At 42.9% G+C, this 288,358-nt stretch overlaps 1 protein-coding gene and 1 non-coding gene across 2 annotated transcripts; both read right to left on the reverse strand.

Annotated features, from left to right (window-relative positions):
* Window positions 1-17,108: 17,108 nt before the first annotated feature.
* Window positions 17,109-239,961, reverse strand: LOC124799191 (homer protein homolog 2). The gene is made up of 10 exons (XM_047262726.1): window positions 239,857-239,961; window positions 161,124-161,280; window positions 117,948-118,079; window positions 91,021-91,176; window positions 90,662-90,933; window positions 86,789-86,816; window positions 80,603-80,748; window positions 64,642-64,823; window positions 53,203-53,369; window positions 17,109-20,641 (listed from the first exon to the last, which is right to left on the reverse strand). The coding sequence occupies exons 1-10, from the start codon at window positions 239,925-239,927 to the stop codon at window positions 20,456-20,458; spliced, it is 1,497 nt and encodes a 498-aa protein (XP_047118682.1). The 5' UTR covers window positions 239,928-239,961; the 3' UTR covers window positions 17,109-20,455.
* Window positions 239,962-272,007: 32,046 nt separating this feature from the next.
* Trnas-cga lies at window positions 272,008-272,082 on the reverse strand. Its single transcript has one exon. It is a non-coding gene; the product is annotated as a tRNA-Ser (tRNA).
* Window positions 272,083-288,358: the final 16,276 nt, after the last annotated feature.

Genomic DNA, 288,358 nt, shown 5'->3' on the forward strand with positions numbered 1-288,358 from the left:
AACGCCTTAGACTACTCTTTATCTCTAACTTAGACACTTCTGTATATACATGTTTCTGTTTTATTTGTACACTTTGATGTTTGGATATGCATATACTTGGCAAAGAATAGAGCTCCGATTATGAAAATGTACTTGGTTTTTCACTACCACACATGTACTGTTTTTATAGCATTTGTATTAGGAGATAATTTTGCCATGGTACGATGAGGTTATTTTGCCTACACTATGTCATACACACTTACATATTTTTTTGCCTATACTGTGTCATACATGCTTACATATCTTTTGTCAACTGAAAGCTTGTGGTTTGTAGAATAACTGTATTCTGCCACATGTCTGGGAAACCACTTGGTTCACCTATTTGAGACTTCACCAACTTTTTCGATAATGATACTCAGTATTAGATCAGTAACCACGAACAGGGTCTCCTGTATCTACTTAAAGGTCAAAACCTATGAAGTTGATTCTACATACGTACCTTGAGCGCACAGTTTTTATTAGTGGAGGATTTATTTAGCTATGTAGAGCACAATGATACACTGGTGATTACAGACATTGTTTATTACACTACACTAATGATGCTGTTGTTGAGATTACTATTGCATTTAGAAATTGTATGATCATGGGTGATGGGAACTGAAAATGCTCTACATTTTGTTTTTGAGATCATGAATTGTGGCTTATAGTATTGGTACACAGATGAGATATTGAGAAAGAAGGTGAGTTACTCTGCTGAACTATGAGATACACATTCTGAAATATGAAAGAGAGAATTAGAATTCATCGTTGAACATTTAACCATATGAGAATGGGAAACATACACTGATATAGACATTTTGCTCATGATTACTTATTCCACACTTACTATGACTTGGAAAGACTGATACACTTATTGCCAGAAACATGTATATATGTATCAGCTTTTATGAAAAGTATTCGTGCTGATGTATAGTATTGTGGAGAAGAGACATTTATTGATTATGTTGTGGTGAGATATTTTGCGTTGGGAGAAAGGCACAATGATACAGAACTAAATGTGTATTTTTCACATTAGTATTGATACATGGTTTGATATAAAGTGGACTCCTCATATCATTGCACTGCTGTGTACTGAGCATTGCATTTTGACAGTGCAGGAAAACTGAGACAGGAAGTGTAGGCTCTGCATATTTGTTACCCACATTATTAGAATTATGAGTTTGAAGAATGGAGAGGAGAATAATGTTTACTTTTGGTTTTATATTTGAGGTTTATTGATTATGTAACCATACAGCAACATCACCAATATTTAGATATAATTGATATTATCATGTTTAGTGGTAGACAGATTTACCAAAAGATGTGTGTATAAAAGGCACTAGTTAGTTATAGAGATTTCATCCATTCTTTGACACATGTGGTATACACCGTTATATCTGTGTAAATATGCAGTAGCTTTACTTGAGATTAAATATATGAAACTTGTGAACTCAGAACTGTCATTTATATTGGAATTGTGCACTGGCACATCTGGTATGAACATTACTGATTTGCATTACTTATCTAGTATATAAAAAATGCTGGACTTTTTATGTGATAGTACTAAGAGAGGGCACTTTTGTTATATTTCACACTCTGCTGATGACTTGTTCCATATTGGAGAAAGAGATATTTTACTTGAGATACTCCATCACAATACAAAAGAAAACAAATACTGTTATGCTCTGTTAGGAAGAGAATACGTGTTTAAATGTAAATCACCTACATTGAGTAAATATTAATAGCTGGTTGGATGTGCCTTTAGCAATGAGAAGGGACTGATGACTGTTAGGCTGAGATTAGAGTAAACAGAGAGAGGTGAAATACTATAAATTGACTATTTGTATAGGAAGACTTTTAGCTAGGTGTGTATAGCACAACTCATTGTCATTTCAGTGTCACCTGTGTTTTCAACCTGGCTTGTTCTGGTTGTTTTTGATAGTGCTGTTTTGTTCTGTAGCTCCAAAACAAAATATAAATCAGTTGTAATTAAAGCTGGACTGGCAGGCCACCTTGCACAGGCCATAAGCTTTTGTGTAAATACTAATTCATCCTATAATCATATGAGGAAGACTACACACATGGGCAAAACTTTCAGTAATGCTACAGTACAAACATTCCAGAACTATCTCCAACAAGAATCATGGGAGCTAGTGTATATTTATGATAAGTTTCAGACATTCATGAATATATTCAAATATTATTTTGATCTTGCTTTTCCATTGAAAGCCAAGGCAACCCAAACCACTAAATGCAACAAGTGGATTACTAGTGGTATAAGGAAATCCTGTGCTAGAAAATGGTACCTACACAATATTGCAAGAAGTTACAACACACTCCAGAGTATGGTAGTTACTTCAGGAAATATAAATCTATCTTAAATAAAATAATAAATGAGGCAAATAAATGAGACAGTGACAAATACATAGAAAATGCTTCAAACAGAACCAAAGCCATGTGGCAAGTTGTAAAGAAAGAAACCCAATCTGACAAAAATAGAGTTAATTATATTGTATTAAAGGCTGGCTTGGAAAAAATTAACAACCGAGAGGAAGTAGCTAATATGTTTAATAACTATTTTATAAATGTAACAGAGAAACTACTAAACAGACCTCCAATAGAAAAAAACATACAGAAAGAGAAAAAAAGTCTGAAGCAAATCAGTGTTCCTGTTCCCAAAAAATGTAGACGTAGTACAGGTTACAATAAAAAATTTCAAAATGAAAGACTCTGCAGGAGTAGATGATATACCTGATTTCATTATAAAGAAATGTAGGAACCTGATTACTGAGCCATTAACTCACCCAACTTAAGCACTGTCATGGCTATATAAATGCAGTCTTGTGTCACATATTTAATAAATCCCTAAAACAAGGTGTTGTTCCACTTAGATTAAAATATGCCTGTGTAAAACCACTTTTCAAGAAAGGTGAAAAGAAGGGATGTAACAGACTATTGCCCAATATCCCTGCTAACAAGTTTTTCAAAGGTCCTTGTGAAACTGGTATACAGGAGAATTGTTAATCACTTGAACAGCCATAACATTCTCAGTCAATGTCAGTTTAATTTCCAGCAAGGCCTGTCAATTGATGATGCTATTTTCTCTTTCACCGATCAAATTCTAGAATTCTTAACAGAAAACTGGCACCAATTGGAATCCTATGTGACCTATCCAAAGCTTTTGACTGTGCCAACCATGAAATTCTGCTAAATAAAGCAGACTACTATGGTTTAAGTGGAATAATGGGAACATGGAATAATGGGAACATGCATTAAATCCTACCTTACAGATAGGAAACAAAGGGTAATAATTACTGACAGTAATGGAATCCCAGCTTTATCCAAGTGGGGCACAGTTAGCACTGGAGTGCCTCAAGGCTTGGTACTGGGACCCTTGCTGTTTCTTATATTTATAAATGACCTCCCACATTGCATCACATCAATGAGCAAGGTCGCCCTATTCGCTGACAATACTTCACTTCTAGTTGATGAAACAACAGGGAACAACCAGGAAACATCTGTGAACAATGCGTTTGACAACATTCTGAAATGGTTTAATTGTAATGGACTCTCTCTAAATATATATATATATATAAAAACCTCATTATGTACAGTTTCATACGGCACATAAAGAACTAGGGGACATAAATATAGAATGTAATGGACAACAAATGAAGCAAGTCGACTCAGCTAAGTTCCTAAATTGGGCCAACCATATCCTCGATCTATAAAAAAGGCTACATTCTGCAATATTTGCCTTATGCATAGTTGCATCAGCCATGCATAAGGAGGCCGTAAGAGCTGCTTTCTTCAGATATTTCCATGCACTTTTGTCTGACAGAATCATCTTTTGAGACAACAAGCCCTTGGAAAAAAAAGCTTTTATTGCTCAGAAGAGAGCAATACGTATCATGAGTGATGTGCAACAAAGGCAGTCATGCAGGAATCTTTTTAAGGAACAACAGGTATTTACAATGATATCTCAGTGCATATACTGCCTTGTATGTTTCATTAATAAAAACCACTCTCTCTTCAAAACCAATAGTGAATATCACGGTCACAACACAAAGTCAAAAAGAGGACTTTCATAGTAACCAGTCAAACTACACCCTTGTACAGAAAGGAGTAAATTATACACGCATCAAAATTTACAATGCTCTACCCAGCGTCATCAAAAGTCTTCCTCCTGGAACACCAAAGTTCAAGAGCAAACTGAAGGAATACCTAATACAAAAGTCATTCTATTCAACTAGTTGAATTTTTTAGTGCATAGCAGCAAGTTTAAATCGAGTCAGCCATGCAATGTAAGCATAAATGTGAACTACTTGTTGCTGTAATGTTGTATTGTTGCTCAAATACTTTGATATTGTTAATCTGAATGTATACACATAAGTATTAATTCTGATGTATGTAATACGTTTTTATTTCTTCTAGTGTCCCATGTTGTTACTATTAGTCTTCTCAGGAATTAACCATATTGTTTGCTGCTGTATTGTTAACATTGTAAAAATAATGACTCATTCCATATCCTTGCAATTCCATTGCTGTTGGGATCAATGGAACTTGCAATAAAATAAATAAATACGTAACCTACCTTATGCTACAGGAACTTTTCCTTTATGTTCGAAAATAGCAAAAGTCAAGCCACTGCACAAGAAAGGAAACAAAGATGATATTTCCAACTACTTTTGTCTGTTTTCTCAAAAATATTAGAAAGGCTCTTCAATAAGAGACTAACAGATTTCTTACAGGATAATGGCATTCTGTCAGAATCTCAACATGGATTTAGAGCAAACCGTTCAATCAAATCACCATTTCAGTGCTTTCTATTTGAGACACTGTTATCATTAGACAACAAATAAACTTACCATGGGCATAATTTTAGATTTTTCAAAGGTATTTGCACCATAAATCATGACAAATTGTTACAGGAGCTAGAAAATCTTGTTATCAGAGGAACAGCTAACAACTGGCTCAATTCTTATCTTACGAACAGGGAACAATATGTGGAAATAGATCAGGAAAGGGATAATGTCATTAGGAAATATATTTACAAGCTACTGACTGTTAAATATGGTGTGCCACAAGTATCAGTAATGGGTCCTGTTCTGTTCTGTTCTTACTCTATGTAAATGAATTAAACATAAGCAATGACAGCAGTAAAATATTTCAATTTGCTGATTATACAAGCATTCTAATTACATGAAACTCAGAAGAAACCCTTGTAAAAACATAAAAGAAGCCACTGAAAGGCTAACACGTTATTTTGATAACAATGACTTAATAATGAACACTGGGAAAATTGTAGCTATGGATATACACATAGCACAAACAAAAAAATCTGATATCGCCAAATCTAGAGCTACAAGGACAATTACTGAAACAGCCTGCACCAAATTTCTTGGACTTCATCTACAAGACAACTTGGAATGGCAAGTACGTATTGAGCACATGAACAAAAAATTAACCCAGATAACCCTGACGTCCTTCTGGACGGACGACGTAACTCACTGTTGAAATTATTTATTTTTGCGAATAACCCATTGTTGTAACGGACTGTGACACATTGTTATATGAAGTAGGCAGAATCAGTTGCACGCTGCGAAAGTCAGTTTGATGCTGTCGTTCATAGTGAGTGAGAAACTGTGTCTTGAAAATAGGGCTGATTTTACCATGGACGAACTGACTGACCTTGTCATCGATGGGTATGTACATTTTCTTTCATATTGCGTCAATAATTCTGAAACTTGTCATATAATATCTTATAGAATTAACCTGTATTACTTATGGGTTCATATTACCATTGAAAGTTTTTGTCATTTGTAATTCAGTAAGGTTTTCAACCGTCCTTCCAGAAGGACGTCAGGGTAATATGTTGTCATTTTGTATTCACAGAAAACGATGTACACTGATGGAACTTTTGGACATGTTAGAATCAAAAGATGAGGAAATACCTAATACTGGTGTGAATGTAACATTACACCCTCCTCTAAATTCAACTGATGACGTAACAGATGAAGACTTGGGTGCTGAAGAAAATCCAAGTGTAGATAAATTACCAGCAAGTCAGCTCATTGCCACTGTGCTTTGTGATTTGGCTATTTCTACCTATGGTAATGCTGTGAATGCAACAAGGAAACAATCCTTTACCTCTGCTGTTGTTCCAGGACCCTCTGTTCCAGGACCCTCCAGCAGTACAAAAACAGCAACAATAACAACAACAACAACCACAAACAAACCAGCAAGGCTATCGAAGAATACAGTTCTAAACCTCCAGAAATATAACTGGAAAAGTGGTGAAATAGTTAATCTAACACCTGTATGGCCTCTAATGTTCACAGTTGCAATGAAGAAAGGGCGATCACCGCTTGAATATTTCCAATAGTTTTTTGATAACGAAATGCTTCAAATGATGTTCACGTACACAAATCAGTACGCAGCCAAGAGAAATAGACTAGGTGATTGTTCAGAAGATGAGATGTTGGTATTTATTGCAATACTTCTGCTAAGTGGATATGTAACAGTGTCACACAGAAAGATGTACTGGCAATCAGATAAAGACAGTCACAACAATCTCGTAACAAATGTCGTGTCCTGAGATCGATTTGACTTTATCTTTTCCAATTTGCATGTATGAAACAATGACAATTTAGATAAATCAGACCGTTTTGGGAAAATTCGCCCATTACTGTGTATGCTGAATGATAGATTCAAACAATTTGCGCCTCACGTGCGGCATCATTCTGTCGATGAATCGATGGTCCCATACTTCGGAAGTCACGGGTGCAAACAATTCATAAAAGGGAAACCAATCCAATGTGGATTCAAATTTTGGTGTGGAGGCACAAGTGGTGGATATATTATTCAGCTCGAACCCTACCAAGGAGCTGGCAGTGTAATAAGGATTATGAAACGAAAGGTATAGGGTACGGTGTGGTAATGACTTATGTTGACCAGTTACTTCCACACGTTCCATATCGAATATACTTTGACAACCTCTTTACCAGCGTTGAACTACTACATGACCTAAAAGAGAGGGGCATGGAAGCAACAGGAACAATAAGAGGAAACAGAGTTAAGAATTGTACTCTATCATCTGTAGATAAAATTATAAAAGAAAATAGAGGATCATATGAAGTTTGTTCTGACTCAGCATCCAGGTTTCCATTGTACGTTGGAATGACAACAACGTCGTTACTGTAGCCACCAACTTTGACAGAGTGCAACCACTACACACTGTAGCAAGATTTTCCAGGGAACAAAAGAAAAGGATTAGTGTGCCTCAACCTAACTCATTACACTCCTACAATACTCATATTGGAGGCATAGAGCGACCAACATGTATCACTATATAGATGCTCTATAAGAGGGAAAAAGTGGTATTTCTTGATCATTGCACATTTTATAGACATTGCAGAGCAAAATGCCTGGGATCTTCACAAGCACAACGAAGGACCCATAGATCATCTGACATATCGTCGTCGAATTGTCACTGCAATTCTTGAAAGTAAGAAAGAGAGTCACTACCAGCAGAGGATGTCCTAGTAAGAGGGCAAAACTAGATTCTAGATTTGATGGAAGAGAACATTATGTTGCTGAATTACCAATGGACGAGATAACAAAAAAGAAGAAGCAGCTGAAATGTCGAAGTTGCACAAAAAAACTATTACTATGTGCTTAAAATGTGACAAACCACTTCATGTTTGTTGCTTTTTGTCTTATCATACTAGTGCATAAAATATGTGTATAGATTATTTTCTTTGTTTTTTTTGTATTTATTAGCTGTTTTAGCCCATAATTCAAATTTATTTATGTCTATTTGAAAGTATACAAACCAAAACAAGTTAATTGTGCAATGTCATATACTTTAAAAACATGTTCCCTTTATTATTGTCCTGACGTCCTTCTGGAAGGACGCCCATTTTTGGAAATACTAAATAAAAATAAATACTCAAAATTGTTTTTACTTTCTTCCTTACAACCTTGTGGATGAATGTAGATAAGATATAAATCAATTTTGAAAAACAAATAATTCACGACTATCTGGGTTAAGTACTTCTCATTTTGCGTTGCGTACATTAATAAACGGTACCACCTACAACATTCTTCATTCTGTATATTATGCAGCTGTACAATCTCACCTTCGTTATGGGATTATGTTCTGGGGAAATTCCGAAGATGCCGTCAAAACATTCAAAATTCAATACAAAATTATAAGAATAATGGAAGGATCGCAAATCATGTAGACCACTGTTTTGAAAAAGGATGATCCTGCCTCTTCCTTGTGTGTGTATATAAGGGATAATGTCATTAGAAAATATAATTCCAAGCTATTGACTGCTAAATATGGTGCGCCACATGGATCAGTAATGGGTCCTGTTCTGTTCTTACTCTATCTAATGACTCAAACACAGCTGTGATACAAGACAAAAATTGGATGTACACGTTCAAAGTGCCAACAAGAAGTTATTTCAAAACAGTCTTATTATCAAACTATACAATGCCTTGCCAGATGCCATTTACAAACACATGCAGAACATCGATCACTTCAAATCTAAATTGAAGTCATACTTGGTTGATCACTGCTTTTACAAAGTAAATTAATATCTACAAAAATAAATTTTTCTATGTTAACCCAAGCTAGTCTCATACAGCAAATACTTGTATATTATCTCTCTGTACATAGTGTAACAACAGTTATTTAAGTACTCATCAATAATTCATACATTAATGTGTGTTATTATGTACAAAGGCATAATTATATACAAAATTATTAACATTAACATAAAAATCCAAATATCTCTTGCACCGTGTGCAGCTGTAGATGAAAATGGATCAATAAATCAAAAAAATCAAATATTCGTTTTTTATGACGGCAAATTTAAGTGAACAATGTGCAGCGGTGAAATTTTGTTTTCCACTCAATAAAAATGCTGCTGAAACTGTTTAAATCTTGAAAACAGCTTACCAAGATGACACTATGGGAAAAACTCAAGTGTACGAGTTGTTTGCTCGATTTAAAAACGGCGACATGTCGGTCGATGACAAACTTTGTTCTGGATGTCCATCAAATGCCAGAATTGACGAAAATATTGAAAAAATTGAGAGCCTGTGCTCACAGACTGTCGACAGGCAAGTGATCAACTGTCAGAGATTAGTGGGTTACCTTGGAGCTTGGTTCAGCAAATTTTAATGGAAGATTTGGGAATGAAAAGGGTTGCTGCCAAGTTTGTTCCTCGGGTTCTGACTGACAATCAAAAGGAATGTCAAGTGCAAAAATGTTGTGCTTTGAAACAATGCCTCGAAACTGATCCAGATTTTCTGTCAAAGCCATGGTGCTATGATTATGACCCAGAATCAAAGCAACAGTCAAGCCAATGGAAGACATCATCATCAACCCATGCAAAAAAAAAGTCATCAAGTCAAGTCAAATCAAATTTCAAAACAATGCTGATTTGCTTTTTTGATGCAAAGGGCGTAGTTCATTCAGAGTTTGTTCCCCCAGGTAAGACCTTCAATCAGACCTCTTATTTGGAAGTTTTAAGAAGATTGTGCAATAGTGTCCATCAAAAAAGACCAGATCTGTGGCAGACAGGAGACTGGTTCTTCCACCATGACAATGCACTTGCACACACAGCTGTCTCTGTTAGACAGTTTTTGGCTAAAACTGGCACAGTTTCACTGCCCCACGAACCTTACTCATCTGACCTGGCTCCGTGCGATTATTTTCACGCATGAAAAAAGGCACGAAAGGACACCAATTTGATAAGACTGAAGAAGTCAAGAAAAATTGAGGAAGGAACTGTCAGCCATGTCTAAAGATGACTACAAAAAATGTTTCAAACAGTGGAAGCACTGCTGGAACAAATTTATTAGTCGTAAATATATTGCTTTTAAAAATAATTCGGTTTTTTTGGGTACCCCTTGTACTATCATATATATATACATGCTAAGTTATCATACTTTTTTAGCCATTTTGTGGATTGCCTGCAAAAGTTTTGTCTAACCTATGGTTGACCATCCTTTTTTTGGTGGTGGTGGGGATATTGAAATGTAACAGCTCATTCTTCATATAATTCCTAGAACTAATTTAGCTCATCAGTGCTTAGTTTACCATTCTATCATCAGGTATGACCCATGTACGTAATTACAAGCACAACCGTTCAGTTACAAGCAATCAAATAACAAGAGACACACCAAAAATACTGTTGTTATGATGTTTGAAACCTGTAACAACTCTGATTAACATACTGTCACCTTACCATGAAAGTGTTAATCATAACACCACCAAATTACTTAGTTATTACTGAAACTCATGAAACCAAATCTTATTGATTTTGTAAACAAAGCAATTATTTGGATACTGTGATATTTATTGAAATTCTGTTCATACCAAAAAATTATTTCTGCATATTTGAATAGAGAAATGTGTGTATTTAGGGAAAATGTGATCAGCATTGATCATTCAAACTTTTTTGTGGTATTTCCTGGAAAACAGAAGAGCTGTGGTTGAGTTGGTGTCACATTCAATGCATTTCATTTGTAACTACCAGGTGATGTTAATTTTTGTAATTGACAATGACTTTTGTAATTCTAATTGCTGTATGTAACAATGTACTGATTGTTATAAAAGGTAAATAGAGAACGTAAGAGGAGGAGTAATGACAGCCAGTAAGATGTAAGATCTTGTGGGATCTCTGCTGTAATACACAGTACACCTGAAACAACTGTCTTTACATAATTATTGAGAACCATGGCATTCTCTACCCCATTTCCACTTATCAAACTTCCAAGAAACCTCATCTACAGCAAAATATCAAGAGCAAGATAAGGTGACCATGTTAATTATTATTCTGATGATACTAGTTGCACCCACCAAATTACAAGAACTTTGTTTACAGCTACCATTAACCTTCAGTTTATTCTCTTTTTGGGACAACATTCTTTTATCCTCAGCATCACAGTTACACTGCATTGGCCATAAAACTAATTCTTCCCTTTTCATGAGGGGAATACAGCAGTTATTTTTAATCTTTCACAGTTTTCAGTTATTTGTATCACTGATATTTGTAGGGTTTTTGTGGAAGAAAGCAAAAAGATTTTCCACTATTAAATGAGAAAGCATCCTGACCTTTCTTGTACAACTGTGTGGAAAGATATTATCTGTAATGAATTCTCATTTTCTTGTGTTATGACTAACATAAAGAAATTCTCACTACATGGTTATTTGTGTTGTATGGGTGTGAGCCCATTTTCAGAGAAGTGATGTCAAGAGACCAATTTAATTTGGTTCATAGTGTACTGCAGTTTGCTGGAAATAAATTGATTACTGATAAAGATCAACTTTTCAAAATAATGGAAGTTGTTGATAAAATACCTCAAACTTTTTCCCCATTCAAAAAATTATATGTAAATGAAAGTTTGCCTTTATTCCAAAGAATATACATTCTTCCAAAGAAAAGGCAGATTTTAAATAAAGTTGTTCCTTTTATGAGGTTGTGAGAATGTTTATGTACAGGATTTCATCGTTGGAGATGAGTATAGGGAGGAGATGATAGGATACAGGGGGTGGAAACTGTTGGGTGGTCATTGTGGGGACCGTATGTTACCATAGGTTGAAGCAGGTTTAATTTTCGGAGCAGAGAATGTGTTGTAATCATAACTCTCAACTGCGCATTTCAGAAAAGGTGGAGGTGAGGACCCAGACAGTTCAGGTAGTGAAGCATCCACTGAAACTAAGCATTTATTTTCAGCTGCATGTTGTGTCACAGGGTGCCACAGTTTGGCAGTGGTCATTCATCCTGGTGGACAGCTGGTTGGTAGTCATACTAGGGAAGATATACAAACAAATCTGCAGCACAGCTACGGGCACCCACATGGCACCCTCCTACGCCAACCTGTTTATTGGCCATCTAGGGGAGACCTTCCTGGCCTCCAAAAACATCATACCACTAGTCTGGTTGAGGTTCATTGATGAGATCTTCATGATACGGACTCAGGGCCAAGACACCCTATCTTCATTCCTTCACAACCTCAAGACCTTCTCTCAATCCTCTTTCCCTTGTCCTCCTCAATCCAGGATGACATCTTTCTGGACAATGACCACTTCGTCTCTGATGACTCCATCCACGCCTCTGTCCACATAAACCCATCAACTACCAACACTACCTGCATTTTGACAACAAAAAAATTCCTCCCACACAGCCTCGCCACTTGGGTATGGCGTATCTGCAGTAACAAGAACTCCCTTGCCCAATATGCTGAGGGTTTGACCAAGGCCTTCACACATGGGCACTATCCCCCAGACCTAGTCCGCAAATAGATCTCCTGTGCCATTTCCCCTCACACATCCAATCCTCCCAACACACCAAAGGACCAGCCAAAAAGGAGTGCCACCTTCACCACCCAGTATCACCCTGGACTTAAACTACTGAACATCATCCTCCACCTGGGTTTTGATTACCTGTCAACGTGCCCTGAAATGAGGGACAGCCTATCCAAGATTCTTTCCACTGCTCCTTAAGTGGTGTTACATCAACCACCCAACCTCCACAATATCCTACTCCAAATTCCAACCCCTTGCCACAGGGACCATATCCATGTAGAAGAATCAGGTGCAAGACCTGTCCAATCCACCAATCCACCAACCCAGCACCTCCTATTGCAGTCCTGTCACAGGATTACACTACCCCGTCAGAGGTTGGGCCAACTATGAAAGGAGCCATGTCATTTACCAGCTCTGCTGCAATGATTATACACCTTTTCATATTGGTATGATTATCAACCAGTTGTCCACCAGGATGAACAGCCATGGCCAAACTGTGGCCAAGAGCAAAGTACACCACCCTGTGGGACAACATGCAGATGAACATCACATGCTTGACTTCAATGGCTGCTTCACTAACCAAGCTATCTCGATCCTGTGCCCTTCACAACCGGTTTTTATGAAATGCGTAGATGAGCATTAGCTTTGCAACACATTCTCCTCTCCTGAAATTATCCTGGCCTCAATCTATGGTAACATAGTGTTCCCACACCCTCAAACCAACAGTTTCCACCCCCTCTGGCCTGTCAACTACTCCTTGTTCTCTTCTCCCAGGCTCTTTGTGTGCTGCCCTGTGCCAATGCACCTGCCCATCTTTCCCTGCTCCTCTCCAGTTTTGCTCAGTTCCCCCACTCCCAAACTCCTTGCCCCACAGCTCCCCAGCATCCCAGCACTGTGCCAGTTGGCAGTCTAGTCCCTGCATACTCTTCCAGACAGTGCTTCCCTTCTCCCCCCCCTCCTCCCATGTATACATTGCCATGCCTTCCACTTCCCTGCCCTCTCCAGAATACTGCTTCCATCATTCCACATGACAGTTGCATTCTGGTCCACACTGCCGGAGATGGCTGTTGTGTGTTCCTGAAGTGTGCTTGCTTGTGAGAATGAATGTGTGTGTTTCTCCTTCTTTTTCTGATGAAGGCTGTGGCCAAAAGCTAATGTGTAAGTGTATTTTAATTATGCCTGTTAGCAACTTAACATGCCATCTTTATGGTAAGTAGAAATCTATCTTTTCCTTATATTGTTAACATTTTATATTACTGGATAAGTGATCAAAGTTTTCTGTGGCTGGATATTTAACTCCTTTGTGAGCCACTGACAGGTTTAGTAATGAGTAATAAATGTCTTTTATTCTCCTGGTGTTGTAATTGTGGACATCACTATGCTTCTAGAATTGTGATGGATTATTTAGAACAATTTTCATTAGTGAACACACATACTATGAAGGAGCAATTAAAAATTCCCAGTCCCTCTCAGAGGTGCCTACAAAATGACTAGAATGAACACTGCTTATTATTCTCAATGGTAAATTTCCTGCAATCAGCACTTGTTTTCAAAGTGATGAATTGCCCCAAAAAATGATTAGCAATAAGCAAAATACACTGCCTGAAAAAATAAAAAACTTAGAAAGAGAGGAGGCAATGAAAGGAAACTTCAGGAGTTGCAAGGGTATGTGGTGTTACTTCAGTGATTACAAAATAGAATCAAATTTATGAAGAAATTAGCAGTATGAGCAGTTTATAAGTACGTCATTGCACCCCTCTGGGCTTCATGCATGCTATTCACTGATTCAGTTGGGAAGGGAGTCATAAAGCCTTTTGTATCTTCTTCTGAGACAAGTTGACCCACAGCTACTGTAGCTGAGCCTCGATATCCTGGATACCGGAACTGAGACAGAAAAAGAAAGGGAGATTGGGTTTAATGTCCCTTTGATATCGAAGTCATCAGATACTGACTGAGATGGACCTGATGTCCATGCTGGTCTGACACACATTCTACTGGGAACAGATCTGGGGATCTTACTTGCCACAGGAATGCATCAACATCACACACACATTTCATAGAGGCAAGTGTCTTATGGAAAAACATTGTCCTGTTGATAAACGGCACCACAATACTGTTGCACGAGAGGTAATGCATCGGGACGCCAGATATCCCTGATGTACCATTGTGACATTGTGACATTGGAACTCCCTCATCTTTACCAGTTGTGACCGGAAGTCATACAAGATGGAGCCCCACACTATGATGCCAGAAGTTACACCACTGTGCCTCTCCAAAACATTTGAAGAGTGAGACTGCTCGTCACGTCACTACCATACTCAGTAACATTGGTCACCTGGAGCTGCCCAAAAGGAGATGGACGATGAGGCCCTTTCCAAACTCTGTCGGGTGGTGACCAGGTGCTATTTACAGCCCTTATATAATCGACCAGCCCTGTAACACTACTAATCATGGCCACAACTAATGCACTTTGGTGACTGTTGTATCTACCACAGAGAATTGCAACTCTAATTTGCATAAACCCCCCCCCCCCACTCCCTGCTCTCCACTAGGTGTACATTTATGAAGCCACATTGACATCCTATTGTTTCTTCTGGGTGCTTCAATTTTTTCTTCAGGCAGTGTATATAAAGATTACACTTCGTTTTAATGAGTAGAAATATACAAAATATGTTGAGTTGTAGCTTTGTTTGATGCCAGAACTAGAAATTATACAAAGAGTGAAAGTCGGTAAACTTAGTTGTTTGAGCAGATCAGTAATATGTTCTTTTAATTCGAGTTGTCATTAATAAGTTCACCCAGCTATTTGGAGCATTCTACTGTATTTACTGATTACTGCCCCTATGCTATGTTAAATTTTGGTGGTGGTCTGGGTGTTACACAGAACTGAATATTATGTTTTTTTCCACAACAGTAGTGAGAATTCATTTTCAGAGTGTCACATAACAATTCTTTGGAAACATTATTAAAAATTTCTTTTGTTATTGTCCCTCTCTAACAGGATTAATTATAACACTTGTGCCATCTGCAAAAAGTACTAACTCTGCTTTCAAAACTCAGTAATTGCTGAACCAGTTCAACACAGATGCACTGTTTGTGCAGCAGCTACTGTGTGTGTCAGCAGCAGCTTCTGTATCACCACAACCCTTAACTCTAAGTGACTTAAATGTTTTTGCCAGCATAACAATGAAAAACATGTCAGCATGTATTGTTTGAAAATAGTAATGAATAAAACTGCTGAATTTATTATTTTTTGTAAATCCACCATGAGATTTGAGGTGGTAAATATTCATACCAAAAAAATTAAGAGAAGAAAAAAGTTTGCGTGATAAAAATACAGTATCATGTAGCACGTTAAAAGTTGCTGAACAACTAAATAAACTGCAACCTATCTAAAACACAAAAGGGAGCCAACATACAGACCGACCGAGCGAGGTGGCGCAGTGGTTAGACACTGGACTCGCATTCGGGAGGACGACGGTTCAATCCCGCGTCTGGCCATCCTGATTTGGGTTTTCCGTGATTTCCCTAAATCACTCCAGGCAAATGCTGGGGTGGTTCCTCTGAAAGGGCATGGCCGACTTCCTTCCCCATCCTTCCCTAATCCGATGAGACCGATGACCACGCTGTCTGGTCTCCTTCCCCAAACAACCAACAACCAACCAACATACGGACCATGGGTTACCACTTAGATAAGATAAGACACACTATTTGTTCCACAGACCTATAGGGAGGGGATACTGAAGGATGAAATAAATGTCACAAAAACAAAAATACGTGAAATACCCAGATTGAATTTTCACTCTGCTGCACAATTCATGTTGACAATGAAACTTCCTGACAGATAATATGTGCTGGACTAGGACTCAAACCAGGGAACTTTGCCTTCCATGGACCAGTACTGTACCAACTGAGATATCCAGGAGCGACTCACAACCCACCGTCACAGCTTTACTTTTTCACCAGTACCTTTTCTCCTACCTTCCAGACTTCACAGAAGTTCTAAATTTTCCTTGTGGGACTAGCTTCTAGTGAAAAAAAAAGGAACTGTCAAAAATTGGCTTAGCTACAGACTAGGATATTGTTTCCAGAATTCACTGTGACAGGTAAAGCTCCCACATTTGAGTGCTATCATGCACACAGTTTTAAACTGCCTGGAAATTTCATGCATAAAACATATTTGCAAAATAACACGTATGTTACTGTTGCTTTTACGAACGTTAAGTAAGATAGTTCTCAAGGATATAGAAAAGTAAAAAATGTTACACATTTTTCCATTTATGTCTCAAAAAGTAATTTTGGATGAATCGTTCTCCAGAGCTATAGAGTTAGATTACACAACACCTGCACTGCAGTTCAAGAGAGTAAGCAAGAGATGAGGCAGGGGAGGGGGGGGGGGCAATCTTCCAGTGGCACAATATTTTTGATAGATTTAGCAGAGCATGTACAATTCCTTAGCACTATAAGGATGAAATCAATACTGAAACAATACATGGATTTGACACACAAGACCAGATTAACATTTCTAGATTATTATTTGATATGTGGTCATTTACATGCCATTTCTATACGCCTGTGTATTAAATGTAGGAGTAAACTGAAGTCTATCATGAAGCAATGTTTGTGTCCAACAGATACCAAGAGTAGTAACGTATTATCCACATATTATGAAGTTCTGGACACTCTGGAAATAATGGGAATCGACCATAAAAAGTTAAGTTTCATTTTTTATTTTATTTCAGTGACTCTGAAGTTATTTCAGATTTTTCTGCTGGAACATTGTCATAGATGTTAGTAGGCTCCCTTCTTACATGTACAACCAATTGTTAAGTCATTTTTACATAAGAATTGCGCACATGGTCACAAAAAAAGTGTGGGTTACACCTACTCTTAGAGTGAAAAGGAAGCCACTATTAAGTTTTGTAAGTTTGCCTTTTCGTCATTTCCACTCACATTAAAAAAGAAAAACAGGATTTTTATGATATAGCACCATTACTTTATATCAACTTATACATTTCTAACAATCTCACATTATCTTTCTATACACATTCAGACGAAAGGTTTTCTTTTTTATCTCCTTAGCCAAGGATTGGTTTACTTCCCTTAAAATGGGATTTGGTAACATATCACTACGAATCTGAACTGATGTCTTATGTTGCTACAAAAATGATTAATCAAGATAAAAATATTTATAAATGACACAATTTATTTCAATACAATTAAAAATTTATATTGAAAAAATCAATGAACAATTAAAATATGAGACTTTGCTGTAAGTTTTGTTTTAGCTGTACTCTCAGTAGAGACAGCCAGAAAATATCACTGATTAGAAAAAACAATTGTGCCCAAACACAAATACTGTTACAAACTGCAACTTCAGAGAGCCTCAAATAAACTGTGTGCAACATTTTTTCTCCAGGAGATTAAAAAAGAATCATTTAACAACTTAAACACAAAAAAGCTTTGAGCAATACTTAACTACATCCTGTTCTCTCATCAAAGAATATTAGTTTCAGTCTTCTATAGATTGCAATGCCAATATGACAAAAACAAAATTTATCTTACCTGTAAACTTAGCATAATGCACTAAGAAATCGAATACAATTGTAAGAAAAAGCCTGCTGCATCATCAAAGTTCATAGGTGATATAGGAATTTCTATGCTATATAACTGCGTTCCTACATTTGTGAACAATCATCACTTTAAAAAAGTTTCTCTTTGAACAAAGTTCATTCATTTTCACTCGAATAATGTTTGAACAGGATACAACAGTAACATAGTTTTACAAATTTTCTTTCAGGTAAATAAAGCACAAATATCGACATATGTTTTCAGCATGGGCACTGCCCATGTTTATATTTTACATCACATTAAATCTCTACAACAGGACAAGGGAGTTAAGTGTGGTGGTTCTTTTTGACTTTTATTAGTTGTTCCTAATACAGTTACAGGAACGAGCTGAAAATCTACTAATTTTAAGTGCAAGTTTGTTACCCTCTAATCCATCTAACGAGTTCTAGGACAACTGGTTGCAGGACATTATTTCTGATCTCTCAAAATTTGACACCATTAGATAAATGTTTAGAACAACTTTCCCAAGAAATTGATAAATAGACCTCACACTGATATTCAGAGAAGAAAATTGGAAATTACTTTTTCAGCATAATAAATATTTATGAGGACTTCAGAAGACCAAATTCAGTTCAAGTGCATCACTGTCACAAAAACCTTGACGGACGCCGCTGATGCGATGACAGAGTTGTTGCAAAAGTATACAGATTATAGCTGTACGGTGAAAAGCTGACAGTCACACCAAGCAATATTATCTTCTGCCTTCTTATCTTGTCAATTGAGAAATATTTAAAAACTATCACTGTCTCACTTATATGAAAGCACATACTTACATAGATAGCATTTTATTTTGTCCTTTGGTAATATCTTGCTGAACAAGGGAAATAATCTGTTGCACAATTACATAACAACTACATTAAATCCACCCACTTATCAGATTTTTAAAAGTCTGATTTAAAAAATGATTACAATTTAGTGAAGTCTTGAATGGGCAGTGCTTAGAACACACACATGCAAGTGCAGAGTGTCAGTCACGCAAATACTGAGGAAAACATTCATTCTTTGCATGTAACATTTCAGTGTAAAAAAGAAATCTGCAATATTTTGTACATGTGTATAATGTCAGAAGCTACATATGTGGCTTCACGCTTTTTAAATCCAGCACGAAAATCTATTTTTGTTACGCCGAGACAGCGGCACTTTTCTATGGCACAAAAATTTAGGACTCAGGAAGGGTGCATTCGAAATAGGCATCTGCTCTCAGTTTTAATGGAAAATAAAGCTAAGCCACAAAAGGGGGGGATATCAAACATGTGCATTTCCAAAGTCTTGTGCTCTTCATGGTCAGTCGCCAATTATTAAAAAGTACAGTTCAATGTGAACTCTATCAGCTTGGTCTCAATCAGTCAAGAAAATGCACTGCCATTTTCAACATTATACATGATTCTTTATTTGAGAATGGAGAAGTAATTCCACTTTCCGAGTTAAACATGTATTTAGATTAACGATGTCTATCTAAAATGCAATAATTTTAGCTCCAGATGCAAAGCTCTGATTTTTTTAGTAAATGAGTAATATTTGGAACGAAAAAGTAATCCCAGCTATGCAATTAAACACTTGTTTCATGGACTGTTTCAAAGAGTTTCATTCCACATTTGATACGGTACACATGCAAACACATTAAAATGGTGAAAACATGAATTTACCCTCACATCATGAGGCACTGTGTGGAATCTAACATTCTCTGTAGCTTATCACCAGCATCCAATATTATATGCTGACGATTTTTGAGTGCCACATTTCATAAATTCAGTGTGTTTCCAGATTAAGATTGAATTGATCACAAGTAACTGCTGAGAACAAAAGAAATGAAACACACTCAGAATTAAGTTTTAAAGTTAACGTGTAGAAATTGATCTACCTGCCAAAACACTTATGCTAAAATTCAGCACGGACCTGCAGTTCACCACACGCCTTTAGATTAGTTGCACTGTCTTTACCTTAATTTTAAAAATGTAGGAGACGAAGGTACACACACAGATTTCGATGCATTTAAAACTCTGTCACCTCTTAACAAATTTTGATACATTTTCCCACTTTTTCCCTTTATGTATATATATATATATAGGACAACACTTTCGGTTAATGACTGCATATAGTTCAAGAGTCTATATTTTCACAGATCATACCACAAAATTTCACACGAGAAGTATCAATTAAATAATTGAAACAAAGAAAGAAACTGAACATAGCTTGCAACCTCATCTGGATGCCATTTGGATTTGTAAAAACAAAAAATTATTTTATCACTAAACAATGTAGTAGGTTATCTGTGTTTTTAATCTTCCATTGCTCAATAACACTTTTCCCTCAAAAATAAACTGTAACACGGAAATGTCGTTATTGCCGGCGTCCGTCTTCCACGCCCAGTCCCAGTTCCAGCTCCAGAGCCAGATGCCGGTCGCCTCCCCCAGGAGCCCGGCGTCAGACGGAGGACCAGTGGGGGTGCCTCGGGGGGGCGGGGGCCGCGGGGGGCTGCCCTCAGGTCTGCAGGGCAGTGGCAATCTCACGGTGGATGCCAGCCAGCTCAGCCAGCTGTGCCGCCAGCTGTGCATTCAGTGTGTCCAGTACACGGCGCTGTGACTCCTGGGCTGCGAGCGCCGTCTCCAGCTGCGCCTGTGCCAGCGACACAGCCGCCTGCAGCTCGGCGTTCTCCTGCTGTAGGTTCTGTGGGCAGTTGCAAGTGTATGGCTTTACAATGAGGATGGAAAACATTTCATTAGATAGATCTATACCTGTGCGTAATGCAAGGAAACAGAACACTTGTTTCCCAACTTTGTAGTTATGGGATAATCAAAAATGGTTCAAATGGCCCTGAGCACCATGGGACTTAACATCTAAGGTCATCAGTCCCCTAGAACTTAGACCTACTTAAACCTAACTAACCTAAGGACGTCACACACATCCATGCCCGAGGCAGGTTTCGAACCTGTGACCGTAGCGGTCGCGCGGTTCCAGACTGAAGCGCCTAGAACTGCTCGGCCACATGGGCCCGCTATGGGAAAATCGTAGTTGCTGAAGTAAAACCATTATGTAGTACTCCACACCAGCTGCATGTCTTATTTAACCATAATTAGCTTCAGACATAGAAGTCAATTTTCACGTGGCACAGAATTTCCAATAATGAAAACCAATCAGCTGAACGTTTTAGGTAGGGTGGCAGGTCTGACATTTGGCTTTACCCCCAAAGGCCTCACACTTAAAGTTCCCATCTCTGGCTGCAACCCTTCTTTCCATCAGTCCCTATACCAGTTCCAAACTGAACAATCCATTGCCCTCACCCACCTAATCCTTCACCTACACATCAACTCAGCCAATGAACACACCCGTCAACTCCTATCCTTAATAAAAGTCCTCAATCTTTCCTCTCCCACATCCACACCGGCTGTTCAGAGCATCCTTCTACAGGCCAACCGCAAATCAGAACAGCATGCCACCCTTCACCTCAAAAAACTATCCAATCTCCTGGTTTCCCACCTCCGGAAAGGCAACTCACTCACCTTTCACAACCTTTCCAGCAAACCTCAACCTCCTCTCATTGCACACAAACCCAGTCTCTCCCATCTACTCAACCTCCCACTTCCAGCTCCACTCCCTCCAAAACCTCAAAATTCCAATCAACACAATCTGGAACCACAACACCCTAATTCAGTAGTTAACCTTTCCTCCAAACCTCTCTCCCAATCCGAAACCTCTGTCCTATCCAAAGGCCTCACCTTCAGCCCCACTCCCAGATTCAACCAAACAGCCCTCGTCAAAGATTTACTGACCTACACTCGTACTCTCTGCTGGAAGTATCACTTTGCCACGAAGAAAAATGACCCTAATCCTACTCTTAATGATCCAACTCCCCAAGACACTATCCAAATTGAACCCTGCCTGGAACAGTTTCGTCCTCCGTCACAGCGGGACCCACCTCCTCTTCCTCAAAATCACCCCCTCCAAACCTTCCAGGAATTTCTGACTTCCAGCCTTGCCTCTCAATCCTTCATAAAAAACCTTAATCCTACTCCCAACATTGCCACTGCTGAAGCCCAGGCTATCCGTGATCTAAAGGCTGACCGGTCCATCGTCATCCTTCCGGCGGACAAGGGTTCCACGACCGTGGTACTTGATCGTCGGGAGTTTGTGGCTGAGGGACTGCGTCAGCTCTCCCATCTACTCAACCTCCCACTTCCAGCTCCACTCCCTCCAAAACCTCAAAATTCCAATCAACACAATCTGGAACCACAACACCCTAATTCAGTAGTTAACCTTTCCTCCAAACCTCTCTCCCAATCCGAAACCTCTGTCCTATCCAAAGGCCTCACCTTCAGCCCCACTCCCAGATTCAACCAAACAGCCCTCGTCAAAGATTTACTGACCTACACTCGTACTCTCTGCTGGAAGTATCACTTTGCCATGAAGAAAAATGACCCTAATCCTACTCTTAATGATCCAACTCCCCAAGACACTATCCAAATTGAACCCTGCCTGGAACAGTTTCGTCCTCCGTCACAGCGGGACCCACCTCCTCTTCCTCAAAATCACCCCCTCCAAACCTTCCAGGAATTTCTGACTTCCAGCCTTGCCTCTCAATCCTTCATAAAAAACCTTAATCCTACTCCCAACATTGCCACTGCTGAAGCCCAGGCTATCCGTGATCTAAAGGCTGACCGGTCCATCGTCATCCTTCCGGCGGACAAGGGTTCCACGACCGTGGTACTTGATCGTCGGGAGTTTGTGGCTGAGGGACTGCGTCAGCTTTCAGACAACACCACATACAAAGTTTGCCAAGGTAATCCCATTCCTGATGTCCAGGCGGAGCTTCAAGGAATCCTCAGAACCTTAGGCCCCCTACAAAACCTTTCACCTGACTCCATCAACCTCCTGACCCCACCGACGCCCCGCACCCCTACCTTCTACCTTCTTCCTAAAATTCACAAACCCAATCATCCCGGCCGCCCCATTGTAGCTGGTTACCAAGCCCCCACAGAACGTATCTCTGCCTACGTAGATCAACACCTTCAACCCATTACATGCAGTCTCCCATCCTTCATCAAACACACCAACCACTTTCTCGAACGCCTGGAATCCTTACCCAATCCGTTACCCCCGGAAACAATTCTTGTAACCATTGATGCCACTTCCTTATACACAAATATCCCGCACGTCCAGGGCCTCGCTGCGATGGAGCACTTCCTTTCACGCCGATCACCTGCCACCCTACCTAAAACCTCTTTCCTCATTACCTTAGCCAGCTTCATCCTGACCCACAACTTCTTCACTTTTGAAGGCCAGACATACCAACAATTAAAGGGAACAGCCATGGGTACCAGGATGGGCCCCCTCGTACGGCAACCTATTCATGGGTCGCTTAGAGGAAGCCTTCTTGGTTACCCAAGCCTGCCAACCCAAAGTTTGGTACAGATTTATTGATGACATCTTCATGATCTGGACTCACAGTGAAGAAGAACTCCAGAATTTACTCTCCAACCTCAACTCCTTTGGTTCCATCAGATTCACCTGGTCCTACTCCAAATCCCATGCCACTTTCCTTGATGTTGACCTCCACCTGTCCAATGGCCAGCTTCACACGTCCGTCCACATCAAACCCACCAACAAGCAACAGTACCTCCATTATGACAGCTGCCACCCATTCCACATCAAACGGTCCCTTCCCTACAGCCTAGGTCTTCGTGGCAAACGAATCTGCTCCAGTCCGGAATCCCTGAACCATTACACCAACAACCTGACAACAGCTTTCGCATCCCGCAACTACCCTCCCGGCCTGGTACAGAAGCAAATAACCAGAGCCACTTCCTGATCCTCTCAAACCCAGAACCTCTCACAGAAGAAACACAAAAGTGCCCCACTTGTGACAGGATACTTTCCAGGACTGGATCAGACTCTGAATGTGGCTCTCCAGCAGGGATACGACTTCCTCAAATCCTGCCCTGAAATGAGATCCATCCTTCATGAAATCCTCCTCACTCCACCAAGAGTGTCTTTCCGCCGTCCACCTAACCTTCGTAACCTCTTAGTTCATCCCTATGAAATCCCCAAACCACCTTCCCTACCCTCTGGCTCCTACCCTTGTAACCGCCCCCAGTGTAAAACCTGTCCCATGCACCCTCCCACCACCACCTACTCCAGTCCTGTAACCCGGAAGGTGTACACGATCAAAGGCAGAGCAACGTGTGAAAGCACCCACGTGATTTACCAACTGACCTGCCTACACTGTGACGCATTCTATGTGGGAATGACCAGCAACAAACTGTCCATTCGCATGAATGGACACAGGCAGACAGTGTTTGTTGGTAATGAGGATCACCCTGTGGCTAAACATGCCTTGGTGCACGGCCAGCACATCTTGGCACAGTGTTACACCGTCCGGGTTATCTGGATACTTCCCACTAACACCAACCTATCTGAACTCCGGAGATGGGAACTTGCTCTTCAATATATCCTCTCTTCCCGTTATCCACCAGGCCTCAATCTCCGCTAATTTCAAGTTGCCGCCACTCATACCTCACCTGTCATTCAACAACATCATTGCCTCTGCACTTCCACCTCGACTGACATCTCTGGCCAAACTCTTTGTCTTTAAATATGTCTGCTTGTGTGTGTGTGTGTGTGTGTGTGTGTGTGTGTGTGTGTGTGTGCGCGCGCGCGATGGAGCGAGTGTATACCCGTCTTTTTTTCCCCCCTAAGGCAAGTCTTTCCGCTCCCGGGATTGGAATGACTCCTTACCCTCTCCCTTAAAACCCACATCCTTTTGTCTTTCCCTCTCCTTCCCTCTTTCCTGATGAGGCAACAGTTTGTTGCGAAAGCTTGAATTTTGTGTGTATGTTTGTGTTTGTTTGTGTGTCTATCGACGTGCCAGCGCTTTCGTTTGGTAAGTCACATCATCTTTGTTTATATATATATAAAATTGGTAACAGTGCACAGTTTACATTGACAAATATTTCATATTTCGTGATAGTACTCCCAAGATGACACACACACACACACACAGAGAGAGAGAGAGAGAGAGAGAGAGAGAGAGAGAGAGAGCGAACACAGTACTTTTACACGCTTACTCTATGTTTTGCATGAACTGTTTTTTAAAGGTAGACAAGTCTTTTGCTTTAGCAAATCTAGTTCCAGACAACTGAAAAATTATGCAAGAAAGAAATTTAATTATTTTAATAATCTGTGATTTACATAAGAAACTATTATGGCATATGATAGGATGTAACAAAATACACTCCTGGAAATGGAAAAAAGAACACATTGACACCGGTGTGTCAGACCCACCATACTTGCTCCGGACACTGCGAGAGGGCTGTACAAGCAATGATCACACGCACGGCACAGCGGACACACCAGGAACCGCGGTGTTGGCCGTCGAATGGCGCTAGCTGCGCAGCATTTGTGCACCGCCGCCGTCAGTGTCAGCCAGTTTGCCGTGGCACACGGAGCTCCATCGCAGTCTTTAACACTGGTAGCATGCCGCGACAGCGTGGACGTGAACCGTATGTGCAGTTGACGGACTTTGAGCGAGGGCGTATAGTGGGCATGCGGGAGACCGGGTGGACGTACCGCCGAATTGCTCAACACGTGGGGCGTGAGGTCTCCACAGTACATCGATGTTGTCGCCAGTGGTCGGCGGAAGGTGCACGTGCCCGTCGACATGGGACCGGACCGCAGCGACGCACGGATGCACGGCAAGACCGTAGGATCCTACGCAGTGCCGTAGGGGACCGCACCGCCACTTCCCAGCAAATTAGGGACACTGTTGCTCCTGGGGTATCGACGAGGACCATTCGCAACCGTCTCCATGAAGCTGGGCTACGGTCCCGCACACCGTTAGGCCGTCTTCCGCTCACACCCCAACATCGTGCAGCCTGCCTCCAGTGGTGTCGCGACAGGCGTGAATGGAGGGACGAATGCAGACGTGTCGTCTTCAGCGATGAGAGTCGCTTCTGCCTTGGTGCCAATGATGGTCGTATGCGTGTTTGGCGCCGTGCAGGTGAGCGCCACAATCAGGACTGCATACGACCGAGGCGCACAGGGCCAACACCCGGCATCATGGTGTGGGGAGCGATCTCCTACACTGGCCGTACACCACTGGTGATCGTCGAGGGGACACTGAATAGTGCACGGTACATCCAAACCGTCATCGAACCCATCGTTCTACCATTCCTAGACCGGCAAGGGAACTTGCTGTTCCAACAGGACAATGCACGTCCGCATGTATCCCGTGCCACCCAACGTGCTCTAGAAGGTGTAAGTCAACTACCCTGGCCAGCAAGATCTCCGGATCTGTCCCCCATTGAGCATGTTTGGGACTGGATGAAGCGTCGTCTCACGCGGTCTGCACGTCCAGCACGAACGCTGGTCCAACTGAGGCGCCAGGTGGAAACGGCATGGCAAGCCGCTCCACAGGACTACATCCAGCATCTCTACGATCGTCTCCATGGGAGAATAGCAGCCTGCATTGCTGCGAAAGGTGGATATACACTGTACTAGTGCCGACATTGTGCATGCTCTGTTGCCTGTGTCTATGTGCCTGTGGTTCTGTCAGTGTGATCATGTGATGAATCTGACCCCAGGAATGCGTCAATAAAGTTTCCCCTTCCTGGGACAATGAATTCACGGTGTTCTTATTTCAATTTCCAGGAGTGTACATCTTGCGTGCCAGTGCCATGACATCACGATTATGTATAATGAAGAGAAGTTTGCCATGATCTACAGAACAAACAGGGATGTTTTATGTATAAGGAAGTATTGATTAATGAGTATGTAGTTAATTTGGGGAGAGAATTAGTACATGCAGTTTGTATGACAGGCTTTCAAAGGTTCATCTTCTCAATCTTCTCCTGCAATACAAAGTATTGACATTTCTGGTAAGTTTCTTCCACTTTTCCTAGTCCTGTGTGTTATCCTTGTCAGCTTTTGTCCCTCTGATCCCCTCAAACACAGTCCACTCACCTCTTTTTAGGCCCTCCTCTTTCCCTGGAGCCTGATACTGACATCTGCATCACTCTCCTTGCAACACGAGTATGGTCTCTTCTCGTGATATGTCCATACCACTCTAGTCCTGTATTTTCTTGGACCATCAACAAATTTTACAGACCCTCAGATTCTCTCATTTGGAGTCCAGTCTATTATGACGAATCCACACATCTATATCTACATCTTCATTTCAGCTACATCTAGTCTATTGCACTGGCTCTTAGTTGTTGCTCACAACTCTGCTTCATACAATAATGATGGTTTACAAGTGTCTTCTATGCCTTCCCCTTGACGTTGACATTTATACACTGAGAGGAAAAAGAAACTGCAACACCAAGAAGGAGTTGTGCAACATAAATGACAGTTGGTAGGTGTGTTTTTTACATGTTAAAGATGATGTCTACTCAAATTTCATGTGCATATGGTGCTAGCAGTGCCACTATGAGAATGCAAATCAAGTTAGCTTTAAATATACACTGTAAGGTCACAAGCAGTAGTTACCTTTGAGATTGGCTGTAGTGAGCTGACGTTAGTCACGAATGCCTTTAAGGCAATAAAGATGCCATTATCAACAGCTCATCGAGTTTGAATGAAGTCGTATAATAGCAGGGTGTCTACGTGGGCAAGGAAAAAAAATTCCCGGATTTCCCAGTTAAAAACAAACTTTCTCCCCGGTGACAGTATATTTTCCCGTATCACTTCTTTGAATGGTTATGGTTTTGTACACAGGCGTACAATTTCCTGGCACTTTAGAAAACGAAACTCAGAGAAAAAGACACGTTTTGGAAATATCTTTGATGTGCAGCAACATGTACGCTGCGTATTTTCGTATTACGAAAACATACATTGGAATTCCACTAAACACCGCATGTTACTTTCCGAACCATTGAAATCGAGATTTCGATTCGCTTTTGTAAGTCGTTCGTAACTCATGTCACGTGATCTCGCCAGCCGATGACAGCGGATATTCAGAGCATAGGACACGTGATGTAGTCAGCCAATAGCAGCATCAGTGTTAAGTAGCGCGCCAAACAGGAAAGTTAACAGTTTAAATTAATATACATAGTGTTGTTACAAGAAAACAAAAGCTTTCACATAAAATATTGGTCTCAAGCTGCAAGAGAAGCTAAGCTTTCACATATACTGTTGATCTTTTTTGCGCTTGTTACACTTTAAGAGATATCATACAAATGTGCCTGTAAAATTTTTAATAATGACATAAATGTCTGATCTTTAGGGTTTGAGGGTTCGAAATGCTTCTAAATGGCTCGTCATCAGGCAGCTGATTTTTAAATGAGAGTCAAACGCTTCGTGATTTAATAAATTCACGGTCCATTCTTGTACGTAGTTCAACTTACGTAAAAGGATATTTACTTTGAAAGTAACGCTTTTCAAACCACCAATCGTAATATTTTCCCGCGACCTGTTACAAATAGGTTCGTTTCAGCAGTTGCCAGAGAGCTCAGGTAACAGGCGACACCGCGCTTGGGTAGATATCATGACGTAGGAAGCCCGTATGTACGTACGTGTAAAAGATCATCAATGAAAGATGATACTGCAAGAGCATGGGAATTTCGTGAACCATATTAAAATGTGCACATTTAAAGTGCATACTTAAAGGCACACTCGTATGTCCAGACTCCCAATGAAGTACCGTAGACCCCGACCTGATATTAAGCTTTTAAGTGTGGTTTTCAGGATGTAAATTTTCTTGGAGCACCAGTACTGTATTACATCATGTTTGGTTCTTTATTATGGCATAATGCCATACGTGCTAGAAAATGAAAACGTGCACTTGAAATGCAGTGGACAGTTGAAACTACCCAGTACTGTGGAATTAAACATTTCGTTTCAAGTACATTGACTGCCTCTGCGGAAAAGATTAGCAAAAGTCAAATGTCTTTAGCAAACAGACAAAAATAACTTCATTGTTCCGCAAGGCGATTAATGCTTGACTGTCAGAAAGGTGGAAATAAAATAAAATCTGAAACTAATGACATATTTCAGCCTTTAGTAATTATGTGAATGTGTTTTAATTCACTTGATAGCTCCCAGCCACGGATATCCGTTTTGTTTTCATTTGACGTGAGAGTAAACGAAGGGGAAACAGCAAAATCACTGAACGTAGACACGGGTCACGTGGAGACTACCCACTATAGCTCAGATTGCTCTGCGCATCAGCCCCGGATCTACGGACCGGGTCAATACTAAAAAAAAATCGAATTTTCAAAATACGTTCATCTTGTAGCGCACATCTTCCTGAAAAGTCTGAAACATAAAACGTATGTATTCGAGGAAATGTAAGACATATTATTTGGTCTTAAGTATGCCCAAGTGCAGTTCCATGCCTCTTCATAAAGCATTTTTCTACCGCACGTCCAAACTATATTCAGCAGAGTGGAAATTGAAATGTCCTGTGGTGCCTCTCCTGCTCCCAGTCGGCCGGTTTGACAGCCTGCCTGTCTTAAAAAAAAAATCTCGCAATTAATAGCGGATAGGATTATTTGTAATCGAGAGAACAAGAACTCTTCGGAAAATCTGAACTCTTCAGTGCCCATTAGTTAATAACTTGCTGTTTTGTGCGACATAAAATTAAATATAGGATATATAAAACCAGTACTGACAAGAGATAAGCAAGAAGTTACACATTTCTTCAAACCTTAGCTCCTAGCATTTTTTTCTCTCTAATCTTGCTACAGCTTTACATGGCATGTGTTCCTTTCTATGAAAGAATCTTTTACCTCATCAAAGTTTGTCAAACGTTTTGCTACATGGAAAATCGAAATGTAGTTATCTAATACTGAAAAAGCTGTTAATACAAACAATACCCAAGACTGGTGTGGTTTCTCGATCTGATTACGTCTATTTTGTCACTGTCTGCTAGATAAAACAAAATAGGCCTTTCTAATACGGCAGCAATTTTATAACACACCAAATAAACGAGACTGTTTTGCCACAAATGGTCATTTTTATAACACGACAGAATATAATCCAATAATTATCAATATCAAATGCCTATTAGGCCTACTACAAGCAAAAAGCTTTATGTTAGGAAATAGTTTCACGTTTCATTCATATGCACCAGCTTCTCTAGCATGAGATCGAAAACTAGTATTACGGAATTTTTATATAAATTTGGAATCGTCTTATTCTTCCATAATTTGTGTGATGTCCCCGTTTCTTCTCCTTCCTCGTTTTAACAAACAATCTTGTCATCACCAATTCTGTAGCTATTGCTGCTATTGTTCGCCGATTAACTTCACTAACCCTGCCAGAATTACAGGTTTAGTTATCCTGCAATTACTTTCGGGTTAGACGTTATTAGGTGTTCGAACAACACGTTTTCCTCGTTACTCCCAGAATAGAACTTAAGCGGCTGGTAGCTGGGGACTGTACTACTGGTCCTTACTAGCGTAGCGATCTGGCCAAACATTTTCTGTCAAAACTTCATTTTCTTGGACACACCGAGAAGATAATACGTAATCTTTCTCACCTGTTATTCCTGTCACTCGTTTATTTCCATTCTGATAGTCTGACTCTATGGATTTCGCTAGTAATTATACCAACGCTGATCATTCGCACACCCAATCAGCCACATAATCAGAAAGCGATTGCCATTCATCCATTCGGCTTTACCCCACTCAGCTCATATAGCCCCGTCCCCTTTTGTCTGTGGAAAGTTTATTTCTAGATGCGACGAGGATTCTCCTGACAGAGACATCACGTACACTATGCATGTATTCAAAAGTCAGCTTATGATTCATTCAGAAATCAGCTTAAAATGTGTTCAAAAATGTTCAAAAACCAACAGAGAAACGTATCAAAATCATATGACTTATTGATAGGCAAACGTGCGCTGGATGCTAGGTGCTTTGTGAAACAAGTTTTTTTTCCTCAAGAATATGAATTTGGCGCCCCCTTTTCCCAGTAGTACCTAGCTGCTTGCTGCGACTGCTTGTACAGCCGACAGCCACAATCTTGTTGACAGAAGCGGGAGAATCTGCTATAGTTCAATTCTTTTATCTTGGCGGCTCGCGCATGCCCGCCCAGACGCGGGAGATTGCTGCGTTGCTAGTTGCACACAACGCACGCGCCAATAGAAGCAGCGCCATAGTATAGCATAGTTCGCAAGCTGACGTTTAGGGGGGGGAGCGCGCAGTTCATGAAGTAAAGCCACCACGGCCGCATTAACCCTTTCGCTGCTACAAAGACGTGCTCCCTGCATTCCGCGCTGTGCGCGATTTTGTCAGTGCACTGCTCGCCTGTGCAGACACATCGTGTTCCGACTGCTTTGACACTCTTATCAATCAATTCCACAAAAACTATTTGGCCCAAAAATTAGATTTTTACACATCTTCTTTACTGATACCTTCCATAAATGACTTAATTTTGTTTCGATGTTCAATGCAGTTATTATGCAGCACTAAATATAGTAAACCATTGCACGAAATTTTGAAGAGTTTGCAGAGGTAAATGTCCATAGAGTATACTTTGCGTATGGTCGATTTTAGTTGCCACAATGTTGAGAATGAAATGTGGACAAGATACCTAAATTTCATATAAAATTTATTGTATAACAATAGCTCATTTAAGTACCACATAGGTGTCGTATGTAATATTGAGAAATATTCCGTTTTTCGCGACTGTAACAAAAGTTTTATTTACACTGAGCACATTTGGCTTTATTTTAAAGCACTTCAATCAATCAAAAGGAAGTAGACAAAATACATAAAACAAAACTGTGGACTTACAAAAACATTAGGACTTGAATATACCGTCTATCAGTGAAGTGCTCTGAGCTATGTCAAATAAAATTTTTGTGTGTGGCACACACAAACATCATTTATTTGCTAAAATACTGATCTGCCAACACAAACGTTGACTATTGTGTTACCGCAGCACAAAACTACGAAAGGTGACTTGGCAATGGAGGAGACAAAATACTGTCCACTGAAGATGCTTCAAAAGTCTGGTCTAAATAAGTCCCTTATTACAGTTGCAGAAGAGGAATATATTTCAGTGCCGTTGGTAAAACTGCGACTGTGGAACAAAAACAAAAAAGTGAACATGTATGCCATTGTGTATGTGCCATACTTTTCCTTGATTAAAGTGCTTTAAAATAAAGCCAAACGCGTCAGGTGTAGATAATACTTTTATGACAGTCGCGAAAGACGGAATATTTCTCAATATTACATACGACACCTTTGTCGTACTTAAATTAAATGAGATATTGTTATACAGTAAATTTTATATGAAATTTAGGTATCTTGTCCACATTTCATTCTCAACATTGTGGCAACCATCTTTGATGGTGTCGCACGAAGCAATACTTCTTATCCTTGTTCTTTCATTTTTGTACATATCTTGTACAAGGCATACTTCTCTGGTATTTGCTTCTTTCTCATGTGTCTCCATATGTCTTGCTGTGGCAGTCTGTCATATGCTCTCTATATCTATAAAGATCTCATACAATTCCCGATTCTTCTCTCGATGCTTTGCTATAAGCTGGCAGAGAGCACTGATTGCGTTTGTTGTTTCTTTCCTTGGCATAAATCCCAACTGTTGCTCTCTTACTGATGTTTCATTTCTGAACTATTTTTCTATGATCTTCTCCTGAACTTTCATGGTATGTGTGACATCAGTTTAATGCCTCCATAATTAGCCCAGTACTGCATATCACATTTTCTCTTGTATATGGGCACTTGTACTGTCTCTCCATTCATTTGCAATGCTCTCTTCTTCATACACTTGCCTCATGAAGTCTTACAGTAAGTCTACTCCTACACCACTTCCCAGGTTCTATAGGAATTTCATCAGACCCTATCATCTTCCCAGTCTTGCTTTACCATAGCGTTGACAACTTCTTCCCATGATATATCCCATGTCATGTTTCTGTTGGGGTCACTCTCTTCTGAGATGCTTCTTGGTTCAAATGGCTCTGAGCACTATGGGACTTAACATCTGTGGTCATCAGTCCCCTAGAACTTAGAACTACTTAAACCTAACTAACCTAAGGACACCACACACATCCATGCCCGGGGCAGGATTCGAACCTGCGACCGCAGCAGTCGCGCGGTTCCGGACTGAGCGCCTAGAATCGCGAGACCACCGTGGCCGGCGATGCTTCTTGGATTTTCTTCACTCAGGATTTTCTCAAAGTAGTATTTCCACTCTTCCTTAATCTCATCCTCGTCTTGGGGGTAAGGATTTCACTTCATTCTTGACTTGAGTAATGCTCCAGGACAGATGCAGTATTCTTAATTTACTCAGTGCAGACCATGAGAGAAAAATCTCATCGAAAATCCTACATAAACTTAACCATGTTGACCTACAAAAGGGCTGTTCAGGTATTCCATGGTTGGACATAAGCAATGAGCCAACATTAAATCTGCGACTTAATTGCTAGCCTTTACTGTCTAGTCACTGCATGACAAAATTTTGTTCAAAGTAAAGAGAGCTCCTGCTATATGGCTGACTACGAAACTACACCAGATAATGAATAAACATCATTCTGAACATGGAAGTTCACAAAAAATCCAACTCCTGAACTATAAGTAGTAGACAGGAAGACACAAAACAAGCCAAAGTAAAATGTATGCAACTCCAAAATCAGGTATACCTGCTCTGTTGTAAGTAGCGTGTCAAATCCTGCAGCACTGTGGAAAAATTGTGCAGCTTTGACACAGAAAAGGCAAAATCTGATACTGTTTTTTAAGGCTCTGCAGATGAATTATACGATTTTTTTCCTCTTAACAGCAGTCAATTCTCAAGTTGTGACAAATTATCTGCACCAAGAAACCACCTTCTCAACAGACATGTTTTTCTTCAAACAGGTTTCTGCGTACACAGTATAGTATGCAATCAAAAATTCAGTGGTAAGTGGGTAATGATGGAGTGAACTTAAGCGTGATTAAAAATGTTGTTGATACCATTATCCCAGTTATCACAGACACTCCCACTTCCTCTCTTGTTAGTGGTAAATATCCTACTTAGTGGCAGCAAAGCCTTAATTAAACCACTGAACAATAATAATAATCCAAAATCACCAGACGTCTATAGGCCAATCCGCACATTACTCACAGTATCTAAAGCCTCCGAGTACACTTTTCATGAACAGCTGATGGATCAGTTCGAAACTTATCACATCCACATTAAATATCAATCATGCTGCCAAAAACATTTTAGCATAGCAAACTGCATTAATCAGAGCGATTGATGACATCAAACATGCTCTAGCGACTACTATACAATGACACCACAGTCTGTGCGTGCAATAGTCACTCACATCAAATTTTGCGCGTGACTACGAAATGAAGACAGTAGAATGTCATCCTTATGCCAAGAGTTTTCGACACTAGGGGCACAGCGATTTGTCTGCAGCGACGCACCACTTCTGTAGATATTCTGTGACTCTTGTTGTTATAGTAACACTTGCTTACAACTGCGAATGTGGAAAGTTAATAAAACTCATCAGTAAACACTTCCAGGCTAAGTTGCCGTGGTCGATCTGTAGAACTACTTCTCCCTGACGTTTCGTTCTCAATTACGGAGAACATCGTCCGAGGTGAGTCAACGAAACGTCATGGAGAAGAAGTTCTACAGATCAACCACGGCAACTTAGCCCGGAAGTGTTTACTGATGAAGACGCCGGCCGTGAAAGCCTACATGGGATGGTTAATAAAACTGTTTGAAGTTGCACCTTGTCTTTGATTGTACGGAAGCCAAAGTGCAGGATTTTCTCCATAGTTACACCTCCCAGTCAGTGGTGACCCCATCGTGATTTTTCAGTACAGAATTAGCAAACATCGATGGAACCATCTACGATATCACACCTGGCAGTGCTCCTCCCATCCTTTTGGCCCCACAATCCCGTATTGTGGTTTGCTAAGGTGGAGGCAAGCTTTTCCTACACCAGAATAACCACTGGTAACACAAAATTTTCTTTGGTCGTAAGCCAGCTCGACCAGCGACGTGCTACGGAGGTCCAAGACATAATAACAACTCCTCTGATGGAAAACGCCTAAGACAGATTAAAAGCAGAGCTCATGCGTCATATAACGGCTTCACAGGAAGAGCTCGTTCGCCAGGTATTAACCTGAGAAGAAATGAGCAACAGGAAACCCTCACAATACCTTTGCCATCTTCGTAACAAAGATGACATCAGCTCCATTCCTGACAACCTACTGCGCACGATTTGGAATACCTGTCTGCCGTTCCAGGTATGTCACTGGACGCGGTCGCAGATCTTGTTCACCGCATTCGAGATGCCATCACGCCATGTTCACAGGTCAGTACAGGAACAGTGTTCTGTCCACAGCCCCTATTGTGTCGCATGCCGATTACAATGCCCTGACCGCCAAGGTGGGCCTCTTAAGTGCACAGATGGCAGCTTTGCTTTCATGTGGTAATATGAGCCGCCGTAGCAGGCGTAGCCGAAGATGTTCTAGGAGTCACTCCACTTCGCGTACCGTGTCAGACTCGGCCCCACAGTTTGCTGATACCACCGCAGATACGGTGAGCAGGCAGAAAAGTGCACAAGTCCATGCACATTCCCAAATGGGAATGGCAGTCATCAGTAGGCACCACCAACTGCCACAACACCTCTCAGCTCCTATTTGTATCGTATTGGGCCTCAGGAAGGAAATATCTAATATATACTAGATCTGATCTGAGTATTTTACTGAGGAAGTCAATCCGCTGCTAACAATACAGAGATCCCAACTTACAGTACATGGCGTGATGATGTGAATCTAAGCCTGCATAGACAATTTACATGGAATTTCACAGTAATGGATGTGGTTGAGTTGATAATAGGCACTGACTTCTTAGCATATTTCAAACTTTTGCTGATGTATCTAATGCCTGCCTTGTGGACAGCCTTACTGGTCTGACAACTCCCAGATATCACTGCGATACTAGAAACAGTAGCATCGAGCATGTGCAAGTAACAGATTAAGAGTACCACACAATTTTGCAAGATTTTCCAGCCTTAACTAGACCACCGGGAGCACCACAACGACACTATCCACCACTTCAAAACTACTGATGGATCAGATATGTCATGTCACTCGTGCAGATTAGCACCCGGATGCACGCGCCGACTGTGGTGTCAGTGTGTAGTAGTTGCTACAATGCCATAAACAGAAGTGAAGTGATCATTTTAACATTGTTTGATTTCAATACATTACTTATTAAGATGATCAGATGAATTCCTCAAATAGCGCAATACTATGCCTTGACAACCAAGTCAAAATTGGATGTCAATGAATCGTCTATGGGTCATAAAACCATGATGACAAAAATGTGCTCTGTGGAGCACCTCATGGCCCTTTTGTTTTCTTGTTCCTTACAATGTAATTTCATTTGTACTTCACTCTCGTAACTACCACTTACATGCTGACAACATCCAATTGCACATAACTGCTTGCCCTAAGAACGCTGCTGCTGACCTATCTAGTATGGGTCACAGAGTTCGTTCATATAATGTAATTGAATAGATAAAAAAAAAATCTACTGACCATGTGGCACCAGGAGAACACAGAGGGCAGACTTACTGGATGGGATGAGAAGGAAATGCTAATTTTTGGGGACTGCACCAGATGAGATTTGACAACCTGAGAGCTTAAAGGTTGAAGATAGTATAAATGCAAAAGAGAGATTACTGCAAAAACATCATGCATGAGTTAATAAGAGTGAACATCTAAGTGCATTGTACATAACAGAGGTGTAAGGGGAATGGCGAAAAATAGACAGGTCAGAAAATGAAAAGTGTAAAAAACTAATACAGAGTGACGAAAGGGTTAGTTACTGTGAAGAAATGCTGAGAAGGAAGAAATTTATGTAATCAAGGCCAGGTGGATGGCAAGAATGACAGACATTTTGTAGCGCTAGTTCCCACCTGCAGAGTTGTGAGAAACTGGTGTCTGGGGGAAGAATGCAGATGATGTGTGTGGTGAAACAGCTACCAAGGTCACGACTGTCATGTTGTAGAGCATCATCTGCAAGAAGATATTGTGTGTTGCCAGTATTCACACTCTGCCTATGCCCATTTATTCTGTGTGATAACTTGGTGGTAGTCATTCCGATGTAAAAGGCTGAAAAGTGTTCACATAACAGCTGATATGTAACGTGTTGTTTTACGGGTGGCTCTCCCTTTGATACTATATGTTTAGCCAGTTACAAGGCTGGTGTATGTGGTGGTAGGAGGGTGTATAGGGCAAGTCTTGCAAAGGGGACAGTCACAGGGGGTAGGAGCTATCGGGTAGGGAGACAGGAGCAGAAGGTGCATAGTTTCTGACAAGAATATTGCATAGATTGGGAGGGCAATGAAAAGCTATTCTAGGGGTGGATGGCAAAATCTCAGACGGAATGGATCTCATTTCAGGGCATGATTTTGGGAAGTCAGGCCTTGTCCAAGCAGCCCTTAAACATTCAAGACCAGGACAGTACTGAGTGACAACTGGTGTGCTCCAAAGTTGTTTTCTGGAGAGAACAGCAGTGGATGTGATGGCCTGTGAAATCTCCTTTTTAACTAGGCTGTCCTTACAGCTTTACTTTAGTAGGGGGAAATTTCATTCTAGAAACATCCCCCAGGCTGTGGCTAAGCCATGTCTCCGCAATATCCTTTCTTTCAGGAGTGCTAGTCCTGCAAGGTTCGCAGGAGAGCTTCTGTAAAGTTTGGAAGGTAGGAGACGAGGTACTGGCAGAAGTAAAGCTGTGAGGACGGGCCGTGAGTCGTGCTTGGGTAGCTCAGTCGGTACAGCACTTGCCCGCGAAAGGCAAAGGTCCCGAGTTCGAGTCTCAATCCGGCACACAGTTTTAATCTGCCAGGAAGTTTCATATCAGCGCACACTCCGCTGTAGAGTGAAAATTTCATTCTAGAAAAATCCCCCAGGCTGTGGCTAAGCCATGTCTCTGCAATATCCTTTCTTTCAGGAATGCTAGTTCTGCAAGGTTCGCAGGACAGCTTCTGTAAAGTTTGGAAGGTAGGAGACGAGGTACTGGCAGAAGTAAAGCTGTGAGGACGGGGCGCGAGTCGTGCTTGGGTAGCTCAGTCGGTAGAGCACTTGCCCGCGAAAGGCAAAGGTCCCGAGTTCGAGTCTCGGTCCGGCACACAGTTTTAATCTGCCAGGAAGTTTCAAATACAGACACAGTTATAATACCTGTGGAAAGGGGGGGGGGGTTTATTGTTAGGGTAGGTATGACATGAAGTATTGACCTCAGGTGTCAGGCTTCCACACTTAATTTTTGTAACATTATTATTTCATTTACCTAATCATTTTAAAGCTCAATTTATTACACTGTCTAATTTCATTACACCTCTGCTCTAGTTTCATTGTGATTAAGAGATACTTGAATGTAAACAATTCTCATTTTGTAATTCCAGACTACCTTTCACAAGAAGTGAAACCAGCTTTCTGTTAGTATCTATGTAATGAACAAATGTACATATTAGGAACATTTTCCAATTAATAATCTTCATGATACAAGCAACTTTATATTAAAAAAAAAAAAAAAACATTGTCAACCACAATTTATTTTGATTTTTCTATCAAAACATAAAAAAGCTTGTTATACAAGAAAAGTAAGGTTCTCATATCACTGGAGAAAACTGAAAAATCTACAGATCTGCATAAAAGTGTATGATCAGGACATCACAGAAATTAAACAGCTGCATCCAGAAGGAACAGTTAGTTTCACATTACTATAGGTGTAATATGAGGTAAGGAAAAGGGGGCTGTATATAGAAAAAATGGAATAGTCTCAGGACATAGACCTCAGTGAGTATTGTATTCAACAGTTCTTTGATTGCTGTAGTTTAGTAATAGACTTGGAAAGACATAAGATAGCACTTTTAACAATCTACAAGCCCTCAAATGTCATTAAGCAATTAGTGAAAGTACTAATTAGACTTCATAAACTTAACCGGGAAGTGATTGTATGTGGAGATTTCACTCCATCTCTGACAGTTCTTCAGTTCTGAATGAGGACACTTAAAATTAATGATGTACAGCTTCGGTTTGACCCCCACATTAACATTCCCAACAGTAATAGAAGAGCACAGTGCAACATCAACAGATGATTTATTTCTATATCAGTATGTCCTTAATGAAAGAGAGGTGAGCTCCATTATATCTGGTTTACCTGGCCACAATGGTCAGATGGTAGCAATAAAGTACCCCCAACAATCAGATTTAACTGAGACAGGGAAAGTAAAATCTCATAGAAATGTAAATGTTGACTCGGTTATACTGTTATCGGAGAATTTACAGGATGAAAATGAATAGAAGTTTACCAAGTGCACACATTAGATGAAAAATTTATTTCTTTATTGCACAATTCCTCAATGGGTCATTAACTAGGCCAAAATCATGGACTTTGTATTAAAAATTTCAATAACAGGGCAAGGACAACTTGCAGCATAATTAGGCATTAAAGAATAGGCTTAGCATAATAAATAACATCCAACTCCCTGATGACAGAAGAGATGAGGCAGATATATTAAATTCAAATTACTGACAGAAAATTCAATGATTTTTTCCTAACAATAGCTAAAAACAGAGACACAAAAAGGAAATGATCTACCAAAGGTCAATCTATTTTATTTGCTCAGACATCGCACACTCCACCACCAAGCACCAGTTTTGTAATACCATCTATTAGAAGTTCAGGGTGATTATAATTAAACTTTAAAAATGCTGTCGAAATAACACCACTGGTCAGAACGACGCCAAATGGCAACGGAATATTATTGGAGAAGAGGGAAAACGTATGGCAGGAGAAAAAAAAGATAGTGCAAAAATTGCTGGTGCTGTATGTTGCTGTATGTATCAGAATACATACATGAAAACACTTGCCATGCACACAACCCATTGAAGTTGGTATAAAAACACCAGGTACATGGCTTTTCCTCCTTTCACATCTGCGACATTCGCCATAACTGTCTCAACGCAGGATCACGCTCTGCTTGAAAAGCTGCATTACAAGAATGATGACTGCACATGTCACTCTGCAGATGTTCCAGACACTGAAGGGTTTGAAAAAAGGTGTTGGTCTGATGACTGCCATGGGTCTGGAGAAAATGATTTGGAAATTCGAAAAAATGGGTTCTTTTGGTGTGCAACCTGGTGGAGGGAGGAAACGAACTGATTCGACATCAGTGGATGCAGTGGCTACAGAAATGCAGGAGGAGATGAATGGTGGTATGTTAACATGTATTGCACAGAGAATTGCCCAAACATTGGACATACCCGTGAGCAAGGTGCGTAAAATTCAACAAAACATCCTTCTTTGCTATCCATTCAAAATTACCCATGTGCACGAGTTGCTTTCTGTTGACCTGCCAGCAAGAGAGACCTTTGCTTTAGAATTTCTTGCTTGGATGGAAGTGGACAATGATTGGCCGTGGAAGATTTTGTAGACAGACGAAGCCCACTTCCATCTGACAGGATATGTCAATACACAGAACTGTCGAATATGGGCAACGGAAAATCCACACGCAAATCAATCAGTAGCACTTCATCCTGAACGGGTCATTGTGTGGTGCGGGTTTACGGCATCATTTATCATAGGGCCATATTTTTTTCGAACAGACAGGTGCTTCTGGTCCTGTTACCTGTTCCGTCACTGGTAAGTGCTATGAGGGTTCTTTGCGCAACCACGTCATTCCAGCTCTCCAACAGCATGGATATGTGGATGGGATCATTTTTATGCAAGATGGTGCACGTCTGCACACTGCAAATGCAGTTAAGCAGCTACTGAAGTGCCATTTCGGAAATAATAGAATTATTAGCTGCCATTTCTCTACAGCCTGGCCCCAATTACCTGATCTTAATCCGTGTGGCTTCTGGCTGTGGGGCTATCTGAAAGAAGTTGTGTTCAGTGTTCCAATTGCAAACTTAGCTGCACTGAAGGCACACATTGAGCCAACACATTCTGAATGTGACCCCAGAAACACTTCGATTAGTTGTGGAACATGCTGTTTCTCAATTTCAACTTGTAGCAGAAAATGGTAGACAGCATACTGAGCATGTTTTGTGCCAGTCACACAGAAATTAATAATGCAATTTGAGTTTGGCTGATACTTTTTATGTGGTTTTTGGCTTCAGGACAAATAAAAACTGATGTGATTGATGCTTTTTATGCAGATTTTAGCCTCAGGACAATTGAAAACTGATGTGAGTGATGTTTTCATGTGGTTTTTGGCCTCAGGACAATTAAAAGCCAATTTTTCCCATCCAATGTGTAATGACCTTGGCGTGGTGGATAGGCTATGTAACTAACCGTATCACACCTGTACACCCATGTACACTGAGTAGTACAGTTTTTTTAACGTCAAATGTACACCTTAGGCATTGTTGTATGTTTCATTTGTCATTTGTAGTGGACCACTATTAAATTGCGATGCTTACAGCACTGTCTATTGCTACATTTTGTAACTATTTATTTTTCTTTTGCCATACATTTTCCCCCTTCTCCAATAACATACTATTGGAATTTTATGTCATTCTGACCAGTGGTGTTATTTCTACAGCAGTTTGAAAGTTTTACTTTAATTATAATCATCCTTTATCATGAAAACCATTTTATTTCACCAAAAAGGAGTCACTCCTGGCTATGATGGTATTCCAACTAAAGTACTAAAATCTTGTGCTGACTTGGTAGCATCAGCTTTGAGTTACCTTTGAAACCAGTGAAAGGGTATTTCCTGAACAACTGAAGAATGTATTCATAACATATGTCGAAATGGTGGTAAGTAACTGACCTATAATTATAGACCCTGTCCTTCCCATATTCCCAAGTATCTTTGAGATGGTAGATTAGAACTGAATATTGAAGCATCTTTGTGCAAACAACCTTTTAACATTTGTTTGAATGATATTTTCACCATTTGACTGTACAACTTCTTTATTCTATACTACTATCATGACTTTGGCATTAAGCCATTATGAAGTACAACAATGGTGGTTATAATTAGACTTTATTACATTAAGTCATTGTCAAGCTCTACTAAACTGGTAGATCTTGACGAGGACTTTGCTTAACAGAATCTAATTATACCCAGAAATTGCACAGTCAAATGATGGAAATATCATTCAAACATTATTATATGATTGTGGCCTAAAAATATGAAAAGACCTCTTAACAAGTGCTCAGTTTAGCTTCTGTAAGGGTTTCTCTACTCAGAGAGCTCACAAACTTAATTCTAGTAGACCTAAACATAGCATTTTATGTAATCATGCTGAAGTATTTGATTGTGCAGTTCATAAAATTCTGCTAGGGAAGTCAATATGGTATAGCATAAAATAACTTTCCCTTGATGGATGGAGTCATATCTTGAGAATAAAAAACAGATGGTCATATTAGCAAATTATACAACAGGAATAAGACTAAATTTGGAGTGGGGAAACACAAAATACAATGACTCACAAGGTGCAGTGCATGACACACTCCCCTTTATGGCCTCCATAAATGATTTACCTGAGACAGTGGAGGACTTCAAAAACTGCAATTTTTATTGGTAACCAAGTACACTGATTAGGGACCCAAATAAATCCATACTACACAAAGATATCAAAATAATGGAGCATGTTTAAAGCTGGTTCACGGCCAATACTTAATCATTTAACCTTGCAAAAACTCTTTGTTATACAACCTCAAGTCAATAAAAAGACTTACAGTTATCAGAGTTAGGGAACAATGGACATACGCTGGATGAGGCTCTGTGTGTCAAGTCTTTATGCTTCTAGGAGGATAATAAACTGAGGTCGCACCAGCACATGGGTAAGTTAGCCAAAAATCTCAGTTCTGCCCATTCATTGCACTTGGAAATCTCTCTCACTGTGCTGACCCACAGACAGAATTGCTCATATGCTTTGAAATAGTCAGTCGGTCCATACTGTCCTATGGCATAATCTTCTGGGTTTACGCAGCTTATCCCAAAAACGTAATTATTCTATACAAGTGTTATATAAAAATCCTGTGTAAAGTTGATAAACTAGCGTACAGCGTAATCCTCTTCAAAGACATGGGGTTTATTACACGTACATGCCAATAAATATATTTGCTTCCCTTATCCTCACAACACACAGATCCCTCTGAGCTTGTTGTCTGCACGATCTTCCTTTCCTTTTTAACCTCCCAACCTCCCCGAGCATTATTCTCTCTCTCTCTCTCTCTCTCTCTCTCTCTCTCTCTCTCTCTCTCTCTCTCCTCCATAGGAAAGAAAAAATAGTTCTGAAACCTAAAATAGTGTCTGTACAACTATATGTATGTACTGATAGCACTAAGCGCTTCGCCTCCTGTAGCTAAGCACTGACCAGCAATTCTGTCACAATATTATAATATACCACATGGTTATAATTAAATGTTCACTATTTAACATGTTATAACATTGAAACTAATTACCGTATGAGTACCAACCTTCGGTAGACTTAATGTCCAAAGAATGGAATGCATGATTTCCATGTGACCATCCAGTTCCAACTATGGCCACCAGGTGTCATGATCAGTCATCACGATTCACAGTCTCACACACCTGAACAATCACAGTGCACTTTTTGACGTGTCAACATGAACTTAAACAAAAGGAGCACGGCATTATTGGTGAAGCTTTATTATCAAATCAACAGTAATGCTGCAGCTGCACTTCGAGAAGTTCACTGTCTGAAAGGATTATGGAAGGGTCCTCTTTCTCTGCCTGCTGTGCAAAGCATGAAGAAGACATTCACATCAACTGTAGAACTGGGTGTCGCTCCGGGAAGAGGCCGACAACTGGTTGCGCCCCAGGTGGTTGATGAAATCGCTGTTGCTATGGCAGACAATGCTGCGCTCAATTCCCAATTGTCAGGTAGACCACGTGCCGTGTCACGGAAGTTGAACATCCTGTGGTTCACTGTCAGAAGGCGCTTCGAACCACTCTCAAATGGTCTCCATACAAGACCCATACTGTACAGTAACTTGCACCACAGGACATACAATGCCATGTTGACTTCGCTCTCCATTTTCTCACAAGGATTGAAGTTGACGAGGGCTGGCCCTGGACCATACTTTGGACAGAAGCAGCCCACTTTTCTCTGACGGGTGAGGTGAACATGCAGAATTGCTGAGTGTGGGGATCTTCACCTCCAGTCACTGTGAATGAAGTTCCTCTGTATGGTGAACATGCCAGCATATGGTGTGGCTTCACAGCCATGTTCATCATGGGCCGATTCGTTTTTGAACAGGTTAGTGCTCAAGGACCAAAGACGTGCAGTGTGACTGGGCAGTGCTATTGTGACATGCTTCACCACGATGTCTTACGTGCCCTACAGGAGAGAGTGACACTGAACTCAACAGTTTTCATGCAAGATGGGGCCCCATCACACATTGCTCGTGAAGTTCACCTGCTTCTCGCAAACACATTTGGAAATGATTGAATTATCAGCCGATTGTCTCCAAATGCTTGGCTGTCACGATCACCTGATCTCACTCGCTGTGATTCCTGGTTGTAGGGCTACCTGAAGGAAAGTGTTTACCAGGGGAACATTCACAGATGTGCTCATCTGAAGCACAGCGTATCGAGAGAGGTAACCAGCATACCTACAGACATGCTTCGTTCTGCTGTGCAAAATACAATCTCGCTCTGTCAGACTCTTCTGGACTCTGATGGGCACCACATTGAGCATCTTTTGTAGCAGTAATGGTATCAGTATGTAATGGTATGATGTACCATAGCAGCACATTAAAGTGTTTCAATTGAATTAATTCTGCATTATCTCTCTTCCCCATGACCTTGACATTAATGCTACCAAGTTTGGTACTCGTACAGTAATTAGTTTCCGTGGTAAAACATATTAAATAGGGAAAGTTTAATTATAACAACCCAGTATATGCTCCCTAATGGTATTTGTGGTTAGTAACAAAATTGGATTTAGGATGAACTGTGCAATTTGCAATCACAATACCAGAACTAGAAAATAATTTCGACATAGATTATGCATCCCTCTTTAGGGTTCAAATCGAAAATCCCCAGATATTCAGAAATGAAGATAATAATATCTCATTAGCCACTCTTCCTCCAATTTATCAGAATCTTTATTCCAAAGGATATAAATTCTGCACCACTCTTAATGTTTGTTTTAAGTAGATCTGGACTGTGTCAGTACACAGACAATTGATATTGGTCTGTATAAAAAGCACATAGCATGTTTGAAATAGCAGATAAAATCAGCAGCTAAATAATAGAACATGAGTGGTGGTATTTTGCAGAGTGGCTGTTTTTCTCCTAATACACATATGAGGTGTGATCAAAAAGCAACAGGAATTTTTGTTTTTCTAAAAGCATCTTTATTTACACATCAACATCACCTTCATCCCTTTCAAAATACCCTTCAGATACAACACACTTGTGCCAGCATATTTTTCACACTAAATTTAATGCAGATTCTTTGATCCATCTTTTTTGGAAAGTAAAAATTCACCGAGCCGAAAAAACACACAATCTTTTTGACTGTCAACAATAAACCAAATTTTCCAAAACACATAAAAATGCAAACATACACCAGGATCATGTGTACCAAGAAGAACAAAAAACTAAAAATCATATGTATAAAACACACGAAATTAAAGAATTCCTGTTACTTTTTTATAACACCTCATAAACAGGATTGTTAGTACCTCCCAGGTTTTAGAAGATGACTGTATAAAACTACAAGACATACAGAAAATGGACATGTATCAGTGCAATATGGATACTGCTTGTGATGCAGGAAACTTCAGTACATGTGGAAGGTCATATGCATACAATTCACTGAAGTCACTATGACAGCAGCCTGCTTTACAAATCTGTTCACTGGGCTGTCTGCTATTGGGCACAGCGGATGATTTGTCTGCATGTTCTGATGTGCCTGCCTCCTTGTTGTACACACTCTACTTTTTCTACAGTGCATATAACCATTTTAAACTTGGAGAGATGCCCTACCCATTGATATGCATCATTTTTCTTCACATCTTGTAGGTTTCACGCAATTGTTTTCTGAAGCATTGGTGGTAATTAACAATAATCCGATATGAAGTAAGCTAGAAATTATACCATTATCATCTGTGTGAGTAGATTAGCCCTAGTTAAAAACTGTTTTTACTATACTTCATATACATAGCCAGCAGCGATTGCTTCTGACTATTAATGAATACCTTGACCCATTCCATTACACTGAATGCTCTCCTTCATAACGGGATTAATGGAACATGCTATGTGAATGAATGAATGAATGAATGAATGAATGAATGAATGAATAAATGCAGTCTCACAACAATAAAATTCAAAAGTGTTGTTGTCTTTCCTCATTTTTGATTATTGTTTACTCTCTGTAATGTCCATTACAGTGAACTGGCTGCACACTTCCCTATTTTCCACTGCTAATTTTTAAAGGACATTTACCTAATTAAAACAGGAATTCTCCATAAAACAAAACTTCTCACAGCACTAAACATAGTGCTTTACGATACTATTGTTAATTACATATATCATGTTTATCAGCTGTTTCCTGAGAGCTATATGTTGATATGGATAGATTGATCACTTTGTGGAGCAAAACAGTCCCATACTTGAAATTTATCACAGTGCCAATGCAATGAAAAGGTACCATTAAAAATATAAATATGGACTGCCTCCACATCCATTTGGGAGACATTATTAGCATGTTCTTTTTCAGGTAAAAATCAAAGATGATAAAAGGAGGAAATGTGAGACTGCAGCAAACAGGACATTTCTTTCAGAAGCCAGAGTCAAATAACTGATACTGCCAGTGATGCACAAAAGAAATGCACACAACATAATAGGATTCACACTGATACAGTCTATGGTGGATAATTTGATAAGGTATGATACAAACACACACTTGACTCTTACATTACATCTGCTTGGGTCTGAGCAACAGATTAGCACAAAGCAAAAAAGAATAAGGAAAAATGAAAATGACAAAACTGATAAATATTAATTTATATGAAGCTCAGATGATCCCAGTGGGTCATGTGGCCCTGCCTTTTGGGGATTTTAAAGTTCTGTCACCTACCAAGCTTGGCACACACTGTCAAAGTGATGCTCCCTAGTGACTGTTTTCGTGGCCTGGGGCCCACAGCGGTCAGAGATGTAGTCTCTTCTCTCATGATGCACAGTAAAATAGAACTAGTGAGCACTATGCGCCATCTCTAGCAGTTGTGGTGAAAGGTGTTTTCCTCCTTGAATAGCAGAGATGTACATAAATGTTGCAATAGTTCTCATCCAGCTGTCATGTGCAGCACAGTGGAGTTGCATAGTATTTAGTATTCTCCTAAGTAGCGGAAGTTCTTTGAGTATTTTGCTCAACTATCTGATAGAGTTGTTAACTTCTGCCAGCTATGGTTGGAGTTGATTTCATGTACTATGGACCAGCAAGTTGCTGTGTGTGTGGTTTCCCATTGTGTTCCATGTGCGTGTGTGATTGGATCAGACATGTATTACACATTCAGAAATCGATTTTGGCTCACTCCAGAATGTTCCCATAATGAAGGGTTGTTGGTGATCGGGGTTACATGCATTATCTTTTCATTGGAGAACCATGTGATGGGTTGTTGTTGTTGTGGTCTTCAGGCCTGAGACTGGTTTGATGCAGCTCTCCATGCTACTCTATCCTGTGCAAGCTTCTTCATTTCCCAATACGTACTGCAACATACATCCTTCTGAATCTGCTTAGTGTATTCATCTCTTGGTCACCCTCTACGATTTTTACCCTCCACGCTGCCCTCCAATGCTAAATTAGCGATCCCTTGATGCCTCAGAAAATGACCTACCAACCAATACCTTCTTCTTGTCAAGTTGTGCCACAAACTCCTCTTCTCCCCAATTCTATTCAATACCTCCCCATTAGTTATGTGATCTACCCATCTAATCTTCTGCATTATTCTGTAGCACCACATTTCAAAAGTTTCTATTCCATTCTTGTCGAAACTATTTATCGTCCATGTTTCACTTCCATACATGGCTACACTCCATACAAATACTTTCAGAAACGACTTCCTGACACTTAAATCTATACCCGATGTTAACAAATTTCTCTTCTTCAGAAACGCTTTGCTTGCCAGTGCCAGCCTACATTTTATATCCTCTCTACTTCGACCATCATCAGTTATTTTGCTCCCCAAATAGCAAAATTCCTTTACTATTTTAAGTGTCTCATATCCTAATCTAATTCCCTCAGCATCACCTGACTTAATTAGACTACATTCCATTATCCTCGTTTTGCTTTTGTTGATGTTCATCTTACATCCTCCTTTCAAGACACTGTCCATTCCGTTCAACTGCCCTTCCAAGTCCTTTGCTGTCTCTGACAGGATTACAATGTCATCGGCGAACCTCAAAGTTTTTATTTCTTCTCCATGGATTTTAATACCTACTCTGAATTTTTCTTTTGTTTCTGCTTGCTCAATATACAGATTGAATAACATCGGGGAGAGGCTACAACCCTGTCTCACTCCCTTCCCAACCACTGCTTCCCTTTCATGCCCCTCGACTCTTGTAACTGCCATCTGGTTTCTGTACAAATTGTAAATAGCCTTTCGCTCCCTGTAGTTTATCCCTGCCACCTTCAGAATTTGAGAGTATTCCAATCAACATTGTCAAAAGCTTTCTCCAAGTCTACAAATGCTAGAAACGTAGGTTTGCCTTTTCTTAATCTAGCTTCTAAGATAAGTCGTAGAGTCTCACGTGTTCTCATATTTCTACGGAATCCAAACTTATCTTCCCCGAGGTCGGCTTCTACCAGTTTTTCCATTTGTCTGTAAAGAATTCACGTTAGTATTTTGCATCCGTGACTTATTAAACTGATAGTTCAGCAATTTTCACATCTGTCAACACCTGCTTTCTTTGGGAATTGAATTATTATATTCTTCTTGAAGTCTGAGGGTATTTTGCCTGTGTCATACGTTTTGCTCACCAGATGGTAGAGTTTTGTCAGGACTGGCTCTCCCAAGGCCGTCAGTAGTTCTAATGGAATGTTGTCTACTCCTGGGGCCTTGTTTCAACTCAGGTCTTTCAGTGCTCTATCAAATTCTTCACACAGTATCATATCTCCCATTTCATCTTCATCTACATCCTCTTCCCTTTCTATAATATTGCCCTCAAGTACATCGCCCTTGTATAGACCCTCTATATATCCTTCCACCTTTCTGCTTTCCCTTCTTTGCTTAGAACTGGGTTTCCATCTGAACTCTTGATATTCATACAAGTGGTTCTCTTTTCTCCAAAGGTCTCTTTAATTTTCCTGTAGGCAGTATCTATCTTACCCCCTAGTGAGATAAGCCTCTACATCCTTACATTTGTCCTCTAGCCATGCCTACTTAGCCATTTTGCACTTCCTGTCTATCTCATTTTTGAGACATTTGTATTCCTTTTTGCCTGCTTCATTTACTGCATTTTTATATTTTCTCCTTTCATCAATTAAATTCAATATTTCTTCTGTTACCCAAGGGTTTCTACTAGCCCTCGTCTTTTTACCTACATGATCCTCTGCTGCCTTCACTATTTCATCCCTCAGAGCTACCCATTCTTCTTCTACTATATTTCATTCCCCCATTCTTGTCAATTGTTCCCTTATGCTCTCCCTGCAACTCTGTACAGCCTCTGGTTTAGTCAGTTTATCCAGTTCCCATCTCCTTAAATTCCCACCTTTTTGCAGTTTCTTCAGTTTTAATCTACAGCTCATAACCAATAGATTGTGGTCAGAGTCCACATCTGCCCCTGGAAATGTCTTACAATTTAAAACCTGGTTCCTAAATCTCTGTCTTACCATTATATAATCTATTGAAACCTGTCAGTATCTCCAGGCTTCTTCCATGTATACAACCTCCTTTTATGATTCTTGAACCAAGTGCTAGTTATGATTAAGTTGTGCTCTGTGCAAAATTCTACCAGGCAGCTTCCTCTTTCATTTCTTCCCCCCAATCCATATTCACCTACTAAATTTCCTTCTCTTCCTTTTCCTACTATCGAATTCCAGTCACCCATGACTATTAAATTTTTGTCTCCTTTCACTGTCTGTATAATTTCTTTTATCTCATCATACATTTCTTCAATTTCTTCGTCATCTGCAGAGCTAATTGGCATATAGACTTGTAATACTGTCGTAGGTGTGGGCTTTGTGTCTATCTTTGCCACAATAATGCGTTCACTATGTTGTTTGTGTTAACAACTCCTATTTTTTTTATTCATTATTAAACCTACTCCTGCATTACCCCTATTTTATTTTGTATTTATAACCCTGTATTCACTTGACCAAAAGTCTTGTTCCTCCTGCCACTGAACTTCGCTGATTCCCACTATATCTAACTTTAACCTATCCATTTCCCTTTTTAAATTTTCTAATCTACCTGCCTTATTAAGGGATGGGTTATTTATTCGTATTTGTTGGTCTGAGGTTTTGCACCAATGAGCTTGTGCGTTTTTGGTTGTGTTAGACAACAATGTCTAGGGAAATTGGTTCTGGCTCACTTTATGAGATTTTGAAGTGCTGTGTGTCTGCTAATGGAGACATTTACATTCTCTGTATATGCAAAATGTGCAAAAGAACAAGTACCAATAGTTTATTTGTCTGATGCTTTGTACCATCAACTGTCAATTGAGATACTTGAGTAGTGGAATTGATTACATTCCTGTATCAGTTTCATATCCCAAAGATTGCACCATTTGCATAGTGAGTTCAGTGACGCAGAACAAAATCTGCAGGGAGTTATATGCAGTGCAGTGTGCTCCTGCAAGTTGGAGTGTTTTTGGTATGTTTCTCTCAGCTGTCACATGATTTGGTAACTCACATGTGAATTGTGACAGTATCAACTGCATCAGCCGTTTTCTATTAGCAGCAGCTTAGTGTTGTTTCCTGCTGTGGACATCAACAAGCTGATCTCAGAGTGGTTCTGTGTCGAGTTTGGCGAGTGCATCTGTTCCCAGTCAGTCACACACCACATCTTGGAAAATTTGTTTTGGTTTAAGCAAGTGTTTCCGCAATTATGCATGCTTTGTGACTTAGGTTGCATTTTGATTTATCCTCATTTGCAAACTGAGCAGAAGGTAAGTTTCTAATAGTTTACTTGACTGTTGTTTTGTACTACCTTTTGTTTTGAGATCATTGACTTTGTGCAATCCGACAGAAACCTTGTGTCAATCCCCTGTATCTGTGATTGCATGATACAGTTAGTGAGTTTATAGATGGGAGAAAAATTAATTCTGCACCTCAGTCAGGATGAAATGACTGGTAAATCTTGCTTGTGTATTGTATGGAATCTTGACCAGCTATAGCTGAATATGGTTGTCATAATGAAGACCAGCTGGGCCACTGCTGTTTGAATTGTTACTTGGTCGGGCATGTCCCAGTTTGGGTTGTGGTTTGCAAGAGCCTTATCTAAGAGAGCATGAAATTTACCTGGTCATATTTTATTAATTTGTCTTAATCTTGTTGGCTGTCTGTGTACTGAATGAACGTGTACACATCTAAATACATTGTTGCTATGTGCTGCTCAGCTTGCTTTCGTATTCTTGTTGTGTGTTCCGCATTCTCTGTGTATTCAACACATGTCTGCCTGTCACTTCTGAGTTGTCACATTGTGCCTTGCATTTTCTCATTGAGTATTTTGGTTTTCTAATCTTAGTGTCTGTGCTGAATGCACATCTGCATGTGTATCTTAAGTGGTTGTCTTGTGTTGATTAGTTTCTGGTTTGTGTTGATTACTGTTAACTGGTGCGTTCTCTGTCAGCAGCAAAACTCTACAGCAAGAGCTGTTCTAATTCTAGGAGTGGTAAGTAAGTGTAGAGCGTTGATGTGCAGGGCATTTATGTGCATGAAGGCTACTGCCATATGCTTCTGTTCTTTTGTCAGTATCGACCAGCCTATGCTTGTCCAGTTATAAAGGAGCTTTGTCCCCAATATAAACTGAAATTCTAGATTAAGCTACAGCTAGTGCCATTTACCATAAATGGATTATCACCCAATAGTTGAGTAATTTCATTTGATAAATGGTTACTGCCTTAATTTTAAGTGACATGTTGCCATTAAAGTTATTGAAAAGTGAATGAGCACTCTAGGCTAAGTAGCAGCTTGGCTGTAGCTTAGTGATCATCTGCCACTGTTTTTACTAATGTGTAGCAACCATTATTACTAACCAGGTACATGGTAATGTGTGTGTTGTGTAGCTAACTACTCTGGCATGAATGTTTGTCAATCATTAGTAGTTGTTGCCTTCACATTTAATATTTACTGACATCAGGATTTTATTATTTGGAGCCATTATTTAACTGTGTGCATTTTGCTCAAGTCTTAACTGAATGTTTTTATTTGGTATATGTTTTAAATGTTGTCAGCTACTGGTGCTATTAGCATTTATTTAGAATATGCTTGCATATAATAAGCAGGCACACTGGATTCCCTTCTCATTTACAAATTATCACTTCACAATGTCAAGAGCTGACACATGTCAAGTAACATTTGAAAGCTTGCATGTCAGGTATCTATGACTATTTGATTACCATTGAAGTGGAAATTAACATAATGGATAAAGCTGTCTATAGCTTACTCGTCTGTAGTGGGTTGTAACTGACATATGACAAATTACAGAACTTTTGATATTACCATGTTATAAGTTAAGGTTTACAGCCAGTCATATTTCATTGTTATCTTTCTTCAGCTAAGCTTAAATGAGACAGTGTTGGCCACCCAGTAGTGGTGGATAAAGAGGACGACTTCTCAAATATACAGCACATGAGTGAAAGAAACCAGCTGATGTCACTTTTCTTTCCGCATCCTTTTGCCCTCTTATCACCTTGTCCCCTCTTCCCATCACCATATTCTTATCACATCCTTTTTGTTTTCCATTCGCTTTTCTTTTCTTTGCATTCATGCACTGCATTTCTTCATTATTATTTAAATATTCTTTTCATACCTGTTATCCTAATCTGGCTTCTGAACTGCATACAACTCAACTCACTACAAGGAATCCGGAATCTGTATATGGATCAATAGCCCTCTATTGCTATTCTTTCCCTACACCCTGCATTACTCTTCGTCCAAGCTTTGAAATGACTTTTCTTCTCCTTCACAGCACATGTGCATATACTTCTTCCTTCTTCCTGCTTTAAGCAAAAACTGTCACAGCTGATACAAAGATACTCCTCATCCATCACATATGCTTTTTGGACCTAAATTAAATGTGTGTATCATACACGCACACTACAATAAGATTACCTTGATACGTTCGTCCTGGGAGCGTGACTGTTGGTCAGGTGCAGCCTGCTGCTTTCCGAGGCGTTTCACTTCATCATCTTTCACTTTCAACTCATGTTCCAAGGTCTCCACTCGTTGCCTTAGAGCTTGTAGTTCTTTTCGCAGTTCTGCTGCTGCATCAGCATTTCCTGTTTGCAAAAATGTATCTTAGTCAACCAAAACTTACTTAGTATCATATCATTACCAAAAATAACAAATGAATTCCCTATACAAAACTTATGTGGTCACCATTAGGAATCCATGCACAATAAAACTAGTCTGCAAAGACTGAGGCAAAAATATTTTTGGACAATATTATCAATGACACTAGTTGGTATACTTCCTGCACAAATTGTAAGACATTCATTCTGTGCTGTTTCCTGCACAATTTAACAATGTTTATCCTGTTTAATGAAGCATGAAATAGAACTGACAAAAAGACAGAAAAACAAAAAGTGCCATTTTATTTGTGGTGTTGAAAATTCCAAGATCAGAAAATACAGGCACACTGAAGAAACAAGTATAAAAAACTGATAAAACTACAGAATACAACAATCCAACACATTACAAGTTTGTGCCAAGCCAGTCCTGTAAAGAAGCATTCAGATAACTACAATTACAAGCTGTTCCTTATACACAATGTTATCTGGTGCTTGGAAAAACTGATTCATTTAAGTGAGAATAATCCAGCACATTCTGGAAGTAGTATCTACAATATACTGAAAAGTAACATAAAAGGGCGAGGAATGAAATCATTATTTAGGAATAAAGTAAGATGTTACCTTGATTCAAACTTAAATATTTTAAAAAACTGTTTAGGTGGTAGACAAAAACTGAAATGTGTAATCATAAATCAAAGGAACCTATTCTATAAATTATTATCAAGATAGTTTCTGCTGCTTTCTTTTGTCTGTATCAAGTACTTCTGGAAAAATGATGACCTGCCAGGATGAGCATTAGCAATGGTAAGGATCAAATGTTTTAGGTGGCAGACTAAATAAACTTTAGTGCGGGTATTTTATTTTGGCCTGTATAGAAGGTGGTCAGAAACAGTCTGAAAAACTTGTAAGGGTGTAGCAGGCTACGTTGTGCTGAAAAATAATTGTTAAGAAAAAAATTTGATTGATTTTGCTGTTTCCAATTTAAATAGTATTGAAGTAGCCAATCAGGCCACTGTGTGTGCAAATTCAAGTGGCCCACCAGATACAAAGTATCAGTATACAAAGTGTCAGTAACGTAGGCAATAGTGCACGAGACTGCTCAGTCTTTGGCTTGGGTTCTATCATTTACTACTATCATATGTTCAATTTTTGTATCATGCTCTTGTTCAATTTTAGGAAAGCAAATGATGAACATGTTTGGCAACACCGACTCTGGCAGGCCACTTGAATTTGCATGTGTAACAGCCTATTGGCTAACTTCAATGCTAATTAACCCCTGCATCACCCTTACAAGCTTTTCAGACTGTTTCTGACCATCCCGTATAACATTACTTGCAGATTTCACTTATTATAATATAGTATTGATGGCTAAAGTTGTGAAATGATATCAAAATGTGATGAAAACTAACCACCACCACAGTATAAACTATATTTATTTTGAAAACTCATATTGAGTACAGTTTACCAAGCTGCTGCATCATGAACATATTCGAGTGCTCCCTCATCCAATCTGACAACGAGCTGTATTTGTGGAATGTCTGTCAGCACAAATTCATCTCTAAAATTTATTTCCACATCTCTCATCAATATAACACATTAATCTGCAATCTGGTATGCCATTATTTAGAGCTGTGACATCTGCTGGAGCATTGCACACATTTGTCACAATGTGAGATTAACAATTAACAAATTGCGTAGTTTTGAAATTGCTGCCACCTTTCGTCCCAAAGCTTACAACCATACCAGCATTTCATAACGAGGAAGGAAAAAAAAAAGTTAAAGTTGCATATAGACAGATCGGCTGATACATAGTTATCTGCAGAGAGACAGAAAGGCTGGCCAATTAGTCCAGTGAAACTGTCAGAAAAAAAGCCTGTACCTTGCAAAAGGTGGGGTAGAAGATTTTATTTTTTTAACTCGTTCATATTGTTGGAAAGGTTAGAAAACCAAGTTTTGCCAACAACATTTCTCTTGGAAAAACTTTCTGCAGTCTCCTAAAATTTCAGACTTTTTTGTTTTTTCAAAATATCTCAATTTCATTTGCTCCTATCGCTTTGACGTCTATTTTCTTTTTTAAATAGCACAAAATTCTCTACAAATTTGATTTTCTCCATTTTTTTCTACTCCCAATATCTAAGGCGCTACGGAGCGTCAAAAAAAACACCATTTTTTCAAATTTCGAGCAAAGTGGCAAATTACCTAATTTTTGAACACTGTTATTTCAGTTTCTATTTGTGTGTTATAAACATATTACTCATCATGTTATTCATTGGAATTTACCATCTCACTCTGCTGCAAGGCCAGGACAAACAGCATCATCATATTCAGTAACTACGAACACATTCACGTCGGACTGTGTGAAGTTTATTTGTGTTACAATATGTAATACGACTGCATGCAGGTGCCGTACATTTTCTACAGTTGATTGATGTTAATGATCAGTTATAAGAAAAAGTATGTTGGAATTGTTCTTTAGCAGACAAAAGCATATTTATTCTTTGGCAGGCGGAAGGCAATTATCTCTAGTGATTGTTCACAGCGCGCTGACAGCTATTAGCACACAACAATAAGGGTCCCGCAGTTTGGAGTCGCTTCCATTCAGTATATGTTGTGGTGCTGAAAATGAGTATGTCTGACATGAATTTGTGTTTCATTTGCGAAAAAATTGTGGTGAGTGGTGGATGCAATGTGAAAAAGAAAGGACTGAGCACACTTATCGATTGTAGTGCTAAACGCAGGGAGTCTGCTCACACCCGTTTTTTGAAAACGCTCAGTGAAGTGATGGTGCATGAAGCATGCTACAAGAAGTACATTAATGAGAGAATGATAGCAGCTAGCCTTCGACATCCTCAGGAACCAACAGGAGCGCTACATCGGTCGCAGGAAAAAGGTCAGTTCAAGTTCAAAGAGAAATGCTTCTTAGGTGCAAAAGGGAATTCTGATGACTTTTTAACCAAGCAGTTAAGACTGCCATATGACAAACGAAATTTTTATGGAGGGTGCCTTATCCACAAAGTGACTTGGACTCTAAATGTTTGCTTCAAGGCAATAGCCCAAAGCTATGTTTCTTACCTGCAACATCAATTTGGATCTCAATTTGCTATTGTATTTGATGGGTATCCATGTGAGGGAGACAAATGTAGCACAAAGCGTGCTGAGAGGATTCGTAGGTCACAAAAACATTCTTCGGTTGACATCGTGGTTGAATCAGAGATGGTGAACCAAGTCCCTCAGGACAAGTTCTTGTACAACGAATGAAACAAGATGTGTTTGATCACCCTTCCTAAAAAGGAATTTCTGGAGTGTAGCGATGAAGTGTACTGGGCACAAGATGATGCTGACGTTGTGATTGTAACATTTCAAGAACCAAAGATTTTGGAAGTGTTGTAGTTGTAGGAGAAAATGTTGACCTACTTGTGCTCATGACTGGTTTGGGGCAAGGCATTGAAAACTTATTTTTCTTAAAGCCAGGAAGAGGAAATGCAAAAGACAAGTGGTTTTCCACTGCATCTTACAAGTTTGACAGTGAATATATTCTGTTTACTCACGCCTTTAGCGGATGTGATACAACATCCGCCTTTTTTGGTCAAGGAAAAATTAAGTGCTGCAATACTGTTGCGAAAAATGAACACCTAACCTCAGCGCTTTGCACGTTCAATAAACTACATGCTACCCGTGAAGAAATAACAACAGCAGGATAACAGGTTACTATCACATTGTATAGTGGAGGTGTCAGCAGTTCCCACACACTGGACCATTTGCGGTACCAGCTATTCACCAATTCTGCCACAAAAAGCAAACTGAATCTTGCACGATTGCCACCTACACTAGATGCTGCACATCATCATTCGTTGCAGACTTACCAATAAGTCCAAAGTTGGATGGAAAACTGGAAACTTCCTGAGAAATGGGGCTGGAATCACAGTGACCACAGTCCAATACCCATTATAATGAGCCAAGATCTAGCACCTGAAGCACTTCTTCACATTGTTTCATGCTCATGCAAGCTGAACTGTGGCGGAGCGTGCTCCTGCAGAAAAGCGGGTTTGAAATGTTCTTCAATTTGCAAGAAACGTATTGGGGTCAACTGTGAAAACGTGCCAAAATTGTTATATGAAGACAGTGAAGAAGATGTTATGGAGGATGTTGAGGAAACCGCTGACGAAATCAATGAACTTGCTGAGGCTGACTCGCTATTTAAAGAAGAGGTCAATCTGGGATCAACTCTAGGTACAGACCCTGAATCCGTAACTCAAGGTATTTCTGGTGACACTGAGGAACCTGGCCCATCAAAACGTTGGAAGTGATGCTCATATCTGTCTCAAGTGTGCTAATGTGCAATATTACAAGTATTACACACCCAGAACTGTCAACGTTTTTTAGTAACTGACAATGCATTTTAATTGTAATAAAGCTACTTATTTTTAATGTCAACTGTGTGGCTTTTATACACAAGAATAATTACCTACCTAATTAGGTTGCCTATTGCAGCTAATAATAGTTCAGTTTCCTGAGAGAATTTATTTTGTGTGCATGTGTATGTGTGTGTGCGCGTATGTCTCTTAATGATGTATTTTTATATTTACAGTTTTACAAATACCAGGGCTGAGGTGGCCCATAGTGAACTTCGGGTAGTGATGTAAGAATCACAATAGTTGGGTGCCCGGCAATCCTCATGTTGCATACAGAGAAATTGAATAGGTGAATGTGAGGTGGTAAATTCCAACATATAACATGATGTATAATGTATTTATACCACACAAACAGAAACTGAAAAAATAGTGTTCAAAAATAAAGTATCTTGCCACTATGCTCAAAATTTGAAAAATTTAAAAATTTGGAGTAGAAAAAAATGGCAAGAATCAAATTTGTAGAGAATTTTGTGCTCTTTAAAAAAGAAAATAGATATTAAAGCCATAGGAGCAAATGAAACTGAGATATTTTGAAAAAGTGGAAAAAAGGCCGAAATTTTCCAAGTTTTTTGACTGCAGAAAGTTTTCCCAAGCAAAATTTTGTTGGCAAAACTCGGTTTTCTAATATTTCCAACCATATGAATGAGTTGAAAAAATAAACTCTTCTACCCCACCTTTTGCAAGGTATTTCTGCAATTTGACTGGACTAAATAGGTATGTTCAGGATGTGCTCAGTAAAATAATGATGCCCATTGTCTATGGCATTAATCGTCATAACACTCGACCCATCCTGCATAGCTCTAATAAAGGGAAATTCATGCACATGTCATAAGGTTGACCGCCTCGATAGCCGAGTGTTCAATACAATGGAATACCATGCAAAGGGGCCCGGGTTCGATTCCCAGCTGAGTTGGAGATTTTCTCTGCTCAGGGACGGGGTGCCATCTTTGTCTTCATCATCATCATCATCATCATCATCATCATCATCCCCACTGATGAGCAAGTAACTGAAGTGGCATCAACAGAAAAAAAGACTTACACCAGGCAACCCGTCTACCTGACGGGAGGCCCTAGCCACATGACATTTCATTTCATCAGGCTTATGCATATGATCTAGGGATATCTATTACAGGTGCGCAATACTTGGACAAGCTAAATTAAGACTTAAATTGATATCAAAGACCATCAGTTGCAGCAATAAACCTTAAAAAACTGAGCTCATATCCATAGGGACAAACACAAGACAGTTTCAGAAGCCTAGGTTCACAATAAAAGAGAAACATGAAATCCTCCGAGTACTTATCCAAGCTAGTATTCAACAAATGGCAGCTTACAACTTGTGAACAATTCTACATTCTACCACAGAACTAACTGAAGCAAACACAACAAGAAATATAACAGTGACAGAAATGGTAAGAACCGCGTATTATTCAGCAGAATGAAGCTGTGCAGGTGTGTGCGTGCATGCGCGCGCGCCTGTGTGTGTGTGTGTGTGTGTGTGTGTGTGTGAGAGAGAGAGAGAGAGAGAGAGAGAGAGAGAGAGAGAGAAGGGGGGAGGGGGCGCCACACGTGCTGTCTTGAGCAGCTAGTTTGGCAGCCCACATCCAATGTAAATACCATAGACCGTGTAGCTACAAACAGGCCTGACCTAATCAATGGCATCAGTATAGAGATGGGGATTAGTGATCACGATATCACGACAACTAAGGTTACAAAAGTCAGTCAAGAACGTTAGGAGAGAGTTTCTGCAACAAAGAGCAGATAAGCAGTTGTCAGCATCTAACTTAAGACAATGAACTGCAAACATTTAGTTAAAGTATGACGGACATAGAGGAATTCTGGGAAAAGGTGGTAGATCATGCTCTTGACACGTATGTCCTTGTCAAGAGGATTAAGGATGGAAAAGACCCACCATGGTTTAGCAACAAAACTTGAAAAATGTTGAGGAAGCAAAGGCTGTTGCACTCTTGGTTCAAAAGAGAATGCACAAATGATGACAGGCAGCAAAGATTACTAGAGATTCATGAAGCTGTGAAAAAAATCTTTGCACAAAGCACACAACAGCTACCTTAGCAAAAGATCTTGCCGAGAAACCAAGAAAATTCTGGTTCTATGTAAAACCACTAGGCAGGTCTAAGACTTCCATCCAGTCACTCATTGTCCAGTCTGGCACAGCAGTTGAAGACAGAAAAATGATAGCTGAGGTTTTAAATTCCATGAGTTTAAGAAATCATTCATGTACAAGAATTGTATGAACATACCATTGTTTGACCATCACAGAGACTCACATTCTGACAACAGTAATAAGCATACCTGGCATAGACCAACAGCTGAAATAGTTGAAAACAAGTAAATTGACAGATCTAGGCGGAATTCCAAATAAATTTTTCAATTAATACTCTACAGCGCTGACCCCTTACTTTGGTTGCATTTATCAAGAATTTCTCATCCAGCACAAAGTCCCAAGTGAGTGGTAAAATGGTGCAGGTAACTTCTGTGTATGAGGAGGATACAAGAACGGACCCACAAAATTACAGGCCAATATCCTTGCCATTAGTGTGCTGCAGAATTCTAGAACATATTCTGAGTTTGAATATGATACATTTCCTAGAGACTTAAAAGCTCATGTCTATGAATCATCACAGTTTTAGAAAGCATTAGTCATGTGAAATTGAGCTTTCTCCTTCTCATATGATAAACTGTGAACTATGGATGAAGGACAATAGGCAGATTCCATATTCCTAGATTTCCAAAATGGATTTGACATGGTACCCTGAGTGCAGACTGTTAATGAAGGTACGAGCATATCGAATAGGTTCCCAGATAAGCAAGTGGTTCAAAGACTTCTTACGTAATAAAGCCCAGTACATTGTCCTCAACAGCCAGTGTTCATAAGTGACAAGGATACTGTCAGGAGTGTTCCAGGGAAGCGTGATAGGACAGCTACTATTTTCTATATACGTAAATCATCTGAAGGACAGAGTGGGCAGCAATATGTGATTTTTAGATAATGATGCTGCATTGTATGGGTAGGTGCTGAAGATGAGTGACTGCAGGTTGACACAAGATAATTCAGGCAAAATTTCTAGGTGGTGTGATGAATGTCAGTTGCCTCTAAACGTAGAAAAATTAAAGTTAATGTGGATGAGTAGGAAAAACAAACCCATAATATTGGGATACGGCATTAGTAGTGTCCTGCTTGACACAGTCATGTCATTTAAATATCTAGACATAACACTACAAAAAGATATGAAATTGAACGAGCATTTGAGGAAGACGAATGGTCAACTTTGATTTACTGGGAGAATTTTAGCAAAGTGTGGTTCATCTGTGAAGGTGACGGCACGTAGGATGTTAGTGCGACCTATTCTTAAGTACTGCTCCAGTGTTTGGGATCTGTACCACATCAGATTAAAGGAGGACACCAAAGCAATTCAGAGGCGAGGTGCTAGATTTCTTACAGGTAGGTTTCAGTAATATGCAAGTGTTACAGAAATGCCTCAGGAACTCAAATGGAAATGCCTGGAGGGAAAGCAATGTTCCTTTTCGAGGGACACTATTGAGCAAAATTTAGAGAACCGGCATTTGACGCTGACTGCAGGATGATCCTACTGCTACCACCATAGATTTCGCATAGAGACCACAACGATAAGATACGAGAAATTGGAGCTCATTCGGAGGCATATAGACAGTCGTTTCTCCCTCGTTCTATTTGTGAGTGGACAGGAAAGGAAGTGACTAGTAGTGGCATATGGTTCCCTGCACCACACACCATACATGGCTTGCAGACTATGTACTTAGATGTAGATGTGTTGCTTGAAGAAAGGATTCATCTAGTAAGCTAAAGATCTTTTCAGTCTTATTTGTATGTTTGTTGACACCATGATATTCATCAAGTTTTACCTTTGCTCCTAAATTATTTACATTCTGTCAGAACTTTCTCTACATATGTTAATGAGCATATTTTTACTGTAAAATCTTGCCCAAAGAACTGTGACAAGCTATAATACGTGCTGTCTCCTTGCCACTATGGCGTGGACAATTATTTAGAGTCGCATATACTAAATACTACTATTGATCGTAGAGGGGAGGACATTGATGCAAATAACTTTGCTGAAAAATAAAGTGGAATTGCCAAAATGTCAAATACAGTACCTCAGCAGTATTTCTGATGACACTGACCACAATTCACAGCTAAATAAAATGCACTAAAGTTTTTTGGGATTGATGATATAGCCAGCCAATGGATTATGTTATACCTAACCAAAAGAAGGCAGAAAGTTAAGGGGAGAAATCAACATATGGAGGTCCCCAAGGCTCAATTTTAGGTCCTCTACTGTTCCTCACATATATAAATGATGATCTGTCTACTATACAACAGGCAGAATTATGACACAATGGAATTAAAGATATTAGCTGCCAGTGGGTATTGATTTATATTAATGGTGAAAGTTGAAATATTTGAGCCAGACCATGATTCGAACCCGAGTTTCCTGCTTACTAGGCACATGTGCTGATCATTACATCATCCACATACACCGGTCACCACAACTGCGTGGACTACCCAAGTATGCCTCCCAACAGGCCCAAATTAGTCACTTCTACTGACATTGTGCCCCTTCTTATTAGCCTCATTACTTACGGCATCTCACTGATTCCCATAAAAAGTTCAAGCTTTGCATCCATTTACACTGAAGGGATCACTGCCTTAATTATACATGGGGTGTGGGGTGTCTGGTTTTTCAGACATGTCCAAAAGGACAGACACCTTTTTGATCTTGCAGTGCATACGCCTATTAAGCAGGAGACTCGGGTTTGAATCCTGGTCTGGCACAAGTTTTCAATTTTCCTCATTGATATAAATCAATGCCTACTGGCAACTAATGTCTTTAATTCCTTTGTGTCTTTATTCATAGTGGCTGCAGGATCAAAATGATGTGTCCGAAAGAACAAACTAGAATTAGTTCTTTTTACAGATGACACTAGTATTGTAATCAAGTCAAACATATGTCCAGAAACAGCAGAAATAGTAAACACTGTTCTTGAAAGTATCATTGACTGGTTTTCTGGGAATGGTCTCGCCCTCAATTTTAAAAAGATATGAAATATTCAGTTCTGCTCATCTAAAGGAACTAAACCAATGATAAGGGTAATACATGATGAGGAAATAAAAAATTGGGTAGACGCTTCAAAATTCTTAGATGTCCATACTGACGAGATTTTAAACAGGAGAAAGCACATGTTGGAACTCCTAAAACAATTTAGTTCAGTCACATTTGCAATTAGAATCACTGCAAATCTTGTGAAAACACAAATCAGTAAACTGACATATTTTGCACACTTTTATTGAATAATGTCATACGGAATATTGTTCTGGGGTAACCTATCTTTAAGATATAAAATCTTCATTGCCCAAAAATGTGCCATAAGAGTATATGTGATGCACGCCTATGAACATCTTGTAGACATTTGTTCAAGGAGTTGGGCATTCTGACTATTTCTTAATAGAATATTTATTCCCCTACGGAGTTTGTTATAAGTAGTTCAATATATCTCAAGAGGAACAACGATGTACATAATTACAATACCAGAAGGAAAAATGGCATTCATTACTCCACATTAAAGTTGTCTTTAGCACAAATGGGGAGCATTTTGATAACAAACAAAATAAAATCAAGGAAGAGAACATTTGCTTGGAATCAGACACAGAATATAATATTCCATTCAGTGATATTGAGCATGGTATCAAGAATTTGAAAAAACAACCAAGTCCCAGATGTGACTGTGACGGGAAAGAAAGGCATTTGTGCTTTATATTTAATATGTAATACGGTGTGGAAAACTGGTGAGTGGCATAAACACTGGATTACATCTGTTCTAATTCCTCTTCGCAAGAAAGGGTCAGTTAGAGACTGCTCCAATTATTAAAGTATTGTATTAATATCACAGAATAGGAAAGTCCTCCTGTAGATAATGAATCAAAATCTGAAGAAATACCTGCAGGCTCAGATTTTTGCAGAACAAGCAGATTTTGTGATAGGTACAGGTACTGTATAGAGGCAATTATGAATCTGAGGCAGATGATTGAAAAATTTCATTAAATTGTGTGTCCCTACCTTCAGGTGCCTCCTACATTATAAAAAATGTCTCTAACTGTGTCAAGTGGGACAAGTTAGGCATGTCCTCAGTAAGTTTTGGGTTCCAAAACACCAAGTATCATTACTAAAACTCTTTATCATGCTCAAATTACAACCATGAATATTGACAGTGAACATGCGTTGTTTTTCAATGTGACAAATAGAGTAAGATGAAGTTGTAATCTGTCACCTCAACTCTGTAACATCCATGCAAAGTATATCATCCAAAGCTTACTTGATGGCTGGGATAGTGGAATTTCAAATGGCAGGGTTCCATCACGAGAGGAGTGATGGGGAGACAGACAAAAAGGGAGACTTTTGATTCACAACCCAGCCCAGGAAGGTGGCTATGGGCAATGAAGAAGAAGAAGAAGAAGAAGAAGAAGAAGGCCATGCCATCAGTGCCATGCCAACAACAATGATGTCAAAATAGTGATTTGGCAGTGGTTGGATTATCAGACAATAGTTTTTCACAAAAATATAATTCAGAATTTCATTATGATAATGCCTTAATAATGGTGGGAATTATGTTGAAAATGATATTAAGTATTGGCTTTAATGGAATAATACTTTCTTAACTGCACTTGAATTTAATACAAAAACAGAAGATACTTTAAAAATAAAAATAAAGAAAGGCTTGTATTTTCCCCATACTTTTTGTTTGAAATTAAAATCTAAAGCTGTAATTTGCAAACTACCTTCCAGTCTTACCTTTTGCTGCTTCAAGCTCTATGTACTTAGTTTTAATCCTCTGGTTTTCTTCTTTGTAAGAATGCAACTGCCGCTTCCATTCCTCAACATTCGCTGTACTTTCCTGGAGGGCACTTGTTAATCTGACATTGTTGCTCTTCAGAGTTGCGAGTTCCACCTCCCACTTCTTCGCATTAGCAGAACTGTAAAAAGAAATTCATTAACAGTCATTTATTAATGGAAAGGTCTACTTTCTTACAGGTGGAACACATTAACTCTGACAGCACAGTTACTGCAGGTCTTCTGACCTAAAATGATGAGTACCAACAACTGTTAAACATTAACTGGAGTTCAAAACAGAAAGAAATAAAAAGAAATGAGGTTGCTGAATTTCTATGATAAAATAAGAGGGAAAATGTGACTGCGTGTGACAACAATTTGAAGTGGTGCATTTTATGGTTCCACATGTACTTACTTTCCCCTCCTGTTTTTTCTTATCCGAAAATTTCATCCTAGAAACTGTGTCAGTGACTACCAGGAAATGGGCTTATTTTCATGAAATTACAAGCATTCTGGAGGGAATCTTTAACATTCAGGTCATCATGACAGAATTCTATATTCTTTAATGCCAGAAGAAAAGATGCAATGCTCAATAAGTTTCTAATGGCAGATATTTTGCTGAATATGACATCTCCTCCGTATTTTCTGAAATTTTCAAATCTGGAGCAGAAGGGTCAAAACTATCAACATATTGAATTCCTAAACCATCAAAAACTGATACAAGAAAATTAGGGATTGGACTTTTAAAACACACAATTAGTTGCTGTTGCATGTAACTAATACTGATGTCACTGCTGTTTGACAATACATAATTTACTCTTTCTTTTTCATTTCTTTCTTTATCACTACATAAAATTTTTATCTTGTACACTTCTTACCTCCCAACAAAGGGAGTGCTCCATCTATTCTAAGCTTATAATCACTTGAAGTTTAACACACACACACACACACACACACACACACACACACACACACACACACACACACACACACAAATTGGCAAATTAGTTTCTGGGGGATTCACCATCTCAATCAGTGTCATAATAACTGGTTGCTTAAAATTACTTATTTTCACATTTGAGCACAAAAAAGGGCATACTAGATGCTTTGGAGCAATGTATTTGATGGCTACAGCCACGTGGCGGAGTCTCTTGCAACCAATGCAACACAAGTAACTTCTCTCTCAGCTCTCAGTAAGTGTGGCAATTCTGTGTTACCGTTTGCATCTTTGTTACAGCTTCATCTTCAACAAAGTTACACACAGTGTAACTGAAAGCGAACAGACCAGGAAGGAGAGTCAGAACAATTAAACTGTTTCACCAAGCTCCGGGATGAAAGCTTGAATTATTTTTGCTAAACACCAGAAATTTGCAAAGTGTCAGGAAACTGTTTAATTCGAAGGCTTACCCTTCCATCGATCTCATAGCTTCATTTAATGGTGGATGTGGCTCATACGTGCAGCACTCTGTGTCTGTGATGGCATGCTCCTATTATCTGTGAGTGATCAAATTTGGTAACTGCCTATCATCACATGTACAGATGGGATCCTGCACTTAGTTGCATCGGCACTTCTTACAGTGCCTCATATCATGCCTAACATTTGTGAAATTTTCACTTGTAGATGTATGAATTCTTCAGTAATTACTTCCTCCTGCTCCCTGTGGACCCTGTTGTTGTTTTCTTGAGTTTCCTTAAACTTCAGGAGTTCTCCCATTTCTGCTGCACTGGAAATTGATACAAAGGTCATCCTGTTGGGTCCTATTTCTGAAATATTTTCCACTTCCTTGAACTTGTGTTGTATTTAATTAATTTTCTATTCTACTTGTTGGATCTCCTTTATCTGTTCCAACATTTCAGTAATTGTTTGTTCGTGGGTCTCTAATGCAGATGAGACATCCCTATTAATTTCTGTCTGTCTTGTCTAGTAAGCCTCTTTAGTTTTCTGGTGTTTCTTTATGTCTTTATTATTCTGATCTACTTGTTTCTGTATTGTCTCAGTAAATGCCTCCAATTTCACCTCTGTCCTCTAAGCAAGTTCCTCCTGTGACTTTTCGTGCTTCCTTTCTTGTTTCTTCAGTAGTCTCTTATTCTCCTCACCCTCAGCCATGATTTTCTGTGGCACGCTCCTTACATCCTCGCCTCCAAATGCTCCTCCTGCTACTGGTGAAATTGCGACTGCTGGCTGAGACAACTGCATTTTGATGCAGTGTGTTTTCTACACGACCGCCTACCTCATCACTCATTGTAGCTGCCTGATCCTGACTTGCACCCATAGGGAATCTTCCACTCTAATACTATCTCTCCCTTGAAATGGCTCCACAGTTATTGAACCAATGCTGTCATGGATTCCATTTTGCCTGACTGTCTCATCAAGCTTCTAGTCCTCATATGCTAAAAGCTCCGATGCACCTGCCTACTCCTATGATGTGCAGTGTGCAGAAACACTCATGCCCTTTTTTACCTGACAATGCAGAAAGAATATGAGAAAAAGATGTGGACAGCACACACAAGCTGTTTGGGAAAAAATTTACCAAGTTACAAAAAGTGCTGCACTATTAGTTAACACAAAATATGCCCCCAAAAATTTGAACATATTCATTAATGTGTTGTAGTCTTGTTTGTAACTCAATTGAGTATTTGATTCATACATTTATTTATCTAAGTCCGAGAAAAAACTGATCGATTGTGGGTCAAAAGAAAGCAAGTTCCTCATCCTGATGGAAAGAGGATGGCAGGGATGTAAATTTTTGCCAGAATCCAAGTGTGCTGTAAACATTACCTCCTGTTTATTAGGTGACCCATGGGTATGCAGATTAGTGAGATGCTAAATCTGTCGCCCCAGATCATATAAAATGTCTGCCTCCATAGCGTAGCGGTAGTGTTACCTCCTACCATGCAGGGGGCCAGGGTTCGACTCCCGGCAGAGGCCCGGGTGTTGTGCGTCCATCATCATTGACTCGCAAGTTGCCGATGTGGCGTCACCTAAAAAGGACTTGCAATACGGCGGCCAAACTCCCCCGAATGGAGCCTCCCGGCCAACAATACCATACGATCATTTCATTTTTTTTTTTTATATAGAATGATAGATTACACCAAGGAAGTTAATGGGCTACTTGAAAAATTAACTGCTGCGCACATCAGTAAACGTTATTTGATAAGTTTGTGAACTTGTCAGGGGCCTCACCTATAGCTTGTCGATGGAGGACCTGGGCATTTCTTTTCAATGATTTACTTTAATGGTTGCTGAATGATGGAGTCTGATATGGTAAAAAGTATTCATTCAAACAGTTTGTAAAAATTACTCATGACACATAAGCATTGAGGTTATAATACACTTCGAGAATGAATTTACATGATTAAAATAAAACAATGATAAGCAAATGAATGGTTGTTACTGCCACCACCAATGTGATTTGTTTTGCTTTAGGGCACAAAAAACAACTGGGGTCATATGCGCCCAAGTCAAAACTACAGAACACGAACACAGAGAGGAGTTAAACGACTTTAGGTGAGTCCCAATGGACAGACTAGGAGATAGCTAAAAACGGGCATGTTGAAAAAGGGCTAAGAAAATCACGATGCAGAAATGGAGGTCCAAAACTAAAAATTAAATGGCCTTCGCCATGCTGCTTCAGCCGATAAAAAGTAAAACACGGTTGACAGCCTGTGCGTAACCCACCAATGTGATGCTGGACAATTACAGAGACATATAAAGGACATGAATTATGCTTTCAGTCACGGTTGCAAAAAATTTAAAATTACACAAAAATATAAATTTGAATAGAGCATACAAATCAACGAATAAAGGAAGAATCAGAAAGAAACATCACCTGGCGTGTGATCCCCAATGAGTTAGCTTGATAAAGAAACAAACACGAGTGGTTATGAGAAAAATCTCCTTTGAAGCAAGAATTCGATTGCACAAAAACTTGCATATCAGTGTGTCAAGTGTGTAGATCATGTTAGAAGATTAAAAATATATAAACCAGGAATGAACTTCTCTTCCCTCAATATATCATGGTTCCCAAAGTTGGTAGTGTGCGTTGAAAATGTGATCTTACCACGATTGCCACTGAGGTTGTTGCCGACAAGTCAGAGTGCACTGAACTTCAGCTGCTTTTAGCTGTTGATAGGCTCAGCCAATATTATGAGATTGTGAATCGCAGATCTCATCATCCTCATGATTACTCACAGTGTGTGTGCCCAAGTTCAAACAAAAGCTTTGAAGACTTGGCAGGGAGCCAAAACCAAGAAAAATGTGTACAAACACACAGTCCAGAGTAACCTCACCTAGTAGAATTTTGAAGCGGAATACCCATACAAATCCCAACATGACTATGAACACCTCTCTCCATTTTTGGTAGCTTTCCTTCAGACCTCAGAAAAGCATCCTGCACAAACTTTTCTAGCCAATCCTAGAAATGCTCTCCCAACCAGAGATCTGAAAGTCCACTCCGTAACTTCCACCATAAAGTTGAAATGTAGCCACCAATGAAATAAGTGTAGATGGACATGGGAAGGCGAGTGTCACCCCATTCCTACGTCCAGACATGTTTGTCGGACATTCAGGAAATTTTGTTGGCTTTGCGCACCGTTCCCAAGGGAACAGCAAAGTTTGGAAATTTGCAGACATATGAGTGGCTTTATATTTTGCTTGAGGAAATTAGTCTGGAGACTACACACAGCAACAGCAAGTGGGCAACTGAGGATGCCACCCAAAGTTTACTAACAAGGTAGAGTTCTCACTCCTACCACCAGCGGTTTCCTATTCAGCTATTGAGGACACCAGTTTTCGGTTCTGCCACTCATTGTCAGCGGAAGCTTAGCGACGAGGATCATCCATACAAAGGCTTATCCAACTGACCATGTGACCCACTGGCGTGAGACCCTGCACTCTAAATGCCCAGCAGCCGAGAGCCCAATGCACTCTAAATGCCCAGCAGCTCTTCCAGAATAAGCGAAAGTGCCTGCTGTTAACGCCCGAGTGAAATGATCACCTGGCCAAGACCAAATGCATTTAAATGAGAGAAGAAAAAAAAACACCCTACTACAAGAATGAAACGTTAAAGGGATGGGTTACCAACAATGCGACAGGCTACCACTAGCCACTCGTGTAAACAACACACAATACAGGCACAAAGTCAACAAATAAAACTGGGAAAGTGAATGAAGCAAGAGCTTATCAAATGCACATTCAGTATGCAAATAGAATAAAATGTGAAGATAAAGGCCTGAAACAGGCCAACACCTCACTTGGTGACATAAAATGACATTTTCACAACTGAACACAGAAAAATGGCATCTTAGATGCTTTGGACTGATGTATTTGCTGATACAACTTCTAGAATGTCTATAAAGAGCTCTAGATTCAGAGCTCCAATCAGCACACACATAAGTTAACCAAGGCCCAAAAAGGTATTTATTCTGCAGAAAGGTGCAGTGAGAAAATCATCTGAAGATGATAAATGAATTTCATCCAGAAGTCTCTTCACCAACCCTGACATTCTTATACTATTGTGCAAGTGCATTTACTCCTTAATATTACTTTTGCTTAATAATGAGAGTGACTTTAGGATTTTTTTTTTAATCTGAGTGCCCAGGTCTACAACAGGCTGCCAGCACACATCAAGCAGGAAACTGAATATCCAAAAACACTCAAAACTAAAGTAAGAAAGTACTTTTTTTAGCATCTCTTCCTATAATTTATCAGAGCATTTTGTCTCAGAGCTTTAAATTCCACTTAACACTAAGGTTAACATGAAATAGCTTCTTTCTGTGTATAAAAAGCAGATGGTCTTACGTGTTATGACACACAAATGTTTACTATGAGGCACTAGATAAAAACAGAAACTGAGTAGTGTGAGTAGGACCAGTGATGTTTTTCAAAATAGTCACTTTTCTCCTATTATACATTAAGAAATAAAAAATGATTTGCAAATAATTCTCAATATCTTCTGCATGGGCACATGCACACTGTACCAGGAAGCAGCACAACTGGTGGCTTGGAGGGTCCCTGACTACATGCATGCTGCTGCCACAGAATCATTTCTGCCACAGCTGCCACCAAGATAGTATCGTAAGAAGCAACGACTATCCAACAGAGGCCTGTCATTGACTCTGGGCCACCACAGTGCTTCACTCACACTGCTGCCTTCATGGCTTTGCAACACTGATCATTCATTTTATGCATTTCATGCACTGAAGCATTGTATGTTTGTGTAGAGAGCGGCAACTTTCAGTGCCTACTATCACTATTCTTGTTGACATGTTCAGATGTCTCAGAAGAAACAGAGCCAAACAAATGGACTAATATACAATATGCACAAATTTCTCCACGACATTAAAGGCAACACTAGAAAGTCAAAAATCTTATTTGCACTGGAGGCTGCAACTGTTATGTTTCTTGTTCTTCCTCTTCCCTGAAATTATTTCCTCTTTGCACTCTCATCCCACTCATCTTCATCTTCATCCCCCCCCCCCCTTCTTCCCAAAAGTTTATCAGTGTGAGGCAGAACAGAACAGCCATTGGGTGCACAGTATTCACCTTGTGCTGTGTACTGGCATGCATGTTGATATTACTTGTTGGTGTTGGGGGCAGAAACCCATATCACCAGGGTTTTCTACTGAGGTTTAAATTAACTGCTTAAGTTTTCATGTACCTAAAATGGCTTTGTAATTTAATATATGAGTATTATTGATGCATTTCGCTACAGTACAGTCTACTCTTTGTTGCACATCCAATGTTTGTCCGGAAAATGGTGTCACTAAAACCCAAACTTCCAGGTGCCAGACACTCATATCTGTACCAAACATTGTATGTCAATAGAGTATCAACCAAAACTATGATTTAGTTCATACTATGTGCTGTTGTCCAGCAGAACTGGCATAAACGTTAATTAAAAGTAACACCAGAACTACCAGAGCAAACGAAAAGCATATCTATCAGCGACATAGCACGTGGTTTACATGGGTGAGTTGTACCAATACTACAAATGACCACTTTTTTTTTTTTGTTACATGGGACAACATTTTCCTGATATGTAAAAATACTTTTCAGAGTTTGTAGAAATGTTCTTTTGGCAGTCCACTTTTGCTTCGATAGTTGAAAGTAGCAAACCTATAGAGTACATTTATATAGGTAGGGGTGATGTTCTGTTGAACACATGTGACGGAACAAATATGTCTCATGATGAAGCAGCAAGAACATTTGTAATTTCACAGAATAAATAGAAACAATGGGACAATAGAACAGAAAAACAACTGCAACATGAGTGCGGCAGTACTAACAGTAATAATAACAGACTGCAGATGGCTGTGCCGCACACATTAGATGTATTACTTTTACTTCTGTGATGGATGGAATCGGCTGTATATTGCGCAAACATGGTGTAAAGACAATTTTCAAATTGACAAGGAAGATCAAAGAGTGTCTTAGATTGGCAAAGGAGAAAAGGGACCCACTTGCAATATCGGGAATATACCGTATCCAAGCACATGTGGAAAAGTTTATGTTGCAATGACTGGACGATCAATCAACACCAGGATCAAAGAACATAAGCAACATTGCAGGTTGGAGCAGGTGGAGAAATTGGCCGTGAAAGACCATGCGCTGAGCTAAATTTGCCGACATGGGAGTTCTGGCTGTAGAGAAGCACTATCACATGTGCTTATTCAGAAAGGCTGTAGAAATACAAAAACACACGAAGCTGTAGAAATACAAAAACACACGGACAGCTTCAACAAGAAAAGGGAAAGCCTTAAGGTAAATGGATCCTGGCTTCCCGTACCGCAGCGAATGACCGTCACAGGTCGCAACAGGAGAACCGCACCGGAAATGACCGCGGAGAAGCCCTCGGACGATTGTGTGCCAGGTACATATAGTCTGCGGGTGCGAGCTCGGCTCCAGTTCACTACCAGCAATGGAGGGTGAAACTTTGACAATGCCAGCCACTCATGCTTGTGAAACGTCAGTAAAATCATTGGATGAACATCAGCCGAAGAACCCAAGACAGAAACCGATAGGCAGTTTATCAACAAGTGGCCACAAAAGCCCTAACAATTTTGTACATCTGTTACTTTTTCTATGTTTGTGTTTATTATTATTATTATTATTATTATTATTATTATTACTCTTTCCTGACACAGACGTCATTTCTGGTTAAAAATGGAAAGTGACGCAGACCTTGATCAAGCGTGACTTCCTTTTAACTCTATGGTATATGTTACATTGCATTTAGGAACTTTCGGGTAATTGAACATGTATCAATAATTACAGATTTCTGTAGTTGTATACATACGTTTGGATGTAGCTGTATTGCGTTGATGTACTGGTGGATATTGTGTGGTATGATTCCTGTAGTTGATAGCATAATCGGTATGATGTCAACTTTATCCTGATGCCACATGTCCTTGACTTCCTCAGCCAGTTGGGTGTATTTTTCAATTTTTTCTCCTGTTTTCTTCTGTAAATTTGTTGTATTGGGTATGGATATTTTGATTAGTTGTGTTAATTTCTTCTTTTTATTGGTGAGTATGACGTCAGGTTTGTTATGTGGTGTTGTTTTATCTGTTATAATGGTTCTGTTCCAGTATAATTTGTATTCATCATTCTCCAGTACATTTTGTGGTGCATACTTGTATGTGGGAATGTGTTGTTTTATTAGTTTATGTTGTATGGCAAGTTGTTGATGTATTATTTTTGCTACATTGTCATGTCTTCTGGGGTACTCTGTATTTGCTAGTATTGTACATCCGCTTGTGATGTGATCTACTGTTTCTATTTGTTGTTTGCAAAGCCTGCATTTATCTGTTGTGGTATTGGGATCTTTAATAATATGCTTGCTGTAATATCTGGTGTTTATTGTTTGATCCTGTATTGCAACCATGAATCCTTCCGTCTCACTGTATATATTGCCTTTTCTTAGCCACGTGTTGGATGCATCTTGATCGATGTGTGGCTGTGTTAGATGATACGGGTGCTTGCCATGTAGTGTTTTCTTTATCCAATTTACTTTCTTTGTATCTGTTGATGTTATGTGATCTAAAGGGTTGTAGAAGTGGTTGTGAAATTGCAATGGTGTAGCCGATGTATTTATATGAGTGATTGCTTTGTGTATTTCGCTGGTTTCTGCTCGTTATAGAAAGAATTTTCTTAAACTGTCTACCCGTCCATAATGTAGGTTTTTTATGTCGATAAATCCTCTTCCTCCTTCCTTTCTGCTTAATGTGAATCTTTCTGTTGCTGAATGTATGTGATGTATTCTATATTTGTGGCATTGTGATCGTGTAAGTGTATTGAGTGCTTTTAAGTCTGTGTTACTCCATTTCACTACTCCAAATGAGTAGGTCAATATTGGTATAGTATAAGTATTTATACCTTTTGTCTTGTTTCTTGCTGTCAATTCTGTTTTCAGTATTTTTATTAGTCTTTGTCTATATTTTTCTTTTAGTTCCTCTTTTCATATCTGTATTATCCATTCCTATTTTTTGTCTGTATCCTAGATATTTATAGGAACCTGTTTCTTCCATCGCTTCTATGCAGTCGCTGTTGTTATCCAATATGTAATCTTCTTGTTTAGCGTGTTTTCCCTTGACTATGCTATTTTTCTTACATTTGTCTGTTCCAAAAGCCATATTTATATCATTGCTAAATACTTCTGTTATCTTTAGTAATTGGTTTAGTAGTTGATTTGTTGCTGCCAGTAGTTTTAGATCATCCATGTATAGCAAATGTGTGATTTTGTGTTGGTATGTTCCAGTAATATTATATCCATAATTTGTATTATTTAGCATGTTGGATAGTGGGTTCAGAGCAAGGCAGAACCAGAAAGGACTTAATGAGTCTCCTTGGTATATTCCACACTTAATCTGTATTGGCTTTGATGTGATGTTATTTGAATTTGTTTGGATATTAAGTGTGGTTTTCCAATTTTTCATTACTATGTCTAGGAACTGTATCAATTTAGGATCTACTTAGTATATTTCCAATATCTGTAGTAACCATGAGTGGGGTACACTACCAAAAGCTTTTCGGTAATCAATGTATGCTTAGTGTAGTGACCTTTGTTTAGTTTTAGCTTGATATGTCACCTCTGTATCTATTATCCGTTTCTCTTTACATCCTCGTGCTCCTCTGCAGCAGCCTTTTTGTTCTTCATTTATAATTTTGTTCTGTGTTGTATGTGTCATTGATTTCTGTGTAATGACTGAAGTTAATATTTTGTATATTGCTGGTAGGCATGTTATGGGGCGATATTTAGCTGGGTTTGCTGTGTCTGCTCGATCTTTAGGTTTCAGGTAAGTTATTCCTTGTGTAAGTGTATCAGGGACTGTGTACGGCTCTGCAATGTAATTGTTAAATAATTTAGTTAGATGTGGATGGTTGAGGTGAACTTCTTTAGCCAGAAATTTGCTATTTTATCATTTCCAGGGGCTTTCCAATTGTGTGTAGAATTAATTGCTCGGGTGACTTCATGTTGCAAAATTATCACTTCAGGCATTTGTGGTATCATCTTGTATGTGTCTGTTTCTGCTTGTATCCACCGTGCATGCCTGTTATGTTGTACCGGGTCTGACCATATGTTGCTCCAGAAGTGTTCCATGTCTGTTATGTTTGGTGGGTTATCTATTTTAATGTGTGTGTTATCTATTGTCTGGTAAAATTTCTTTTGGTTTGTGTTGAATGTTTGGTTTTGTTTCCTTCTATTTTCACTTTTTTTGTATCTTCTAAAGTCGTTTGGCGAATGCTTGTAACTACTGCTTCTTTTCATCTAATTGCTCTATTGCTTCTTGTTGTGAGATTTTACCTAACCTTTTTCGTTTTTTGTCTGATATTTCATTTCTTATAAATTGTGTTAGCTGTCCGATGTCTTTTCTCAGTTTTTCTATTCTGATCTGTAGCCTGTGTTGCCATGCTGGTTTTGTGGGTATCTTCTGTGTGTTGGTTGGTTCTGATCTCTGCCTAGTGTGTATATTTAGTGTAGTGAGTGCTCCTATATAAACCAGTAGTTGTAACTCTTCCATAGTTGTATTTTCATTTATTTTGTTGTGCATGATTGTGTTGATTGTTGTTGTTGTTGTTGTTGTTGTTGTTGTTGTTGTTTCGACTTGTGGGTAATTTGGTGGTCTAGGCAAGAATGGTCTAGACCACCAAATAACCCACAAGTCAAAACAACAATAACAACTATCAACACATTCATGCACAACAAAATAAATGAAAATACAACTATGGAAGAGTTACAACTAGTGGTTTATATAGGAGCACTCACTACACTAAATATACACACTAGGCAGAGATCAGAACCAACCAACACACAGAAGAAACCCACAAAACCAGCATGGCAACACAGGCTACAGATCAGAATAGAAAAACTGACGAAAGACATCGAACAGCTAACACAATTTATAAGAAATGAAATATCAGACAAAAAACGAAAAAAGTTAGGTAAAATCTCACAACAAGAAGTGATAGAGCAATTAGATGAAAAGAAGCAGAAATTACAAGCATTGGCCAAACGTCTTAGAAGATACAAAAAAAAGTGAAAATAGAAGGAAACAAAACCAAACATTCAACACAAACCAAAAGAAATTTTACCAGACAGTAGATAACACACACATTACAATAGACAATCCACCAAACATAAGACATGGAACACTTCTGGAGCAACCTATGGTCAAACCCGGTACAACATAACAGGCATGCACGGTGGATACAAGTAGAAACAGACACGTACAAGATGATACCACAAATGCCTGAAGTGATAATTTTGCAACATGAAGTCACCTGAGCAATTAATTCTACTCACAAATGGAAAGCCCCTGGAAAAGATAAAATAGCAAATTTCTGGCTAAAGAATTGCACCTCAACACATTCACATCTAACTAAATTATTAAACAGTTACAATGCAGAACCATACACAGTCCCTGATACACTAACACATGGAATAACTTATCTGAAACCTAAAGATCAAGCAGACACACAAACCCAGCAAAATATTGCCCCATAACATGCTTACCAACAATACACAAAATATTAACTTCAGTCATTACACAGAAATCAATGACACATACAACACAGAACAAAATTGTAAATGAAGAACAAAAAGGCTGCTGCAGAGGAGCACGAGGACGTAAAGAGAAACTGATAATAGATACAGAGGTGACATATCAAGCTAAAACTAAACAAAGGTCACTACACTAAGCATACATTGATTACCGAAAAGCTTTTGATAGTGTACCCCACTCATGGCTACTGCAAATATTGGAAATATACAAAGTAGATCCTAAACTAATACAGTTCCTAAACATAGTAATGAAAAATTGGAAAACCACGCTTAACATCCAAACAAATTCAGATAATATCGCATCACAGCCAATACAGATTAAGTGTGGAATATACCAAGGAGACTCATTAAGTCCTTTCTGGTTCTGCCTTGCTCTGAACCCACTATCCAACATGCTAAATAATACAAATTATGGATATAATATTACTGGAACATACCCACACAAAATCACACATTTGCTATACATGGATGATCTAAAACTACTGGCAGCAACAAATCAACAACTAAACCAATTACTAAAGATAACAGAAGTATTCAGTAATGATATAAATACGGCTTTTGGAACAGACAAATGTAAGAAAAATAGCATAGTCAAGGGAAAACACACTAAACAAGAAGATTACATATTGGATAACAACAGCGACTGCATAGAAGCGATGGAAGAAACAAATGCCTATAAATATCTAGGATATAGACAAAAAATAGGAATAGATAATACAGATATGAAAAGAGGAACTAAAAGAAAAATATAGACAAAGACTAACAAAAATACGGAAAACAGAATTGACAGCAAGAAACAAGACAAAAGGTATAAATACTTATGCTATACCAATATTGACCTACTCATTTGGAGTAGTGAAATGGAGTAACACAGACCTAGAAGCACTCAATACACTTACATGATCACAATGCCACAAATATAGAATACATCACATACATTCAGCAACAGAAAGATTCACATTAAGCAGAAAGGAAGGAGGAAGAGGATTTATCGACATAAAGAAACCTACATTATGGACAGGTAGACAATTTAAGAAAATTCTTTCTAGAACGAGCAGAAACTAGCAAAATACACAAAGCAATCACTCATATAAATATATCGGCGACACCATTGCAATTTCATAACCACTGCTACAACCCTTTAGGTCACATAACATCAACAGATACAAAGAAAGTAAATTGGAAAAAGAAAACATTATGTGGCAAGCACCCGTATCATCTAACAGAAGCACACATCGATCAAGACGCATCCAACAACATGGCTAAGAAAAGGCATTATATACAGTGAGATGGAAGGATTCATGGTTGCAATACAGGATCAAACAATAAACACCAGATATTACAGCAAGCATATTATTAAAGATCCCAATACCACAACAGATAAATGCAGACTTTGCAAACAACAAATAGAAACAGTAGATCACATCACAAGCGGATGTACAATACTAGCAAATACAGAATACCCCAGAAGACATGACAATGTAGCAAAAATAATACATCAACAACTTGCCATACAACATAAACTAATAAAACAACACATTCCCACATACAAGTATGCACCACAAAATGTACTGGAGAATGATGAATACAAATTATACTGGAACAGAACCATTATAACACATAAAACAACACCACATAACAAACCTGACATCATACTCACCAATAAAAAGAAGAAATTAACACAACTAATCAAAATATCCATACCCAATACAACAAATTTACAGAAGAAAACAGGAGAAAAAATTGAAAAATACACCCAACTGGCTGAGGAAGTCAATGACATGTGGCATCAGGATGAAGTTGACATTATACCGATTATACCATTAACTACAGGAGTCATACCACACAATATCCACCAGTACATCAACGCAACACAGCTACATCCAAACGTATATATACAACTACAGAAATCTGTAATTATTGATACATGTTCAATTACCCGAAAGTTCCTAAATGCAATGTAACATATACCATACAGTTAGAAGGAAGTCACGCTTGATCAAGGTCCGCGTCACTTTCCATTTTTAACCAGACATGACATCTGAGATAGGAAAGAAATAATAATAATAATAATAATAATGCCATCACTGATATCTGAACCCTGGATTCTTCGTACAATGAGCTAGTGCGCTACCAGCTCCCTCATAGAAATGACAAACAATAAGCTCACAGACAGATATTCCTTTTGTGTACTCTGGTAGTTCTGTTGTTACTTTTAATTAATGTTTATGCCCGTTCTGGTGGACGACAGCACATAGTACGAACTAAATCAGACTTTTGGTTGATACTCTGTCAACATAGAATGTTTCGTCCAAATCTGAGTGTCTGATATCTGCAGGTTTGGGTGGAAGTCAATAGAAACTAATTTATTGAACAGAACGGTATAATAGATCAGAATCAAAATTCTTCAAAATGGGACATTTTGCTAGCAATTTTCCAAGTGTTGTAGGCACACTGGAACACCTGGGTTGATATGTCCTTTAGAGCAACTGTAACACCAGCTTTCAAGTTTTTGACAGTCTCAAAACAGTGTCCCTTTGAGAGTGTTTTGACATGGAAAAACAGACAAATGTTTGCCAGAGTAAGGTCAGGACTGTATTGGGGTGAGGCTAGCTGGGGCGGTGTTGCCATGTCGTTTTTAACCTACAGTCTCTCACCAAAGACGAAGTGTGGCTTCATGTACTGCCTTGGTAGATCTTCCACAAACTGAGAACATGGGGTCCGGTGTGTGTGACCCTTTTGCAGCTTTTTTGAGCACTTCAACATAAAAGGTAGTATTGACAGTGTGTTCAGTGCAGGTACAAATTAATGGTGAACAATACCATTAGCATCAAAAAGGGCAACGAGCACAGCCTTCAGTTTGGATCTCCTCACAGGTTCCTTCTCAAAGTACAGTGACTGCAAGATGTTCCAGGTGGAGGTCTGTGTCTTCATCTCAGGTTTATATTTGAAAACTCAAAACTCATTTCCAGTTATAACACAGTCCAAGAAGTAGCATCATTTCTGCACAATTCCAGAAATCCTTAACAAACAAGCACCCAGTAGGACTTCAAGTCAATGGTCAACATTTACAGGACCAGTTTTGCATACATTTTCTTCCTCTGCAAACTGTTCAGTAACAGTCTTCTGTACAGTAATTCTGGGTATACTCATGGCATAAGCTATCACGAAAGTCACTCGAAGTTCGTTCTCTCTCTCTCTCTCTCTCTCTCTCTCTCTCTCTCTCTCTCTCTCTCTCACTCTCACACACACACACACACACACACACACACACACACACACACACACACACACACACACACTCTTCATGTAATGCAGTCAACTGATGATTTACACTTAAATACAACAACAATGTAGCATATGGTATAGTAGCTGTTTCGTACATTATCCCATTACCATACATCCACAACACCAATGGCTGTAACAGTCCCATGATGTACACACAAAATTAGTTGCATGTGTAAAACTGTCACTCTCTTAACAATAATGTGAAGAGCTTTATCTTCAAGGAAATCTTTGATCCAATCCCAAAGTTAGTTTGGTATTATGTTGTAGAAATTCTCCATTGAGACAGTACTATTAAAATTTTACATAGGTCATTCTCCAAGTTCTCTCTAAAATGTTCTGCCACTACACGGACGAAGGCAGGTAGCCCATACAAAGCATCAACATGCTTGACCCACCACAAATACACATCTCCACCTACACCTATCTCCAAATACTGAGTTTGCCACCTTCAAACTTCCTCATTAATTTATTAAATCTCATCCTCTTCGTTCTCACTGTGGCAAGAATTGTCTCCTGAGCACACAACAATATTATAAAAGGATAACTGTTAAATATGTGGCTGCTGTTATTACCTCTGTGCTAGAGCAAGCTTCAGCCTATCATTTTCATATTTAAGTTGTGCTTCTGGAGGCAGGTTAGCAATGGCGGGTGTTGCTGCAGACACAGGAGCTGGGCTCTTATCTCCAGACTTTGGCTGATGTTTGGGGCTCTCTCCTGCCTGTGAAAGCAGCACAAACATATTAATCTACTATCAATACACGATTACAATTACTTAAAATATATTTCATAATTTCAATATCAAACATTATCTAACAACCAAACTGAAGCATAATTTTCCTCAAGTGTGCATAAATACAATACAAGGTGCATTCAAGTTCTAAGGCCTCCGATTTTTTTTCTCCGGACTGGAAAGAGATAGAAACATGCACATTGTTTTAAAATGAGGCCGCGTTCATTGTCAATACGTCCCAGAGATGGCAGCACCATACGGCAGATGGAATTTTACTGCCAGCGGCGAGAATGAGAACTGTTTTAAATACTTAAAATGGCGACGATTTCCTTACTTGAACAGCGTGCAATCATTCGTTTTCTGAATTTGCATGGTGTGAAACCAATTGAAATTCATCGACAGTTGAAGGAGACATGTGGTGATGGAGTTATGGATGTGTCGTAAGTGCATTTGTGGGTGTGACAGTTTAATGAAGGCAGAACATCGTGTGACAGCAAACCGAAACAACCTCGGGCTCGCACAAGCCGGTCTGACGACGTGAACGAGAAAGCGGAGAGAATTGTTTTGGGGGATCGCCGAATGACTGTTGAACAGATTGCCTCCAGAGTTGGCATTTCTGTGGGTTCTGTGCACACAATCCTGCATGACGACCTGAAAATGCGAAAAGTGTCATCCAGGTGGGCGCCACGAATGCTGACAGACGACCACATGGCTGCCCTGTGGCATGTTGCCAAGCAATGTTGAGGCGCAACGACAGCATGAATGGGACTTTCTTTTCGTTGGTTATGACAATGGATGAGACGTGGATGCCACTTTTCAATCCAGAAACAAAGCGCCAGTCAGCTCAATGGAAGCACACAGATTCACCGCCACCAAAAAAATTTCGGGTAACCGCCAGTGCTGAAAAAATATGATGGTGTCCATGTTCTGTGACAGCGAGGGCGTAATCCTTACCCATTGCGCTCCAAAGGGCACTACGGTAACAGGTACATCATATGAAAATGTTTTGAAGAACAAATTACTTCCTGCACTGCAACAAAAACGTCCGGGAAGGGCTGCGCGTGTGCTGTTACACCAAGAAAACACACCCGCACATTGAGCTAATGTTACGCAACAGTTTCTTCGTGATAACAACTTTGAAGTGATTCCTCATGCTCCCTACTCACCTGACTTGGCTCCTAGTGACTTTTGGCTTTTTCCAACAATGAAAGACACTCTCCGTGGCCGCACATTCACCAGCTGTGTTGCTATTGCCTCAGCGATTTTCCAGTGGACAAAACAGACTCCTAAAGAAGCCTTCGCCGCTGTCATGGAATCATGACATCAGCGTTGTGAAAAATGTGTACGTCTGCAGGGCGATTACGTCGAGAAGTAACGCCAATTTCATCGATTTCGGGTGAGTAGTTAATTAGAAAAAAAATCGGAGGCCTTAGAACTTGAATGCACCTCGTATAATCTCTCTCTCTCTCTCTCTCTCTCTCTCTCTCTCTCTCTCTCTCTCTCTCTCTCTCTCTCACACACACACACAGACACACACACACACACACACACACACACACACACACACACACATGCACGCACACTTGAATTTGAATATACACTGAAGAGCCAAAGAAACTGGTACACCTGCCTAATATCGTGTAGAGCCCCCGCAAGCAAGGAGAAGTCTTCTGAAAAAGCACGTTGCAAAGCATCCCACATATGCTCAATAATGTTCATGTCTGGGGAGTTTGGTTGCCAGTGGAAGTGTTTATACTCAGAAGAGTGTTCCTGGAGCCACTCTGTAGCAGTTCAGGACATATGGCACGTCGCATTGTCCTGCTGGAAATTCCCAAGTCCATTGGAATTCACAATGAACATGAATGGATGCAGACAGGATGCTTACATACATTCACCTTTCAGATTTGTATTTAGACGTATCATGGGTCCCATATCACCTCAACTGTACATGCCTCTCACAAATTACAGAGCTTTCGCCAGCTTGAACAGTTCCCTGCTGACATTCAGGGTTCATGGATTCATGAGGTTGTCTCCATACCCGTACATGTCCATCCTCTCGATACAATTTGAAACGGTACTCTTCTGACCAGGCAACATGTTTCAGTCACCAACAGTCCAATGTCAGTGTTGACGGGCCCAGGTGAAGCATAAAGCTTTGTTTAATGCAGTCATTAAGGGTACACGAGTGGGCCTTTGGCTCCGAAAGCCTGTATTGACAATGTTTCATTGAACGGTTCGCACGCTGACGCTTGCTGATGGCCAAGCATTGAAATCTTGCAGCAATTTGCGGAAGGGTTGCACTTCTGTCACACTGAACGATTCTCTTCAGTCGTCGTCGGTCCCGTTCTTGCAGGATCTTTTTCCGGCTGCAGCAGTGTCCGAGATTTGATGTTTTATAAGATTCCTAATATTCATGGTACACTTGCAACATGGTCATATGGGAATATCCCCCACTGCATTGCTACCTCGGAGATGCTGTGTCCTATCGCTCATGCGCATTGTAGCATCAGTAACTGATCTAACAACTGTGCCAGACACTTGTTGGCTTATATAGGTGTTGCTGAGTGCAGCACCATATTTTGCCTGTTTACGTATCTCTGTATTTGAATATGCATACCTATACTAGTGTCTTTGGCACTTCAGTGTAATACGAGCAACGGCAGCTAACACAAAAGGCACTCACTGCCAATGTTCTAGTATTTAGCACAGTCCTTGCAAGCTGTGCAACCATATTTTACTGCAGATGTCATGTTCAGCAAGTGGAACACTTCTATGCAAAATTTCCTGGAAGGTTGGGGGGGGGGGGGGCTATCAATATTGTGGGGTCTTAAACAGTATTTTCAAATGGACAAGCTTTTAAAATTAATCATGTCACATAATGTGAAGCAGTGTGGGCTATGGTCTTCGTTTCTTGCAATGTTATTTTATGACCATTTTCAATGCAGTGCTGCACCACCGAGACAGACACACTATTGGAAGTGGAACTCGTCATCCAACCACCATCTAGCAACAATTTAAATGGTCTGGCCAATACAGTCAGCGTCAGATTTGTGAGGGGATTTGGCATATTACAAGTGTTCCAACACTGATGTTACCTTTAGTCAGCTGTAATATGTGCTTAATTTCTGTAGGCATATGAATGCTAACAAAAGACAGGCTCAGTCTTGGGCACTTGGAATGTGCCAAATATTCTCACAAATGTGGCTCTGGCTGTATCAAACAAATGGTTTAAACTGCGGCCATGTTGTGACTGGATCACAAACAGCACTTCAAACAGAGAGAAATGGGTAGGCCTTGTTAGCGCTGGAGCACAGTTCAGAATATTAATGCAAAATGTTGCAAGAACTTAAGATCCAAGCTCATACTCTTTCATATCAACATTTCTCTATAAAAGAAATGGCATAAATTCAAATTACTGACAACAACTTTAAAGCAAATCAAAGTAGCTTAGTGAGCAAAGCATGGAAGCAGTCACTGGACACCTGGCAGCAGAAATGGGAACAGCTGCACAAGGATCAAGGAGTCAGGCTTCTGCAAAAAGTTATGGGGTCGCCATTATTTTTATACAATCTATATCTATGTGATGAGCACTAGTTCCAACTGTTTGTTAGTATTCTTTGTGCAAGTAGTCTGCTGTGGCTGCTTCTGACAACTGATGTATAATTTTATTCGTACCACATGCTCTTCTTCATGATGAACACAATGGATGAATAAATGAATGAATGAATGAAAGTTGTAATGTAACAGGTCAGGAGGCCCAAAAAGTACCTGTGGTACAGTGGTTTAGTATATCACCTGATCCAGTCAATGCCATTGTGTGTATATGAGGAGCATTCAATAAGTACTGTGACACTTTCTTTCTCGACCAATTTCAGTTGAAAATATACCCTCTTGAAACTGAAGAAATGACTTCAGAGTGTTTGTTGCCGCAACAATGCAAACAAACTTCTCCTTCTCCATGACAACACAAGGCATCACAAAAGCCTGTGCACCCCAAGAGGAGCTCACAAAATGTCATTGGACTGTTCTTCCTTGTCCACTCTAGAGCCTGGCCCTCTGACCTTCTGACTTCCATCTGTTTGACCCAACCTGCAAGAAGCAGTACATGGATGAAGGAACAAGACATTGGCTCATGGGGGCATACAGACCCTCTGAGTAAGGGGTGTAAGGCCATTGCAATGACTGAAGGTTGTGTTAAACAAAAGGGTTTTGTAGCCAAAATAATATAGTGTATTGAAATCCTAAATAAAACCAACCAACTTTCCGGAAAAAAATGTACTGCATCACTTTTTGAACACCCCTTGTACTTGCATATAGTTATATTTTGTATTTCAACTTGCACTAATTATTCTCAATGGCGTTTAGAACTATATATAGAAAGCACCTTATTTGAATCTATGGCCAAACTTAATGAAAATAAGTGTATTGTTATGTAAACAAATAATACATTTGCCATCTTCAGGACAAATAGAAAAAAGTAATTCTTATAAATTAATATGAATTGTCATAGGTGACATGAAATTACAATTTAATTCTGCTTAAAATTAATACTTTCTAAAATTAATTGTTAAAAGCACTTATTTTGTATGTAAATTTTGATTATGAAGGAACGCAAATTTATGAAGTTTCAGTAAGAAAATTGTAATAATGTTTTTCAAGTATGTCATGGTGTGTCTAGATAATATATGTAAATGTAACTAAATTAAATATATATATATATATATATTTTAACTAAATTAAAATGCGGTTGTCAATATTTCACATACTGGTTCACACTATTAAGAACAGATTTACATTTCAGTGGCTTTGTCCAACAAACCAGTATGTACAGTACATTGCAGAGGAGTACAGAGTTTGAACAATGCTGTGAAAGTCAAAGTAGTATTCTCTAGAAGCATGTATTCAAAAGTTTTTTGTGATTAAATTACAAAGACTGAGGTAAAGTTAATGTCTGAATGCTTAATTTAATGAAGTTACCACCACCAAACTGCAAAGTTGAGATGCCAGAATACCTCCAACAACAAGACGTCGGGTAAAATAGCAGCTAAGTACAAACTACAGCATTACTCATTCTAGAATATTTAAACTGAAAATAATCTTCATTAGCTAGTAAAAGCACTTACAATTAACAGACTTTAAGATGTAATAGCAATATAACACAGCATTTTGGAACTACTTGAGATGTAGTATGATCGGGTCTATTGTTTCTTTTAAACAATGTGCAGGATTTCTGTTAAAACTGATTGCAAGAGAGGAAAGTTGTGGAAATGCGCACTTTCATAATATTTCTTGCAGTTCGTTTCAACTATGATAGCAAGTCACTTAAGCCAGTAGACAATTTTTTTTTTTTCCTCCCATATACACAGTTGCCCCGTATGTATGACTTTTGCTTTGATTAGAAAATTAGAATGCAATATGAATTACACGAAACTTTGTATTGCTATCCAATCGCAGATTAAAACTACGTACAATGAAGTCATTGAAGTAACTATCCTCATAGTTGCAACAGATGGTGAGGCCTGTCTCGTACTTCATACACCAATGACCCCAACTGATGTACCCAATCAATCCAGGGGAATTGAGGTTTCGTTTACAGGAACAATACACATGGCTCAAGATCATATATTCAAAGAAATTGGAATTTATTTATGATCAATGTGTTTTTCACATGGTCAACTGTATGTTGCCCTTCTACAGACCAGTACTTCAGAAAACTGGTTCATACTCTTACCACGAAGTACCCAAAAAATGAACAATGTTGTACATTTAATTCTCAAGGATACCCCAGATTAGGAAGTATATTCATTCCCATACATATTTAAGAATTGCAAAGCATTGCCAGGTTCTCTAGTGTTGATGTATGGAAGTCTACTGCTTTTTTCTGTAATTCTGAAATTTTGCAATAAATGTACCTGGCAGACTTGAAAGCAATTGTTATCTCCATGCACTGCCTCAACCCCCCCTCCCTTCCTGTTTTTACATAGGAGATCGCCAAACAACTGTCGAGTCTTGCTTGGAAGTGACTTACATGGTGATTCAGGATGAATGTTGCAGAACTGGAGCAGGTTGAAGATGACACAAACCCATGAATGAATATTAAGACAAGCATGAATATCACTTACTGAAATTCTGTGTAGGCATTTGTGGAACATCGAGCTCATGGCTAATGTGCAACATACGGGTGGTCAGACACTGCTGACCCTTCCCTCAACTGAAATGACTGCCCCACATTCTGATGTTACATGTACACATGATAGTATTCCATATTCGCATTATGTTTGAAAAACCCTGGGAAATACCCTAGCATAGGGGGTTCATTGATCAGGGAAACATCTCTGTTATTCTGTCACAGCCACACAGTCACTGTCATTACGGTATTCATACACGAAGAACATGTCTGCTTCTTCTGCATGGATGTAAACATGTGGCATATTGGGAGTCACAGACTCAATGGTCTTGCTCAGTTAAATTCCCCCCCCCCCCCCCCCCCCCCACACACACACACGGCCTCGTGGCTGCTCACTGATCCAACCCATGACTGAACACTGGCTATGCTTGCAGCTGTTGCCTCAGTGCAACATCGAAGTGCTGCCATCTATTGGAGAACACCTGCAACTCTTGTAAGATGGATCACTCGTCTGGTCCACCATTGTTCTGTCTATCATAGCCTCTACTCAGCATTTTGGTAAGTAATATTCACTCTTGACTTAATATTCATCCCTGGATGTGTGTAGTCTTCAAGCCACTCCAGTTCCGCAACAATCTAAATTCGTACACATGTTCACATGACTTATTTGGTTTATTTTTACATTTAGAATTACCTCGCAAATTATGTGACATTCCACCTGAATCACTCTGTACACAGAATACCAGACAAAACATATGAGAAAACTGAATACACATGTGCATGTGCCTAAATAATTGGCTGCCAAATGTTACCACATAGAAACAACTCAGAAAATGTTTGCACCATCCTCATGACTTGCACAGTTCACATTTTCTTGGTGGAGACCTCTTGCTCAATATTCTTGACAGCAGTAAATCACTAGATTCAGTCACCTGTGTGAACGAGGTAACATTAAACTGGCTTCTCAGAGCATTTCTGCAGAATAAGTTCTGTCTCCAGTCATGAATATGGCTCGTGTACACTTTGCCATCAGTGAATATGCCTCACAGGGTCATTTCTAGCTGACACTGTGCACCATAGCAGAAACACCAGCTGACAATCATTACCTACAAATTATGGTAGTCTGAGGAGAATACATCAGAACTGTATGCTGCCTGTTTCAAGGCAACTAAAAAAATCTATGTCAACCCCAATTCTCTCCACATAACCAATTTTGGTTCTTGACAGGCAAGGGAACACAGAGTAAAAGGAACCTGTATCAGCATTGCCTTGTTCTCTTCACCAATGAATGTAATACTTGTCTGAAGCCTGACAACTGTTGTAGAACAATGTGTAGGCAGGCAGGTACCTACGCATATCTCAGGTACGGAGGCCCAAGGACTCAGTACAGATGTGGATCAATCAAGTTTTTGGCCAGCACCATGTTCGATTGTTGGCTGCCCCACACCACCAAAGAAGGTAAGCAGATGGCTACATTCTCCAGCCTGTTGTATGGCTCTAAAGTAAACATTTCAGTAACAGGATAATCTCTCTAGCTTATAATGCACAAGCATACTGCACCCATCTCATGAATGTCTTCCTCCAGGAGGCAGGAATCCCGTGACTGGAATGGCCCGCAGTAACTGCTCATATGCAGCTTGAACTGAGCATGCTTGGAGCCAGCTGAAACTTTTAGTGTGTCATTACAGGAACACTACTCACAAACTGCACAACTTCAGAATGGCTGTCGAAGAGTGACAGACTTGGAGAGCAATGTTTCTACCCCAATTGTGGACAGCATTCCAAGGATGATCTGAGCATGTTACAATGTGCTGAGTGGAGCAATACGCTACTGACTGTAATCCAGCAGCAAATTCTGATTTCACAGATTTGCAATTTGAGCAACTACCTCAATTTTGGTTATTACTTTGATTTTATTTAACAGTATAGATATTTTTATATAGTTTTATTAGGCTTCATCTTTCATTCCCCATTTCTCTTAAACACAACCACACATATCTAGAGTGCTTAGCACTCTGCATCTTTACGATATTTATTAAAAATTTGACATCATTAACATACGTGACAAACTGTGTACTGTAATAGAAAACAACCAATTTTTGACAAAATAATGTAATTGGATAGATAAAAAAATCTACTCACCGAGTGGCAGCAGAACACACATATAAAAGAAACATATAATTAGGCACGCTTTCGGAACCTGCGGCTCCTCCTTCAGGCAGAATGGTTAAAGGGGAAGGAAGAGTGGTGAAGGGAAAGGACTGGGGAGGTCTAGGAAAAGAACTGCGGGTCAGGGGAGACTAACCGGATGGGATGAGAAGGGAAGTCTTTCCCCAACAAATAGTCTTTCCTTCTCATCCAGTCTGGTAAGTCTGCCCTGACCCGTGGTTCTGGGTGACTTTTTCGCAATCTACCCCTTTTCCTAGACCTTCTCTAGTCCTTTTCTTTCACCCCTCTTTCTCCCCCTTTAACCCTTCTTCCTGAAGGAGGAACCAACCAACCAACCAACCAACCAACCAACCACCCATCCACCCACCTACACACACACACACACACACACACCACACACACACACACACACACACACACACACACACACACACCACACACCAGTTATTTTGTAGAAATCAACACACACACACAGTTGCTTGTTCCTCTGTATCACAAAGCATTCTTAAGCTAAAGCACACTGCCAAATAAATATGAATGGAAAATTCAGATATAATCTACAAATATAAATTAAAAAAATTAATAGAGAGGTATGTGACATTCAGTTTTGCTTGAAATTACGTATGTGTACAGTGTATTAAAACTCAAGTTAAAAGCTGTAACAACTGAATAATAATACATTTGCTGCTGTTCGCAACCAAAAATAACAACCACACAGAAGTAGCATATTCAAGAGTCTACCACAAAAATGTGAAAAGAAGAAGTCTTTAATGAAAGATGTAAATTTTTTGATACAGCCACAAAACAGTCTTTAAAAAATGCATGTATACACCGCGCGCGCGCACACACACACAGTATGCATACTAGAAACAGCTACTGCAAATAGCACAGAAAAAATACACAACAAAGCAGGCCAGAAATTTTTGCAGTAGATGTATAAATTAGTAAAGTGAGAAGAACACACAATCTAATATTTATTGCAGGATAAACATTTCTAGAAATAAAAACCTGTAGCACTATACTACAGTCATAGAACCAGAATGTATGTACACACACAGCTGCTCGATAATGACGAAATGGGAACCTCGGAAGGCAGACTGGACAAAGAATTGTTGATGTGACAATTACAAAAGAGACCTGCAAAATGAGAAATAATGAGATCTACCAAAGTACAAAGAAAATGTGAGAGTTACTACCAAAGAGGACGTTAGTCTTCTCTGGACAGTTTAACTGAATACCAGCAGGCTCAAGAAATTAAAATTACTACATACCTCAAAAAGAGCATTAGCAAAAACTAGCTCACAGGCTAAGAGATGTGCAAAATAAGAGCACAAGAGAACTGATAATAAGAGGCATAAACACTTTTATGCACAAGATACTACATACAGAATTCACAAAGCCAGAGAAAATGAGGAACAGTACATACAGAATTAAGGAAACGTTAACACAGACATTAAAGAAGTAGTAGCAGTAGTAGTAATAATAATTTTAATAATAATAATAATGACAAGATGACAGGAAGAACAAGAAGAAGAAGAAGAAATGAAGCAGTATCTGGGTGAGTGCAGTTGGCCAGCAGGAAGAAGAGAGGTAGCAGGCGCTGACCTGCAGGGCGCCGCCGCCCCCCGGCAGGGACTGGGTGCGCTGGTGGCTCTTGGTGTCGCCCACCTGGTTCTGGTTCTGGTTCTGGTTGTGACTCTGGTTATGGCTCTGGTTGTGGCCAACTGTTCACTGGTCCGGACGAGGGCGCAGCAGCCACTACCGCTCCCGGCGGTGCTGAAACCGCCACGGAGTTGACTGTGGATCCGGGCCCCAGGGTTGGAGGAGGGCCGGTGGTTCCAGCAGCGGGCCGTCCCCCGATAGGGTGAGTGTGGGACCTGCAGCCCGTGATAAGGAATGGGCTCCAGTCACATTCCTCTAACATGGAGAGCATGCTGCTTCACCTGACAACTAGTGTTACGCACCCGGCGGCAGCAGAGGCTGTGGCACAGGCCCTGGCAGTGACGGGGGGATGCGTTGGCGGAGGTGACAGGTGTCGCACCTGTTGCGGCACCGTTGGCCAGAGCTTTGGTTGCTGCCAGACGAGTCGCATCTTTCACCTCCTGAAACTTCTCGATGAACTGAAAAATAAAGTGTCGACACAATCACAAATCTTTCAATGCCTAGCTTTCTCATCAGAAAAATTACATGTATCATTAGGATTCAATTCCCAATCTGAAAGGGTGACAGTTTAAAAGAGCTATTACTTGATCCAATTTTAAATGAGGTAAGACTGTGAGGTTTCTTTCAAATCCTGCCCAATACATAATTATTCACGACAATTTTATTTGAAGTGAAGGAAAGGAGTAGTGTTCACCAGAGCTGGAAGCTGTTATTAATTTTTGTTTTAATTTAAGAGGACCATCTAGTACCTTCTGCCGTGGAAGTCGAACACGCGGCAGAACAAATGGACATGGTCAGCCCATAGAGGGCTCCGCCTCTGCCGCGGCTATTCCGCGCAGTGGCTCTCGCGCAGCGAGGGCGCCACCGCTAAGCCACGTGCAGACAGCGGCCAATAGCCGCTCCCTCCGGTTTCGTATATAGGGACCCACTCTGCCCTAGTCCAGCCAGTCTGGTACTTACTCTGGATTTCGTTTCTATCTCGGCAGTACTGCGTTCTGGTCGTTGCTCGTTGTTGACATTTGCCTGGCTCTGGTTCCGAGTGGATTTACGTTTGGTGTTTGGTGTTATGGTTTCCACAAGCCTCCGTTGTTATCTCTTTCTTGTTGTGTCGCCCATAGTCGGTCATGGTCGGTTGTTGTCAGTTGTCGTTGGTCTGTCATCCGACTCGTCCTCTGTTTACCCGGTGGCGCGTGCTCCACTGCCGGCGGCTTCCCTGCCTGGCGGCTCCAATCTGCAGCACAAGGCGTTCCCGCTGTTGGTTGTGGTTACTACAGACCATATTTTATCTTCATAAGACGGGAACCAATACATAAATGATATATTTTCTACAACAACCCATTATTCTGCATAGGTACCTAATTTATAAACTTTTATTCTCTCTCTCTCTCTCTCTCTCTCTCTCTCTCTCTCTCTCTCTCTCTCTCTCTCTTTCTCTCTTTTCCTCCTCCTCCTCCTCCTCCTCCCCCTACCCTCGCCCACTCAAAAGTTTGCTAACTGTGAGCATAAGAACAGAAATGTGTGTATATTCATTCACAAGTCTCCGAAACATTGAAATAGACTACTCTTCCACCATTGGCCATATTACTGTGAAAATGAGATAAAAAGGTATTAAGAGAAGAACAAAGGAAATCTTTGTGTTTACCAGAAAGCAGGAAGACCTAAACCAACTACAGAGGCCAAGGCAGAGCCATTTCAGATGCCATCATCGAGACTCCATTCGCATCCACTTCAGACGTGGGCACATTCCTCTGCACACCTTGCAGGGGGTGTAGCTGCTGTCCACCACTGCCCTATTCACTGCTGGTTTCTGTCATTGCAAGCCTGCAAGAAAACAAGCCAGTACATTTGTCCATCAGGAAGCACGTATGTCATTTTGTCTCCAGAATCTCCCAGCTGTCAAGAGATTTATAGGGCTTGGTACCACAGCCTGACACGAGGACAAGGATCCAGTGACACTTGCAGTGTTACACTATTGTCACAACATATAGGGGATGGGTAACCTTGACTGTTTGGAGGTGGAAGACTGCAGCTGAAGTGAGAAAATTGGTGGACTAGAGAGGAATATACTCACATTTTAGAAGAACATATGCTGCCAACTGTTCCATTTCTTCACCCAGCAAAAAAGCTGTCATAGGTGTTATTGAAAGTTTCCATACTTCAATGAACCCTCAGTTCCTAGGTTTACGCGAGAGATTGATTCCTTAGAGAGAGGTGGATTCTGGGACTTTGCTTTGGCAGTTGACAACTGATATTTCAATTTTCCCTCCACATTTGAAATCCAATTGGTTCTAATAATTGTTTTCAGGGATGTGTGTCTTTCTGTAGATCTCATAATGTCATGTAATATATTTTAAAAAATGCTGCTGCTACATTTACTCTACGACCGTTGTTGACGCTTTCTAGTGTGCAGCACATACTTGGCCTATCCATGGCCGCCCTCTGAAACTCCATCTTTTGGTGCAGGTAGAGAAATCCGTAGCAGGGCTTATCATAGAACTGACAAGGTTTTAGGCTTAGATATTATACTCAGATCAGATGAATGGATCCCATCACTCATCAAAAATGTTGTTTCAGATTGCCATCTATCTTGAGAACCCATGAGTGACACTAGCAGTCTTCCACCTCTTTGACCAGTTTCGAGAAAGTCAGAATTAGTACCAGTTCACAGGGACAGACGTCACTAACACCACTGAAAGCACTGACAGTTGACAGCAACCTGTGCTTTGAACTGCTGCTGGGATGGCCTCCTCCACTTGACAGAAGATTCCTCCTGGGATACACACTGAGTTAATATTGCGTTACCTTCCACTTCTTATACACTGTTTCCCTAAAAGTCAAACTCTCTACAACTAACACCCACTCCTTTCTCCTCTGTGGATGCTCAAACTGTAACGAGGAGAGATCGCTGCTTGAGCAAGAGAAGCAAAGCCTGCTGGCTCTGTCTTATTACTATAAACAGCATGCAGTCACATAAACCTTATCATTAAATGTATGTTGCTAGCCTTCCAGCCATTGGCCATAAATGACAATCCTCAAGAAATATCCAGATCTGAACACAACCCACCAACTACCAGGGTTCTCTGTGGGACCTGCCATTCCACCACCCAATGCAGCTCACACTGGCCAAATGAAGCCAGTCAACAGTGGCAAAAGCTGTTTCCACCTGTTCACAGATTGCAGCCAAGTCTCCCATAAAGTTTCAACAATAATCATAATCAACAACCATGATGCTTATGGCAGCATGAAGTTACACTTTGGTATTCACAGATATGAGCCTACTGTGAATACACTATTGAGCAATGAAGGGGAAAAGGGAAGGCATTCATCAGCACCACTTGGAAATGCTAGCTTCCACTCACAAACTCATAAAACAATAAGTTAATGAAAAACGTACAAATGAAGTGCTGCTAAATTTCGACATATCTATTGCCCTATTGTCAAATGTCTTAAGGAAGGCTTCAGAGGGTCTCACTGCCTCCAAACCTTGTTGTTGAGATTGTTAAAGGGTGAAAGATAATGAAAAATAGTTGGTTTTTTGTGTCCTACCACTTTGGGGGGAGGGGGCAGGGGAGATCTTGCTTATATATATCCTGAACAATTTGTGGGGTCTCCTCCATGCAGAAGACATGCCCATGTAAAATGTGGGCTAGAGACGGTATATCTGTTGAAGGACTGTCTCCACTACTGGCTTATCTATCCGATTCAACCTGTCAGCAGCCACATCAGAATTCTTCTCATCTTTTCCTTTAATGATTAATGTAGACAGGCTGTTAACTAGTTAGTGTTAAGGCTGTACTGGAAATTTTTGTACAGTGATGTGTTTTGATACTATATTACTAGCACAAGAGTTCAAACATGTGGCCATTTGCTTGTCTGCTCTAGTTGAGAGCATTGGGGGGTATGTTTCTGACCATGTGTGACTTGGAAATACTATATCAGCCAGCCTGAGGCTGTGCCTTCTTCTGAAATTACATTTCTAATTGTACGATGGCCTTGCACTGATGCCATTTCTGAGTGTTGTGACATATTTTCAGGATTTCCTTCATTCCTCAGCTCATTGTGTATCTATGCTGCATGGTTATGTGCTGTGAAAGGGCTTTTTTGCATTTTTGGTACCAACCAATTAAATGAATGACAGGCAGAGGGTGGGGCCCATTATCAGCATGTGGAACTGTTCAGGCATGAGGAAGGCACTGAGTTTGAAGTTAGTATACACTCAGTTGCTCACAAACTGCCCCCAAAAAGCCTTTTCCCTCTTTAAGGTCAAAATTCAGATATGGAAAAAGACAGTAGTTGTGGTGTTGGGTATTGGGAGTATGTTTTCCATACATGGGTTTTAGGAGTATGTTTTCCATACATTCAACATACAACCAAGCCTTGCTTCTAATAGGCATCATCCATTTGTTCCTGGGAACAAAAATCTTTCGGTATGTTTACATCATTACATTAATTTGGTGCATGTGAAGCCACATAATTTGACCGGTTTTGTTTATTTACAAGAAAATTTGTTTTGTAGCCAACATTTAAGTATTTATTATAGTTGTGTGGTCCCTATAACCCCCTATACATTACATATGTGCTACACTGAAATGTTTCTTTGTATTATTCTCAAAGATTCCATAATGTTGTGTGAAATCTTGCTAGCAGTCATGGCCCCAATAAACACAGTCATAGTGACAACAAATTACACAACACATTAACAAGAAAAAGTTTATTGGCAGTCTCAGCTCAATTCTTGGCATTGCTACACTTGTAAAATAATCTTAATAAGGGTTTCGAACTTCGCTGTGACCTGCAGGATTGGGTTAAAACTGTCACTACTCCAACACCAGTGATAAATACCCTCCAAAAGTATAAATGCATTCAGAAAGGTTCAGATTCAATCACTGGGTTGGAAAATGTACTCTGCTAACAGTCAATATGGTGTCTCTGAATGGTTTCTTGCAGCTTCTATAGAAGTCTCCAGGAAGACAAAACATAACAGCAGTCCATAAGTACTTGGGTCGAAAGAAACACCAAAATCACAATATTTACATACAAACAAATGACCTTCATTACTTTTAGTTAACCCTTCCCAAGTCCACCTTTTCCATCAAACACGATTTCCATCAAAACAATAGCTTCACTATTTAATATGAAACCTGTTGCGACCAATCACGTGCATATGCATGTGCATTAGGCCACAATTCTGGCCTATAAATCCAGAGATGACCAATCAGAATTCCACAAGCGCACGCGCGCGCCCACCCGCGCCCACAACCACGTGCACACAGGGATGCACAGTAATTGTTTGTAAGCCTTCTGTACTGGCTACATCTCACTAGCTGTCAACTTGAAATATGCAACACTTGTAAACATCACTTCAAAAAACAGTGAATAAAGCGACTTCTAAAAATCTTCAAGCACCTGCCCAATGAGATTAAATGCCTGGGAGATTTAAAAGTTAAATTTAAATCTAAGCTGAAAAAGTTCCTTCAGGGAGACGCTTATTCCAGAGAAGAAATTTTTTTTACAAACATGTAGTATATTTAGATCATTAAGTGTTACACACTTATTTGTTTTATTAATCTAAATATTGTTTTCCGTTATGTGAATGCAGCCATAAATGGTCAACATGTAGCAATATTTACATACCAATTGCGTTAATATTCTGTAAACTGGCTCATTTCATATAATTATGATATAATGTGTAAAGTGACAAATGGAAGATGTTACTAACAAACCAATCAATCTCTGCACCCGATTTGTCTCCAGCCAAAAGGGCTGCCAGCTGTCTCTGGGTTTCAAAAGCTTCCAGCAAGTCCTGAAATTGTAACATTCAGGCCTTTCAGCCAATTAAGCATCCCAAAAAGAATGGTTGGCTTTTGACTGAACTGCAGGGGTTCACATTTATCATTCAATTTCCCACAAATAGCATTTCTGGAGTATGTTGCTTCCTGCCAGGACTTTTCGTTAATTATTATGAACATGTTTGACAAAGCAGAACCTGACAACCTAAACACATATCAAAGATAGCTGAGAGTTTGTATGTGTGCCAATATCGACTGTGGAAAAGATAATCCGGCAGCTGCATTCCAGACACTGTATTTGATTGCTGGATGGTTGGTTGGGGGTGAAGGTATTATAAAGTGAAGTCACCAGAGAGAGAAATTATCTGGAGTTAGCAACGATAGACAAAAATTTTACTGAATAATAAAAGTACGTAGGAGTGGTAAAATAGAGATCTGCAGTCAGAGAAACCTCACACAAATCTGACCCCCTCCAATCTAATGATGTGCAAAGACAGTTACGGAGTAAAGAGTGACTTTTTACTGAGAGATTCGAAACAGCATAAGTGAGAAGGCTAAATACATAATGAACATCAGTTGGAATCAAAGCTGTAAAATGTGAGAAATAATCAGCATGTGTATGGGTGTAGGTAAATGTCTTCCAGGGGTCAGCATGGAACAAGACCTGCCCCCCCCCCCCCCCCCCCCCCCCCCTCTTAACTGTCTCACTCGACCTGTTACCGTCAAAATGTTAAAAATGGGAATGACACCCATCACCTCAGAGAAAACATGAACACCTCTTCAACTGTTCAACTGTCCTTTTGTCATCAGATTATATCAAGGATAAAAAATCCTTTAGGTTTTGCTCTTTATCAGAGTGCTATCCCTAAGTGTAAAATAAGGTGTAGCAGAAAAAAAGGGCTAATTGCATCTAAAAGCAATTAAAACAGAAAAAAAGAAGGATGACTAAGGCAGTAATAAGAAGAGGTAGGGTCAAGGATCCCCTCACCAAGCAAGTGGCAGGGGCACTCCAAACCCAAACACACCAAACACTGTCCAAAATTAGTTTAAAAGGTTACAGATGAGTAACTTGCTCAGATAAAAGAAACAAACCTGTTTGACTGTCCATATGTCTTCCACCAATATTAGAATCAAATAATCTGGAAGACCACACTTCCCATGGAGAGCTAGGAGTAGTGAGCATTCCACCAGAATGTGAGCTACTTTCTGTAAGGTTCCACAGCAACAACATAGGGCTGGTCCATTACATTAAATAAAATTGTGTGTTAGTCTGATACAACTGACACGAAGGAGACATAGGACAGTGGATTTGTTCTAGAAGTAACGAAAGGAGGAGTGCCTTGCAACAGTCATCTCCTTGATAGTGTGGATTTAATTACAGGGAGAAGTAGCCCACCAGAAACTGGTCCATATCCGAGTGAAGGGAGGTCTTATTTACACCCATAAATCTGCGCCTAGGATAGTCTAAGGGAATGTTGAGTGAGTAATCACTTCACTTCACTAGCCAAATGGGTCAGACAGTTCATTCCCTGTGATTCCCATATGACTAGGAACCCACAGAGAGACAACTAAGCAGGCAATCTGACAAAGGCCAGAGAGAAAATCATGAACAGCAGATATCACAGGATGACAAGAGTATAACTGATCAACAGCTGGATAGTGCTCACTGAGTCGCTGTGAATAAAAATGCAGTTGAGGGCAGCCCGTTTAATAGAACTTTGGACTCTGTTAATGATTGTTAACTCTGCCCAATCACACTACATATTCCTGGCAATGAATGTTTTTCCCATCCGCTGGGAGAAGTAAAAGTATGCCCCATCCCATCCACAGTTTTAGAGCCATTGGTGTAAGTGACGGCAGCACTGCGACTCTTCTGAAGGACTGAGGGGGATGGACATCAACTGAAGCTTTGTGTCCTCAAAATAAATCAGTCCTAATTCATGGTCTGGGTACTAGCCAAGAAGGGGACGGAGCATGGCAGAAAAACATGGTGAGCACATTCTATGTAGGTTAGGCACCATTCCCGGCAAAGGGTCTTTAAGCACGTTCTATCCCACATAAGGAAGGGTGACAGGGGTCTCAATACCTTTCCATCAAAAAGAATTGGACAAGTTGGATGCTTAGGAAATTGCTGGATGGTGGCTGCATAAGCAAGAGTTGACACTATCATAACTGAGGAGTCAAGATCTCCACTTCAGCAAGGAGGTTCTCTACAGAGCTAGTCCAGAAGATGCCAGTGGCAGTCTTACTTCACAATGATGGACTGGATCCAATAATTTTAAAGTCAAAGGTGCCACTGAGCCATAAAACTGGCAACCATAGTCCAACTGGCACAAGACTCAGGGCCCAGTAAATAGGGTGGAGAGTAGCATTATCCACACCCTAAGGGGTGTGGGCAAGGAAACACAGAGTATTAAGCATAAGTATGCAGTTGTTGAACATGGAGCAGCTGTATCAGCTTTTTATCAAAAAACAGTTCCAAAAAGTGGGACTGTGCAACAGCATCAATGTGCTGGGTACCCAAGTACAGCTCTGGGTTTGCAGGGACCATGGCACAATGACAGAAATATATGACTTTCATTCCACAGGAGAGAACAAGTAAGCCATGGGAAAGGGTCCAAGCAAAGGTCCTACAGACTACTGCTTGGGACTAGCATTCAGGTGAGGCTACAGATTGGGAGATGCTTCAAATGCAAAAGTCTTCAACATACAATGTGGGGGTAACACAACTGGCCCAACAGACGCCATTAACCCACCGATGGCAAAGAGAAAGCGTGTAACACTTGGCACAGTGCTCTGCCAGATGCCATTTCTTTGGATCCATGAGGAGATGAACGATGTACCAACTCTAAACAAACACAATATTTTTCATCACCAAGGTTCTGCTCAACCACATCTGACCACCACAAAGGAGGATTGTCAAGCACTTTGTAACCCCTTCACATCTACGCCTGCCATATGAGAATAGGTAACGGACTCCCTGCAAGATTCTCTGTCATCACACATTATTAGTTGAATACTAAAGACTACGTGCAGTCAGATTACAGAATTAACAATCTGAGTGTAGACAACCATTAATGCCTTAACACAAACAGCTGCACTTGAAGTGGTGCCACGATTGGGCACATGGACTGGTGATGAATGACATCACATCTTGCTCAGCAATGAATCATCATTCTGCTCTACCGCAGGTGATCCTAGTTGGCAAGTATGTCGGTGAACTGGGAAGAGGTCCCATTCTTCCAATGATTTGGAGAGGCGTAGCAGTATTACACATGGTGTCATGGTGTGGGGACCTATTGGGTATGACTTCAGGTCATGGCTGTTAATGATTGAGGGAACTATGATGGTACAATGGTACATCACAGGCATCCTGCATCCTCATGCGTTACCTCTCACGCAAAAGTACTGTGGTGCCATTTTTCAACAGGACAATGCCCATACACACAGGGCACTTAACTACGAACTGTCTGCACAACGATGAGGTATGGCAAGGGCCAGTGAGACCCCTAGATCTTTCCCCAACTGAACATCTTTGGGGCCAGCTCAGATGCCAACTTCATGCCAGTTCCAGTACCCAGGATATGAAGGACTAGGTACAACAGTTGTGGGTCAACTTGCATCACGAGAGGATACTATGACTTCATGATTCCCTTTCCAAACAAATCCATGCACATATGCAGACCATAGGAGTTCTTTGAAAATCTGACTCGATTTTTTTATCATTGAAATAACATCACATACACACTTAATGTTTCATTCCATTTCCTCCTCCCATTCTGTATATTTCACTTTTTTGTCAAGCAGTGTCTAATTCAGACTAATGGGAGATTGACAAGCGGACATTTTCAATATGTATTTTATACTTTCATAAGGTAGCCAAGTAAGAAGAGAATGCTGATGCTGTTGCTGATGCAAAGTGGGCTGCATGGTGTTCAGTAAGGAATGACACATCTGCATTGATACCATCCTGAAGAAAGAGACCTGGAACAGCTGTTGATCTATGAACCCTGGAGGACTATGTAGCCTGACCCATACTTGGGATGAAGAGGCATATGTTACCAAGGATGAGACATAGCACTCTCAGCATTCCAGCTTACTGTATTTAATTAGACAGCAGACCTTAGCATGGAGCACTTACAAGTGTTAAGACTGATCTGTGAAGGATGTCAATCGAATCGTTGAAGTGCCCTTTGATGAGCTTGAATAGTTATTGCCATGTCTTTGGTCTACCATGGCATGGGACAGCAGCAGAGGGAGCCTGTAGAAAGGAGAACAACAGTTCCAGTGGCACAGGCGTTCCCATTGGAGACATCTTACACCACATCATCAATGCTACCTGACACAGGGCACAAAGTCAATGGCATAGATATGTAACAGCAAACAGGCTTAAACAGGCTTCTTCAAAAGCCCAATGTGGCAACTGATCTCTCACGGGTGATAAGGAATTGACAGGATCAATGGAAACTGGTTACTTATCACAAAGGTCACTGTGTAGCAAGCACTGTAGCAAAGACACCACACTGGGAAGAGATGGTAAGCTTTATAGCTGAAAAGATTACAAGTGGCACTACAGTGGGTAGGACAATTGTAACTGAGGAGATAAAGATCAAGATTGGAGTGAAACTGGTCAATCAGAAATCCCCATCCAGATGACATGGTACTTCCCTATAGTAGGTGGTGCACATTTAAATCGCCAAGTAGGAGGAAAACGGGAAGGGTGGTGTTGGACTAAAGAGGTCATCTCACAGTAAGAAACTGCTCTGCCTGAAATTAAATAAGCATTACAAATGGTAATTGCTGGGGTCATTTGCACTCTCACTGCTACTGCTTCTACTGTTGCACAAAGCAGAATCCACTCACTAACGATATCTGTGTGAACCAATGCACAGACCTCTCCAGATGCTAACTCAGGCCAGTGCAGTTCCAACAGAATGCACAGTAACTGTGAAGGTTTAGATAATGGTTACCATTGAAATGTGTTTCTTGGATAGCAACACAAAACACAGAACAGAAGGAAACTAGTTGTTGTTCTGGCAGGTGACAGTAGTATCCACTGTAGCTCCATCAGATCATCACGATAAAGGTATCCTGGTTAGGTGTTAAGGGGCCAGGAAAACATTGAATTGATATTTGACGGTTTACCTGACTGATCAAAAGCAGCTTTAGGAAACTGGTTCATAAAACCCGGATATGGGAGCTGCACGTAAACTTAGTAAATGTGAACAGTGCAGGGCTCAGTTAGCAGCTATCGAATGAGCAACAATGACTGCAGTGGACACACAACCCTGGCTGGATGACAGTCACAACCAGGTGGTCACAATACAATGGAAGCAAGCTACTGTGAAGGAGCTACTGCTGGAGGTAGAAGGCTGTTGATACACAGATAATTAGTCTGATATTTTAAGGTTTGACGAGGCCAATTTTGTGTGTTTTTATTATCTTGTATAAACCTGCAAGATTCTTGTATAGAAATGCATGATTTACCTCTGTCTGCTAGTATGACAACATTTATTATTGCTGCCAATTTCGATTCTCTATTACCACCATCAGCATCATTACCATCATCCTGATGGTAGGTAGTTTTAATCGGAAATGGTAGCAATAGTAGTATTCACGGTATATGGTGGCACTGAAACATTACTTTCGATAAATATCTGCAATCAGTGGGCAACCAAACAACTGAAATTTTGTAAATACCAAGGATGTGCTGAGACCTGCAGGTTTGATCAACCTATGGCCCCACAATCTACATCAGATAGTCAAGGATACCCTAGTAACGTGGGTTGTCTGCAGAGGCACCTGACTCACATCTCAGCACAAACAAAAGAGATTACTATGCATGAAGAACTGCCTAATCACTCTGATGAGGCTTTGTGGTGTCGTCTGTCTTCCCCCCACTCCCATATCGGTATCCGAGATGGCCGCCGAGAGAGATACACAGGTATATTTCTCCACAAAAAGTTCTTATTTAAGAGTAAAGAATGTTAAATTCAAATTTATTTTGTTTTGTATACTTGCTGTAGAGCCTGTTCTTGTTACACAAGCGAATATTCAGCGTGCCTATTGCAATTTTTCTTAAAAACAACTTTTGTCGTTTGAAATCCCGAAGGTAACGAAGTAGGATGAATTTTTTGCGTGACAAACACTGAAAATCGTACTTATGTTCCCTTAATACTACAAATATTAATTAAAACATGGTAGCTACCAGTTTCAGTATCTTTTATTCTCGCCATAAAAGTTTCCAAGTTACACTTTTCAACACATCTCACACTGTTTACCAGTTAGATGAACGCGACCTAGGCCTAAACTTTCCGAATTCAAACATTTAAAAGTCTTGGTACCGCGAATTCCATAAAAATACATTCTTTGTAATTATATCTCTGAACCAGTACACAAATAGCGCGCATACAACCAATCTCAAGTCCTTGACAAACTTGCATTCTTGAAACATAGTTGTTCTTTTTGAAGCCGACACGTGTGGGAAATGTGTGAGCTACTGTAGGGCAGTGAGGGATATATTTTTACTGGGAGGGATGCAGCAGAGGACATATGGAAAACAGAAGAGGCGCTCTCCTGGAACTGCAGCGTATGCAGTAGGAACATTTTGATTGAGGAATAGGAAAGGAAACTATCCCCTTCAGGTACAGTTGTAGGAAGCAAGACAGGAATTTATCAGGATCAAAGGAGACAGAGAGGGGAGGAGGGTGGTTGGGAACTGGCAGTTGGTAGAAAGATATGGTAAAAGAGAACAATATCCGATAGTTTTATTACCAACACAAAAACAGGTATCTATCATGGCCAAAGTTACGTGCAGAAGAGCTGCAGGTGGCTGTGCAGATGTCGCCCCTCCCCCGTCTTCCCGTATTGGAGAGAACTGACTTGATCAATTCTCAATAAAATAATTTTTTTTTCTTTTTTCTCCTATTGAGAGGCCAAGTAGCTAGGACACTGGGCAGCCGTCACAGTATCACGCCTTCAGCGTGGGATATTAATGTGTTTGGGTTGTCACAGTCAGGATTGATGAACAACGGATGCCTTTGGTGAACTTTGTTCAACTGCCTCCGCCAACTGGGTGGCGAGGGATGAATTACGTGTTGCTCTTGGCGCGGACGCGCAAGTAACTGCGCAGAAGCTCAGCTCTCTATTGCTCGTCGGCACTAGTCCTGTTAACACATTCCTGTTCCACTCTCCTGTGCCATGACAGATTTTCGTGAGCTGCACTTCGAGTTCCCTCGGTTGCCTCGCCCCTTCACTAAGCACCAACGTGTATCCACATTCAGCACAAAACCTCTTCAGGGGTAAGTTTTTTGCGGCAAATACATTGTTAATTTGATCACCTAACTCTAGATGCCCACAACCTCTCCACTCATGTCCACCTGAATAAATCTGGTGTAAAAGTGGGATACATTTCAGCATCCGGTCCGGAGTAGTGCTCCTTTTGCAGTCGGCTGCCAGCAGTAACTCGCGTGTTAACGATGGACGAGCGCACGGCAAAACTTTTTGGTGCGGCCTCTGGCTCAGGGTAAAGCCGTCGGCACACGGACCGTGCTGTCGAACGTCAACGTTGAGCGCGCCGAGTTCAACGTGCTGCTGAACGCTCAGAAACGAGGCGACTCGTGCGCACAGTTAAGTGGGCCCCAATGTGGTAAGCGCGATCGCAACGCCCTCCAGCGGCAGTTGTCGGCTGCATCTGGCTCGTAGATCACACTGTTTACGAAGTGGACGGGCGAAAAATTCCCATATTAGCTCTAATAAAATGCACTTTTCTCCCTTGTCCATATGTTAGTCAGGTTGTGCTGTCTACGGCAAAAAGGAAAGTACCATGTCCAGTCAGTACGGACATCGGCTTCTGAAAGTTCCATTACAAACAGTGCGCAACAGTAGTTCACACCAGATAAAAATTAATTCATCGTTCTCACTTTTTAGTAAAAGCCTAAGGTCATTCTTGTTTGATCAGTTCCCACTTAGTAGCAGAATCTCTAAATGTGAATTAAAAAAAAAAAAAACACCAAAATATCTTACTGCAAGTAGTGCAAGGTGGCCTGTAACATAAAGCCAATCGAACAAGGTGAAGGGAATCGAATGAACTCTAATATTATAGTATGCACTTATACTGAACTAATAAGAAAGTATCAGAACCTATTAAAAAGCGAATATTATAAGAAAAAATATGTCGGTTTAGTGGCATGAGAACCACCAACTCGTCATATGTTCGCTTTGCAACCGTAACGCTACTCGCTACACTACCGTGACTGCATGTGGTAAGAGACCGGATCTAGCTTGTTATAATTTCCTGAAAACTATACTACTAATTGAAATTTAATTATAACAAATTGTACCAACAACAATGCGTTTTTAATGGATCCTCAACATGCTGCCAATTTCAAATGGCCTACTCTCATAATACTAAAGTTACAATAATTATTGTACCACGGATATGACGTTTCTTGTCATTTTATTACAACGTACCATACAATTAACGGAGGGTTTTCGAGTGCTTCCCAGTTTTCTGGTACTCAGAAACGGTATACGGGCTTCAAGTGGAAGCCAATATGGCGCCTCACAATTCTGCACCGAACGGAAATGGCGTGCATGTGTCGTAGCTGGCGTCCTGCCATCTCATCGGTCAACGTTCAATCGCACGTTCAGAATATCTGACATGTCAGATATTGCTCTGCACGTTCGGAGATACTTCCCTACGTGCTATTCCACGCTATGACTTCAGAAAGTCGGCATGCTCAACGATCGGCTGCACGGTCCGTGTATCGACGGCTTAAGCCAGCACTGTGAAGCGCGTGAACCCCACTCCTGCTACGCCGCACATCCCCAGCGTGGAACCTCCGGTGCACATGTGCATGTGTGACTGAACTACCCTGCCGTGCGCGGGCCGCTTCGGTGGCACTATGCCCGCTGCTGTACTCGGCTGTTCTGGCCAGCCGTCTCGTCGCCGCCGGTTACTGCCTCTCTACCACTCGACGCCCGTTCGACAACTTCTTGCTGTAGCCGTCAGGGCGGTAGGCTCTACAGCTGTGTCATTCTCACCTCACCGCCGCTGTCCACATGTTGCCACAACGCTCAACACAACAGGTTTTTTTTTTTTTTTTTTTTTTTTTTTGCGACTTCCAACTTCTGAGGTCATCAGTCGTCAACACCACAGTCTTCATGCGAAGCAGTTAATGTGTCGCCAGCTTCTGCTTTTGCATCCTGTCGCCGGTCAATGTGCGAGCCGCCTAGCACCCTGAAAAAGTATGGAGCCTTTGTCAAGTAAGATTGCTGTACTTCGTTACGGTATGCTGCAGGGCCATTTGTTGAAACCATGCGTCCAAAAACCCTACCTCGAGGTGAAACCCCCTCAGAGAATGAGGATAAAGGCATTACTGATTCCTTGCACCAAAGACTTACCGATGCTACGGTCAAACACAAAGAGTTGGAGGAGAAAAATGCTGAACTGCGAAAACCAAGTAGCCCAAGCCACTATGGAAACCCTGATAAAGATGGATTTCAACGTCCAAGCTCCCCTTGGTGAAGATGGGGGGAGTCTAACGTAGCTCGGCTACTGTCGCGCCTACCCCCTCTACTACTGCCAGTAGTTTTTCCATAACTGCATTCCCTCTTTCTCAGGAAAGCCCACTGATAATGTGGAAACCACTTTGCAAAATGACGGTGATGCGGGTCGAATTTACACCTGGCCTGACACTTTCCTGTAGAATGTGGCACGACTGAAATTCGCTGAAGATACAAATGTCAGATTTGAAACCCTGGCAAAAGACCTTCTGACAGTCGTAGCGTTAGTTACTGTTGTGACAAACTGTCCAGCCACAGCCAAAAGAAAGGGCAAGTTTTTAACCAATTTGCCGGCCGCATTAGAATCGTCTCATTCAAAAGTTATACCCTTCATTGGGACACAACCCGCAATGACAACCTTCTTGAAGAAGCTGAGGTGCGTGCAATTGATGTCTTTATCCGCAGCATCAATCTGCAACACGGAGAAGTACTTAAGGTCGCCTCTCGCATCCCTGCGTGAAGCAACTGGACACTTTGTTGCTGCTCTAGCACGCAACAGTGAGCCGCGCTGCGTGTTCATCAATGAATCTGAGTGTGGCTGATGCAAACGCGTCGATCATACGGCTGATTCGTGTGTTACCTTACTCTTCCCACTGCCGACGCTTCCGACACTTCGGAATGCACTGCCCACAGAACTGAAACACACCAGTTAACTCCCTACCGTAGACCACCTTATTAACGGGCGCACAACCTGAGAGATTTGATACTGCTTACATAACATTATACACTCCTGGAAATTGAAATAAGAACACCGTGAATTCATTGTCCCAGGAAGGGGAAACTTTATTGACACATTCCTGGGGTCAGATACATCACATGATCACACTGACAGAACCACAGGCACATAGACACAGGAAACAGAGCATGCACAATGTCGGCACTAGTACAGTGTATATCCACCTTTCGCAGCAATGCAGGCTGCTATTCTCCCATGGAGACGATCGTAGAGATGCTGGATGTAGTCCTGTGGAACGGCTTGCCATGCCATTTCCACCTGGCGCCTCAGTTGGACCAGCGTTCGTGCTGGACGTGCAGACCGCGTGAGACGACGCTTCATCCAGTCCCAAACATGCTCAATGGGGGACAGATCCGGAGATCTTGCTGGCCAGGGTAGTTGACTTACACCTTCTAGAGCACGTTGGGTAGCACGGGATACATGCGGACGTGCATTGTCCTGTTGGAACAGCAAGTTCCCTTGCCGGTCTAGGAATGGTAGAACGATGGGTTCGATGACGGTTTGGATGTACCGTGCACTATTCAGTGTCCCCTCGACGATCACCAGTGGTGTACGGCCAGTGTAGGAGATTGCTCCCCACACCATGATGCCGGGTGTTGGCCCTGTGTGCCTCGGTCGTATGCAGTCCTGATTGTGGCGCTCACCTGCACGGCGCCAAACACGCATACGACCATCATTGGCACCAAGGCAGAAGCGACTCTCATCGCTGAAGACGACACATCTCCATTCGTCCCTCCATTCACGCCTGTCGCGACACCACTGGAGGCGGGCTGCACGATGTTGGGGCGTGAGCGGAAGACGGCCTAACGGTGTGCGGGACCGTAGCCCAGCTTCATGGAGACGGTTGCGAATGGTCCTCGCCGATACCTAAGGAGCAACAGTGTCCCTAATTTGCTGGGAAGTGGCGGTGCGGTCCCCTACGGCACTGCGTAGGATCCTACGGTCTTGGCGTGCATCCGTGCGTCGCTGCGGTCCGGTCCCAGGTCGACGGGCACGTGCACCTTCCGCCGACCACTGGCGACAACATCGATGTACTGTGGAGACCTCACGCCCCACGTGTTGAGCAATTCGGCGGTACGTCCACCCGGCCTCCCGCATGCCCACTATACGCCCTCGCTCAAAGTCCGTCAACTGCACATACGGTTCACGTCCACGCTGTCGCGGCATGCTACCAGTGTTAAAGACTGCGATGGAGCTCCGTATGCCACGGCAAACTGGCTGACACTGACGGCGGCGGTGCACAAATGCTGCGCAGCTAGCGCCATTCGACGGCCAACACCGCGGTTCCTGGTGTGTCCGCTGTGCCGTGCGTGTGATCATTGCTTGTACAGCCCTCTCGCAGTGTCCGGAGCAAGTATGGTGGGTCTCACACACCGGTGTCAATGTGTTCTTTTTTCCATTTCCAGGAGTGTATCTTACTTTGACACGTCTAACACAGAGCAGAAGCTCTCTAGATCGACCCCCATGTTAGGAACAGTTCCTATCTTCGCCCATTTCCTCTCGGCTTGCTTTAATCGATGTAATGACTACTGTACCGGACTCTTTATGAACAAAGTAGTACAAGTTATAGTGTGTTTGCATATGCGATTCGGAAGATTAGTAGCTTCATTGTATATATTGAATCACTAATAGTGCAATTGTATAGGTGTAACTTATAATAATATAACATAAACTTATAATAATATAAGTTACACCTATATAATTACACTATTAGTGATTCAATATATACAATGAAGCTACTAATCTTCCGAATCGCATATGCAAACACACTATAACTTGTACTACTTTGTTTAACGTCGATGCTGAGATACATGTCCTACAGAAGTCATGGCGAAATTATCAGGTCATCCAACCACATGCTGACAGATTCTGCGATTCCACAAGGCACATTTCAATGTAAATTAACGAATGGACCTGTAGAGAGTTGATATCACACTCGTAACAGATAGAGGCCAGTTCTGACACATTTTGGTGGCTCAGTTCCTGACAAGGTCACAGATGTCAGTTCTGCCAGATACCGATGGATGACTGCCGTCGGCTGCTACCGTGTTAATTTGAGTCTGCCGCTATTTAATTCAGACCCTAGTGCTGAGCTACCCACGCTATTCTTTATTTCTTCTTTTGCTGATGGAGGATAGTTCCTTGTTAAACTCTCCCACCAATGCTGGTACTCTATCTCCTCTGTTCCAGCCAATATCACTGAGCGATCTCGTTTCCCTTCCTACCACGTCGACCAGGCTCTTTCTATAAAACACTGTCGTGAGAATGGACACTCTCCGAATACGCAATTGATGCCTAGTTATGCTCTTGGTCCTGTACCATCACCAACTAGATAATTCCGATCCACCCCCATTCAGCTGTTATAGTCTTATATTCTTGTGACCCAGCCAAGATGTAAGCAAACCCGTTCGCCTTGACTAGGATGTTGATTGTTGGAATCCCATCATAAGGTCTATACAACATATATGATGAACTGGACAACCTCCTGTTATACATAGATGTGTTGAGCTTCAGGAGAATGTCCTTCACATGAATTGATGACTTCGATTTATACCTCAACGCAGAGCCCTATAATTTGCACTCTTTTCTGTCGCCAGCTTGTTGTTGAGAACTACCTCTGTCGCACTCGCTTCCCTACACAAAATCTTTGATCCCTCACCAGCGTTCACCTGTCGGGAATAGGACCCAAGACCTAGGGAAGCCACCGTCATTCCTTCCTATTTCATGCATTTCCTGTAGCCCAAGGAACACACTATCGGGCATTTCGCAAATGCTCCGCAAAAACAAGTTTACATCCTCATACAATTTTCCTAAACTCTTGCCAACCCAATACCGATACAGCAAGCCTACGTAGTGCGCAGTACAAGGATTGCTTGCGAAACTATTGTTTGGAAGAAAAATCACCAACCCCAAGCCTATCCGGAGATTATCCTCTCTGTTTATTTCCACGAGTTTGCACACGCAAACTTCTGGCCACGTCCCAGGTTTGCTAGCGAATCAGTTGGCCCAACTTCCAAATAAAAGTTGTGGAAATTATCATTTTATAAATACTAAATTACTAACCAGTGACAGTAGAAAAGAATTATATTTGTTCCCTTTGTGGTTTTCCTTCATGATCGCATTCTACACCTCCAGCCACAAGTGCTGGTCGTGGTTTCACGCGAGAATCAGAATTTACTACCTACGCCTTTTTCAGCCCTGTAATAGAGGTGTTCTCTTACAGTCCCTACTTCACGAAAGAAAATGCTTGATCTGACACTCATCAGCAGTAATTGGGTCGTCAGTCCCTGTATGCTGAGTGCTCTGTCACCGACCTTTAGTGATGAGTGGTTGTGCATTAGTATCATCGTTGTCTGCCGAACCCTGTCTATTAGAATCCAATCCTTCAGCATACTTCAAGCTGCGGACTGAACCAGTTTATTAGCATCCTTATATCGCTTCTGTCATTAAACTGAGCGATATGAATTTGCGACTTCATCTTTTGGTTGTGAATTTGGACTTTTAGGTAGTCGAGTTACCGTCGCCGCTGTGATCACACGACCTGCCTGCGAACTCGAGTGCTGCACTGAATACCCTTCTTCTGTTATCTACCGTGTGGATCTCTGCTTCCTACCTAGTGTAACAAGATGAGGTGTGGCATTATACCCCTTTGTGTAACCACCGTTGTTGGATTGCTGTCATTTCACATTCAACCGTCTCGAGTTGCTTAAACGTGTGAACAATCTACTGCATACGCCGCATCAGGCTATAACATTTACAGAACCCAAGCTGTTACCATTTTACAATGAAGAGGCTAAATTACAATATGTAACAGAGGAATTAATAAAATGTGAACACGCTATAGTTAGCACTAAGCAACCTCACGCTTTCGTTCCCTGAGAGATGTAATCAATATAGTTAATAAAGTCGGTGAATAATTATGCAACATCGCTGATGGCGTAAAGCGAACGTGGTTTAATGCAAGAGGATGTATACTAAAAACTGTATTTGCAATATCCGTCCACACTGATGCAAACCGTTGGAACACTTTCATACATCGTACACTGCCCTTTCAAATAATAATCTTGGCATGCTCACCTGCCCACATGTGCGACTTAAACATTTAGAAGACACCTGCTCGCCACCACCAAACTTATTCGAATACTCACCACTGCATTAACTCAACAGCATGAGAAACTTAAAAATGCTGATACCCAATATCTCCAATCAATACATGAAAATTTATCCATTCCTGCCACACACTGAAGTGATAAGAACAATGCAAATCTTCCTCCACAGTACTCGAGCAGCTCACACGTAAACGCCTTACGTACCACCCTCCATCTACGCTTACTACATAAACTCAGATCCGCCCTCTTGCCTGTTGATTGCTCATGGGTGTATTAAACAATATCTCCACTTGATTTGTGGCATCTTTGAAACGATTTACCCCGCACTGGAGAGGACAGATTTGATAAATTCTTAAGACACCAACATTTTTCTTTTTTCCCCTACTGAGACGCGGCAGCTAGCTTGGACGCTGGTCAGGCCGCCACGATATCACGCATTCAGCGTGGGGTTCCGACGTATCACGGTTCTCAAAGTAAGTGGTGCCTAAACAAGGGACGGATTCAGTGAACTTTGTTCAACCTCCTCACCCAATGGGGTGGCGCGGGATAAATCATTTGTTGCCGCGGACGCGCAAGGAACTGTGCTGAAGTTCAGCTCTTTCTTGCCCATCGGCGCTTGTCCTGTTAAGACGCTCCTGTTCCGCTCACCTATGCCATGACAGATTTTCATGAGCTACACCTGGGGTTTTCTTGGTCGTCTCTCCCCTTCTCTAGCAACGTATACCCGCTTTCAGCAGTTTTTTTTTTTTTTGACAGCGAACACCTTGTTCATTTGATCATGTAACTACTGATGCCCACTCCTCCTCCGCTCGTGCCTGCCTGAACAAAGTGTTAAGAAGAAGAAAGTGCAGCTCCTAGGTACTAGGCATGGGCGAGGTGTAGGCCACCAATTACAAGAAAGCTCAGGGGCACCAATGTAAACCTTGTTGAGCTGTTCCAGTGGTGCGGTCGGACACACCTTAGTAGCGCTGTGAGGCGGATAAATGTGGGCCTAGAGACGGCACTGATGGCAGCCATGACAGACTACCTGTCCCATCCTCGTCAAACTACACCTGTGTGCGATACCATGACATGTCCAGTATCTTTGTAAAAGGATCTACGGATGAATAAAACAAAGAAAAACAACATGCTGCTACTACATCACCCCACGATTTCCACGTAACGCAGTTCTTTTGGTCTTCCGTTATTAACTTCCTCAAAATTTTTTGCTATTCTGGTTCTCCAAGTTGTTATGCATTATCCTGTCATTTGGGTGATTTTCTGTTCCACCACCACATTCCATATACAATCAAACGAAACAAAAACATTAGATATAACAACTTACTTCTGTTCTGACTCTCAAAAATGAGAGAATTGGTTCTTCTTGTTGTTGTTGTTGTGGTCTTCAGTCCTGAGACTGGTTTGATGCAGCTCTCCATGCTACTCTATCCTGTGCAAGCTTCTTCATCTCCCAGTACCTACTGCAATATACATCCTTCTGAATCTGCTTAGTGTATTCATCTCTTGGTCTCCCTCTACGATTTTTACCCTCCACGCTGCCCTCACAACATGTCCTACCAACCGATCCCTTCTTCTAGTCAAGTTCTGCCACAAACTTCTCTTCTCCCCAATCCTATTCAATACCTCCTCATTAGTTATGTGATCTACCCATCTAATCTTCAGCATTCTTCTGTAGCACCACATTTCGAATGCTTCGATTCTCTTCTTGTCCAAACTATTTATCGTCCATGTTTCACTTCCATACATGGCTACACTCCATACAAATACTTTCAGAAATGACTTCCTGACACTTAAATCTATACTCGATGTTAACAAATTTCTCTTCTTCAGAAACGATTTCCTTGCCATTGCCAGTCTACATTTTATATCCTCTCTACTTCGACCATCATCAGTTATTTTGCTCCCTAAATAGCAAAAATCCTTTACTACTTTAAGTGTCTCATTTCCTAATCTAATTCCCTCAGCATCACCCGACTTAATTCGACTACATTCCATTATCTTCGTTTTGCTTTTGTTGATGTTCATCTTATATCCTCCTTTCAAGACACTGTCCATTCCATTCAACTGCTCTTCCAAGTCCTTTGCTGTCTCTGACAGAATTACAATGTCATCGGCGAACCTCAAAGTTTTTATTTCTTCTCCATGAATTTTAATACCTACTCCGAATTTTTCTTTTGTTTCCTTTACTGCTTGCTCAACATACAGATTGAACATTGGTTCTTACAAAGCATGTTAATAAAAAGGCTTTACTTCTGTCAGCCGACTCTCTCTCTCTCTCTCTCTCTCTCTCTCTCTCTCTCTCTCTCTCTCTAATTCGTTAAATTAAAATCTTTAGCGGTCTTAGCCGACACGCGAGCGCAAAAATTTCACATTCTGCCATCACGAAAAGAATCTTAGTTTGTATACGTTGAGTGCAAGGAGAAGACTGCCGACGGCTGTGAAACCTTTCAAACAAGAAACACAACGAATCTGGTTCAGGACTAAAGGTAGCTTGGTCACGCACATACTACCCTCGTCTATGTAAGGAAGGCATAGAGACTATGAAACATCGTAAAATGTTTAGCAGCAAGGCAGGACCGACAGGATACAGACCGCAGTTGTCAGAAGACAAACTCTGCGAGCGGACACACAGTAGGAATCCCAGGCAATTGTCAGCGCACAATCGTGATATGGAAACTTGAGATTGCGCTGTGGGACAGAAAGTAACTGGTTTTGCACAGTAATGGGAGTACGACTGATTCAGCGTCGTTACCATATACCGTGGTCGTACCAACTTGGCCCACACCCTCGAATGACCGCGCCTGGTCCGTGGTAAGGAGGCGAGTAGAAGAGCAACCGACAACTTGTTCCCAGCCCCAGCAATTCAACGAGGGACTCGTCGAGAGCTCTCAGAACAAAACTCGTCTTGAAAGACAAGCAGTTAGTTTGCCCAACTCCCACTCCCCTTCTCCCCCCCCCCCCCCTCCGTTTTTGAGAGACAGAGTGAGAGATAAAGAGAGAGAGATATCAGAAATCTAATCTGACGGGTAATTCTTGTTATCTATCCGCCTTTCTTTAAGCTTCAGACACACATCGGATTGTCACTTGTATGTAGGTATCGCACAGTATTAACTCGTATTTCAGTATGAGTTTACTTCGTGTTAGAGATGCTTCAAGGCATCAGAAATCAAATTTGCGTAAGGGTTAGACCAAAAAGTGTATGGATTAATAATTACGATAGCGGGACATAATCACTAAACACAATCAATTATACCGTAATTTCGATTTAAAAAGTGTGGAGAAACAGATTGTATCTGCGATGCCACACGGATGCTAAAAACAAAACAATGAACGTTGTTACACTTACAGAAGACAGTCGTTAGAAGACAAGTCGCTTTAGTACAGCTCATTTGCAACACAAAACTGGACGGAAGTGTAGCTAAACATATTGCAAGACACATCCTCTACTGCCTGTTGTGTGTGTAGAATCACTTGTGCTGACTCAGCAGTCGAGCTGACACCCTGTCCTGTCTGCATGCAGATATCTATGCAGCTGATACCAGGACTCCTCTCTGCAGTCATTCCCATAAGGAACGTAATACAGCACACACCCCTCAATGATAGCATTCGTCTCATGAGTGTACCAGTACGCGTGTAAACTGCTTTAATCAAAGCTTGAATAGAAGTAGGATGAGCGCTCACACTCATCCTTCTCCACTGCCCATAATACAACAGCAACAACAACTGCCAGTGTTTAAGCGCCTCAAAGTGGACCCGGACTGTACACTGATACATTCCATCTTCTCTTAGAACTCGCCCTGTTGCTGCTGCTGTTGTTGTTGTTACAGCAGTAATAGTACCCGCCAGTGGATCACTTTTATAGGGATATTGGACATGACATGGTATTACAATTTAAGAACAACAAAGTAAAAATAATTCATACATAAAGGCATTTACATATTTTCAAGTCTAGCTGGACGCGGCCTTATAGTGGGAGCAATCCCAGCAGTTGTCTGAAATAATTTAGGGAAACCACGGAAAACCTAAATCAGGATTATCGTCAAATGCTTGTGCACTTCATGTTTGGTAGCAGAACGAGTTCTGTATCTTCTGTATCAATAATTCTGTGCGTGGTAGTTATCGAGTTATTTCGTATAACACCTATTTTCGAAATATTTTTTGTCTGTATCGATGTTTCTGTTACGTCAGTTTGTAGTATTGCTTGTGTAGAATGTTTTATCTATCATGGAAATTCTTTGACTACATATTCATACGAATGTAACCCCAAAAGTAAGGTCTCCTAATTTTTTTTTATAAGTACGTAGACCTGTTTATTTCTAAAATGGTTTACATCAGTTTACAGCTTGAACATTTAGCTATTTTTCGACATAATCACCATATCTGCCGATGCATTTTTGTAGACACTGTGGCAGTTTTTGCATGCCCATGCCATACCATATTATCTCGCCGCCATGCTGTTCAGAAAGTTATGGACCTGTTCTTTCACCTTGTCGTCGGAGCTGAATCGCTGGGACCACAATTAACGCTGACAGGTACTGCAAGACTCTGATAAAAACTCAAACGGGCAATTCAGAACAGGAGAAGAGGAATGTTGAGCAAGGGCGTACACATTCTCCAAGACAACGCTCGCCCACACATCGCTCGGCAAACCGTTGCTCTCCCACAACAGTTTCAGTGGAAGATAATCACCCACCCACCCTATAGTCCTGACTTGGCCCCCAGTGACTATCATCTGTTCCCTAGGTTAAAAGAACACTTGGCTGGAACGCGATTCTGCTCCGACGACGAGGTGAAAGAACAGGTTCATAACTTTCTGAACAGCATGGCGGTGAGCTGGTATGACATGGGCATACAAAAACTGCCACAGTGTCTACAAAAATGCATCGACAGAAATGGTGATTATGTCGCAAAATAGCTAAATGTTCAAGCTGTAAACTGATGTACACCATTGTAGAAATAAACAGGTCTATGTAGTTATAAAAAAATAGGCGACCTTACTTTTGGGATTGCCCTCGTAATTCAGTTATGTGAATTTTTGAACGATGGTGTTTAAATTATGCTGTTGGATTCAAATAACTAATGGAAGGATTGTTATGTAATGTACTGTAAATGACTTGGTCCATAGTTAGGGAATATAGGATTGAATGTAAAAGATGTGGGGAACCCCGCAGCTAGGGAAGAAGCCTGGCGGAGTGGACAAGGTGTGGTTGGCGCGCAAGTGGCAACTCGTCCTTTGTGACGGGTAAGGAGTCTAGGCTGAGCAGTGCTATGGTTAACACCTCGCTAGCAGTAGCGGATCACTGTGGCTCATATTCCTGGAGTTTTGAGGCCAGAAGAACTTAAGGGCAGTATTTATGGGCCTCGGATGCTGCATTTGGCGGTACCATTATCACAGCATGGTTTTTGGCTCTACAAAAATAATTCCGACGCTAAGAAGGTACGTAACAGGGCGAGGCCAAGAGTATTGCTATGACTGCATCGCCGCCTGTTTAAGAGCCACTGCAAATTGCGCCACTAATGCCTCCAGCCTTCCACTAAATTGTTTATATTTGACACTGTAAATGGACCAGGTATTTGTGAAATTTGGTTGATTTTATAATAATAATTGTGGTGTTGCTAAAAAACTCTTACCTTAACATGTGATTAGCCCAAATCACAAACGTGGACAGGAATCCTATCTTGAGCAGGTCAAAAGACTGCTTATGAAAGCACATTTGTTATTTAAAGAGTTATAGTTTGTTGTGCTTTAATTGATTAATAATTAACGATAAAAATACTTACCATTTCTCAAACATACTGGTGTAGTTTCGTTAATGAGCATGGTTTTTAAAATCATGAAAGTTTAAGGGTCCTCATGTACTAGGCTAGTCAGTTACTGAAGCAATACACAGGCTCCTTCAGAGCCAGTGTGGTTAGATATGCATTCTGTTTAGTTGCTTCAAACCGAGTTTAAGAAAGAACTATTTACTGTGTTATCTATTCTAACGCAAGTTCGTTAATGCACAGGCATAGAGACCCTGTACTAAGCTATGAGGTTGTAGTTTATGATCATTAGCAGACCCCCTGATTTACATTCAGAATCATTTCAAACTTTACACTGTTCAGTACTGCTACTAGTTTCATGTGTGTCGGTAAATGGTTTCATAAACTGTTGCACCTAGTTTATTAAGGTACATGTTGTTGAGAGGCGTATGTTACCGTTTACTATCACATTGGCCATTTGTTTGTTAGTAGCACATTTATCTGCAAGGTAAAGTTACTGTGTTGTTGTTGTGGTCTTCAGTCCTGAGACTGGTTTGATGCAGCTCTCCATGCTACTCTATCCTGTGCAAGCCACTTCATCTCCCAGTACCTACTGCAGCCTACATCCTTCTGAATCTGCTTAGTGTATTCACCTCTTGGTCTCCCTCTACGATTTTTACCCTCCACGCTGCCCTCCAGTACTAAATTGGTGATCCCTTGATGCCTCAGAACATGTCCTACCAACCGATCCCTTCTTCTAGTCAAGTTGTGCCACAAACTCCTCTTCTCCCCAATTCTATTCAATACAGATATAAGTTGTGTGTGTGTGTGTGTGTGTGTGTCTCAAGGAAGGTTAAGTTAGCCTTAGCACTGCCTTCCGCTTTATCATTTTGCTTGACACAAGAATGCCTAATAAGGCTGGCGATTGGTTTTAATATGTACTGTTAGAATTTGCTTTTGTGTTGGGAGAACGTCTGTTCAGAACCCACCGTCTACTGTTGTGTTTCGGAAACTAATCCCAGTTTGAGTGTTCTGTTTCCATTAGGTTATCTCACGGTCACAACTACATAAAAATTCCTCCTTTAGGTATAGCGTTAGCATAGATTACCGTTTAAGGCGACCGGCGGCACCGTTACAGCACCACACATGTGAGTTAGCACAGGTAAGAAGCAGTCGTAAGCCCAGGTTGGCACTCTGTTTTTATTTACGTTTCTAAAGCAAAATTACAAAGAAACACCGAGAACAGATGTTTCACCCTCCCTCCTCTACTCTTGTTTTCGGCTCACCTTGTTGAGCTCCGCCTCGGACGAGAAGCCCAGGCCATAGACGGTGTTGGCGCGCACGTCCGACCACTGCCCGAACTTCTGCGACGTCTTGGTGAACGTCATGTTGGGCGTGATGGTGCTGTTGATCACCGCCTGCAACAAAGCCAAACACTCAATAGTCCCATCCTCTTTCTGCATACCATGCGAGCGTGCCTCGGCCCATACGCAAGGCTGGGAGCACCGCCACATCTTTCTGCTGGTGTAAGATAACACCTGGTGTGCAAATATGGTCCAAGATAGACGGGTCCAAACTCCAGGGCCACATCCCCTAGATCCTACGTACTTTTTTTGTGCGCGATCATCTCAAAACTGAAGTGTACAGCGCTCGCGTTTATATGATTAGAAGGCTGGAATAGCAAATTGCACAGTCTCGTGGAAATCTGCGAACTGTCCAGGGGTGTTTGAAAGAATTCGTAACTCACTGCAGAGACGAGCACAGTACTGCATCCAGACGTGACGACGACACGTGAAACACACGTTTCAACAGACATGACAGGCTAATAAATTTTTACATATTTGAGCCCGGTTTGTAAGCGTATTGTCATATCGCTGGCTTAGTTGTGGAGTATCTTTGCGGGCAGCCGCGTCTGTAGAGAGTCGAGCGCGGGACACGGAACTGTTATGTTGTTTAGTGTGTAGCTCTGCATGTGAGAGGCATTGTTAGCATGAAAGTTGAAGTGTTCTAAAAGTGCTATTACAGTAAAGTGATGAAACAAGTAAATGATTCAGAGGAAAGTGCGTAAAGAATTAATTTAAAAATGAGCAGTGCTGCTGATAACGTATTTGTGTATCCTCCTGTTGCGTGTCGTACCGTACTGTATCAATCATCCGCGCCGTGTTCGGTCTCCCAGAATGAACCGATGTGAATCAGTACAAATTAGTTACCATAAAAGAGTGCAGTCAAGCAGCGAGCGTGAGGACGTGCGTTTATCAACAATCAGCCGCGCCGTGTCGGTTACGCGTACGCTCGTCTGAGTGATGTTGTTGACGGGTAATCATCTATTAACTGGGATAAACATTTATGAATCAGAATGTAAACAGTGCAACCTGCGATTTCCTTTAATCGTCTCAGAATATAGTTGTTCATACCAGACGTCGAACAGTGTTGTGTTTTAACGTTGAGTGGCTCCCCTAAAAAATGGTTCAAACGGCTCTGAGCACTATGGGACTCAACTGCTGAGGTCATTAGTCCCCTAGAACTTAGAACTAGTTAAACCTAACTAACCTAAGGACATCACAAACATCCATGCCCGAGGCAGGACTCGAACCTGCGACCGTAGCGGTCTTGCGGTTCCAGACTGCAGCGCCTTTAACCGCACGGCCACTTCGGCCGGCTGCTCCCCTAAACCCGCTTGCATAGTTCGATAGATAATTCCAGGCAAGCCAGCAGCAGTGTGGAGCAGAACAATACGACCGCCGCGGGATTATCAGGTACGTGGTGTGGACAGGGCGCACGGTCAAGAAACGGTCCGAAACGACAACCTGTTTAAAGGGTACCACCCCGGGCGTGTTACAGGTTAGATGGGGACTTCATAGAAAAGTTTACATTTCTACTAACTAGGACAGCATTTGATAGTGAAGTCAGTGGCTGCTCTTAACCACACATTTCTAATTATCTCGTGAGCAGCTCTTTCGTGAACCCGTATTTACTGGAACGTTTCGGCTTCTATTATCGTAAACTTTCACCCGTGTCAGTTTTGTCTACTAATCACACGTGTACGATGTACGCAAATTTTGCACTTGGGCGTCTCTGGCGCCCTATCAGTTGGCGCCCCAAGCAGCCGCTTGTGTCGCTTGGGCCTTAAACAAGCCCTCCTTACACTGTATTACAGTACCAATTTCTTCCCAAGTAAAAATTTCGTCGAAGGTTCAGTAATCTCCCACTGACACGAAAAGATCTCGCGATGCATGTCAAAAGGTAAGGGATAACTAAATTAAAGACATACACACGATCTATTCACAATGTGACCGCCGCCCTTCAGCGTGCAATATCCAGCCACAGACGGCAGATGGCGGCACCAGCGGTGGAGGATATACACTACTGGCCATTAAAAATGATCAGCTTTTTACAGTATTCACACAAGGTTGGCGCCGGTGGCGACACCTACAACATGCTGACATGAGGAAAGTTTCCAACCGATTTCTTATACACAAACAGCAGTTGACCGGCGTTGCCTGGTGAAACGTTGTTGTGATGCCTCGTTTAAGGAGGAGAAATACGTACCATCACGTTTCCGACTGATAAAGGTCGGATTGTAGCTTATCGCGATTGCGGTTTATCGTATCGCGACACTGCTGTACGCGTTGGTCGAGATCCAATGACTGTTAGCAGAATATGGAATCGGTGGGTTCAGGAGAGTAATACGGAACGCCGTGTTGGGTCCCAACGGCCTCGTATCACTAGCAGTCGAGATGACAGGCATCTTATCCGCATGGCTGTAACGGATCGTGCAGCCACGTCTCAATCCCTGAGTCAACAGATGGGGACGTTTGCAAGACAACAACCATCTGCACGAACAGTTCGACGACGTTTGCAGCAGCATGGAATATCACCTCGGAGACCACGGCTGCGGTTACCCTTGACGCTGCATCACAGACAGGAGCGCCTGCGATGGTGTACTCAACGACGGAATTGGGTGCACAAATGGCAAAACGTAATTTTTTTTCAGATGAATCCAGGTTCTGCTTACAGCATCATGATGGTCGCATCCGTGTTTGGCGACATCGCGGTGAACTCACATTGGAAGCGTGTATTCGTCATCGCCATACTGGCGTATCATCCGGCGTGATGGTATGGAGTGTCATTGGTTACACGTCTTGGTCACCTCTTGTTCGCATTGACGGCACTTTGAACAGTGGATGTTACATTTCAGATGTGTTACGACCGTGGCTCCACCCTTCATTCGATCCCTACGAAAGCCTACATTTCAGCAAGATAACGCATGATCGCATGTTGCAGGTCCTGTACATGCCTTTCTGGATACAGAAAATGTTCGAGTGCTACCCTGGCCAGAACATTCTCCAGATATCTCACCAACTGAAAACGTCTAGTCAATGGTGGCGGAGCAACTGGCTCGTCACAATACGCCAGTCACTACTCTTGAACTGTGGTATCGTGTTGAAGCTGCATGGGCAGCTGTACCTGTACACGCCATCTAAGCTCTTTTTGACTCATTGCCCAGGCGTATTAAGGCCGTTATTACGGCCAGAGGTGGTTGTTCTGGGTACTGATTTCTCAGAATCTATGCACCCAAACTGCGCGAAAATGTAATCACATGTCAGTTCTAGATTAATATATTAGTCCAATGAATATTTATCTAACGTTAAAAATGACATTATCACTGGCCTTCGGGCTACGGGTGGAAGCATTTCCAAAATGGCTAAGTTTGTATACTGTTCACGTGCCGCGGTGATTAACGTCTACAGCACACGAGGAAACGGCGCTAACCAAAAACGGCGCTGACGCAACTGTACTGCACCACGAGCCCTCGGTGACAGGGTGTGGACTACGGCTGCGGAAATGCGTACGCACGAACAGACGTGCCACTGTTGAGCAGCTGACAGACCAGTTGATCCAAGGGGCTACCAATACTGTTTTCCCAACAACCGTTCAGCGGTCGTTACTGCAATGGGCCTTCGCAGCAGGCGCCTGGTTCACGCACCCATGCTGACTGCTGTTCATCGGCGACGATGGTTGGAATTTACACGTCAGAGCAGCAACTGGACGTTCACAGAGTGGCGATAGGTGGACTTTTCGGATGAGTCACGTTTTATGCACCATCGGTCACGTGGCCGTTGGCGTGCACTAGCAAGAAACGTCGGAAAGCAGACACCTGAAACAATCGTCGGGAGATTATATATATATATATAGAGAGAGAGAGAGAGAGAAAGAGTGTGTGTGTGTGTGTGTGTGTGTGTGTGTGTGTGTGTGTTCTGGGGCTTATTGGGCGCTGAACGAGGCCATCAGCGCCCTGACTCACATTAAAGCGAACGAATGTGGACAGACCTAATAAAACTGAAACGCACACGCAAAGAAAGCAGGAAAAGGAGGAGGAAAAGAAGGAAAATGCGACATAAGAAAGTAGAACGTAAGGAATGGGAAAACGTAGCAACAAGAATGCCACAGTAAATTGTCATTGGCTGGCCACTTACAGAAAATATGGGCGAGCTTGTCACACAGTGAGCAAATTAAGATCCTCTCCCTAAAATCTTTGTAAAAACATTTGACATGGCACAGAACTTTAAAACTTTAACGACATTCGTCCGAGTGTTGCCTAAAAGAGATGGCAGGTCCGCTGGCAAGTCAGCCGCGGCCCCCTTGTCAGAAAATAAAACGCAATCCAATAAAACGTGGCGCACAGTGACCTGGACGCCACAAGCCCCACACATTGGAGGGTCCTCCCGCCGGAGCAGAAAGCCATGCGTCATAGGGCTGTGGCCTATTGGAAGCCGAGTGAGGAGAACCTCGTCCCGTCGACGGGGCTGAAAGGACGTACACCACACACGCGTTGTGGGCTTGACTGTACGGAGCTTATTGTCAGTCACTTCCAGCCACTCATCCTCCCACCGACGCATGGCTCGTGAGCTCAACAGCGAGGTAAGTGCGTGCAGGGGTATAGCACACTGAGATACTTGCGGATCGAGACACGCCTCCTTGGCTGCGAGATCTGCCCTTTCATTCCCAGCAATGCCGACGTGCCCCGGAACCCAGCAGAAAGCCACCACCTTCCCCAATCGCTGTAGGTGGAGGAGGGCATCCTGGATGGTCTGGACTATTTTATCTGCTGGATACAAACGTTGCAAAGAGTGAAGGGCAGTTAGTGAATCTGAACAGACAAGAAATTTAGGACAGGAATAATGTCTCATCTGCTCCGGTGCCCGCAAGATCGCAGACAATTCTGCATCAAAGACAGTAAAAGTCTGAGGCAGTCGGACCTTGAGGACACGATCCGTAAAAACAACAGAGCAACCAACGGAATCCCCTTGTTTCGACCCATCCGTAAAAACAGCTACATAGCAATCGTCGGGAGGGTCCAGGGAGGAGGGCATTCCCTGAGTGATCTTGTCATTCTGGAAGGCAACTACGCGTCTATCTTTGGGGACCGTGTCCACACCTACATGCAATTTGTTTTTCCGCGTAGTTTGAAGAGCACCAAGATGAGTTTACCATATTGCCCTGGCCATGAAACTCCCCAGATTTAAACCCATATGAGAATCTGTGGCACCACCTGGATCGGGCTGTTGGCGCTATAGATTCTCAGCCGAGAAACCTACGGCAGCTGGACATGGCACTGGAGTCGGCCTGGTCCAGCACCCCTGTCGGTGACTTCCAGAACCTGACTGACTATCGCAACTGTTAGCACTGCAGAAGGCGTTTATTCAGAGTTCCGCCAGATGGTCACATTCGTGTGACCGGACTTTACAGTATTTTTAACGGCAAGTACAAGAAATAGCATTATTGCCCCGTCAATGACTAGATCATTAGAGAAAGACCAGGAAATAAGCCATACCCTTTCGAAAAGAGTCATCACGCACTCGCCTTGAGCGAATCAGTGACTCCTCGGGAAACCCACGGATCCCGTCCTCTGTCACCACAAGCTGACGGAAAAAGACAACAGTGGAGATCCTAAGCCGTACCCAGTCTGCAGAACTCGCACTAACTCCATCACAATCAGGAATGGGAATAAATCGCGACTTCGCGTTTTGTGTCTTCATGGCTCGCTCTGAAGATTGGTGAACGATTTACAGCCCAAATATTAGCAGAAGACAAAGTTCAGTTACGGCTGAATTCCCGAAATTTTATGGATCGACAAGATTTATACCTTCAGCACAAGTATTAAGCACGTCCATCAACCATATTCGCATACCTACAATTTTTTTATTTTGTATCTGTGGAAGAGATAATTACCATGACAATGAGGTAGTCACCACAAACAATGAAGCTGTACAAAAAAAAAATTCTCTTGCAGATAACTGTTCGCTCCCTGCATTAATTTCTTCTTAACTGTGATAAATTTAGAAGAATTTAGCACAGGGAGCAAAAGGTTATCTACAACTCACACAGAAACCAGGCTGCAATTATAATAGTCAGACGACATGAAAGGGAAGTAGCAGCTGAGGAGGGAATGAAATAGGGTTCTAGCTTACCGTCCACACCATGTTATTCAATCTGGACACAGAGCAAGATACATCGGAAACCAAGGAAAAATTTGGAAAGGGAATTAAATTTCAGAGATCAGAAATAAAAATTTTTGTTGAATAATAATTCTATCAGAGATGATAAATAACTTGGAAGGAAAGTAGTACTTGATAGGAAAAAGAGTTTATAAGAGGAACATCAACAAAAATAAAACAAGCGTCATGGAATGTAGTCGAATTAAATCAAGGCCTGCCAGGAAGGAATTAAACTAGTAAATCAAACACTGAAACTATGGACGATTTCTGGTATTTATGCAGTAAAATAACCGACGACTCCCGAAGTAGAGGTATAAAGTGCAAGCTGACAATCACAAGAAAACCTTTTCTGGAAAAGTGAAATGTGTTAATACAGATTACAAATCTACGTGTTCGGAAGTTTTCCCTGAAGGTAGTTGTACGGAGTGAAACCTTGTACGAAAGTGGATTGCGGACGATGAACAGTTCAGACAAGAAGAGAATAGGTGGTTTTGAAATGTGCTGCTGCAAGAGAATGCTGAAGATTAAATGGTTAGAAAGAAAAGGAAGTAGGATGTAGGCATACTGAATAGAACTGGAGAAAAAAGAAATTTATGGCACAACCCAACTTAAGAAGGGATCGATTGAAAGGACAAATCCTGTACATAACCAAGGAGCACGTTGCTAACTTCATTAATGAAATGAAGAGTTCTCGTAGCTCACACGTTACTTCGCGACACGACTCATACCACTGCCCTCACCCACCGCTCTCTAAAGAAAAACAATACTCTCCTGTTGCAGATGTCGCCTCCATACGCACGTCTGCCCGCCGTTCCCAGGCTGCCAACCAAATAGAGGTTTCAACCCGATACGTTTCAGACAGGGCGCCAACACGCCCATGCTTTACAGAGAGCGTGTTTCGTAGCCGAGCAGGTACGCTACCTACATGTTTGGGACCAGATACCTGTAACAGTTTAGCTCCGTATCACGCCTTTACATTCTGTTGCACTAGATATCGGTTTTCTGAACGATGAATAAGTGTATTTTATATGAAAACAACATTAAGTCAGCGACACCTGCTTAACATTACTTGCCAATCGCCAATGTATTAAAGTAGTTTTGCCAATGTGGACCCCGTAGCTGTTATTGTCCTGCTGTCGAGATGGATTCTGCACAGGCTGACAAGATAAGAGAAGCACACGGAACAGGAGGAAACGAAACGAAATGAAACTTGACATGTTGAAAGGGTATGTGACATTACTTCAGTGATTATAAAATCGAGTCAATTTACAAAGTAGTTGGCCGTGTAAGCCCGCTTAACACTACAACGTCGCACCTCCTCTGGTCTGCATTCATTGACTACGACTGTTGTGAAGGGTGTCACAAATCCATTGCATGCTCTTCTGAGGCAGACTGTTGCAACTGGTTCTAGATATCCTCGATATTGGCAAAGGGACAGAATCGACGTCCGAGCTGGTCCCAAAAATTTTCTATCAGGGACAGATCTGGGGGACCTTGCTGGCCACTGGAGCACCTCAGTATCAAGAGACAGTTCACAGAGTCACGTGTGACCGAGCATGGCACCACGATACTGTCACATGAGACTGCAGGATGTACCGTTGTGCCATCAGCGTTCGCTCAATCACTACGAGTCACGACCTGAAGTCATATCCCCCCCCAACACACACACACACACACACACACACACACACACACACACACACACACACACACACACACCACGATGCCAGGTGTAACCCGCTCTGCCTCTCCAAAACATTGGCAGAATGCGACCCCTGTCAAGGCAGCTGCCATACACGCCAGCGATGGTCATCCACGGCAGTGCAGAACCGCCGTTCATCGCGAACACAACGCGACGCCACTGATCAACAGTCCATGCTTCCTGGTCACGGCACCACTCCAAATCAGCCGTTCGTGTTGTGATGTTAGCGCCAGCCTGCGAACTGGACGGTAATTCCTTAGTCTGGCTGCTCCTAGTCTCCGACCAATGGTGCGGGATGACGTCAGGTAAGTGTCAACTAGTTGTTCTCGGATAGCAGGCATGATGTGAAAGGGTTACGAAGTGCTTGGCGCACAACCCACACAGTGATCCTCCCTTGTGGTGGTCTGACGTCATACGTAGTAGACCGGAACCTTGATGACGAGTAAGCCTGCACCCACCTTCACGTTCCCCGCAGTCCAACATCGGGTGATTGTCAAATCCTGATATCCCACAAATCTGGAAACTGCACGATTCTACTAGCTGATCAAATGGAGACCCAGAACAGACCCCTCTAAAACTCTGTCAAGTGCTGATAACATTGTCTCCCTCCAGTACGTGCCTTCTGCGAGTACTCACAGTGGGAACCCAACATCAGTCCGCCTCCATAGCTGACTGGCAGCACAGCATAATGTCCTGAAAGTGGCCCGTGTTCGATTGTCGGCCGGATCGGATATTTTCTCCGCTCGGGGACATGGTGGTGTTGTGTTGTGTTCACCATCATTTCATCCTCATCGTAACGCAGGTTACCAAAGTAGCGTCAACTAAAAAGATTTGCACCAGGCGACCGCTCTACCAGACGGGAAGCCGTAGCCACACGCACATTTCATTTCATCCTACCTCCGACGCTGTTCACGCCTCTTAAATATCCTACCCACGCCCGGAAACAACATTTAACACGAACTACACTAATGCAGTCTATGGCCGGTCTACCCGTCAGAGAGAATTGCGTAGCACTATACTAACACCTCTTCTTCTTTCTTCCCTCACTTGTTATAGAGGGATGCTGACTCAGTTTTTCAGGCTAGCAAATGGGAAGTTGCGGTACAGAAAATGGCCCAGAGTTCACCAGTGTGTGTGTGTGTGTGTGTGTGTGTGTGTGTGTGTGCAGTGACTGATAGTGAGATATGATTGAGCAGTATGACATTACATTATTTAGCAAGTTATTTGTAATATATATATAATATTGTGTACCAGGAGTAAATATAATGATTGTGTCCAACTAGAAGTCTGTAAATGTATGTGTATACGAATTAGCTTATTTTAAATTGGTCTAAACTTGTAAATACTTTGACATGTCCCACTCCGATTATTGACATATCTGCCGATGGTGTGTACGTGTAGGGAGTTAAACTGACATCCAACCATGTCTTCTGCGTGCTTCACGTTCTTTTTCTCCAGGCAGTATATATTCACCGACGATGGAAGATTTGGCCAGCACCCCTATCAATACCCAGGAAAGCTGTTGCAGTATTGTAGTAGAGAGTTCGATACTATTTACTGAGGTTACTATAGATTCCGAATGCCAAACAGCATGGGTAAAGTTAAGCATCAAAGGTGGGCAAAAATGACAATCGGATGCTATTACAGGCCGCTTGCATCAGGAGCTGTAGTGACAGAGCGCGTCAGAGATGGTTTCCAAAATTTCGTGAGGAAGATTCCTGATCACACGGCTGTAACTGGGGGAGACAAACTGTCAGGTATAGAACTGGAAAGTCATCCGATCAAAACTGGTGCCATAGTCAGGACTTCGTGTACCATTATTCTGAATATCTTGACCAAAAATTACTACGAAAAGATTGTTCGAGATGCGACTCGTGATCGTGTCTCAGACATCCTAACAACAAACAGACCAGAACGTTGCGAATCAGTTAACGTACAGGAAGGCATCGGTGATCATAATGACGCGATTGCATCAATGACAACGAGTGATATAAACTGTTAAGAAACGCAAGAAAATAATTTTGCTTAGCAAGAGTGCCAGGATATAAACTGTTCAGCATCTAAGCAGTCAACATCAAATATTTAGTTCTGAGAACAAATAGAAAAAATTCAAAAGCATCGTTCAATATGCCTTACATAATTATGTTCCGTGCAAGGTTTTAAGGGATGGGAAAAACGCACCCTGTTTAATAGACATCTTATAAAACTGCCATGCAAACAAAGGGAGCTTAATCACATATTTCTCTTGACGTCAAGTCCTAGTTGACAAACCAAAACTGAACGAAGGGAAAAGGAGCGTAATGATAGAAGCTTTCAATAATTTTGAAAGTATAATTCTGCCAACCGATATGACTAAAAACCATAACAAGTTTTAATATTATGTAAAATCAGTAAGAGGATCGAAATCATCTAATCGGTCACTCAGTGACCATGCTGGCACCGAAACTGAAGATGACAAACAGAAGGCCGAAATACTGAATTTGGTCTTCAGAAATTGTTTCACCGCAGAATATCATAATATGGTCTCTCCATTAAGTCATAATACGAACGCCGAAATTGAAGATACTGAGATACGCGATCGCGGAATAGAAAAGCAGCACAATCGCTTAGTAGTGAAAAGGCATCTGGCACAGATGAGATACCTCTACGATTCTACAGCAATTATACGAAAGAACTTTCTAGCCTTCTAGTAGCAGTTTATCGTACTTTGCTGGAGCAAAGAACGGTACCTATCGACTGGAAACAAGTGCAAGTCATCCCCGTTTCCAATAAGGGTACGACAGATGCTTGTAATTATAGGCCTATACAGTCCCACAATGCCGTTTAGTAATAGAACTGCGAGCTTACCGAGTATCTGATCATATCTGCGACTGGATTTAAGAGTTCCAGAACCCAACGCGTCGCTCTGGTCCTCTGCGGTCCGCTGTGGTCTTCAGCCCGAAGGCTGGTTCGATGAAGCTCTCCATGCTACTCCACGCTGTCCGAGTCTCTTCATCTCCAAATAACTACTGCAAAATGGTTCAAATGGCTCTGAGCACTACGGGACTTAACTTCTGAGGTCATCAGTCCCCTAGAACTAAGAACTACTTAAACCTAACTAAACTAAGGACATCACACACACATCCATGCCCGAGGCAGGATTCGTACCTGGGACCGTAGCGGTCGTGCGGTTCCAGACTGTTGCGCCTAGAACCGCTCGGCCACCCCGGCCGGCTACTACTGCAATCTATATCTTTCTGAATCTGTTTACTGTATTCATCTCTTGGTCTCCCCCTACGATTTTAACCCCCTCACTTCCCTCCAGTACTAAACTGGTGATCCCTTTATGTCTCAGAATTTGTTCTATCAACCAATCCCTTCTTCTAGTCAGGTTGTGCCACAAATTTCTTTTTCCCCCAGTTCTATTCAGTCCTCCCCATTAGTTACATAATCAGCCAATCTAATTTCCAGTGTTGTTCTGTAGCATCGCACTCAAAAATTGCTCTTCCAAGTCCTGTGCCGTCTCTGATGGAATTACTACGTCATCGCCAAGCCTCAAAGCTTTTTTCTCCCTGGATTTTAAGTACTACTCCAAATTTTTCTTTGGTTTCCTTTATTTCTTGCTCTACGTACGTACTGAATACCATCGGGACAAGGTACAACCCTATCTCACTCCCTTCTCAATCACTGTTTCCCTTTCATGCCGCTTGACTCTTATTACTGCCGTCTGGTTTCTTTACAAGTTGTAAAGAGCCTTTCGCCCCTGTATTTTACCCGTGATACCTTCAGAATTTCAAAGACAGTACTCCCATCAACATTATCAAAAGCCTTCTCTAAGCTGTTGTTGTTGTGGTCTTCAGTCCTGAGACTGGTTTGATGCAGCTCTCCATGCTACTCTATCCTGTGCAAGCTTCTTCATCTCCCAGTACCTACTACAACCTACATCCATCTGAATCTGTTTGGTGTATTCATCTCTTGGTCTCCCTCTTCGATTTTTACCCTCCACGCTGCCCTCCAATACTAAATTGGTGATCCCTTGATGCCTCACAACATGTCCTACCAACCAATCCCTTCTACTGGTCAAGTTGTGCCACAAACTTCTCATCTCCCCAATCCTATTCAATACCTCCTGATTAGTTACATGATCTACCCATCTAATCTTCAGCATTCTTCTGTACCGCCACATTTCGAAAGCTTCTATTCGCTTCTTGTTCAAACTAGTTATCGTCCATGTTTCACTTCCATACATGGCTACGCTCAATACATCTCTAAGCTATAAATGTTATAAACGACGCTTTTTAATGACAAATCGATAGATGTAAACGCCATCTTACTAGCACCCCAAGGAAATGTGATAGGACCGTTATTGTTATAAATGATCTAGTAGTTAACGTCGGAAGTTCGATAAGGCTGGTTGCAGATGATGAGGTTGTCTTCAAGAAGGTAGCAACGCCACAAGACGGTATCGACTTGCAGAATGACCTGCACAGGACTGATGACAGGTGAAGGCTTTGGAAGTTGACCCGGAACGTAAATAACTAACATATCGAGCATTCATGGGAGAAGAAATCCACTTTTCCACGCGCCATTTGCAGAATGAGCAGTTAGTCGTATCAGAACTACACTCCGCCATATAGAAGCAGGTGGCTTTCGGAGTGTAGATGTAGAGTACTATCAGTGAGCAGAATACATATTTCTTCACCTTATAGAATTTTCAATAATGGGGCTGTGACGCGAAGCTGAAAATTTCTTTGATTTAAATACAATGGTGACATTGCAGGTTTATTAGGAACAATTGTAAGGAAAGGCTGTTTGAAATATCGTAACAACGACGATTGGTAAGCAAGACTATTTCATCTCTATTACCAAGACAGGATTTTTCAAACGCAACTGTGAATTAGTATTTTATTTTCAACAGTAAGGGAAGTGTTGATTTTGTTGCTTTGTTTGGCGACTAGATGCCTGCACTGTGACGTCGGGATCACGATAAAAGTACGTATTGTATGTCGTTCTCCATAGACATTGCGGTCAAGAATAGTTTGAGAAGCGTGTAAGGGTGTTGCAGGGTAGGCTGTGATGAGAAGTAATTGTTAAAAAAAAATCGATATGTTGCGCCATTTCAGAGTTAATTATCATCGAAGTTAGCCGATCATGTCGCTGCTCGCGCGAATTCAAGAACGCTGCCAGATAAAATTAGCGCCTGTTGTTCTTATAGCGTAGATGATAGCGTACGAACTGCTCAGCCTTTGGCTCGGTTTCGATCCAAACAAAGAACACGTTTGGCGACACCGTCTCTCTGTCGGGCCGTTTGAATTTGCGGACACAGCGGCCTGATTGGTTAACTCCGATGCTAATTAGCTCGAAAACAGCGCAACATATCGATTTATTACAGTTATTTCTCAGCATAACCTATCCTGTCACAAGCTTTTCAGAATGTTTCTGACCACCCCGTATGGCAGCTGTTCTCAGTCCAGTGTTGGCTGCCCGCTGATTAGTCCGGCTGTGGAGCCGACGTATCAAGCCGTCGTTCTTGATCGGTTCACACAGTCAGTCTGACACGTGGGTTCAACACCCACGCGGAACCTGGTACTTCGCAAGGGAAGCGAATGTGAGCCGCCGTGCGCCGCTGCTGCTCACGCTGTTTACATTCGCAGTTTGCAGAGCCTGTGCCGCCGCCGGTCTCGGCCGCCACGAGTCTTCCTTCCGAACTCTCGGCGGGGCGCGATCAATTATTCATGGCGCCCTCTCTACGGGCGGAGACACTACACGTGTTCCCCGTGAGAGGGAGAGAGCCCCCTTGACCTGCCGGGGCCATATGCTCTGAACCTGAAAATACCAAACGGCTCAAGCTTACAGGGGCCCTTACGCCGCGATGAATTATTTAAAGCGTTACGCGTTCTCTGAGAAGAAGTGCTTGAACGAAAGAAAAACCGAAATTATAACATCAACGGAAACTAGCCGATGTCAAAACAGCTTTAATTTACGCAAGCTCCACAGAATGCATCAAACCGGGCAGAAAATGACAACTGGAGCGCTGTCCATCAGATTAAACGATTCCTTAGTACACCACTGCTATAAGGTCATTGCTAGAGGACGAGCTATTCAGTGCTATGTTCCTTCTTGTAGATTCGTGTTCTTCGGTAAAAGCCGGTAATATTTCGACAGTCTCGCTTTCTACTTATTTTTGAGTGGGCAGAAAGTTGTTTTTTCAAAGTGACGCCCACAGGAACATTTTCTGTCTCGTCCATGAAGTTCTCTCATGCCAGGTGTTGCATTATTTCTCGCCAGTATCGTTAGGACAGAGGAAGACTGTGCCTGTAGCCGACTAGAGGTTTACGTGGACGTAGCATTTCAATTTTACATAAACCAACAGAGTATTAAAAGTATTACACACTCGTTAGTCACAAGTGAATGCATATGCTATTTCCTATGAACTGCAAAGGGAAAACATACGTAGGTGTCTGAGAAATTCGCAAAACAAGCTCCGAGCGCAGCACACACAATGTATATTAAATAAGTGAAGTGTAACTTGCAGTAAGGTACCGCACCAGACTGTCACTTTCGTCTGCGTCGTCCACATCGTATTTACCATCGTCGCGGCCCGGTTGCGGTGTCAACAGCTACTAGTTGCGTAGCTGATGGCAAGCAGATGGAAAAGGTCTAGAGGCAGCACGGCCGTACCAAAACAAGTACCAAATCATACAACATTTCAAGCCCTGTTTAGGCGTTTGTGTGATATGGGTCCTTTCAACACGCGAAGGTGCAGGAAGGCGGCGGACTGCGCGTACATCAGATCTGGAGGACAAGGATCTACAGGATATGCTGTCCCTTGACCGTTTCACCTGCTTGGCCGTACACAAACACGATCTGGGCTTGTTCCCGACGTGAATACCGGATCATTCTGCTGCGTACAGCACGCTGGGTCAATCACACAGCTTGCAACACACACGGGACGCACGGCGCGTGGTCACAGGAACTTCCATCCGTCAGCGTCGTCTAACGTGGCAACAATGCATTTCCAGACACATGTTCATAAAACATTTTTTCCTGTATTTCCAGTCAACAACCAGTCCCTGCAGTCTGTAGATTTTATTAATGTTCACTCTATATATTAAGCAGACCGTGTGCGCATATGTAGGTCTGGGATCTTCCTGGCACTACATGTGTGTTGTGTCCGTAGTATCAGCCTGCTTCATCGTCCCGCTTTGCAGATGGGCATGGTTGGAGAAAGTTCGAAATGGATAGAGGAGGAATGGACACACACACACACACACACACACACACACACACACACACACACACACACACACACACACGAGAGAGAGAGAGAGAGAGAGAGAGAGAGAGAGAGAGAGAGAGATACGTGTAGATCGGCAGATGGGGAGGGTAGGACAGGGAGGGGATGGCGAGAAAGAGGGGGTCAAAGACGGGGAATGGAGGAGCTGGGTCAGAGAAAGGGACAAGCAGGAGATGGGGACAAGGAGGTCATGGACACAAGAGGGAGAGGGTATTGATAGAGAGATGGGGGAAAGGAGGAATGGGCAAAGTGGGGGGTATATGAGATGTTACAATATATGTATCGAACACATATGTGGGCAAGCCACAGGAAAAAGGCAGCAGCATGTGTGTATGTATGTATGTATGTACAGGATATCCTCCTAAACCACTGGATCGATTCCAGTCAACTTTGGTACACAAACAGCAGACTTCACGAAAATCAGCCCTATACCAATAGAGGCAGAGATAAGATCAAAACAAATGTTTTTCAGCTCTTGCTGTACAGGCTGCCTTGCAGGATAGACTGTTGTGTCGGAAAAGTATTTGTCTGCCTTATCACACAAATGTGTGTGAAATCTTATGGGAGTTAACTGCTAAGGTCATCAGTCCCTAAACTTACACACTACTTAACCTAAATTATCCTAAGGACACACACACACACACACACACACACACACAAACACAAACACACACACACGCCTGAGAGAGGATTCGATCGTCCGCCGGGACCAGCCGCACAGTCCATGACTGCAGCACCTCAGACCGCTAGGCTAGTCCCGCGCGGCCCTGTTTTATCGAACTGCTTTTTAGGGCAGTCGATATGTCAGGGACAGGAAATGGTTTTCCAGCCACTGATGCATAGACTATCCTGCGCGACACACATGTGGTGTTGGAATGGTATCAGCCTGTTTTATTGACCTCCTCTGCATGACATCTTACACGTCAGGACAAAAAAAAAAAAAAAAAAAAAAAAAAAAAAAAAAAAAAAAAAAAAAAAAAACAGTTTTCAAGCCCCTGACATGTAGGCTGACCTGCACAACAGGTATGTAGCTGGAGTAGTATCAGCTTGCTTTATCAACATGTTTTGCAGGGGCCACACATGCAACGGGGCACGGCTGGGGGAAGGCTGAGATGGTTAGAGGAGGACAAAATGAATAGGGAGAGAGTGGGCAGAAGGAAATGGGCATATATGAACAGAGAGGAAGGGCGGGTGGAAATGGACCAACAGAAGAATGATGAGGAGATAAAAAGTTCTGATTGTCCGCTAAATGAAAACCACAGTGAAAATCAGAAACATTTTATTTGCAGGAGTTAGCTACACTTTCCAGATACTTCTCTACATAGTCGCCACTCTGACTTAGACATTTGTCGGAGCATTATGCCAAATTTCCAACACCATCGTCATAGAAGGCAGTCGCCTGTGCTTTCGGATAATTCTCTACACTGGTCTATAGCGCACAGCAGTGTTGTCTTCACATCCAGCGTTTCATGCGAACAGAGATGATACTCAGGACGAGCCAATTAGGGCTGTGTTGTGAGTGATAGAACACTTCCCATCAAAAAGGCTGCAGGAGCGTCTTCACTGCCCCTGCAGAGTGCGGCTGAGAATTGCCATGAAGAAGGAAGTGCGTGGCAGTTGTGTTAGGTGGCTGCATTTATTACGGCGTAGCATGTCAGCGTGCCGCCGCCCTCCCCCCCTTCTTGGCGGGAGACATTGTTGTTCTCGGCAACTTTACTCACTCACAGTGCACTGAAAAGAGCGTCTTGATGCGATCGACGGTTATACTAGAGACACTACCCATCACATCTGTGGAAAGCTTCATCGGGTTTTCATTGTGGTGTCCATTTTGCGACCAATAGGAACTTACTTTCTGGACAACCTTCGTGTATGCAGGCAAAGCCACAGGGAATAGGCTAGTATTTATGTAATTACGGTTTGCAATAGAAATCACTTGGAGCTCTAGCAATGGCACTGGGCACTGTTTGCACCAACAACAAATCCAGCCACTACTGCACTAGGAGAGAGTCCTGGATGGTGTTTGAGCAGCCTAGAAGTATCTATCAGGACACACACATAACAAGCAGTAATCTGCAGGCTAGCTGCTGCTTCTTTTGTTTCCTTCTAATATGATAGTTTATCCTGTGTTATAAGGTGTGAAATATAAATAAAAAGCGACGTAAGCACTCGCTAAATTTCAAGTTTTAAAGCTGTTATTTACGACCAGGTTTGGAGGCTTTGTTCCATTGTGAGGTGGCAGTTGCAGTGTGCACCTCAGGTTCACTGCTCCTGAGAAATCAATGATGCTGGAATGTTTCAAGTTTATCACTATGATTTCAGAAGGCTTACTAATCTATCAATAACGTCCCGTAATCAAAGCGAAAAAATTAAAACATTGCAGGTATACCGATATCGTCGGTTTTTCAAGAGCAGTGCATCTGAGCTAACACTGGAACTGCCACCTAATAATGGAGCAAAAGCCTCCGAAACGAGTCGTGAACAAAAAACTTAAAACATAACGGCTGCTTACGTTGTGTTTTTATCTCTGTTGTAAACAGAAAAACAGCCTACGAAAAAGTGTACGTGTAAAATTATCAAGCCAGGTATTTAGTTTTTAATTTTGTCGTTTCTTGGTATTTTACATCTCTTAAAGCATTGTTGGCTGTAGAGTTCTCGAGATAATGAAACAACGTTCATGATGCAAATTTTTGAAAATATTGTCTGCAATAAGAGCAATTTAGATAACTCGGAAATGGGCTAATAAATATCATAAATAAAGAAGTTATATGAAAAATATTGGATTCTTAAAGTCTCCACGTTCTTGTACAGTCCGAGACAAACATGAGGTGTTAATATTACTAGAATTTAGAATCAGAATTACACAGTGTATCTCAGGAGGAATGGTCAAGATTCAGAAATACGACAGGAACCCTCATTTGAAGCAAAAAATTTTACAGGTACATAATACCCTACTCCAAATGGTTTCCGAGGGAGGACACATAATTGACTTAGGCACCCAACCTCTTTGACATTTTATTCTAGCTCGAATCGTCTTTCTGCCATTAACCTAGCCTACTGAACACACAGTTGCCCATGGTGTGATACGAGTGGACCCGTGGTGTGATTTGAGTGGAGTAGTGCGAGGAACTGAGAGTGTATCAGATAGAAGCATCGGTAACTGTGTTTGCCCACGCGCTGGCAAAAATGCCACACATCTACACGATGAAGACTGTGCAGGTGTGGCGTACGTTCAAGGCTTCTGAGATGGTACAGCTCCCTTTGCTGTCGAAGAATACCGTCAGCACTTTCATACATGTCGAATTCGAAGAGTATTTAACAGGGTTTTCAGCACACTGAGTGACACAAATGTTCTTCTAGGTTCCCATTTTCTTTCTGAACATGTAGTCCAACAACCTGTGTAGGATCAGCAACACATTTTTGAAACAGTGACCCTACTACCAGCACGCGGTGATTTTCTAAACGCATCAGTGTCACACAAACACGATCGTACCGAAAATTACATGCGGAAAATCAGTACCTATTTCACATACATCGTATCCGAAATTTTCACATGATGCACGTCTTGAATTTTGTCTCTGGTTTAACGATAATCATCATTTGCTAATAACAACACTGGCGGAAGAGCTGCAGTTCCCCTCCATGTTATCACGTTCACTGTTCAGCACTTTAATAGTAACTGAACAAGTTACTTAAAAGAAAAAAAAATTGATGTTTAAATCACTCTTAAAATGGACACGTTTCTACTGAACTATAATTAGCAAGAAAGAACTGAAGAGGACGCACCATCAGCGAGTGGCAGTGATTTGAGAAAGGTAAGCTATCGTAAACATGGCAACAGATATTTGGACTTTGTCATTTGTTGGTGTTATACCAATTTTGAAGAGAGACCACAGCACATCCCCTTGGAAGTAAACCATTCAAACTGTGTTGATAAACATTGCAAGTTATTGAGTAGCAAGTTGCATGTGTTAAAAACAACAGAACGGTACTTTTCAACTAATTATATGTCAATAGCAAGTAATACTAACGACTGCTATGTATATACTGAATATTATGATCGGTGGGTCGGCGGGAAACTCTCAATTGTGTCTCTCTCCGATAATGGAATTACTTGCATGGCGGCGAACCCCAATACATAACTAACTGAAACATGAAAAGAAAAGTAAGTGAATTTGCTTTGCGGCTCGATGAGGCGACAGACAATAATAAGGGTGCGCTTTTTTTTTCCTTCATTGTGTCACTGCAGGTTCAGGGGCATGACACTTGTTTGAGATGATGAACAAATTTACTTTCGAGAATAATTTAGAGTGACGAAAGTGCGCCGGCGTTTTTATTGACGGTGGTCATTCAATACACAGCTGTTACGGAGGATTGCACGACCTTTTTCGGATAAAAGCTACAGACTGACGCATTGCTCGCGTGTAAGTATTCAGGTCCTCCACTATATCTTGTATTAGAACGTGCTGAGAACACAGTACACTATATTTAAAAAAAGGCTAGTGAAACCAAGGTTTCAGAAAATATACATGGGTATGGAAGGCTATATAGGACAGCTCTCTTGTAGCAATAAATGTCTCGTACGTTCCAATTACGGCAAGATTTTTTCTTCCTGTTCGAGAAGAGTGTACAAGTATGGCAGTAGTAAAGCTAAACGAATATTAATTCCATGTGATATCCTTAAAAAGTGAAATGGGTTACATTTATCCCTGCAATCACGGAAACTGATTTTAAAACTGGGCAAAAATATTTAGGTTTTCGGAATAAATAACTATCGGCAAGAAAAACAAATGAAGGCGGTTTCGATGCCTGTTTTCCCTTGTTGCAACAATCCGCGATCTCCAACGAAGTTTATTGGTCTTACAATATAAAAACTGTTCTTCAAGATGACATATAACATCTTACACGGTTCGAAAAAATACTGTCCAAGAGATGAATTTTAAGACAAGAAAAACAATGCACCCGAAGGAATTATCCGAATGGCATAGAAATGAGTAGATGTGATATCCACATGCAGACAAACAAATAATTAAAAAGTTCAGAAAAAAATTGAATGCTCCAAACGTTCTGAATTGAGAAGAGATTCCCCGTCCTTGCTGGCCGAGGTTTTGGCAAGCACGAAACCATGCAGTAGAAACTATCGCCGCATGCGGCTGGGCATTATCTTGTTGAAATGTAAGCGCAGGATGGCTTCCCATGAAGGGCAACAAAACGGGGCGTTGAATATCGACGTACCGTCGTGCTGTAAGAGTACCGCGAATGACAACCAAAGGGGGTTCTAAATGGCACCCCATATTATCACACTTGCTCGTCGGAGCAGTATGGTGGGCTACAGTCAGGTTGATATACCAATCTTGTCTGGGGCGTCTCTAGACACGTTTTCGCTGTTCATCGGGGTTCAGTTCAAAGCGGGACTCATCACTGAAGACAATTCTACTCCAGTCAATGAGATCCTGGGCAGAAGACCTGCCTGGAGGCGTCCTATGCAGCAGTGACTGTCGCCCGCCACACAGCCAGACAACCAAGAGTCGTGATCTGGGGGGCTGTTTCATTTCATAGCAGGACCCCTTTGGTTGTCATTCCCGGCACCCTCCCAGCACAGCGGTACGTCGACGATACGAGGTGCGGCTAAAAAAAAACCGGACTGATGCTGGAAAAAACATTTATTTACAATTATTTACAATTTCATGTTATCTCCTTCAATGTACTCTCCTCCTCGGACTCTACACCGCTCCATACGAATTTTCCACTGTTCATAGCAATGCTGCAGATCATTTTCGGTAAGTCCATACATTACTTCCGTCGCTTTTTCTTTTACTGCTTCAACAGTCTCAAATCTAGTTCCTTTCAAAGCTGACTTGACTTTAGGGAAAAGAAAAAAGTCACAGGGGGCCAAATCAGGTGAGTAGGGTGGATGATCTAAGATGGGAATGTTGTGTTTTGCCAAAAACGTCTTCACTGACAACGCACTGTGAGCTGGGGCATTGTCTTGGTGAAGGATCCATGACTTTTTTCTCCACAAATCGTCCCGTTTTCTCCGTACTCGCTCACGTAGGGTAGCCAGGACGCTAATGTAGTAATGCTGATTCACTGTTTGTCCCTCTGGTACCCAATCAATGTGCACAATCCCTTTGATGTCAAAAAAAAAAACAATCATCATTGCCTTGAATTTCGATTTTGACATTCGTGCTTTTTTTTTGTCGTGGAGAACCAGGAGTTTTCTAATACATCGATTGGCGTTTGGTTTCGGGATCGTAAGCAAAAAACCACGATTCATCGCAAGTAATAACATTTTGTAAGAAGGTGGGATCACTTTCAATGTTTTCCAGGATGTCAGAACAAATCATTCTTCGGCGTTCCTTCTGTTCAATTGTGAGACACTTTGGAACCATTTTTGAACACACTTTGTTCATGTTGAAACTTTCATGAAGAATCTGCCTAACACTTTCCTTGTCAACTCCTGTTAACTCAGACACTGCTCCGATTGTTAAACGGCGATCCTGTCGAACAAGTTTACCGATTTTTTCAATGTTTGCATCAGTTTTTGCTGACAATGGTCTGCCAGTGCGAGTGTCATCACTGGTGTCTTCGCGGCCATCTTTAAATCGTTTAAACGACTCAAACACTTGTGTTCGCGATAAACAATCATCGCCGTACACTTGTTGTAACATTACAAACGTTTCACTTGCAGATTTTCCTAGTTTGAAACAAAATTTGATGTTAACACGCTGTTCTTTCTGTACACTCAACATTTTCCGACGCACAGACAAAACGTCAACTACTTAAAACAGACGCCACGGGCAGACTGAGTGCAGGAGGCAGATTAAACTCGAGCAGTAGGCGGAGCGAGAGTCACGTGACAGGCCACGCGACTTTCAGCCTTATTGCATTCGTTTTATTGTTTCACCAGTACTAGTCCGGTTTTTTTCTAGCCACACCTCGTATTCTACGTCCGTTTTGTTACCTTTCATGGCAAGCCATCCTGGGCTTACATTTCAGCAAGATAATGTCCACACGGCGAGAATTACTACTGCTCGCCTTTGTGCTTGCCACACCCTACCTCGGCTAGTAAGGTCACCGGATGTCTCCCCAGCTGAGAACATTTGGAGCATTACGGCCCTCCAACCGGCTCGGGCTTGTGACGGTCTGACGCGTCGGTTGGACAGAATGTGGTACGATATCCCTAAGGAGCACATCCAACAGCTCTATCAATCAATGCCAAGCAGAATAACTGCTTTCATAAGGACCATAGGTGGATAACGGGTTGTTAACTTGCTCAATTTGTGAAGCTCTTTCTATAGAACAAACCATTCAATTTTTCTGAAATTGTAATTGTTTGTCTGTACACGTAAATCACATCTACCTATTTCCGTCCCATTCGGATAATTCCTTCGTGGTGCGTCGTTCTGTTTGTCTTAGAGCGTAATATCGGCAATTTAGAACGGATTCAAGATACATTTAGAGTTACAGCTACATCTGAACTATTTAGAAGAAGAAGAAGAAGAAGAAGAAGAAGAAGAAGAAAACCGTATTACGTTGATTTGCGAAAGTATATTGTTGAAGCTGGGTTTTCGGCAAACGCTGTAATAAAGACTTAAGATTTTGCGACATTAATGAAGAACAAGAAAATGAGGGCAGCTGTGTCGAGTTTGATTCTGAGACTTGAACAATTGTATAGTTGCAGCTCACTCGAATATTTTGATCCGTCACAGCACAGCTGCTCTGTTATGCAATTACATATATATAAACCAGTTAATGCCGTGAGCGAGGGACATAACGGGGAACAGCGCGACGCACATTTGGCGACTTTACGACTCTTGGTCGTGTGCAGGGACAGTTTAGCAAAATGGTCGCTTTAAGCATGAGATTGAGGCCGTTAAGTTCAAACTCAGTGGAGAAGACAAAGATAATGTCAGCCACAGACCTTGTGCATAATCGACATTACCAGAAAACTTAACAGGTATAAATTCTTCTGTAGTTCCTGTGGGAGGTGCGTGCCTGCAAGAACAATTGAGTCAGCAAAACGACAGCACCCAGTGCAGGAGGTTGTCTCAGCCAGCAGGCGAAGTTGGGTTGGGTTGGGTTGTTTGGGGGAAGGAGACCAGACAGCGAGGTCATCGGTCTCATCGGATTAGGGAAGGACGGGGAAGGAAGTCGGCCGTGCCCTTTCAAAGGAACCATCCCGGCATTTGCCTGGAGTGATTTAGGGAAATCACGGAAATCCTAGATCAGGATGGCCGGACGCGGGATCGAACCGTCGTCCTCCCGAATGCGAGTCCAGTGTCTAACCACTGCGCCACCTCGCTCAGTCCAACAGGCGAAGACTGGCCAACGGTTTTCGTAGTGGCACAACAGTTCATTAGCAGGCGGACAGTGCTCGGAAAGGAAGTTTTATAACAACACAACTCTGCGGATAATCCTACATTTTCTACCTGTTTTATGAAGTTCGTTTTATTAATTGTGCTGAATATTATTCTTGTAAATATATTGTCCAGTTACAAATGCTACTTGTTACTTAAGAAAGAGAATACGCATGGAATGTTAACATTTTGTAATTATGAAACTTCCTGGCAGATTAAAACTGAGTGCCGGACCGAGACTCGAACTCGGGAACTTTGCCTTTCGCGGGCAAGTGCTCTACCATCTGAATTACCCAAGTACGACTCACGACCCGTCCTCACAGCTTCAGTTCCACCAATATCTCGTCTCCTACCTTCCAAACTTCACAGAAGCTCTCCTACGAACCTTGCAGAACTAGCACTCCTGGAAGAAAGAAAATTTTGTAAGCAGACCCGCTGGCTTAGTCAGGGAAAAGCTATTGTCAAAGGGTATAATAAATTGTAAATGCATTATAGCTGGGCGTGCGAGCACGCCAAAAATGTAGCAGTTCGGAGTCGCCAGGAGACTGTTGTCGTTGGTTGTATGTATTCGCCGGTGTGGCTACGCAAAAGTGCGCAGATAAAAAGTCCGAAGAGCGGAGCAGTGAAAACCGAAATGGTGGTTTTGGCGGTTGTTTAATATGGGCAAGCTAGGTGTATGGCATTTATTGCGCACAGTACAAATGCAGCAAAAGTAATTCACATAACATTAGGAGTACTGTGGGCTCTTGTTATTGGCTATGGTATGGCAAGAAGATCAACCTGTGCTCTATTTTACCGCTAAATGAAGTCGCTCGGCAAACCAACGGCATCTTAAAGTGAAGTAAGATCTAGACTTTTTATAACCAGAAATGTAAAAGGTTGACCAGCTTAGTTGGAATTTTATTGCTTGAATAACATTGTTTTCGTGCATATTGTCACGTAAATAATTTTCGTAAGTCGTTATCCAAGTGTTATCCATCCTATCCCGTTGTACGAACCCAGATAATCAGAAAATTAAGTGAACATTAATTTATTAGATTATCAATACATAATTTTTCCAATTTTTGGACAATTACGTAATAATGAAATCTTTGGCTGTAGTATGAATAATGTCAGAAATAGAATGATGCGAGTGCCAGTATTAATTCATTTGCTAAAAATAGAGTAACTTTCATAATAAAAAATTGGTAACTTGGGACACTGAATTTCACCGTCAAAGTACAGTTCTAATTTACAGCTTGTGGCGTAATTTGTTCTAATGGCTCTAAGCACTTAACATCTGAGGTCATCAGTCCCCTAGAGTTAGAACTACTTAAACCTAACTAACCTAAGGGCATCACACACATCCATGCCTGAGGCAGGATTCGAATCTGCGACCGTAGCAGCAGCGCGGTTCCGGACTGAAGCGCCTAGAACCACTCGTCCACAGCGGCCGGCGCGTAATTTGTAACTTTTATTACAAAGGAATATCAAAGTAACTGCTAAATTCACACAATCGTTCTGCTCGCTACAATTACAACAGTCAGTATTACGGTGAGTAACGTGTGTGTGTGTGTGTGTGTGTGTGTGTGTGTGTGTGTGTGTGTGTGTGTATATGTGAGGTGGTCTTTAGTCCAGAGACTGGTTTGATGCAGCTCTCCATGCTACTCTGTCCTGTGCAAGCTTCTTCCTCTCCCAGTACCTACTGCAACCTACATCCTTCTGAATCTGTTTAGTGTAGTCATATCTTGGTGGGTAACGTAGGAAAAAAAAAATCTGTCCACAACCAGTAAACAATTTTACTTTCATTGATCGTTGAAAATTAACATGATATGTTGTATGTGTTTGCTACTTGATTATTATCTGAATACTGTGACGTGTATGCTGTTAAGTACTTGAAATTGCGTCATCACGCCAATAACTATTCTTAAGCAAGATTACTTACGAGTATTAAGTTCAGTTTCAATTTAATTATTCTTGACCGCTACGGTCGCAGGTTCGAATCCCGCCTCGGGCATGGATGTGTGTGATGTCCTTAGGCTAGTTAGGTTTAAGTAGATCTAATTCTAGGGGACTGATGACCTCATATTAAGTCCCATAGTGCTCAGAGCCATTTGAATTATTCTCGTTCCGGCGAGGAACTGGCGACCGCTACTTATTTTCATTAATGACATACTTTGAAAACCTTTTTTCCACATTTTCCAGTAACTACTGCTAATTAAAAATTAGTATACGTAATAAAAATATATGAAGTTAACAGAACTTTGTTTCTAATCGTCATTGCTAAAGCACTGACCAGTGGCGATTCGGTTATAGCTTCATCTATTTCTCTCGAATTTGCGTTATTCTTCGGAGTGGCCGCGGGGTTTGAGGCGCCATGTCACGGACTGCGGTGCCCCTCACGCCGGAGGTTCGAGTCCGCCCTCGGGCATGGATGTATGTGTTGTTCTTAGACTAAGTTAGTTTAAGTAAAGTGTAAGACTGGGAACCGACGACCTCAGCAGTTTGGTCCCTTAGGAATTCACACACATTTGAACATCTTCGGAGTAAATACCTTTTCCGCACAAATTGCTCGCATCTCGTGGTCGTGCGGTAGCGTTCTCGCTTCCCACGCCCGGGTTCCCGGGTTCGATTCCCGGCGGGGTCAGAGATTTTCTCTGCCTCGTGATGGCTGGGTGTCGTGTGCTGTCCTTAGGTTAGTTAGGTTTAAGTAGTTCTAAGTTCTAGGAGACTGATGACCATAGATGTTAAGTCCTATAGTGCTCAGAGCCATTTTTGAACCGCACAAATTAGGGATTTAACGAACACGGTTATACAGAAAAGCCTAACTAGCCGTAGAGGTAGGAGGGTAGTAAGTTCCTTGAAAGTTGTTTGATGGAGAGCAGAAAATGTGAAAATATGGGGGCGCAAGATAGATCAGGTGGACAAGGTGGGTGCGGAGTGACTTCCCAACCCAACTCCTGTACATTGGTTTTTGTTGGTCTAGGTGAATGAGGGCGGGCGTTATCGTGGAGTAGCATCGCTTCACGCAGGCTTCCTGGTCGTTGTTCTTGGTCAGTGTCTGCAAGACGTCTCAGTTGCTGACAACCCGTGTCAGCAGTGATGGTTACACCTCGGGGAAGCACTTGGTAGCACACCGCATCGTCGCTGCTCCATCAGGTGCATATCATCATCTTTAGTCGATGAGCGCTGGTCTTAGTACGGGGAGCTGCTGTTTTCTTCAGACTTAGCCATTTCTCTCTTTTCCTTGTGTTAGCATAAAGATGAGGTACAGGATAGGAACGGTCGATGTTCTTCTCGTGCCAACTGATGACGAGCGAGCAGAGATGCACATATGGCCATCCGCCGATTTTTGTGACTTTGGCTTAGAGCGTGGGGTACCTATACACCCGATTTTTAAACCTTAACCACTACATGCAACCGTCGTACGATGGTGGAATGATCTCAGTTCATTACATTTGCCAGTTCTAGAATACACTGGCGTGGATTATTATGGCTTAATGCGTTTAAACGATCTTCAACAAACCCTGAAGATCTTCCTGAACATGTCACAGCGGTCCTCCTTAAAACGAGAAACCTATTTTGTTGCCGTGCTCTCTCCAATGTTATTATCTCCATACACGGCGAAAATGTTAGTGCCTGCCTCTGCTGCTGTCAGTCCTCTATTGAACAGAATAACATATCGGAAATATTGCGATTTCTCACTTGGCACTCCATTTTCTAGCGTCCACATCTCCACTCACTATCTCCAAATGACAATATGTAACCCCAAATAGCAACAGTGAACTACAAATGAAAAGTGACAATCGATAAATAAACCCATAGCAACCGTAATACGAACATGCAAAACAAAAACGCTACGAATTTTAGCACCAACCTAATATTACGCTATATTGATGAAATTTTGTCACTGGTACGATTTGTCACTCAATGCGTGCTGTTAAAAATTTCAGTTAATTGTGTCTTATTTTACACGGAGTTCCAGAAGTGACTGAGGTGTAAGATGGAGAAAACTGAGGCTTGTAGTGTGTAAAAGTTACCGTAGCTGGAGGGTAACAGCGCCCCGAAATTCATGATGAAGTGTCGACTGTTTATGGAAATGACTGCCCATCTTATAACACTATTGTGAGGCTGAAAAGGAATTTCAAAGATGGCCACATATCCCTGACAGACGGAGCAATTGCAAAACTCGGTTGGAAAGGTAATGTTTCCAATTTTTTGTGACTGTTGTGGAGTCATCTTCAAAGATTAACTTGCAAAGGGTCAAAGCATAACTGGCAGATACTACAGCAATCTTCTGGGCCAGTTACGAGAAGCTCCTGTTAAGAAACGCCGCGGCGTGCTCTCCAGAGGCGCTCGGCTTCTGGTTGACAATACTCAGGCTCATTCATCTCTAGTTACAGTTGACAAACGACGGCATGTGACAGAGATCTTGCAGCATCTGCCCTATTCTCCCAATCTCGCACCAAATGACCTTTCTTGTTCGCAGAAATGAAGAATCCACTGCCTGGTCATTACTGTAGTGGAAGAGTCGTTTAAGGAAAAGTTTGCAGACTTCTACATCAGGGCATTCGGAGGGTCCAGAAACTGGATGGTGACTATGCAGAAAAGAATCAAAAACAACAAATCAATAACAACGCTCAGTCGCCTGTTTTTAACGGTGATAATTAGAACTTCACGATATGTGCTCATATATGCCGTTTTACAAAGATATCTGTGTTAATGACGTGGGGTGGTCATGCAAAAGAATTTGTAAATTGTGCATTGCTACCACAACCCATAGTGCAGCGCTGGAATCGATACAGTGTCAGAAAATCTGTTACCCGCAAGTAAGATCGAACCGATGCCTTCTGACCTAGAACATTTCTGTTTCAATGAAGGGGGTAGACCTGGTTGGAATTTTTTGGCCTATTTTTTTTTTTTTTTTGGCCTATAAGGTTCCCTAGAGAGTCCATTTTTAAGATTCATTCACATAAAGTGTGCCATAAATGTTAAAATGCGTAAGAGACCACGATTTACTGCATGGGGGGTCTGGCGCATCGGAGCGTTCGAATACAACCGATGTAATACTGTAAGAGTTATCGACAGAACAGGGATCGTTTTGGTTTCGGATAGTATCACAGAGGTCATAGCATTTTTTCTTTTTTTTTTACACGTGCTTGAAAATGACAAACGTTTTTGTACGGATAGAAAAGGTTCTAAAATAATTGCAACAGCGCAAAAAACGCTTCGACTGGTAAGAGGAAGCCACTTAATCGATATAATTTCGTCGAAATGTTTCGAAATCGGTGAAAAAAAAAAGAAAAAAGAAAAAAAAACACCAACTCTACAGTCCTGGCATTACCGATTAAATATCTGTCCAATTTCAATATTCAAATGACACAAGTTGTAATTTTAAACGTTTGTTTCTTCAAGACAAGATTTTTCAAGTTGGCGGGAACTATAACTCATGAGATATACATGCATTTACATTAACTTGTGAGTCCGGGTTTTTTCTACTGTAGTGCTTACGATTTTGGCGATTTATTTTAATTTCAATTTTTGGTGGCCGTTTTTATAACGACTATTACTTAGAAAAAATGACTTATTTGAGAGTGTCGCCATTTTTTAAAATATCTCTAAGTACTACGTTAGACAATATCATCAGTTTCAAAGCAGCTTTTGAAACATTATTCTAGGTTGAAAATTGTGGCGTCCGGAACTCCAAACAACTACACTCGCGTTGCGCGAAGGCCTATGTCGATCTCGTGTAGTGTCTTCTGGGTGTGTTTTTTAACTTAAAAAATGCTTAATACAGTGTTAAGGGTGCACAATAAAGATCTAAAGCCAGTTTTGTAATTTGGTATTTTATTGAGGAAAAAATCATGAATATAGGTTCCAAAATAGAGTGTGACCATCTATCCCCTTTATATGCGTCGTTAATCTTACACAGGAATCGTTGAATAACCTTCACTTGGTGACAGTATTTTATGCAATTATTTCAACTAGCGATATAGACCCAGTCGGTCAAAGTAATGGGTCATGGATGATTTATCTCAGGCACACATTGACGATGTGGCAGGTTGGAGGGTATTACTATTACACAGTGAACGACAATCTCATCCATCCCACCAGTTATATCAGTGATAAATACGTTCGATAAACTGTTTATGAATTTCAATGGGTGTTTCACTGATATTTATATTTCTTAACTGACCTAATCGCATCAACTGCGTTAGAAAGACCTGTGTTTTCGATTGGGACGCCACGAATAATTTCTCTTACGTTAATGGCGCCGGGAACTAGAAACCTTTGGGAAGGACTTCTTTATAGTACCAGCAGTTCCAAGTGATGAACGCCAGTCCCAATGCATCCATTACATTGCAGCACTGCTGTGTCCACCACATGATGTAGAACACAGTCACTGCATCGATGAGCGCCGAACGGCTTAGTACTCAGTGCTCAGCTGAAACTGAGTCAAGCCTAGCCTCCAACAGAGTGTGCGCAAGGCAAGACCTATTTTATGCTTCCGCCTTATGTCACACAAAGAGTTTCCAAGTGGATTATTGTAAATCCCTGCTAATCTGTGTTGTCAAATATTTTCGCCATAGTTTTTGCCTACCTGCCTGTGACGAGGCTGTCTAAATGCTGCGTGCAAGCAAGCGGCCTCAATAAAAACAATTATTTTCGATGGTGAGGGTTGTGTTCATGCTATATGTTTACATTTGACGCCAAGTACATTTGGTGAGCTCAACAGGCTTAAAATCTGGCTTCCTTCTCAGATATACCTTTCAGTGTTGTACAGCCGAGACATAGCCAGGACCATGTACCGTCTCTGGGGTCTACAACGTACCAAGTGCTGCAAATGTAATATCGCGCCACTGTGCCCTACATTACGCAACATGCAGACGGGCATGAGTAGCGGTTACACCTGCGTTATCAACGGGAGGTGCACGTTCATGCCATCTAATTGATGAATAATACGACATCGGAGTTATAATGAAATGTATTCGCAGTTGCGAATATGGGCAACCTTCATCTTCTGTCGTGGTCAATGCAAGGATTGGCTTGCAACAGCTACAATGGCAGCTTGTCTCCATTCTGTGCGTCTTTCAGCTTTTCTCTTCATTTCTTTATAGGTGTTACATCCCACATCTTTCATGATTTGATCCATGTACCTCAGTCGTGGTCTTCCTCTTGGTCTTTTTCCCTCGACATATCCCTTTATGATTGTGTTTAGGAGTCTTATGTCTTAATAGATGGCCTGTAAATTGCACTCTTCTTTTAACAATGAAACTCCAGAAGCTTCTCTTCTCACCTGCTCTTTCCAGAACCGTTTGTGACCTTGTCGATACATTTTATTCTGAGCATGCGTCTATAGCACCACATTTCAAAAGAATTTAGCTTCTGGTCTTCCTCTGTCCCGAGAGTCCATGTTTCACACCCACACTCCACACACATGATTTCAAAAATCTTTTCCTGATTTCAAGGCTGATGCTCTTTGATGTTAAGATGTATTTCTTCTTGTTAAAAGCAGCCTTTGCTTGAGCAATTCTACTTCTCACTTCTGCCTGGCTCCTTCCATCCCTGGTAATATTACTGCCCAGATCCAGATAAGTAAATTTATCAACTTGTTCAAGCAGTTCATTGCCTACATGAACTTGGACTTTCACTTGATCTTTTTTGTCGCATGCCATTCCTTTTGTTTTTGCTTTATTAATTCTCATATTACATTCTTCCTCCATAACTTTATCCATTCTATTCAGTAGGACTACAAGATCTTCTTCACTTTCAGTCAGGACAGCTATATCATCGGCATATCTTATCATATCTATTCGTTGGCCATGAATTACTACACCTGTCTGTGAATTTTCCCGTACTTTTTTCAGCGCCTCTTCAATGTATAAGTTAAAGATAACAGGGGATAGTGCGCAACCTTGTCGGACACCTTTCCGTATCTGCACCTCTTCTTGTTTTTTCCGTCCACGGATAACGGCAGTCTCGTTTTTGTACAGGTTTCATATCATTTTTCTATCTTTATAGTCTATTCCTACTTTTTTGAGTACCTCAAACATCTTATCCCATTTAACATTATCAAAGGCTTTCTCTACATCTACGAAAGCTATGTATGTTGTCAGGTTCTTATCTAGTCGTTTCTCTATTATTAGTTTTAGAGCAAATATTGCTTCTCTGGTTCCTCTATCTTTCCGGAATCCGAACTGGTCTTCGGAGAGTGTAGCTTCGACTTTTTGTTCTATGCGTTTTAGGATAATTGAGGTTGCTATTTTAGAGGCGTGAGTAACTAGGCTGAGCGTCCTATAATTTTCACATCTTGTAGCATTTGCCTTCTTTGGAATGGGGTTCATATGTTTTTCTCAAAGTCTGTAGGAATTTTATCCTGCTCGTACATGTTGAAAACAGAATTATACAACTCCTGATTCAGTGTTGCTCCTCCAGATTTCAGAAGTTCGAATGGGATATTGTCTATACCAGGCGATTTGTTGTTTTTCAATTTTTTCAGAGCTGGGCAACCATCAGCTGTATAATGGAATGACTGCGTTGAAAATTTTTGCCGGACCGGGACTTTAACTGTGATTTCCCTCCTATTGAGAGATCCAAACTTCCGTATGTCGTTAACCATGTGTCTACAGCCTGTACTCTTACATTATGTATATTCCCGCACAAGGGAGACTTTTTCTTGAAAGTCGCTTCCCCCGCGCCCTTTTCATTCATGCATGTCCGAATGAACATTGCATCGTAATTCGGAATAACACAGGTACTGCAATAACGTAATTATCCGCCGATGAGTTGCATCGTGGCCATAAAAAGGTGATGCTAATAACCAAAATACATCTTCTCCATCTCTGCTTCCCAAATAACGGGGCGTCACCCGAAATTTAATGAAAGAACTAACTTAGCCAGAGAGAATACAAATGATTCATTCTTTTTGATACATTCACAAGGATGAAACCTTAGAGCTCACAATGGCAATGTAACAATGTACCTCCTTCTACCGGGACGGCACTTGTGGAACATATGCAAGACAGCACAGGCCTGCCTACGTCCCACATCGGTCCTCATTACACGGCGAGACGTAATCTTTGTAATACCACCGCAGGCGCCATTAATTATACACGAAAAACATCGAAATGGGAAGCAGATAATTTCTGAACTTCATTAGCGCTCGCTTGTTTTATCGGTGTAACATAATCCACAATTACAGCACCCGTTCGTACGAGCGTGGGAAAATGTGCCAGCGCTACGTGCACAAACCCATCCAGCGAGGTGAACCACGGTCATACTACGGTTGCAAACTTATCTGGCATCTACGTGATGCCGTTTAAACTATACCCGAAGAACTGAAACACTGCAAAGGGTCACTTGTAAGATATTAACAGACATTTAGTCAAAGATTATCCGCGACCTTAGTCTCCGAATTTTGAAGATTTTTGTTGGTAATGCGCCGTAAACAGTATTCTATTCTCCTGTTAGTCTAACGCGTTCCTTTACTACCGGTATGACTCCATTTTAGATGGCTAAATTAACGTTTCGGAGCGTTACGTCTGCTTCAGGTTATCACCTTTATTTGCCCACGATGAAACACATCATAATTTCCTGTCCAAACGAAGCTGATAAACCGGAGTAGATGAAACAACCCCCCCCCCCCCTAAAAAAAAGTTACTAAAAACAGAATTGTAGTAGTAACTCCGAGACGTGTTAGACTAAAACAGGAAAGAATATTGACCCTGGCGGTGGCGTATTAGTAACAAAAATATTCCTCAGTTGTATGAAATTAATAGCGTGAGATTCAGCTGCCCCTACCGCTGTCGTTTTATGCAACCCGCAATGTTATAGCTGGCCTTGATAAATGACGCGCAAGATTTTCGTACTTTCTCGTTCGCTACGTGCAAGCTCTTAGTCCTACAGAAAAAAAATGAGCAGGACCTTTTTGTTGGAAAATTTAATGTAGTTAAATTTTATAGTGGTACACGTTTTCGCTACAGGCCGCAGTTTTTGAATTTTCAAACAACACGTACAGAAGTGACCTTGAAATGCAGCCCTATTTTCACATGCAGCCCCCACCGGTCAGGATTTCTAGGATGTCATTCATGGCACTCCCTCCTACCACTGTGCAAATATTTGCGACCGCACAAATTATTTCTTACACTTGATCTTTTTGCCGGTATTCGCTGACTGGCCTTAATACGTCACCATCTTAGTCCAGCGCATACACATTTTAAAATTGATGTTTGTGTAAATTTTTCCCTAACAATTACGTGAATTTTAACAGCATAAAACAAACATTTGCATCGTTGTATTCTTCATGCCTTCTGACTACGAAACTACTGGGCTTCTTACGGTAACATTTGGATCGAACTGTCAACTTAATTAGTTTTAGCGTGACGTTTACAAAAGTCGTTTTTCGTTCATTACCCTCATAGGCATGTTTAAATTAATAACGTTAACTTGGTAGTCGACTATGCTGGTGGCGTAACTGCGCAATCAACAATGACCAAAAAAGGTTGAATATCGGGAACAGTTGGCGCAGTTGGGAATTTTTGTACTGTGTTAGGAAAGAATGTCATGAACAAGATTACTAGAAATCCTGACTGGTGAGCGATGAGTGTGGAATGGCGGGCGTTTGAAGGTAACTTATGTGGTTTTTCTTGAATAAGACGAAAAGTGTGGCCTCCAGCGAAACTGTATCCCAGTACAAAATTTAACTGCGTTAAATTTCCTACAAAAATGTCCTGCTAATTTTTAGTGCAGGACTAACTTTTACATATAGTGAATGAGGAAATATGAAAATCACGGTTAGCTTTATGAAGACGGCTATAACATTGCGGGTTGCATAAAACGAGAGCGGTACAGGCAGCTGAACCACCCCGTATATACATTAAATTCGTCATCTCATCTCAGTGTCATATAGCAAATTATGAACCAGAAAAAAAGAGGAGGGACATCAATGCCATAGTAACCATCGAACAACTGCTTTAAAAACCTGCTACTCTCTATTAGCAATTACCTAGTGAACACTACTCCGAACTAATGAGAACGAAACCTCCATACGATAAGGTGGCAAATTATGGCCATCTACGGTTTCATTTCATCACAGGTAACAGCATGACGTTACGTCGTACACTATCTTTGAAAAGAGTGTGACATTTATTGTTGGGAAACAAAGATAACAAACAAAAGTGTATCGACACCATGAACCTGAGCTACGGCACCTACTGCATTCTGGACCTAACAAAAGTACAGAGCACGTTCCTGACAGCCATTGGTTTTTCGGCGGACCGGGACCTCGAGCAAGTAGTATCAACATAATATCTGTCTCATGACTCCGCATCCAGCACGAGTTTTGAGTGGGTGCGGAGAATTCCATTTTGAGGAGCAGAACAAGTAAATGCTAAACAACCCGTACTCGGGAAATTAAAGTCCTAAACAGACGTCGACAATTCGGGAAAAATAATTCTCCACAAGTAGTTTTGAGCAACGTATGTTTCCACACCTTAGAGACATCGCTCATGTGTGGTACGTGTGCTAATGGCATCGGCTCTGCCATACAAGACGTCAAGTCACAGTTTAAATATGTGAAACTGGTGATGCACGGCGAAACAACACCACGGAAGGTACACGGCACTGTAACAAAGGTGAGAAGTATTTTCACAGACTTAACCTCCCACAAGAAGCAAAGTAAAGCAGCAGGAACTGCCACGTCTCAAAATACTTTCATATACTACTGTAACAACGAACAGAAAATGCGAGCTTCAGGTGCCACAAAACCGGCCTGCTGACTTCAAATAGTTGGTTAGCAAGCCGAAGGATATATGGTAGCGCCAAACACAGGGGCGACATTTCTGTCCCTGTGGACACTGGGAAGCAAATACGCTGACGCGACGCACGTGTGCCTCTGCTCAGGAATGGGTAAACAGTACTCCACTAGCTGCGGCGCAATCACATCGCGTATCGGGGCGGCGTGCTTCGCGGAGGCAAGGCGGGCGTGCTTTCCAAACACGGAGCTATTCTCGGAAGACCGGAAATTCATTCGCACATGTTTTAAAGTATTTCTCCTGGACAACACAGCTGTACTCCAAAATGAGGACAGCGACTGGAACCACAGAAATCGACCAGCCCTCTCGGATAAAGTTTTCCTGACGAATACTTTGCACGTAAGAGACGGCTTTAACAGGGCTGCGACTGTTAATAAATACAAGTAAAACAGTTCTTGGGTCAGTCATTTTTTTATTTTGCCACTACAGTCCACACCATCATCATCTCGTGAAGTACTGTTTATTTATATTGCTATTGTTGGTGGAGAGTACAGACGTATTTTCACATAGATCAAGGGCAATGCAGGTTATGTTGCGTGTTTTGAGGTACGGTAGAGCGGTTGAAATTCTGCATACCGCTGCCTGCTATATGTCCTCTCCACTGTACATTATGTTTACAGTGTACAAATAACATTATGTACAGTGGAGAAGACGTACATCAGGCAGTAGAATGCAGAACTTTTACACCTCTACCATACCTCAAAACACGCAACATAACATATACTGCCCAAGGTCTGCTCGCCTGCCGGGATGGCCGAGCGGTTCTAGGCCTACAGTCTGGAACCGCACGACCGCTAGGTCGCAGGTTCAAATCCTGCCTCGGGCATGGACATGGGTGATGTCCTTAGGTTAGTTAGGTTTAAGTAGTTCTAAGTTCTAGGGGACTGATGACCTCAGAAGTTGAGTCCCATAGTGCTCAGAGCCATTTGAACCTAGGTCTGCTCCTGTAAAAAGATGTCTGTACTCTTCACCAACAACAGCTGTGTAAATAAACAATTCTCCACCTGAAGATGATGGTGTGAACCATCGAAACACGTAGTGGCAAAATAAACAAGTGACTGACGCATAAAGTGTTTTATTTGTTAAGTTCTCCTGAAATCCTCGAGAGCTTCCGGTAGCTCAGTACACGAGACTAGCGCAGGCTGCAGTGTGGCCATTTTCGGTGTTGGCAGAGATCGGCGGGGTGCCTATGTCAGGCACAAGCCAGACATAGTGGGGGGAGGGGGCGGGGGGAGCGAGCGACAAGGTGTGTCACGCTCACTTCCCTTTGGGCCGTGGCGCTGTCACTCGCCCCGTGAACACGACATTGGCGGTAGGAACCGTGGGGAAACGCCATCGGATAAAGCCTGGATACTTACTTCCGAATGAAGCCCTCTGTGTCTCGCTCACAGGTGCCGCTAATGTCAATGGATTTTGGTAATGTTTCGTAAAACCCCAAACCACGCGTCGAAGAAATCTGCTGAACAGTTATCTTTGTACAACTTTTTGAAGAAATAGTTCTGCACATCCATCAAACGAATAAATTTAATATCAAGCCTTCATAAACATTCCGTTTTTAGAATAGTCTATCATAAATGAAAATTCGTCCACAGCCGTTCATTTTCCAAGAAGTCAGAAATAGGCAGCCAACTCTTACGTCGCTTGTAACAGTAGAGATGTATTTTTTAAAGTGGTGCCTAGCACACATTGCCGTATGAATTGTAGAGTAATCGTGTAAATGTAGATTGACAGGAAGAGAACGGTACCACATGTCTTGCACCGCGCTTTGCGGCTGTACTCCTGAGCGGAAGGCAGCACGGAGGGGAAGCACACGTCATTAAGCAGAGCTTTGCATAAACATGACGCGGTTAGTTACTGGGTAATGAGGTGAGCGCCGCGGTCGCAGGGCTCCCTCTGCCCGTCTGCGGCTGGCAGCCCCACACAGCACTGCGCCACTGGCGTACGTCCGACATGCCACACTGGTACGGAATAGGCGCCATCTCCCAGCACTGTACAAGATACTGTGCCTGCAGCCGTCGTCCGATAGGAGAGTCTCAACAATGCATGGTAGAATACACTTGGTTTCCACCAGAACATCGTGAAGGTATTAAGGGGGGGGGGGGGGGCGGTAGGACGTCAAACGGGCCGACTTGGAGTAGGAGAGGCATCTCAGGACATTTTTATTTCCAGTGTCTATACTTTTACAAATAAATTCATAAAACTTTGTCAGCATCATCAGGAAGGATTCAGGATTCACACCCATTGCAGTGGAAGTTCGAAAACATAGCAAAATAATTTTTTTTACGTGCGAAATTTCATCATTTTTTCACTTACTAATGGCTGCATTTGTTGCTATACGTACACTTTTCTTCATAAGTTAGATTCTTCGATGAATTTTTCACAGCACACAAACCATACTTACAGGAGTACGAAACTCTAGAATTTATTTAATTTACAAAAAAATGAATGAGCTATTATATTTTAAAGTTCATGTTTCGAAAAAACAAATTTTTACCCCAGTTTTTAATAGATTTGGAAAATTCTAGTGTTTCATACACCTTTGAGTATGGTTTGTATGCTGTGCAAAGTTCACCGAAGAATCTCTTTTACTTATGAAGAAAAGTGTGCGTATAGCAACAAATGAAAGTGAAAAAAATGATGAAATTTCACATTTAAAAAATATTTATTTTGTTATGTTTTCGAACTTCCACTGCTGTGAGTGTAAATTCTGAATCCCTCCTGGTCATGCTGACAAAGTTTTATGAATCTATTTGTAAAAGTGTAGACAGTGGAAATTAAAATGTCCTGTGATGCCTCTCCCGTTCCAAGTCGGCCCGTTTGACGTCCTACCCCCCTTAACGTAGAAATCACCGGCAAACCGTTTCCTGACATTTTACTGTGATAGAAGAATCTTTAGCGAGATTCAGTTGTTCATGGGTGTCAGATAAGACGAAAGCGTGGGATTGCACATTCAATCGCCTGTGGATTTTTTCCCCAATTATAGCATCTGTCATCTCTGGCAATGACCTGTTAATGTGAAAAATGCGAAGCTGGGTCGTGATTTCGAGTACACGTTAAAATGCAGCCGATACCCCCTCCCCGCCCCCTCTCCCTCTCCCAAATATCTGGCTGAATGTGTCTGAGGAAGGCTGGGCGTACCACATTCAATGTCATCGTGGCTGGTAAAGTACAGTGGTGACCAAACCAACATACGGACGGAGCACAGCTTTAATTTTTACATAATTTGCAAGACTTTTATATCAGTAAGTGTCCGTATAATCCAGGAGGGTACCTCGCACAACAGAATTCTGTCGCTTCCTCTGGTGATTTTAGTAGTAGTAGTAGTAGTAGTACTTGTTGTTGTTGTTGTTGTTGTTGTTGTTGTTGTCGTTGTAGCAGTACGAGGGCATGCAGTAACGTTAAAGTGTGTGTGAATTCCTAAGCGACCAAACTGCTGAAGTCATCGGTCCCTCGGCTTACACAACTTTAACTTACGCTAAGAACAACACACCCACCCATGTCCGAGGGAGGACTCGAACCTCCGGCGGGAGGGGCCGCGCAGTTCGTGACATGGCGCCTCTAACCGCGCGGCCACTCGACGCGACGGTGAAGTAAGCACTTCGATTTTTTTATGCGAACACTCTTACCGTACTTTCAATAAAACAAAAGTCATCAACATTCTACGCCATCAACATTCTACGCCATCAACATTCTACGCCATCAACATTCTACGCCATCAACATTCTACGCCATCAACATTCTACGCCATCAACATTCTACGCCATCAACATTCTACGCCATCAACATTCTACGCCATCAACATTCTACGCCATCAACATTCTACGCCATCAACATTCTACGCCATCAACATTCTACGCCATCAACATTCTACGCCATCAACATTCTACGCCATCAACATTCTACGCCATCAACATTCTACGCCATCAACATTCTACGCCATCAACATTCTACGCCATCAACATTCTACGCCATCAACATTCTACGCCATCAACATTCTACGCCATCAACATTCTACGCCATCAACATTCTACGCCATCAACATTCTACGCCATCAACATTCTACGCCATCAACATTCTACGCCATCAACATTCTACGTCTTTATTCTCAGCAAAGTCAACCCGGCGAAGAACCCATTTCTACCAACGAGAGATCAGTTTGTCGACACCATTCTTGCGGGAAAGGCGACTTCCTCCATCACGAGCCCTGTTTGCTTTTCAGTTTTCCTCTCTAATTCCCTCTCGTGAGTAGACAAAATAATTTCATTGAGGTCGTGTTTAGATAGTGTTCTTTTCAGTTTATGAAATGATTAATTCTTTCAAATAGTTAAGCGAGTTGTTATGTAAAAAAAAAAAGGCTCAACAAGTGGAGCTGACAGCTGTCTACTGCACTGAAGAGCCTGTTCCAAGTGTACCATGCTGTCAGTAGGATACATTCAAAATTGCTGATTTCATTGCTACCACTATCAATGGATGGAATACTTTTCACATCATAATGGGTATAAACTGCATCACCCCAGTCTCAGCTCGCCCAGAGGCTTAAATTGACTCCCACAGCAACAGGAGTATATCGCCTAAGTGTTATGCAACTTGAGTATTTCAGCGTAATTCAAGCAACGCATTACTGTTCAAAAAATGGTTCAAATGGCTCTGAGCACTATGGGACTTAACATCTGAGGTTATCAGTCCCCCAGAACTTAGAACTACTTAAACCTAACTAACCTAAGGACAGCACACACACCCATGCCCGAGGCAGGATTCGAACCTGCGACGGTAGCGGTCGCGCGGTTCCGGACTGAAGCGCCTAGAACCGCTCGGCCACTTCGGCCGGCTGCATTACTGTTCTATATTTGAAAATGATCAGTCGTATTCCACTAGATATATTGCCACCCACCTTGCAAGATGTGCTGTGGATGGGTGGTAAGTTGCTGCACTCAGCGCAGCCCACTCTGCAAAGCATTTGCCGAATGAAAGAGTTATATGCAGTCTACCAGAACACAAAGGTCAGATAAAAGTGCACCAACTTTCTGATTACTTATTAATTCATCAACAAGTGTCTACAACATGGTTAAAAAAAATCTCTGGCGACAGTAACAGATGCAAGGGGCCAAATTTGGCTGTCCAATACCTTTCCCACCAACACTAAATAGGTCACTGACGATATCATACATACAAATTAATCACTTCTCATCCTTGTTTACGGAAACATACATTACATAAAAGCTCGCTTAAATGCAGATGAATACGCAATTTCTAAACTGAAAAGAATTCTAATATATAAACACAATCTCATTGAAATTATTTTGTCTACTCAAATGACAGAACTGGACAGGAAAAGATGTAGTCAGTCTGTCTGTCTGTAAACTGAAAAGCGAGCAGCACTCGTGTTGGGGAGGTGGCTTTTCCCGAAGAACGCTAAAACTAAAAAATCGGTTTCCCCTCTAGCAATGTATAAGAAAAGTATTAAGAGATTCAAATATAATCTGCCCAAATGGGTTCCTTGCATTAGTATTATTAGCAACTGATATCTGTATTATATTTAGTGTTAACGTACTTTGTGGAAAATAAACACCCCGGGCATGTCTGGGCACTGTGTCGCCTGCTGTTCATAAGGCAACTGCAGAAGAATCAGTAAAGGTTTGGTAAACGCCCTGAAGTTGCTTCTTGTGACGTAGTGGGATAGAGAGCGCGGGAAACCGCCCGCTCGCTCTTCAGTTTGGAGATCTATGAAGAAGGACCAACACAATCCTGAGACCTACCTTTCCTCGCGCTTCCAGCCACCATCCCACTCCCCCTCCCTCCGCCACCCACCATCCCCGCTACTTTGTTACACCCCTAGCACACACTTATTCCTTAATACGGCATTACTGCATTTGGATGTGGTACACACACTTCATAATTTTTTTCAACCATATTCATTTAAAGATAAACATTAATTTTACACCGTTAAAACACTATTTTTAATAATATGCGATTTTCCCATCCCCTGTAACGCGAAACTATTATTGCTGGAGAAAAAAGTGAATAGAACCTTCTTTGTAGGAAATTCAATATAGTTTAATTTTGTAATGGGAAACATTTTCGCTAGAAGCCGCAGTTTTCATTTATTCTAAGAACCTCCAAACGCCCCACATTCACGCTCTTACCCCACCACCAGTAGGGATTTTTTTTGTATTTTTTCATGGCACTCCCTCCTACCACTGTACAAAAATTTGTGACTACACTAATTTTCACTCAATTCGACCTTTATTGGCCTCCGTTAACTGGGCTAATTCCTATAGTCCAGATAATGGTAGGAGAGACTTGCCGCCGGAAGCGTCTATGATCTCCACTCGTGTGATTTCACGAAAATCATGGAAACCCCAAAACCCGGATGAAGAGGCCCGGACAGGGTCCATCATGATCATGAATGCGATCCCAGTCTGGCATCCGGAACACCTCGCTCACTGTCGGCACAAATCTTAGGATTGTCGTTCCATAAATATTTACAAAGTGAGTCTTGTGATACGACGTTAGTCTATGTATTGATTGCCAAATATCCGCCTTGTTATCTCATCAGCACCAGCTACTTATCGTGTTGCCACTGTTTTACCTCTACGTAACAGTGGTTTCAACCTTCTCAGCGTATCAGTTGCTGAATATCTACTTCCCTGCAGTGTCCTGTTCCAAACGCTGTTGTTTAGAACTAATTCCTTACGCTTCGGATGGTGCTTTGCATGGGGAATTTCAATACCTGAAGGAATAATCCCTTCTGTGTTGTACTTTGACCAATTAGGGCAATTTTAGTACACAAAATGCGAACTTCCTTTACCTCTATTGTGAAGCCCTTTCTGTCGCTTTCATCCACTCTTCGCTGTCTTCTTTGCGTTCGTACGGCGCTGATAAACTGAACAAAAATTGAAAATTTTTGGCTCTCTCAGTTTCAAGATACATAGAATCAAAATACTAAATTAAAGTGGCAAATAAAAAGAAGACTTACACCGTTCGCTGCTTTTCTCTAAAAAAGTGGTAAGTGGCTGAATACTACAAAATATCTCCAGTATTCTCCTATCGATTGTAATGTTTTGAAATTCTGCTCAAATATAATTTTGTAATCGAGGATCATAACGTTATTTGGGCATTAGGAACAGTCAGTGCTAAAGGGTGAAAACGGAGTTTGAAGAACTCCATTTTTCGTGTTCATTTGTTCGTTTTCAGGGGCTACAAGCCGATAAAGGCATATTACGTCGACAGAGGCAATAGATTAACTACTTTTAATTTTTATTGTAAACTAGAAATAAACTGTTAAGTCGTAAGTTTTCTCCTTGTACGGCGTCGCTAGTTTGTTGTGGTTCCTCCCGTTCTTAATCTTTTAAAGGAAATTGAGCACTGTATTTCACTGGTACGGCACTTCATAAAATACTTCCAGACTAGGTATGGAGTCATTCTGTAATACAACCGACGTCCGTCAACGACAGCTTGAAACTACCATATTACCAGATGGAATAAGTCTTGCACTCGCCTTGTACACGCGTACCACCCAACAGACCACGCCACGTGGTAACAGGTACATTATTGTCTCAGCAATGCTGTACCAATGCTCGCTTCTGTCGGCATTGTTATTAAAATAGCAATGACAGCGTTCCTCATTTCCAATAACGCGCAGTATTTCAAGGTAATGGAAATTTTACGAAAAAAATACTCGTTTTTTAAAAATAGGTTTACTACGGTTAACTGATATTTACGTCTTTTTTGTCCGGTTACTAATAAAAAATAAAAACCTGTTATAAACGAGACCAGACGAATGCCGAAACGTGGGTACTTTGCACCGCTACTCCCGCGGCCGCGCTACCCACTCACCTTGGTGCCCTCGACGCTGATGATGCGGTACAGGCTGCGCGTCGAGTCGTAGAAGAAGGAGACGCTGACCGCCGCGCTGGACGCCGAGATCCACGAGCGCTTCGTCTTGGGGTCGATGTGGAAGACGTGCGCTTTGCACGAGAAGATCGGCTGCTCACTGCAACACACGAAAACAGGCGGCCGTCAGTAACACTGATACAGCAGCGGGCGACATGCACATTGTCTCCAACGGGGAAAACAAAATCTCCTATTTTCTCGTAGACGAAGGTCGCGAATCCTTTCTTAAATGGCTACTGTATACGAGTACCTAATACACCTTACGCACTATCGACTGGGTGCCAGCAACCAGAAAACAAACGGAGTACGCTCGCTAACGCACTTGGCTGCCACAACCGACGAGTCGCTGGATCTGGTGAAGGAGCGATAGGGAAACGAAAGACATAGCTTGAAGGAAGTCACCTGTCTGTATTGTGTTTAGCAACCAGACGACGACCAGATTACTTGAGGCTCGTATTCAAAAGACGACGACTGCTACATAGCGTTTTATCATCTAACTGAACGCCTTAGGACGACATAGGACACTCTTCCACTAAATATTACAACAGCACATGAAAGTGAGACGAAATTCACTGGTGTTCAAAATTACAGCAACAAACCGAAATTCTGCGAGGCTGTGTTTATTTTGCTACAAAACAGTATCAACAGATGACAGAAAAGTAGAAACAATGCAAAGAATACGTAATGTAAACAACTGCAACATGCATAACGGCCGACAACAATTTTCTTCGTTTTTTTTTTCCCCAGCTTAACGGATTTACACACCCACTCTGACAACTGGTTAATGTGCTCAGTATGGGGGGTGGCCACCTCTGGCAGCAATGAAGGCTTGACAGCGACGGGGCATGCTGTGGATGATGTCATCAATTTCACGTTTACGCAATGACGGCCGTTCCTCCTGCACAGCTGCTCACAAGTCTTGGGGAGTCAAATCGAGAGAACGCGCGAGCCACGCGGTGCGTCCAATATCTTCAGTTTCCAAGAAAGCATCAGCCAACCGTGCTCTATGAGGTCGTGCATTATCATCCATCAACAGGAAGTCTGGGCCCGCAACAACCGCACATGAGATCCTCAAGATCTTGTTACGATTCCTGACAGCAGTTAAATCTTCACCTGTACAATTTCATGAAGAGGTGTTCGAGTGGTCAACATACTCCCGGCCCATACCATTAGGGATTCTTCTTGATATCGGTCTGTGATAAGAACACAGAGCCACTGTTCGACCGTCCGGGTGGCATGTTGATCCTCCATTCTAGCCGTTACCTTCTGCGAATACGCGTTAGAGGCACACATACAGCACGTCTTCGACAATAAAGGCCACTCTGCTGAAGCCTTCTGTCATCGTTTACCTCGGTACAAACGTCCAGTGGATGTTGCGATGTCGGATGCCAGTTGCCGTGCGGTACTAAGCCGGCACCGTCGTGCCAAATAATGGTCTTCTCTTTCTGATGTCACACACGGTCGGCCCTGCCCTGGTCTTCTAGATGCATTTTCGGCCTCTATAAACTGTCTCGCCACATCCGAGGAACAACAGAATGATTCACATTAAGTCATCAGGCCACATCAGTTTGCGACTGTTCTGCTTCGATTTTTCCTACGGCCCTCCACCGCAAACCGTTTGGTAAGGTAGACGCCTTCTCTGTGTCATACTACACCGTCTGTGACTGTATACACGTGGATGTGGGACTACCCTGCAAAGACTACCGCCCTCATAGGTGCCCTGACGTCATTGCTGGCGTGGTTGTCTGTTGACCGAAATGCCATTTCCGTGTTGAACACGATCGTACGGACATGCGTAGACAGTTTGTATGATTGTATAGCGAATTACACACAGGAGCGGGAAATAGCGTTTTCTTGCTTTAATTTTGGACACCAGTGTAGTTGATACCATTGTGGGTGAGAAAACTGGGCGACAAAGGAAAAAGAACTAGATCAGCAATAATTTTAATTTACAAGCAATTCTTATTAAAACGTAATATCTACAATTTTACTACACCCCAAGTAGAAACGATAGGAAAATTATTTACTTGAAACATTTATTGACATTTCATCATAGTTTTATAAAATTTTTGTAATAATTTCACAGTTTCATTTTTTTCAACAACGAGGAAAATACGTGTTACAACTAACAAAATCTATTGAACAATACTGTTTCAACGATTTAAAACAGCAAACAGAACACATTACAATAAAATCATTCATAATAATGCAATGCAACAATTTTATATAGCAGTTTACTTCACTCTAGCGGAACTTCAGCCATGGAAGAAATAGCAAAAACCACAAACTACCCTTACTGACGCCTTACGTAAGGAAAAGACTTACTACTACATTTTCTCACATCATCACAGAAAAATTTGACTAAAGCATTACTACTTCTTTCTTGCAGCAGATGGTGCATCAGATGCTTTTTCCTGGCCCATTTGTTCGAAGCGATCTCGAAAATTACCACCACTCTTCACTGAAAACGAAGAGCCCAGATTGCTTGCTCCCTAGTCTCCTCCGTATGTTTGCTCCTACTTTCGGTCGCTGACAACTGGGGTGCCAGCAACTGGTCAAATGTATGTGTAACAGGCTAAATGTATGACCGTTCGATAATGGATTTTGTTTATTCATTTATTTTTAAAAAGATAATGAATAGTTGATGAATATCTCGATGCTATTTCTCTTAATGTAAACACTCGCGCAACTTCTTGAAACTTCCGAAATCAGGAATGGACTGTCAAGGACAAAAATTGCGAAATGTTTTCAGTATGAGTTTATGTGCGTAAATTAACCACGTCTGCTATTCGGTGTGAGTGTACTGAGGTCGTGCATATTCTTACGATGGCTGTGGCACTATTAAAGAAGGCATGGCGAATAGTGACAATAGTTATCGAAGATCATTCAATGTATTGTGTACTGTTCACAGCGAAGGATGCTTCATATCAGTATTAACGATTTTCTGCCCTGAGGAAAAATGACAGTATCGGCAAGAGTGGCGGGTTGTCAACTGAAATCCCAGTGTCGGCGCAGTATTGGCAATAAGAGACCACCATTAGTGCTTCCGGAGTGACAGCAGGCAGTAGATGATCCGCTACTACCTTCAGTGCGTCTCTCAGTTACGTGTACTCTTATCTAAACCAGCACAGAAATACTGTGAACTTATGCTTTCACTTCGTCTGCGAGGTGTTCACACGGCAGAACTTAAGTCGCAGAAGAGTGATTAAAACTGTTTCTTGAACTCTTATCTGTGTCACGAGGCTCGTTCTTATAAATGAAAAGTTCCATTTTTGCTAACTGAAGAATCTGTACCCACTCTTGCTGTCTAAGATCGGCCCGCTGATAGTCGGGCTGTGGTGCGAGATGCGACAAATTTGGAAGCTGCGCAGTGAGTTGGTGTCCGTCTACGTATCTGCCTGACTGGACTCTAACCAGCTGGCAGTCCCTTTGAAACGGCATTTACAAAAGGGAAACTTAGGACAGCACAGAGAGCCATGGAGAAATCAATGCTGGGCTATACAAGAAAGGATAGGAAAAGGGCAGATGACATCCGGTCTGTGACGAAGGTTAACGACATCTTAGAGACAGTAGGTTCCTTGAAATGGCAGTGGGCTGGCCACCTTGCAAGGAGAAAAGACAACAGATGGACGAAGCTAGTACTGGAGTGGAGTCTGAGAGAGCACTGGAGGCCTAGAGGAAGACCACCAGACAGATGGGACAAAGACATCAAGAAGTCGCTGGTAACACCTGGCAGAGAACTGCCCAAGACCGTCCCACTTGGAGAAGACTGCTGAAAGCCTACCTGAACCCACGACTCGAAGAGGCCACATCATTTAATGATAATGATGATGATGATGATGATATGGCCCGAAACATCAACGAAGTTTTCTAGTAATATTTCAGTAACTTAAAGGTACAGATTAAATCGCTGACTTAACTAACACCTCGAATAGCGAGATCGGATACGTACGCACTCTTGAGGAATTGCTTGACCCCCACAGGTGTGTGTGGTTAGAACTAGGACTGTGGATATTTTTAAAATATCGGGAATCCGATTACGTCACAATTTCTCCTAACAAGTCTCCGCCCACGACAACGACCAATATTGTCATTTAGATTTTTGTTCATCATTTTCAGCAACTGTTTCTGAAGCTTGCTGATGTGAAGAAGTAGCACACTAGTTGCGTTATTTTTTTTTTTCTTCACGCAATCTCAGTGTGTTATTTCTTCACACTAGGAAATTTGTTATTCGCCGGCCGGGGTGGCCGAGCGGTTCTAGGCGCTACAGTGTGGAACCGCGCGACCGCTACGGTCGCAGGTTCGAATCCTGCCTCGGGCATGGATGTGTGTGCTGTCCTTAGGTTAGTTAGGTTTAAGTAGTCCTAAGTTCTAGGGGACTGATGACCTCAGATGTAAAGTCCCATAGTGCTCAGAGCCATTTGAACCATTTTTGTTATTCCATTCACCCCCCACCCCCCACCCCCACCCCCACCCCCACCCCCACCACCAAGTGCAATTGGACTACTACTCTGAGCCATCTATACTTGCTTCAAACAGTCAAAGAGAAAGTACGGACGTGATGAAAATTCAAGTAGTAAGACTCTTATACAAAGTGAAAGTAAAATTATGTTTACTACAGTTTCAAAGGAACAGTTTCAAATATTTGCCGAAAAGTGCGAAAAAAAATAAATAAATAAAGACACCGGCGCTCGATACTGCCATTTCCATATCGATGCACGGATATATCATGGAAAATAATATCGGCCGTATTTATCGCCATCATCATGGAAGAATTTTCGATATATCTAGAAGGTATTACATTCTGATAAAATATCGATATTCCTCCACAGCTCTAGTTCGAAAGTCGGCGCCTGGCTGTGGGCAGACGCGTTCTCAATCACCGCTCTATGTCTCGGCGCCAGAACAGGTGTCACCCACTCTATTCATCAATCCCAAAATCATCAATAAGAATACAAAGCTACATTTACCCGTCCGACAAGCGCAGGTTTGGGGAACAATGCACAAGCTTCCCGCGGCAATCTATGTCACAACGTTGCGCTTTGGCCTAATGACAAAGCGTCGTCGGACATCACTAAACTAACTGCAACAGGAACAAGGCCTTCGTTCAGATTTCGATATACGGCTCTCGACGTTCGACATGGAGGGACGGGAGAAAGAGAGTACATGGGCGCCGCATCGCGCTGCGGGGGTCGCGGTAGCGCCCGACCCAAGGCAGCAGCAGCAGCAGCAGGGTGTGGTGTTGCATGGGGGGGGAGGCGGGGGGGGGGGGGGATGGGTAATGCAGTGAGGGCAGGAGTGCATGAGAGCGGCGCGCCAGGCGCACATAGCACAGACCGGCAGCTTTGATAAATCAGCGCAGGGAGCCGAACCGTGGCGTGCCAGGCCACGCGGTATTAATCACCGTGTGTGTGTGTGTGTGTGTGTGTGTGTGTGTGTGTGTGTGTGTGTGTGTGAGCGTGCGCGCGCCGCAGAGCGAAAACATGCCCAGCCGCCGACACTAACGTGTCGACAGCACCGACCAGCCGTCGGAGGCGCGTTTGATCGGTGTCGCTGTTGATCAGTACGTGTCCGAATACTACACAGCGGAAAATTTCATTCAGGCCGCTGATCAGACTTTCCGACAACATACTACATTCAGAATCGCCCCAAGAAAGAGCAAAGCTGAAAGCTCCATTCGCTTACTTAACCCTGCATTGCTACTGGTGGGTCTCCCGGGCTCTGACTTGTGTGAACGATTCGTTTTCTTTAGGTACCCAACACTGCACACGAGCAGCGTTCCCTGTAGCTTCCTATCATGCACAGCTGTGCCATTTGCTTGTCAAGTGACGGCGGAAGTCCACTGTCTAGGAGTGCGCGTAGTGTGTTTGGGTCTGCCAGACCGACCACAGCAAGTAGGTAAGTACTTGTTGGGGCTATAGGACCCAGAGTAGCTACGATGGTATCGTTTGTCCCAACACAAATACGTTTGTAGTCACATTCAAATTGCTGAATCAGCCTATTTATTTCAGATGAGGGCTAAAGGATGTAACAGAAGATCTGTGTAACGATGCACTGCGAAATGAAATCATTAGTGACGAATAAGGTGACGAAGGTGGAGACGTAGACGTCGAACTACACTGCTGACCACCGTAAATGCAACACCAAGAAAGACAAGAGGTAGCACAACAAAATTTATTTTGTAGATAACATGTTGACCAAGTATCAAATGATTACGTTTACAGACGTCTGTGACATGTGGTTCCTGCCAGAATCAGCAGCTAGAGTAGCCGCCATTGTTGGAGATCACCGCTGCCACACGTCTCGGCATTGTTTCAAAGAGACGTTGGATGTGTTCCTGGGGTACAGCAGCCCAAGCAGCTTCCACACGTTGCCAAAGATCATCTGGTGTGGCAGCTGGGGATGTAATCTGGGTCACTCGTTGAGCAACCATGGACCACATGTTTTCTATCGGCGAATGATGAGGAGAGCGAGCCGGCCAGGGAAGCAATTCAATCTGGTAATTGACGAAGAACCTTTGGACAATGCGTGCCACGTGTGGTCGCGCATTATCCTGTTGAAATATGGCTGTGGCCGACCCCTGAAGGTAAGGAAGGAGAACTGGCTCCAGCACATCGGATATGTAGCGCCGGCTATTTAAAGTACCGGCAATGCGTACTAGAGGCGTGCGAGAGTAACATCCAATACCGCCCCATACCATAATACCCGGTGCAAGACCAGTGTGGCGGTGATAATGCAGCTGTCCAGCATCCTCTCTCCACGGTGTCTCCACACTCGAATCCGACCATCGTGGTGCTGCAGACAGAAGCGTGCCTCGTCAGTAAAGACAACGTCATTCCATTCTGCCGTCCACATCCGTCTGTCATCACACCATTGGCGACGGAGACGTCTGTGGTTCTGCGTCAATGGTAGACGAAGCAATGGACGTCTTGCGGACAGACCACTCTGCTGTAAACGGCGTCGAATGGTACGCGCAGACACTGGATGATGCGTTACAGACGCAATGTGCTGTGCTATGATTCGGGATGTCACTGAGCGATCCGTCACTGCCATGCGCACAATTAGCCTATCAGCACGTGCAGTGGTGCACCGAGGTGAATCCGTCGTACCCCCCTGCATCCAACGGTCACATATCCGCATTACAGTTGTTTGGTTTCGTCCAACACGACTAGCGATTTCTCTGTATGATAATCCACAATCTCGGTAAACGACTATCCTTCCTCTGTCGAACTCGGATACTTGATCAAACGATGTTTGCTGTTGTCTACGAGGCATAACTGATCGTCTTGTGAAACAACCACAAGGTAAACACACGTGCCGAACGTACACTCGTCGAAATCGCCAAGCCTTAAATGGCGCTATGAGGTGGCGCCACAGGCGCGCGTGATGTGCGTCTGCGCTGAAATTCTAATCAGTTGCATATCTCATCGCTGCAAACCCATGGTGTAAATTTCACTTGATTCGGATGCTTCCTTCAGGGTGTTGCATTTACGGTGGCCAGCAGTGTATATAGTGAACACGATACGTAAAGCGACGAAAGTGGGGATGACAGTGATAGATATCAGAACAATAAGAAATATTTTGTTGGTAGTGACAAGCGAACTAAATGGATGAAAGACATGCATACTCCTCATATCAGAACGAGGTCACATAGTATGGTGCCACATATTCCTGGTGTGAGAGGAATGGCAAAGACTGAAAGGCCAGATGTAGAAATATGGTGACTGTTTGTCACGGATGGAATAATGGATGAGGTAGTGATACAGACTAACCAATGTATCGAATCCGCTAAGTCGAGATACACTTCGTGTCAGACCTTCATGCATGAGAAAGATAAAGGTGAAATTGAAGCATTTCTTGATGTGTTGTATTTGGGTGGAATCTACAAGATTGGTAGGGTTAATTTAGACGAACGCTGGGACAGAGATGGAACACGATTGGAATTATTCTACTCTACAATGACCCTACAGAGATACAGGTTTCTGGCACAGTGTCTGGGGTTTGACGATACGTCAACGAGGTCCGACAGGCGAAAAGAGGATAAATTGGCTCCTATATGAAATATATTTGATTCGTTCACCAAAACCTGCATAACACACTATTCTCTTGAAGAACATGTTCTTCCCTTACTGTTCCCAAAAGAGTGACAAGACGAGAATTCCCCCACAATTCGTGAACACAAGACGTAGAAATGATTTTACAAGTATATTTGGCAAATAGATGCAACAACTGGAGAAGAAATGAAGCCAGAGATGATAACTCTGTATAATGCTACTATGGGTGGGGTAAATTTAGTAGATCCGATGTGTGCCACCTATAATGTAGGAAGAACAACTAGAAAGTGGCCGTTGCCTACTGAATGTAGCAAGCATAAATAGTCTCGTCATCTTCAGAGCTAACAACCAGGGGGAGACCAAGAGGAGAGGCTTTCTGAAATGGCTTGGGAAGGCTCTCGTCAGAGGCCAGTTACTACACAGGGCTGGCACTCAGCAAATCAACCGACCTCAGTCTCGTCATCTTCAGAGCGAACAACCAGGGGGAGACCAAGAGGAGAGGCTTTCTGAAATGGCTTGGGAAGGCTCTCGTCAGAGGCCAGTTACTACACAGGGCTGGCACTCAGCAGTCAGCAAATCAACCGACCTCAGTCTCGTCATCTTCAGAGCGAACAACCAGGGGGAGATCAAGAGGAGAGGCTTTCTGAAATGGCTTGGGAAGGCTCTCGTCAGAGGCCAGTTACTACACAGGGCTGGCACTCAGCAAATCAACCGACCTCAGTCTCGTCATCTTCAGAGCGAACAACCAGGGGGAGACCAAGAGGAGAGGCTTTCTGAAATGGCTTGGGAAGGCTCTCGTCAGAGGCCAGTTACTACACAGGGCTGGCACTCAGCAGTCAGCAAATCAACCGACCTCAGTCTCGTCATCTTCAGAGCGAACAACCAGGGGGAGACCAAGAGGAGAGGATTTCTGAAATGGCTTGGGAAGGCTCTCGTCAGAGGCCAGTTACTACACAGGGCTGGCACTCAGCAGTCAGCAAATCAACCGACCTCAGTCTCGTCATCTTCAGAGCGAACAACCAGGGGGAGACCAAGAGGAGAGGCTTTCTGAAATGGCTTGGGAAGGCTCTCGTCAGAGGCCAGTTACTACACAGGGCTGGCACTCAGCAAACCAACCGACCTCTCAGAAGATCTGTCAACAGACTGGCGGGGGTCGAACAGCAAGACGATGGGAGTATGTACCAGAGCACGACACCTAAGAGAGGCGACTCCATGTTGTCTTGTGCACTACGACCAGGTAACAGGTATACTTGAAAAAAGAGACAGCATTGGTCGTATATTTTTTACTATTGCAAAATCGATTCTCTGTCACTGAGTGACCATCTTCAGTGCTATATTGTATAACTTAAATTGGGATGCACTGTTGTCACTAAGCTTACGGCAATCACAGACTCAGATTGCCGTAAGCTTAGTGACAACAGTGCATCCCAATTTAAGTTATACAATATAGCACTGAAGATGGTCACTCAGTGACAGAAAATCGATTTTGCAATAGTAAAAAAAAAAAAAATATATACGACCAATGCTCTCTCTTTTTTCAAGTATACCTAAGAGAGGGTCGTGCTATGAGTGTGAAGATAACGAAACGCAATATATGCATTACAAATGCTCTACGCTTGTGTGTCTCATAAAACACCCAAGTTTAATTTGTAAACACTGCTTGTAGTGGCCTTGTGTGGTAAAACGACATATGGAAAAAGTACGCTCAAAAGACATTGTGGAGACTCTCCGTTTACTTACGTTTTCGTACACGCTTTCTACTCATCTGTTCATACCTGAGTTTGGTTTTCGTAGCTTTCATTGTTCTACTTTGTGTGCTATGACAGAACTGCAAACCATTGTTCATGAAAATCATGAGACCCTGTGGGCTAAAATTGACTCAGTTGCATCTACCGATTCGGTTATGCTACTTGCAAAAACTCGGGAAAACTTAAGGGACACAGTAGATACTCTGAAAATTGGTTCAGAAAGTCACATGGAGGAAATTAGTTCATTATCAGAGAAAGTAGTCGAACTTTCAGATCATATATCTACGAAGGTAGATGATAATCTGAATGACGCAAATACGACACGCTCATTACTTGGAAAAATACTTACATCTGCACACCTGATTATGACAAGCGTCTTTCTACGAGAGTTGAGGGAATTTCTACCAACTTATGAAAGCCACATGACTATTGAATGATATTTTATGCTTTACTTTGTACATAGTTGCTTATTTCATTTGATATCTGGTTTCCAGCTATCTTGCAGCATTGGTTTCATAAAATAAAATTAAATGCATTTGCTAATGTGAACACTTTCTGTCAACAGATCTATTAAATAATAATTTTATGATCCACATTCTTCGAAAAAGGAGCACTTGTAAAGGAAAGAACAATAAGAAGGGACTAATAACAGTAACTGCATACATAATTTTCTTTTCAAGTACTTGGTAATTTTTTGTAGAATAAGTTTTTGTGGTGCACCATTTTAATTACATAGACATTAAGATGTGAATAGACATTTCCCTTATCTGCATTGTTGTCTTTAGTGTACTATTTTTTTGCTTTTGGGTTTGTCATGATTAGATATAAGTTACTGCATTTGCTGCGGCTGTTTGCCCGGCATAGTGATATTAAATTTCACTTTGTATTACTCTGTTAAGCCAGTTTTACTACTGATTTATTTTTCTTTTTGCTGCACATTGGCTCATATTAGTGATAATGTTGCATTTGCTTTGCTAACTTATATTTATTGCTGCTTGCTTTGCCAATTTGCATTTTTTATTAATTGTTTTGTGCTGCTGCATTGCCTCGTCCCTTAGTTTAGCATCTGAGCTCGGTAGATTTATGTTAGCTTTAGATGGGGTAGTCTATATAAGATAACGAGTTGTGATGAATTGGAAGAAATGCATTGAGAAGCTATAAGAAAATGGTTTGGACAAAAAAGTATTTTGAAAGAGGATATGAACAAAAAAGTAGGGTTTAGAGACAACAGGTTTAAATGATGAGGTAGGATAATCGAAAATAAATAATGAGGTAAGAAATATGTGAACATATAAATACAGAAAGCATGCTTGGATAGGATTTTTTTGGTGGAAACAAATGTTGAATAAGACGAAAGATCTATGGAATGAAATTTGGACTGCAGTACCAAATGTTACACTGAAAACAAACCCTGTCCTTTCCTCCTGTGTTATTCTGCTATGTGTTTGTGTACTCATGTGTATTTGTGTTGTTCTTGTCTTTATGTGTTTAGCTCATAAGTTTTATGTTGTAGAATTTTTCTAGTACTAAGCTACATTCACTATGATGAGGAATACTGTTATCCTCAAACATAATTTGCATTAATAATATGTTATTTACTTTGTAAAGGTGTTTAGACATTATTAATTCTGTTCTGTTTCAATGCTCATGTGTGAAATTAATGAATCGAAAACTATTCTCATTATTTTATATATTTGTTTATGTGATAATTCCTGTAACACTGATGTATATGTTTATTTCTATTCTTTTGTAAAGCCTGTGTTACTACAAATGTTATCTGTACTGTTATGTTCCTTAATGATGTATTTTGTACCTTTGTAATTGTATTCTTATGTTGTAAATTTATAATTGTAATGGACACCAGTTCATCAGATTAAGTAACTTGTAAGCATTCATTTCACTGAACACATTTCTGTTGGTCATAGTATATGCACAACATGTGACAAATTGGGACTGTTAGTGTTTGCATATGTGTTAATAATTCAGCAAGGGACTGGTTAACAGCACTGCTGGTTCTAAGGACAATTCCAAAAACTTTGTGAGGGCGCAAGTGCTGGTTTATGGACTTGCTATATTCTCCGCAAGACTCTTCGATGGTGATTGTGCACCTGCACAGTCGCAACAGATGGCTGCTGGCCGTCTCTACAAGGACTACAGTGGGTCTGCATCTTTGATGGCCCACCAATACAATTATTTCTACAAGGACTGCAGTGGGTCTACTCTGTGACGACCTAACTACCAAAATTCTTCAAAACTTCGACTGATTCTGCTGTGGGTTTGCTCTGTTGTGGACCATTACCTGTCAGCATGTCAAGAGTCAGCACTATCTTTCTGTTGGAAGGACAACACTACTTCTTCTTCAAGACTGCATGGAGATCCACTACTTTCGTGTGCATTTTCTTTTACTGCTCAGACTTTGTGCATAAAACTGTAATTAATACTGTGATGAATGATCAGGACTGTCTTTATGGACCGTGAGAAAATTTTAGGTTTTGACCAATATTGTATCAATAAATGTGTGCATTTGATTTCTTTGTTATTGTAACTATGAAAAATTTTTTCAAATCTGTATTGGCCACTGCCCAAAACAATTTGTAAAAATTTTTGTGGGGAGCATGGGGGCTATGTAAGTAGGCTGTTTAGGTTTTTATATTGGTAACGCCACGTAGCGGTCTGTATGAAAATCACTGACTGTGCTGTGTGCAGTCTGTGGCTGGTTTGCATTGTTGGAATATTCGCTACTGTAGTGTTGGGCAGCTGGATGTGAACAGCGCGTAGCGTTTGGCAGTTGGAGGTGAGCCGCCAGCAGTGGTGGATGTGGGGAGTGAGATGGTGGAGTTTTGAGAACGGATGATCTGGACAGAGACAGTAAATTTGTAAGACTGGATGTCATGAACTGCTATATATATTATGATTTTTGAACACTATTAAGGTAAATACACTCCTGGATATTGAAATAAGAACACCGTGAATTCATTGTCCCAGGAAGGGGAAACTTTATTGACACATTCCTGGGGTCAGATACATCACATGATCACACTGACAGAACCACAGGCACATAGACACAGGCAACAGAGCATGCACAATGTCGGCACTAGTACAGTGTATATCCACCTTTCGCAGCAATGCAGGCTGCTATTCTCCCATGGAGACGATCGTAGAGATGCTGGATGTAGTCCTGTGGAACGGCTTGCCATGCCATTTCCACCTGGCGCCTCAGTTGGACCAGCGTTCGTGCTGGACGTGCAGACCGCGTGAGACGACGCTTCATCCAGTCCCAAACATGCTCAATGGGGGACAGATCCGGAGATCTTGCTGGCCAGGGTAGTTGACTTACACCTTCTAGAGCACGTTGGGTGGCACGGGATACATGCGGACGTGCATTGTCCTGTTGGAACAGCAAGTTCCCTTGCCGGTCTAGGAATGGTAGAACGATGGGTTCGATGACGGTTTGGATGTACCGTGCACTATTCAGTGTCCCCTCGACGATCACCAGTGGTGTACGGCCAGTGTAGGAGATCGCTCCCCACACCATGATGCCGGGTGTTGGCCCTGTGTGCCTCGGTCGTATGCAGTCCTGATTGTGGCGCTCACCTGCACGGCGCCAAACACGCATACGACCATCATTGGCACCAAGGCAGAAGCGACTCTCATCGCTGAAGACGACACGTCTCCATTCGTCCCTCCATTCACGCCTGTCGCGACACCACTGGAGGCGGGCTACACGATGTTGGGGCGTGAGCGGAAGACGGCCTAACGGTGTGCGGGACCGTAGCCCAGCTTCATGGAGACGGTTGCGAATGGTCCTCGCCGATACCCCAGGAGCAACAGTGTCCCTAATTTGCTGGGAAGTGGCGGTGCGGTCCCCTACGGCACTGCGTAGGATCCTACAGTCTTGGCGTGCATCCGTGCGTCGCTGCGGTCCGGTCCCAGGTCGACGGGCACGTGCACCTTCCGCCGACCACTGGCGACAACATCGATGTACTGTGGAGACCTCACGCCCCACGTGTTGAGCAATTCGGCGGTACGTCCACCCGGCCTCCCGCATGCCCACTATACGCCCTCGCTCAAAGTCCGTCAACTGCACATACGGTTCACGTCCACGCTGTCGCGGCATGCTACCAGTGTTACAGACTGCGCTGGAGCTCCGTATGCCACGGCAAACTGGCTGACACTGACGGCGGCGGTGCACAAATGCTGCGCAGCTAGCGCCATTCGACGGCCAACACCGCGGTTCCTGGTGTGTCCGCTGTGCCGTGCGTGTGATCATTGCTTGTACAGCCCTCTCGCAGTGTCCGGAGCAAGTATGGTGGGTCTGACACACCGGTGTCAATGTGTTCTTTTTTCTATTTCCAGGAGTGTACATTGTTTGTTCTTTATCAAAATCTTTCATTTGCTAACTATGCCTCTCAGTAGTTAGTGCCTTTAGTAGTTTGAATCTTTTATTTAGCTGGCAGTAGTGGCGCTCGCTGTATTGCTGTAGTTCGAGTAATGTTAGTCAGGGCCATTCTTATGTAGGGATTATTGAAAGTCAGATTCCGCTAAAAATATTGCGTGTCAGTTTAAACACAGTCATGTATAATTTTTCTAAGGGGACGTTTCAACAGTATCAACGCAGGATTAAAAATGTCGCAATTGATACGTCTAAAAGAATTGTGATTCCTCACATTTCAACTTCGTCACACAGCTGCACAACGCGATTACAAGTTTCTCCACTGTGCCATTGTAATTCAATGAAAAAACTGAACAAAACTCAAAACGATGGCTGTATTACACCACTGGTCGTCGATGAAAACAAATGTTTTACGAACGAAACATTTATCTATGCACTCCAGTGGTAGCAAGCGGGGTCCTTCTGGGTGTGATCTGACAGTTCCCTGATTCGGCCACCACCTGTAATTATAGTTAAATAAAAATGTCATATAACTTGATTCCTTAAACAATAAACCAACATCTCATTTTTTCTTGCAACAAAATGCCTACTTTCTGAAAGCAAATGCTGCTTACGAGCGCACAGACACTCCCACGCACACGCACACACTGGAGGGAGGGAGGGAGAGCGCTCAAGGTAGAAACACACACACAAAATCTAGCTTCATAGCTTTATTCGTTCTCTGAATTTTATGCACGAGTTGTTCTGACAGAACACTCTGACATTTTTGTTTCAACAGACCTACTGAAGCAAGGCGTGCCCTCGACCTCTGCAAAAAAAACTTCGCCAACCTGCGTTATTTTAACATATCCATGCTACTCCAAAGATGACATATCTTGGTTGGCTGAATTCTAGAATCTAGATGCTCAGAGTTCGCGGAATGCACTTTGGACCAAACCCTATCAAGCTATAAAATTTACTGTTTATCTTAATTATACTAGGGTGGTAAATTAAATAAAAAATGCATGTCTTTAATGAGGGCAGCAATGAAACTATACATCTACATACATACAGGGTGGTCGGAAATTTCCGTTACTGACTTCTACGACTTGTAGAGGGAAGTGAGTACATCATATTTTGAATAGCAACCCATGTCCGGAAACGTCATCCAAGGAGACTACAGAGCATCAAAGTTATAGGCGCGGACGTCTGTAAATGTGCGAATACAGGGGGTGATTCCGTGATGATGTTACAGACTTTCTAGTTTGATGGAGAACGGTAAATGTATTAATTTGAAGTAAGGATCCCTGTACCGGAAACGAACGAGTCGAAAGTTATAAACGAAAACCGTTCTGATACGTCTGACCGTTGAATACATGTACCGGCAGTTGTGTTGCGAAGAGTGTAGGGTTGGTTACTTTCAGTGGTGGTAGTGTGGGCAAAAACGAGGAAAAATGTCCAATAAACGTGGGCTCTAAAGTGCGTACCTTAACAGTTATGAACATATGCTCAGTAGAGGAGATGTGTTTCACATTAGCGAAGATGAACGAATGGTCATAGCTCCTCAGGTATGCAATTTAGAGCCCACGTTTATTGGACATTTTTTCTCGTTTTTGTCCACACTACCACCACTGAAAGTAACCAACCCCACAATCTTCGCAACACAACTACCGGTACATGTATTCAACTGTCAGAGGTATCAGAACGGTTTTCGTTTATAACTTTCGACTCGTTCGTTTCCGGTACAGGGATCCTTACTTCAAATTAATACATTTACCGTTCTCCATCATCCTAGAAAGTCTGTAACATCATCACGGAATCACCCCCTGTATTCGCACATTTACAGACGTCCGCGCCTATAACTTTGATGCTCTGTAGTCTCGTTGGATGACGTTTCCGGACATGGGTTCCTATTCAAAATACTATGTACTCACTCTCCTCTACAAGTCCTAGAAGTCTGTAACGGGAATCTCCGACCACCCTGTACTCTGCAAGCTACCGTACGGTGGGTGGCACATTATACCTTCTACCACTACTAATTATTTCCTTTCCCGTTCCACTCGCAAATAAAGCGAGGGAAAAGCGACCGTCTATATGCCCCCTTACGGGTCCTAATTACACTAATCGTAACTTCGTGGTATTTACGCGAGAAGTACGTTGACGGCAGCAGAATCTTCTGCAGTCAGCATCAAATGCCAGTTCTCTGAATTTTCTCAATAGTGTTTCGCGAAAAGAACGTCGTCTTCCTTCCAGGGACTTCCAGTTGAGTTCTAGGAGCATCTCCGTAATACTCTCGTGTTGATCGAAGTAGTATATACTAGATTACTCTTTTCCATTTTAACACCTATATTCTACTCAACTGAATTGGGGGAAGAAGAACATAATGGTACAGCTTGTCTACAACAAAGGATCTGTTGAGAGGACTCATCCTGAGGCGTCAAGGAGTCGTGAAGTAATTAATGAGCCAGCCAGTGTGGCCGAGCGGCTCTAGGCGCTTCAGTCTGGAACTGCGCGACCGCTATGGTCGCAGGTTCGGAACCTGCCTCGGGCACGGATGTGTGTGATGTCCTTAGGTTAGTCAGGTTCAAGTAGTTGTAAGTTCTAAGGGACCGATGATCTCAGATGTTAAGTCCCATAGTGCTCAGAGCCATTTGAACCATTTGAAGTTGTTAGTGAAGGGAAGTGTGGGGCATACAAATTGTGTTACGCAGAGATGAGGGGCTTGCAGAGGAGACTGGCATGGAAAGTTGAATCAAAGTGCTCTTCGGACTGAAAGCATCATCATCATTATCTTCAACAACAACAACGACATCATTTAGCGAATTTCCCAGACACATTGGACCGATATTCCGATTTCAATGCATATTTCTAAATGTCGAAGATTTTCTCGAAACATTTCTCATGGTCTTCATTTTTCCACTGTTTGCAACGTTACGGTTGGCTTTTACGCTGGCGTCCTCACTGAATGTGCCGAACGGCGATGATACAACACGCACATCGGACCATGCCGAAGCAGAGCAACTTTGCAGATGCCATGGACATGGACGGCTATTCATATACAAGCTTCAATCGTCGTAATTACATGTATACTCATACAGCAAGTCTCTACTGGAACTGGTCTCTGGTTAAGAAGAGCCGTGTTGAAGGTCTGGGAAACGACGACGAACAACAAGAAAAGCAGAAGAGTTATACAGCAGGCAGCTCAGCTCACACAGCACCACACCAGCCGGCCGCCTCGTAGCCGCAGCAAGCGGCCAGTAAATTAGGCGCGCGCCGACGCCACGTCAGGTGTGGTGTGGTGGTGGAGCCCCAGCACGCTTTTGATGTTGGGCGGGTATGGCGACCCTCACGCATGGCCGCCACAAAAGCGAACCGCTTTGAGACGCAGGCTGCAGCAAATCTGACGTTAACGCCGCCAAACATTTATACTCTGATACCGCCCAGTCTAGTATGCACATGTGCAAGGCTCTGCTGGGGAAACTTCCTCATGGGGTTACGTTATGCAGCGAACAGGCAGTACGCCTTTCATTATTTTCTTCATCTACCCATCTCGCTGGCTTCGTATCAAAGTGTAAGCGTACTAAATCTGCAATTTCACTCCCCCTCCTCCCACACGTTTCCCTCAACCCTTCAGGATCGAGATCTCTGAAGGCGATGATCTTTGGTTCCTGCTTAACCCTTTGAGCAACAGTGGTTTCGGTGTGAAACCACTATTTTATTAATTTTGTTTAGAGGTACCAGTGCCTTTAGCATGAAACCACCGATGATGTTTGAAGACACAGACATCAAGTGGTACAGTGAGGTACTTCGGGATGTAGTGCATTGTACCAGTCACCAACAGCGTTCAAAGGAACGGTGGGCGCGAAGACTGTGCTAAGTGATTGCAGGAGATTGTGACATGGGTTATTTTTTTTTTATAGTGGCCATACTGAGAAGATCTCTAATAGTAAAGTAAGTATCTTGTATTTTTGTATTTGTTACATAAATAAAGGTTAATTTTGCGAAAATTTTGTTTGTTTCTTTTTTTGGGGGGTAGGGTGGGGGGGGGGGGGGGGGGGGACGACGACGACGACGACGACGCAAGGGAGTCGGGCAGAGTTAGCGCAGGAACCATAAGAACCCATGTCACTGTCACTCAACCTCTCGTCTCCGTAACGCGCATTCGGCCGGTATTCGATGTTACAGGAAGTAAAATTTTATCACGTAATTGCGATGGAAGTATTTTGCGCGTTCAAGGCGTCATGTAAGAAGTCGGAAAAATATCGTACCCAGTAGCAGAAGGTACCATGCATAATGAGCTGACATTGATCAATTAAGCCGGGAAAAGGTGATTTACGAGAGCTATTCGGAAAGTAAGGTCCGATCGGGCGCAAATTGGAAACCACAGCGAAAATAAAAATGGTTCAAATGGTTCAGAGCACTATTGGACTTAACAGCTGAGGTCATCAGTCCCCTAGAACTTGTAACTACTTAAACCTAACTAACCTAAGGACATCACACACATCCATGCGCGAGGCAGCATTCGAACCTGCGAGCGTAGCAGCAGCGCGGTTCCGGACAGAAGCGCCTAGAACCGCTCGTCCACAACGGCCGGCACAGTGAAAATACAATAAAGCTTTCCTCAGATGTGTTGAACGGTGTCTCTACTATGCCGGTCTCTATTTTCACTTCTGAGCGCATAGTGAGCACATAAAGATGCTTGGAAAAAAAAAAAGTGTCTCTCGCGAAGTATGAGGACCTGGGAAATATTTCGCTTATGTTATGCAACCCACATAACATAAATGTCGCAGCGTTCTGCAGGGGCTATGAAAATTCTCCCGTAGCGTTTTCGACGCAAAGTGATCACCCACAATACAGCAAGTACTTTGCTCCCTCTGAGTTTCATCTCAGTTCACATGAACCGCTGACTATGAAGACATCATTTCGGCATAGACAAAGAGCTGTAGACCAGTGAAAGCGGAAAGCACAGGCGGCTGCCCTCTATGACGAGGGAATTGGAAAGTAGGTACGACGCTAGGAAAACTGTCAAAGTCGGAGCGGCGACTACGTAGAGAAATAGCTGGAAGGTGTCGCTAACTGTTGCAAATAAAACATTTTTGATTTTCACAGCAGTTTCCATTTCGTGAGCGATCGGACCTTACTCTCCGAATAGCCCTCGTATACGGCAACAAACTGTAGTTGTCTAAAAGACGAATTTGAATTTTGTTCCAGGAATTTTTCGTAACTGTAGATACCGTCGTGTTGATAAACATCTTCTAGACATTGACGTGTCCGAAAGAACAGACACCACGCATTCACTAAACTGATTCGCCCTCTATGGACAACCATACTATAACCTTTAGTGGGGATGCAAAACATCGTTCGATCTCCGGCGGGATTCTAAAATTAGAGCGCAAAGGACATGGAAGGGGAGAGCGGGCCGAGATAGTCTGTGCATCTGCGATGAACACTGCGTCCGGATGGTGCACTGGTTAACGCAACTTCCTTGTAAGCAGGAAATCCTGGTTTCGAGTTCAGTCCAGCACACATTTTCAACTGTCGCCGCTGATTCCTCATGAAGTTCCGATACAAATGGCATCGTTAGTTCCTTTCCTTTCCTTCCTCCCCCTCCACCTTCAATTTAGGTAACACGTCCGTTTTAAGCTGCTTACTTCACTCATGTACATCCCTTGGTCTCCCTCTGCCATTTTTATCCTTCACACTTTCCTGCATTGCCAAACTGACTATTCCTTGATTCCTGGGGATGTAGCTTATCCACCGCTCACATTTTTCAGTCTAGCTGTGCTATAATTTTCTTTCCGCAATTATTCGATTCATTACCTCTCGATTAATTATTCCATCAATATGCATAATCTTCAGCAGTCTTCTGTAACAGCACTTTTCAACACCTTATATTCTCTTCTTTTCAGAACTGCTTATCCTCACGTTTCACTTCTGTGCAAGGCTACATGCTAAACTCTAGTTTCCCCGCTGAAAAGACTTCCCGACACGGATATTTATATTCTGTGTTAACAAACTCAAGAGGTATTTGTGGTACACTTATCTCGAGATTTCTCGTCTGCTCTCTACTTTGGCCTTCCTCATTTATTTTGCTGCATAAATAGTAAGGGTTTTAGCCTCTCCCCGATGTTATTCAATCTGTATATTGAGCAAGCAGTAAAGGAAACAAAAGAAAAATTCGGAGTAGGTATTAAAATTCATGGAGAAGAAGTAAAAACTTTGAGGTTCGCCGATGACATTGTAATTCTGTCAGAGACAGCAAAGGACTTGGAAGAGCAGTTGAACGGAATGGACAGTGTCTTGAAAGGAGGATGTAAGATGAACATCAACAAAAGCAAAACAAGGATAATGGAATGTAGTCAAATTAAATCGGGTGATGCTGAGGGGATTAGATTAGGAAATGAGACACTTAAAGTAGTAAAGGAGTTTTGGTATTTGGGGAGTAAAATAACTGATGATGGTCGAAGTAGAGAGGATATAAAATGTAGACTGGCAATGGCAAGGAAAGCGTTTCTGAAGAAGAGAAATTTGTTAACATCGAGTATAGATTTAAGTGTCAGGAAGTCGTTTCTGAAAGTATTTGTATGGAGTGTAGCCATGTATGGAAGTGAAACATGGACGATAACCAGTTTGGACAAGAAGAGAATAGAAGGTTTCAAAATGTGGTGCTACAGAAGAATGCTGAAGATTAGATGGGTAGATCACATAACTAATGAGGAGGTATTGAATAGGATTGGGGAGAAGAGAAGTTTGTGGCACAACTTGACTAGAAGAAGGGATCGGTTGGTAGGACATGTTTTGAGGCATCAAGGGATCACAAATTTAGCATTGGAGGGCAGCGTGGAGGGAGACCAAGAGATGAATACACTAAGCAGATTCAGAAGCATGTAGGTTGCAGTAGGTACTGGGAGATGAAGAAGCTTGCACAGGACAGAGTAGCATGGAGAGCTGCATCAAACCAGTCTCGGGACTGAAGACCACAACAACAACAACAACAAATAGTAAAACTCGCCCGTTTCCACAGCCGAGTGGTCAGCGCGTTTGACTCTCAAGCGGAGGAGCTGTGTTCAATTCCCGATACTGCCAGGAGTCTCTTCTTGGTGGGAGGGCTGGAACGGCGTGCACTCAGCCTAGTGATTCAGAAACTACTTGAATGAGAAGCAACTGCTCCAAGGTGGGGAGAGTGAGCATCGGCCGGGAGAGCGGTATGTTGGCACCGCATCTGCATGTCGCCACATGGCACAGGATAACACGGTGGCCGGTCGACATCGTGTGGTGTTCGGGACCAGATTCCGAGTTTACTTCTTTTAATAGTAAAACTCATAGTCTGCTTTTAGTAGCACATTTGCTAATCTAATCCCCTGAGCATCGTCCGGTTTAATTCGGTGGCATTCTATTATGCTTTTTTTAGTTTTTGTTGATGTTCAACTTTCAACTCATTTTCAAGGCATTATCCATTTCGTTGAACTGCTCCTCAAAATCATTTGCTGCCCCTGGCAGAATTGCAGTATCATCAGCTAACCTAAAAAATTTTATTTCCTCTCCGTCAACTTGTATTATCTTTCCCATTTTCTCAATGTAAAGCTTGGATAAGATCAGGGATAGGTTAAATCCCCATCTCACTCCCTTCTCAACTACTGCTTCCATTTCTTGTCTTTGACACCTGCAACAATAGTTTGATTTTTGTTCAAGTTGTAAATAAAGTTTCGCTTCCTGTATTTAATGTCTGCTATCTTCAGAGGATTCCTCTAAATTTACAAATGCTGTAACTTGGTAACGGGCGCGAAGCGAGTCAAGTAGTGTAAAACAAATTAATAACTTCTCTAATGTTAGCAGGTAGTCACATTACTGACATTATCACTTGCGCAAACCCAGTCACTGTGTACCCGAGCTAAATTTTATTGTAAGTGTGCGAGAGCAGCGGTTAGAAGGACGAACGCGAAATATAGCTGTGAGCGGTTGGAGCCACGTCTCGCAGATGAGTTCGAGAGGCAACGGCCGCACTGCCTTGTCCAGTGACGCTTAGCTGTGAGGCGGGGCAGTACAAGTTTGGCGAACTGATATTTACACCACGGCCACACTTAAGATAGCGGCAATTTGCCCCGAGTGTGCTTCCGCTGTTCCGGTCTGATTAGAAAACGCAAGTTTTACGGAGAATCATATCGCCAGGCTTTAGCGCTAAGACAGCGATCTGACTCATTTATTTCGCTTTCTTCGACACAGCGCACGAGTTATACGCACGATGCTTGCTCAGAGACTGGGACCCTCCAAGGTACACGGTCATGTCTCATGGATAACAGCAATGGAAACACAACTGAGTGAAACCCAAATGCCTCTTTATCCAATCACACACGGCAACAGGTCACGTGGTTTCTCTCGTGCTTCCTGAGTTATTAAAAGTGTGCGAGTAGAGTTGTAAAACTACCGTACACTATCGTAAGCAAGCGAAGACTACGGTAGTTTGCTGGTAGCTAGGGTCAGTGAATGTCGTACCCGCACATTATGCGTGTTGCATACCAAATGGGCGTTACCTCATAACGATCGTTTTCTTTGCATATGCGATCACTGTCCTACTAGGTTCCCCTAAAAACTGGAAGCGGCGAAACGTCTAGAAACTGAATAACCTAGACAACATTTATGTTCTACATAGTTATCCTCTTGTATTTTTTTTTACTTCCTTTACTTAAAAGTAAACAGTACTTAGAGCAAAATTGAAACTATCAATGTTTCATTCATGTTTTCTTCGAAAATTATTGATTCGTACCGTGAAACAAAGGGACGTTATATTAAAAATAAAGAAAACGATACAGATCTATCAAATAGTGTTAGAAAACGCAATTTCCTCGATAGGAAGATAAAAAAAAAACAGCAAACCCGCAAAATATCAAAAATCGCTTCAATACTTCGTCGAACTTATATAAAGCATGTTTCCGTTATTCCTAAACAACATTCGCATTTGCCAGTAATAACATGAAACTCTTCCCTGTGCTCATAACGAAGAAAGTTCTACTGAGTACAAAATAACAACAATAATTACATAGATCTTCGTCTGACTGTGCATTTAAGCTGTGCTTGCCTCAAAAGTAATTGTTTTGGTTACACAAAAGCGCAGAAGTTAAGCGACCAACTAATTTTATTACTTATAAAATTTAACTTATATCTGTACGGCTATAAAATACCCAATGGACTAACACTAAATGGTGTACGGTTCTAATGATGTGCAAAAACAACAGCAGCAGCAGCAGCAGTAGCAGAGAAGTAGTTGCCTCTAAGTTTCTCCCTTACACATTCATTTACGTTTCTTTCCTCAGCAATGCTACCACCACTACTGGTAATCCTGCCATTTAGTAGGTCATTTACGCAGTGTACCAAAACTACCGCAATTTTGGTACAGCGCAACTCTATTGCTGAGCGATGCCGCGTCTTCGTGTTGACTTTTTATTATCCTTCCACTCAGGTTCATTAATAAGGCACTCGTGCAGCCAGGCTGTGTACCTTGCTAGGAGAACGAAGTACAGAAGAAAAAAGGCTGAACGACATACGTAAAAAAAAAGATCAAATATAATTCAAACATAATTAACTCCTAGGCGTCCACGATGAGATTGCACACATTCAGGGTTGGTATTTAAGGAAGCGAATCTTTTTCCATAAAGGCTACAGTAACGGAAGCCGGCGTCCTGATTTCTCTTTTCATGTCGATAAACAAAAAAAGCCAATCTCCACAACGTCTCAAAATGTATCGACACGTCTGCGTTGTAAAACAGGAGAATTGAAACTAAAAGTTCTTAGGGAGTTAAGAAAAGCATGTTGGTTATTACTTGGCTCAGTCAGCATTTTTTAAAAAATACGGTCACATACAAGCATGTAATGTAATAAAGTTAGGAAGTTATAATTTTATATAATATTATTTGGAAACCGCGATCTGTCAGTTAAGTGAAATTAGTAAAAAATAAAAAAATTCCGATCGCACAGTCATTTCTTACAGATATGACCGGTTTCGGCCCCTAGTAGTAGGCCACCTGCATACAATGCACCATCCAGCTGACGATGAAGCCACTTCGAACAGCTGCGCTGTTGTAACTGGAGTCAGCACAACTGTTCCAAGCGTCATCATCGTCAGCCGGATGGTCGAGACCGGTCATATTTTAATTTTTGACTGTGAAATCTAGACTGTTTTACTATAGATTTAGGGAGGTTCGTCGCAGAGTTGCACAAAACTCCGGTGGTGATGGCTAGCAGCGTTTCTGAGCACCGGAAGAAATGGCGGCCCTCCTGATTAGGGCCTGCACCAAGCGGCGCCCTTTGTTACACGCAGGTGCTTCGCACAATGGCTCGGCGCACGCACACGCACGGCGGTCAGCCCTCGTTCCAGGCCGGGCGTGCGTGCGAGGCCGCAGTAAAACAGCGCCACCTCACAACCCGCTGCCGCCTATCACGGCGGCAACAAAAGGGCGACTTTTGCGATGAAAACCTCCGCAGTGCGGCAGCGGACGCCGAGTTACGTTCAACACCGGCAGGCGCCCAGTATTCCCGATACCAGTCGCGAAGTGTTAAGCCGGACCCGTCCGGTGCGGATTTTATTTCCGCGTGAAGCGCGCTACACGTCCCCACGAATGCCGCGACGCACTTTTTACAGTCTCGTTTTAGGATGCAATCTGGAACACTTTATGGAACGGAGCGCGTACAGACCTACCAGAATGGGGCTGGGGGTAGGAGGGCATTGTGTGGGCAGGGGACGTGCGTGCACAAAATTCGTTCCTCTACGCAGGACCTTTTCAAGGTCGCGCGAGATCCGTCTCCTATTAATAAAAATGTACTAAATTTTAAGTTTATTTTTACTTCCATAACAATAGTTGACTAATAAAATTTAAGCACCAGCACATACAATGGAACTTTATTTAGAACCACTATCTAGCAATACATAAAACATTACTAAAGACCAGGGATAAGAAAGGAGCCTTCTTGCACACTGTATTTCAGATTCTTTGAAATCAGCAGGTGGCCCTGGTAAAGACAATGTCGGCTAATCCTTACTACCCTAGAGCACAAACTGCATAGGAAAATCTGAGCCAGTTCCACCAAAAAGACCTTCGTTAAACCCAGCTTTAGTGATAATATCGAAGGTCTTTCTGCAGATAAGGAATTCTTACTATCTAATACATGCAAGGGAACAAACTGTTCTCCTCCTACTCAAGGAAACGCACAGAGGAACAGAAAGCCGTACACCTCGAGTTCAAGGGATGTAACCAATGCTAGAGAGACCGCACCAACGATATGGAAGTGCAATCTTTGCTAAAAAGAGCGTTAAAGTAACTTTGGCAATTCTAAGTTGTGGAAACGACATCGAAATTCTTGCTGACGAGGTCGACCCCTGCACGGTAACTTCCTTCTACAAACCACTAACAATTAAGTTCGTCTTTAATGAACCAAAAAATTTGCAGTCTCAGATTTTAAAATCTGTTATTCGCAATTTAGAGTGCCGTTATGCAGCCTGGGGTACTCCGAAATAGATGAAAATGGTGAGAAACTGAAACAATGGGCAGAAGGGATGAATGTAGAAGTAATGCGAAACAGCCCGCGTCCTTCAACAGTGGAATATGGCACAGAGGATACAACCCGGGGAATATATTTGTTAGTGACAGAATCAGTGGCCTCACATCAAATATTGTGGGAAATCCTATAACACGGGCGCAACACATACCGGTAACTTGCATAGTCAGTACGCTGTCAGACCCGTAGCAGTTCCCTTTAAAAGACGATTTAATTTTTAAAAAAGTAAACAGCAGGATTTTACAGAAAAATTGATCTGAGAAATCATGCAGTTGGAACAACGTATCAGTTCTTATCGCAACTTTGTTCTGCAGGTAAAAAAATGTACATATCGAGAGGCTATAGGACTGTATACACTACGAGCGTGGAAGGAACCTCTAAGGAACTTCTAGAGCAATATCAATCGATACACGACGACGATCCTTTCTCAGTAAACATTATTCATGCAGGCGAAGAAGACCTACAAGCAGTATCAACATCGCGAACGGAATGATGGTCCAAACTGGTAATGAATCTCGACATGAACGAGAACAGCCAGCAGCTTGGAAGTTAGTTCAAAGTCTCTGCAACAATCCTACAACTCCAGTAGCTGATCCGATTGGAGTAACCCCCGGCAGGATACCTCACCGCCTTCTGTTAAATGGGAAAATACAATCTGAAGTGAAAAAGAGTTAAAATCCGACGTGATGCAGGTAATTAAATGGTAGCCCTCGCTACGCCATTTAGTACTGAAGAGTTAAGAAGAACGATTCACAAAACGAAGGACCACAAAGCTGCTGGCTTGGATGACATCAACACCGAATAAAGTCACGCCTGCAGCCCTAAAATCGATTGTAAAGTTTATGAATAGTTGTATCACTGCCTGTCACTACCAACCACATTCCGAAACTCCGGAAGAAAGCCAACGCGGTGGCTCTGCTAAAACCAGGGAAAGAACACAACAGATCCACAACACTTCAGGTCTGTGTCACTTGGGTGTCTTCTCTAAAAGGCACTTGAAAGAATGGTTCTTGAATTTTTCGGATAAAGCACCAAAATCATAGCAGAACAAGCGGGATTTTGTGTATGGTAAATAATTTTGTGGCCGAATAATCGATATCACCCAAGACACAGAGAACAACTACGAACGGAAGCAGATAACTGAAGTCGCTTTTATAGATCTCTCGGTTGCCTATGGTACCGTCAACCACCAACGTTAAATTTTACAGCATGACTAAGGACGCAAGAATGACAAAGCTAGTGGAACGTCTCCTTCAAAACAGATGCTTGTATGTGACGTACAGGAAAGGAATAGCCGCTGGGGAAGGCACAAGCGTGGCCTTACCCCAAGGCAGTGTCCCGCCAGCAGTTCTGTATAACGATACAAACGACCGGCCTATGCCGATGATTTTGCCGTGGCCACACAAGGAAAATCGTTTGATGAAGTAAAAGGCAAATTAATGTGGACTCTTGAAGGCTTAGCTGTCCACTACAGGGAAAATTTCCTCAAGCCAAATCCCTGTAATATTGAAGTGTGCCCCTTCCACCTTAGAAACAAAGTAGCACACAGGCAATTGAAAATGATGTGACAGGGTCAGGAGTTGAGGCACGACGACTCGCCGAAATATTTGGATATCCGACTTGACAGCACTCTGACATTTCCGAGGCACTGTCAAAACGTAACAGGAAAAGTGTGTGTAAGGAATATCATCCGGAAACTCACCGGCAACAAACGGGGAGCTCAACCTCAAATTCTGATGACATCGGCTCTCGCATTACGTTTATGTGCAGCAGAGTATACAGGACGTGTCTGGTGCAACTCTGCACTCGCCAAATCCACTCAAGAAAACAACGGCAAGGAATTATCCGAATGGGATGGAAATCAGTAGACGAAATGCACATGTACAGACCAAACAAATAATTACAATTCCAGAAAAATTGGACGATTTATTCAGGAGGAAGAACTTCACAAACTCAGCAAGCCAATAACGCTTTGACCTGGCTCTTAAGCAAGCAGTTAATCGGCTTGGCATTGACTGACAGAGTTTTTGCACGTCCTCCTGAGGGATACTGTGCCAAATTCTGTCTAATTGGCGCATTAGATCGTCAAAATCACGAGCTGCTTGGTAGGCCCTGCCCGTAGTGTTTCAAATGTTCTCAAGTGGGGAAAGACCCGGTGACCTTGCTGACTAAGGCAGGGTTTGGCAAGCACGGAGACAAGCTGTAGGATCTCTCGCCATGTGCGAGCGGCCACTACACTGCTCAAATGTAAGCTCACGACGATTTGGCAGGAAGGCTAAAGACATTTCTACTACACTCAATAGGACACCAGGCGGACTGTGCCTACAGCATTGCAGACAGTCTTTGTTGGTGTACAGAGATCACTGGCAGCGGCGCAAGGGGCGCCGTGCGCTCAGCCTTCTTTCTGCGAGCCGCCTCTTAACGGTCCTTGTGATCACTGTAGCATCAGTCGCACGTCAGATCGATGGTTATGACGAATTCGGGGTTCTGAGTGCCTTTCGGACGACTGCTCGGTCCTCACGTTCGCTCAAGGTCGACCGCTTTCTTCTTTTCGCTATGTTCGGCCATAGTTCACCCATTCCCGCCAACATCGTCGACTAATGGCATCGCTCTTTTTCAAGTGTTGAGAGATTTGCCGATTACTTCTTTGAGCCCAACGGCACGTCCTCTCTCAAATGCTGATGTCTATGTATACATTGTTCACGTGCCCCTCTGCGAGCTGTATGTCCCACTTGGCAAAGACTTCATGCCCCCTGTTTTACTATCGTTGACAGCTGAGCGGCGAAACTGCACTGCAGCGTCGCACATTCATCCGTCGGTCGCCAAAGTTCACAGTTTCGCATTTGTCGAAACCTGTATGAGTATCAATTTGTGACTCCTTCGTGGTGCTGCGTGTTTTTTTTTTCTTTCTTTCTTTTTGTCGTCTTAAAGCGTATGTCGACGTGAAATTAAGGGGCAGAGTGCACAGTGTCTGGCTGCCTAAAACCAACGCCAGTTCAATAAATTCACCCGTTGTTGGCACAGCTCCAACCACAATCCGAAGGCAAGCTGCAACTGGGTCCGAAAGGAAGAAACAGCCTGATGATCACAGGGACCCGTTATACAGCTACCGAATACAGCACAGCAGACTGAAACCACGGCGACGTTTCATGCGAATGACCAACCCTTCAGACGAACTGCCCGAAATAGGCGAGAAAATGTTTCGCAAAACTTTATTAATCAGTCGCAAATAAAGTCTAAAGAATAAATTGCTGCTGGGAATGACCTGCCGTTTCCGACATGGATGGCGCTTAACGGCTTCAGAACTGGCGTCACACGCTGAAATACCAACATGAGAAAATTGGGGCGTCAAGAGAGCGATTCCTGTGAGTGTCGTGCAATACTAGATTATCAACATCTACTGGTATGACAAAAAATAGGAAAAACTAGCACAATGGTGGACCTTATCATAGCAAATGACAAAGCCATCCAAATTGGCTGATTACTGAAAATTCGCAATATAGTTGGTGACCCAGACCGGTAAAGTAAGTAGTTACTCAGGAAGTTGAAACGTTCCTTTCGGCTGCGCCTCGGAGCTCCCGACGTCCCGAGCGGAATAACACTCGCAGCCGTGGCCAAAGTCCACGCTCTTTCTGGCGGAGTGCGAGACAAATTACGCGTCTTACCGCTTCGCGCATTTAATTGGAAAAGTTTCTTGGCGGACCTGTTCTGTCATACTGTCAAACCAGTGTAAATCCAACTGATTACTATTAAATCTTGCCGATGATCACTGCGACAACACAAACATTAATACGCTTCAAAGGCAATACGGAAAGGGTTACACAAAACTGTAACTTTCAAATTTGTACGGAAGCAATTAAAATAATGGCATAATTATCCCCAGGCAACTCTGTCACTTTTATCCAACAGCAGCTCCAGCTAGCTAACGCATCCACACTCCGCTCTGAGTTCTCTCTCTATTTACCGAACAAGTTGACGCTCACCGACAAAAATGCGGAAGTGTGTGAGAAGAAATCCACGCTCGCGCCCGGAAACGCAGTTCGATTTCTCTGTCTACCATACCGCACTACATAACTTGTTTGATCACTCATGATCACCAACTCCTGAAATACACTACAAAAACGCCACCTCCGCCCCCAGAGGACACATCATAACTTCCCAAGAGTGCTGCCAGCCGCCTCGATTTTGTCAGCCCCAAAACGCTCCAAGGTTCTTTTTTACCTTTTAGGCATCCAAGCCGATCCGAATCCGGAGCAGGAGCACAATGCAGGCATTTTTATTGGTCATTTCCTGCTAATGCTAATAGTGTTTTCGTCAAGTGCTGCAATCCTGTAGAAGTTTTAGGAGCTCCCCTGGCTGGTTGTTCGATATCAAAGGGAACATACTCGCCCTACAAAGCCAGCCATGTAGGCTCCAGTCACAACCCACTTAAGAGGTTTAGGGGAAGACCAGGCCGTCAGCTGTAGGTTGAAGAAAACCTTCCCCCAGAATCTGATACTGTCATAGAGACCAGCCCAAGGAAGAGCACACAGGCACGGCCAGGAAATGAGAAGTTATAACACTAAAACCTCCACCTCACGGCTGACTTCTTACTATCTTAACACAGAAAGGAAAAGTCACTGTGAATAATTGTCTCCATTAGAAAACTGCGCTACAATTTTTGAACGACTACCTACTTAGGTAGTGTAAACAATGGAAATGCTTAAGTAAGCAGGGGGCACTTAAGTTTCGTTTTCGCTGAACGGGAGGAGTAATGTAACTACTGTTCCTTCCTCGAATTTCTGGCACGAAAAACCGTCAGTTGCGCGCCGTTGCAAGGGCTGAGTTGCACAGACAAGTTCGAAATTGATTGTGAATTATTAAAGCTCAGGCTAAAAAATATACCTCTGGACGGAACAGAATTTCGCAACAGACCCCACAGCTACATGTATCAAACGCTCAAAAGGTCGTGACACGCCGGTTGAGGAATCTCGTCTACACTCTGGTTAACGGTGGAGGCAGGGAGCCCAGCATTGTGATATTCGGCGCGCAGTGTAATCCCACATTATTATCACGGCTTCCCGATCTCAAAGATACTTGCCTACGATACAATTTCGTTTTATGAGAAATGCTATTGTCTCCAGACCGTCTTGCACTCGCTCTCTTTTGTCGTAGCCGCATTAGTAGAAGGATGTTATTCAGATAAGCTTAACTGCAATAATATGAATATTTACTCTATTCATTTGTATTGTTTAAGTTACTCCTTGTCCTCATTTAATAATTTTTATCGTTTTTCAGCAAATATTCGTTGTTGGTCGTCTTAATGCGATGATGCAATAGATCGACCGCCACTATCGCAGCGCGTTCCGCAAAACGGACCTATCTCCATTCCGTTACCTGATAACGAAGTCCGATGCCGATTCCTAAGCGTCACTTTATTGAAAAGTTAGTTCTGTCGCCCAAAACTGATTAATCATCTTTTCACAGTCACGCATCACTGTGTTAAAGATACGCCTGCAACACAGACTTCAGTGATTTTCGTCATTCATCTCATATTAAAGACGTCAGCATCTCATAATTAAAAAAGCAGGAGAGAGAAAGGGCGATTATATTCGCTAAAAACAATACTGGTGCGTATGGACGCGCTAAACATTAGAACACGCATTAAAGATTCACAGAAACTTTTATACTTGCAAACTTACTGTACAAAGGCACACTGTGCCTGGACTCGAAATTTGTGAAAGGAACATGGAACAGGATAACAAGTGGCCTAGAATACCAATTCTCTTGATTCAAATGAACAACAGACGAGCTTTGCGTACATTCTGTTTGTCAGACTGTTTCGCTTAGCGGCCTACGTTGTTCTGTATGAGGGTGTATCAACAAACAATTTTCAGGCAAGCTCCTGTATACAATGTGAATTACAGCACAGTCTATGTTAGCCCTTTTGCTGAGGATGCAGGGAGCGTAAGCAAGCGACCGCCGCCTAATTTGCAGGGCAGGCAGCACACCGTAATCAACACAACATTTCACAGTGCCTACTGCAATGTTACAGCGTGTTTATAATTTAGTGGCTGAGGTTGGCTACGGGCGGAAAAATTCCTTACGGGCTCAAAGTCATTCGACTTCCACTAATTTCTTCGCCCCCCCCCCCCCCCGAAAAGGGCAAAGTTACATTGTGTGTATAATAAATACTATCTGTCGACAATATTGTAGCGCAGGTTCGAAGCACAGGGTGTCCATAAACTATCTTTACGACTTAAGACTTTAAAACTATACTAGATATTAATAAACATTTTTCAACATCCGATAAGATAATTCAAAGTTTTTTTAACGTTCCAGGTGACGCAATTTTGACGCAAAATTGAACTTTAAAACCTGAAAACCTGAGAAAATGTGAGACCTGAGTTTCTCCTGGCGTATACAACTTCCTAATAACTTCCGGGAATTCAGCCAGGCAACACTTTCAGCGACCGCCGATATTTCGGCTGGAGAACACCCCGCCATTTTCAAGGCAAACTGCAACGGACAGGCGACGTACATGCAAATTTAAAACCTCGGTTCTCGGACTGAAGCAGGAAAGATAACACACACACGCCACCGAAGATGACCAAAGTCAGAGCTATCGATAGTGAAACTACGAATTCACAGGTGAGGTAGCATTGACTCTGTCCCTCTGTTTCTTGACAAGGGAGAGAGCCGGGTTCCAAACAGAGCTTAAACAGAAACCTCCATCCCTGTTAACGAGGTTGCTCGCTAATTTAATCTCAACTGCCTCCTTAATAACACTGTCCCAATAGCTTGACGTGCATGCCAATATCTCGGTGTTATATAATAACATGGGGTGACCAGTATCCAAGCAGTGTTCGACAATAACAGATCTACTTGGCTGCTGTAATCGTGTGTGCCGTTTATGCTCAGTGCATCGGTCCTCCACGGTCCTGGTGGTTTGACCAATATATGCCATGTAGCAGCTACAAGGAATACGATATACACCCACCTTACGCAGTCCAAGATCATCCTTAACGGAACTCAAAAGCGCTCTAATTTTAGATGGAGGTAGGAAAACACATTTCACATCGTAATTCCGTAAAATACGACCGATCTTGTTGGGCGTGTTTCCTACGTAAGGTAAAAAGGCAGTTGACTTAGGTGTTGACTCAGAACTATCATTAATCACCCGATGTACAGTTGGTCGATAGCGCAACGCACGTTCAATCTGTCTATCACTATAACCATTTTGACGAAATGCAGCTTCAAGATGGGACAGCTCAGCTGGCAAAGTCTCAGCGTCAGAAACGACACGTGCCCTGTGTACCAAGGTACGAAGTACCCCTCCACGCTGAGCCGGATGGTGACAACTATTAGCCTGTAAGTAGAAGTCGGTGTGGACGCTACAGAAGAAAGCTCAGTTCGTGGCCGGGTTCATACAGATGGCGCCCAATATCCACGTGCAACGAAACTTTCGAATACGGTATGGAATGCAATCACCATCCCGACGAACTATTCGGGCTTTACATACACCACTTATGGAAACAGGTAATGTTCTCTGTCTGTTTCAGACGCCAACATGGGCAAGGTGCGGTAGGCATTTGCAAGGAGTCCGACGAAATTGGTGCGTACGGCGGCGAAGGAGATGGAAATGAGATGATCAACAGTGCACCATTTCGTACAGAAGAAGTTACGGCTATTTGCCTACAAGGTGCAGCTGCTTCATGGATTAAACCCTACGGACGGAGCGAACAGATTGCAGTGGATATGCTAGGATAGACTGACGCAAACAATGACTTTTTTGGAGAAGATTTGTTTCTCCGATGAGGCAACGTTTCATGTATCGGGCAAACTATGTCGCAATAACATTCGTATTAGTGATTCACAGCATCCTGATGTTACACGTCAAATGGAAAGAGACAGTCCCAAGGCCAATGTTTGGCGTGGACTGATACACAACGGCATCACTGGTCCATTCTTAACATCGAGTCTGGCGTCAACGTTGGTGTTTTCCTGACGATGTTACAAGAGTTTGCTGTGCCCCAAGTTGAACACCTGCAACCCGATGTCATATTCCAGCAGGATGGGGCACTACATCTCTGATTATGAACTGACTAACATTTAGACACCAAAGTTTCCAGATACGTGGATTGGACGAGGTGCTACAATTCGTTGGCTGCCACGATTCTCTGACCTCACCTCATTAGATTTTTTTCCTGTGGTGTTTGTAAAGAATCTGGTGTGCCAAGCCCAAGGCCAAGCCAAGGTTAGAGACTTACAGGACTTGAGGACACGCATGCGCAATGCATTTGAACATGTCACCGCGGAGATCTTTAATTCTGCGTGGAAACAAATGGAATTGCGACTAGACATCATCCGTGCCACTGAGGATGTACACATTGATGTGTATGAATGAGGAAACAAAACTCTTGAGTTACGTTATATGTTGGAAACCATTTGTTAAAATCTATTATAGTTTTAAAGGTATTAGAGTTAACCCTTTTACACCCTCTGGATACAACTGTTGTCTCAGCTGCAACAAAAGTATTGTTTCCCAATGGAAATCTGAGGTACAAATTTATGAATGTTCAAACCTTTTCAGCTTTCGCAAGTGCTTCCAACTGTTGGGTATCACTGTGAAAATATCAGCGATTGAATGTAGCAGTGTGCAGTAGCTCCTGACAGTGCGCAGCAGCTGTTGAACACCAGAATACGCATATGTGGTTGGTACGCTACATCCCACAGTACAATTAAATATTGTTATTGTTAGTTTGGATGGTAATTATTGAATGATCATTTTGCTATTTACTACAATAAAAAATATTTGGTAATTAATTATTTTATTCCATACAATTAAGCCAAGTGTACAAAAGTATGCTTTGAAAACGAGTACGTACTTTTGTGCAAATCTTTTATCGAATATCATTAAAAATCACCTACGAGCATTACCTCACAAACAAAATTTTTCCATCCTCCAGAAAAAAAACTGATGTCTGAAAGGGTCAATTTGAAAGGTAATTTATGGACACCCTGTACTACACAGCAGACCATAGTGGAAGAGAACAGGTAAATATAGCTCTCGTAACAATTTGTAACAACTTACATGAAACGTGGTAAAATTTAGTAGCATTACAAAGAATGTGTTCTTCAAACGCTCAAAAACACCCACTCTTATTGTCAATGATCTATTATTTCCAGGCCGGCCGGTGTGGCCGTGCGGTTCTAGGCGCTTCAGCCTGGAACCGCGTGACCGCTACGGTCGCAGGTTCGAATCCTGCCTCGGGCATGGATGTGTGTGATGTCCTCAGGATAGTTAGGTTTAAGTAGTTCTAAGTTCTAGGGGACTGATGACCATAAATGTTAACTCCCATAGTGCTCAGAGCCATTTGAACCATTTTTTTAATTATTTCCAGAGCTTCAAAAATTGTGCACAAAATAATTTTAAAAAATGTTCAAATGTGTGTGAAATCGTACGGGACTTAACCGCTAAGGTAATAAGTCCCTAAGCTTACACACTACTTAACCTAAATTATCCTAAGGACAAACACACACACCCATGCCCGAGGGAGGACTCGAACCTCCGCCGGGATCAACCGCACAGCAAAATAATTCGCAAATAATTATAAACAATGTTATTTAACGATCCGTAGCGCCATAATTAACTGTGTTCATATTTACTTCAGCCATCTTTTTATAGTTACCTACGTCCTCGAATCTCAAATTCCATACATAATCAAACCGAAAGCCCATCCGTTCAAACATAGCATCCAACCAATAGTATATTCACCAACTAGACTGCAGGCTGCTGAGGCGTATTTCACTGATGACATTCTCTCGCGTATCAGCGGAGTAGCGGACGCATGCTGAACACTTGACCTGAGATCGACGAATAGGAAACCTATGGAAACGTCACTGATAACCAGATCTTTGACCCCACATACCTGGCGCTATGGTCACGCTCAACCCCCCACACGGTTCAAACTCGCATCCGGCCATCCAGATTTAGGTTTTCAGTGATTTCCGTAAATCGCTCCAGGCAAAAGCCGGGATGGTTGCTTTCAAAGGACACGGGCGATTTCCTTCCCCATTCTTGAAGCAGTCAGAATTTATTCTCCGTCTGTGATGACCTCGATGTCGACGGGACGTTAAACCTTAGCTTTCTTCAACACTCTACTGCATGTCTTCTGCCACAGCCACTGATTCAGCAGAGCTGAGTTTGAAACGAACTACAGGCAGAACGAAGCCGCGAATTGAGCCGCGAGCCTGCTTCAATGGAAGAATTGGCAGCGAATGGCAACGATGGTTCGTGTTCTGGTCCGACATTTTTTCGTTATAGAAATTCAGATATGGATGGGTTTCCTTCATCATCCTGCGCTTTTCCGTGTCTACCTACTGCGTCCATTTTTTCGCCCACTTCATCTTCCTTATAGCCCTCTCTTACAATACTCTCCATAGCACGTTCTGACTCAAAACCAAGTTGTGCGATTCTGTTCCATTCTATTTTCCTTTCGTCCGTCGTCGTCGATGCACGGCAGGGAAGATTCGTTATTGTCTACGTGAGTTGCTTTTGTTTTCCTTGTGTGACTCTCGAGGAATCTCCCTTCTACAAGCCACACACAAAATTCTGTCTGCATGCCTCCTCAGAAGAGTTCAGGAGCAACCCGAGCACAAAATACGTAAAAAACAAGTAGACTTCCGCAAGGGTCGAAATTTTATAGAACAAATATTCAATTTATAAAATAACATTAAGACATAAAGCGCCTAGGAACAGCCCGATCGCATGCTACTTTGTGGACTTCAACAAACCGTATGATTCAGTCGACCGCAAACCCCTCTTTATCATCCTGGAAGATAAAGGACTCTATCCGAAAAGCTAAACGTCATCAAATAAACGCTCACCAACACAACCTCCAAAGTAAAGCTCGTGGCTGAGATGTCAAAACCATTTCTGGTCAAACCCAATGTTCGGCGAGGCGACGGTCTGTCTCCCAACCTCTTTAATCTGGTTTTGCACAAAGTTATCTCAGATTGGCAAAAAGAACTTAAAAACCAAAACTGTTGGCAAACCATACAACTTGGAAGATCTGAAAATGCTTCAAAATTTCTTGCTTATTTTTTGCATATCTGGCAATATTGGGCACTAGTAACAAATTATGAAGCCTGAAGATTTGCACGCTATCAAAACGCCTGCACTCCGCAGGAAAGGTGATCTGGAAGGTATCCTGAAAGAAGAAAGCACAATTCTAATAAAGATGCTCGGCCCTAAAATAAGAGAAGATGGATACAGACTACAATTCCGAAAAACTATCGAATCTCGCTGCAGACAACAGAAAATGAATACTGCAAGTTTATGGTCATATCTATGGAATCCTAACAACTAGATTCACTCACGAAATTGAGGCGTACACTGACCATCTCAAAACCATACCCTGGATCCAGCACCTCAAAAATTATTTAGAAAAGGTTCTTTTTAGTCAATCAGGAATTTTCAGCAAAAACTCATACAGACAAAAAAAATTAGCAAATGGGAAGTACTGCCAGAAAAGGAAGTCACCAGGTGACAAGGTAGACTAAAGAAATAAAAAGAATACCACGGAGGAAAAAATCAAGAGCCCCTTGGAGATTCCGAAGATTGAAATATAATAGCTTTGCGTGATCCGATGGGTTTCAATCACACCTAATAGTAATAATATAATAATAATAATAATAATAATAATAATAATAATAATAATAAACCCCGTGGAGGCCCGGGATAAGAATAGGCCTCCGGTATGTTCTGCCAGTCGTAAAAGGCGACGAAAAGAACAAACCACTAATAGGGCTAACCCCCTTTTAGTGTGATTAGTTGGTTCAGGACAGAACTAATGAAGCCTCGGACAAGCGCCGTCATGGTCGGGTACGACGCTTGAACACTATGCCCGTCCACAATGGTAACGACACTGCTAGCCACACGGCAAATGATTTAAATCCAAATAGAGGTGTTTTGCAAGATATGCTTCCTGCAACCACTCTAGAAGGAAAACAAAGAGAGGATGAGATGGTCAGATGAAGTTAACCGACACCTCCTGTTCTGTTATTATGAAGCAACAAACTTAGGAACCAACACAACTGGATACAGATCACAAGTATACACAACATTTATTACCAGATACTCAGAACTAACATTTTTAACAGAACAACGGCTAGCTGATCAGATCCGTGTAATAATCAAAAATAACAGGATACCCCAGCCAGAATTAGAAAACATCAAACAACAAGTACAACAAATACTAGAACAAAATAATGTGCAATCAGAAGAAGAAGAAGAAAATACAGTAATGAACTCAAACATCCCAGAGCAAACAAACCAAGAACAACACGCATCAATTAAACAATCAGAGGAAAGCGAAATCTTAAGACAGCCACCAGAACAAGCACAAATAGAACATGAAGTGACACACACGTTAGATATAGAACAAAAATTTCAGCTGACATATATAGAATACAAAGACACAAATACAGACATTAGACCATTCTTGCATAGACCTCCAAATAACCCACAAGTCGAAACAACAATAACAACTATCAACACAATCATACACAACAAAATAAATGAAAATACAACTATGGAAGAGTTACAACTACTGGTTTACATAGGCGCACTCACTACAACAAATATACACACTAGGCAGAGATCAGAACCAACCAACACACAGAAGAAACCCACAAAACCAGCATGGCAACACAGGCTACAGATCAGAATAGAAAAACTGAGAAAAGACATCGAACAGCTAACACAACTTATAAGAAATGAAATATCAGACAAAAAATGACAAAGGTTAGGTACAATCTCACAACAAGAAGTGATAGAGCAATTAGATGAAAAGCAGCAGAAATTACAAGCATTGGCCAAACGACTTAGAAGATACAAAAAAAGTGAAAATAGAAGGAAACAAAACCAAACATTCAACACAAACCAAAAGAAATTTTACCAGACAGTAGATAACACACACATTAAAATAGACAATCCACCAAACTTAACAGACATGGAACACTTCTGTAGCAACATATGGTCGAAACCGTTACAACATAACACATACAAGATGATACCACAAATGCCCGAAGTGATAATTTTGCAACATGAAGTCACCCGAGCAATTAATTCTACTCACAATTGGAAAGCCCCTGAAAATGATAAAATAGCAAATTTCTGGCTAAAGAAGTTCACCTCAACACATTCACATCTAACTAAATTATTTTACAAATACATTGCAGACCCATTCACATTCCCTGATACACTTACACACGGAATAACATATCTGAAACCTAAAGATCAAGCAGACACAGCAAACCCAGCAAAATATCGCCCCATAAAATGCCTACCAACAATATACAAAATATTAACTTCAGTTATTACACAGAAATTAATGACACATACAACACAGAACAAAATTATAAATGAAGAACAAAAAGGCTGCTGCAAAGGAGCACGAGGATGTAAAGAGCAACTGATAATAGATGCAGACGTGACATATCAAGCTAAAACTAACAAAGGTCGCTGCACTACGCATACATTGATTACCAAAAAGCTTTTGATAGTGTATCCCACTAATGGTTACTACAAATATTGGAAATATACAAAGTAGATCCTAAATTGATACAGTTCCTAAACATAGTAATGAAAAATTGGAAAACCACACTTAATATCCAAACAAATTCAAATAATATCACATCACAGCCAATACAGATTAAGTGTGGAATATACCAAGGAGACTCATTAAGTCCTTTCTGGTTCTGCCTTGCTCTGAACCCACTATCCAACATGCTGAATAATACAAATTGTGGATACAATATTACTGGAACATACCCACACAAAATCACACATTTGCTATACATGGATGATCTAAAACTTCTGGCAGCAACAAATCAACAACTCAGCCAATTACTAAAGATAACAGAATTATTCAGAAATGATATAAATACGGCTTTTGGAACAGACAAATGTAAGAAAAATAGCATAGTCAAGGGAAAACACACTAAACAAGAAGATTACATATTGGATAACAACAGCGACTGCATAGAAGCGATGGAAGAAACAGATGCCTATAAATATCTAGGATACCGACAAAAAATAGGAATAGATAATACAAATATTAAAGAAGAACTAAAAGAAAAATATAGACAAAGACTAACAGAAACACTATAAACAGAGTTGACAGCAAGAAACAAGACAAAAGCTATAAATACTTATGCTATACCAATATTGACCTACTCATTTGGAGTAGTGAAATGGAGTAACACAGACCTAGAAGCACTCAATACACTTACACGATCACAATGCCACAAATATAGAATACATCACATACATTCAGCAACTGAAAGATTCACATTAAGCAGAAAGGAAGGAGGAAGGGGTTTTATCGACATAAAAAACCTACATTATGGACAGGTAGACAATTTAAGAAAATTCTTTATAGAACGAGCAGAAACTATCAAAATACACAAAGCAATCACTCATATAAATACATCGGCTACACCACTGCAATTTCATAACCACTTCTACAACCCTTTAGATCACATAACATCAACAGATACGAAGAAAGTAAATTGGAAAAAGAAAACACTACATGGCAAGCACCCGTATCATCTAACACAGCCACACATCGATCAAGACGCATCCAACACATGGCTAAGAAAAGGCAATATATACAGCGAGAAGGAAGGATTCATGATTGCAATACAGGATCAAACAATAAAACACCAGATATTACAGCAAGCATATTATTAAAGATCCCAATACCACAACAGATAAATGCAGGCTTTGCAAACAACAAATAGAAACAGTAGATCACATCACAAGCGGATGTACAATACTAGCAAATACAGAACACTCCAAAAGACGTGACAATGCAGCAAAAGTAATACAACAACAACTTGCCATACAACATAAACTAATAAAACAACACATTCCCACATACAAGTATGCACCACAAAATGTGCTGGAGAATGATGAATACAAATTATACCGGAACAGAACCATTATAACAGATAAAACAACACCACATAACAAACCTCACATCATACTCACCAATAAAAAGAAGAAATTAACACAACTAATCGAAATATCCATTCCCAATACAACAAATATACAGAAGAAAACAGGAGAAAAAATTGAAAAATACATCCAACTGGCTGAGGAAGTCAAGGACATGTGGCATCATGGTAAAATGTTGACATTATACCAATTATACTATCAACTACAGGAGTCATACCACACAATATCCACCAGTACATCAACGCAATACAGCTACATCCAAACGTATATATACAACTACAGAAATCTGTAATTATTGATGCATGTTCAATTACCCGAAAGTTCCTAAATGCAATGTAACAAACCGTACAGTAAAAAGGAAGTCACGCTAGATCAAGGTCCGCGTCACTTTCCATCTTCGACCAGACATAACGTCTGAGAAAAGAAAGAATAATAACAATAATAATAATAATAGTAAGACACGATGCTAGGCTGCCTAACGCCTTCCAGCCACCCATCCTTCTGGAAATTCTTGTGGTGGCTGCGAGTTTGCACGTCAGAAGAAGGACGAAATCACGAGTTCTCCGTTCCCTGCGGATCTTGCTTCCAGGAGAACCAATCACATCGCCAGCCACGCTGTCAAAACGACCGCCATCCTTTGGGAAGGGAGTCCTTCCCCATATTCATTAGCAACCCTGCTCCGGTGGGATTTCGGCAGCTCCTCGCCTATCTTCTCAACGGCAGTGACAAGTGTGACATTTCTAAGGAGTCATGAGCACTTTGCTAATGAAGACGTTCCGCTGCTAACTTTTGTCTGGTCTCACGCCTCGTATGGCTTGGCCTGGGCGCACTCTTATACTAAAATACACATCAAAAAGATAATACCGCGTTACATTTGGATGAACAGAGTACAGAGCACTCAACGGAACAGCCATGCCGCGTTTCACATTTGCACCGCCTTCGAGCCACAAAAAATTATACACCAATAGCTAAATAACGGAAACTCTTAGGTTATAAATTAATTTCCTCTTCAGCGTTTCTGTCGAACGGATAGTTCTGTAACTGTACTAGTAGTGACTTCTCGTTCGCTGGCATCATTCATTCCATGCTTTTACTCCATATTAGCCATCAGCTCTCTGGAACGAAAATACAAACAGTTGTATTGCAGTGTTCCGAACGTCGCATATTTGTACTTACGAACTTGTGCAGAACCGATGTGTCAGTGATAAAACATAATTAACTTCTTAAGAGATCCACGACACATTATCTTGTTATTATGCAAGCGTTTCCGTGATGTTGCACTTTAGCATGGGCATGTTTAAGTTCCTTTGTTAATAATTAATCGTTCTTACGCCAAACCTCATTTGACAGTCGTTTTCTCTGCGCCTGCCTGTCGTGCACTTACGCATTTATTCAGCCCACTTATAAATTCATAAAATTTGCTAAATATGCGCAAGAAATATTGTATAACGGAAGTTTTAGTGCGAGGAGTTTTTTTTGGGGGGGGGGGGGGTATGGGGGGTGGCAGCTTTGGCTTTTCTGCCAGGGGCGTAGGATCACGTCGGTACGGCTCTGTCTGGGAGAAAAGAAATTTATAGGACAACTTGACGAATAGAAGTGGTCCGTTAACAGACTCATCATGAAGCAACAATGAATTGTAGCGGGACAGCAAGGCTACTACAGTACGCAAGTGCAAATTAACGTAGGTTGTAGCACTTGTGCAAGGTGTTCTAGGAGGAATGGTCAGTATTTAGGGATATGTTAGGAAAGATCATTCGAAGCAAAAAAATCTAGTGAACATGTGCTCTCGAATACATAAGTTAATAGCTATGAGAACTTTATATATATAGGCCACGCTGACAGCGCAGCTACCGAAGCGGACTGAACACTTATTCATCTTTGCTACAACGAAAAACATCTCTTCTAATGAACAAGGTCTCATAGCTGTTAAGATATCTATTTTAGGGCTCACTTTTACTAGATTTTTTTTGCTTCGAATGATGACAGTTCCTGTAATATCCGTGAATAACGACCATTCCTCCTGGGACGCCTGTACAAAGAAACTTGCACAGGAGGGAATAATATGGAAAGATGCATCAAGCCCGTCTTCGGATAAAGAACACCAATAACGCTAACAACAAATTGTAGCACGTGGTCGACAGCCGGACGTATTCGACACGAAACGTGATTACGCATGTGCCCTTAAATTTGGCTTAGTAAAGGGGAAACTGGGGAATCTAAATAGTTGGTGTAAGATCAATATTAGCCCGCCCGGTTGGCCGTGCGGTCTCACTCACGACTTTCCGGGGCGGAAGGAGCGCCTGGTCCCCGGCACGAATCCGCCCGGCGGATTTGTGTCGAGGTCCGGTGAACCGGCCAGTCTGTGGATGTTTTTAGGCGGTTTTCCATTTGCCTCGGCGAATGCGGGCGGGTTCCCCTTATTCCACCTCAGTTGCACTATGTCGGCGATTGCCGCGCAAACAAGTTCTCCACGTACGCGTACACCACCATTACTCTACAACGCAAACATAGCGGTTACAATCGTCTGGTGTGAGACGTTCCCTGGGGGGATCCACCAGGGGCCGAACCGCACAATAACTCAGGGTACGGCGTGGGGAGGCGGAGAGGTGAAGTGGACGGCGGTAGTCGTCGTGGGGTTGTGGACCACTGCGGTTGCGCTGGGGACGGAGCCTCTCCGTCGTTTCTAGGCCCCTGGTTAACATACAATACAATATCAATATTCACGAAATCCATCGACGTGTAATAACTCGTACTTCTACAGCTGAAGAAATCTAAGCCTGGAAAACGTTTTAACTTTAATGAGAAGGAAAAGCTAACCGTAGCAGGATATTATGCATAGCGTCCAGAACCGAAAGTGAGGGATGGAAGCAACCCAGAGAAAAAAATGTTTGGACGTAAAGAGGACTGTGTCGGTCAGAAGCTTTTTTTTTACCTCAAAAGGAAACTATACTGCTGCTCGGCCCATAAAACTCTCTTTGGCCGCGAAAGTGATCTGAGTATTACGAAAAAGCAACTGTAATGAATCTGAAGATCTGATTAAAAACGCGTCGCCGTTAAATAAATGTAAACCCGGACTAGTACAGGAGGGGGAGCTAGGACTCATGCTGTAGGAATATTGGTGCAATTTAATTTGAGGACAGGGAATTGAAAATAAGCCGTGGGCTCGGGCTCGGTTTGAGTGCGCAGCGAGACGCGATATTGTGGCGGTACGGTGCAGAGGGAATTTGACGGCGGTGTGGGATCGGGCGTAATTTGGCGGCCTTCATATGCAAATGGCGGCGCACCGCCTGCGGTTCTACCCGCGCCTGCTCTGAATGGGGCTCGACGCAATTTTATACCACCACGGGAACAGCCTAAGCAGACCGCAAGGCTCGATAACAAGCGCTCGTGAAACGGTTACTTCGTTCGTTCACGGTCTTGGACGCCAGACTGCCAGCAATGTGAGCGCCGCTGCGTATGCCAGTGAACGGTCAGATGGCACGACACACCACCTCGCCACGGCTGTAACAAGACAGTCCGGTTTGAAAGCTTTCTCTGAAGTACGCCGTAACAAACGGAAAAAAGGAAGATTGGATGTCGAGGGCATTAGAGACTGAGCACAAGTTCTTGACTGTTTCAAGGAAGGAGAGGTAAATCGGCCATGCCCTTTCTAAGGAACCACCCCGGCATTTGCCTAGTGAGATTTGGAGTAAACCCGGAAAACCTAAATCTGGACCGTCCGAAGTGGATCTCAACCGTCGTCCTACCGAACTCATTACTGTAATTGTGCCAATGTACAGTATGTTTATATGTACTGTGTTAAGACATACTAATATGACAGTTACGTATGTTCTACATTTGTTTAGCTCATATTTGACGAAAATGTATTTTTGACCCATTGATGTAAAGAGATTTTCTCCTGTGAAGATGACTGTAATAATCGAAACAAGTAGAGAATAAACATACAATTGAACAGTTGATGGCACAAATATGCCTTTTTTTTTTCAAAAATCTAGCTGTTTCCTACGAAAAGTATCTGGGAATGTTCGAGGCGAAACGCTACTCTCCTGGTGGGTGGCCAAGTGTCTACACGTAGGCACCACGCGGGAACTGCAACACTTTACTTCGGTCTATTTTTTTTCTTGGCTTGTTCGACAGTATGGGTCATGTCAGGTCTGTCCAATTTATCTTTTGTAAGCTATTTTATGTGGCTTGGTTTGAGAGCGGACGGAAGACATCTACATCTGTACATCTACAGGACTACTCTGCAGATCACAGGTAAGTGCCTGGCAGACGGCTCATAGAATCGTTTTCACATTATTTCTCTACCGATAAACACTCTAACAGCGTACGGGAAAAACAAACACAATCTTCCCGAACGAGCTCTGATTTCCTCTTGTTTCGAATAACCCATTTGGAGGGTACGATGACTCAACTTTGGCTACTCTTCATTGTACTAGATTTCCTTAGTTTCCAAATTTCCTTCATCCTTTTAGAGTGTTTCTCCCTTTCTTCTTGAGTCCACTTTCGTCTAGCTGTTTTCTTTCTCTCCTGAAATTCTGCCTTTTGAACAGCCTTTCTGAAATTCCTGTTTTCTATTGTGTCTTTTGTAATTCCAGCGTTTTCCATGTGCTTTTCAGTCTCTATGAACCATGGGGGCTTGGATTTGTAGCTATTGAGTATTGTGAATATCCGCTTTGTTAGTCTGTTGTTATCCATTCTGAATATCCGTCCAAAAAACTATAGTCTTCTCTTCCTCATTACATCAATTAGTTTTTAAGTTTTCAAGTATAGCTCTCTGTTTGGTCTTAACCTGTATTCAGCATTATCTTTTCCTTTAGTTACCAGTATTTTCCTTAACATTCTTCTTTCGACCTTATCTAGTTTCTCCAGATCTCCATTTCTTGTTAGTTTAAGTGTTTCTGCCGCATACAGAGCTTCAGGTCTGGCCACTGTTTGGTAGTGTCTTAATTTCGTGTTCCAGGACAAGGATTTTTTTTGTTATAAACGTTTTTGGTCATATGAAACACTCTTTCCATTTTGTGCGCTATGTAGGTCGTATCAACAAAATATTTTTCCGTATGGTGCAGAAAGTCTGTGACTGAAATTTCGTAACAAGATCTCGCTGCAATGAATTTTTTTTTCTTATTTTTCCCTCTATTTACTGCCACCCCATCTCGAGTATAATCATGCCTGTGACACTCTCTCCCCTATTTAATGATAATATCAGTTGAGTTGCCCTCTTTGGAAAGGATCCCATACCGTGCAGCGAGACTCCAGAAGAGGACGGACGTGTTTACTGTAGGCAATCTCTTCAGTGGATTTGTTGGCTCTGCTAAGCGTTCTGCCAATAATGTGCAGTCTTTAGTTCGTCTTCCCCACAACATTATCTATGTGATCGTTCCAATTTGAGTTGTTCGTAATTCTAATTCGTAGGTATCTAGTTCAATTGATATCCTTCAGATTTCTGTGGTTTATCGTGTAACCGAAATTTAACGGATTCCTTTTAGTACACACGTCGGTGACCTCAAACTTTTCTTTATTTAGCGTCAGTTGCCACTTTTTTCATCACATCTTGGATATTTAATTCCTTAAATTAAGGTATTTGAACGTTTCGAGAATAAGTCTGGAAAGAAAGTTTTAATGAGAAGGTTTGTACGCTCTACTTTACTGAGTGTGCAAGAAACTGACACCAGATACTCATTTTTTAATTAGATTAATCTCAGATGCACCGCTTAGGGCTTTCAGTGAACATAATACACGGTCGGAAGATAAAAAACTTTTCTCCCATGGGATGTCGGCAGTTTCAGAGTAGTGGCGTAGTTAAATAATTTTCTCCTTAAATGTAACTTTTTGTGTGTTTTATTAGAGTTAAAAACGTTAAAAAGGGACGTGATGAACAGATATTAGCTGACAGGCTTTAATAAACCTCGACTGCACTTAATTAGTTCAGAAGTGTCAAAAGTATAAAAAAAGCCCAGTAAGATCATTTAACTGAAAAGAACTCTATAGACTCCAACTGACCACTCTGAGTGAAACTAAATTTTATCGTTTTCCTGAAACGTAATGCACAAACAATGTCCATGTAATGACTGAATACGAAGTTCACGGTTAGTTATCTCATAACCTTTTACTACCAAGATTACTGTGATAAGAATATTTCCCTGATTTGACTGGGCAGTTATTCAAGAAGGATGGATTTTTGTAGGACTGACGACGCTGCACACAACCATTGATGGAAATTTACAGTTTCTTAGGCAAGGCTTCATACACCTGGTAGAACAGGAATACACTGCACTCCCATTCTTCATTAACCCCTTTTCCCAAAATGTGTCACTATGGTTCACGTCTGGAACATTTCTGGTACAATTCTGACTCTCCGTGTACATGGAACAAATGCCTCCAGAAGCAGGTACTGCCCTGGAAGCAGATTTCAGGAAAGATAACGACAGTTATTTTGTGGTGCGATTTTTTCATAGCTCACAGACACACCGTATCTTATTGCTGGATCACTGCAGAATGTAACTAAGTGTTTCTTACGGTGATTACGGCGTGTCGCTGAGCAAGAGAGTTTGACTCAATATTTAGATTTGGGTGGCAGACATGCTCCGGTTAATTTTCTTTTATTGATCGTTAAAAGCCTTCCACAGAGTAGCTTTCAAAATAAATAAAACATAATAATAACACACAGAAAAGGATGGAAAATACGAAAGCAAGTTATTGACTTACCAACGGGGTAGGGCAGAAGGATGCCAGCCTCTAGGGAAGTGTACGGTAAGTAACGAAGAGACAGAAAACAGAAAGGGGTACAGAGCAGAAGTGGTGGATCTATCCGGCGAGAAAGGAACAACAACACGAAGAGGAATCTGGAAGAAGGGCGAATATAAGAGTCAGTCAGAGAATGAAGGCACACTGGCGAAAGAGAGATCAACTCAAAAAATGAGGGCAAATGTGTAATTTTAGCCGCTAGTTGGCTGTACCGATCAGAAATTCCCTATGTATCGTCATGCACGTCTCGGAAGTATTTCTAATTTCGCTTCTCTCTTCTTCAAGGTTTAGTGGACTTACAGCAAGCTAACACTACCCATCATACGATCTATGTGAGCCTTCTGTCAATTTAAAACGTCACTTTGTTTCCCTTTACAAATAAAAAATGTTGTTTAAGTGGAATTTCATGAACCCACTTGATAGACAGGTCCCAAATTAGTCTACGGCCTTATTAGGTTTAATGATACGAATTAACAGGGACTTTTGTCCGCCTGCTTAGCTGAGTGGTTACGTGCTTGTCTCCCATGCAGCGGGTCCGAGTTCGATTCCCGGCCAGGTAGGAGATTTTCTCCGCTCGTCGACTGGGTGTTGTGTTGTCATCATCATCATCATCATCATCATCATCCTCATCACCGGCACTCCAAGTCGCCCAATGTGGCGTCAAGTGAAATAAAACTTCCACCCGGTGGTCAAACTTCCACGGATGGAGCCTCCCGACCAACAATGCCACACGCTCATTTCATTTAACAGGGACAGTAAAACATGAAGGCTAGCCATTAATCAGGCCAGAGACGGCCCTAGCGTATCCATCGCCTAAGTGTGAGATCCGCCTTAGAGCCCCCAGCTGAAGTTAGTTCCAGTATTCTAAAATTTATTGGGATATTAATTTTCTTTCAATATTCACACAAAACCAAATTGTATGCAAACTTCATTTATCATCACAGATACAACATTAACGGATATCATTACACAATCAATTTCAAAAAAAAAAAAACTATTTGCAAGAAATCATCTTTCGGAGCTTGAGTTTTCGCAAAATAATTTACAATGTCATAATTTCGAATTCCACTTAAAAGGAGGACTCAAAAATGTCAGTCCGAAGAATTTAGAAGACTGTCGCTCAAACGGATCTGTTGCGCATAGTTACAGGCAAAATCAAATCAGTAATCTAGCAGCTTTGAATACAAATTAATAATTAGCTTAGTGGCAAACCGGACGCTCATCTTTTGGCTCGTCACGAATTCGCTAGTACTGTCGTTATCCCACGTATGACGACCTCAGCTTCGATGTAAATCAATTCCCACACAAACCGATATAAAAAAATATTTTGCTAACGAGCGTTCCTGTAGTGAATGTCGCAGAGTAATGAAAGGTATATGATTAGTTTCTAACTATTCACAAATATAATCGAGCCAGCCAAGGTGTCTGTTTTATTAAATCTGATTCATAGTACTACGTCCTATTCGAGGAACAGTTATCTCTACTTCGCAGTCAAATGTCGCAAGGGGATCACGTTAACAACTGAACCCTTGGATTCCGAGGTTACCCATGTGAAGTAGGTGCTCCGAAATACAGGATTCGAAATATAGAACTAGCTCTCTGCAAGAAATGAAAACGCGACTATATTTATCAATCAAGCGATGTTTACCTATTGTGTATCTTCCTTTCTGCGGTGTTGCATCTGGGAAGAGAAGGCACAAGAGCCATTATTTCGGACCACCTAATAAGATAGAGGGCACTCGGTGTCCGTTTAAGGAAACTCTAGGTCTCACGGTCACTGGAATTTCGTAGATTCTTTGAGAGTGTAGAATCAGCTACATCGATCAGCCCATCTGCACCGTACCCGAACGTTGTGCAAAATACTAAGACTCACTGAACATGGAGCTCTTGAGAAATTATCAGTTGCTGAGCACAGTCTCACAAATAAATACAGAATCGTGTTCGATGAAACTACAATCTCGTCCGGCACCCCAATACAGTGGGACTACGTTATTAAAGCAGCAGCAGACATTAGAATGTGCAAGAACAATTTCCACCGGTACAGCGCCAACATCTTACTGGCGCGCGACAGGGAGCTCTCGGCACTGAAGGAATACGAAGAAACACGCTGAACTGTTTAACGTACCTACGAGAGCAATGACGCTGCCATCGTGCATGCAGACAAAGTCTGGAAGCAAGAAGCAATGACGAAGTACGCATGCCAAGCACAAGCGTCTACGGGCTAGAAATGGTCACAACAGTAGCCGCAACTGTCAGTTACTCGCGACGAAGCCGTTAAAGAATTTAGTTGAAAGCTGGAGGCTTTACTGGTATTTGACGCGCCAAGAAAACAGAGATGTTTTTTCTACAAGGATGTCGTCGCGAGAAACTTGGCACTCTTATATCCAGTCACTCATGTCGTTAGTCGGAGTAAGCAGGAAATCGCGCAAACGCGCCTGTGAAGAGTTTCACACGGGTGAGCAATCGGTCTGCTGTGGTAGGAGTCAGGGGCAGCGTTTTCACAGGAAATGTTAGCTCCAACTGTGATTTAACAACCAGATGCCAGAAAGATTCAAAGACCTGGCGAGACTATTCTAAAAGGCAACATTTCACCGTCTTCGCACAGTCACCCGAAAGCAAGGTGTTACACTCATGCTTGATGTTAGTAAATGTCTTTCTCAAAACATCTCAATTACAAGCCAAAGTTCTCTACGATTTTGGCTAGTGGAATTTGAATAAGATCACTGAAAATATCTAACCGTGCCGCCTGTCAGGAAAAATCATCGGATTTCATTAACGTAATGTCGAAAATTGCAGATTGCTTTTTCTGATATACAGTACCGTTAAATCTCTATGAAGTCGCCACAGCCGGCCGGAGTGGCCGAGCGGTTCTAGGCGCTTTAGTCCGGAACCGCGTGACCGCTACGGTTGCAGGTTCGAATCCTGCCTCGGGCATGGATGTGTGTGCTGTCCTTAGGTTAGTTAGGTTTAAGTAGTTCTAAGTTCTAGGGGACTGATGAGCTCAGACGTTAAGTCCCATAGTGCTCAGAGCCATTTGAACCATTTTCTTTCGCCTCAAATCTCTCCTACAAAAACGTCGTCTTTCACGTACGCCACTTGTCTCTCAGTATTTTTGTAATTATGTTGTGACTGAGATTGCGTAAATAACACACACGACTCTGAATAACGCTTTGCTTTCAAGTTATATTTTCAACACACATTTACATTAATTAAGCAATGAACAGCAATCAGAATCAAATCAGAAAAAGAATGCGAATGCCAATGCAAGAGTCTGAGTGTACCGTCACACTATGGCGTATGTTGTATTAAGTCTCTACTATTGAGATTCTCCTTCCTCTTACATAATAGCGCTTGCACATTAACTATTATTGTCAACAAAATCTTTCTGTGACCGCACTGTCAACGTGTGAAACTATCAACGTTTGGGTCACTGTTACAAGTGACCTCCTTCAGGGTGTTTCAGTAAACAAGGACATCCTGAAGGAGGTCACTTGCAACAGTGACCGAAACGTCGGTAGTTTTACATATTGACAATGCGGTCACAAACCCAGAAAGATTTTACTACTGTGACAATGGCCGCGAGAGCCTACGTTTTTAATTATACGTAGCTAAAAGACCATAGAAAATATGTCAAAATTCAAATTTACGGAATGAGGCGCCACAGAGCAGTTTCGTTCCACGGATAAAGTGTCAAGTACGGGAGCAGGTGGTATTCGTTTCGAGGTAGTGCTATTCTACCGCAAAATCGATTACGGTACACGGTGGAAGTGGCTATCTCGCCACCGAAGTGGAGCCGTAATCATTTGCCTAGAACGTTAAAAGAGGAGTAACGGTGTACGAGTGTTTGTCTTTAGGCTGCCTTATCCATGGGTACTCGGCGCCGTACAAAGCCGCCGTGATGGGACTAAGCGCGAGAACTGCAGAAGTGTCTGCGAGAAGCGGGGTACGGGCAGGGGAAAGCACTCTAAAGAGTAGGGCAGGGCACAGCAGAGGCGGCGGCGGCGTAACGCGTCCCAGCCTAACGAGGGCCGAGGGCGCAGCCGCTAATGGTTGCTGGCGGCGCCTCGCCGCCACCCAGAGAGAGAGAGAGCACTAGCAGTTGTCAGGTGTTACCGGCTAACAAGTAAGCAACACGATGGCGGCAGTTTCCATCAAGTTCGCCGGTGACCACAACACATTTAAAGCAACTAGTCCCAACAGCAGTGCTCTATAACCCCCCCCCCCCTCCCCCGACACTAACTTGCAATCAACACACAGTATACCAGGATGCAATAGTATATACGATGGTGATTCAGAAAAATTAAAGATACCATTATTTTGGACGTAGTTCCCACGACGTGCAGTGCACGCATTCCAGCACTTCGGAAGTGCACAGGTACCTCATAAGAAGAATTCTTTTAACTGCGAATGCGGCCACTCGTGCACCGTGTTCTCACGTCTTCATCACTTCTGAAATGCTTGCCTGCTAGCGTTTCTTTGAGCAGTCGAACACAAAGTCAGTCGGGGAGCAGACCTAGTGAGTAAGTCAGGCGTCAGTCAAATTTCATGTTACAACGGGACAGTTGCAGTAAGAAGTCCTTGTCGCTTACTGATGATTGCAGGACGTAGGTAATTTCGCAGAAGATTTGTGTATGAATTACTGGGCACTGGTGATCTTCATTCCACGTAATTCTCCCACATTACCCCTTTTGCATTTCAAAAAAGAGCACGCATGACTTTCCTGCCGACTCAGAGGCACATACACGACGATCTCTCAACCCAGCAGTTAGCAGACGTGGTATCCATCTTGCGGACACTTCATTGAATCGGAGCACATCGTAGACAATACTGTGTGCTGAACCGGCACTGTTATTTACTTTTCCTTCGCAATCTCTTTCACAACGCCAACGTCTTCGTTTGTTACTATTGTATGTACGACCCGATCGCGGAGCGTCTCCCACGGAAGATACTCCGCCTTCACACCTTATGCACCACTCGCACACTTACGGCACGGACACACTATAATCACCAAACTGTGCTACCATCCTGCGATGCATTCCTAAAAGTTTAACAGCTTCACTACTCAGAAAATGTACCACAGATCGCTGCTCCAGCGCGGCGCAATTCTACGTCGGGCAGCCATTTTTACACAAACAGAGTTTCATTTCCTGTGACGCAACAGCCTGCCAACTGCCATTTTTTCGAAACAAGGATAGCTCCAATCAACTGCAACTCAGTAGTGTAACTTTTAGGAATTTTTTCTGCACTCTTACATCACCGTTGTATAAAGCAGCAACCATAATCATCATGTAATTGCCTTGGTGTAGGGTTCTTCCAACAGTAGTTGAAAAACTGGTAGTTTTATCACATCACGAGGCGGTCACATATCAATTTTTATCGAAATTAATTAAGTAGTTCAGTGCTACCGTAGTTTCTGGACAGATAATTTGTTTGAGCAGTTTGTACATACAGAAATCTTCGGATAACAAGTAGTTTAGCAATATTCTCATAAGCGAGTTAGAGATGGGGGATGGGACTTACAGAGGGACTCCCAGTAACATGGGCGGCCGCTGTGGCCGAGCGGGTCTATGCGCTTCAGTCTGGAACCGCGCCACCGTTACGGTCGCAGGTTCGAATCCTGCCTCAGGTATGGATGTATGTGAGGTCCTTAGGTTAGTTAGGTTTAAGTAGTTCTAGGGTACTGATGACCTAAGACGTTAAGTCCCATAGTGCTCAGAGCCATTTTGAACCAGTAACATGACCTGGGTCAGCTGCGAGACCAGTAACCAGAAATCCTTAGCGAGTTAACATTCGAATTTGTATAATGCATGAGCAATGGGTAATTATCATTATGGTGATATACGGGGTGTTTCAAAAATGACCGGTATATTTGAAACGGCAATAAAAACTAAACGAGCAGCGATAGAAATACACCGTTTGTTGCAATATGCTTGGGACAACAGTACATTTTCAGGCAGACAAACTTTCGAAATTACAGTAGTTACAATTTTCAACAACAGATGGCACTGCAAGTGATGTGAAAGATATAGAAGACAACGCAGTCTGTGGGTGCGCCATTCTGTACGTCGTCTTTCTGCTGTAAGCGTGTGCTGTTCACAACATGCAAGTGTGCTGTAGACAACATGGTTTATTCCTTAGAACAGAGGATTTTTCTGGTGTTGGAATTCCACCGCCTAGAACACAGTGTTGTTGCAACAAGACGAAGTTTTCAATGGAGGTTTAATGTAACCAAAGGACCGAAAAGTGATACAATAAAGGATCTGTTTGAAAAATTTCAACGGACTGGGAACGTGACGGATGAACGTGCTGGAAAGGTAGGGCGACCGCGTACGGCAACCACAGAGGGCAACGTGCAGCTAGTGCAGCAGGTGATCCAACAGCGGCCTCGGGTTTCCGTTCGCCGTGTTGCAGCTGCGGCCCAAATGACGCCAACGTCCACGTATCGTCTCATGCGCCAGAGTTTACACCTCGATCCATACAAAATTCAAACGCGGCAACCCCTCAGCGCCGCTACCATTGCTGCACGAGAGACATTCGCTAACAATATACTGCACAGGATTGATGACGGCGATATGCATGTGGGCAGCATTTGGTTACTGAAGAAGCTTATTTTTACCTGGGCGGCTTCGTCAATAAACAGAACTGGCGCATATGGGGAACCGAAAAGCCCCATGTTGCAGTCCCATCGTCCCTGCATCCTCAAAAAGTACTGGTCTGGGCCGCCATTTCTTCCAAAGGAATCATTGGCCTATTTTTCAGATCCGAAACGATTACTGCATCACGCTATCTGGACATTCTTCGTGAATTTGTGGCGGTACAAACTGCCTTAGACGACACTGCGAACACCTCGTGGTTTATGCAAGATGGTGCCCGGCCACATCGCACGGCCGACGTCTTTAATTTCCTGAATGAATATTTCGATGATCGTGTGATTGCTTTGGGCTATCCGAAACATACAGGAGGCGGCGTGGATTGGCCTCCCTATTCGCCAGACATGAACCCCTGTGACTTCTTTCTGTGGGGACACTTGAAAGACCAGGTGTACCGCCAGAATCCAGAAACAATTGAACAGCTGAAGCAGTACATCTCATCTGCATGTGAAGCCATTCCGCCAGACACGTTGTCAAAGGTTTCGGGTAATTTCACTCAGAGACTACGCCATATTATTGCTACGCATGGTGGATATGTGGAAAATATCGTACTGTAGAGTTTCCCAGACCTCAGCGCCATCTGTTGTTGAAAATTGTAACTACTGTAATTTCGAAAGTTTGTCCGCCTGAAAATGTACTGTTGTCCCAAGCATATTGCAACAAACGGTGTATTTCTGTTGCTGCTCGTTTAGTTTTTATTGCCGTTTCAAATATACCGGTCATTTTTGAAACACCCTGTATATAGTACTGAATATGTGAAACTTAGAGCCATGTCTGTCTTATTAACAATGTGTTATCAGTTCTCTCACAGCGTCGTTGTCGAATATGACTAAAGGCGCCTATCACAAATGTGTGGCAGCTGTGTGGAAAGAATCAGTGTGGAGTAGTAGTGGACTGGTTGGATGAGGAGTGATAATAGGGCATAATTAGCATATGATATGGAAGGGAGCAAACAGAAATAGAAAGGGATGACAGAAACATGAATAGTCCACAATGTGAGTCACAGTAACTCATACAAAACATTACACACTGGAGATAAGCATACTGTGCAACGTTATTTTTCCTTCTGTGACGCAGACGCCGCTAAAGACGGGCATGCGCGTCCGATATTAAACAAAAAATTACACTTTACTAGGCAACTTACATCAATAATACAGATTAGCTCATCATATGTTTAGTATTTGCCAGCTGCAGAACACCACGTGTATAACGAATAGATTTCTTTTTTTCGTCTTTCATCTTACGAAATAACAGTGTTTTAAGGGAAAATGCTTATAATTTGCTGTCTGGCGTACACAGTTACGTACTTTCCCTTATTAGATAATGCAGTTAGGAGAGTTGCCGTACGCTGGAATGCGCTGCTCAGTGATATGTCAACGTGCGACTAGAAGGTAGGTCAAGGTTTCACGTCTCGTCGGGTTCACATCATTAGAAATTGAACAGAACTGAAATAAACAAGGTGCAGGAAGGAATTGCGCCGCAGTCTTTACAAATGAGTGGCCTGGCTCTGAGCACTATGCGACTTAACTTCTGAGGTCATCAGTCCCCTAGAACTTAGAACTAATTAAACCTAACTAACCTAAGGACAGCACACACATCCATGCCCGAGGCAGGATTCGAACCTGCGACCGTAGCGGTGACGCGGTTTCAGACTGAAGCGCCTTTAACCGCACGGCCACACCGGCCGGCAGCGGCCTGGCACCCGCCTTAGTTTGGGAAAAGAAAGAAAGGCATTAATGTCGATGGCCGAACGGTTGTTTGCTGCTCTCCCCTCGCCAGCATATAAATAGGCGCTACCTCCGGTATACTCTACACTTTGCAGTATTCGCTCGCAATGCACATCTGTACACACACACATTTGTACGCCGTGCAATCAAAATTTTAAGCTCTGTTTATGCGGGACTGTCCCGTTCTTCATGTTGAAAACTCAATTCCCGATTAAACTTTGTCAATATACGTAAGAATCCCCAGTTATATCAAAACCGTTAACATTTCACGCAACATAGTCTGTTCATTATACAAGCGATTACATGAAGAGGCAGTCTTATAAATGCAGCTGAAATTAAAATTTCAGTTACTGGTCCAAGAAGTTGCTACACCTGCACTCAGCTCACATCAAGCAGCCAGTCGGAAGTTTATCAAAACAACTCATGGTTATTACTGTGCATTTTAAAGTGCGTGAAACATTTTTAAGATTGCATTCATCGTCAGTCAGCGAAATGAACCACCAGTGACGAAAAGAAGTTGAAAGTGGAAGATGAGTTTAACAATTAATTATGTAAGGTTTCTCGTGACTTAACAAACGTAAGTACGATTAAAATGCTCAATGTACCGTTAGCCTCTCTTATTTCAAAGTTTCGAGGCGAAAGTGACATTAGAAAGCACGCATGTACTGAAGTACACACAATCTCACTTCTGCTAACTTTTCCAGGCCGACTTAAGTTCTCTTTTACCTGTCTTTATACAGCAAGGAAAAGTGATTGTTGTGGAACCACCGCTTGTGTTTCATTCATTGAAAACATATTGCTGCATAACTGTTATCCCGTAGCAATTTTCCGTTTCAAAACTTTGCAAAACATTCATGTGATGGCACAAAGCTAACGGAAATGATTTCGTGCGTGCTACCTGCCTATTGTTTCTTCGGGTACTGAACAAAGAGCCCAATACAATCTTTCTACTCGTGTTGAAAATAGTGAAGTAGTAATTTTGGGATATACAGGGTGAGTCACATAAGACGTAACGGCCACGTTATTTCGTGAACGTTCCCAGTTATCGAAACAAGGTTTTCGGCAAATGATAGTATGCTAAGGACACGTACTATGATGTGTGACACTGTCCATCGATGGAGACACTGCAGCAAGTGGGATTTTACACTGCGGCATTCAAAAGCGCTTGGAAGGACGAGTACAGTGATATAATGATTGTTAATTTTGAAGCTGAATCTCAACGCAAAAGAATCCGAAATGCAATCTAGAACCGAAAGGCTAGTCGGCAGGAATCGGCTACTGCGTTGTAAACACGCTCATGCCAAGCCAGTCTACGTCGTTGTACCGGGCCTTTCGACTGTTTACTTGTCTTTACGACAGGACTAGCAAGAACTGTGTTATCCATCGGCACGTCATTTCTGCTTCAACATTCCTTGCACGCAGATACGTACACCAATGGGAAGTACGTCTTATGCGGTGAAAGATGAATAAATGATGCTGAAACGGTACGGTGGTAAAGGGATGTCTATCTTTATCGTCGCAGTCCGTCGCGAAAGGCTTTTGCACGAATTATTAGGTCACAAGTGCGAACAGGCAGCCTCAATATCAGAGGACGATGATGAAGACTGCAACTGGCTACAGTGCTTACAAGTTCTCATGGTGGCACAGTCAGACAGGTGTCATTCGAATCTTGCATCGACAGAGATTCTACCCTTATCATCCGGCACTACGTCAGGAACTCTGAGGATAAATTTTGTCGGTTTCTTCTGCAGCGCCTGGGAGACGACACTACGTTTTTCCAAAGTGTGCTCTTTCCTCTTTACTGACGAAACACTTCACAGAAGCTGAAAATGCACGCTGGCTTCGTCGGGTACAACAAAGACGGCCGTGAAGGATTCACCTGTTGTGCGACCTTCCTTCATCCCACGGGTGTTCAACGGAAATACGTATGCAAACTTTCTCACGAACGTTCTACCTGTTCTAGAGTAGGTACCGCTGGACAAGCGACAGTGTATTTGGTTCCAACACCACAACGGCTGGCCAGCTAACTCCGTGTTGCGCAAATACTCAATGAAACGTTTCCTGATCCCTGGATAGGACAGACTGCTGCAGTATAACGACTGGTCAGGCCCCTAATTTGAGACCTCTCCATTTCTTTCTACGAAGAGCACTGAAGTGTGGAGTCTATCGTGAAGCCCCAACTACGGAAGAAGATAAGCGCCGTCGAACCGCCACAATATGCAATGGCATATCATCCAATGCGCTTTCAACTGTTTATCTATCTGTCGAACGCCGTTTGTAAGTGTGCAATTTGAGCACACGCTTCAGGAAAGGTAAAACTAGGTTTCGTTACGATAAGTATTTATTTTTTGAGTGAAATGAAGTCGGTCATTCTGAATAATATGTTTGTTTAAAGCTTATTTCGTCTGACTACATTTCGCGGTGTATCCGTAGACACATTTGTCCAGAAGCAGGTGTTTTACAGTTAACAAGCATTCAGACGTCTCCTGGCAAAAAACGGATTATTATTACACGCATCAAAAAAAGGTTTTACAGAAATGTCTTCTTCGATGTTGCTGCAACATGCAGCCGTAATTATATATACATAGACGGAAAAAATCGCAGCCCCAAAAAATAATTAATGTAGGGTAATGAAATTTTGGGAATACATTTGCCTAGGCAATATATTTACGCGCTTAACGTTGCAAGATTACAGGTTAAAGTAAGCATGAGCTAAGCCATTGCAAACGTGAACTGCTCTTACAGTAATAACTGGTGTTCAAATGGCTCTGAGCACTATGGGACTCAACTGCTGTGGTCATAAGTCCCCTAGAACTTAGAACTACTTAAACCTAACTAACCTAAGGACAGCACACAACACCCAGCCATCACGAGGCAGAGAAAATCCCTGACCCCGCCGGGAATCGAACCCGGGAACCCGGGCGTGGGAAGCGAGAACGCTACCGCACGAATAACTGGTGTAGCCGCCAGAATGTTGAATGCAAGCTTGCAAACGTGCTTGCATTGTGATGTACAGGCGCTGGATGTCAGGTTACGGGATGGTGAGCCCTGCCTGTTGCACTTGGCTGGTCTGTAATGGTGTTTGTGGATGACGCTGGACTTGTCGTCCGATGATGGCCCATGTGTGCTCGACTGGAGGCAGATCTTTCGATCGAGCAGGCCAAGGCAACGTGTCGACTGCCTGTGTAGCTGGTTGCGTTACAACATACTCTGTATGGGCGAACGGTATCCTATTGGTAAACATCCTCTGGAATGCTAGTCATGAATGGCAACACAACAGTTGGAATCACTAGATGAACGTACAAATTTGCAGTCAGATTGCGTGGGATAACCACGAGATTTCTCCTGCTGTCATACGAAATGGCACTCCAGACCAGAACTCCCCCGAAGGTCCTGTGTCGACGGAGTACATTGCTTTGCTTTCCGTTACAAGCAGAATGATTTTTAAATTGAAATTTTACGTGCCCATTCTCTAGAGCTGTCCCAGATTGATCTGGTGTGATATATGTTTTATAGATGTCGATTAAGAGGGACAGTCAAACACGAAGAACAACCAGTACCCTGGCAGCGACAACACTGGCCTTGGCCCGCGCTGACTGCCGCCGCCAAGCATGCGGCGGTATTGAGTGGCTGCAGCATTGCTGTTTATTCTTCGTGTTTTACCGACTCTGTTCATATACAGGGTGGTCCATTGACCGTGACCAGGCGAAATATCTCACGAAATAAGCGTCAAACAAAAAAATTACAAAGAAAGAAACTTCTCTAGCTTGAAGGGGGAAACCAGATGGCGCTATGGTTGGCCCGCTAGATGGCGCTGCCATAGGTCAAACGGATATCAACTGCGTTTTTTAAATATGAACCCCTATTTTTTATTACATATTCCTGTAGTGCGTAAAGAAATATGAATGTTTTAGCTGCACCACTTTTTTCGCTTTGTGATAGATGGCGCTGTAATAGTCACAAACAGTTGCCTCACAATTTTAGACGAACAGGTAGGTTTTTTAAAGTAAAATACAGAACGTAGATACGTTTTAACATTTTATTTCGGTTGTTCCGATGTGATACATGTACCTTTGTGAACTTATCATTTCTGAGAACGCATGCTGTTACAGCGTGATTACGAGGTGGCGCAGTGGTTAGCATACTGGACTCGCTTTCGGGAGGACGACGGTTCAATCCCGTCTCCAGCCATCCTGATTTAGGTTCTCCGTGATTTCCCTAAATCGTTTCAGGCAAATGCCGGGATGGTTCCTTTGAAAGGGCACGGCCGACTTCCTTCCCCATCCTTCCCTAACCCGAGCTTGCGCTCAGTCTCTAATGACCTCGTTGTCGACGGGACGTTAAACACTAACCAACACCACCACTGTAAATACCACATTAATGCAATAAATGCTCAAAATGATGTCCGTGAACCACACTGCGTTTGGCAATACGTGTAACGACATTCCTCTCAACAGCGAGTAGTTCGCCTTCCGTAATGTTTGCACATGCATTGACAATGCACTGACGCATGTTGTCAGGCATTGTCGGTGCATCACGATAGCAAATATCCTTCAACTTTCCCCACAGAAAGAAATCCGGGGACGTCAGATCCAGTGAACGTGCGGGCCATGGTATGGTGCTTCGACGACCAATCCACCTGTCATGAAATATGCTATTTAATACCGCTTCAACCGCACGCGAGCTATGTGCCGGATATCCATCATGGCTGAAGTACATCGCCATTCTGTCATGCAGTGAAACATCTTGTAGTAACATCGGTAGAACATTACGTAGGGGCTGGCCGCGGTGGCCGAGCGGTTCTAGGCGCTTCAGTCCGGAACTGCGCGACTGCTACGGTCGCAGGTTCGAATCCTGCCTCGGGCATGGATGTGTGTGGTGTCCTTAGGTTAGTTAGGTTTAAGTAATTCTAAGTTCTAGGGGACTGATGACCTCAGATGTTAAGTCCCATAGTGCTTACAGCCAGCCATTACGTAGGAAATCAGCATACATTGCACCATTTAGATTGCCATCGATAAAATGGGGGCCAATTATCCTTCCTCCCATAATGCCGCACCATACATTAACCCGCCAAGGTCGCTGACGTTCCACTTGTCGCAGCCATCGTGGATTTTCCGCTGCCAAATAGTGCACATTATGCCGCTTTACTTTACCGCTGTTGGTGAATGGCGCTTCGTCGCTGACTAGAACGCGTGCAAAAAATCTGTCATCGTCCCGTAATTTCTCTTGTGCCCAGTGGCAGAAGTGTACACGACGTTCAAAGTCGTCGCCATGCAATTCCTGGTGCATATAAATATGGTACGGGTGCAATCGATGTTGATGTAGCACTCTCAACACCGACGTTTTTGAGATTCCCGATTCTCGCGCAATTTGTCTCCTACTGATGTGTGGATTAGCCGCGACAGCAGCTAAAACACCTACTTGGGCATCATCATTTGTTGCAGGTCGTGGTTGACGTTGCACATGTGACTGAACACTTCCTGTTTGCTTAAATAACGTTACTATCCGGCGAACAGTCCGGACACTTGGATTATGTCGTCCAGGATACCGAGGAGTATACATAGCAGACGCCCGTTGGGGATTTTGATCACAATAGCCATACATCAACACGATATCGACCTTTTCCGCAATTGATAAACGGTCCATTTTAACACGTGTAATGTATCACGAAGCAAATACCGTCCGCACTGGCGGAATGTTAAGTGATACGACATACTTATACGTTTGTGACTATTACAGCGCCATCTACCACAAAGCGAAAAAAGTGGTCCAACTAAAACATTCTTATTTCTTTACGTAGTACACGAATAAGTAATAAAAATTGGGGGTTCCTATTTCAAAAAACGCAGTTGATATCCGTTTGACCTATGGCAGCGCCATCTAGCGGGCCAACCACAGCGCCATCTGATTTCCCCCTTCAAGCTAGACGAATTTCTTTCTTTGTAGTTTTTCGAGAGATTTGGCCCGGTCACTATTAATGGACCGAACATCGTGCAAGGTCACCCTGGGACCGCTCAATCAAAAGGGTTCGTAAAATTCTGGTTCAAAATTCATTTTGTTTGTAACTGGAGACAAACCGACGCTTTCCGTTGACAATAGGCGTCGCGTGAAACTGATTCTGAGCAGTATTTGTTTGGACCGACTCCATCTACATATTGCAAAAACGAAATTGTAGATATCTGCGAAAATATCAGAAAGAGTGAGTCTGATGACTTAGGAGGGCTACCCTGCGTACGTTTAGTTGGTTGTATCTATGGGCGAAATTCTTTGACTTCGACTGGACACCGATCGTTTTTGCTGGTGCAACGCTCCTAGATCTCTCTCTGTCAGACAGAAGAAGGGCACATCCTGCTGAGAAAGTGTGCCGGCTCTCGCTGCTAGAGATTGGTAGTTCGCGAACGAACGGGTGCAAAGGAACGGTTCACCCAGATGAACGAAAGGACCGAGGAACGAATTCCAAGGAACGATCGGTTCGTAGTTCGCGGCGGTCTGCTTATAGTTCCCGGGAACGAGGAACGATCGGTTCATAGTTCACTTCGGTCGCGGTGGTCACTTCGGCAGTTCTCGTTCCAGCCTCGGTCGCGTGCTCGTCTCAGTCTCGGTCTCCCTCGGCCGCACTCGTCGTTCTTCGCATGACCACCTACCCACTGCCGACTGTTCCAAGTTATTTCAGAATCCAGTTGTTCGTTTCGTTCACTGCGCTCGCCCATTTTGTGTGTGTTCCAAACTGTTCTTGCACTTGGTTCTAGCTATTCACCGTGCACAACCGGTAATCAAAAAGTATTTTATAGTTACGTAAATTACATAAAAATTACGTTGTATCTAATAGGTACGTCTTTTCAAGTAACAAAAGGTCATATCAGCTCACTTCATTACATCGATGAACAGCAGAAGACATACTTATAACAAGGCAAGTTTTTTCTTGTTGTTATTCATATATTTTTTGGTTTCATCGACTTGATTTAGCGGCTAACTTTCAATAATCTGCTTAATTTTTAGTGTAAGAAAATTCATATAAAACGATTTCTTGTATCTTTCATATACAAAACATCACATTTAGGAAGGCTCTAATTATTTTTAAGTTTGGTTGTTTCCAATTTGCATTACCTGCAAGTTTGGTTTCTTTGAAAAAAAAAAAAAAAGTGGGTTGTGGGTCATTTTGGCTCAGTAGCAAAAGCGGCGCCTCTTCATTTGAAAAGACATAGATTGCCATAAAATCATATTTACTTATTATCTCAAAAACATTTGTTCAGAAAGAGCTTTCAAACCAAAAACTTTATTACTGCGAACTTCATTATTATTATTATTATTATTATTATTATTATTATTATTATTATTGCTGCATTAACTTTAATAATGCAACGTAAAAACCTAATTTTTACTAAGCGTGTGACGCAAGTATGATGAGAAAACCACATTTTATTTTACGCTTCCGTAAAGTCTCTGCTTCGCCTACGTACTCAGAGACAACGTGAAGTATATACAGGGTGTAAACGATTATTGTTTACAACGTTAACATAGCTATGTAGTGGAAGTCGAAACGAAGAATTTTATACAAGACACTTGTGGTCTATTAAGTTGGGAAACAGCCACCAACAGGTTTACAAGACTACGTGAGCTATAGCCCATGCGCGTCGCGTGAGATTTTTCATGTTCTCTTCTCCAGTTCTCTACACATCGTCATCGATTGTTTCGCAATTGTTGCTTGCATTAGCTTGTTATTTCTTCACTGCCTAATTATTACATATTTGTCTGTTTGTTGTATCTGCTCGTAACGGGCAACACATCGTCCGTAATTGGCGAGCAGTCTGTACTCGGGGCCGGTTTTCAGTGCGCCACCCTACATTATTCCCCTGCGATCAGCCACACAAGGTTACGGTTGGCTAAACGAGAGGTTCTGCAGAATCACAGAAATTACTTCTAAAAGTGTGTGAGAACTCTGTAATAAATAAAAACTCTATACTCCAGGGGGGGAGGCAAGTGCCCCCTCTTGGTGCCCTCCATCCTTCAGTCACCTACACTACTAGTTTTCAGTTTTTCCTAAGAACCATATAGCAAGCACAAATGAACGCTGAACGAGTAAAAATGAACGGTTCCCAAAAAAGAGCGATCAGCATTGAACTAGGTCCCAAGGATGAACGAGTTTGCCCATCTCTACTCGCTGCATAGCTTTGTATCGTTCTGAATGTGCGGAACGCATTAACTGCCCTGTTCTCAGGCTCCATAGAAAGTGCGTTGCTGAAGATGAGATCCGCGGTTGCGGAACAAAACCACGAATGAGCGATTGTCCGCTGCGATGTGGAGCGTCAGCTAATCCTGTTCGGTGTTAATCCACGTACGCCCGCTCCGCCCTGCAGTCGACACGATAGCGTTAGGCGGCGAGGCTATCGCGCGGGCGCCGTTGAAAGCTCCGCTTGGGCAGAGCAGGACGTAAATCACGCTGGAACGCCGGCTCGATTCTAATTTATGGCTCGTAATTTAACCGGTGTGGGTTTTAATGCACGTTCTTGTAATTTTTCACGGCGCAACCGGCTGCATTTATCCAGGGGCCGCCGCACGTCTCCCCACCTCTTTTTTCATTTTTTCTCTCTTTATACCAACGGCAGAATGAGGGAAAAGAACGCGTAAATTTATATATATTGCACCGCTCGCTCGCTCTGTTGTTATTAATCATTCTGCTTAATCGAATCTCGCACTGCGCCATATCGAAATGTAACGTAGAGGCGAGCACTTAAATGAAGTGGACTCGCTGATAGCGAACTCCAAACTAGTTTGTAATTGAGGGTAATTAATGAGACAGCTCTGTGTAACTCCCAAGTCAGGATTATTGCCAGTGGCGACGCCAAGTCTCACATATCCGGGTTGCTGAGATGTGGTATTATTGTTCTAGAATTCGTTCTGTGTCTTGGCGTGTTAAACTACTTTCCATTTAGTGTAAGAGACAGTGTTGTGTACAGCGCTGTCAAGTTTTTTCTAAACCTGGCAGGGATTACAGTGATACAGAGCTTGTTAATGCTGACACTGAAACCTTTCGCAAAAGAATTCTAGAAATGTACCAAAATAGGAAAGCAACGCGGCCAGAGTCGGTAAACACCGCCAGGCAAAGCTCATGGCAGGCTCGGACGTTATACGCAGCAAGACAGGCCTGCGCTACATTGATAAAGTCCCATTTCCTATCCCCCCCCCCCCCGCACGCACACACACACACACACACACACACACACACACACACACACACACACACACACACACACACACACACACACACACAAACAGGGTCAGATATGATTTTTGTATGTGGAACTACGGCACATTCTGACTTCTGGCACATCACATGGGGCTTAGGAAAACTATTTCAAATGTGGGTAAATTTCCACGTTTTTGTGGAAACAACTACAGTTTCGTCAGACAGTTTCCATTCAAACCCTCCGCGTTGCACAGCCGAAACAGAGATGTCAGTCGTCCATATTTCTTTATGATAGACAGGTCTATTCACGAAACAAGGAACTGTTCTATTAACTTTCTTACATATGAAAATAATAGACACATCAAAGAAAGTATTGCAGAAATGATGTTTACGTTGATCTCTGTTCCAATTTTCTGTTCAGGTTCCGGAACTCTCGGAACCTGTACAGAAAACTGCAATAAAGATCAACATAAACATCATTTCTGCCCTTCTTATTGCTCATGAAAACCACACATTGCATATTGCACCAACATACAGCAAGACCTTCACAGGTGGTGGTCCAGATATACTCACCGGTACCTCTAATACCCAGCAGCACGTCCTCTTGCATTGATGCATGCCTCTATTCGTCGTGGCATACTATCCACAAGTTCATCATCAAGGCACTGTTGGTCCACATTGTCCCACCCCTCAACGGCGATTCGGCGTAGATCCCTCAGTGTGGTTGGTGGGGTCACGTCGTCCATATACAGCCCTTTTCAATCAACCCCAGGCATGTTCGACAGGATTCATGTCTGGAGAACATGTTGGCCACTCTAGTCGAGCGATGTCGTCACCCTGGAGGAAGTTATTCACAAGATGTGCACGATGGGGGGGCGCGAATTGTCGTCCATGATGACGAATGCCTCAACAATATGCTGCCGATGTATTGCACTATCGGTCCGAGGATGGCATTCACGTATCGTACAGCCGTTACGGCGCCTTCCACGACCACCAGCGGCGTACGTCGGCCCCACAATTATGCCACCCCAAAACAACAGGGAACCTCCACTTTGCTGCACCCGCCGGCCGGAGTGGCCGCGCGGTTCTAGGCGCTACAGTCTGGAACCGAGCGGCCGCTACGGTCGCAGGTTTGAATCCTGCCTCGGGCATAAATGTGTGTGATGTCCTTAGGTTAGTTGGGTTTAAGTAGTTCTAAGTTCTAGGCGACTGATGACCTCAGAAGTTAAGTCGCATAGTGCTCAGAGCCATTTGAACCTTGCTGCACTCGCTAGACAGTTTGTCTAAGGCGTTCAGTCTGACCGGGTTGCCTCCAAACACGTCTCCGACGATTGTCTGGTTGAAGGCATATGCGACATTCATTGGTGATACCAATCCTGAGCGATCCATTCGGCATGTTGTTGGGCCCATCTGTACCGCTCTGTGTGGTGTCGTGGTTGCAAAGATGGACCTCGCCATAGACGTCGGGAGTGAATTTGCGCATCATGCAGCCCTTTGCGCACAATTTCAGTCGTAACACGACGTCCTGTGGCTGCACGAAAAGCATTATTCAACATGGTGACGTAACTGTCAGGGTACCCGAGCCATAATCCGTAGGTAGCGGTCATCCACTGCAGTAGCAGTGCTTGGGCGACCTGAGCGAGGCATGTCATCAACAGTTCCTGTCTCTCTGATCTCCTCCGAGCAACATCACTTTGGTTCACTCCGAGACGCCTGGACTCTTCCCCTGTTGAGAGCCCTTCCTGGCGCAAAGTAACAATGCGGACGCGATCGAACCGGGGGTATTGACCGTCTAGGCTTGGCTGAACTACAGACAACACGAGCCGTGTACCTCCTTCCTGGTGGAATGACTGGAACTGATCGGTTGTCGGCCCCCTCCGTCTAATAAGCGATGCTCATGGATGGTTGTTTACATCTTTGGGCGGGTTTAGTGATGTCTCTGAAGAGTCAAAGGGTCTGTGTCTGTGATACAATATCCACAGTCAACGTCTATTCAGGAGTTCTGGGAACCAGTATGATGCAAAACGGTTTGTGTCAACGAAACTAAGCTGGACCAAATCGGCATGGGCCGAATGGTATCTGCTGTGGCGTCCTGCTCAGATCTCCGGACTGAAAGCCTTCGGGATATAATAAACTAGAGACACTGATTATCACGGTCACAACTACTCAGTGTTTTTCAGCAATCACGAGAATTCGTTTCCGCCTCCAGTTGTAATGTTTAATCCGTCCTCTTCCGCTGCTGTGTAATTCTAAAGCGATTAGTTAATTCGTAATGGTATGTAAGTCAACGTAAGGGCCCAGTTTAAGCAATGCCAACCATCAATAGCTGGTCGTTGTGCAATGTTGGCCAATTATCGATGTCTAAGCACAGATGGTTTATACTCGGTCTCAAAACTAAGTTGTTTCGTAACAGAGATTAAATTACTAACTGGGAAAATCGCTTGAAAATCTACGTATAAATACATCGTAAGTATCATATTTATTAAATGTATGGAAATAAACGTGTGTCTCAACTTTTGTCTACTGGCTGGAAAAATAAAATACTGAAATACGTTTCCGTGAGACAAGAGTACAACCCACCCTTTCAGAAGATGGCAATGTGGCTGCAGAGCTCAGCACCTCCGGGCACTGGATAGGCAGTAGCAGTAATTTGGTTCCAGAGTTACAATGGATATTGTTTAACATTTACAAGACAAACTTCGGGTAATAAATTAGACTATGAGGATAGTTACAGTTCGTAAATTATTCTCTCTTGTGCTATTTGCCAACATTCCGTTCCTAAAACAAATTTTACCGTTTTTCGTGTAACATAACACACTGTTGTTCTTTCAAAAGTAGCAAGCGAATCTCCTAAGTGTGTGATTGCCTCTGGCCATTTTGAAGCATCTTTAAAGTGAAGTGAGCTGGTCTAGAATCGAGCTATGTTGATATGAGTACAATGTTAACGTGTTCAGCTGGGAGTACTCACATTTCGCAGTTTGGTTATGTTTAGCTTTCACCCCCACATGACCATTATTTGCAGTGCTTGTGAAAAATCATTCGCTCATTGATGGACGTTAGGTGCACATAATTTTTAAGGTCTATAACGATTTATAACAATGCACTAACAACCTTTCAGACCAGCTCACATTTTTATGTTTAACTGATTTAATTTTATTATGTGAACTTCTTCCTTCAAATGGAGGCCTCTAAACAAAATTATATAGCTGATATATTAAAAGTCTACAATACACTGCCTGTTGTCAAGTTCCACATCGTAACGAAAATGCAGCTGTAAGCAGACAAAATGTGTATATGTATTTAAATGTATCTATGTAAATATATACATACAAACCATGTCAAAAGCTACGTAACCACGGCTGGAAGAAGTAATTCTCGTTTTTTTAATTAGTTTCGTAAAATTAGTAGTCACAATGTGCCACCTTGAAATATACCTACGTACTTTTCACAGGTCTTCACAAAAAACGATCTAGACTGATCAGGTGCCTGAAGATGAGGTTTCGAAATGGATCTTGCATTGAAATAAAAATCAAGATTTGTGACTTGAGGCGGTTTATTTTCTTTTTAACGAAAGTAATACAGTCACGACAGCAACTCTGACAACAATGGATAAAAGTAAGCACCTTTTTTACTTTTTGAGTAACTGGACTGAACAACAGCAATTACGCCTCGCTATGGGAAGGCACAAAAAAATAAGACAAAGTTACCACCCGTCTATAATACGTTTACAGTAAGCACAAAAACCACCTCCTCAGCATAGTGCAAAGCAAATAACTGAAATACAACCTCATTTTTACAGTAAACCACCAGGCACACCCCACAATACCAAACCTCTCGGTATACCCCCACACTCGAAACCAGACATACAAATCACTTTTATAGGTGGAGCATAAACTCCTCTAAAAAAAACATCAAACTGACATAACTAAGAACATCTTAACAAATAAATCTTGTATTTACCAGTCGATAAAGTAATTACAACGACGTGTACGAAATAAGGTAAATCAATACAGTCAAACTCAGAAAGTGTGACAGCAGTATCATATGTAAGACTGCCGTATTCTGTATTCATGTGAGGTAAGTACGAATATTAATGCAGAAATTCGCGTCAAAGGCAGAAGGGCAAGTCTGGCATTTAAACGATCTTTGGCACACATCATCAAAAATTATAAAAAAAGCCGACCTCACAGAAATATGAGTATCCCATTGAAAAGAACGAGAACATTGTTACAGGATGATTAAGCATACTTTATCAGCTGTAATAAATATCAAACACAGTGCTGACACATTCACTATCTATAACAAGTTCAACATCTTCCACTCAGAAGACGAGAGAAACAGATCTGACGTGTAGGAAACGAAAATATTCACTTATGTTAGTCAAATAATCAACTGAACCCAAGTGTCGACAATTTGAGTTATTGAAGTACAGCTATCAGATTTTTCACCTACAAGTTTCTGCAGATATTGGTGTACAGCGAGCCATTATACAATAATATTTCATAGATATAAAACTCTATTAGCATTAGTTCAAACATGACTTAAAGACTCAAAGTTCATATAAAATCATCTCTGCTATGAAGTTACACGTACGACATATTGTCTTGACGCCAGACTGTTTTGAGGAGTGTAGCCCGAATATTTTAAGTACTCTTTCTCGTTAAGGGATGAGTACTTTACAGGGTGAGAAAAAGTACTTTTACAAAATTTTATAGTGTTTAGAGGAGAAAAAAGGGAACTTCTTTCACGTGATAAAAAATATCGCAGGTTCACCGCTTCTCTGGTTAAGGTCCACGAAGGTTTTGACGTTAGTGAGACTGAGACGGTGTTGAAACTGCCGTGCGGTGAATAAAATATTGTTTTAGAGATGTTGGGAAACTGTCTTCACTTTACAGTAATGCACAGTTGATTTTCATTATTTCATAAAATTATGGACCAAATTTAAAATGTTCTCACAATCTACACATTAAGAGGTATAATCTTACACTGCTTCAGGACACACACACACACACACACACACACACACACACACACACACACACCAGTTTAATGTCAAACTTAAAACTTTCAAGTAACTCATAATGCGAACATAACCTTGACTATATTCATCATTCATCCAGTTTTTGAGACAGAGAGCACTTAGCAACTTTCTCTGTAAACTTTACACATAATCTCAAACCTTAAGAAACTTTTTCTCGCTGAAAAACCTCACAAAATAATGCAAGGGAAGCGACTTAGCCGGCCGAAGTGGCCGAGCGGTTCTAGGCGCTCCAGTCTGGAACCGTAAGACCGCTACGGTCGCAGGTTCGAATCCTGCCTCGGGCATGGATGTGTGTGATGCCCTTAGGTTAGTTAGGTTTAACTAGTTCTAAGTTCTAGGGGACTAATGACCTCAGCAGTTGAGTCCCATAGTGCTCAGAGCCATTTGAACCATTTTGAAGAGACTTATCACTGACTACATTTCCGTTGTTCATTCATTTCAACTTCAGCATCAGGCATAACGTTTTAATTTATTAGTTGTTTACTATTAACTCTATCCACCAACACATTTTTTCAGACAGTATCCACATACACCACTGATTGAACCTGCGAAATTATACCACTGTACGACGCATAGTTCGGAAGGCGTTACGTCATGAAAACTGAATGCGTGAAAAAAGTCTCTTTTCTTAAAATGGAGCCCAAGTTACGCAGACTGCACTCACCTAGTATTAGGTAGTGAAAGCGCTTTGTTTTTGACTTTTTCATTAGTTTACGGATCAATAATCGGAAACTAAAAATACCGACATAATTATGATTCTGCGTCCTCAACCCTGAAAGTTTTACTTGCTTAACGTAAAGTACTTAACGTATTAACTCATTTGTAAAGAAGTCAGACGTACACTAGAGTTTGATTCTTTAAAAATAGTAGGAGTAGGGGGGGGGGGGGGTTACGGGTGATTTACGCGCTCAAAATAAGCAGGTTTTACGCTTATAATGGCTGCAGCGCTTTACTCAAACGGGCCACCTGCTCTCTTGGAGTGTCTCGTGCCCTAAAAGCTTCATTCCCTCATAATATTCATCACACGACAGTCTGAAGACCGTCTCTGAGCATCACTAGCGTCAAAACGTTCGTGAACCCAAATCAGAAAAGCAGTTGACCTGCGATATTTTGCCGCCCGTTGTGGCCGAGCGGTTCTAGGAGCTGCAGTCTGGAACCGCGCGACCGCAATGGTTGCAGGTTCGAATCCTGCCTCGGGGATGGATGTGTGTGATATCCTCAGGTTAGTTCGGTTTAAGTAGTTCTAAGTTCTAGGGGACTGATGACCTCAGAAGCGAAGTCCTATAGTCCTCAGAGCCATTTGAACCATTTGTGGCTTTTTGGCAGATTGAAAGTGTTTCTTTTTATCTTCTCTGAATACTCTTTTTTTATAATACGTAGTTTTTCCTGCACCCTATGTATTGCAAGTACTTTAACAATGCCTTCAATTTGCACCTTTTTGATCCAGCTCCTAAAAGCATTTCTTACTTTGATTCGGCAATACTCTTTACAATTTATTACTACACATTGCTCGGTGTATGCCAACTGACGTGACGTACGAGATGATTATCATGTATTTTGGCTTGGCTTTTTGTTGTTTACAAATAAAGCTACCGGTTTTCGTAACTGATATTACTCTTAATGTGTGGGCCATGCATTGCACGCACTGATGTCTACAAAATAGACATCATCGTTCAAGTCGACAAGCCGCGATTCCTTCGTAATGCAAGTTATCTAACGACGATATAAACGAGGAGCAAAACAAATAACGACGAACAGGAATCTGGAAAATTTCGTACTTGAAGGTACATTTTTCCGTCGAATACTACTCATGAACATCATCGCCCGGAAAGAAACGGTAAACAGTATACACAGTTCTTCGTCTAACGCGCAACGGTACGGACCCATTCATTAAATTCCCCGAGAGTAGTCTCGGTTAGCAGTACAGTATTTGTCTTCGCGACCCAAGGAATAATAAACGTACGGTAGGTGAGATTTGACTCAGATTTAAAAGCTTCGACGCGTGGCACTAGATGCCAGTATTGTTCACGTGTTTCGCTCTCGCGTTTTGTCGCACAATACAACTGGGTAATTTAAGCTCTGCAGAAACGATGAGCTCATTACAGAAAATTTAATCTGAAAGTATGCATCCTTCGCGAAAGAAGTGACTTTCGTAACAACCGTCTGTCTCGGGTATACCGTTATGACGTTGCTGCAACTGGGACGGTAGCGCTCATCGAAGTAACTGAAGGTAAACAATAACGAGAAATGGGAGCGTGCATACACACACACACACACACACACACACACACACACACACACACACACACACACACACACACACACAAAATAGTCAACTGAGCGATGATGAGTATCCGTAACTAGTCACTTTATATCATAACATTAAGAAATGCATTACGCAAGTCGCCATAAGACATGTAAATGGCACGTGGACTTAAACTCACTCACCTCAGTTGACAGTCAGAATCTATACCTCTTCTGTGCCAACAGAACTTATCCTAAGAAACACAAATGTCAAAATAAGATGACTGGTGATAATACGTGTGTATTTCAGGCGATATAACAAAATTTATCAGAGCTCTAACGGAAAATTTCAGAAAAGCCTAATTGTCCGTAATATTACAACTGCACAACAGACCCAATTAGTGACGACGCCTGAAGTTCTGTACACAATCACTACACAGTAATGTTCAGAATGACTGTCAGCAGGTTCCATCTGACTTTGTTGATAATTCTCATGTAAACAGTTTACTAAAAGCGAAGTCTGACAAATCTAGACACACGTTGCTGTTCTGCAGTATTACAGCCTAGCTGTTTAAATGTTTAAATCACTGCACTGTAGTTCTTGCCGTTTCGTCAACACGGCTGCAACAGCTGTCCTGAAGTTAATACATTATATGTGCGAGTAGGGAACGTCTGAGAAAAGCGCGTCTAATGAACCAGTTCAGGAAAGGCGACACGAGAAGTGGCCGTAGAGGGTGGCAGTAGGCTACGTACTTACGGCTGGAGGTGTCCAGGTAGAGCAGGAAGGAGCTGCACATGATGGCCTCACACGAGATAACACAGCAAAATGCGAGACTGCGGGCCGGCCGTGGTGACGGAACCGCGACGCGCTCTCTGCTGACGTCACCGGTGTATCGGGTGTCGGGGTTGCTCACGAGGGCGTGCGCCTGTTCCTGCCGTGACACTGGCTGACGCTTTTGGAGGGCGTAGGGTCAGCATCCGGCAACCGAACAGTCCAACCACTTCCTAATCCCCGAGCGCCACGCTGGCGCTTTTCTGCCGCTGCGTGCCGCGTCGCAGTACGTTGCAATGAAGAAGACTGATGAGTGAGCTGCTCGTTTATCGTTTTCACGCCCGGGCCGTTGTAGTTGGTAAGAAGCAAGAAGGCGCGCGGACAGAACAGAGACGTTTGTAATGTAGTGGAACAGTTTGGCACTCAACTTCAATGATACCTCCTCGCCTCTCCCCTACTCTTGCCAGGAAATCTAGGTAGTCCTAAACCACGCAACTATGGCGATATCGTACCACCATGATCAACCATTCTTGGCAACAGAGGTGAATGGCTGCGCTCTGCAGACGCCTACTCCGATTACACGGATGTTGGCGTTCACTTACACTGACGTTTTCGAGTGATACATTTTCCAAGGAAATATATTTCATTCACGTATTTTAGATTATACATCGGAGAACTGTCGCGAAATGTATATTTCGAAACGTCGAGAAAACGAAAACAAAATTTCAAAGAACTAGTACGATGACACGGTCTGCACAAATAGATGATACACATGTACTCCAGGGCAAGGCGTAAAGACGACAATCTGCTACAGAGCTCTGTAACAGAGAAATTCCGAAGACACTACAGCTACAGACTCACCAGTTTCCAACTAGTGCGCTCTGAATGGTTATGTTCGGTGCTAACGTAAAAAGCAATGAAAGATGCCAAAGTTTGACGTAAGACAATGAATGGAATTCCACGCTTCGTGTTCCAGTAGACTTCGTCTGTCACATAGAAATGGATTTTCTTTGTGAATATTACTACATTTCTAGCTCATAATTTTTTTTATTTTTAGTTCCGTAATTTTTTTTTAATTTTAAGTCCCAATGTTGTTTATACTTCACAACACAGAGCAGACTCCCACATTTTATCACAATTTGTTTGTTTAAGAATTTGGCTCAGGGCGCACTACTTTGTAATTGACGTTATTTCGGCGACATGTATGTCAACTATCTGAAGTTTAACTGTTAAGTCCAGGTAACACTGCAAAACCCTGTGCCGAATTAAAACGTTTACCCTGACAGAGGAAGTTAATCAGGAGACGGACACACCTTTAAGACTCAGGGTGAAAGTACTGTGCACAACAGACAGACGAAGAATTTAGGATCCTACCTGTGGATCCTAAAACGGAGAATTGCAAAATATTAAATTTGATATTAATGGAAGGTGTTAACAGATACAAGTTTTAAATGAAAACATTAATTTATTCAATCGGAAACACATTTAACGCATCTGACTATGAAAGAACTTAACTGATGTTGCACAATGTGCCCTAGGTTAATTATACCATGCAAATCTGTTAAGTTTCAGCATTACTTGAAGTTAAATGAGAACGCGTCCTTTAGATGCAACTGACGTTCTAAAATCAGTCAGAAGCTTTTATTCCAACGAATACAGTGACTGTAGGACTGATTGACTGAGGAACAGATGAATCTACTGAAGCAATGCTGAACTTAACGGTCCTAGGCGCTACAGTCTGGAACCACGCGACCGCTATTGTCGCAGGTTCGAATCCTGCCTTAGGTTAGTTAGGTTTAAGTAGTTCTAAGTTCTAGGGGACTAGAAAGATGCCGTCGTGTGTGTGTGTGTGTGTGTGTGTGTGTGTGTGTGTGTGTGTGTGTGTGTGTGTGTGTGTGGTGGGGTGGGCTACAGGGTCACGGTTCTGCTTCCGCCAACATGAACTCTGGACCTCGATCGGCCGCAAACTTAAGATGCGCACCAGATCCGTGCGTCCTCACATCTGAAGGAACTCTTCGATCCTTAGGTTGCTCAGAACAGAACACTCCCGCCAATCTCTTAATAAGAACACTCAGCCGGCCAATGGCACGATTCCCTCTTGCAAAAAGCTCCCACCAAGAAAGAGTGTCGCGTTAAAACACCAATGGCTTTCCAATTCGCCCTTCTTTCTCAAAAAAGCTACTGCTTGTGCTCTGCCTTTGTGACGTCACAGACGTTTTTACTAATCACGCATTTTCGCGCACAGCAACTGGCCTCGAATCAGAGGTGCTCCGAAAGTAAAACTACTCCGCCCGCGACAACGCTCTTATTTTTCTGCAAGCCGTGTTTCTTCGGGAGAGAATAAGATTACTACGTGCTGAAGGCACTCTTCAGAACACGGGAAAGCACCGGCCTTACGCTGATAAATTTCAATCTGTGGCCTCTGCCTGGCTGCCAGCGTGTGGGCAGCTCGTAAACGCACAATAGGCAAACGTCATGGGACACCTCCTAACGTGTCGGAGCTCGTTTTGCCCGGCGTAGTGCACAACTAGACGTGGAATGGTCTCAACAAGCCGCTGGCAGTCCCGTGCAGAAATACTGAGCCATGGTGACTCTATAGCCGTCCATAATTGCGACAGTGTTGCCGCTGCAGGATTTCGTGCACGAGTTGACCTCTCGATTATGTTCCACGAATGTTCGATGGGATTCATGGCGGGCGGTCTGGGGGCCAAATTATTCCCTCAAATTGCCCAGGTATACTGTCATCCATAGAAATTTCATCATTGTTTGTCATCATTGTTGGGGAACATCAAGTCCACGAATGGCTGCAAATGGTCTCCAAGCAGCCAAGCAGAGGTCCATTTCATGTAAACAAAGCCCATACCATTACGGAGCTACCACCAGCTTGCACAGTGCCTTTTTGGCAACTCGAGTCCATGGCTTCGTGGGGTCTGCGCGATACTCTAAGCCTACCACTCGGCCCTTACCAGCTGAGATCGGGACTCAACTGGCAGGCCACGGTTTCCCAGTCGTCTAGGGTCCGACGGATATGGTCACCAACCCAGGAGAGGCGTTGGCAATTGATGTCGCGCTGTTGGCAACGGCACTCGCGTCGGTCGCCTGCTGGCATAGCCCATTAACGTCAAACTTCGCTGCACTGTGCTGACTGATACGTTCGTCGTACGTCCTACATTGATTGCTGCGGCTATTTCATGCAGTGGTGCTCACCAGTTGGCACTGACAACTCTACGCAAATTCCGCTGCTCTAGGCCGCTTAGAGAAGGCCGTCGGCCACTGCATTGTTCGTAGTGACAGCCAAAGCCTGAAGTTTGGTACTCTCGGAACGCTCTTGGCACTGTGTTTGGTAATTCCCGTCGTGTGGCCACTATCACACTGGAAACCTTTTCACTTACCGGAGTACAAATGACAGCTCCGCCAATGAACTGCCCCCTTGATACCTAGTGTACACGACACAAGCGCCATCTTGTGTATGTGCATATCACTATCCCATGACTTTTGTCATCTGAGTGTCGCTTTGGCCTTCCTGCACCTCGACCAGCGACGTAACTTTCATGGAGACAACAACTGAGGCTGCCAGCCTGTGCTGTTGATTGTTTTTGGGGAAGGAGACCAGACAGCGAGGTCATCGGTCTCATCGGATTAGGGAAGGACAGGGAAGGAAGTCGGCCGTGCCCTTTGAAAGGAACCATCCCAGCATTTGCCTGCAGCGATTTAGGGAAATCACGGAAAACCTAAATCAGGATGGCCGGACGCGGGATTGCTTTTTTCGTTACGTCCCACACTGCCTTCCCTGTCCTAGTTTTCTGCCCAGTTCCCGAGCACTCTCAATATTAAAAAGAGAAGAAGATCCACGCAATTGTAAATGTAGTTACGATTTAAATTTAATTAGAAGACAGCACGTACAGTAACTGGAGTCCAACTCCCTTTTATAAACGTTATTATTGTACTCTGGCCATATTATCCTGTAAGTAGCGTGTTACTCTCATATTAAATGAAAAGGGAAATGCCAGATGGCTTGCCGATTTTCAAATACACTACTGGCCATTAAAATTGCAACACCACGAAGATGACGTGCTACAGACGCGAAATTTAACCGACAGAAGAAGTTGCTGTGATATGCAAATGATTAACTTTTCAGAGCATTCACACGAGGTTGGCGCCGGTGGCGACACCTGCAACGTGCTGACATGAGGAAAGTTTCCAACCGATTTCTCATACAGAAAAAGCAGTTGACCGACGTGGCCTGATGAAACGTTGTTGTGATGCCTCGTGTAAGGAGAAGAAATGCGTACCATCACGTTTCCGACTTCGATAAAGGTCGGATTGTAGCCTATCGCGATTGCGGTTAATCGTATCGTGACATTGCTGTTCGCGTTGGCGGATCGTGCAGCCACGTCTCGATCCCTGAGTCAACAGATGGGGACTTTTGCAAGACAACAACCATCTGCACGAACAGTTCGACAACGTTTGCAGCAGCATGGACTATCAGCTCGGAGACCGTGGCTGCGGTTACCCTTGACGCTGCATCACAGACAGGAGCGCCTGCGATGGTGTATTCAACGACGAATCTAGGTGCACGAATGGCAAAAAGTCATTTTTTCGGATGAATCCAGGTTCTGTTTACAGCATCATGATGGTCGCATCCGTGTTTGGCGACATCGCGGTGAACGCACATTGCAAGCGTGTATTCGTCATCACCATACTGGCGTATCACCCGGCGTGATGATATTGGGTGCCATTGGTTACACGTCTCGGTCACCTCTTGTTTGCATTGACGGCACTTTGAACAGTGGACGTTACATTTCAGATGTGTTACGACCCGTGGCTCTACCTTTCATTCGATCCCTGCGAAACCCTACGTTTCAGCAGGATAATGCACGATCCCTTGTTGGAGGTCCTGTACGGGCCTTTCTGGATACAGAAAATGTTCGACCGCTGCCCTGGCCAGCACATTCTCCAGATCTCTCACCAACTGAAAACGTCTGGTCAATGGCGGCCGAGCAACTGGCTCGTCACAATACGCCAGTCACTACTCTTGATGAACTGTGGTATCGTGTTGAAGCTGCATGGGCAGCTGTACCTGTGCACGTCATCCAACCTCTGTTTGACTCAATGGTCAGGTGTATCAAGGCTGTTATTACGGCCAGAGGTGGTTGTTCTCGGTACTGATTTCTCAGAATCTATGCACCCAAACTGCGTGAAAATGTAATCACATGCCAGTTCTAGATTAATATATTATTCCAATGAATACCCGTTTATCATCTGTATTTCTTCTTGGTAGAGCAATTTTAATGGCCAGTAGTGTAATAAGTTTGTACGGAGTCCAATTTGGCGAAGAGCGCGGCGACGGTGTTCAAGGGGACGATAATCGTGTTGGTGTTGGTGGCGGCGGTGTTTGTGGACATTGGCGATCATGGTCGCGGAGGTGGAGGAGGTAGAGCGCGAAGACCATGCAGATGGCCAGCTCCTGTCACACGGTGCTGCGTGCGCTGTCCAGCTTAACGCCGGAATTCGGAATGCAGGTGACGATGGCGGGGGAGGAGTGTAGAGACAAGTGTAGAGACAGTGGCGGGTACTCACCGCTTCCTGGCGAGCAGCAGGCTGCACAGGTAGAGCTGCTGCAGCTGGTCGGCGCTCAGCTCGCCGGACATGGGCCGCGCGCCGCCGCCGCATCACTCGCCACGCTGCGGTCACAACAGCCCACACTCAGCTGGCGCGTGGCCGGCCGCCGACCCACAGCCCCACCGAAGAGCCATCGCACGAAACCCTCGCGTCAGCCAGCACAGTACTTCGCGAAATGAGCGTACGGGAAAGCCGGGGAAACTATAGCTAATACGGAGCTTTACTGACGCTCGTTCTTCCTGCACACCATTCGCGAATGAAACAGGAGTAATTTTTCGACAGAGTAGATGTATGTATGGATAAGTGGGAAATATCGCGTAATACGAAATGACGAATTTTCCTGCGCACATTCTACACACCGTATGGCTACTGAACTAAATATTGCGAAACACGAAAGCCAAACTACGTTTACATGCCAAAATTTTTGTACCTAATCGTGACTAAATTACAACTTATCAAATGCGACAGGAGGCGTCTAAGGAAGAATTCACGAGTTCTGTTTCCGCGGAAAGTATGTGTCCAAGTCGTCAATTTACGGTCAAACGAACTAGCTATCGATAATTTACTAGCGTTCCAAACAACGAAATAGTGCACTTCAGACTGCGGCAAAACTTTCGGGCCGAGTTCTTTACACACAGAGGTAGAGAATCTCTCTCACAGGTTGTCTCTCCCGTGAGTCGTTAGGCGCATTTTCTCCAGTGTTTCGGGAGATATTTGCAATTTTGTTTTTGCAATGTGTATCTGGAGTCAGCCCAAACAAATTCTGCTGCTCATGTCTTTCATGCCACATTCAGCGTCGATGGAAAGTTTCAGTTTGTTTCCCATTACAAACAAAATGGTTTTTAAAGTGGAATTTTACGTACCTGTTCGACAGAGCGACCCCAAACTAGTTTATTGCAATGTTCGTTTTACCGATATGCATTTACAGGAAGAGTAAAACACCAGCCCGCATCTCGTGGTCGTGCGGTAGCGTTCTCGCTTCCCACGCCCGGGTTCCCGGGTTCGATTCCCGGCGGGGTCAGGGATTTTCTCTGCCTCGTGATGGCTGGGTGTTGTGTACTGTCTTTAGGTTAGTTAGGTTTAAGTAGTTCTAAGTTCTAGGGGACTTATGACCACAGCAGTTGAGTCCCATAGTGCTCAGAGCCATTTTTTTTAGTAAAACACCAGATACAACGAATACTCGAGCGGCGACAACACCGCCCTGGCCCGCGCTGACTCTTGCCGCCTTGCGGAAGTGTGCTGCTCAGTCGTTACCCGAGGAACAATTATTTTTCGTGTTTTACTGTAAAAACATAAATATAAAATGAATAACGCGATATATTTCTTTGGGAGCGCTTTGTGTAAAGGATACGTAAAATTCACATTTGAAAATCAATTTGTGTGTAATGGAAAACAAACCGACGCTTTCCCTCGACGCTGGGCGTCGTATGAAAGACGTGACGAGCAGGATTTGTTTGGGCTGACACCAGCTGCACGTTGAAAAAACACAACCACAAATATCTGCCGAAACACCGGAGAAAATGCGGCTGACGACTCTTCAGGAGAGACACCAGCTATGGACACGGGTCCGGAAGCGCTTTATTTCCGCGTTACAGCTCAGTCCTTAGGACTCTTGATACCACGTTACTTATCGGGAAACAAATTCTTCTTTCTTCAGTGCGACAGAATATGTACTTCATGTATGGCGGAGCTGCTGATGATTTCAGTGTTAATGTAAGTTGGCGTAAAAACACAAAAGAAAACAACGTTTCTGTGACCGATATATATTAAGAAGTAGATCAGTTATCTGGTCTCTACGTTTCCTGGGCCGAAGCGGTCAAACCTTTCATTTATGGAGGGCATTTGAAACTGCTTATGCGGTAAACGCCGGTACCAGATGCACAATATTCTTGTGAAACACGGTGATTCGTCAGGGAAACCCGGATTGAGGTTGAAGATGGGTTGATGTACGTGCTGGTGGCACTTTGAACTTTTCGTACAAGTAAGAGTTTCATGTGATATGTACTCTTCTTGTATGTTGCCCTCACTTACGCACTATAAAAGTGCGCCTGGAATTTAAGCGTTTTACGGATCTATGTCCTTGTAACAGAAGTTCTTCTTCTTAGTTTCATTGATGTGAGCCTTAAGTCTGGGTATACCATTTTTTCACATTCTATAAAGAGTCATAGCACCACCAATTGAAAAAGGAAGTAAATATAACGACTACACACAGTAGACGGAGCACTCAGTTCGGTCGGCAGGACAATACCAATAGTGAGCTACGTTGCTTCCTAGGCGTGCAACACGGGGAAAGGGGATATCGTGTAGGACGAGCATCGTGCAAGGCTTGTTAATGCCAGATGTGCCCTTCCCTTAACGACGATAGATCTCCATATACACAAAGTATGTTCCAAAGCATTTGCATCAGTAGTCTAGGGGTGATACGTCACGTCATGCAGAACAACTTTTGTTAGAGACAAAATATTTGCTAACGTTTTCCAGAGACAGTACGCATCTTTTTACTGAATGCGCCGGCCTTGGGATGACGAGGTTACACCAAATCAGCAGGGTCTACCAACCTGGTACGATGTATCCACATACTATCCTCCCAGTAAATTGATACAGTGATTTTAAACAGGAAAGCGTTGACAAGAGCATCTCTCTGAGGAGACAGGTATTTTAGAAGCGGAACAGGAACTCTTGCTACCTCCATTCACGCAGAGCAGACGACTAGATTATAGGCAACACACAAAGCATTCACGTGCAGCTGACTGCCTATGTCCTGCCGCCTCTCAGTAGCATAACCAATACAAAAGGACACCTTGTGTCACCAGAAAGCTTCACCTAACATTTTGGCTTTAACAAAAGTTGTCCCTCAGAACTTTATCTATCACTCCTAAGTGTTTGATGCAAAGGTTCAACACGAAGAATTACCTGAATTCACCACATAAATTTCTGCATGCAGTCCTCTTCACAGACGGGGCTAGGTAGAAAGTATTCAGTGCCGAGAGGATGTAATTTATGCTGATAGTCAAAGCACTGAATTAAAGAGTGTCTACTATGAAAAATCGATTCCATGCGTTGTTCTGGCGCAGTGAAATTTAACCGCTTTCAGCACAAGTCCTCTGAAATAACAGTTTGTTGAGCAGTACCTACAACAGGCTGACCGCCTGATCCGTAAGGTAGAATATAATACCCCAAAGTAATGCATTCAAACCCGACTGAAAGAAAGCACTGGTCATGTTGCCAATCTTAAGAAGGGCTCCAGAGTTAACATCTAGTAGTGTTATACTAGCACTAACAGGCGGAAGACAACCGCCCTCAGAGGCAAAACCGTAGCCAGGGAGAACCAGTAAACGTGAGGAGTCCACTAGTTATGTACCATCGTGGATCAGGCGGGACAGCCACCTGAAAACTCATCATTCGTAAGAGCAGGCCTACATCGCACCAGCGCCCTGCGTAGTGCCCAGCCAGCCAGCCAGCCAGCCAGCACCTCAGCCACGGGGTCGCCCGCTTAATTCAAGAGGTAGGCCTAGTATTGCGTCGAAGACGGCCCGCCACACATTTGCGAAATATTCTGCGCAAACACTTCAAATATGAGAGAAAGGCGTTTCTGCGCGTATTCGGCTTGGCCCAAGGTAACTTCAGTGAATTTCCACCCATTACAACTTGAGAGTCCGTAAGTATCTGTTGACGGCAGCCTTTCGTTTCTGGTGGTATTGTAAAGAATTTTGCAGTTTAAATTCTTCCACTGAGCTACAGCCCTTAAAGTCTTTTTTATAAGCAAAGACGCTATTGGGTTCTGCTTTGGATCAATAGTAAAATCCTTACGTCTGTAAGTAATGCATATGTGCAAGTGCAACAACGATAAATACTGATGGTAGGCAATGAAAACCTGTAACTCAATTTTGTTAAACTTTACAGGAGAAGCAAGAGCAGTTTGTTAAAAAAATATATAAAATGATACACAATGTTGCTCCATATGTAACCGTATGGTAGAAGCCTAGCTCCTCACAGGTTAGAGAAATCCATGCACTTTCAAACGTCTCTGGTAATGGAGTTACTGATTACTGGAATTACGAAGTTTTCACAGACAGATGGAGTTACGAGTTTTTTAATGTCTAGCATCGATACGATCTCTCTTAGTCCGTAGGTGGCAGGTCACAAGAGCAGATGGAAACAAAATAATAATCTGCGTCCAGAAATAGATCGGTGACGAACGAGATGCAAACAGATAAAAGACAAAGGAATTACGTTGTGGAACATTTGGAAACTACTCCTTATGTAGTGCAGAAAACTACAAGCGAGTGAAGCCTAACATGTAGAAATCTGTGGTCCTTGTTTGTGACAATGGTGCACGTACCAGGTTCCCGTGAGTTTACAAATGCCTGCAAACGTGTTCCTTACTGACACATATTGTAAAATTTAGTATCATGCAGTTGTGGAAGTGTTGATAACAACAGCATTGTCAGTAGTACAAGGTAAGATGATATTCTGCAGGTAAGAAGAAGAAGACGTGGGGCGCTCAACTGCTCGGTCATCAACGCCCGTAGAAAGTACCAATTTTTACACAGTCGAATTTTCACGCAATCCATTCGAGCTACTGTCACGAATGATGATGATGATGATGATGATGACAACATAAACACCCAGTCCCGGGGCAGAGAAAATCGCCAACCCTACTGGGAATCGAACCCGGGACCTGATCCAGAGGCAGCAACGCAGGTAAGATGATATTTCGCAGTTTCTTCAAGGCATACATCTGAGTGTAAGGGTATGAAACTTGCTATCTGCGCAGTAATAATGCCTTGTTCTGCGCTACAGACATTCCATATCATTAGTCGTAGTTAAAGAAGATACTGAGAGCGTTTCTGCCGCATTTTGCAGCTAAACTTGCCGCCACGACAATGCTTGGCCAATATCGGGATACCGCGGCGCTAACAATCGTCCCCGCACATGTTTACGAGTTGTTACCTTACGCATGATCGGCCCGCTTGTACGGACGTCGAATATACAAACGCGCAAAAACTGTAACACTGCGGTGGCTGCAAGGAATGTCAGAAAAATGCTGCAATCATCCGACTGCATGCTGTAACAGGCGCAAAAACCGTTGCACATGGAGGTACAAGCGTTGTTTTCTAACTTGGCCGCAAAGTAAAAAAGCTTTCACGTGTTCAGATTTTTTCCTCGTTACTAGTTCGATACTGGAGCGGAAAGAACCATGTTCCTCAGCATTTCCTGCAACACAAAAATAATAAAAGTGAGCAATGAAGTATTAAATACAAACTGCCACACGAGAGTTTACGAGTTTTCTAAAGAACTCTTGGTAAACAGAACGAAGTAATTCAAGAGCCATTTACGCTTCCCGTCGCATACACGAGACTACACCTTACAAGCCAGCAGTTCGCTAACGTCCGAATCGCCATCACGCGAGAGCCACGGCTGAGCCGTGAATTAATTAGGAGAGTCACGTCGACGCCGGACAATGGCGACGTACAACGGACTCAGCACAGGCACATCATCTCTTTGTTCTCACAAGCAGTTTCCGCCTCTGGTGGTATCTTCAAGAGCGCGCTCCACGTAAAGCTTTTCTCCGACCGCATGCACCTTTCCGCACGACCGATACCACGTTCCGCTACCCTTTCAACAAACAATTCTTTTGAAGGGACACTCGCTGCGGGATCAAAGAGGGAATTTACTTTCTTCTGCTTTGTTAGCATTCAGCAGCTATCGTCAGAGAAGCAATATGGCGTGAAGAAGTGGACAGCAGAAGGGAATGGTGCGAGGATGGTGGTGATGGTGGTGGGGGGGGGGGGGGGGGGGGGAGGAGGAGGAGGAGGAGGAGGAGGAGGACAAACAGGGCCCAGCCTATCCGAAGGCCCTGTCCTGATGTTGATGTTGTTGTTGTTGTTGTTGCCTTCAGTCCTGAGACTGGTTGGATACAGCTCTCCATGCTACTCTATCCTGCGCAAGCTTCTTCATCTCCCAGTACTTACTGCAACCTACATCCTTCTGAATCTGCTTAGTGTATTCATCTCTTGGTCTCCCTCTACGATTTTTACCCTCCACGCTGCCCTCCAATGCTAAATTTGTGATCCCTTGATGCCTCAAAACATGTCCTACCAACCGATCCCTTCTTCTAGTCAAGTTGTGCCACAAGCTCCTCTTCTTCCCAATTCTATTCAATACCTCCTCATTAGTTATGTGATCTACCTATCTAATCTTCAGAATTCTTCTTTAGCACCACATTTCGAAAGCTTCTATTCTCTTCTTGTCCAAACTATTTATCGTCCATGTTTCACTTCCATACATGGCTACACTCCATACAAATACTTTCAGAAATGACTTCCTGACACTTGAATCAATACTCGATGTTAACGAATTTCTCTTCTTCAGAAACGCTTTCCTTGCCATTGCCAGTCTACATTTTATATCCTCTCTACTTCGACCATCATCAGTTATTTTGCTCCCCAAATAGCAAAACCCATTTACTACTTTAAGTGTCTCATTTCCTAATCTAATTCCCTCAGCATCACCAGACTTAATTCGACTACATACGATTATCCTCGTTTTGCTTTTGTTGATGTTCATCTTATATCATCCTTTCAAGACACTGTCCATTCCGGTCAACTGTTCTTCCAAGTCCTTTGCTGTCTCTGACAGAATTACAATGTCATCGGCGAACCTTAAAGTTTTTATGTCTTCTCCATGGATTTTAATACCTACTCCGAATTTTTCTTTTGTTTCCTTTACTGCTTGCTCAATATACAGATTGAATAACATCGGAGACAGGCTACAACCCTGTCTCACTCCCTTCGCAACCACTGCTTCCCTTTCATGCCCCTCGACTCTCATAACTACATAACTGTCCTGATACTTTCCTCATAATAATACACTGTCGAGTCACATTAACGTGGCCCCTGTCAAAAGCCCGAACAGCCACCTTTTGCAGCGCACGTTGCTGCGAGATGTGCAGAAGAGTCAGTGAGGTTCTGGAAGGTGCCGACAGGAATGTTGAGCCACGCCGTGGCCAGCTGTGCCAGGTTTCTCGGATGAGGATCCACGGCGCGAACAGTCTGATCCAGGTAGTCCCACAGATTCTCAACTGGATTTAAATCCGGGGAGTCTGGTGGGCAGTGGAGCACGGTGAACTTATCCCGGTGTTCTTCCAACCAAGCACGTGCACTGCGAGCTGTGTGAAATGTTGCACTGTCCTGCTGGTACATGCCATCGCGCCGAGGGGGGAAAAAAACTGCTTGTAGGAGTGGAGATGGTCCCGAAGGACAGATGGATACTGGTGCTGCTCCAGTATACGGAATACCCTCCGACCTGAACCGTTCCGACGATTGTTGCAGGGTATTTGGTTTCGAAAGTTTCAGGCCGTGCCGCTAACGGCCATGTGTCCGATGGAGCATAAAAAAGCTATTCATTTGAAAATGCCACGTGTCGCACTCAGTGGACGTCTAGTTGCACTAGTGGCGTGCAAATTCCAGCCTTCGTCACCGACGAACAGCAGACAGCGTTGAGTGCTCGAAACAGGCGGAAGCCCATACGCGGCAACATTCTCTGAACGTTCGTTGAGGAGACATCGTTGGTGGCCCCCTCGGTTCATCTGGGCTATCAGCTGCTGAACAGCTGCACGTCTATTCGCCCGCACACGTCTCCGCAGCCGTCATTCTCCCCCGTCACCAATGGCCCTTGGTGCATCACACAGTTGCCTCGGCGCCGATTTTGGATAGCGCCATTTTGCCATGCATGATATACTTTAACTACGGCGACAAGCGAACAGTTCACAAACTCGGCTGTTTTCGAAATGCTTCTACCCTTGGCCCGAAAGGCAATGACATCAGGTGAATAGGTCCGTTTCCGCAGTACGACAACGACTGCAGTTTTCCGGGTCCACTCGACACACTTTACATGCCCTCCACTACTAGTGTTGCCACGAGCCGTCTGTGAGTCGTTACTGCATGCTTACATCGAACATAGGCGGTGGTCCCATTAACATGACTGGACCGTGTATTTACGGGAAGCTGACCGCGATATTACGATCCCTGAAGTCCGCGTAATGCAGTGTGGGGGGAGGGGGGAGGGGGGAGGGAAGAGTCGCATTATCAGAATACAGATTCGCATTCGACTTTAACGACTCTTGGAACCCTACAGTGCAATACCATAATCAGGAAAGGCCCCCCCCCTCCCCCCCCCCCCCCAACACACACGAGAGAGAGAGAACATGCACAAAACCGGCTGTGTGGATTAATGGGCAGTGTGGTCTCTATGGCGAACAAAGGGTACAACTGGAATATTACCAGCAAAAGACACTGCAACAACGAACCGCCAAAAACACTACAGTACCTAACCGCAGACAACAACATTGAATGACGAACGGAAGGACGCTGTTAACTGCACAGTCCTTCACGCAACAGCTGTCCAATAATGACACCCGCTCGCCTAGGCCGGGATGGGCCTCTGTGAACTTCGGAGCCGACGATACAGGCAGGTAAAGGGAAAGACATCACGAAACAGAGGCACTCGTCAAGAAACTGCTCAATCTCTCTTCCCTTCAGCCAACCAAAGCCGTTACTGCAGCCTGGTTAGCTTTAGTCTCATTATCACTTGTTCTCCCCCTCTTGCACTACTTGCGGCCGTATGTAGGGGACGGCCAGCGGCCAGCTAAAAGGACTTGTCCTATTATGTTTTACGATACAAAGTTCGCAGCAATGGCTACATGCAATGGGAAAAATCTGTCAGCACTTGATTATCCGAACAACTTCGTGAACAATGAGCAGTCCACCGAAAGTTTAAAACATGCGTGCAAAGTGTGCGCGCCAACAGAGCTGTCTATTGTGGAAAATGTAAGGAACGTTCTGTAATGGTAACGAAATAATCAAAATGGGGGCAAATATAAGCTCTTGAGTTGCATCTCCACAACCACAGCCGAGACGGCCAATACGTGCTAGTGAGGTGGTCGTCGCTGTCTTGTCACCCACGAAATTTTCAAAGAAAACAGCAATACGGGCAAGCGAAATGAATTAACGGAAGTCAAATATGATAACTGACCTGCTGTAGTGCACCTTACTGTTGCATGTGCAACACAATAAACAATGCAAAAGGATGTAGCGTTCACATTGTGACGGCCAGAAACCTCACATTCCGCCCAGCAGCTATTTTCTCGTTGGAACAGAGAATGCTGTATACAGGTTAAAGCTAAAGTGTCTGCCAGCCGAGAAGGGAAGAAAGAGGGGGTCTCAGCGTAGGCAGAGTGGACGCCGTCCCGTAACGACTCCGGCCGGTGTGGCGCGGCTGGCGCTCATTAGCGACTGGTTGCCCGCGACCGCAGACCGAGCCGCGATCGATGGCTCGTCTGCTCACGGCCGTGTGCGTAGCGAGCGGCAACGCGAGCGGCCTCGGGCTCTGGGCTCTGCAGCATGCGGAGTCACGTCCCAGGCAGCCGCGACGTGCGACAACAGGTAGCGCCACAGGGGAGGGCGTGCCGAGGCTGCCGGAAACATTCAAGGCGCTCACACCGACACAATTCTATCTTTAACCCTCGCGTTACCAAGCGGGGTATTCTGACTATCCCAGGTTGATTTTTTTCCCTATAATAATATTATCTGAAGGGCCACATGCCTGTGGTTTTATGACTTTGTACTAAAATTACTGACGTTGAAATCACACTCAAGACTGTCCAATTTTTTTGGCTTTATCACTGTTATTCAAATCATTTATTGGTGGGATTGTGAGACTACCCCGCTTGGTGTGAAACGTCTTATTTTTTTATTTGTATTCGGGAGGACGACGGTTCAATCGCGCATCCGTCCATCCTGATTTACGTTTTCCGTCATTTCCCTAAATCGCTCCTGGCAAATGCCGGGATGGTTCCTCTGAAAGGGCACGGCCGACCTCCTTCCCCGTCCTTCCCTAATCCGATGAGACCGATGACCTCGCTGTTTGGTCTCTTTCCCCTAACAATCCAATCTTATTTGTAGAAAAAGAAGATTTTGGGAAATATATCTTTTTTGTTGAGTTTTGCCATAGATCCAATGTTTGTTATTGTTGCTGGTTACTATTGTTGAGTTGAATTTGACGTTTACTGTTGAGCCGACATTACACGAGTCAGAATTTCATCTGCAAGTAAAGATGTCCAAAGGACTTTCTAGCGAAGAGATCGTGGAAATTCTATACAATTCTGATGTCAGTGACGATGAAAACGAATGGGACATTAATAATGAACTGGATGAATGTATGGAACCTCTTGACGAAGACCATATAATAGCATCAGATGAAGCTGATGATGCAATATCGGAAAACACTACACATTCACGTGAACAAGTAGAAAAAGAAGAAGAGGATGATGACGAAGAAGAAGACGAATATACTGGAGATTTGTTTGTTCCTAGAAGTGGACTACAATTTCCTAGTGAACCACCAAAAGGTGGGCGGCGTCGACGTCGCAACATTTTGAACGTAACACCTGGCCCAGTGAATGATGGAAAAACAATCAAAACAACAACAGAGTCATGTTTATTATTTATCTCACCGTAAATAGTGAGCGTTATTGTAGAAGAAGCGAACAGGGAAGCCAAACGAGTGATTTCTTAGTGGAATGCAGCTCATTCTTCGAACAAAAAGACATGGAGAGATATAAACGCCACTGAAGTGTACGCTGTATTAGCAAATCCAATAGGAGCTGGTCGAACTCATGGACATCGCAGCTTCCGATCTGTGGGGAAGTAATGTTGCCTTTCGGCAACCATTAGTTTCTGCTGCCATGTCAAGGAACAGATTTTTTTCTGTACTGAAATTCTTGCGATTTGACAACAGACACACAAGAGCACAGAGAATTGAAGAAACCAAGGACAAGCTACAAGCCATCAGGATAGTGTTCGACAAATTTCAATCTAACTTGTGCAAGAACTTCTATTCTTATGAATACGTGACTATTGGTGAACGATTAGCAATGTACAGAGGAAACTGCCCTTTTAAGGTTTAGCAAGCCTGGCAAGTATGGCATTAAAATTTGGGTTTGCGCTGATGTGAAGACATCTTACTTATTACGGGTCCAAATTTACACAGGAATGGTGGAAAATACTCGAGAAGTGAATCAAGGACAGAGAGTTGTTTTGGATCTGATGGAACCATTTCTGAATAACGGTCATGGTGTAACAACTGATAATCTTTTTCACCAGTTTTCCATTGGCTGCTGAATTACTAAAACGAAACACGATATTGGTTGGTACCTTGCATTCCTATAAGAAAGAGATTCCGAAGGAATCCTTGCCAAACAGGAAGAGATAAGTTCACTCTTCAATGTTTGGCTTCACAAATAACTTGACCCTAGTTTCCTATGTTCCAAAGAAGGGAAAGGCAGTAATACTACTCTCTACCCAGCATAATGAGAGACAAGTGAGTGGTGAAGGAAGTGAACACAAACCCGAAATCATACTGCATTACAACAAAACCAAAGGTGCTGTAGATAATGGGGACAAAATGACAAGAGAATACAGTTGTGTTAGAGGAACGAGGCGGTGGCCACTAAGAATCTTAATGGAAATGATAGATACTGTAGCACTGAGTGCATATATTCTGTACACGCAAAGATTTCGTAAATGGCAGAAGAATAACCAAAGCCGACGTAAATTATTCACGACTGAACTGGCATTTGGACTCAGCAAAGGCAACATGAAAGAAAGAGCCAAAAATATCAACTGTCTTCATAAAGATGTACAAGATGCACTGAAAGCTTGTGGAATTGCGATTCCTACAGCAGTGATCCAGACCGAGTGTTCCAAGTTGCCAACGCCACAACGATGTCAAGATTGCAAGCGAAACGAAGATCGGAAAACAAGATTCTGTTGTGTAACGTGCAGGAAACCTGTTTGTAATATACACAGAGAAGAAACTGTTACTGTGAAGTGCATGCAGTGCAAAAATGTACTTGACTGAAAAGTTGAAAAAAGTCTGCCGGCCGGGGTGGCCGAGCGGTTCTAGGCGCTACAGTCTGGAGCCGCGCGACCGCTACGGTGGCAGGTTCGAATCCTGCCTCGGGTATGGATGTGTGTGATGTCCTTAGGTTAGTTAGGTTTAAGTAGTTCTGAGTTCTAGGGGACTGATGACCTTAGAAGTCCTATAGTGCTCGGAGCCATTTGAACCATTTTTTGAAAAAAGTCTTGTGTTATTTTACTGCAGTGACTGTTGAGGTACATAGATCATTAATTTTCTGTTCGTTGAGTACTGAATTTAGTGAAGGATATAAAAATGTTTTGTAATTTGTATCTGTGATCTGATTAAATACTTCTAATAACCTGAAAAGCTGTTCTTCAATACTAAATAAACCCATTCAATGGAAATAACGAAATCTGAGAACAAATATTACAATAAAACAAAAAACTCTTTTGGGGTAGTCCAAATACCCCGCTTGGTAAAACAGAGGTGTGAAAAAGCTTGGTAACGGGAGGGTTAAATGCGAACATTTTAGCTGAGGCTTTACCGTGACTGTTACTGATACTGATATCGCATGAAACAAGTTTACTGTTACCAGTCACAGTTTATTTATACCCACAACGCGGAGGTCTTCCAACGCATGCATTCAGTAACTCCAACAAAAATCTCCTCAAACATTGAAAACTTATTATGAAACAATACTTTGTGATATGTTTCTCTTTTGCTGTACGTCCTTTCCAGCTAGCAGTTTCCGGACACTATCTTTGTTTACGAAAAATGACGGTTTACATGTAACGTGTTTCGACAGAGAACGGAGCCTGGTGACCACTGGAGTTGTTCTGTTTTATGTGTTTTTATTTTCACCGTTAGATATACGTTTACTTTTTAGTAAAAAAAAAATCCCAAAACCATGTTCTGTAATAGCGTTTTTCTTTCTTCAGTAGACAGTGCCAAAAGTTAGTATAAGATATTAACACAGTACACACATACGTCATAGTAACACACGTACATCCACTTCATTATTGAGATTTAAACCTTCGAAACGCGTTGTGGCTATAGATAAACAGTGACTGGTTCCAGTAAACTTGCTTCATTCGAATTCTGTTTTTGTTACGCCAATCGTAACCACAATCTACCGAAATTTATTCGTATAAAAGGTCGTTTTGGATGACGAAAAACTGTAGGGAACAATCCCTGAGAGGGTATGGAGCAAAAAGGTTCATATGGACAGACGGCCAGAAGTGAGTTCCAGGTAAGGTACACTCACTTGAATGTGGAGATAAAAGGTATTTGACAGTGTAGTTTTCAATTATTGAACACGAGAACACGTTAACCAAGTGATGACGCTCTGTCTGTACCATTGTTTTAGTGGTATGGTGGCAGCGAACCACCAGCACCATTCCTGCCTTAATCTGTGGTCAGGGTAGATGTCGAGATGCCTCCGCACCGAAATAAGGAAGTAAGCTGGAGTATCATCATGTAGTAACCACATCACACGTCGTACCACCAAAGGCAGCGGACGCAGCGTCACCCGCAGGTCTGCATATACGCATCGTCTATGAGGCGTTGTGGAGCAATAACCGATCCCACGCGACAGTCCCCAATGATCCCCGTTCACACATTGAGGCTGAAACAGCTTATAGTTCGCTGCCATCATACTACCAAAACAATATTGCAGACAGTACATTCCCACTTGCCTGAAGTGTTCTCATGTGTACTTTCAATCATTGATACGTACACTGACAAAGATCTTTCATCTACACCTTCAAGTCGTGACCCTCTCTTGGAACGCATTTCCAGTAACGTGCCCGTGTGAGCTTTATTGTTTCTTACCCTCACGGGGATAGTTTACTATAGTTTATTCCTGTGTAAAATGGAACTTCTCGTCAAGAGAAAGTTATCGCAAGCGATACTGTTATATATCCACATACCGGCACTGATCCATGGATGCGAATTTTTGACAGTGGAGTAGGGGATTTAACTATCAGTTCCAAGCAGCAGAAGTGAAAACACGAGGAGAAGGGACCGAATCCGAAACACAGACTTTCGGGAAAATTAAAAAGCAAAGCCTCTGGAGAAAACTACCCCAAAGACGTAGCTGAAGTGATTTAGAAACGTCCAAGAAATGTCTACAGATCACCTGCCAATGTTAGTGGACGAGGTATGGGTACAAGGCAAGGAAGGACGAAGACGGCCAATAAAGACGTGGGAGGAGGGGGGGGGGAGAGAGAGAGAGAGAGAGAGAGAGAGAGAGAGAGAGAGAGAGAGAGAGAGAGAGATATTGTTCTAGACGTGAGAATCTATCAAAGGATTGGTAAAAAAAATTCCATAAAATTCCGTTTATGTGAAGTAATGATAAACGGGTTATTTTCAAATTGAAACTTCCGTCATAAGCTGCTATTCTCTCATTGGTCCATGCCGTTCTTAACACTGCTGCCCGTGGTGTACTTTAACACTCAAGAGTTTCGTTCTTATAACCGGCCAATCCGTCAGACGCGCTGGTCTATTACATTACGCCTACTTCAGTTGCATCTGCGTAACTAGAGATTTCGAGACAATAATGAAACTAATTTAAGGAAGTGAAAGGAAATTCTATGTTATTTCTGTGCAATGTGATAAAGATCCTTTTTCACCGCAATCCTGATTACTCCAAGTAGCTACACGTTAGAAATCGTGCGTTGGAATTACTGTCAGTGTTAGCTACTAACAGTACCATCATTCTGCAACTATGGCAAGTCAATTATCACGCTATTATTTGTATATACTTACATATAGAATCATTAATGAACCCTCTTAAATGTCAAATTAAGACAACCATGCTTTTTTAGAAAAAAGAATCCTAGATAAATAAATTTTATATTACTCTAATGTGTTAGCCCTATACCCCCGAACGTCCTCCCTCCCTCCTCCTCCCCCCCCCCCCCGCTCTCTCTCTCTCTCTCTCTCTCTCTCTCTCTCTCTCTCTCTCTCTCTCTCTCTCTCTCTCTCTTTTGGGGCACAGGTGAGCTAACAGTTTGGACACCCCTGCTGTAGTCCATACTGTGAGTTGCAGTGTCGGTTGACACTCTGAAATAGTGTGCCAAGGGAAGTTCATCCAAGCTCGTGAAGGTTGATAAGGAGTTTTCCCCCTCACTTTCAACTGTTAAGGAACCTGGCTGCTTCTCCTTGAAGACAATCGACTTAAAACACGTACTTAAATTGCAATCACAAAGAAAAAAAAATCGAGAAAGTGCGCATCACGCTACCGGACGATCGGCATTAAATGTCTATTTGCAGTATCTGATTCCATAATCATGACACGAAAGATCACGCTGTATTTTACGAAGATAAATGATTGTCAATGCTTTTTGAACGATGGATGCTGCAGTTCTCGAAAGTTGAATAATATGAATGTAAGTTTTTTCAGCTGAAAAAATTGTACTTTAGGGACCGGCCAGAGACTAACACCATGCCATCGTCCTTCGCACATCTGATCAGGCGTAAGAGGCCATTGAACGTCTTCAAAGAAGGCGTTTGCGACTGGTTACAGGTTTTCTCTGATTAGCCAAAGACTGTAACCGATAAGATGAAAAATACGAACTGGAATACGCTGAAATGGACATGCAGTATATTTCAAAAGCAGCTGCAAATATAGTGTCTCAGGGCAGAAACTAGGAGTAACTTCCAGCCTCTCACGTACCTATCGCGTAGAAAACTTACAGACAAAATTAAGCAAATAACTGTTAGGACAGTGGCATAGGAGTGACTCTTCACATGCAACATCCAACTATGCGACAGAAGGAAAACTTAATGCGTGGTACAGTAAAAAGTACCACCAGCCACGCAAACTACAGATGCAGATGTAACGAATGAACATAGAATGACAAGAAGGAGAAGCGAAAGCCAAAATCCGGTACCGTCAAACAGCCCTCTCCTCAGTGAAAGTATTGGAGACGCTATCTGACCGATCATCATCCGAGAGATCGATCACCGCCGACCATGGCCTCTACCCAGTGTGTAAACTTTTAGATGGCAGACCTCTCCCTAGTCCTGAATCGGTAGAAGACGGTAAACGTCGGGAGGCTTCGGTAGGCACGCAGTTTCGATTGCTGCCAACATTACGTAGCTGGCTGTGTTGTACAAGGTAGCCATTGTCGTCTGCTTCGTTATTGTTTTGCGCTGTACTGTTCTGCGTGTTTTTATTGTGAAGTTGTGCTAAACATTATCAGAATGAGTGAAGAGGCAGTTGCTGGCCCATCTCGGGAGTCGCCAACAACCCCTACCAGTAGGCCTACGGTTAGAAGGAAACCAGTATTACGTAGCGATGCTCGCAAAATTATATTGCGTGTGATTGAATGCTGCGAAAGGGAAATGGAGCAGAAAAAATTGCTTCCATTACTCTTTTCGGGCGTTCGGAGAACAACTCACCAAAGTTTCATTGCAATCGGATGAATGGTTTGTGAGCGCATAGTAGACAAACTTACATACATTCATTTTTATATGTATAGATTTTAATGAACATGACGATTTCAGTTTCGTTTACGAACAACATTTAACGCGAGTTTTACTTCCAAGCCTTTCGTCTGCTTTCGTGTAAGCATGACGCTCAACTTGTAGTGCCAGCACTGCAACTGGTAGGCGTGCCTTGTCGTCGTCTCCCCCCCCCCCCCCCCCCTCCAACGACTCCTCTCCCCTCGCCAGCCAATGCTTGCTTCCTCCTCTCCCCGCACTCCCCTCCCAACTCAGCCGTTTTACAGTGAACACACTGTATGTAGTACCAGAATGAGAAATACTCCTATTACAAGAGTTGAATGAAAAGTAATGCCTCCACCTTCGTAATTCTTCAACAGTTGGCAGCATTGCTAAACGGCAGGTACTGGCTTGTTCCGTAGCCTCTTCTCTACAGCTCCAGTTGGCGGGAAGCCTTAGCATTGAACGGTTGTGTTGCTACAGTGTAAAGTACGGAACACTGCGCAGAAGGTCGGTAAATGCGATTTAAACAACGTGCAGTCATTGAATTCTTGACAGCAGAAACTGTCAGCCCACAGGAGATACATCAGAGAATGAAAGCAGTTTATGGTGATTGTGTTGATGTGAGTACTGTGCGTCGTTGGGCGAGTAAGTTTAAAGATGCTGAGGCGGGAACATCTGACCTCCGTGATAACAAAGAGTTTGACGTCCTGTTCCAGCAACCACCGAGTTTCACAAGCAAAATGTTGACAGATTGATTCAGGAACCGCAAGCACATTCGGCATTTCACAAGAACGTGTGAGTCACATTATTGCTTTTCTTGGCTGTCGGAAGATCCGTGCACGATGGGTACCACGGATGACCCGCCTCAACATCTTTAAACTTATTCGCCCAACGACGCACAGTACTCATATCAACACAATCACCATAAACTACTTTCATTCTCCGATGACTCTCATTTGCGGTGACACCTTCTGCTGTCAAGAATTCAATGACTGCGCGTTGCTTAAATCGCATTGACCGACCGTCTGCCCAGGGTCCCATGCTGTACACTGTAACAACACAACCGTTCAATGCTAAGGCTTCCCGCCAACCGGAGCTGTAGAGAAGAGGCTACGGAACAAGCCAGTACCTGCCACATATCAATGCTGCCAACTTTTGAAGAGTTACGAAGGTGAAGGCATTACTTTTCAGTTAACCCTTGTATAACGCAAAAAAGACAAGTATGTCCTGGGCAGAGTTAGGGATGTAAAATAAGGGAACTACTTTTTCGACTTATCTGGCAGTTTGAAATACATTTAAATAAAGAACATCTTGATATATTCGCGCTTTTTTATTTGTTAGTATTAGTACCCTTGTCACGTAAATTAATGCACCTTGTCCAGTAAAGTAACACGATACACGATGTCGTGTAACATGACATGCCATCATGTCATTCAACATAGCATATTTCCCATTATTTGCAAATTTGCAAATAATGGGAAATATGCTATGTTGAATGACATGATGGCATGTCATGTTACACGACATCGTGTATCGTGTTACTTTACTGGACAAGGTGCATTAATTTACGTGACAAGGGTACTAATACTAACAAATAAAAAAGCGCGAATATATCAAGATGTTCTTTATTTAAATGTATTTCAAACTGCCAGATAAGTCGAAAAAGTAGTTCCCTTATTTTACATCCCTAACTCTGCCCAGGACATACTTGTCTTTTTTGCGTTATACAAGGGTTAACTGAAAAGTAATGCCTTCACCTTCGTAACTCTTCAAAAGTTGGCAGCATTGATATGTGGCAGGTACTGGCTTGTTCCGTAGCCTCTTCTCTACAGCTCCGGTTGGCGGGAAGCCTTAGCATTGAACGGTTGTGTTGTTACAGTGTACAGCATGGCACTGTAGCTCGCTAAGCTGTATTCCATCAGTGCGTCTGCTCCGCTGAGCCTGTGGCGCGTAAATCGATCTCACAGGGTATTGGTTCACATTCCGTAGCACACAGTGTAATCCGAAAGCATTTTATGCGTTGATCGCGCGCCTGAAAGCTTCGAAACGCGAAGTTCCACCTTGTGTGGTCGCAGAAGTCTTCCCGTTCCACATCGGCTTTCATGCCTCCCATCCTCTCCCTTGAGGACAGCTTAGCGAAGACGTGTGGAGCCCAAGGGTTCTACTGACCGAAAATAATCAGAGCAGTGCACAGAGCTTCCTTGGTCCGGTATCCAAACAAACCTGATGGCAAAAATTAGCCGTCGAGACCTGCAGTTTGCAGGCGCGCGCACAAATCACTGCAGACTCCTTCGCCTTTAGGGCCTGCCTCGACGTTGCGTTAGCCAGCCTTGTGAGCGGCCCTTCATCCGACGCAGCGGCTCCTTAATTGGAACAATCAATTAGCGGCCGCAGCAGGATGCAGGCTGACGCAGCTGATCCCACTACTGTGGCGATTACTAACAGTGGGCGGGGGTCCTGCTGATCGGGCACCAGTTGCTGCTCGGCACACCAAATCAGCCTGCCATTAATTGCAGAGTACTTCAGTGACTGAATGCAAACATACATTCCCACTCACTCGCTCACTATGGAAACTCCTTCGTTAATATGCTAATTTGAATCACAGCCGTGGCGGCCTAGTGAGCGCACCTGGCTACAGCCCCAGAAGTCCTCTCCTCAATCTCGAAAACGGGCTGGAATTATTCCCTGCTCCAGTCCTCCAGGACGGCCCCAGGTTCACTCAGCCGGCTATCAAGTGAGTGGCATGGCTCCTTCAAGTGAGCAAAAGGCCGCCGGGGCGGTGGAGCCACCACCCTTCCCCTCCTAGCAAGGCTACATTGTACCTGCAGGCAGGCTAATAGTTTGGTCAAGAACTTCACGTCTGACAATGCTTACGAGGACAACACGGCAAGTGCTACAACCTAATTTCCCAGAAACTTCTCTCAGGGGAAAAGGGGTCAAATTAAGCGAACACATGACTCGGCTGTGGCTCTAAAGTCGAATTAATGTTGTTACAAAGCTTAGATAACGTGAAAAAGACTGCTGAGGAAGCTATGTCGAGCACAGCTTTGCGTTGCTGATTGTCTGCACTCCACTGAGCATTCACAAAAAGATCAGAATGAACCCAGGTCTTTTGCGGCATATCTTAAAAGAACAGGAGTCCCAGCTTTATACTTCACTGTGACTTTTTTCACGCATGGTCCGCATCCTAATTCGTGGAACTGAACATTGTTACCACCTTGACTAGACGTTTACAACGTTATAATTATCAAGGCCACAATGAATTATTGCCATATACGTCACTTCATGTATTTTTTTCCCCTCTACCATGGAGAAACTGGTTCCCATTTCACTTCGTAATCATAGCTACTCGTGCCCAATAAAAGCGCTCAAGGTAAATAATAAAAATTTAGAAACATTTTGTATGCCTCATACTGCAGTCTATTGACAGAAAATTTGCAGAAAACTGAGAATGTGTATAAACATAGAAACAGAGTGATTTGTGAGCGAAATTATCTGCGCACGAGTGCGCAGCCGTATGAAATATTAAAATAGAATTCCATAATTCCGCCAACTGTTATTAAACCGTCTCTGAGCATCGCGGTTAACAATTCTCCTATAGTAATTCCGAGCGAGAAAGTAGCAGAATGTTCACGCTCATGTGACGTCATAACGAGCACGCCCAGGGCCAAATCCAAGTTCAGTGAGGCGTCATATCCGCGCTGGATTCAGCGAAGCGTGAGCAGATCGCGAGCGAATGCCAGATGCTGCGCACGGAACAGTGGATATCGCTTCGAAACTAACACAGGTTTGCAACTGTGGCGAAAACGCTACGAACGAGTTTGCATCAGGAATGAACAGCTACACGCTCTCCGTATGTCCAACAGGACAGTTCTGCGAGACATTTGTAAAAATCTGTAATTCTCCTTAGAACTACGAAACCTCTGTATTACAACACCACCCGTAACGAGTTGCAGCCTGTAAGAAGGCTGTTCTGCTGATGCAAGATATACGCTCCTCTCACGTTTGATATCGATATACGGGCCTCACATCACCGCGAGGCTGACTGTAGTGTCCAGCAGGTCAGACGGCAAGTGTAGCAGTGACGGCGGCGCGCTCAGACCCGTTGGGTGAATAGCTGCGCGTTCCGTGGCTTGATCGTGCCGCAGTCGACTTCAGAGTCTCTGCTGTACTCGTGAGACGGGCTCAGGGCCGATGTGCGATGTGAGTTGTCGGCCAACCACCCCCTCCCCCCTCCCCCAAAAGGATGCGAAGACACTGCTTCGTTGCACCACCCACGAGGCAACGAAGAGCATGGTAGGAGAGCCTACTTAAATCCTCCACGTCTCTCAACGACTGCGTGAATAATTACATAATGAAACGCGCTTCCTGTTCGAACCATTTTCAGTGAATATCTTTTGTACGACAAACATTCACTTTCTGCTTGAGCATCCTAATGACGGACCGTATTAGGGGAAAGTGAAAATGTCTGGTAACGGCCCGCCTATTGCGACCGACAAGATTTGTTTTAATTCCCAAGTATGTGGTCAGGTTATGAGAATTTAAATCACCAATGCTTCTGGGAGATCAAATGATATACAGGGGAATTTCACGTGTGGTAATGGTGAAACTGATTGCGTTGCAAAAGTCGTTTACTTGAACAAGAGACGCTGCTTGCTATGGGGGATGGGGAACTGCAGTAAATGACCCTCTACAGTAAGGGCCACGACATTGAGACGAAAATCCACTGGCAGCCAAAGAATACTCTGCCGCGACGAATGAAGAAAATTAAATGCCTTCTAACGCTGTTGTGTCAGTTTTGATTTGGGATTGTATCATGAACCGATCCACGCTCCAGACCAAGGCTTGTGTTACACACGGAAAAAAACCATGGACCTTGCCGTTGGTGGGGAGGCTTGCGTGCCTCAGCGATACAGACAGCCGTACCGTAGGTGCAACCACAACGGAGGGGTATCTGTTGAGAGGCCAGACAAACGTGTGGTTCCTGAGGAGGGGCAGCAGCCTTTTCAGTAGTTGCAAGGGCAACAGTCTGGATGATTGACTGATCTGGCCTTGTAACAATAACCAAAACGGCCTTGCTGTGCTGGTACTGCGAACAGCTGGAAGCAAGGGGAAACTACAGCCGTAATTTTTCCCGAAGGCATGCAGCTTTACTGTATGGTTAAATGGCTCTGAGCACTATGGGACTTAACATCTATGGTCGTCAGTCCCCTAGAACTTAGAACTACTTAAACCTAACTAACTTAAGGACATCACACAACACCCAGCCATCACGAGGCAGAGAAAATCCCTGGCCCCGCCGGGAATCGAACCCGGGAACCCGGGCGTGGGAAGCGAGAACGCTACCGCACGACCACGAGATGCGGGCACTGTATGGTTAAATGATGATGGCGTCCTCTTGGGTAAAATATTCCGGAGGTAAAATAGTCCCCCATTCGGATCTCCGGGCGGGGACTACTCAAGAGGATGTCGTTAGCAGGAGAAAGAAAACTGGCGTTCTACGGATCGGAGCGTGGAATGTCAGATCCCTTAATCGGGCAGCTAGGTTAGAAAATTCAAAAAGGGAAATGGATAGGTTGAAGTTAGATATAGTAGGAATTAGTGATGTTCGGTGGCAGAAGGAACAAGACTTCTGGTCAGGTGACTACAGGGCTATAAACACAAAATCAAATAGGGGTAATGCAGGAGTAGGTTTAATAATGAATAGGAAAATAGGAATGCGGGTAAGCTACTACAAACAGCACAGTGAACGCATTATTGTGGCCAAGATAGATACGAAGCCCACACCTACTACAGTAGTACAAGTTTATATGCCAACTAGCTCTGCAGATGACGAAGAAATTGAAGAAATGTATGATGAAATAAAAGAAATTATTCGGATAGTGAAGGGAGACGAAAATTTAATAGTCATGGGTGACTGGAATTCGAGTGTAGGAAAAGGGAGAGAAGGAAACATAGTCGGTGAATATGGATTGGGGCTAAGAAATGAAAGAGGAAGCCGCCTGGTAGAATCTTGCACAGAGCACAACATAACTTGGTTTAAGAATCATGAAAGAAGGTTGTATACATGAAAGAACCCTGAAGATACTAAAAGGTATCAGATAGATTATATAATGGTAAGACAGAGATTTAGGAACCAGGTTTTAAATTGTAAGACATTTCCAGGGGCAGATGTGGACTCTGACCACAATCTATTGGTTATGACCTGTAGATTAAAACTGAAGAAACTGCAAAAAGGTGGGAATTTAGGGAGATGGGACCTGGATAAACTAAAAGAACCAGAGGTTGTACAGAGTTTCAGGGAGAGCATAAGGGAGCAATTGACAGGAATGGGGGAAAGAAATACAGTAGAAGAAGAATGGGTAGCTTTGAGGGATGAAGTAGTGAAGGCAGCAGAGGATCAAGTAGGTAAAAAGACTAGGGTTAGTAGAAATCCTTGGGTAACAGAAGAAATATTGAATTTAATTGATGAAAGGAGAATATATAAAAATGCAGTAAATGAAGCAGGCAAAAAGGAATACAAACGTCTCAAAAATGAGATCGAAGGAAGTGCAAAATGGCTAAGCAGGGATGGCTAGAGGACAAATGTAAGGATGTAGAGGCTTATCTCACTAGGGGTAAGATACATACTGCCTACAGGAAAATTAAAGAGACCTTTGGAGATAAGAGAGCGACTTGTATGAATATCAAGAGCTCAGATGGAAACCCAGTTCTAAGCAAAGAAGGGAAAGCAGAAAGGTGGAAGGAGTATATAGAGGGTCTATACAAGGGCGATGTGCTTGAGGACAATATTATCGAAATGGAAGAGGATGTAGATGAAGATGAAATGGGAGATACGATACTGCGTGAAGAGTTTGACAGAGCACTGAAAGACCTGAGTCGAAACAACGCCCCCGGAGTAGACAATATTCCATTGGAACTACTGACGGCCTTGGGAGAGCCAGTCCTGACAAAACGCCACCATCTGGTGAGCAAGATGTATGAAACAGGCGAAATACCCTCAGACTTCAAGAAGAATATAATAATTCAATTCCCAAAGAAAGCAGGTGTTGACAGATGTGAAAATTACCGAACTATCAGTTTAATAAGTCACAGCTGCAAAACACTAACACGAATTCTTTACAGACGAATGGAAAAACTAGTAGAAGCCAACCTCGGGGAAGATCAGTTTGGATTCCGTAGAAACACTGGAACACGTGAGGCAATACTGACCTTACGACTTATCTTAGAAGAAAGATTAAGGAAAGGCAAACCTACGTTTCTAGCATTTGTAGACTTAGAGAAAGCTTTTGACAATGTTGACTGGAATACTCTCTTTCAAATTCTAAAGGTGGCAGGGGTAAAATACAGGGAGCGAAAGGCTATTTACAATTTGTACAGAAACCAGATGGCAGTTATAAGAGTCGAGGGACATGAAAGGGAAGCAGTGGTTGGGAAGGGAGTAAGACAGGGTTGTAGCCTCTCCCCGATGTTGTTCAATCTGCATATTGAGCAAGCAGTAAAGGAAACAAAAGAAAAATTCGGAGTAGGTATTAAAATCCATGGAGAAGAAATAAAAACTTTGAGGTTCGCTGATGACATTGTAATTCTGTCAGAGAAAGAAAAGGACTTGGAAGAGCAGTTGAATGGAATGGACAGTGTCTTGAAGGGAGGATATAAGATGAACATCAACAAAAGCAAAACGAAGATAATGGAATGTAGTCGAATGAAGTCGGGTGATGCTGAGGGAATTAGATTAGGAAATGAGACACTTAAAGTAGTAAAGGAGTTTTGCTATTTGGGGAGCAAAATAACTGATGATGGTCGAAGTAGAGAGGATATAAAATGTAGACTGGCAATGGCAAGGAAAGCTTTTCTGAAGAAGAAAAATTTGTTAACATCGAGTATAGATTTAACTGTCAGGAAGTCACTTCTGAAAGCATTTGTATGGAGTGTAGCCATGTATGGAAGTGAAACATGGACGATAAATAGTTTGGACAAGAAGAGAATAGAAGCATTCGAAATGTGGTGCTACAGAAGAATGCTGAAGATTACATGGGTAGATCACATAACTAATGAGGAAGTATTGAATAGGATTGGGGAGAAGAGAAGTTTGTGGCACAACCTGACTAGAAGAAGGGATCGGTTGGTAGCACATGTTGTGAGGCATCAAGGGATCACCAATTTAGTATTGGAGGGCAGCGTGGAGGGTAAAAATTGTAGAGGGAGACCAAGAGATGAATACACTAAGCAGATTCAGAAGGATGTAGATTGCAGTAGGTACTGGGAGATGAAGAAGCTTGCACAGGATAGAGTAGCATGGAGAGCTGCATCAAACCAGTCTCAGGACTGAAGACCACAACAACAACAACAACGACATGCAGGTACAGAGAACCACTTCATAAAGAATTGGATGATTTATTCAGGAGTAAAAGTTTCACAAACTGAGCAAGTCAGTAAAGCGCTGGTCCACCTGCGGCCTTTGTTCAGCATTTATGAAGCTTGGCATTTGCTGACAGAGTTGCAGGATGTCCTCGTGAGTGTTCTCGTGCCAAATTCTGTCCACTTGGCGCATTAGATCGTCAAATCACTTGATGGTTGGAGGGCCCTGCTCATAATGCACCAAACGCTCTCAACTGGGGAGAGATCCGACTGCCTTGCTGGCCAAGCTAGGGTTTAGCAAGCTCGAACACAAGCAGCACACACTCTCGCCGTGTGCGGGTGGCCATTATCTTGTTGAAATGTGAGACCAGTTTCGCTTCCCATAAAGGGCAACAAAACGGGCTGCAGAATATCGTCGACGTCGCGCTGTGTTGTAAGGATGCCGCGAATGACAACCAAAGGTGTCCTGCTATGAAAATAAATGGCACCCCAGACCACCACTCCCGGCTGGTGGGCCACATGGCAGGTAGCAGTCAGGTTGATATCCCACCAACGTCCGGAGCGTCTCCGTACTCGTTTTCAGCATATAATCTCATTGACTGGAGTAGAATTGTCTTTAGTTACGAGTCCGCTTCGGACTGAGCACTGATGACCAGCAAAGACATGTCTGGAGACGCCCCAGACGTCGGTGGGATACCAACCTGACGGTCCTCACCACATGGCCTGACAACTAGGAGTGATTGTGATTGTCTGCGGTGCCATTTCTTTTCATAGCAGGAGTAAGGTTTTCATGCCCGCGCGGTTGGCCGTGCGGTCTAACTCACGACTTTCCGGGCCGGAAGGAGCGCCTGGTCCCCGGCACAAATCCGCCCGGCGGATTTGTGTCGAGGTCCGGTGAACCGGCCAGTCTGTGGATGGTTTTTAGGCGGTTTTCCATCTGCCTCGGAGAATGCGGGCTGGTTCCCCTTATTCCACCTCAGTTGCACTATGTCGGCGATTGCTGCTCAAACAAGTTCTCCACGTACGCGTATACCACCGTTACTCTACCACGCAAACATAGGGGTTACACTCGTCTGGTGTGAGACGTTCCCTGGGGGGTCCACCGGGGCCGAACCGCACAATAACCCTGAAAGAGTGGTTCGGTGTGGGGCGGTGGAGGCGTGAAGTCGTCGTGGGGTTGTGGACCACAGCGGCTGCGGCGGGGACGGAGCCTCTCCGTCGTTTCTAGGTCCCCGGTTAACATACAATACAATGTTTCCATCCCCAGCATCCTTACAACACAGCAGTGCGTCGACGACATTCCACGCCCCGTTTTGCTGCCCTTCATGGCAAGACTTTACTGCTGCTTGTCGTCTACATCTACATGGATACTCTACAAAACACATTTAAGTGTCTGGCAGCGTGTTCATCGAACCACCTTCACAATAATTCTCTATTATTCAAATCTCGAACAGCGTGCGGAAAAAACTAACATCTATGCCTTTCCGTTCGACCTCTGATTTCCCTTGTTTTTATTATGATGACCATTCCTCCCTACGTTGGTCGGTGTCAACAAAATATTTTCGCATTCGGAGGAGAAAGTTGGTGATTGAAATTTCGTGAGATTTCGCCGCAACGAAAAACGCCTTTCTTTTAATGATGTCCACCCCAAATCCTGTATCGTATCAGTAACTCACTCTGTCTCCTATTTCTCGATAACACAAAAATTGTGCTGCTGTTTTTCAAACTTCATCGATGCACTCCGTTAATCCAATCTGGTAAAGAACCCCAACCCGCGCAACAGTATTCTAAAAGAGAACGGACAAGCGTAGTGTAGGCAGTCTCTGCTACATTTACTAAGTGTCCTGCCAATAAAACGCAGTGTTTGGTTAGCCTTCTCTACAACAATTTCTGTGTGTCCATTAAAATTTAAGTCGTTCGTAATTGCGATTTCTTGATAATTAGTTGAATTTATGGCCTTCAGATGTGATTGATTTGTCGTGTAACCGAAGTTTAACGGATTCCTTTTAGCATTCAGGTCGATGGCCTCTCACTTTTCATTATTTCGGGTCAGTTGCCAATTTACGCACCAGTCCGACGTCTTTTCTAAATCGTTTTGCTATTCTTTTTATCTTCCGATGACTTTACTTGACGTTAAACGACAGCATCATCTGCAAACAACCTAAGACGGCTGCTCACATTGTCTTCTAAATCGCTTAGGTAATTAAGAAACAGCAGAGGGCCTGTAACACTACCTTGGGGGACGCCAGAAATCACTTTGTTTTACTCGATGACTTTCCGTCAATTACTGCAAACTGTGACCCGTCAGACAGAAAATCACGAATCCAGTCACATAACTCAGACGATATAACCTAAGCACGCAATTTCACTTAGTGCTTGCCAAACCCTACCTCGGCTAGCAAGATCGGCGGAACTACCTCAAACTGAGAACTTTTGGAGCATTATGGGCAGGACCATCCCACCAGCTAATGATTTTTACGATCCAATGCGCCAATTGGACAGAATTTGGTACGATATCTCTGAGTGGACATCCAACAATTATACCAATCAATGTCAAGCCGAATACCTTCGGATAAGAGCCAGAGGTGGACCAACGCTTCATTGACTTGCTCAGTTTGTGAAGCTCTTTCTCATGAATAAATCAACCAATTTTTCTGAAATTGTAAACATTGTATATGTACACGACTATTAGCGATTTCCGCCATATTTGGAAAATTCCTTCTTAATGTATTTTATTACCTGAACTACAGTCTCTGTACAATTTCATGAATATATCTACGTTACACCAGAAAACTTTTAGTTTTCATTGTAGCCAGAGTTTTTAAGCGTGCTTTGATTACTGTGTCACGGTTAAGTTACTGACCATTAACAGGAGGCAACTTATTTCAAGTGAATCAATATTATGAAGAGTGATTGATTAGTTGCTGTTTGGTTTTTATACAGTTCCACGGCAGTTAAAATATTAGCAGTCGTGGGCTGGAACGCTCAATTCGAAAAAACACGTAATCAGATCTTCAAAGTTAAGCCGCGTCGGGAGTGGCCAGTGCTTGGATGGGCAACCGTCCGTGTACGCCATCTGCTATTGACATATTCCATTGCACAGGAGGGGTTCCAGCGTAAAGTCCCTGATCACCAGACTTTGCGTCAATGTCCTGGATTCAATTCCAAGTCTCTCCGCAGGGTCTCATGGAGTGAGGGTATGCGTCACGATTAATGGTGATCCGTCCGTCTGAGGTGCTTTCCGAGAGGAGTAAGCTAGTCGTACATTCCGGCGCGAGAGTGCACTCTCTCCCTTATCGTTTCGGACGCGGCACGACATTACGTTACACACAAGTATAAACTAAGGAAAACGTAACTGTTTGGCAAAGCTAGCTGAAGACACGGCCATTCTGTTTTCGCCGAGAAACAGACAGTGAAGATAGTAACAGAGTACACACCAGTATTGTTTCAAGGGGAGCGGTGTTTCAAGCTACACGTCTACAAGCCAATGGCCTGCACTGCACAGCTATTATACAGTGACCGGCATTTCTGGTAGACATCACTAGCATACTACGACAACACTTATTCTCACTGTAATATGTGTGGATACATGTTACGTCTTAGCAAATAAGTAACTGCTTCAATAACATAGAGTCATTTTTACAACTATATTTAACTTAGTATGCCGTTCTGAAACCATATTGTCTCGTTCTATATTCGACTCGTTTATTCAGGCAATTTTTAAAACCAAATCCCTCAGACATAATAATTTTTCTCACACTTTCCTTGCTGTTCTTGAAGTCCAATTTTGTACGATGATAGCTTAAGTTTTCGTGAAGTTTGTATTTCTTTGTATTTTCCGAAATATCGCAACTATTTCTATCAAATAACACATTTATTCTTATTACCAATGGGACATTCATTGTGGTCACTCCGGTTCTTCGGTTCTTCTTCTACCTCTTCGTCGTGGTAGAAACTTCAATCCCACTACACTCAGAATCGCATCCCTCCTGCCGTAAGTCAGACACGATAAACTCACTCAGCTTAAAATATTTTGCTTCTACGTTCAATTAGTTTTTGATCAGCACGATCACTATTTTCTACTTCTGAGAGTGGGGGGAGAGGGAGAGAGAGTGGGGGGAGAGAGGGAGAGAGAGTGGGGGGAGAGGGGGAGAGAGAGTGGGGGGAGAGGGGGAGAGAGAGTGGGGGGAGAGGGGGAGAGAGAGTGGGGGGAGAGAGGGAGAGAGAGTGGGGGGAGAGGGGGAGAGAGAGTGGGGGGAGAGGGGGAGAGAGAGTGGGGGGAGAGGGGGAGAGAGAGTGGGGGGAGAGGGGGAGAGAGAGTGGGGGGAGAGGGGGAGAGAGAGTGGGGGGAGAGGGGGAGAGAGAGTGGGGGGAGAGGGGGAGAGAGAGTGGGGGGAGAGGGGGAGAGAGAGAGTGGGGGGAGAGGGAGAGAGAGAGTGGGGGGAGAGGGAGAGAGAGAGTGGGGGGAGAGGGAGAGAGAGAGTGGGGGGAGAGGGAGAGAGAGAGTGGGGGGAGAGGGAGAGAGAGAGTGGGGGGAGAGGGAGAGAGAGAGTGGGGGGAGAGGGGGAGAGAGAGTGGGGGGAGAGAGGGAGAGAGAGTGGGGGGAGAGAGGGAGAGAGAGTGGGGGGAGAGGGAGAGAGAGTGGGGGGAGAGGGAGAGAGAGTGGGGGGAGAGGGAGAGAGAGTGGTGGGAGAGGGGGAGAGAGTGGTGGGAGAGGGGGAGGGAGAGGGGGAGGGAGAGAGAGAGAGAGAGAGGAGGAGAGGGAGAGAGAGGAGGAGAGGGAGATAGAGGGGGAGAGGGAGATAGAGGGGGAGAGGGAGATAGAGGGGGAGAGGGAGATAGAGGGGGAGAGGGAGATAGAGGGGGAGAGGGAGATAGAGGGGGAGAGGGAGATAGAGGGGGAGAGGGAGATAGAGGGGGAGAGGGAGATAGAGGGGGAGAGGGAGATAGAGGGGGAGAGGGAGATAGAGGGGGAGAGGGAGATAGAGGGGGAGAGGGAGATAGAGGGGGAGAGGGAGATAGAGGGGGAGAGGGGGAGAGGGGTGGGAGAGGGGATACGAGGAGAGGGAGGATAGGGGGGATAGGGGGGGAGGGGGGATAGGGGGGATAGGTGGGAGAGGGGGGATAGGTGGAAGAGGGGGGATAGGTGGAAGAGGGGGGGATAGGTGGAAGAGGGGGGGATAGGTGGAAGAGGGGGGGATAGGTGGGAGAGGGGGGATAGGTGGGAGAGGGGGGATAGGTGGGAGAGGGGGGATAGGTGGGAGAGGGGGGATAGGTGGGAGAGGGGGGATAGGTGGGAGAGGTGGGAGGGAGGGAGGGAGGGAGGGAGGGAGGGAGGGAGGGAGGGAGAGAGGGAGGGAGGGAGAGAGGGAGGGAGGGAGGGAGAGAGGGAGAGAGGGAGGGAGGGAGGGAGGGAGAGAGGGAGAGAGGGAGAGAGGGAGGGAGGGAGGGAGGGAGGGAGGGAGGGAGGGAGGGAGGGAGAGAGGGAGGGAGGGGGAGAGAGGGAGAGAGAGAGGGGGGGCTGCGTAATTTAACTTTTTTACCTTCTTTTGTTTCATTTTAAGCGTTTCATGATCGTCTAGTTTCAGCGGCATTAAATAGTTACAATACTCACATTAAGACTAAGGAATGAACACTAATGGTTAACGCCCCGGAAAATCACTAGAAGCTCGGTTGCCCCGCTTGCTATCCTGTATTCCTTGTTATTTTACAGCCTTAACAACTTTTTAGACGAAGTAAAAACACAAATTTATCTTGTATATGTGGCGTAAATTTCAACAACCCAATAGAAATCAGTCTTTCGCTATGAATATTAGCTGTTTCACGTCTTGCGTGTAGTATGTGACACTATCATGTTACATAAAATGAGTTATGCCGTTCTTGAGATTAATTAGGCCAGCAGTTGTAGAACTGAAAATCCTGTACTTTCATTAAATTCTAAGCCAGAGTAATAGCATGGAAAATATTTTGAAACACGTCTCTGTCAGGTAAGATACTGTTTTCATCCAAAATTTCAGCTACATAAATCAGCAAGTGATATATATGTTGTCAAAATACATATACTGACCTATAACGTTTCAGTCAGTATTTTTTAATTTTTTAAATACGCCTCATTAAACTGTTCTGTACTGTAAGAGACTTTGTGCCTCCAGAGCCATATTTCACGTGCACTTTGATAAAAACACATCGTTATTGGCTCTATAGGTTATGTCTGGAAACCGATATATTTAAAAAAAGCCTCATGCGTAAGTACAAATTGCTCTGATAAATCAAAGCCATGTCCCACACTGGACTGGCATTCGGCAGGACGACGGTTCAATCCCGCGTCCAGCCATCCTGATTTAGGTTTTCCGTGATTTCCCTAAATTGCTCCGGGCAAATGCCGGGACGGTTCCTTTGAAAGGGCACGGCCGACTTCCTTCCCTAATCTGATGAGAGCGATGACCTCACTGTTTGGTCTCCTCCTCCAAACAACCCCAACAGCTATGTCTGGAAAAATATGTTATCAGTAAAAAGGGAGGACAACAACGAGCGAGTGGTAATTAATTGTGTGAAATCTTATGCGACTTAACTGCTAAGGTCATCAGTCCCTACGCTTACACACTACTTAACCTAAATTATCCTAAGGACAAACACACACACCCATGCCCGAGGGAGGACTCGAACCTCCGCCGGAACCAGCCGCACAGTCCATGACCGCAGCGCACTAGACCGATCGGCTAATCCCGCACGGCAGGCAATTAATTGATCTTTATACCAACAATGGCGACAGGGAGGGCATGCAGCCATCCTCTAACATTAAGAATGCCAAGTCTGATAGGTGAGGGATAAAAGAAAAAGAACAACAGAGAAGGACAAAAGCAGCAGAGGCCGTGTAGAATTAAGTTCACCGAGTGTCACTTCGTAATATTAATGTCTACTAACACACTGAGGCAACTGCCGCACTGTCCTTACGGTTGGCGCTTAACTGACTACGATACCCACACTGCAAGTTCTGTCTACTAACGCACTTGACTTCCCTCATCTCTAAAACATAAAAACAATAAAAATGATACTTCCTGGCAGATTAAAACTGTGTGCCCGACCGAGACTCGAACTCGGGACTTTTGCCTTTCGCGGGCAAGTGCTCTACCAACTGAGCTACCGAAGCACGACTCACGTCCGGTACTCACAGCTTTACTTCTGCCAGTACCTTGTCTCCTACCTTCCAAACTTTACAGAAGCTCTCCTGCGAAACTTGCAGAACTAGCACTCCTGAAAGAAAGGATAAAGCGGAGACATGGCTTAGCCACAGCCAGGGGGATGTTTCCAGAATGAGATTTTCACTCTGCAGCGGAGTGTGCGCTGATATGAAACTTCCTGGCAGATTAAAACTGTTTGCCCGACCGAGACTCGAACTCGGGACCTTTGCCTTTCGCGGGCAAGTGCTCTACCAACTGAGCTACCGAAGCACGACTCACGCCCGGTACTCACAGCTTTACTTCTGCCAGTACCTTGTCTCCTACCTTCCAAACTTTACAGAAGCTCTCCTGCGAAACTTGCAGAACTAGCACTCCTGAAAGGCAAAGGTCCCGAGTTCGAGTCTCGGTCGGGCACACAGTTTTAATCTGCCAGGAAGTTTCATATCAGCGCACACTCCGCTGCAGAGTGAAAATCTCATTCTCAATAAAAATGATTATTCTCGTCTCTGACTCCTACGTTTAAGGTACAGTCCCCCCATTATGTGTTCGAATTACCAAGCACCTAGTCCATAAAAAGGAAGCTATACTTACGAAAACAGACACTATTTATTCTGCACTCTTCTCTCTTTGCGACCTAAACATAAGGCCACCGTAGCGGATAAAAGAAGCACGCCCCCAAGCGAGTACGACCGCCTCCTCCTTGTTGAACGTGTAGCCTACGAGCAAAGAAGGAAGACAGTTTATGGTTGAGTCCAATGGCTGGTACTGGTCTCCAAAGAGTGCTATTGCAGTATCAACAAAGAAATACTGTACACGACAGGATAAAAACTGTGGCACTGCTTTTCTCTTTCAGCAGGCTCTACAAATAAGTTTTGACAACAGGCATTTGGAGATGACTGCAGAACGATTCTACTGCCGCTAACGTCCATTTCACGCAATGAACGCGAAGAATGATAAGGGAAATTATATCTCACGCGCAGGCATATAGACAGTCCTTTTTCCCCCTCGCTGCATCTGCGATTAGAACATGAAAAGGGAATGACTACCAGTGGTACAAGGTATCCTCCGCCATACACCATACAGTGATTTGCGGAATATGCGCTCGTGTTTAGATGTGGATGAGTTGTGTTTCTCGAACTAAGAGTGACTGATTTCCCCAATGTTCGGTAGCTTTGATTCAAACTGTCAAGTCACCCCCAATACCATATCTCTTCTAGATTGCCCAACTGTGTTTACTACCCACGGTAAAGGATTCAAACATTTACCGCAGTTTTGAATGTCAGAATTATATCTTTAATTAATTGATGATTAACCTTCACCGAACGAATTGGAGCGAGTTCAATTTGTAACCACTCTATAAACTGCGCAGAATTACGATTTATGGATAGAATGTGCAACTATTACTGAAACATTTTACTTATTACATTCGTCCAAACTTTAACTTTTTCTCATAATAACGTCAAGAACAATAAATCAAACTGACAAGACAGCAAATTTTGGTAGAAGTACTGTGCGACTGTGGTTCTAAAACAAACCAACTACTCACGTTTGTCTTGCACGTAATGACTACACAAATAATTAAACAAACGCAAATAGCCCGAAGTTTGCAAAAGATTTACACCAAAACCAAAACCCGCTCAAGTAACTCTCACACTGAAGTCAGAGGATGCTGAGAAGAGGAGGGAGACCTTTAGTTTTGTTGAGATGGGGGAGTGGCGGCTTGCTTCAAAGCGGTGTGCCCCTGAAGTCTCCATCCCACTCGACACAAGCTACTTGCGCAGCTTTGCGCTTTAGTCTTTGCAAAGGCCACCCTCTGTTAGGGGCCAAGCGTATTGTATGAACGGGCGCTCCCTTCCTCTCCAGCCCTTGACCCTTCTGCGTTCCCTCCAGCGACGTATTCTCACAGCTGCTGCCCACGTACTCCTGCTCACTAAAAACTGAAGACGCTCCCTTTGCTGAGAGACATCAAGTACCAATATCTAGTTCTCAGAGGGGTATAGCCCGATATGAGCAGACACTCACTCTCTCTCCTTACACTACCTGATCAGAAGTATCCGGACACCACTACGCAATGCGGAACTTATCAGTAGATGTCACGAGAGGCGCGCTCGCCAGTATAAAAGGACGCGGGGAGTACTGTGTTGCCAGTAGAAAATCAGTAACAGCAGAATTGGTCGGTTCGGAGAGCTCAGTGACTTCGAATGAGACTAATCACTCACTGGCTGTCACCTCAGGAACAAACCAATCAGGGACATTTGAACCATTCTAACGCTGTCCACCTCGACTGTTGATGATGCGGCTGTGAAGTGGAAACGCCACTGAACAACCAGAGCTAAACCAAGACCATCCAGACCACCAGTACTGACAGACGGTGGCTGTTACGCAATGCGGGTGGTGGTTTAAAAAAAAAATCACATGAACTCTGCTAAAAGAATCTCTCGTGAGTTCCGAAGTGCTACCAGCAGTCCATCTAACACAATGATTGTGCGTAGGTACATAAAAAGAATGGGATACCATGGTCGAGCAGCACAGTTCAGCAGTCAATGCAAATTGTCGCTTCAGGTGACGCAACACACTGTGCACTCCGATGGAAGTGTTGCCTGTCGTCGTTTGGCCAACAGCTGAAGCACAGAGGAGGAGTAGTTACGGTATGGGTGTGTTTCTCCTGGTTAGGGTGTGGTTCCCTTACCGTGCTTAAGTAAACACTAAATATGGAAGAATGTGAACAAATTTTACAGTACTGTGTACTGCGGACAGTAGCGGAACAGTTAGGAGAAGTTGACTGACTGCATCAGCAATTTTAAAACCGTATATGTGAGGCATTGCTTTGTGGAAAATTACACATCTGAAACGAACTTCTTTGCCTGCAGTCCCAATGGGACACCTTTGGGTTGATTTAGAACACTAGTTCGCTTCACATCCTAGCGTACATCATCACATCGTCTTTGATTTCGACTCTTGACTGAAAGTGTCCCCAGCAAAATTCAAGCCGCCATAAAGGCGAAGGATGGACACATTCCACACTGGCATGGAAATGAAATCCCATGCTTTTTGACAGAGCGTTGGGGAACGATGTGGGAGAGCCGCATCGTAGTACGAGGCAAGGTGCTAATGGAAGTGATTTGCCGTTGTCTTCCTCCGACCGTAATGGTGGTGGTGATCACGACGACACAACAACACCCAGTCATTTCCGGGCAGATGAAAATCCCTGACCCCACCGGGAATCGAACCCGGGACCCCGTGCTCGGGAAACGAGAACGTTACGGTGAGACCACGAGTTGTGGACACATTCTACATTAGTGTACACTAATAGGTATCGATACTTCTGATCAAATAGTTTGTCAGCAAGCGCGTTCAAAATGTTGTGTAAGTGGCAGAATCGGAGCGTAGGCTTAAAATCCCTACGGCCAACGGGAATATGCCGAAGAGAGAGAGAGAGAGAGAGAGAGAGAGAGAGAGAGAGAGAGAGAGAGAGAGAGAGAGAGAGAGAGAGAGAGAGAGAGGGCCGAGACAGATACTCAGAAGTAGCGCCAAATGGACCACATTGCATTGCTGACCGTCTCGTGCCTCCTAGGAGAGGAGAGTGGAATTGAGTGGAGTAGAGTCGGGCGTGCGCCGGAACTCCACAACACCATTGTGGGGCGAAAGGTTTTCTTAGAAGGAGATCTGCCGACACACAGACGAGTTACTGAGCTGCTGATCTTGAGAGAGAGCTCGCTTACACCAAAGTTAAAAAAAAAAAAAAGTTTCAATACACAGGTGATGGTTCAGCGGAGCAAATGTGTCTGAGCATTTTTAATTTAGCTGTGCAACTCGTCGTTTAAATTCATGTAACGTGTTTCAGAAACTAACTATAAGAATGAAGGGCGAAATAAAATATTACTCCACTTCTTATACGTCATGTTAAAAAGTTGGGAGCTGCTGGATTCTTCCCCTTGGTATCCGCAAACCATAAAAAAATATCAAGTACACAGATTTCCGCATGTGGTGGTGCTTCACTCACTCGTAATCGGCTTCAATACGTGAGCATATGTTTCTGTCTTATCCACAGCAGAATTCCTACTTTCGTTAATTGCTTCCTCACCTGCCAACTACAGGTACGTACAGGAAGACAAGCAGTAATTTCGGAAATAAGCAGTTATGCCCAGGAACGTCTCGCGGTGTGCAGTGTTCACGCAGGTGCTAATCCGGGAGTGTGTGGCGGGATGCAGTACCAACCAGGCGCGCACAGTTACACTCCCCGAATGAGGCGAGGCGATTTCACCGGCTCAACTGCCGCTGGTTCCTGCCACACTCCGGAATAGGGATCCGTCCCTGTCTACCCTCAGGGCGACAGGACGTCACTGTTGACTCCGGTCGTCGTCCCCACTTGAGTCTCATAGAATTTCTTCGCACGTGCTGTCGCACCACGTCGTGAAGGTAATTACAAAATTGGAACAGTCCGCCGGCAGACCGCACCCTCCGAAGTCCAACGTAGTGTCCCATACCGAAGTTCAAATGGTTCAAATGGCTCTGAGCACTATGCGACTCAACTTCTGAGGTCATCAGTCGCCTAGAACTTAGAACTAATTAAACCTAACTAACCTAAGGACATCACACACATCCATGCCCGAGGCAGGATTCGAACCTGCGGCCGTAGCGGTCACGCGGTTCCAGACTGAAGCGCCTTTAACCGCACGGCCACACCGGCCGGCCATACCGAAGTGTAACAGAAGATGAAGAAACCTAAGTAGGAACTTTTCGAAGAACGGCGAAGCTGTTCCTGCGAAACACCGTCGGCTCAATTTAGAGAACTTGTATTCACAGTCCCGCTGCCCCTACCGCATACATCGCATAGGATCAATGAGAATAAGAGAAATTAGGGTGCGATAGACACCCTTTTTCCTTCTCACAGTATGCGAATGGAAAAGGACAGAAAAAAAGCTCTCTAGTACAAAGCACCCTCCACTATGCACTGTACAGTGGCTTGCAGAGTAAGCATGTACTCGCATATGTATAAGCATCGTGTTATATATCGCAGCTTCCGTTCTTTCAGTTACCCAGGAATAAGCTCTTACGGCTATCATATAACTACACAGCTGGAACAGAAATGTCGTTATTGATGCGTCAAAAGCCTCCGGAACGCAATTCGCAGTCGCCTTATATCGAATGGAAAACCCGCTTAATGTCAACCAGCAGAGGAAAAAAAAAAAACATACCGAGACAAAATCGAAAGTTTCAGTTGTATTAATGGAACCATAGACAGAACACTGAATAAAAAGTTCTACAACATGTCAATACCAACTATAATATATGGTAGTGAGATAGACCGTAACAGCGGAAATGAACGAAAACACAAGATGTGGAAATCAAGATTTTAAAAAGAGCAGTTGGTTATAAACTATGTGACATGATGAACACAACAATCGGGCAATAATTAGTACTTAAAAGCATAAAGGAACAGATCAAGGAATATAGAAATTAATGGTGAGATCATGCCACAAGAATGAATGAAAATGGAAAGTCTAAAATTATAATGAATTATGACGAAGACCAAGAAACATATGGAGAGACCAAGGAGAGACTTAAGCACAGATAATAGAGGCAGTGAAGGAGAGGACGTAAGAGGTAAATGCCTAACACTTTAAGGAGGAATAAGAAGAACAGTAATCAGATTTGCATATGAAGAACGAGTAACGCCAGTTTCTAGATTTTTTTTTCTGAGAAAGCATATAGAAGGAATAAAACCGCACCGAGAAAACTAGCAAACTAATCACAAACACACACAACTCAGGACTACAGGACTACAAAAGCTGGAAATGTTAATCACAAGCTGTTTCATACCAACGCAATACGTTATCTGGTTATACATTAGTGTTACAGATCTGAAGATTTCTGCGGCATGCAGTAATGTCTTTTAGTTCAAATGGTTCAAATGGCTCTGAGCACTATGGGACTTAACATCTGTGGTCATCAGTCCCCTAGAACTTAGAACTACTTAAACCTAACTAACCTAAGGACATCACACACATCCATGCCCGAGGCAGGACTCGAACCTGCGACCGTAGCAGTTGCGCGGCTCCGGACTGAGCGCCTAGAACCGCGAGACCACCGCGGCCGGCATGTTTTTTAGTCGTCGTGTAGCAGTGCAATGTGCACCTTTGCTTCTTCGCATGCTGGGTGTTTGTCAAGTATGTGGCTCCGTGTTGGGAAGCTAATTTCATACTGGTGCATGTTTACGGACTTATTGACATATTTATACCCTTGCTGAAAATTTCTTGTTTACTGAAAGTGTATATAACAACAGTTTAAAAATTAATAGTGCGACAGATGGAATTGCCTTTCGAGGCGCGAAGACGAAAATTGTTTGTCGACGTACGTCAGGAAAGTGTCGAACCAACTAGCGCCCGGGACAGCATCAGTCACCAAGGCGTAGTTCCACCACGTGTTTTTTCAGAATAATCAACTGCGCGGGGGACAGACAGTTGCAAGTTTCTCGCGCATCTGCAAGTAGACGAGCAAGTAATTGGACGAGGCGAGGGCTGAGTGTAAGTCTGTGCAGATTGGGTGGTGGGGGTGGGGGTGGGAGGGGCACAGCGGGGCGAGTAACGCGGCCGCCTGCCGGTCTGGATTCCGGATTCGACGCTTGTCGGCGCTGCTGATCTCGCCGGAGCGACCGACCCCGTGGATTCCCTGGCGCCATTAGCGATCCGGCTGAATTCCGAGAGCAACTCTTGCCTTCACTTCCCCCCGCCTCATTCCTTTCGCTTCTGCCCCCTCTGCTGTTTCTAATTGAATGGGCAGAATTCTCCGGCGCGCGCCCTCCCGCACAATGTATTCAGACACTAAGCGCTCCCCGCTGTAGGCCTCGTTCACAATTCGACAAAAGAGGGTGCCATCGCCACTGCTCGCCGTCTCCAACTCCGGCACTCCTCTGTTGCAGGTGGATATACGGTGTAACGACCCAGTCACGTACGTTTATTTTATTCCCTATTAAAATATTAATTTCAGATGTAAAAACTAGGGTAACGAATATCAAACTGTTGCTGAGTGCTGTGAGAAGAGGGCCGTGTGACGGAAAAATACTAATTTTTTAATAATTTTCAAAAAACTTGTTCCTTACATTCCGCAAAGAACGTCCGAGCCGCCATACAGCTTCGCGTTCCGGAGATTGCAGTACCCGAGAAACAGATATTTTTTTTTTGTTATGGTTTTAGGGCGCAAAACTGCTACGGTCATTAGTGCCCGGTCTGTGACTTGGGAAAAGCTAAAAAACGAAACTGGAAACCAGCAGCAATGGGAGCAAAACTCAAAAAAGGGAGAAACCAAAAATAGAAGGAAAGCTTAAAAAACCAATATAGAAGGGGGGTTGTTTGTCCCCAAAAAGAGCTTCAAATTACTGATGTCATCTCACTGGCACAAATGAACTCGAGAACGCGATCGGCTGATCGGGTGTAATGAGAAACTGATGCGAATGCGGTGAAGGCGCGGAACAATGAAGAGTGGCATGGCACCCGCAACCGGTCTTTGGCTAAGAAGCAGCGAGACATACATCACCGTCACAGTACTGCATTCACCAGCGTCAAAATGCTAATGGACCACAAGAAAGGTGACTACGCTCCTGTTTAAAATAGAAGACTGACTGTAAACTGGGGTACCAGTTGCCTCACTCTACCTTCCTCTGCACCTTTAAGAACTTCCTGAAGAATTTTGGTATGCAAACCCATTCGCGCTCTTTTTAATACGCAGCTCACTCCTCTCTCCCACAAGCTCCCCTAAACTGTAAATAGCTGACTGTCACTGACTACCTCTTGCTCCCTCTTACTACTCATCTCATTCATCCCTGCGCACTGCTGCTGTCTCTGCTCACTGTAATGTCTCTCTCTTCCTTGTGCACTGTTATAGACTCCGTCTCTCAACATCTCTGGCTATTAACCACATCCACTTTCTCCTCCATTGGCACTGTCTTTCGCTTTTTCCAAGCGCTGTTCAGCCACTGTCAACTGTGTTCCACTGCCACTGTGGCCCTCTCTTTCTCTCACATTGTCACTGTCACTGCCTTCTTCGTTGCTCTATACCATAACCACTGTCTACTGTCTTCTGGTATTTACTATTTCTCTGTCTCTTCTCCATCTCTCACGCACTATTGTTTAGAAGAGAAACTACCTTTAGGTACCGTCGCAGACTGTTAACATTGTATCTTTTGATGAATAAACAAAACTGTCTAGCTGCGGTCTTTCCATTTAACATTTTTGATATCAATTTAATCATTGTAGCGATGCCACTATTCAGCGTAACTTAGTTGCTGCGGCCATGACTAATAATAAAATTACATATCTTTAGGCATAGTAGCTTTGTAACTGCTTCATTCATTCATGGGCGGCCCTGCATCACAGAATCCAGAGTGTCAGGGAATAAGAATAATAAATCCGGACAGGACGATATCTAACACCCTTACTGCGGTGGTTCTATGAAGCAAAACTATAAAACGAACATACGCTTAGGTGGAACAGTAGCACTCGGGTTTGGAGCCAAATCTTGAATACTAAAGACTCGTTTAAGAAAGAGATCCGCCACAAGAACCAGTACATTTGTACGTACTCGGCTACTCGTAAATACAGCTGCTTACTACTACTAAAGTGCGCGTCATTTATGTTGGCGGCCGAGTTTAGGTTCGTTCTGCGCATCTGACGTCACAAAACACAGTCAGCCAATGAACAGAGAACGACGTTGCCAGATCTCGACCAGTGCAGTGCAGAGCATGGACGAGTGTCTTCAGTTTTAGAAGCGTTCAGTCATAAATAAAGTAATAGAACAAAAGCAATGTCTTGATAGCAGACTTTCTTTTGTACTGCTTTTTCGCAATAAAGAGCAGCGGTAATTGTTTATTTCCTACTGTACTTCGACGAAGCGTGAGTAATTCATAGTTATACCAACAGTGTTTGTCAGTATTTTGCGTGAAGTGTTAGTGTCCTCATGGCATCCTGTAGGCGGACGAGCCGCGATAGCGTAACAGTTAAGGTGTTTGGCTTCTGTGTGAAAGGTTATGAGTTCAAACCTTGAGCGGTGCTTAATATTTTCATTATTTAAAAACAATATCGAAGTGCCTTACTTCACGAATTATATTCGTTTGAATGCAATTTTTTGACATTTCTAGTGCTTTGTCTTTTTATTAACCCTTTCGCTGTTGCAGACACGTGCTCCCCGCATTCCGCGCTGTGGGCGATTTTGTCATCACTGCACTGCTCGCCTGTGCAGACACGTGGTGTCCCCACTGCTTTGACACGCTTACCATTCGATTTCACAAAAACTATTTGGCCCATAAATTAGATTTTTACACATCTTCTTGACTGATACCTTCCCCCCCATAAATGACTTAATTTTGTTTCGATGTTCAACGCAGTTATTATGCAGCATTAAATGTAGTAAGCCATTGCACGAAATTTTGAAGAGTTTGCAGAGGTGGAAGTCCATAGCGTATACTTTCCGTATGGTCGATTTTAGTTGCCATAATGTTGAGAATGAAATGTGGACAAGATACCTAAATTTCATATAAAATTTACTGTATAACAATATCTCATTTAATTTAAGTTGGAATCGAATGATAAGAGTGTCAAAGCAGTCGGAACACGATGTGTCTGCACAGGCGAGCAGTGCAGTGACAAAATCGCGCATAGCGCGGAATGCAGGGAGCACGTCTTTGTAGCAGCGAAAGGGTTAATGCAGCCGTGGTGGCTTTACTTCATAAACTGCGCGCTCCCCCTACACGTAAGCTTGCGAACTATGCTCTACTATGGTGCTGCTTCTATTGGCGCGTGCGTCGTGTGCAACTGGCAACGCAGCAATCTCCCGCGTCTGGGCGGGCATGCGCGAGCCGCCAAGATAAAAGAATTCAACTATAGTGAGTCATTATTTCGCTCCACAACCACAAAAACCCACCTAGCCCTCACAGGCCTGAGTTGCCGGATAACCGTGAAGTGGCAGTGGCAGCGAGCCACCCAGACGACGCCTCTCACGATGGCGCCTTCTCAAATGGTGGTTCGGCACAACAATAGAGGCGCCGCAGCAGTGGTTGACTTGTGCAGTCTTCTACGCAGTTCCGCACCGCCGCCTAGTAAGCAAAATACCTGCATACAGAATATCCGGACATGTGTGCTGTCTGACTGAAAACTTGCTAGCAGACAACTCAGCAGGTCGTTCTTAATGGAGACGCGCTTGCCGTACCTTAAGGTTATTTGTTAAGGCGGCTACTATTCACAATGCAGTTGTGTATCGGTAGATGACATCTTTAGACGGATGCAAAGAGATCCAGAGAGATTCGCAAACTATGAATATAATTAAATGTAATGTAGTGTAATATCCTTGTCCACAAACCGCACACGTAATATGCTTAATACATAACCTACCTACATAGAGTGCAAGGTAAGAAATAATACGTAAATAAAGACAGTTTGCCGATTGCTCATATCCGACAAAGAAGGAAAGATGCCAGGAATGTCAGGGCGAGGAAGAAGGCACTCAACAGCCGACAGCAAGGAGAGGTAATTGCAGAGGAATCTTCTAGGTCGTATGATCGCGGTGCAGTATTTACGCTAGTGATGTACGAAATTTTGGTGTTAGTCGAATTATCACATAAGACCACCTCTTTTACTTGTTACGGCATTCGCACAGAAACCTACATAGCTGTGTTAATTTCCAGTATGCCAGTTTTTGTGCCGTTACATTTCTAGCTCGCGGTGGACGCTTCCTGTAGCATCATGAGACTATGTGGGCGAAATATTCATGTGCCCGGCTAAACTCTCGACGGCTGCGGCCTTTATAACTGCAGTCGGAGCTGCCGAGGCGGCGCGGAATTGAGTTACGGCCGCGTCAACTCGTAAGCCGCGCGCAGAGTGCAAAGTGTGCGCTCCGCGGCGCCCTGCCGTAACCTAATCTCTTAATGCCGGCCCATTACGGAGAGCGCTCGCTGGTCGTTGCCTGTTTGTCGTCTTGGAGCGCCCAAGAAAATGTCAAAATGAGTCAAGGCTCCGGCTAAGTCTGAAAGAAAAATACGACAAGAGAATTTCTTATAAGCCCATGTGAGCGTACTGAAGACCTATGTTTACATTATTAAAGAAATATGTCCTCTCCTTCCAGTTCCGTGTAACTAATTCTATAATAATTAACCTGCACAGCCAACCAACCCAGTTCTTGTGATACATTTGTCAACTGGTGTCTACGTAAGCATTACTGTTTGCAATTCGTGGAGAGTGTAAACAGAACGAAGTACGGTTAAAAAAATAATGAACAAGGATAAGTCGCACGTTGGCAGATGAAACTTTCAACCTGTGGTCATATAAGAAGAAAACACTTAAAATTCTTCACTAAATGCGCTTTCGGTTTACGTCAAAATCAAGATATGAACTCCAGAATGAGATTTTCACTCTGCAGCGGAGTGTGCGCTGATATGAAACTTCCTGGCAGATTAAAACTGTGTGCCCGACCGAGACTCGAACTCGGGACCTTTGCCTTTCGCGGGCAAGTGCTCTACCAACTGAGCTACCGAAGCACGACTCACGTCCGGTACTCACAGCTTTACTTCTGCCAGTATCTCGTCTCCTACCTTCCAAACTTTACAGAAGCTCTCCTGCGAACCTTGCAGAACTAGCACTCCTGAAAGAAAGGATATAGCGGAGACATGGCTTAGCCACAGCCTGGGGGATGTTTCCAGAATGAGATTTTCACTCTGCAGCGGAGTGTGCGCTGATATGAAACTTCCTGGCAGATTAAAACTGTGTGCCCGACCGAGACTCGAACTCGGGACCTTTGCCTTTCGCGGGCAAGTGCTCTACCAACTGAGCTACCGAAGCACGACTCACGTCCGGTACTCACAGCTTTACTTCCGCCAGTACCTCGTCTCCTACCTTCCAAACTTTACAGAAGCTCTCCTGCGAACCTTGCAGAACTAGCACTCCTGAAAGAAAGGTCGTGCTTCGGTAGCTCAGTTGGTAGAGCACTTGCCCGCGAAAGGCAAAGGTCCCGAGTTCGAGTCTCGGTCCGGCACACAGTTTTAATCTGCCAGGAAATTTCATATCAGCGCACACTCCGCTGCAGAGTGAAAATCTCATTCTAGAAACATCCCCCAGGCTGTGGCTAAGCCATGTCTCCGCAATATCCTTTCTTTCAGGAGTGCTAGTTCTGCAAGTTTCGCAGGAGAGCTTCTGTAAAGTTTGGAAGGTAGGAGACGAGGTACTGGCGGAAGTAAAGCTGTGAGTACCGGACGTGAGTCGTGCTTCGGTAGCTCAGTTGGTAGAGCACTTGCCCGCGAAAGGCAAAGGTCCCGAGTTCGAGTCTCGGTCGCGCACACAGTTTTAATCTGCCAGGAAGTTTCAAGATATGAACTGCTTTAAACCCATAGTATAGACTGAAGAGCCACAGAAAATGGTACACCTGTCTAATATCGCGCAGGGCCCCTGCGAGCACGCGGAAGTTCCGCAACACGACATGGCATGGACTCGACTAACGTCTGAAGAAGTGCTGAAGGGAACTAACACCATGAATCCTGCAGGGCTGTCCATAAATCCGTAAGAGTGCGAGCGGTTGCAGAACTCTTCTCACAGCACTTTCCAAGGCATCGCATATATGCTCAATAATGTTCATGTCTGGGGAGTTTGGCGGCCAGCGGCAGTGTTTAAATTCAGAAGAGTTTTCCTGGGGCCATTCTGTAGCAATTCTGGACGTGAGGGGCGTCGCATTGTCTTGCTGGAATTGCCCGAGTTCGTCGGAATGCACAATGGACATGCATGGATGCAAGTGATCGGACAGGATTCTTACGTACGTGTCACCTGTCAGAGTCGTGTCTCGACGTATCAGGGGTCCCATATCACTCCAATTGCACACGCCCCACACCATTACAGAGCCTCCACCAGCTTTAACAGGCCGCTGCTGACATGAAGGGTCCATGGATTCATAAGGTTGTCTCCATAGCCGTGTGCGTCCATCCGCTCGACACAATTTGAAACAAGACTCGTCCCACCAAACTATGTTTCCAGTCATCATCAGTCCAGTGTCGGTGTTGACCGGCCCAGGCGAGGCGTAAGGCTTTGTGTCGTGCAGTCATCAAGGGTACACGAATGGACCTTTAATCCGAAAGCCCATATCGATGATGTTTCGCTGAATGGCTCGCACGCTGACACTTGTTGATAGCCCAGCACTGAAATCTGCAGCAATCTGCGGAAGGTTTGCACTTCTGTCTCGCTGAACGATTCTCCTCAGTCGTCTTTGGTCCCTTTCTTGCCGGATCTTTTTCCGGCCCCAACGATGTCAGAGATCTGATGTTTTACCGGATTCCTGATATTCACGGAACTCTCGTCAAATGGTCGTACTGTAAAATCCCCATTTTATCGCTACCTCGGAGACGCTGTGTCCGATCGCTCGTGCCCCGACCATAACACCACGTTCAAACCCACTTAAATCTTGATAACCTGCCATTGTAGCAGCAGTAACCGATCTTAAGTACCGCGCCACACACGTTTTGTGTTATATAGGCGTTGCCGACCGAAGCGCCGTATTCTGCCTGCTTACGTATCTCTGTATTTGAATATGCAAGCAGCTTCCACTACTGAAACAATCACAAACGTGTTAAATGTCCCACCAGTACTATAAGAGGCGGTCAAACGAAAACAAGACAGATGGAAAAAAAGTTACCCTTAACCGTTTATTATTTCAAAAGTAATCGTCATAACTTATTACATTTGTAACAACGTCAATGCCTTCAAGGAAAAATGTTTGTGGTTACCTACGGCACCGTGATTGAAGCTAAGCGTGCAGCTCTTCGTCCGAAGTAAATCGATGGCCACCAATGTCTTCACGGCTTCAAAAATGTGAAAATCGCATGGGGAGAGATCGGGGCTGTATGGAGGAAGTGTAAGGGTTTCTCGAGAAAAACTCTGCAGTGTAGTCTAAACAACCTTGGTAACAAGAGGGCGGGAATTACAGGTTTTCATTCTTGAGTCGGTAAAAGCAAACCTGAGGTTTGCAGTATAGAAATGTATGAAACGACTGACAAATAATCACACATGAATGTACTGCCACAGCCACGCGAAGTGATGTGGTGTGGTGTGACACGAATGTGCGCAATTGACAACACGGGACGTACTGGATTGTACATGCTCAAAACGTATGCAGCAGCAATAAATGTCGAAGTATTGAAGAGTTCAAACTTAAGTTTCGGGAGGGTGGTAAACTGACATTACGTATAACAGGAAAAGATAGATGTACAAAGCAATAACACCTTCTCAGATACGTGAAAAAAATAAAACTCTGCAAATTATTGTACTGGCGACTGTTTACACAATCGGTAAATTTCACCAACTACCATCGTGCCACTTGTCAAAATACTCCTACCCTACAAAACATTCATGTTTAGCTATCAGAAAACAACAACAATAAAGAAGAATCAATGACCCCTGGCTTCAAAAACTTTTTCGGGAAGCATGCATGAGACGATATACGAAACTTTGTACGAGGCAAAGTGCCAGTGTGAGAGTGAAAGTGAGACCGAGCGTGCGAGAGAGAGAGAGAGAGAGAGAGAGAGAGAGATAATAAAAGTGCGAGAGACAGAGCGCTGCCTGTTCCGAAACAAAGCCGGATTACGTAGGTGGCCAGGCCATGCCAGGCTTAGCTTAGCAGCCGCCATACATCAGCGCAGGCCGTGCTACGAGGCTGGCTGGGGCTGTGTGCTTCTGCGATGCTGGACGGCGAAACTTGTCTCGACGCGTGTCGCCTCTCCGCTTCTAGGTTTTTCCTTCTCATCGTGGAAGGAACACTGGAGGGACACAGTGGCGAACTGTTTCCTGTCGCGATATGAGAGACAGCTTAAAGTTTAAATTTTGAAACCGTAAACCTCGACAAAAAGGCTCTGCATCAAATGAGATTCTCTCGTGTCTTAGTAGCACTGGGGAAGTTTAATGGGAAAATTTTATACACTATTGACAAAAATTTTCCAGACACACTCCGGTTACGTATGACAACGTTTTATTCGACAACAATTTTTGTACGATGGTTTCCCAGAAAGTAATGCACCGCATTTTTTTTCTCAGCCGAAAACAATGCTACGAATGTGAAACCTTACGTACGTATCACTTGAAGTCTCCTGAGTAATCGAGCCAATTTTCCGTCACTTCTGACAGATAGCGTAGCAGCAGGATAACTTCAAAACGGCATCTGTAGGTGATGTACGTTACAAGCAAATTGCCGTCATTGAATGTTTCACTGCAGAGGAAGAAACTGTGGGAATTGTTAACAAACGCTTGAGCAAAGTCTATGGAGATTCTGATGTCGACACAAGTATAGTTAGTCGCTGAGAACGGAGGGGGACCGGGGGGGGGGGGGGGGGGGCGGGGTGTGAGGTCATCAGAAAGCGGTTCGGCGGAGCTCCACAATTTGCAGCGGTCGGGGAGACAATCCACGGCCGTCACACCTGATATACTGCATCGAGCTGACTTTGTCATTCGCGAGAACAGACGCCATTCGTGGAAGGCATTTTGAGGACGATGAGGTGATTCACGCAGTGAAGCACTGGCTCTGCCAACAGGACAAGGATTGGTACCGACAGGGCATACACGCCCTTCTTTCGCGCTTCAGGAAGGCCATAGAACGGGGTGGATATTACGTGGAAAAATAGGGTGTGTAGATAAAACACCGTTCTTTCGCGGGTGTAATTCTCATTACGTTTAATAAAGATTGAAGAAAAAATGCGGTGCATTACTTTCTGGGCAACCCTCGTAGTATACAGATGTTCATTGAAAAAATACAGACTGGCGCAAAAACTGGATTATGACCACACGATGAGTCACAGTTGGAGTCAGTCATGTCATACCAACGTTCGGGAGTAGCAAAGTATAGTGATTTGAAGGCAGCGTGTGTGTGGGATGTGTATAAGGTAAGAATAATTGAGTAATAGGGAGCATACAAAAAGTACTACACGTTTGATTAGAGATTTGTATGACTGGCAAAAGAAAATATGAGAACAATATAAATGGCTTACACAATGGGAAAAAGCGCTGTATATCCCCCGAACAAACAATATTTCTTGAATCTAAGAGTTTAGAAAAATGATTGACTTCAGTGGTAATTAGTTGCACGCTATTCGTGTCTCATCAATAAACAAATAAATAAATAAATAATAATTGCAATAATACAATGTTTCCCGTGAAAAATGGCAACATAACTAAAACAACCACTACATCTATATTAGTGACGACTTTAAATGTTCACTTCTTACCATTTTATACGGGTTTCCTTTCTATTTTTGTATGTTTCGCTATAGGTTATTTTTACGTTGTATGTGTCACATTACCATAAGCTAAATAAATAATGAGTAACGCTGTTTTTAAAACTCTTTCATATGGTACAAGCAGAAAAATACGTTTCGCCTATAAGCCCAGTTTTCAATCGAGGCCCTAAAAATCAAAAACCTGAATTACGATGTGAACTTGCTGAACTTCCATACTTACATATTATACGTCCACATTAGCTATCGTCCCTTCCTTCCTGTGGTGCGTAGCTGGCAACCAATCGCCATTGGC

The sequence above is a fragment of the Schistocerca piceifrons genome, chromosome 5 (assembly GCF_021461385.2).
Source record: "Schistocerca piceifrons isolate TAMUIC-IGC-003096 chromosome 5, iqSchPice1.1, whole genome shotgun sequence".
Classification (NCBI taxonomy): Eukaryota; Metazoa; Arthropoda; class Insecta; order Orthoptera; family Acrididae; genus Schistocerca; species Schistocerca piceifrons.

Bases quoted from the DNA above. Each gene is read 5' to 3' on its own strand.
- LOC124799191 (XM_047262726.1), bottom strand. From the start codon at position 239,927: ATGTCCGGCGAGCTGAGCGCCGACCAGCTGCAGCAGCTCTACCTGTGC. The intron at 161,281-239,856 runs GTGAGTACCCGC...CGTGTGTTGCAG, and splicing joins CTGCTGCTCGCCAGGAAGCG to TGAGCAGCCGATCTTCTCGT. The intron at 86,817-90,661 runs GTCAGCGCCTGC...AACCTGCTCCAG, and splicing joins GGGGCGGCGGCGCCCTGCAG to TTCTGCAACATTCATCCTGA.